We start from the raw sequence: 288,358 nt of genomic DNA, 5'->3' as shown, positions 1-288,358 counted from the left end.
ATGTTCTTGGGCGACTTCATTAACATACTGCTGCGTAATCTGTATCTTCAGAATAATCTGCATCTTCCCGATAGATATACCACAGAATATATACAATTATACTTTTCAATGTATTGAGTATTTTGTTGATTGAGTTCCTTGATCTATCATTTTACAATATTTCTTCATACCAGCTTTTGCTCGTCATAGAGGCTTACATTTAACTAACAAGGCGTAAGAACGTTTTTGGAAAACATTTCCTAGATTATTTTTTCATAAAATATGGTAATCCAAATTTCATAACTCCATTACAAGCGTTTTACAAGTTTACTCTACTTGTAAAAGCATCTAAACATTGCTTGTACTGCAAGCATCTAAACAATGCTTGAGTTTCATATATGAAATGTTTAAAAGTTCAGAATCTGTTTATGATTATTTAAATTCATTTGTACTTTCCAAAAATTGTGAACGGTTAAATAAACTTATATTGTAAAAGGACATCTGATGAAGACTTAAAAAATGAAACAGGCAATTATAACAATCTAACCATTCTTTGGCACTATTTTCCTCTGGCTCAGAGTCATTTATTAGGTTTATCCGCCTACATAGCGAGAGTAGTTATAAGCAGATTCGTGACTACAACTATTTAAGTTCGCGTTTGTTTATATTCGATATTCTTTTAGCAGCATAATTATCTTGATTACAAATGAATATGTTCTATTTCGAAACATTCAGCTAGAAAGAGTGGACGGTTTGATACAAGGACATTAGCCCGAGGCATTATAGAGACAGAACATTCATTCAAATAGAGGGCAGTTTATATCTATTGTAAACAACAGACGATAATTTAGTATGTAGAAGTCAAGGCCCAGGATATCAAAAGCATAGGCTTATCTCGCATCGGTGTGCTTTGAAGAACCTAAAAGTAGAACTCTTTATTTAAGCATAAATGATTGCTTGTTTAATTTGTAGCTCTCCTGAATTTTACACGTAAAGGTTATTTTAGTCAAGGCTCAATACTTAAATCAAATTTAGAGCTACTATAAAAATAGTGTTTTAGATGGAGTTCGAATCCCTCTTCTAAATCATATATCGACTGAATGCAAGCAACTATTATGAAGGAGAAAAAATACTATTAAGCTTTTCTGACATGTTCCCATTTGAAAACACCCACATCCAGATAATGTTATTATGTTAATATATATTCTTTCACTAAATAATTCATTTATACTGCTCATTGATAAATTTAATTTTTAGAGTTTTGCTAAATATGTAATGTTAGAATATTATTAAGTTCGAACTTGTAATTTAATTATTTCTAATTTTCTTGGTTTTTAGTCAGAAATTTTTTAAAAACTTCAATAGCTCTCGAAAACGTCTATTTACAGTGAATAATAAGTAACAAATTCTTCTTATTATTATTAAAACATAGTTTTTGAAAAATTATTTCCACTCAAGTAGAAATCGAAATTTAAATTAATGAGTTTGTAGAGACATTAGGTAATTTGAAAGCAGGAAAGATGAAAAATGTAAGCCGCCTTCGCCGGAAATCGAACCATGGACCTCTGGAATACGCGCCCAGCGTGCAGACCAACACACCACGAAGGCATGCCAAGAAGGCGGGAGAAATACCTTATAAGTTTTTACCTTAAACAATGTATTATACATTTGCTTCATATTTATAATGGTCTAATTTTACCACGTTTTTAAACGATCATTATTTAACGCATTTCTCTGAATATTTGCCCTAATTTTATCGCCGACTGCTTAGTAGGGCTTTACCTGTTGCCATCACCTATGTTATCAGCAAATTATCTCATATTTTTTTAACAGGTTTATAGAGAGTTAGTTCATCCTGTGCCACAAAATGTGAGACGCAACACGCTGTTTCAACAAGATGGGGCGCCTCCTCATTATGGAAGATGGGCTCAGAGATATTTGAGTGTTTGATTTGGTCAACGATGGATAGGACGTGGAGACCGGTTGCCTGGCCCCCACGCTGTCCGGATTTGAGCAGTCTGGAATCCTTTTTTGGAGGAGCACTTAAAGTTGTTGTGTATTGAACACATGTCGAGTCTGAAATGGATTTTGTTGCAAGAAATGCTTCAAATGGATCTGTTTGCTGCTGTGGATATTCAAGCAAATCAAAGTGTTTTTGACCGTGTCCGTCAATTCATGGTTCGTCGGTGTAACGCCTGCATTGCTTACAGTGATGGAAACTTTGAACATCTTTTGTATTATTTTGAAATGATATCATCTAGTACAATATAAGCAATATTTATCAGCAGTAAATACTTATGATAATCTGTCTTGTGTCCCTTCATTTCTTGTACCTCTGATACCACTTTCCGATGACGTTTCCGGTTATTTGTTACTATTGCAATTCTCAATCCTTTTGATGTGATTCCATACAGTGCCTTTCAATGTGATGGTTTGCTATGCAAATCTCAATCCTTTTGATTTTCCTCTTAGAGTATGTACCAATATTTATGGGACAATCTATACGTTAAACCAGAATAATATTTGCTTTCATTCCTTAAAATATTAAAATAACACTGATGAATTTTACTGCAATGACGGTTTTTGCTACAGGTACGGATTTTGATTTGGTCTGTAACACAGTAATTTATGTGTTTGCGGACATTCATGAGATCCTGAAGCCTGTATTTTTTAATGTGCATACACATGCACATTCTACTTTAAAAATTTCCGTCACCAAACATTACGGCCCACCAGCGGCCGAGTGGTAAAGTCGCTGAACACTGGTAGTTCGGTCCGAGGTTCGAATCCCGCGAACGGGCTGGCTGCATGGGCGTTTTCGTGGTTTTCCCCATGTGTAACGTGTATACGAGCCAGTTTCCCTTAGAAAGTCCTCCACGAAGGCATCCCTCCTCTTAGGCAGATAGCCCTCGAGGCTTTGCCATAATCACACACACACTCACCAAACATTATGAAATCTTGGTTCCACCAGATTGCGGGCAACAAACATTTAATTGTTTGAATTAGTGCGAAAATTCTTTGTAACAATTATAGTAATAATGCTTTGTATTTTTATTAAATCATATAACATATTTAATTCTAAAGTTGGGCTACTGTTACTGTAATAATTCTAAGAATACTAAAATGGACTAGTTATGTTTTGTTGTTTTTTTGCAATGTATTTGGAAGAAAAGCATAATATTTGTTTTTGTATTTTAGCATATTCTTGTAAGAAAAAAAATTTAATAACATTCATGAATTTGTTTACAGTAAACGAATAAACTTCTGACAAATGCGAGGTGTGCATCGTTAATGCATCAATCGTTAATGCGTTAATGAAGGCAAAATCTCGTTCCACAAAGTTATTTTTCTGTGGTACAGTTCAGATTAAGATATTACAAATTTAACAGGTAAAAATTACAAATTAAATTATACAAGTTTAGTTTAAACAAACCTCAGTGTTGTTTTATTTAAAGTAAAAAATGAAACAAACGTTAAATGAAAATACTTTTATTATTGTTTAATAAGATGTAACATAATTTAAGTTTAAAAAGCTGGTAATTTTTTCTTGGGATAATGACTACGCATTTTTTTTTTTTTTTTTTTCGATAAGGAGAGCAGTAGCCCTACCAGCTAGCTATATATATAAGTGTTTTATTTGTGGTATTCTCTGAGAAAGTACAATCTTCCCAGAAGAATCGTAATTATTTGACTTTTCAAAAACAAGGACTTTTCGGAAACTGGACTATAATTTCAATAAGCGTTTTAAAAATTTGTAGTTATTTTCAATACTACAGGGCTTAAAATTTATGTTTTAAATTATTTGAAATCATGATTTAGTTCAAAATTTCACGATATACATTTTTCATATTATTTTCCCTTTCACTTTATATTGTTCTAATGCTTTTTCTTTGAGAAAAAAAAAGCTTTTCTGTCGCTAAGCCATTTTCTCTTAGGAGGAAGGGTGGGACCGATACGCAACATAAAAAATATGTAAATAAAAATTTCAGCTTTAATTTGCAACAGCCCCTGAAATCTCTATTTTAATTTTCTTATTTCCCCCTTTCCATCCTAAAAATGGTAACTGCTTGCAATAAACAAATCGTTCTGTTTTCTGTCATTTAAAAATTATTCATTGCCATATGATTCTTGCGTAACGCTCATAATTCATATACCTACATAAGGTTCCAGCAAATAACAGATTCAAATTTCAAATCGAAACTTAATATTAGCCAATGACAATCAATCTAAACTAAAACTAAATAAACTAAAAAGGGATTACATCTTGAAAACGTTGCATTCTTTCCCTTGCTTCCTTTCTGGCAAACTGTTTGCTCTGCCTGCTGAATTTTTTTTAGTGCATCGAAATCAGTGACTATGAAGATGTAGAAAATGTACAAAAAAAGGTGGTGGTGGGGGGGGGGGTTCTCAAAGTGCACCCATTGAGATAAGTTACGATTGTGTTTCTCAATAATAATAATAATGTTAAATCGCCACGACTGCGAACATCTTTTAACTGCTTCTTTATGCATCTCTATGTTAACGACTTCTAAATTATTACATTTTTTTAGCTTTTCATTTTTTATGATACGTCATTTTTAAATTATGCATTTGTTTGAAAGGTTGAAAGAACTATTGAAATACCATCTTAGCTCTCTCACATTCATCCAAGCCTTTACTATCTACGAATCCTGAGACATTGACAACAAAGGAGGAACTGCAATATAGCGACGAAAATTAAAGAGGAAATATATGTCGAATGAACAAATTCACATGCCACATGCATCTCTCAGTGACTTTTATTATGATAAGGTATTATTACAATTTTTATGGTTTCTTTAGTGGTGTTGCACTGTCAGTTTCCAAAGCATATATATAAATAATAAAATAGGCTGTTGATTTTGATCCAGAAAGACCTCCTAGAAATAAGATTAACTTCACAGAAATTTTGGAAAAGTCATATCATACACGGCATGGCAATATGACCTATATTGACTTCTACATAGCATTTACATATTTTCACCGCTTTGAATTGTTACAGTGACTGCTTGAACTCTGAAAAGAATTTTAGTCCTGAAGCCGATAAGCACGTTCACTCGAATATAAAGATCCAAGTTCTCTGCCTGGCGGCGTCCTCGACGGAATTCATGAAGCCATGTGGAGCATTTTTCACAAGCGATGTCATAAATGGAAGATCCTCTACACTGATATCGATAAAAAAAAAATTGACCAGTCTTTCCTTGTAAAAGTCACCGGGTCACGTGCGAGTAACGTGACTAGAATATTCTTTCTATGTATATTTAGCAGAACTGGAATCACCACCAAATCCGTGCCTTAGGGTCCTCTATCCTATTTGACTTCCTACAGTAATAGAACACTGGTGATGAAGGTAATTTAATGTAGAACAGAAATTTTCTCTTTTCATCTGAAGATGTTCTGACCATTAATTAATAAAGAATACTATATTAAAATAGTTATATCATATAAAAATGCTGCTTCGGCAACAAAATCTAAATATTTGATGGCTGAAAAAAATCTAACAATTTCGCATTCTATGTAATAATACAAGAGCTGATTTCGTTCGTTTACAGACTGGTGGAGAAAACTCAAAGGATTTTCATTAATAACTGCATCACTTTTTCAGAAAAAAATAATTTTAATAATATTAAGTTTTAAACTAATTATTAGTTTATAAATACAACTGAGCACTTAGAATTTAAATAAAGGTTAACATATATTTTAGGAAATACTGTTATGTTTTAACATGCCTTTTTTAACATGTCCCTCAACGGGTTAAAGGATTTTTTTAGGGAAAAAAAGAATATTTAGTGTTTTTATTTATTCTATTATTCATATTTTATTTTACAAGTCTTAAGAAAATAAGAGCTCAGTATTAAGAGCTGTATTATTGATAAATAAAATATATGTTGGTATGATGATACGCAACAGAAGCCGCCTAAAGTAGCATGCCTTCGAATATTGGGTAGCCGCCGGAACAACCAGGCTCAGTATTTTCTCTTATGATATTTAGTGTGTTTACTAACTTTCCGGACTTGCTGAATGAGTTGCTCGTTGCTCTTTATCATTGTCCGAGCAAAGAATCTATAGGGAGCAAAGAATCTATAGGGAGCAAAGAATCTATAGGATAATCTATAGGGATCTATAAAGAATCTATAGATTCTTTGGTCTGAGTACCTGTCTTACCTGAGTGGATCTTTCGTTACCTTGTGTTTAAACGCATGCGTTTCCTTTTTCCCTGCTATGTTGCATTGTGGTTTTCTGCTATTGCCATCAGTCACTGCAATCTGTCTAAGAGACGAAACTGAAAAGCGGTAGCATGTAACAAAGGGACTAATGGGGAACTAACCTCTTTCAAAGTTCAGTAGGAAACTTCTCGAACTCTCAAATCAAATCAAATCGTTTACTGGCTTGAGCAGCATGTAGCAGAGCAAGCTACATTGACTGCTTCTGTTGAAATTTTTTCCCTAAAGCGTTGGAGTGTTTTTTAACAAGGCGAAAATCGCCACGCCGTATAGGCGAAGCTCAATCAAATACTCATACGGTATGTAATATGATGAATTTTACATGAAAATTTGCTTCAAGTTCATGGGAGCTTAGCGGCTAACCGTCTGAGCTGGGAGTTACTGCAGGGTGACATGACGAACTCTTTCTCACACGTTATTTTTAAAGACGGAAGATTTTTTTTGAACAGAAATTTATAAACACGGGTTTCCTAAAGTTTGAGAGAACAGATTTCGAGAACGACAAATGTGGAAGAGGTATAATTTAAGGAAGGCAGTATGCGTTTTTCTCTAGTTTTCTTACACAAAGTATTATGTTTATCTGCATTCTCGTTGAAAGTATTATAGTGAGCGAAAACGTCTTTACATCATACTTTGTTATAAAAATGTAAATTAATTTACAGTACTTTAATGAATCAGAAGTTAAAGGATACATTGTATCAACAGGGAACGCATTTCAATGAGGAATAGTAAAAAAAATGCCCGATAACATATATTTGTAAAGGCTAATTAATTGCTTACCCATGACAGATTTTTGAATGAAAGTGCCAAAAAATGATTTCAGTAAGAAAATTACGAAATAAATTTCAAAAGAAATGAGGAAAATATATGATTTTTTTAAAACATAAAACATTTAATTTAAATTTCTAAGTGTTAGTTAATTCAGAATTCTTTCATCTCTAATCTAACGGCTGACTTATGTAAGAATTTGTAAAAATTGGTGAAATATCGTCCTTGTTACAGTTTAACTACTAGAATACAAACGGAGACTCAAAATTTTATTATCCACGACTTGTCTAAATACAACTAAAAGTAGTATCTAATTTAATTATGCGACTTCTCGTCGCTTGTCGACAAAATCGACATGCTTAGCTAAAGTTACCATGCGATTAGGATAGCGAAAGTTATTCAGAGTTACAATCGCTTTTGGTTAAATGGGAACTAACCAGATTTCTAAAGCCTATCGAACTTAACACAGCTTTCGGCAGTTCTAGATTCCTTCAGTAAGACGACAAGCTTCTGAAGCAAATTCCACAGAACTCTCGGTTCAACCCCCACTGAACACTGAATGAAGATTTCATTCTATTTTATCGTACGCAGCTTGCCGTACAAGCTCTGTATTGCGCGAATACGTGACGAAACAAGGCGTAAAGGAAAGAAATTAACATAAAGCTAACTGTTAGCAAAACATAATCATAAATGTCCCATAGTTACTTATGAATAATAATATCAACTAATGCTGTCCAAGAAAAGCATCAACAGATGGATTTCGATAATTCAAAAGAGAAGAAAGCGGAAAATGAAGCAGAAAATTTAACACAATCCGCATTCTGTTTTTCGACATTAAATTCTACTAACCAATTTTTGTAAGTAGACTACGATCATTTCCTAAGCATATGAACATCAGAATGTCTAGAATGAGTCTTTTCGAAGACAGAAATTAAAAAGGCAACTGAGCTAGTCATTAAGAATTTTAGAGGATTAGTTATTTGACGATTGTCATAAAAGCAAACCTTAATTACCTAACTACTCCCATGATTAAAAATTCTGTACTCAGAGCATGTCAATCTCTCACTACAGTTTCAAAATATGGGGTAAATTATTTCTGTTAAAATAACATATTTACTCGCGTATTCTTTTGTGTAGCATAATAATTACACGCATAATTATAATGATAATCATACACAAACGATCTTAGCATCGTTTGTGTATGATTATCATTATAATTATTGCGATAGGAAAAGGAAAGCAAAATGGCCCGAAATTCTACTCAAAATTGAGGTTGACTATTAAAGTTAGATTCTTAATATCCAGAAGCTATAGTTATTATATCTAACTCCTAATAAATTCTAACAATTGTATGATTTATTAATAAAAATAATGATTTTCTGCACTTGTTATTAAAAGAATTAGAAACATTAATAAGGTTAACATTTTCTTATAAATATGAAATCAGCCCAAATGCCGATTATATTTTAAGTGATTTAGCCATTTCACTGCTATGCAGAATAAATTAGAGAAGTGTTCCCCAGTAATTTTTAAATCATAAAAATTTTTAAATCATACACAAACGATCTTAGCATCGTTCTTAGCATTTAAAAATTTTTCATTTATTTTCGTAAATTCCAGCTTAATCTCAGATCAGCATGCGGACTCCTCCACTAGAATGACCAGTTTCTGGAACTTCTCAGATTGCTTTTCCTTTTTATATTCATTTCAAAGCCATTCATTTTACTTTTCAAAACCTAGCCCAAAGCATTCTTCCTTTTCTTGGCATGCGAGTAAAAAGGATAATGGAATTGACGTGGGGTTTATACGAGGGCATTTCGAAAAGTAAAGATACACCCTACGCCAGAGGAAAAGAAAAGTTTTGGTGAGCAAGTTGGCAACACAGGTGTTAACCTTGAACCGTTAGCTTTCTCCCCGCGGTCGTTTGGCATTTCAACGTTGATTCTGGTTGGAGTATGTCGTGTTTAAAATGGCTGCGCCGATTCAAAATCCCGCCAAATGCGAAGTGCGCTCCGTTATACATTTTCTTCATGCAAAAGTTCAGCGACCAGCGGATATTCACAAAGAAATTGTTTCTGTTTATGGGAACATTATATATCGACAAAATGTAACGAAATGGTGCCGTCATTTCTCTGATGGTAGGACGATGTTCATGACGAACAAAGAACAGGTCGGCCATCTGTGATCTCTGATGCCCTTCTTCAGAGAACAGAGGAAGCATTTCGTGCGAATAGACGTCTCAAATTGAAAGAATTGCATCAGATCATACCGGAAGTGTCAATGACAACTCTTTATGTTGTTGTGATTGTCAAGTTAGGGTACAGGAAATTGTGTGCGCGCTGGGTTCCAACAGGCGGCAACCTTCTATGACTGTGGGATACAAAAGCTTGTGCACCGACTTAACACATGTTTGGATAACGGGGGTGATTATGTCGAAAAATAATAAATAATGGAGTTAATAAGATGTAACTGACGTTTTCTAAATAAATGTTTTTTTTTTTTTTTAAGGAATGCGAGCCATTGTATCTTTACTTTTCGAAATGCCTTCGTAATTTCCCATGGAGCTTTAATTTCTAGGAGGTGCTGAAACAGAAGTATTCCATGAGAGTTGGCACAGCACCTCTTCTCTTAACAGTAAAGCAGATACGACGACCAAGTATCATCCCATTGCCTTATTTCTCTCTCTGATTTATCCACAGCCATAACATGATATACTGTACATCCAGTTATAAGAAGGTACTATGGGCTCTGAAGACACAAGCTATAATTTTCTTCTTCTTTAGCTCCTTTTAAAATTTATAGTTTTACGATAATAAGACTCTCTAAATTTACTTACCTTAGTTAGATAGTTTGCTTCTAACCATAGTCCAAGATAAGCATAGCAATATATAGTGTGGGAAAAATGGTACTGAATACAAGGCTAAATATAATATCCCTATATTCAGTTCATATATACTTTTTTTATCCCTTTCATTAGGAAATAAGCACTACGCAATTTTTCTTGCTATATTTCTAAGTATTTAAATAAGTTAAAAAAAAAGGAGGAAGGAATTTATACAAGTGTGTACGGTAATAACAACAACATGCTTACAAATTAGACACGTGTGCATGTATTTAACGCTGTTCAACAGTCGTCTCAGATGCTCAACTCGTTTAGGTGCTGGCTTTTAATAACCACTTAGTTTGATTTACTTAATGTTATTCAACAAGTGGGCTTTGAGTTTTTTAGTAAGACATTTCTAAAGAAGAAAATGCGATAGAAAAAGGAAAGCAAAATGGCCCGAAATTCTACTCAAAATTGAGGTTGAATATTACTAACTTCTAAGAGAATTTAACTTAATTCAACCTCAATAAGTTAGATTCTTAATATCCAGAAGCTATAGTTATTATATCTTAACTCCTAATAAATACTAACAATTGTATGATTTATTAATAAAAATAATGATTTTCTGCACTTGATATTAAAAGAATTAGAAACATTAATAAGGTTAACATTTTTTTATAAATATGAAATCAGCCTAAATGCCGATTATATTTTAAGTGATTTAGCCATTTCACTGCTATGCAGAATAAATTAGAGAAGTGTTCCCCAGTAATTAAAATTAATTAATTACTGGGTACTAGATCTGCCAGCCTATAAGTCATGTTCCACATAAAAGAATTAATCGAGGAGAATTCTGTTTCTTTTATTCTGACAGAGAAACAGAAGATAAATGAAAGTAGGAATATCAGCATTGAGAAATTGTAACTGAGTCATAGAATTATTGGAGGTGTTAAGGCAACAAGAATCAGAGTAATATGGGTAAATTTGCAGGACTAGTTTCGAAGGTTTAAACATATAACCTTCTTCTTCAGCTGCAGAATGGAAAGGACGAAAGAGAGCAACGTGTTCAGAAGATAACAATGACAGGAAGGAAGTATAGCTACTGGAGCCATCTATTGGTGAAAATGAAAAAAACAACAACTATGAAATAATTTCTTTAAAAGCTTCCTTAAAGTGTGACTGATCTTCTAAGAGAGGCTTCGTCGTATTATTTTTAAATGAATGCTATCATATATGTAATCACTAAAGTCTGTACGATGTCACTAATGTCTTACTGATATTTAAGTCCATAGATTTAAAATGCACTAAGTAAGCGACATGTGTTTTCTGAATTAATTTTGATTTCTGCATTCAGATTTCGAAATATAAAAATTGCGATTTTATCAGTGATGTCATTTACGAATGTTTGCATGTGCTCTAAGTTTTGATTTAATTTATAAAATCCGCATAACTAAGCAGAACGTTAGCCGTAATTTTAAACTGCTTTCATAAAACACCTAAGCAAACAGCCTAAAAATGAATAATTGGAAGTATATCCTGTTGAAATTCTTACAAAGCCAAAAATTTAAACAAAGTATGAGACGGTAAATAAGGGTGTCACTATCATGACCATACAAAAAGTTTTTTTCTTTTTTTTCTTTTTAAATTTCCAATTGCTAAGCAAAAAATTGCAAAGAACTAAAATCTTACAGACAAAGGAACAAACAAGAGAACTAAAAACAGAAAGATCGAAGTCGTTGCCTAAGAAGTGCTCTTGCCTCCCAGTATATCGACTCTTCTAAAAAGGCCTCCCGCAAACGGGCTGGCTGCATGGGCGTTTTCGTGGTTTTCCCCATGTGTAACGTTTATACGAGCAAGTTCCCCTTAGAAAGCCCTCCACGAAGGCATCCCTCCCTTTAGGCAGATAACCCTCGTGTGCTTTGCCATAATTGAATAATCCAATCCAATCCAATCTAAAAATACCCCGAAGAGCCCCACATCGAAGCAACTAGTTTCTGTCCATTTCTTTTCCAGAATTACAAAGTGGGCAAATAGGATCGCTTGAAATGCCTATGCGGTGCAGATGGGCAGCAAGGCAATCATGTCCTGTAGACAGACGGAAAACCGCAGCTGCATTCTGTCTTGGACTATCGGGAATAAAAGAAGGCCTTATCATTCTCCAACTTTAACGCTGTACGAGTCTGAAGATTTCGCAAGATACCATACAAAAAGTAGAGGAGTGGAAAAGCTAAAATGCCCTTTTTTTATATATTCTCAACGTTGGCAACTTAATGCAATCGAAATAAAGACACGATCAATACTTTGAAATATTAGGACACTGGAATAATATTATCATTGCAATGCATGATTTACTTTTCGAGAAGCAAAGTCCACAGCATCACTGCAACCAGCACAAGGGCTTCAACACGTAGTAGTTCAGGGTTTTATATGAAGATGCAAGTACCTATATGCTAGTTCAATATTTTTCATAGAGATATGGGCTCAATTATTTTTCAGCGATTTTCATTAAGCTGTGGGCTCCTTTGTGCAAATTCACGTTTTTTTTTTTTTTTTTTTTTTTTTTTTTTTACAAAGATTTTCACACCCTTAAGAAAATTAGAAATGGATTTTTATAATGCCGGGCTACCCTTGTAAAGCTTCTGTCTTTTCAAACAGTGGCTGACGTGCAGAGAGGTGCGGACATCTTTGTAACGGTTACAGCCGAAAACATTGCCACAAAAACATCGCGGGCGAAAACGTCGTGGTACAAAACATTATGGGAGAAAAGAAAGCAAAGAGAAAACATTATGTAACAAAATATTGTGGTCGAAAATAAAGCGGTTCAAAAACTTTGTAATTTAAAAACATCGTCGTCGAAAATATCGTGGTAAAGAATAAAGTACCTACAAATCATCGCATGACGATAATATCGCACACATGCGTTTTTCAGGTTTTAATAGTTGTAAATGCATTTTCGAATAATGATCTGGGAGCGCAAGAAGGAAAGTGGGTGAAAATGTTATCGGCACTATAGGAATAAACGGAAACAACACAAGATATAATTTTCACTCAAACAATAACAGATTTAAAAATACGAAAGAAAATAATTTGATAATTAACTAAGCAATTTTATAGAGGTAACCTCAGGCAATTATTTATCTTTTTTCTTTTTCTAAACATTTTTAGGCTGTATTAGTCATGAAAAATTATCAGTAAAACTTTATTAAAAATATTAATTTATTAATAACCTTTGTTAATTAACTATGCAAATTTAAAGTTCTATTAAGTGCTATAGAGTTGCATTAATTTTCTACTCATTTTCAATTTTTAAATGCTTAAGTTTACTTCTTAATTTTTCAGCAAAAATTTATTAGTGCATTCAAAAGTATGAAATATAGAAGTAAAAATATTCTTCTTTCCTTCTTGCGCTCCCAGATCATTATTGCTTTGAACCGCTTTATTTTCGACCACGATATTTTGTACCAGGATGTTTAGGAACTGCTACGTTTTCTGTTTGCGATGTTTTCTCCCACGATGTTTTCGGCTTGCGTTGTTTTCTCCGCGACGTTTTTTTCCGCAATGTTTTTGCCGCGATGTTTAAGGCGAACATCTTTGTAACGAGGCACCGTTATTAAGCGGCTCCTTCGTTAAGCAACCTGTCCTTTGGAGCTGTGCAAACATATCGAAAATGAGAGAAGAACGAAATTTGGATACTTGAAGTTACAATAGAAATTTTATAGTGTAACACATTAATTTTTTTTTTTTTTTTTTTTTCAGTGAAAGTCCTGCAACATTCCTTCTTTGAAGATGATAGAAATTTTAATTAAATTCTTCATAACTGGAATGCTGGGCCGCAAAATTTTCCAATGTTATAAAAATACCTACCTCATTTTGCACGCACAATATGCATCAAAACCATGTGATAGTATCTATTTATATTATTCCCATTGAGTGCGTAAGCATCTGAGATTATATCCTTAGTTTACATGCACCTTATTTTGCATCTTAATATCAAAACTTGCAGACACAAATGTAATATCTCCATGTCGGTTGCCCATCTAGATATTTATTCTCTCTGCAGATTTCTCTTTCCATACAGAAACGGTCTTCAAGCTTCTAACATCTTCGAATTCCTATGATCAGACTGTCTTTCTTTAGGGTCTTAGGGGAAGGAGAGGGGAAACTGGAGGACCGTCCCCTCTGTTTCACAATCATATTTAAAAGTTTACGATTACATTTTTGTTTTGATGAAAATTGCTATTTTACAAATGACGATATTTAAATTTTATACACTAGTATTATTTATAACTTCTAAATAATGCGGTAACATAATTTTTAATATTATTTCAAATTGCATTGAATAAGAATATCACAACTAGGCAGACAAGTGTTCAAGTGGATAAATCCAGAAAACAGAAATAGTTCATCCTCGACTCTGTTCCTGGCCGTTGAATGAGAAGGTTGCATGCGGTTTAAGGGATTCTTCTTTTAAGAGATTCCAAGAAATTATTATCCTTCACGATGGGCAAGCATCCCTAGTGTGCTTTGCTTTAATTAAATAACCCAGTTCTTTAAGAACGATAATTTTTGTTTAATGATATGTATATATATAACAAAATTAATTTTTTTAAAATAAAAATTTTGGGTTATTCCTGAAAACATTTTACGGAACCCAGTTTGAATTCCCCTTTGTTTGAATCCAGTTTGAATTTCCCTTTCAGCGCCCTTAATAAAGTAAAACCTAATTTATGATTAGCCAAATGGCTTGTATTCCTCATGTAGTAGTAGTACTAGTAGTACAGATATTAGTGATGGACGTAACATAGAAGTACTCAAAAAAAAAAAAAAAAAAAAAAAATGGTTTTATTGTATAAATGGTTCTGTTGTTCATTTCATTGTCGTTCATTCATAGTACAATGATTTTATTGTAAAACCATGAACGTTTGGCAAATGCAGCTGAAAAACATTGCGGAGAAATGTACTACTTTCTACTCTGTCTTCTTGTGATTCTTGAAAATAAAGAAATGCCACGCTTCTCCCTGTTGTTTTATTCTTGTGCTTCATTCATTACCTTTGAAATTTTTGCGGCAATTGCCATTATGAAGACCAGTTGCTTTCCTTGCTCTAACAGTTCTTTTTTAGATTTTTCAGTATCCTTCACACTTGGATTTTCTAGATGTCTACAATCAATATTATTGGCCAGTGTTAAATCCGGATGAATTTTATTACGCATACATTTAAAAGATTACCAACTGCTCTATAAGGGAAATTAAAGTTTCCCTTTCCCATTAGATACTGATGTAGCTTCTATTCCTATTGGAGCAAATGTTTTTTTTTGCAGTTGGTGATTCCATTTTCCTCGAGAACATTTAGTGAGTATTTTGACAGCTCAAATGTTATTCCTTTCTCATTTCTTTCCACTTCTAGGCTCCGCCAGTGGCCAAATGGTTAAGACTTCTGAATGCTGATATTTTAACCTGGGTTCAATTGTAGGCAAATGAGCTGGCTGCATGGTTGATTTTCGTAGTTTTCCCCATATGTAACATGAATACGAGCCAGTTTCCCTTAAAAGTTCCCCATGAAGGCACCTCTTTTTAGATTGGTAGCTCTTGTATGCTTAGCCGTATTGGAATACCATAACCTTTCCACGTCCAGTCCCAAAACATTACTTTGCTGTTCCTGCACTTTTACCTCAGATTCATTTGACATTTCTTCTAAAAAGTTTTTCATTTATTCTTTATCTTTTCCATTCAAAATACCATCAATAAATATTGCTAAAAATCATTTGTTTTAAATACTCTCATCATTTCACATTTGGTTTGAATGGAACTTTTTATATTTAGAAATTTAGTAAAGTGATTACTCCAATTAAAAGCAGTTTGATTTAGCCCGTAAAGAGACTTCTGTAAATTTAATATTTTCTTTCCATAATCAAAACCTTCTGGAACTCTCATTGCACGTATCTTCTTTTACATTTCCACCGAAAAACAGTTTTTAGATCAAATTGCGTTATTTTAAGCTTGTTCTTAGCTGCAACTGCAAATAATATTCTTAGCGCTGCGTTGCTTGTAACAAGATTGTGCGTTTCTCCAGTCTGGCAAATAACCTTTAAATTTTGCGCCAGATAACCCACTACTGCCATCTCCGAAGTCTTCTTTTTTTTTTTTTTTTTTTTTTTTATCCTTGTGTGTGTGTATTGAAAATCTTTTGCAACAAGTCTGACTTTAAGCAGACGAGCTCCCTTAACAATAAAAATCCATTTACTGCTTAAAATTTTCTTATTTTCCGTTTCTTTTGTTCACATATTTCCAAGTCTTATTTTTGATTACAGATTTTTTTTCCTCCTCCTAGTTTCTAACCATTTTTCTTTAGATTTTCCTAATGTGACAGCATTACAAAGTCTCTGTACTTTGCTGGTAATTTTCTGTACCTAATATGTTAGTTTTCTGTTTCTATTTTCTATTTTTGTTTCGAAAACGACATATTTGTCATTTTTCATTTTCAGTTTAATGTTTTACATTTCCAACTTCATTTTCATTATCAGCTTCTTAATCATTTTTCGTACTGTATATGACTTTTATTACTCTTTAAAATTTCATTATGGTTTTCTTCCCACATAATTATTTTTGTTTCTATATTTTTGTATCCTCCATTTATCGAATATAAATTTTTATCAAAAACAACGTGTTTGGATATTTTTATTATTCTTGCATTTCTGTCCCATAATCTACAGCCATTTGTTCCCTGTACAACAAAGGTAAACTTCGTACTCCCGTATATCAAAATTTTTAATTGGTTTACTAACTCGGTATATGCAACACTTCTAAAAATTTTCAGTGTTAATAAATTAGGTCTTTGTTTATTCTTTTTTCCTGCTGATGTTATGCTAGCTGCTTCAGTTGAGCTACGATTTAAAAAATAATCTGCAATTCGAAGAGCTTCTTCCCATATCTCTTTTTATAGTTTGAAATCTTTTAGCAAGACTCTCGTTTTTAATAATGTTTGATTCTCTTTTTTCTGATCTTCCACTGAATTATGAACAGTGCAATGCAAAATAATTTCTTTGTTGCTACACCAACTTCTAAAATTTTCACTAATTAATTCTTCTTCATTGTCATACATTGATTGATTCATTCATATCCCATTTCACTTCTACTACATAATGTTTTTTTGAATTAAATGTTTCACATTTGCCTTCTATCAAATATACCATTATAAAATGTGCATAGTCACCAAAAAAAAGTTAGGAAATTTTTTTTCTTATCCCGTTTTACTAGAACATGTGGTCCATTCTCATCAGTATGAATTATTTCTGAGGTCCCTTAGCTCTCATTCTTTCAAAATTTAAAGGTAATCTTTTTTGTCTGTCTTGAAGACATACCATATTTCCTTAAATATTTTTCACTCTAGCCTTTTAACAGCGGGTTCTGGAAACTGTAAAAACGTTTGCGTAATTTTACCTTTTTTCAGTGCGTACAGAGAATAAGCTTGCCTAAATTTTCCCAAATGGATTCGTCCATGTAGTGATTATTTTTGTCTTACTAACAAAGACAAACCCTCGCAAACTACCTGCAAAGGTCACGCTATGACGTCTCAATCTTCCAAGGTGGAAGAAACATTAGACAGGTTGTCTTCTGAGATTTTAGTAAAAAGTTAACAATTAAATTTCATGCTATAACAATGTTCAAAGCAACAATGTCCCAGCTGAATTTTCTGCATGAGCTGCTTAATTATTCAACCTCCAAACGGAATTTATTCTGTTCGTTTATAATAATGACTTAACTTTTCCACTGTCTTTTTAGAAAGGAATACTAAGCCGTAGGAAGGAATACTTTTAAAAGATTATTGCCTAAGAGGCTGTTTCGTGGATGATGTCAATCATTACAGAGCTATCGACAGTAACCACGCTTTTTAACTTGCTAGCTATTAATACATTAAAGTATGTTTCATTTTCGGGAAAATTGCTGTTTTAACTTTATGTTGTTTTACTACCTGAAAGTGGCAGAGTTTTGAGTGTACGTACAAGTTGTGCTTTCTGTTCAGGTTAAGCTTAAACGAAAACGTTATTTAAAATATTCGTAAGATTTTGTTGTACAATTTCAGATGCAGTGATACTTCGCTTGCCAATATAATAAGGCCTGAAGGACTTTTTGTCTATATTACACAATTAGGACCCTGTAATTTTACTTCTTCATCAATACAGTCGCCAAGCCCTAAAGCAAAACACGCAAGTTCTATCTGGTTAAGTACAGTGATGCCATCGTGGCGGTCATTATACGGAAGTCTGCCTCGTCTTCATGTTAAACATAGAAGAAAACACAAAATGACTCAAGCAGCCAGTCGTTCACTGCGATATGAACTGGGTTCAAACTACCAGTGATTAGTGATCTTATCCAGTCGGCTACTGATGAGAATAATATACTGGAAATGGTATTTTATAGATTCATTTCAAAATACTCATGAGCGATTACTTAGAATTATTAACTTACAATTCTTTTTATTAAACGGTGAGGATAAATATCTAATTTTATAAAACGTACTGTTGCAGCTAATACATATTTAGGGAGATATAAAATACTTTATCTAAATATGTTAAGATTTCCTCCCCCGAACCTTTGATTAAGTTCGCTTGCCTACGATACATTAAGATAAGCTTTAGATATAAAAGGACCACATATAATCAATCATATTCATCTCATCATCTCAAAATTTAGAAATTAAATTCTCCGAGAAGTATCTCAATATTGAAAACGTAATACTAACATTTTTCACTTAAGTATTCAACAACATGATAGATTTAAGTTGCTAATTCTAGTTTAAATAACAACTAAACCACTAGCTCTTACGTAAATAATAATTCTTAATTTGAACTTTAAAAACAACTCTTAATTGTGATCTAAAAAACGATTCGAATTTAGATTACACTTTTCACTGATATTTGCATATATGTGCTATTCCTTCTTTGAATGCAAGGAAATTATATTCTCTTAGTTTTATTACGAAAGATTGCCAGAATTTTTTCAGTACAGTTCTTTCAATGACGTGTTTTTAATTACAAATATAGCTTATCGTGTTATACTTAAGTATAAACGCTGTTCACGTATTTTTAGAAGATTTTGTTTTGCTCTAAAGAAAAATCTGCTGCTTGGAATTTGTTTTTAACTACAACTATATTTTTGAAATTATAGATTATTGTCTGCTACTTGACGGCTTTGTTTCCATGCAAAATGGCGCTTTTAATGAAGCAGTGGATGGAAGACTATGTTTGTGTGTTTTTTCCGAAGAAATTTATTCCTATCTAGTTATTAGAAAACGTTGTGAAGGTCATGGTTTTTCGATATCTAAAACTGCGATAGGTAATGCTGTCAACAACAAAAGAAAAAAACGTAAAAATTTAGCTTCAAGTGTAAAAAAATGTTCCAAATACGTATCCAAATAAAAAAACAAAAACTGAACTTTTCAAATGATGCAAATCTAAGATCTTTAACGTTAAAAGAAAATCCGCCAAATCAAAGTTGCAAAAATCACTGATATTCTCAACTGTAAATAAAGCGATTAATGCTGATTTGAATCTTAGAAAGGCGAAAAAATATAACATGTATCGCCTTTCTCCACGACATATCACCGAATGCAGAACACCCTGCGGAATTCTTTATAAGAAACATTTATCCGGATAAAAATGGAAAAAAATGTTGTCACGATAAAGGAATCTTAGGTGTGCTTGAATAACTGCAATAAAAGGAGATACATTTATTATCATCAAAGGGGATGAAAAAATCTTAAAACATGGTTCGAGGAATCTAAAGAAAGTTTTTCTAAGGGATTTATAATTGCTGCTGCTTTTTCTTATAACGGCTTATGACGACATTTTCCTCCCCTCTCTTTATTTTTAATAAAGTGAAGGGAGGAAAATGTTAAGGTCAACTCCACATATTATCGAAAACATATTTTACACCCAGTTTTCAAAGAAGAAATTCCGTGTCTTTAAACACTGTGTCATCAATCGGTAGAACTACACCAAGACAAAGCAAGCAACGACAAGTCAAAATGCTGTCAATTTCCTGAAAAAAAAAAAAAAAAAAAAAAATGGAATAAGAAACTGATATCAAGGCCATACCCTTTACTAATATCCCTTCTAAATCTCCTGATCTATCACCAATGCATTTTTGTGCATTTTTTACTTTTAAAAAGCGGATTGTCCAAACGCCAACCTACAACGATTTTGGAAAGCTGTTCGAGAGCAATGGAATAAAATACCTCTTCCGATACTACAAAAGGCTTTATTGTCTTGGAAATTATAGTGTATAAAAATAGGGAAGAATAACGGTTACCAAATAGAACATTTAAAACATAAAAATTTGAAGTAAAATATTTCTGTAATTGCAATGAATATCGTCTAAGAGACATGTGCAAACAACCTCTGTATTGCGCGAGGAGTTTCACATTATTCTGCTGAAAATCAATAGCTTTTCTGTATTCCTTTTCTACATCTCTACTTTTAAGAAACACGTGTACTCTAGAACAGCGATTCTCACGTACCATCTAAACAAAAACTGAAAACTTTAGTAACGTTAGCCGCTTTTTCCTTAATGTTAAAACGATATCGTTAGCTGCGGTAATATAAGGTTTTCTCGAATAGTGTGAGTCTGCCCAGTCTTGGCAATTCTTAGGCTTACTAGGTAACTAGTTTCAAAGTTTTTTTCACTTGAAGTAACAAAACCTTTCATTACTTGTTTACTATTTCTGAGCTCCGATAATTCTCCCTTATAATATTCTCCAGATTTATCCTTTAAACTGGCTCGCTTAGATTCAAGATGGCTTTTCAGAAACGGTGACTTTGAATGATTGGATAATAGTTCACCGCAAACTTTCCACACTTTGATTGGATAATTAACCACACTTTGATTGGATTGGATAGTTCACTTTGATTAGATAATAGTTCACCACAAAAAACACATTGAGGTTGAGGGTCCGTTTCCCCTCCATTCCAAGCATGGAGGTAGGAAGTAAGAAGGAGTCGCCCTAAACAAGTTTCTCCGTACCCTGCTCTGAAGCACCGGCGATCCCTACGTGGTGACCAAAACATTGGGTCATTTACCATTGAGTTCTATGGGATTTGACGCGTTCGGGTGTAAATATTTTGTAATTACGTCGCAAATATACATATAAATGTATATATTTTCTTTTTCTACAACACTTCAGAGTCCTGAGTATGTGAAAACAACATATTTTTAAACAACAGTTCATTCTGAACGGAATTAAATGCTATACTTTTCACAGGACAGTTTTCTCAGAATGGTTTAATTTGAATGAAATATTTTCACAAGTTTTCGTTAATTACATTAGAAAAAAAAAATTAAGGTAATTCGGTTTTATTCGGTTAAGGTACAAAAATTAAGATCAAAGTTTATTGTATTATTAATATTAAAATTATGCATTATTTCTTTTATATTTATAGAGCTTCTTCCTAAAATACTTTCTTAAATATGACATGATTTTTTGGCTTCTTTTAAATCGAAAAATGTTAGTCAATTTATAATTAATGCTCTATTCGGTTCATTTTAAATTAGAGAATTATTAGGAATTAAATAATATTTGACTTTCTCTGAACATTTCTGAAAGGGAATAAAATAAGTTTTTTTTTTTTTAAGTATTATTTAAAACTTGTAACTGAGTTATTATAAAATGTAAAGTGAATAATTCTTTTAATTATACTTATCAGATTTTTTTTTTACCCTTCATTTCAACAATACATATTCCAAAACTCTTTATTACGTTCTTAAGTGCGCATCTCATAGCATTTGCTTTACAATACCTTTTAACAGATTGCTTTCCAATACGAACAATTCTTGCTTAAATAGTTTTATAACGTATTTGTCAACAGGATTTCAATTTATGTTTACAATTCAATATTAAGGTTATTATATATTTAGATAACATTTATAATCATTATAAATTAGATACATTTAATCATTAGATTTCTTCACAGTACTTTCACAGTTGTTTATAAGTGAATAAATTCTTCATTTCAAATACATTTATAAATAATTTAATGAATATTTAAGTATTTTGTCAAAGGCAGATACATGCTTTTTGCAAGCACATGCATAAATACCCATACATATTTCCTATTTATCATTTCCGGCATGTGCAAATCTTTAATTTCTGTGCATTCACTATATTTTTCGTGTAAAGTAATTTACACTAATTTAGCATAGACCCGAAAGTTTTACATAAAAAATATATATGAATATAATTTGAGTGAAAATTATAAGTATTATTTTTAATACCCACTCAAAGGTCAGTTTTTCTTCAAAATTCCTCCACAATGGCATCTCTCTCTTTAGGCAGATAGCCCTTGCATGCGTTACTCTATTTAATAAAAACTTAATCTGACCTATGTGCCTAATTACAAATATTTTAACATACATAATTTTATATTTACATTTAGCCATCAAGTTTCAAACTTTTCAAATCTTCTAGAAAATAAATTTTGGCAGATCTCTTTTAGCAATTTTCTTAAAATCTATATTTTTGTAGTGCAACAGCTTAGAATTTTATAAAACAAATTCATAATCAAAATCGCTGTTGTTAGTTATCGAAAAATAACCAAGATGTGATTTTTGCGTAAATGTCAGTAAACTATACAAATTGCTATTATCCATTACACTATGAATGTTTCTTTCATGCGAGAGTGTCCCTTTTTCGATTTCTATGGAACTGTCGTGTGTCGAAATACTATCAGAATCTTGTCAAGCGAGCTTCTGAATGTAAACAAACAACACCCCGTCTGGTGACCCAAGCTTCAAAGCAGTGCTTCACTTCTAGCGCGGAATGGCCCCTCCTCCCTTTCTTACCTCCATGATTCCAAGTAAACCCAAATGATAAATAACTTTCATTACATTCTCTATAAACAATTTTTCTTTTCTTTTCAATATTCTTAGTGCTAGTAAATTGTCCTGGATCCATCACCCGTGAGTCATCTCTCTTCTGCTTAGTGAACCCTACTCATTTTTCCATTTTGGAAATCTAGGTTTGTTTTATTATTTTTTCATAAATATTTAAATGCACAATATATTACTAGTTCTTCAAAAACAAGCGACTGTATTCTCAAATGGCGTAGAAAAGTGAGGAAGATAAAGCAACAAAGAAAACAAAATACTAGTAATCGACGTAAAAATGTTAATTGAAAATAGAGCAATATGAGCTCGGAAATGGTGGCAATAATAAAGTGCAGACATGCTAATAAATTGATCAAATCTAAAAGAAGTAATGAGCTACTATTATCTTTTTATAGGAAATTATTTTTATTTCTTGTTAAATACAACATCCATTTCTATTACTCCTTTTAAAAATTTCATTTCTGACAAATTTTATTATGTCTATGGCTGAAAGAATACTTGTGAAAATTAAAACGGATTATTTTGCTAAAGTCTATGAGCGACTTTGACCTTGAACAACACTCAACAGGAAGCTGGGGTAATTAAGTTTTGAATTTAAAAGTTAAAAAATTCTTCGTTTCTTTTTTTTTGGGGGGGGGAACCACTTATTTTTCTCTTGCGTACCACCGGTTGAGCATCGCTGCTCTAGGAGATTAACTGTTAATAAAAAACGATACTCTAACAATTAAAGATTACGCATTCTAGCACAGCTAATGACAGTAGAAATGTTTACTGTTTTCTTAAAACTCCTTTTCTAAAATGCTCTTCTTTTTTAACTTTACAAAATTCTTTAATTTTTGTATTTAAATTTACTTAAGTAAAATTCATTGCCCCTTAAGAGCAGAAAAAATATGAATCATAATTTTCCTCTAGAATATGCCCCGTCTAATTAGAGTAAAAATTCAAAGTAATGTTTTTAATTATCTAGCTTTATTAAATATTGTGCCATACATTGGATTCAAATATGCAGTAGCCTTTCATTTTTAAAAGCATGTTTTTTCTCGTACACGAAGAAGCTGTGCAATATTAGCAAAAGTAAAAATATTGATAAACCTGGAATGTCTTACTGAGTCATCGGTTAAATGTCACGGCCCTTTTATACAGCCCCATTAAACAGAATCACTGCGAATGGGAAGGGCTATTATTTTAAAGAGAACATGCTCAAAAGATGTAGGGAGGGAAATGGAATGTAGGTCACAAGCTTAATACAAAAAACTGTTGCAGACATTTTCCCCTCCCCAATTTTAGGTATACCATTGCAAAGACTTGCTTCTATGTAGCTATGGGAAATTTTGGAAAGTTCCTAGAGGTCAACTGATTATAAGTCTTCTTCGCTGTGCCTCTTTTAAAGAGAAATAACTTCTGTTAATAGGGGATAACAGAATAAAAATTTTATACCACCCTTCTGCAGAAATCACACGGAGTTAAATTAAACTAATAAAGTATTCCTGCAGCTAATTGAATGCAAATCCTTGTTATCTTAAAAAAAGAAAATCTGGAAGTTTTTAGATTTTATATTAGGTCAAAAGGGGCGTTTTTCTCATTTACATACACATACACGTTTCGACAGCATTTGGGTTAATGTTCCTTTCGGCTAAAATTATTTAAAAACAGCGTAGCTTTAGAATTTCCGATAAACAGTCTCGCACACTGAATTACAAAATATGAAATAGACAATAAAACAAATTCGAAATTTCATATTCGGGTGGAGGACTACGTTATTCAAAATTTGATGGCTGTAGGTACCGCTGCTTTTCACAATGCAAGAAACATACATACATTCATGCAGATTCTTCGTTATTTAATTTCTTTAAATATAATACAGGGCGATAAATTTAGTGGGAACAATTTGAAAAGTGATACAACGCTTTTAATGATTCGACACAAAATGCCGTTTCAAGAATAATAGCCCTTTTGGGCTAATAGGGACAAACCAGGGCTACCAGAATAAATGCAGGATGTTTTTGTGAGTTTCCTGAAGAACTTTTCAAGCGAAACTGAACAATTTTCTAACAATTTTCTATTTTACCACAGAATAAATCACAGAAACGCTCTTGGAGTCAGCACGTTCGGCCGGAACCCAGGCCCAACTTAATATCGAGTAGTATCATCGTTCGAACCGCCAACAGTAATCAGATAGTGAAACTTTTTTTTTGTTCACCGAAGAATTTCATAACTGCTTTATGAAACTGATGAGAAACTTTGGGCTACGGAATTTTACTTGAAAGACCCTGTTTTTTTTTTTTTTTTTTTTTTTTTTAAGAGTTGTGTTTTTTAATTAGATTAAACTAGAGAATATCATTAGTTACGAAATTTGTTTTCAAGATGTTTACATTTTACGTAAATGATACAGTCTATGATCACAGATTTTATTGTTGGGAGGAAAGATTTTAAATTCTTACTATACAATTAAATTTTAAAATTAAAATTTCATATTATGAAAAGTCATTGCAAAAAGATTTTCCTATTCTTAGCTGGCACTTTATAATTCAAGTAAAAATATTACTTCACTTTTTAAATTTTTTAGCTTATTATAATTATAAGGTATTTCTCCCGCCTTTTTAGCATGCCTTCGTAGTGTAGTAGTCAGCACGCTCGGCGGCGCGTATTCGAGAGGTCCGTGGTTCGAATGTTTTACCTAATGTCTCTACAGTGGCGCCCGAACTAAAAGGGTGGTGGATGATGATTCTCCACATCCCAGGATTTGGCGATTGGGTCCCCTAATCCCCAGTCGCCCTTTAAAAAGGGGGAGTAAGTAAGGTATTTCTCCCTCTTCTTAGTATGCCTTCGTAGTGTAGTGGTCAGCACGCTCGGCGCGTATTCGAGAGGTCCGTGGTTCGAGTCCCGGCAAGGAAACTGCTCATTTTTCCTGTCTCCTACTTCGAAATAACCTAATGTCTCTACATAATAACTGCGCAAAGCAAATGTAACAAAAGATAAATCCATTTAATTTAAAAATACGGTGTTTTAAATATTATCTTAAAATATATGCGCTCGATTTTTTTATATGCTTACCTGTTTACTATCTGCAAACAACTCGTTTACAATCACAAGTTAAAATGAATATAATTGAAACTAAAATCCTTTAAATATGAAAGAGGGTTTCTTGAGAAGCTTTCATTTAGCAGGTTGCAAATCTACAGTGTACATACTAACGTCAATCGATGGAGCTTCCGCTTACGCACGTCTTCGGAAAATGCCTCTTGAAGGGGGAAAGTATAAATACATTAAAAATTTAACCGTTAACAGTGATTGGGAAAGCTGGCTAACTTTAAATACATTTTTCTCAAAAGCAATCAGGTTAATACAACTGAAATTTTTATTACAAAGAAATTAAATTATTTTTTCATAATTTAGCATAGGGATTTAATTTTGTTAAAATGATTTGAGCTGCAATCTCCCCTTCGCAATAAAGACGGAATCTGGGCCTCGTTTCTTAAGCATCTTTTATGAAAGTATAATAAATAGTAACTCTAGAGAGAAGGAACTTGGTCCTTGCAGATATTTTTCTGAATGAAACAGATTTAAAAATAAAGAATCTGTTTTAACAAATATCTGTTAACAACATCTTAATGTTTTACTGACATTAAGAAATAAAACATTTAGGAGACATAGCAAAATTATAATTTATAAAATGAGTAATTATCTTTTCGCCACGATTAGTTATTGTTATCATTATTGCAATAAACTTCATTTAATTTCAAGCTTGTTATCTCCCCAAAACTGGAATGTATTTTTATTCCATCTTTAAACACAAAAATAAATTTAATTACATTTCCTGCAGTGAAATGAGAAACGGCACACAGTTTCAGAGTTTTCTGTAAACAAAACTGCCTACGTAGGTGACAGAAGGTAATATCAAAACGCATTCGGACTTTGAACAAGTATGTTTTTCGCGTAATTCTGTAAATGTATAAGGTATTTCTCCCGCCTTCTTGGCATGCCTTCGTGGGGTGGTGGTCTGCACGCTGGGCGCGTATTTCAGAGGTCCGCGGCTCGATTCCCGGAGAAGGCGTTGCTCATTTTTCACTTCTCCTGCTTCCAATAAGTACCTAATGTCTCTACAGTGGCACCCGAACTAAAAGGGTGGTGGATGATGATTTTCCACACCCAGGATTTGGTGACTGGGTCCCCTAAAAACCCCAGTCGCCCTTTAAAAGGGGATTATATAAGGTATTTCTCCCGCCTTCTGAGCGTGCTTTCGTTGTGTAGTGGTCTGCATGCTGGGCGCATATTCCAGAGGTCCGTGGTTCGATTCCCGGGGAAGGCGTTGCTAATTTTTCATCTTGCCTGTTTCCAAAAAAAAAAAAAAAAATTCTAACGTGTCTACAAATGTAAATTTAAAAATTATGCAGTAGAAAGTGCAATGAATGTCTGCCCGTTATGATTGTGGAATGCACTGGTTACATTCGTGAAGTTTTTTGATAAAATTAGCATTGTAAGATACTGCCAATAGTAAATACAATTAGTATTAATTTAAATGGTAAATACAAATAAAAATAAGGAAACACTGTATGCAGCATTTCACATTTATGGTGTATTGTGTTTCCTCTGTACTTCTTTATCTCACACGTGAGAGAGTAAGCTTTCGCTTAGTAAGCCATACAGCAATGAAAAATATTACACCTGCATTGCATAGTACAATGTATAAATTCAGTGCATAGCAGAACTATAAAAATCATGCTTGTATCATTCTATAAACAATGAACTAACAATTCAAATTACTAACAATTCAAATTACGATTCAGATTCAGTGCATAGCAGAACTATAAAAATCATGCTTGTATCATTCTATAAACAATGAACTAACAATTCAAATTACGAGTATTTCTGCTCATTACAGCGAATGCGGGAAAAAATATGTGCATTTGGGCTATGCTTCACTATGTTATGTCAAATGAGAGACTTGTATTTCTTGAGGGTCTAATCGGCTTATGCAGTTTTCTTTCCAGAACATTTCCAGTAATCAGAAATAAATATTCATTAAAATAATTATGTGCAATATTTATGTGAGATTCTATTTATTTATTTTTGTTTCTGTTCGTCTGATTGTTATCCGGAAAGGTGAAAGTTGAAAGCAAAACTTTTTTTAAGCAGTCCTATCCTGCTGATGCTATTTTTTCAAATCGTACTCAATGCCGACTTCAGAATAGAACCAGTACATGTAAATTAATTAACAAATAAAAGTGTTTTAGAAGAAGGGTATCACTCAGAAGTGTCGTCTTAGAGCACGCCATGCATAGGGTCGTATACCTATGTACTTAAAATTGCCAAATGGAATTATTATTTTTTAACCCGATCATGCAGTAAGATTCTTATTAGCTACTTTAACATGTTGTCGTTGTTGTGACTTGCCTCAATTGTCTGACAATGACATCAGAACAAGCCCACGAAATTCATCGTGACAAGGAATGCAAGATTGCGCCTGTCGTTGGCAAGAGCCTTGAGCAATACGACTTTGCGCCAGTTCCGCCCCCAATTTATATTTTATTTTATTTTAACCGTTGAGCGGGCTTCCGACCTAAGGTAGCGACCAAACGGAATAATTCCCGATCAGCGGAAGGAAAATCTGGATTGTTTCGCTGGAAGAAACGAATAGTTACAGGTTTACAAGGTTTTTTACATTGACAATTTTGCACGTAGTGCTACAAATAATTCATATATACATGATATCATAATCTTGTAAAAATGATACAGTAGCAAGCTTTATTACACTGATAACTTTGCACATAGTACTTCAAATAATACATATATACGTAATATCATAATCTAATAAGAATGGCCTTATTTCTACTATTGGAATCGGCTGCCTTCAGTCCTATGATCTCATAAGAAATACAAATATAATAAAATAATATAGAATGACATAATAAAACAATAAACAATATTTATAAGCAGATTGTTAAAATAAATTAAGGGGCTTGATTTTAAACTTCCTCAACACTGAGTTTTCTCTGAAGCAATAATTTGCTAAAAGACCTTGACAGAAAGTCCACTAAGCAGCTTAAATCAAAAATACATCTGTAGCAACTATAGCTTAAAAATGTCTGTGATGTGATTAGTTGCTAATTTTAATCTTCCACATTTTGTATTCTCTTATTTGCTTTCCTTTAAAACGTGTAAATGTATCTAAACATGATTTTTTAGGGTGTACCTTCCGTAAAAGAAGATATTTATGGCAAGGGCAGATAGGATTCTTGCCCTACTCAAAACTGGAGAAGCGCAAAATAAAGCTTACTAAAAAAATTTTAAAAGAAGTGACATCTGAGATGTCTTTAAATAAGTCCTATCTGTAATAAAGCTAAATGCGGCTAAATGCCTATCTGTAAATAAATAAGTAATTAAATAAATAATTTATTTGAAAATCATAAACTATTAAATTTTATAGCGTAGTCTTAGAGATTTAGCTCAATAATTTTTAAGTCTTCTTTTAACTATTTACATTACTTCTTTTAACTGCCTTATGATTTAATAAGTCTTCTTTTAACTATATTAATAATTTAGTAAATTGCATTATTCAACAAGTAATTCGGTTGATTTAGAAATGAAATTTTTTAACGTATTTCTAGTTATTTTAGGAATATTACATAAGCTATCTGTAAACTTCAAAGAGGATTTTTCTTTCTTACGATACTTCAATAGCTATTAATCATATTGACTTAGTTGTACTCTTCACTACATGTCGTCATGGCTGAGAGTCTTCAATTGCCTTGGCCACACCCGAAGAAAATTCTATACACGCCTTTGCTTGAGTATATAATGTTGATCTTTATTTTCGTTTATGAGAACTCCCTGCTTTGAGAGAGTTGTATTTTGCGAAAGGTTTTCTTCAGATATCTGTACATATGTTTCATATAAGCAAAATTATAGATACTCTGAAATGCAATCCATTTCGCCAGAAATAGATTCATGGTATTTGGCTATTCAATTTTGACCTCACCCTGTTTCAGTTATACATACGAGTTAAAATAGATGTATGTAACATACATGTTTTGTAATACTGTAAGCAAATAAGCTTGATTAACACAACCAATTTGTTAAATTATCTCATTTTTCCAAAATTTGTTAAAATTATAGGAACATTTGTGAAAATTATTATTTAGTTTATTCTGAAAATAGTGCAATTCATCAGACGTTTCATAAAAAAGGTATATGATAATTTCCTTTCACAGTGATAGTCGATATACTGCGATGTTGCATATTACGCGGTTACTGACTAAAGCCACATGTAGATAATGCGGCTTAGGAAAAGCAAAAGAACAAATCTTCCACTATAAGAGTTTTATTACAAATAAAAAAAATTTAAGTTTTATAAAATAAGTGTTTATTCGAAATTTGTAAAACACTTAATGAACTAATGGAAAAAAATAATTTATCATATAGTTTAATTGGAACAATATATGAAATAATTCTCTTTAGAAAACTCATCTATAATTTTATGTCTCGAATAACTAAAGTGAGGAGCGCCCTTATTAAATTTATAAAAGGTAACGGCTTATACTTCTGACTCCAATTTTATATTAACGGATTAATTATTTTCCCTTTATTGCTTATTGGAAGAGTTTGTTTGGTATGAGTCTAATAATCTGGAACGGATTAATAACGTACACCGAGGTACCATTATATTATTACTTATACTAAACACACATTTTATTCTGTTTTAAATAATTTATATCAATTAGTCTAAAAAATACAGCTTTTCAAGCAAAGGACTGCAAAAAGTTAATTTTTTTTTTTTACTAATAACTGAGAAGTTTCAATTTATATGTAAGAGTCGAATTCCAATCGAAAAATATTCTAAATCTGTGGAAAAAAATTATGAAATCTTCATGATGCTTATATACCGAAAAAGCTACTTCACTCAATTTTTTTTAATGAGCTAATTTCTTAAGCTCAGTATTTATTTTTCTATATTTTCAAAAAATTATATAGATAAGTACTTAAAAATGAAATGTATCATAAATACCTTGTAATTTTGAAAAATGCTTTTGCTCAAGTCTTGAAATAAAGTGAGAAAGAGGGGGCGAAAATTTTATCGACTCAAAAGTATCGCTGAAGAAAAAAGTTACAGAATGCTTTATTAAGGGCACCGAATAATTTGGATGACATAAGGAAAAAAAACTTACCTTTTCAAATCGCTGTTGTGTGTACAAGTTACCCGCACATACATGAACTTTGACGGCATGAAACTCCTTCATACTTCCATGAACTACGTTATGAAATTCCTTCAGTTTGAACTGAAGCTGCCTCGAATATTCACAACCTATTTACTTCTACGCATTTCTGGAATCCAAATCTGCGAATTTTCAAATCTTTACAAGCCTGGACTCTCGTTCCAGCTATGGAGTCCGAAGTTCGCGCTTAGAGGGAGGAAACGCCGTTTGGCAGTAATGAGGCAAGTCGTAAATCTGACATTCGGGTATGCCTGTCCAAACTCTTTCCTATTCCGCAAATGCAGAATAAGAGATTTTCATTTCAAAAAACTTTAATGGATGTCTGCCCATAAAACTCATTATAAATCAACTTTTTGCACTGTCTTTGAATTTGTAAAATATAACACAGCAGGAGGGTATGAACTGCACTGAAAGTTAACTGATTAGTACTGTTTTATCCTCGTCTTAGAACACTGTGACCAGACTCTTCCGAAGCGAACTTGGGATAAACAAATTTCGATGATTTAAAAAAAAAAGAAAGAAGAAGCATGGTCATGTTCTTATTAATTGGAAAAAATAATACTCTTAGTTGTCTTTTCATCCTAAACCGTGAAATCTGACTTAATGGTTCCAAAAGATTTCTTTCTTACAGGATGGTGGTAGCTTAAGGAATAGGATTACCTGGATGTTCATTACCATTGTTATCCATATTCTCAAGAAATACTGTCCACTTATACAGGTGGTTGTTACGAGAGGATTCACTGCAGTTATCAAAATATATGCTATGTTGTTGCTACTGTTCCTAGCGAGCGAGGTTCAATTATCGATACAAATTTGAAAAAACAGAAACTGTTCTGACTATGAGAAGAATCTTGCTCTATTTCGTTTCATTTTAGTCTTGTCCTTGGATAATTGTTTCATTTTTGGGGGTATTTTATATCTTTGTAAACAAAATATTTCGTTGAATAGTTTGTTATCAGATAGTCTAATCTAGATTGTAGATTTTCTTTCGGAAATTAAGCTCTCTTCGACTGTTTATATTCTGCAGTGTTTTTCAAAAGGTTAAAATTCTTTAGTTGCTTTAATTTCGTAGTCACTTTTCTAAGTGCAAAACTCAACTGGAATAGAAATCCGGAAATTCTTTCATAAACCAGTTGTTTTGTGAACCTTGTGAGTCCACTAAAACGTATAAACAGAAAGCATCGAGTATTTAATTACTGAATATATCGAATATTTAATTATAGAATATATAGCACAAATGATTCATTCATTTTGAAAAGACTGTATTTTCAAAAGGATTTTATGGACACACATGAAAGATATATGAAAAGAACCACAAACTCACCAAGTTTATACACTCTCTATAAATACTCAGTATGTGCTCCTGTGGTGACACGACATACGTCTAGACGATAATCGAGCTCATGCTATACATTTTGTAGCATTGTTGTCCAGATGTTTGTCCTGTCAATTGATCAGATGTTCGGAATACCACAAAACGTTGTGTGGAAGATTTTGCGTCAACGATTGTATTTTAAACCGTACCTTGTGTAGCTCCTGCGACAATTAAAGCCGGAGAATTACGCCCGTCGACTAGATTTTTGCGTCAACATTAAAGGACGAAGATTTCGCCACCAAGATGGTATTCAGCGATGAAGCAACGTTCCACTTATCTGGAAAACTTGGTGAAATAGTGAAAAAAACTTGACGAGTTTGTGATCGTTTTCATATATTTTTAATGTGCGTACCCGTAATACTTTTGAAAATTTGCCTGCCAGCCCTGCCTTTTCAAAATGAATGAATCATCTATGCTAACCCTGTACTTCTGATGTCATCGAAACATTTTCATGATCCCATGCAGTGACACTAACCAAGTTCATGTCAACTATATTTGACATAATCCAGGAGTATTTATCATATCCGTGGCATTTTGCGTCACAGCCGGAACAAGGGGAGGAACAAATAGAAGAGCGAAATTAGCTACGAAAATTTAGAAATTCAGTTTAAAAAAGAAGTTATGATTGTTAAGTTTCAACTTTGCAACACATCCAGGCGTAGCCAAAGAAATTTGTGTTACAAACAATACAACTTAATTAAGAGAAGAATTAATAACATGAATTTATTCTTGAAAGTGCTGAGGTTTCAGAGTCTCTACATACTGTTTTCTAACATTAAAATTCCTTGCTGGAACTAACGTACTGAAGTTTGTTGTTATCAGCTGCGTTGATTAAACTTACCTAAACGCAATGTCTCCTTTTAATTTGAACTATAGCTCTTACTTCGCCACAACATGCTTTCCAGAATCCACGGAATATGGACGGTTACGAAACTGCCTCAGATTGTTAAAGTAAATCTAATGCCCTAGGCCCACTGGAACTGCACAAACAGACTTAACAAGAATGTCTAAAAATGAAAAGTCAATATTATCAGTATTTTGCCTCTTTTCTTGTGTAAACTTTGCTATTGAATGAAGCGCATGGTTCGAGGATTTTCTTCGTTGCATTCATATTTAATATGCATGAGTAGTGTGTAATTTATAGTTATTTCTGGAGCTTTCTTATCTTGTACCATTCTTTGTCAAGAATGGAATGCAAATATATGAGGTATTGAGTGACTTCATTTCCCCCCCTTTAAGTTCTCTTGTTTATGAAGAAAAAGTGAAATGAAATATTTAACATAAAGGAAATTTAAAAAAAGGAAGTTTAAACTTTTCAAATTTTTTTAGAATTTAAGAAAAATTGTTATGGTTAATTCTAATATCACTCACACTGATATAAAGGAACGTGTTTAAAAAAAGTTTATTTTCGTTCCATTAATTCTAAGATAACTGATAAAAAGAATATACTATTTAAAAATATTTTTCTTAGTAAAGAAATTTTAAGATACACAGTTTTGGAACGATTAGCACTTGAAGAAAGAGAAACTAATAAATGCGATAAAACTTGTAAGAATTATTATTTAAATATCAGTTATTTATAATTTCAGCCTTTTACTATAACTTCTCCTTTTCATTTCCTCACCAGAATGTAACTTGAGTTAGAGTGTATTTAAGCTGACGTTTTTGGATTGGAGTAAGACAGGGCATGTTTCTGCCTCACGCGAGCACGTGGCGTAAATCCTGCCAGCCCTGCTAAATTTGTAATTATTCGGCTTTGTGTTATTGCAGCTGACATTTGAATTTGTTTTGCCGGTTAGAAGTAATTATGTTATATTAATCTGCCATAATCCAACTTTTGTTAATAGGTCAATCTCTTTGTAATAATTGTATACTGTGTCTTTGTAATTGTATATTCAATACGTTAGTCTAGTATTGATGTAAAATTACTATGTAAATGTCTTGGTAGGCTAGCATCCGATGCGGGCCAACTAAAAGCCCAGCGGGGTACAGTAGCGCGGCGGGGCAACACCTGTAAAAGTCACTGACGAAGTTCTGGTGCTCTGTCCACTTTTCCCTGTCCCTGCCGGTTAGAGTTTTTGGGCCAACTTAGATTTAAATTTATTTGTGCAATCATTGATTCCTAGTCTACGTTTTAAAATTTGAATTTGATTGTTTCTTTAGTTACATCGTCAAAAGCGGCGTTTGATTCTGTTAGAACTAGAAGTGCATTTATGTTCGAAGTTCTGTTTTAATAAAAAGGTTAAAATAAAATGGTTTTTATACATAGGTTTTTAATAAAAAGGTTTAAATCTCTTCAAGTCTCTGTAGATACATCAGACACAGCAAAAACTCTCTTTAGGTGTTGGAACTAGTTTATATTTCCAGAGAAAGCCAAACTGTTGATTTAAAGATAAGCTGAAATTAAAACAAAAAAATCAATTACATCAAGGGTTACAAACGTGCTTATAGCAGCGCTTAAGAATTAATCGTAAACACCTATCATATTCGTCAATTTTATTACATTTGAAACTCCTTGAACTATCTGCTACGAATTTTATTACATTGAAGCTACTTGAACTATCTGCTACGAATTTTATTACATTGAAGCCACTTGAACTATCTGCTACGAATTTTATTACACTGAAGTCACTTGAACTATCTGCTACGAATTTTATTACATTGAAACCCTTTGAACTATCTGCGACGAATTTTATTACATTGACGTCTCTTGAATTATCTGCTACGTATTTATTACATTAAAACTACTTGAACTATCTGCTACGAATTTTATTACATTGAAGCCACTTGAATTATCTGCTGCAAGCAAAGATAAGTATGAAACATTACTAAATCTTATTAACTGCGCTTATATTATAGGGATAGGATGAGAACGAGAACCTGTAAAATATTATAGGTTTTATTTTACAGTAAAACGGCTATCCTATAATCTTTGTAAAAACGTTATAGGACTGGCCTTTTATTGGCCATCCTTAAATTACAGTTAGCTGATCTATAAAGCTCTTCTCAAGTTCAAGTAAGGCTTTCTTGCAATAAATATTCAATTTATTGATAAAAGATGCATGAATATTAACTATTAATTCGTTGAGTAATCGTTTATAATAAAGCACGTGGGGAGTTTGAGTCCTGTTTGAGGAGATTTTAAACAAGCCGTCTTTTATTGAAGTTACACAAGGGGAAAAAATCGAAAATTATATGCAGCCGACCAATTCGCCATGAAACATAACAAAAGATGTTGTCAATGTTACCTGCTCGATTACTTGTGCACACGAACATTGCTTGTGCTCTCCTGATCTTGCTCAATACAGAAAGGTGTTCGACTAGTGCTCTCTTCAGCACGTTCTCCAGATCTCTCACACAATGAGAACGTCTTGTCATAGGCTGCCGACATCTTCCCCTTAACTGCTCGAAACAGTGTTTTATTCTAACAAGTTACTCATTTATAAGTCCTTTTTGCTTCCATTACTATGTCATGCATGTCCAGTCTGGGTGTATACCTGTAAATCAAATAGAAAAAGACCGCAAACGGCGCAAAACCGTGTTGTCCCCCAAATTACAAATTCTCCTTGGTACTTAGGAAATAACCGCATCCACAGGGAGCTTAATGCTCCTCTGTTCAGGACATATTATTTCAATATTACCAGGAGATTCCATGAAAGTCAGGCTGCTAATAGCAGAACAGCTATTAAAATGTGTGACTACGACTATAATGACTTGACCAATTTAAACAGATCACTGGCCATCTTAAACATTTATAACATGTAATCTATCTTTGAACTGCATTTCTGTATTGAATCTGTATGAATGGTTAATTGTAATTGTATGCATATCCATAGTCTAATGTCGTATTCTTTGAATTTCTCCATGTGTCATGCTCCTTATGTTGCCATACTCCTAAATTCTTTATTAGCAGCACCAGAGTTTTTCGTACTTGACATGTGTTAAACCCCTTTTATTTTAGGTTCTAGCACCAGCTCGAACGGTACAGCCTAACATATTAAAGATATTAAAGAAAATTAAAACATTTAAAAATGTTTTTTAATTACAAAATTTAAAAAAAAAACTATCATCCTCTTTAAATACCTAAAATCATAACTCCATCGTTATTATGTTCTAAAACTTAATATAACTTCGTGCCCAGTTAATTGAAGTATAATTAGGAAAGTTTTGTTATTCGATTAAGGGGTAAGGCCTTGTAGCCCAGGTACCCGGATGGTACACCGTTCTACATAGAGGCAGGCTGCCGAAAGACTGACATGCCACTACTCGCCAACCACTATGATTGATGAACTCTGGCACAGATATGAAGTCGAATAATTCAAGAACCCCTATCTATCATTCAAGATCGGTTCATCTGGATGACCAGACGAATTAGGCCGTTGTTGCTGCCAGACGTGGCAGCAACAACGGTAGTGCACTGAATTCTGCACGCTATGTACCAAACCACCAGCAAATTTAATCATGCCTTCCTCCCATTATACTGCATATGTGAAATAAATATGATTCTGTTTTTTGCTTTCCTTTCTGATCTATCAATTTTAATGACCAGCAGTGTATTTTTTGGTGAGGATCTATAATTTTTTCGTACCTTCGTCGAGTAGATGGGAGGCATTTATGTCCGTTTAATAAAACGTCAAATCAGTATGCGATGAGGATCATGAGCAAGCGCTGCTAAAAAATTATATCTATAAATAACCGAAGTAAATCGGTTATTAAAAGATATGGCGTCAAGTCATAAATCATTTCAAGGGGTAAAAATAACAGCATTTTGAAACAAAACAATTTTAAATTTTTCATGTATGTTTTTTTCATGGAATTTAATGAAACAAGAAATAAAAAAAGTAAGAAGCCCACCAATCATTAATTATAACTGCCTAATAAAGTCGTTCGCTTCATATGGATATTAGGTCTTTTTTTATAGGAGATGTGAGAGAATATTTCTGAAAACAGAATTTTTCTTAATTTTTTCAAAGCTTATTTTTTAGAAATGTAAAACTTTAGCCCTAGAAAAAAAATGTACCCAAAAGAATTGGGGAAAAAAAAGTTTATCAAATTATCTTGTCAAGAATTAACTGATAAGGAAACTTTTGGGGAAAACTTTTTTATGTTGTTTTATAATCTCACAACCGAAATGGAGATACGAAAATTAACGGCACTGCATTGAGGTGATTTAAATACAGTTGTTAATGCTTAACTCTCTGAATGAAACTAATACAGAAGAAAATCAAACAGAAATATCCATTATTTTTTAAAACCAAACTTTTAAAATAATTCTAGATACTAAAGCAGGCACAAATTTAGAACTTTTAAAAATAATTCACAATAATGGTTTAGTTTAATCGTATTTGAACTTAGAAGCAGGATTAAAAATTTTTTAATGTTGCCAGTTACTGTTGTTTGTAGGGAAAAAAGTTTCATTAAATTTAATAAAAAAATTTGATGTGTACACCACATGACTTCCTTGTACGGAATATTAAATTATACGCATTTTTTCTAGCATTTCATTTAAACTTATTGGATTGAATTAAATCTACTTCGTCGATAGCGAATAAACCACAATAGAATAAATGCACTCTTTAAAATTCACCATATTTGTTTACTATAGCGACATTCTGGTGCTAGGTTCACTTAACACATATTTCATTCATATTATAACTCAGAATGCACAAAATTTATATCATTTGAAGAATTATCTAATCGTTGCCACATGTTCTATTCAAATACTATAATAAATCTAAAACGATGTATAAAAGAAATTAAGCAAAGAACAACAACAACAACAAAAAGAAACAGTTTTTCACAGACGATTCAGTATTTCTCATTCAATTAATTCAGTTCTCACTTCACGACAAGGCAAAAATACATAAAATCTCAAAATATCTATATTAAAAATTACGAAGTAAATCTTAAACACTTATTTCCTAGGAATGAGCCTTGGACACTGTACAGGTGAGAGTTTTCCTTGATTCTGCGTGTCGAAAGGTCGAAGAGAATGCAGTCTCTGTAACAGCAGCTGATTCAGACGCATGCAATTTAAATTACATACACCACGTACGTATATATTTCATTCACCGAGCAACAATACGCTTTGTAGACAATCAAGTTCCTGCACTGGAATGCATACAGGAACATATATACATAATAATATTTATTATACAAATATTAGCCTTCGGTGTATATAAAATTTCGATTCAGTTGCGTAAAAACATGAATGAATGTTGCGGAATCAACTTATAAGGTATTTTCCCCCTCCTTCCTGTATGCCTTCGTGGTGTAACTGAAAGCACACTCGATCCGCATTCGGGAGATCCGAAGTTTGAATACCGGCGAAGGCATTGCACATTTCTTCTGTTTCATGACATCGAAAAATTCTAAAAGACTCTACAAGCGACGCCCAAAATAAAAGGTGGAAGGTAATTTGTGAAAGCCGGAAGTTAAGTCATAATTTAATTTGGCGAATGGGTCCCCTAATGCCCAATCGCCTTTTAAAAGGGAAATTATGCAAGATATTTTCTCCCTCCTTCATGGTGTAACTGGAAGCATGCTCGAAGCGGAGCTGGAGGTCCGAGGTTCAAATGCCGGCGAGAGCATTGCACACTTTTCAGGTTCCTCCATGAATATAATCTACTGACTCTACAAACTGATAAGAACGAAAGCGAACTTCTAAATAATTTCAACAAAATTTGAATTTACCTAAATAAACCGAAGCTGAATAACAAAAGTTTTGAATGAAAATTTATTTAGAAAAATTGTTATATCATACTTTACTATTAACAAAACTTTTATATTATGCACTCGTTTTTCGATTATCATTTACAGTTACTGAAGAATAATTTTCGAAACTAAATTGGCTTCAACTGCCTCTCAGCAGCTTAATCTTAACTAGGGAGCACAATATGATGTTACTCTTTCATAAAGTAACTATTACGAGAAGCTGCTAGGAATTTCATCTCGGTAATTTTTCACGTAGTGGCTTCTAAAATCATAATTAATAATTTCAAATAATTATGTCTGGTACGAAAAATCCATTTTGCTTAGCTTTAGCGTCATAGCAATGTAAATTAAATTTTCATCAATTGATCGATTTTAGTTTTCTAGCTTATGTAGAAAGCAGCACATGTGCACTGATCTTTACACATAATTTGCCCTTGTTTTTTTTTTTTTTTTTTTTTTTTTTTTTTTTTTTTTTGGAAGAGGGAGTAAGAGTTAAGGATATTTTGTGTTACTTAGAATTTCTAAAAGTAAAGAAAAGGCAAAACATTTTCACAAAGTGCTCCAGAAGAAATATGAGAAACTGTAAGGTGGGAAAGGGGTTATTATGAAAGAAGTTAATTCACTTAAACGCTTAGATATAGAACCTTAGCATATCAGAAAACAGCATAAATTTAACTCAAATATACAGCTTTTAATTCTTGCTTCAGCAAAATGTTAACTTGTGAGGTAATTTCTCTTTAAATTAAAAATTTGAATTACGTGATATGGTTAAATATAGATACTATAAATTATGTAAAACATAATAAGCTGCAAATCTTTTAAATCACACTTTGCAAAAACGAGTTTATTTCAATGAAACCTAATTTGATATTCGATTGTTTAATTATAAAATACTTTTTCATCTAAGAACATATAAAAATAACATAGCAAAATTTTCAGAGATACATATATAAAACAAAATAAATGAAATCTATTGAAAAATGATATAGAAATATACATTTTTTTGACAAATTTCATTATTTAATGCATAGTTTTAATTTATAATTAAAATTAATAAATTTAATTTAATATATAAAATATAAATTCTGTAAATAATAATCATTTTTAATATTTATAGATTACCCTGTGGAAAATTTACAAAATAATTTTTTATTTATTATTATTTATTTAAAATTATTATTATTTATTTAAATTATTTTAAATAAAATTATTTTAATTATATAATATTTACAAAATTGTTTTTTACTAATTGGATTTAAATATAACGCATGACACTTCTTATAGTTTTCGTTAGCTTGTCTTAAAGAGCAAATTATTCCGAGTTGCATTTTTATTTACAGCCATGCGTATCCATACTGGTTACTATAAAATAAGATGTGCAGTTTTAAATAATCTTGTTCTGGCTTACCTGCTGCAAAAATATTTCTATGAAGCTTTTATTTTTTATAGAATTATCTTATCACAGAAAGTTCGAAAATTTTATCCTGAAGTGTAACATGTAAAACAATTATCTCTATACTGAAAATGGAGAAAAATAATAAAAAGAAAACTGGCAGTCTATGTTAATGATGGAAAACAAATTTAAAATATTACAAAAAAAGAAAACCCTACTGAGTCAACATCAGAATATTTTTATTTAATCTTTTTTTTTTTTTTTTTGGTGGGGAAAGGCCTAAGGTTCGTTTTACAGCTTTTCGGACACTTCGCAAAGTAAAGTTTTGTTTGTATAAATAGCAAATTTTACGTGAATATAACTGTTAGTATAACATGATATATGTGTAAAGAAAGAAAATTGAAAAATTCAAGGATTCTAATAACATTTCAAAATGACCTTCATTTTGATCAATTTTTTCGGTTTACATTTATTTGAAAAACATTTCAGCTGCCCGAAAATTCTCCAGTCAAATGAATAATATCAAATACTCCCTTAGACATAAAAATCAATAATGTTTTGCAAAATTCTAAGGACATATTTTTACAACAAATTTAAAACATCATAGGTTTATGAAATTTGCACCTTTTATAGAGCTATATTGCTTACCTTGAACAGAAAGAAGCCTTGAGTACATTCCGAGCAACAGGAAAACTACGTTCTCTTTACGACTGCGGGAAAAACTAGGTCTCTCTATATTTTGTGTTTCTTTCTGAAGGGAGATCTTTGAGCATTTCTTGCTGTTTACTAACTTATAAACATAAAATTTATAGTTAAGGCACCTTGTAATTGTCGCGGAATCTCCTTCGAACTGGCCTTTTGTTTTCACGTTCTGTACTTTTCTCATATCATGTGCACAAAGAAACCAAGTATCTAGTCCATCCAAGTTAAATTTCATCACTAACTACATTTTTTTATCCATTGGTATGCTCAAATCATATCATCGCTAGACTCCAGCATACAAATGGATGTTTGAGCTGGTTTTGCTCGAAGAGCTGGTTTTGCAACAGATTTCTAGCATTTGGAATACTGTTTTATGACACAAAGAACGATAAACAGTTGTATTTCAGCAAGGTCTACAAGTTAGTCTTTTTGTAGATGTGCCATAATGACCTATTTCTTACCACTTTATGATCTAGAGAAATAAGGACATTTTAGAGCTTGCTTTTAATTTTAAGGCATATATTACCAAGTTTGGCACTTAATCATTAAATTAACTCAATTTATCTATGGTTTCCCCTTGCAATACATGGGAGTTAAAGACACTAACATCCTGCGCAGTTTTATGTTCGCATAAGACGTTTCAATCATCAAAAACTTAACAATTAATATCCTGTGTCGACACAAAGCCTTATTGGTGAAATAAACAATAGACCAACATCTATCATGATATGCTGCATTCTTATAATTTAGTTACAGAAAAAAAAATTGCTGAAGTAGGAAATACGCTTTAGTCCTGCTGTGTATTCATAGGTATCACAAATTTAAATCATCTGTTTATAATATGACTTGTCTGTCTGTTAGCACCTACATTAAAACTTGCCTACAGGTTACTAATAATTGTAGTTTGTTATGCGTATAATGAATATTAAATATATAAAATGAAAAGTTCTGTAAGAAATGAAATATTTGAAAATCTATAGCGCATATAAAAACAAGTTTTCTTCAAACGCCACACATTTCAGCTGCTTTTTGGCAGCAATATTAGTATAACTAGACGCATTCAGTACGTCATTTAAAATTTGATTTGCTTCTTAAGGTTTCAGAAATATAATCCACAAAGTGAAAAATAATCGAAAACTGTGAAAACATAAGATTAACTGCAATAAGCAGCTTAGTGAACTGACAAGTGGGAATGACCATACCATGCATTTTAACTCGGTACTCACAATACGTTAGTTCGTCCCTCAACTATAAGCTGGATGTGGCTTCGGAATTATATCAGTAACACAATATGTACTACAGCAGTGGGTAATAAAACTCTAGATACGTAACGTTTCATTTTATAATTTAACATCTGTTTACAGTTAATTTACTGCTGCTAATGGCGTCGTGGGAAGTCTGCAAGAGAAGTAGGCTGCCAAATTTTCAATTTCATAACTGATTGTATTTGTACTTTACGATAATACGATAATAAATGACAAAATAGAATAAATCTACGTGCATTCTATACACTCGCATCTCATTCGCTTTTTTAAGTTTTTAAAACATTTATTGATGAAGTAACATATCCGCAACTTTTTTGCAAAATTTTCTTAATTAAAAAAAAATCCGATGCATTTACTGAAAAATATTTGCGTACTAGTAAATCCCCACATTTCAAATCCTAATACTTAAAAGGTTAATTATAACTTATTTCCCAAAATATTCCAAATGTTCAGAATGCGAACTTTCTCATGTCCGTATACTTTTTTTAAAAATATTCGTGAGGCACTGCGATTCAATGAAACTAATTGCTACAAAATACTGCACGTGATGTCTGAAATATTTATTTTAAAAGTGAGAACATGGTCCTGTTCAGAAAGCGAGTTTGCAACAAAAATCTGCCAACAAAAAAAGCATCATGTCTGAATAAATATGAAACATCTCTTTTCAATGTTCCTTAGAGACACTAAATAGGCTAATAAATATATTTAAAACCAAATTACATCTTTAGGATACTTTTCATATTTATTAAATTGTTTATTCTTTTTTAAATTTTCTTAAACGAAAAAGTGATTCAAGACTTTTATGCAAGTTTTCGGTGTCTGGAAATGTGTGAAACATACCTTAGTTCCCATTTGTTATTGTCAACTAATTATATTCGACATTTCTGAAATAACTTGTAACAGCGCAAGTAAACAACCTGAAATCTGTTTGGATGTGAAATTTTTGAAGTTTTATGTTAAGTGTATCTAAATGGCTCGTTAATACTTTTTCATATCCTTAATCATCACGAGATTTCTCATATCGTGGGTAAAATAACAGATATCGGACTAGCTGCATGAGTGTTTTCTTGGTTTACTCTATGTGTAACAGGGATACGAACCAGTGGCCTTTCGTAACGTGAATATAAACCAGTTTTCCGTTTTCAAGTCCTTCACGGAAAAGGTTAGTCCTGCACACAGGCTTCCCTTCCTCTAAGTAGACGATCGTAGTAAGTATTGGGGGAAAATCCATAATTTAAATCCTTGTTTCTACTCCGACGATTCATATGACTAAACCTTACGAAAGTATGTTTCACATGAAAAATACCCATTCGCTAATGTATCTTACGGGGCGGACATTCCCTTCTACTCTGTACCTACCTAGTGGTTCCTATGATGCAAAATTAAAAATTCTTGTACAATATACTCATCATTCTGTTTTTCAGACATAAAATCCAAGCACTTTTACCGGCTTCCAATTCTGATTATGCTTGTCAACTAATTTTAATAGAAATCAACGGGTAAAGAAAGAGGACATGGGGGTCTTAACAACAGATTTAAAAGCGTTTCTTTCGAATGAAGAGCAGAACTCATAATTTTTCTCTAGCCGTAACGAGTAAAACGGGAGTTCTATATGAGAAATAATTTAACACATATTGCCAGCTAATCAGAGTTTTAGAATAAAAAAATAATAGTTTATTATTCTTACACAATTAAAGCCGAAAAAAAACACGCACAGTTAGACGCTGTTCTTAAATCATTTAATTAATATGTTAAATGTAAAATGGATCATCAGAAACTTCTTGTTTTCTCCAATGCAAATTACAATTAAACATATTCGTAGCGGGGTGCGCGACACTTAGCTGACAGGACATTTAGCCGACATGTACATTTATCCGACATGGACAGTTAGCCGACAGGATATTTAGCTCACATGAACATTTAGTCGACGGGACACTTAGCCGATAGGGATATTCAACCGACAGCACGTTTAGCCGACAACGCGTTTATGTAGATAAAAAATCTATTCTGTACATTTAAGGACTTATTACTTAAAACTTCTCATCAAGGAACATGAATCATATGTTCGAAAAGCAGAACTAAATAAATTTTTGCTAGCTAATCGCAACTGGACACTTAAAAACAATTTTGACTTTCGATATACAAAAACTGTTGTTAATGATATGTTAATCATATGTTTTTTATTTTATGAAAATTTGCATATTTTGCATATTGATAATCATTATTTTACCGATCTTCTTACATTACTATGACTCATATTTCATTATTATGCTAATTAATGACACTAGTATGTATTTTTTGTAGTTAAAGCAAACCGTTCAAAGTATCCATTATATCGCCAGATCTAGCGTAAGATTTTTTTTTAAATCCGTAAAGACTGAAGTCAGGTACTTTTAAACTAGGTGGAACTTAATATATACTATAAATGACTTTTTGAAAGATTATTTTTAGATTAAATTTGCCAGAATTTTGAGTAAATCCAAAACAATGGATAACATCTGGTGGACAAACAGTGGATCTAGCTACCATTCGCAGCAAAAAACACTTAGATCTAGTTCACGCTTTTTCTTCTTAGAATGCGTTTATTCTATTCATTGAGAAAGCAGGTAGGTATATTACCAAAGCAAACGATCTGTAGTGATGCGGTGTTGTTTATCGCAGGGCGTAGCGTGGAAAAGTAGTGGCCCTGAAAAGGCGCAGCGAACTTTAGACGCTTCGGCTAACTTTCAGCGAGGCGTAGGAATTTTTGTTAGCATCTATGAGATACGATTTCATGTTACGTCAAGTAGATCCAATGTTCTAAACAAAGAAGCTCATAGCAGGGCAGAATAACGAAATGATTGGTAGGGAGGGGGAGGGGCAGGAAATTCTACTTATTTGCTTGAATAGGCAGCAGATAGCTAATAATGCTTTAAATCATTAGGTGAATATATATCCTTAAAAAATATAGACGCGGGGGAAAAACAAATCTGCATGTTTATATAAAAACAGCGCATCTGAAATGAAATGTTGATTGTGTTTTTTGTCATGTTACCTTTTCTAAGGAATAATAAATATTTCAACATTATGAGCTTCACAGTTAGTTTGAAATGAGTTGAAATTCTGAGACCGATCTCAGTCACCATCTATACTTAAATGCAAAAGACGAACATAAATATTCATAAACTAAAAGTTTAAGGAGAATGCTTACTCTTTCTTTCAAATTAGAGAATACACGGCAATAAAAAGGGGTAAAATTGTAAAGACATTAGGTATTTTTTGGAAGCAGGAGAAGTGAAAAATGAGCAATGCTTTTGCCGGGAATCAAATCATGGACTTCTGGAAATACGCGCCCAGCGTGCAGATCACTACACCACGAAAGCACGCTAAAAAGGCGGGAGAAATACCTTATATACTCCCTTTTTTAAATGGTGACTGGGGTTTTTAGGGGACCCAATCACCAAATCCTGGGTGGGGAGAATCATCATCCACCACCCTTTTAGTTTCGGGTGCCAGTGTAGAGACATTATGTCATTTCGAAGCAGAAAAAAGAAAGCAGCATTTTGAAGCTCATTTTTCATTTCGAAAAGATGCCTTAATTTACACAGTCATTTCGAAGAGATGAAAAATGAGCAACGCCTTCGCCGGGAATCGAACCACGGACCTCTGGAAATACGCGTCCAGGGTGCAGACTACTACACCACGAAGGCACGCTAAGAAGGCGGGAGAAATACCTTATAAAATTAATTTAGTAAAACATACTTAAAATGTTTCTTCCGTTTAATACAGACAGTGCAGACTAATGAAATATAACGTAAAGCGTAACCTATAGAATAGACCTATAGAGCAAAGAATATACATATATATTTTTATGATTCATATTTGATGTTTCTTTTTAAAAATTTTTAAGTTTCATTTTTACATGCATATAAGTTACTTCTTTCAAGTTTCATTTTTAAATCCTCATAAATTACTTCATTCAACTAAAATTCTACTAACTTTCACAAAGGATATAATATACTCAATAATCTATTAGTAAATAAATTATATACATAAAAAGATATTTTTGAAAAATGAGCGCCTAAAATAAATTTCAGCAGTTTCAGTGAGCGAGGCAGCAGAAATTTACCATTGGTAGTACTGGCATAATTCACGGGTACTGGTATAATACCCAGTTACTTAATCAGGCATTTAAAAATGTTTTAAATTTTAATATAAATTTCTATGTTAGCAGTAATAGCATTACTTATATAAAATAAACTTTTTCTTTAAATATTATCACATGCTTCGCCATTAGGCACTACACGGAAAGGAAAGGATGTCGTGGTGGAGGTCTTTTTAAGGGAAACTAGTTTGTAGCCACGTTACACACGAGGAAACCACGAAAAGCTCAGCCAGCCCGTTCGCCGGGACTCGAACCCCGGATCTAACTACCAGTGGTTAGCAGCTATTACCGCAATAAACTTATGTTATTCAAAAATTTTAATAAGCTTTTAATAATTATGCAAACTATGACTGAAACAAGGTAAGCTACAAATTTAGCTAAATTTTTAATAGCTTCTTTTTTTCACCCTTTATTGATACCAAGACAGTATAAATTCAAATTAATATTTTAAAATCTTCCGTGTTAATCAACTTGAACGAAAATTTTACCTTCAAACTTTTCTTACGAAGACAAATTTATTATAATTATTGCAACAGAATTTTAAAAAGAAGCCTACGTCTAAAAATTAAACATTTGTATCTTATGTTTGTGTAAATTAAGGCATTTTTCACAGAGGAAACGTGACATCAGTATTTTTCGGCAGAAATTCTGAATCGTCTTCCGTTTAGTTCTTTTTTTAAACTCTCATCAGAAGGGTTCTACCGTGTGTTTATCTTCGAGATAGTGCACCGTTTGTAACAGATTACATGCTCTAAAGCTGTTCGGGGGGGGGGAAGCGGAACTGTTTTTAAGGCACGTTAAATCTCTCCAACCCAAATATAAACAAAACAAGAATACAAAATGACACGTGTCTAGGACCGCTGCCAACCCAGTTTCACAAATCTGTGTTATGGCAAACATCTGGCATCAGCCATCTTTTGTTTCGAGATGATGACTTTTAATGGAGGTGCCAATCGTTTCCTGTAAAGGAATGCATTGCGTAATTAAAGTTGGATGTAATCGCAGCAATAAAAGAGCTTTTGTACTGTCTTCAACTTTAATGTGACAGCTTAGCGGGCTATTGCCATTCCACTTCAATCGAGGTTCCGCAGGTTTTTAATGTTTGCAGAGATTTTGGGTCGCGTGTGAATTGTTGAAATCACATAGAAACTTCAGTTACATGTTAATTGTGAACGACAGACAGACTGATTCTTTCCATTACTTTTCACCTGTAAATAACAGTGAATTTTTATTATTACCGTATATTCTGGCGTATAACGTGCACTTTTAATACAAAAAATGAAACAGGAATTTATGGGTGTGCATTATACGCTGGACATAAAAATGAAATTTGATTTCCACATGTATCTAAATGCCATAACTGGCTATTCTGGTGATTTTCCCTAGGACCCAGTTAGCAACACTTTTCTAGGATATTCCATTTCGTTACTCCTTTCCACAAAGCACATTCATTCTTTGTCATGTTAATTATTATGATTTCGTTTTTCTTCCACTCACGTACGGAAGCTTTCAACCGATACCAAATATCCTTGCTACAACACGACTTCCGTTTTCTTCCGCAAAATTAAATGACTTTGCATTTGATACCAGCACTGTGTTTGTTTTGTTTGGCCAGGAGCCCATATTTGCCAGTAAAAGAAACACTAGATCAACTGTATTTCAGCTAAAGCAAATGCCACTGACATGCGATGCCTTCGATTAACTTTAAATAACTGCTTCAAATAACTACAGAAAGAGAAAACATCTGACTGATAATTCCGCGAATTTCATCCGGGTTGGAAGTACATTCGTATTCCCGTATTCCTAATTATTTCCCTAACAGCATCGCACATGTAACTTTCGGTTCGTAATGAAAAGGGTGCGAGTTATATGGCAAATGTACCTAAATAATAATAATAATAATAAAAAGTAGCTTGAAATTGCTGGTGAGTGTTATACGCCTGAATATGCGGTGCTTATTAATTTGATCGCTTCTAAGGTAATTATAAACTTCTTTTATAAATACTGAAATAACAAAGTGAATATAATTGAAACTAAATACATAATAATAAATAATTGAGCGCTTGTTGTCTCTTAAAATAATCCAGAAAATACGGCAAAGGTTGGAAAAGTTTATACAGATTGTAAAATATTAAAATTATAACTAAAGTAGGAAATATTTAGGAACTACAACCTAAAATAAAGTTTATTAGGCCAAAATTGTGAGAAACGTGCTTTGGTAGTCGGAATAAGGTAAAATAAATAATAACCTTTTACAAGTCAATAGTGTTTTACAAGATTAATTATTCTAAAACTAAATCGTGCAACTGCATGAAGAACTCATTTGAATTTAAGCATACTATTTAAAGATTAAACAAAGACTGAAAAATGTAAACATGACTTAAACTAAAAGGACTTTTTGACAGACAAGAAAAGCAGATTTCGTTATTATGATGGAAGTCTTGAATAGGTAATTTTTGTGACGGTGTGTTTTCCTTATTTTCTGTATGCTTAATAATTCAAAATGGTGTACTGCAAGAAAATTTACTTACATGATATTTAAAACTTTTAACATACAGTTCTTTACTAGGAAATACAGTGTTCTTCTCCAGAAGAAACCCATAATAACTAATTAATAATTTAAAGTATCCGACTACGTTCGACACCCAGATTTTGGAAAACAATACAAATAAATCTATCATTAGTGTCTGCGTTCCTATATCAGAAGGGCGCCGAAAGAGAAAAAGTAGTTTCGATTCGAAATAACATTAATAAATTCAACTACTCTCAGTTTATTCAGTCCAAACTGTAAACATATGCGTTTACAGATATATTTAAATAATCAGTTTAAATAATAAGAAAATAATAATTCCCATATTTGCTAGTAAAACGAACACTAGATCAATAAATTTAAATATATCTCTAATTTCTTATTGTTTAATACTAATAATTAAATATAAATTAAATATATCCCTAATTTCTTATTATTTAATACTAATAATTAAATATAATTGAAATATATCTCTAATTTCTTTGTTTTTGTAAATGTATACTACCATATTTATACGCATTTAAAGTTAATTTTTATTTCACTGTTACGAGTACTTTTTCAAAGTTACTTTTTTTTTATAATTACAGTGCCTGTTCAAGAGTTTGTAAAATACGCTTAAGTTTCCACCTGAACAGTTTATATAGTACTTGAATCAAGTATTACAAAATGTGTGTACAAATACAGCACAGTAATTTTGTTTAACTTTTTTTTTTTTTTTTAAGTTTCATAAACCGGTTGTGATAAAATTCGCTTTTAATGATATAATTTGCCTGTCTCCTTGATGTTCCCCTCGATTTCATTTATAACTGAGTTGTAATGCATCATTTCTTGTAGAGTCATTATGTTTATCGATTTAGGAGACGCGAAAAATGTGCAAAGCCCTCGTCGGGATTCAGTTTCCGGACCTCCCGATTACGCGTCGGAAGTATCTCTAGTTACACCACGAAGGCACGCGAAAAGGTGGGAGGAAAATGCCTTATAAACTAACAAGCAAAAGAAGGGAATTGAACATTTTCCCTTTATTCTCTTCACCTATATAGGGAACTGCAGGCAAAACTTTGAGAAATAAATTATTAAATAACAGAAAGACTTGATTCTTCAGAGGTAACGATTTCATCGGGTCTAAAGTATGAGATGTTTTATATTTATAATCCTGACATTTTATTTCTTTTAACTTGCGGTTAGAACTTGCGGATAGCAAATGATATGATGAGATGGTGACACTTACTTCATATTTTGATAGCTATTTACAACTTCCAGGAAATGCCTTGATTCTCAAGATGAGAATAAAGATACTTTCATTTATGATGGTATTTAGTCATAGTGGGAAAATTTTGCAGCCTTCCAAATAACGTTTTTTTAGCTTTTTCCTTTTCATGTTATTCCCGGCTCTGTGTAAGATTTCCGACGCGCTGTTATGATCAATAATCTGTGTTTCTTCTTTTTTAATCAGGTTTTAAATACACATGATTTTATGGTTATCGAAATTAAATCATTGAAAACAATATACCAAAGTGATACAAGAATTCTTGCAAGAAAGCCAGGAATTTTAATCTCATCCCCTTTTTTTTATTTAAATTTTAACAATAGGAACTATTCATATATAGACAAACACATTTACAACAAATATAAAAAATTGTTTCGTACAGTCTCTTCCATCGAAATTCCATTAATTCTGAAATTTTTTCAAACTGAAATTTTGAGGAAAAGAGTTTTAAAGATGTATTATTGCCATTAAACTGCATTTACTGACAGCCTTAACATGGAAAAAATTAAATAATTATTGTTAAAATGATTTATTCTAAAGTTGATCCAAAATTCTTAATTATACTTTTTTTTCGTGTAAGACAGCAAATTTACAAAGCATTCCTTAAATTATAATCTTACGCATTATTCGATTATCAAAGCTTATAAAATTATAAGGTATTTTCTCCCTCCTTTCCCCATGTTTTTTCCGCATACGTTTGACGCGTATTCTGTAGGTCCAGAGTTCGGATCTCGGCGAGGACATTGCAGATTTTTCGCGTTGCTAAATCGGTATAACCTAATGACTCTGCAAAATTTCTTATTTGAAATGTGAATATGGAGCTTCTCGATTTGCAGAAATTGTACCAATAAGATTCTGACGAGCAGTACTGCGTTTACAAACTAAACACTTTTTCGGGGGGGGGGGAATCATAAAATTTATATCAGCTATTTCATCAGTGGCATAGCTATAGATAGCGAGAATAGACTATGCCTAAGGGCCCATTAGTTTTTGAGTTTTGAATATTCAAAAGGTAATAATTAATTCATGTGCTGTGAATTAATTCAATGTGCTGGTCACAATTTAGAACAAATTTGGTGAACCAGATAAATGCAGCTCCCTTTTACTTTTTATTATTAGACCCTACTCAAGATATATCGAGGACAGACAAAATAAGTGCCGTTTTAAAAAATGTTCACACTGCAAGTGATAATAATTCAGAATTTATAAATTTGATATTTGAAGAAATATTTTTGGCATTTTATGCTGTAAAAGACCATTTTTACGAAGAAAATTTCTTGAATTCAAGACTCCATTTCTTGAATGAAAAAGAAATACGTATTAAAAAGTGTTATATACAAGAATAATGAACTGCGCTTATATTAAGAGTAGTTTCTATATAATGGCCTCCAGCAAAAGGTAAAAACTATTCGGACAAATGCAGAATATATGCACTGCTCGTCTCACAACTTAAACCTCGTCATTAAATGACGCTGTAAGTGGCTGTGAAGAAACTGGCCTCCTTCAAATAACCCTTTGGTTCAATGACAGGATTGGCAGCAGGACATGCTCGTGAGATCAACACAATGTAGAGGCTAGAACAATAAACAAACAAGAAAGCTTAAATATTCTTAAATTTTAATCAGTTGAAGACTAAATCACATGAACTAACTGAACACTAAATTAATAAGTATATTTTGGGGTTACCGTGACAGAAACCTATGATGCATATGATTATGTTCAGTGAGTACACTAAAGGGATTTTTAAAGGCGTATTTGGCGGAGATAATCAGACAGCTGCATTCAGCGTTCATATTTGCATCTGCGAATGAAATAAGGCGAAATTCATATTCGAAGGATAAACTTGTAAAATCCATTGGCCAGGAAAAATAATCCACGGCAGGGAAAAAAAAAAAAAATATTTGAATGTTTATTTTAGCCCTACTTGGAGATAGTTGTTGAACATTTCAGCCCTATTGCTGAACATTGAGCCTTACTGACTTTCTGAATATTGGAGCTACACTAGAGATACTTGCTCATTGTTTATTTTAGCTATGCCATTCACCGAAAACACGTCAGTAAAGAAAAAAAGATTTTGTACCTTTTTTATATCTCCCGTTTAGGAGTTGTTTTGTAGTTCGACGTTAAATGAAACGAAATAAGCAACGTGAGAAACCTGTTTAATTGATAAGGTATATTTAAGCTCTTACGCAGTAATTTTGAATCAGGCATTCAAAAACAGGTACTCCTCCGTCAGGCTAATCCATCTTAAACGCTTCAGTAGAAACAAGAGGCATATTATTTACTCGCCTTAAAAAAAATTGTACTCGTTTTCATTTGTAAGTCAAATAAAATCTTTAACTCCTTCATAAATCTATCAAACAACCCTACTTACGTCATTAATTAAATAAGTAATTGTGAATTTTGTTAATGATCGTGGAATTCTGTAGTAAATTTTTCAACCAAAAAGGGACGGTCACCCAAAATATTTTGGGAATAACTGGTTTAAAGTGGTCATAACTTGAATTTCGATCTCTAAAAATCTCCCGTTGCATATAGATATTAAAAAACTTGTTATGCTCATAACTCGATTAAAAAGTGAATTTGAGCAGCATTCGAACGTCATTAAAATTTTAATTACCTTCAGTCCTCATTCATTGACTTCCCGTTGCAAATGCGTTTCGTATTTGTAATTTGAATCAGACATCAGAGCTGGAAACGGAAGATTTTCATGGATGAGTGATAGTTTAGGAATGATTAATATGCAGTTTTGGTACATGAGCGAGCATAATAACGATTGCTACGCAAAAAGCGATCGTTTGATAACGATTACGACCACTTCATCGTAACACTCAAGCATGCGAGTGGCGCAATTAATAAGTTCTCCAAACTGAGCTACCACGTACAAGTTATACGTCCCATAAATTAAAATATTCATTTATTTATAAGCACAGCAAATGATATGATTTGAATTATTTCATTTTGTTTGTGTGTTTCATCAGTTTTTCCATTTTCTTCTCGATATTCCCCCCCATTTCTTTATCTTCTAACCTTATTAAAACTTGGACTTATTATGTTCTAGCCTTATTACTAGTGTTCCTTGCCGGACTTGCTAAGCCCGGAAAGTAGCTTTTTAATATTTAGAAGTGAATTCTTTCAAGAAAATTGAGAAAATTTTAAAGCAATCGTGTGAAAAGCCTATGCTGTAACAATTTTGCTATTCATTATGCTAAATAATTGAAATATGTAACAATATTGGCTTGTGAGACTCGTATTTACGAATGGCTCAGCCACCGGAGCAGGTGGCCGGTGCCTTTTAACGAACACTAACTAAAAGTGCTTTGATTCCGTGAGATCACACAGATACCTTTTATCTGAAAATACAGAAATCAGCCTTGCATTTGCACCCTGATTGACATGTTTTCTTCTATTGCCTCAAATCACTTTAAGTAATAGTTAAATAAATCCTCTCTAGACGGCAACAAATCAAGTCGATTAAAATTAGACGAGTTCGAATTATCTCTGTACCATCATCGAAACGCGGAGAATAAGCTGAAACACAGATTTCTGGCCTACATGGCTAGCGTAAGTATTTCGATGATAATTATGAGCTACATCCTCCTTATATTAAAGAATAATTACAAAGTATAGCCATAAACTACAATAAGACTGTTACTAGAAACTACCACCCAGACGGGATTGTAGTTAATGATAGTAAACCGTTGAGCTGGCTCACGACCCAGGTATATTTGAAATATCCATGCCGAATCGGTTACCATCCAGCGCACCCCACTACTTCATAAAATCTCATTGATTAAGTAGATGGGGCTGAGCTTTTGATACACCATCCAAGCGGGAATCAACCACTAGCTGCCAGGCCGCAGCTATGGGACGCTTCGGAGGAACAGGCCCTTAAATGCATAAATATAAAAAGAAAATTTACACTATAAAATTACTAGAATCTTGCATGGAGTCCGTCACGATAGAAAAGCTTACTACTGCTATACTTTACAAATGACATGCATACGTTACATATAATACCTACATATTATATACTCTGATACAAACAATAATAAACAATGATACAAGAATAAACTAGATAGTTGAGATAATGCAGGATTTATACTAAAAAAGAATAAACTATATTGAGTTAGTTGAAATAATGCAGAATTTATACTAAAAAGCACTAGAAACATAGGGTAATGCCAGAGAGTGGATTTGCTATGCTTTATTGCTATGCTTTGCAGAGAAAGTAATCTGTGTTTCAGGTTAATGGATCTGTCGGTTAAATAAAAATTAATGCCATACGGATGGTACGATGTTCAAAACTGAGAGCAACTATGCTCTAGAAATGGCGATGTTTCACACCTGACGTACGTTAGATATTATTTTAAGACTGCTGTCTTCGGGGGTCCGTAGAGTAATTCTGTGTAGATTCTGAAACTTGTTTGGCCAGAATCTGGTTCCCGGCTGCTTGAGGTTGTTAAGTGCTATGCGTGGGCAGGAGAATACGTAGTGGTCAGTGACAGTGACGCTGAACTTCCGTATCGAAGTGCCAGGAGGCAAATTCGGAGAAGGCATGGATGTTTGTAAGCGTACAGTGTCTAACCGGCAAGGGGGCAATCAAAATGCACCGCAAGCCGAAATCCTCTGAAGAGACCGGTTGTAGGGAAAGAGGAGTGGTAGACCCTGGGACCGCACATCGGGGACTTCTTTCTCGGTCCATCCGGAACAAAAACGTAGCTGTTAGCAAGGCCTGGATATACTTAATATGACTACTTGGATGCACAGTTGCCGGTCTTGCTTCAACCTGTACATGTTACTAGAAACCACTACATCAACAAGTATGGAAATTCTGCTAACGATATGTATAATCGCGATTGCCCAACCCCGCAGCTGTAAACTTCCAGCTGTTGAAAAATTTAGATTTAGAATGATTTTTATCAGCTTTGTACTAGAGACGCTGAACTGGAGGAAAGAGGTCTTGAGGAACAGTGTAGGACCAAATTTTTAGTGAAATTTTGTATAAATGCCACCATACTAATATACCTGAAATTGACACAGGTATATAGACCAGCGGTCACCAACCGATAGTCCACAGACCACTGGTGGTTCGTGAAAACATTTTGATGGTCCGCATATTTTTATGAAGATTAAGTTTAAAAAATGACTAGAAACAAGACCTATTATGGAATATAGATTGTAATTTTTTTTTAAATTTTAGCTACTACTTTTAGCGAAATTCCTTCTGAATTTAGCGACTTTTGCAGGTGTATCCAGAGACATTTGAAAGTGAGAGTTGGCATCCATGGATATGCTGCTGTTATCAATAACAGCGCGAACTGAAATTCTCTTTCCTCTTGAATTACAAACATATGCTATTGTAGTCGTTAATAATACAGTTTTTCTCCGTCTCAATACCCAACTTGATGGATTTTTATGAGAACCATCTGCATTCTTGTTTATAATTGCATCAATGGAAGTTTTCGTTTTTGTTTTGTTTAACTGTTGATCGATGGCGCCATTGATGAGTAAGCGATGATTATTATGTTTACAATAATTAAAAATTGGCGGCATAACACTTTCAGTTTATTGATATATTGCTTTGCGTTTGTAGGTTTGTTCTTGCTTTTCGTGAAGTTCCTTTTCAGTGATATGGAAATGTGAAGCTTTCTGTACAAGATTGTAAGATTTTTGTATTTTTCATATAATTTTTCAGTGTGAATGAAATATGTGTATCAGTGAGATGTTAATTAATTGTTACTCATAATCAGGGGCACAGACTGAACTTCCATAAAAGCATACTGCTGAACACCAAATGTTTCGAAAATTAGATTAACAAATGAAAATTAGAATTACATGTATTGGAAAGTTGAATATTGTTTTCGCGTATGATTATGTTGTTTTTAAGGTCAGATTTAAAGTTGTTTTTAAAAAAATTCATATTAGCGGTCTACCAAGTATAAAATTATATATGTAGTGGTCCGTGAAGTTCTAAGGGTTGACGACCGCTGATACAGACAGCATGCATCGACATCACAAGCTTTAGCGAAGATATGTGCTATGAATTTCGTCATCTAAAAGTACAAAATTATGTTTTAAAGCTTGCGCTTTTCCCGAACTCCACCCATCTGCACAATAGCTTCAAGCTATCTTCTATCGTGTGACAGTTACATCTTTCCCCATTGGCCGCAATTGAAAAATAACTGGTGTCTTCTCTGCTAAGTTCTCTCACCATACCATCCCAAATTATCACACGTATACGCATATACATGTGCAATAGATTAAATAGGTGGCTGTAATAGATAGGAGATGGCTTATTGCGTAGGCTGAACTTAGAAATGCTGTACTGAGTGAAGGATAAGACTTAATTCAACATACCGTAAATTCAACATAATTTTATTACTGAATAACACAGTTTTTTAAACTCATAATCTGATTCATACATCATCATGAAAGCTGTATGGACCTCATAATTTTTGGAATCTGACATCTTAAGAACAATAAATGATACACAGAAATTAGCCTCAAGCAGTAGCCAAGCAAACTAGGAAAGTGATTACGCATTCAGAAGAAGCGTGGGACATACAAGATGCTTCGGTTCTTTAATAGAAATCTTGATCTGTGATGGGATAAGATGTGTCTGTATTGCAGGTAATTTTGAAATGACGCAATTTAGATTGATATATAATAAATAGTTACAATTTTTAGGGCAGAAATGGGAAGTACTCATTAAAATAGGAATAAAAGGTCTACTGCAAAATTAAAGTTAGTAATTTGCTTTCAAATTTTTGTATCTTATATATGTGTAAATTTTCAGCAATCTTGAAATTTAACTTGATAATATCTCTTATACTGGCGTGCAAACGGGAGAAAATAAACAATTAATTATCATACGGAGCTGGTCTAAAGCGCGGCACAGGAAACGTGAATTACTACATGCACGAAAAACATATACTTCAGACGCTGTGTTAGTTCGAACTGCTTATCTGATTATGTGCATTTCTTGCTTTAATAAATGAGAATGACCCGAAGCCACAACCGATGACGGGTACAACCTAGCTCAACAGAGTTCGCATCATCGCCTTCAAGGAAGCAAAGTATTGGTGCACGAGGGTCAGAGCGATGGCCCAGTAAACAGTATTATTACCAGAAGCTTCTCAATAGGAAGTACGTTATGACTTGTGAGAGCAATAACAAGCCTAAGATGAGGACGTTTTGGGAGGATTATACGACAATATACCGATAGCTTTGCAATCTGCGCATCAGAACCACTTATCGACATTTCTGGACGTGTAGTTTCGTATGCACCGTTGCAAGAAGGATTGTCGCCATCCGCCGCGGTGACTATCTGACATTGTCCCAGAAACGTTTATTTTGGTGGTGCTGTCTACAATGGAGGTGTATCGCATTTAGCAACGAATCATGATTTTCCCTCTCTCTCTCATGCTTCTCTCAGATTTCAGGAGAATTCATTTATGGAGGAGGTCTGTCAAACTCTATGTCTTTACTTTTTTTTAATGGAAAGGCACAATCTCATAACACCAGATGTTACCGCTATGGAAACCATTGCCTATGATTCATGGTCACTTTACCGCTTCTTCGCAAAGCTTCATAGGCGGTAGGGTATTCCGATGATATTCTGCCATCTGTTTTGCCAACATTGTCGCATTGTCAGGGACCAGCTTTCAGCTGCAGAAGGGCGGTTCACAAGAAACGAATGTTTCCATGTCCAGTCACATCTGCAGACCTTCTCTAACTTCACACATAGGGGATATGTAAGAACACCGCTTACAGCTACCTTGCAACGTACATAAACTTAGTGAGCAATCACAGAATACCTTGCAAATTTTGAGAAACATTTCCGCGTTTCTACAATTCCATGTCTGTTCGAATATACTCAGGTTTTGCTACTAAAAGCTATTAAATATTCTATGCACTGGTTCTAAGTAGTCTTCGGTTTGCTCATTAAGTTTTTTGGTCGCTATCCAATTTAAAAAATTTTATATGTGTCTTCTCATTGTTCAGATTTCATCAGAGTTGAACATGTTTTCTACATCTAACAATCGTTTGACAGGAGTGTATTTTAAACCTCAGGCTTCAAACATCAGCAATTAGAAACACATTCTATGCTCTAAATACTTCAAATAGATAATTTAGTTTCTTTTACTCCACAACAAGATAAGAAACCAAATAAAAACACTCGCCAGAAGAAGAAAAAAAAAAAAAAAAAAAAAACATTTTACCCCTTCTTCAAAAGATAACAGCTGAATCCTCTTGTTTGTATAGGTGCAGCTATTTTCGTTTTTAAAACAGATACTGTCACTGATAGAATTTCTGTGAAAGAACGTTATCTAGTTTTTCTATGATTTCGACAAGAGATGGGCAGCTGTAACTTACACGAACAAATGTTAAGAGAGGGCGAATACATTGCTTTCTATTCTCTTAAGAGAAAGTAAAACTATTTTTCATTTTATAACGTTTTATTATTGTAATAAAAATTGAGCTAAGCATTTTGAAATGGATCAGTTATTATTCACGAGTAAACCTTGTGTCCACCTCATTTTCCATTCCATTTTCCAGTTAAGCTGAAGAACTCCTGTTCTTATGAACAGCTTCTCTGTTTGGAGACAGTAGATAATTTCTCATAATTACTACTTAATGATAAAAACAAGAAAACTCAACCAGATTCTTCCTGATCTCAGATTTGGCCATAACTTCTTTTAAGTAGATGCTCCCTTCCCAAATTTCCAAAAAAATGTTGGCTCTTTTACTTTTCAATTTTAGCGTACACTCAATTAAAAACTAACCAGCAGTTTTTTTTTGTAAGTGATTACATTGTATATTTCAACACTTTAATAGAATGAGAATGCATATATGGGAATAAATCTCCAATCTTCATTAAATATTTTTGCACACTAGGTCACCAAAACCATTAAACTCTTATTTTTTATGCGTCATTATTTTCAACCCCCAGAATCTTATCTGAAGGTTTGGGAATAAAAGATGACTCAGAAAGTTTTTTCAGGGCACTTAGCTAGCAATAATATGAAAAACAGCTACAATAAAAGTTTTTGTCCCTCAGTTTGTAAGTATTATACAATCTGTTATTTGTCTGTCTTCTAGATCTTTAGCATAAACTCTGGAAATAAAAAGGTTTTCAAGTTTGACTCTGAATAGATATTTTATAAATTTTGAAGACTTGAACAGTACATAAGATGCCATTTAAGCGCACTTGATAATGCTGATTTCAGTAATGCTAAAAGGCTGATCTTTTCTGGTACAGGAAACATTAAAAGTCAACTTTGACATCGCCGGGATTCGAATCACAGATCTTTCAGTTAACTGTTACAGTATACCTGGAGAGCTGCGATGATTCTTTTTCCTTTGTTCCTCACTTAGAAGGTGATTGGAAAGAAATACGAGACACAGCTGACCAAATCCAAGTGATGAAGAACTATCATCCACCACACTTTTAATTCAAGAGCCACATTAGAGATTATTAAGCTTTTAAGTGCTAGAAATGTAATAAAAAACTTATAGAGACATTAGGTATTTTTTGGAAGCAGGCAAAATTAAAAATTAGCAGCGCCTTCGCTGGGAATCGAACCACGGACCTCTGGAAGACCAGCCCAGCGTGCATAACCACTACACCACGAAGGCACGCTAGGAAAGTTGGAGAAATACCTTATAAACTATGCTCTCTCCGAAACTGGTTTGGTTTATTAGATCACGGCAAAGCACTCGAGGGCTATCTGCCTTAAGGAAGGGATGCCTTCGTGGAGGACCTTTTTAAGGGAAACTAAATAATACGTAGACACGTTACACATGGGGAAAACCACGAAAACACCCATGCAGCCAGCCCGTTCGCGGGATTCGAACCTCGGACCGAACTACCAGTGTCTCCGGAACTGGATACACGACTTTAAAATTATATACCTGAATGTGATATTCATGTCACAAAAGCACCAAAGTTACGTTATCACTTACTTAGTAAAGCTTTTCTGTGACTTTTACACATTACAGTGACCGACAACATATACTGCATGAATAATAACGGTACTCAGGATAAATAACATAGCTAATTAAAAATTGATTACGGAAACCCTTTAAATTAAAAACTGAAACTAAGCAAAAAAAAAAAAAAAAAAAAAAACTACACATTTCAATGTTATTTTCAAAGGCCTTTTAATTAAAAATAAGACTTGAAAATTTCTAGCTCAAAGTTTTAGACGAAAAAAAAAAATAAAGTTCTGTTAAAAATGTAATAACAAGCATTTTACGCAGTTTTTACATATGTATGCCAAAATATGTTATATATCGTGTAGTTAACATTTTTAGTTCAATAGAAGAAGCCTTTTCAAAGGTATGTGTTTATACGTTATATTTTAATCTGCTGCTGTTTCAGAATGTTCATTATATTAAATAGAAAACGTTTTAAATATACTAAATACCCAAGGGATTTCCCAAAATTTCAGTTTATAACGTTCTAAGAATTAGCACAGTTACATGAAAGGTGTCCCACAAATACTGTAGTCTCTAAAACAATATACTTGTTCCGATTGTATAAGCAGTGATCAATGAACTATGTCATTACACTCCCATAGGTTTCGGAAGAAAATTGAATGAAAAATAATTATTTCCTATCCGGTGCAAGCTAAATAAATTTTTCACTAAACATTTTAAACATCAATTTGGTCTAGAAACATATTATTCATTTATTGATAATAACAATTTTCTCAACAGCCTTAACTTATTTTGTCGCTAAACGCAATTTACGAAACTGCATTTATTGTAGGCAAGTTATCGATATTCATTTTGCTAAAGTCATCTCGAGCAGCAAAGCTCGTTGAATTCCTTTCTGTTCTCGAATCGTTGAACTATCAAACACTAGTGCCTTTGCCAATATAATACAACCGGCAAAGAGATAGTTTTCATTTTTATAACGTTTAAAGTTTCTTTGCTTTGTATCGAAGCTGGCATCATAATTATTTTTTTAGTGTTCTCGAAAAATTCTTTTCAATAGTAGATGTATTGTTCTTTGGTCACTATTTACCCAATCAGAAAGAGACATTACTGTACGTAAAATTAATGCTGTATTTTCTGAACAGAATTTTCATGTGATACGCGAAAGTACTTTAAACTCATAAATTACATACATTAAGTTAGCACAAGTGTTAAGTAAAAGAGTAATAAAATTTACATAGCACTTTTACGGATTATCTTTTCTCTCTTCAGTATATTCTTACAGTTTTAACTAAAAATTTAGAAGACAGATCTTTCATTGTTCATTGTTTATTCTCGACAATATTCATACATTCATGACCAAAATTACCTTTATATGCATGAAATCGGGTATTTCTTAGAAATTGTTAATCATAATTTTAAGAATTTGAATCGAATGATATGTAACATCATAGCACACAAATGAAAAAAAAAAGTTAAGAGCACTATGTATAGTATGACACTGTAACAGGAAACAATAAAAATGGTAATAATATGTAACAAGGAGAGTTCAGAAAAAAATCCTGACACGAATTTATTATGAAATGTGACTCTCCTGACTTGTTCACGTATATTACAACGTGTTTTCATGCTGGGAATAACATTGTTAACCACAGTTTGGGGAATTAAGTTCCATTCTTTTAGCACTGCGGTCTTAAAATATTTACATCTCTAGGAGTAGGATATCTTCATGCATCTGCTTTTCAAGGTAATCCCACAAACTTTCTATCGTGTTAAGATAAGAAATTTTGCTGGCTACGATGTTCATTCTATGTCTTTATTTTCAGGAATTCGTTAAGGAAGTTTGCTCGATATGGACGAGCAATATCATCCATTAATAAAATATCAAATCCATATGCACCTTTGAAAAATCTTATATGAGCTTACCTCATCTGGATATCTCTGCCCGGTCACAAATTCACTGTTGAAATTGTGTAGCGACGTATGTCCACTGAGCATTATTCCTCCTCATATCAACATGCCCGCACTATCGAAACGATCATGTTGCATAAGCTCAGACAAATATTTTGTGTTTCTAACTTCCTCCAGATGTAAACATGTTTAGAATCAAATGATAAACTAAACCTCGACTCAGTCAAGAATAAAGATTATCAGTCAAGAGAATATGGGACCACTAGGTGCTCACTCCATACATATCATCAGTCATACATATGATCAGTCATGAGAACATGGGACCACTAGGTGTTCACTCCAGTTCTAATGTCTGTTGCACCAATAAAAGTGAACCACTCGGCCATTCACTCAGATATCCATTTTTTTTTTTTTTTTTTTTTTTTTTTGACAAAGCGCTTGATTCACCTTCAGATGACGTAACGCTTTGATTTGTATATCAGAAAACATTTGATCACTTTTGTTGAATCATGCTAATTAGGCTTGTCTTTCGCACGTTTCCTTCAAAAATGGATTACTTCGATTGGCTGGTTCATGAAAAAAAATATTTTTTGGGTATGTCAAAATAAATTTGGACACGAGTGCATTTCATTGCAAAATTTCTAAAATACCACTAGTAGCAACGATAAGCTAGAATGATAGTAGTAGACGATAAGCTTTCTATTAATATTCTGTATTCTTGGGTTAGATTGACCGCAAACACAGAATTTAGAAATCTTCTCCTTAGACAGATTTTACAAGTGAATTAGTGTGCAAGCTATATCTACGAAAAGATATTTTTGTATGTAGCATATTTTTTCAATTCCAACTGAGATAGCTACATATCATTACTTCTGTGACCATGTGTCCACGACCATTTACCTGGTGTGAATTTCTTGTCCACGTAGTTTTTGTTCGTATAGTATCTTTGTTTAAAGTAGATCGCCTCCATTTTGTCAGTCAAAGCGTAAAGAGAAGTATGAGATGGATCTTATAAAGTTGAAAATAAAGTCTTCTTATAAAGTTGAAAAAAACGCCACGATTAAGTAAATATTCAAAGCAAATGTAGAGTGATAGTAGGACAATAAGTAAATTATGTAATGAACAGATAATAAGCAAACAAACTTCCGGATACTGGCAAAATATTTTTAGCTTTAAAAGAACAAAGAGAGAGCAGAAGAGAGTGTAACAGTGCTTGTAAATAAAGCTCGAGTTATTGTAGTAAAAATTCATTAAGTGAAAATGTAAATGTGGACAAATGGATGAGAAAAAGCAGTTTGAGATTTAATCGTATATAACCGAAATATGTTACATATGTGCTTTTTTTCCGAAATAAATTTATTAATGTCAATAAATTATGATTGGTCTACAGGAACTTTCTGTAGAAAATACAATTTTGAAGGGTACCCTCACTGGAGGGCCAACAAATCCCAATTTGCGGGAGCCCCGAAATTACTGAAATGGGCCCTGCTCTTCGCTGTACACCAGAAGGTAGCTTTTTTCAGTTTCATTCGTGGGAAATTAAGTATCCTGATGTTTTGTTCCAAATATCTAAAACAAAATTGTACAATGATAGAAGTCCTGTACATATAGCGTATAATATTATGTAAGTTTAAGGGCTGGCAAAGCAATAAATATTGTTATATTTTAGCAACAAATCACTAATAAATCATCGGTCGCTCTTGCAAATCTGTCGAGAGATGCGCTTGCATGTTTGTCCTACTTGCGAAAACGGCACTGACCATGTTTTGGCCTGCCTTACGAAATTAAAACTGACCATGTTTTGGCCTGCCTTACGAAAATAGCACTGGTTATGTTCATTGGCCACAATATGCTCTCTGTGTAACTTATGAACAATTTATGTTTTTAATTTTGAACTTTTATGGTAAGGACGGGGAAAGCAGTAAAACGGGTATGACAGAAACAATGTCTTATTGATTTATGCTTGCGCAGTTGTTAAAATCTTTCCATGTTTGCGAGAATTCATCAATCTTTATTCCATCCCCTTTCCACAGAGATAGCTTGAAAGGGAGCCGACGAGTCCCTAGTTCCTCCCAAATTGCGAGGAAAGACAATAAATTTTGAACGAAGAAAAAACTTTCAGGAGAAATGGACGAAAAGCATCCACGGTCTCAAAATCTTTGCGAATCTGCGATGATGCATTTAAAAACCGCTTCCAATCTTATAAAGTGAAAATAATGTTAATAAAATTATGCCTAAGCATTTATTTTTAAATGACTTAAACATTTTATTTTATTTTTAATTTCCTTCAAATATTTTATCATTTAGTTATTACTGCCTGGAAACATCACGTTTTACGGGAGAGACCTAAGTTATAAATAAGTCTTCCACAGCAGGTAAATAATCGTCATAGAAAGAAAGTCGATTCGGGAAGAATTTCCACACCCTTCCCCCGAAAAGAAATTTCCGTTGTTGTCGTTATATAATCTGACATAGTTTATTTTTCAAACATACCGATTTAAAAATTATTAGTTGAAGAAAGAGCGAAAGCAGTTTTTAAAACCTTAGGTGGTTCTAAAGTGATTTTAAAAAAATGCAACATTTGAATCTCGACCAAATGGACTGCCCATTGCCTGAACGTCCTGAACTTAAATTTGAATTTAATTGTATAGTCTGACTACTAATTTATGTGTTAAATCTGAATTTTTTTAAACCTTTACAGGTCTTTGCAGTTCCTTCAAACACAGCGATAATTCGCTTTCCGTCTTTTAGGAGTTTAGAACTAGTTTATGCTTCCAAAGCAAGCCAAACTCTACAAGGTTTCCGAAGTACGTGTTCGACCCGGTAATGGGTCACGAGTAATTTTCGTTAAGCAGCGAAGATTTCTGAAGGTTTTTTTGTTTTATTATATAATTATCCATATTTATCCATTATAATTAGTCCAAAGGGGCTTTGTCCCTGAGGGACTATTGTTTTCGTTTTGCGATTTTGCGTCGAATCACTCTGAATGTCCGTTTCACTTTTCAAACTATTGCCACCAAATATTAGAGACCTGTATTATATTTGAAGAAATTAAATAATAAACAATCTGCATAAATGTATGTATGTATGTTTCTCGCATTGTGATAAAACAACAGTGCCTAGAGCCATCCAATTTTGAATGACGTAATCATACTGCGAAAGAGCCCAAATTTGAAATTTGGAATTTGTTTTATTAACCATTTCATATTTTGTAAAACTTGAACGAATTTTTGATTAACAAACTCAAGGATTTCAAAGCGATCAATGGCAACGTTGTACAGGAAAAAAAATTTTTCTTTTTTACCTCCAGCGCGTGACACTCTGTATTGGAAATTTTCAAGATATACTCAATTTAAAATTATTTTGCGATATTGTTATTGAACTGAAGTTTATGGTTTAAGTGTGAAGAACGTTATATTTAATTAATAAAGGTAACACACAAAATGTTTCAAAAACGCCCCTTTGAACGTAATTTAAGATCTGAAACCTTTCAGATTTTCTCTTTCTTTTTTTTCTTCTTTTTAAATACGTAGCTGGGATGGTTTGATAAATAGATGATATATAAAATAAATATAGTCCTAATTGAAGCAGTAGCAAATTATACAGAAAAGAGCGAATATGCGCTGAAACTACTAGATTGTAAAAAATTGATAGTGAATCATAAGAAGTAAAAGCCGAAACGTAAGTTAAATAAAAACTTTTTCCCAAAATAATATACATATGTAATAAGATGACTTGGAATAAGCTGCGACTCACTGGCGATGGTTCTGTGCTCTCTTCAAGCATATATTTTGGTACTTTGCCTGGGCACAACACCGATTTGCATGTAAGTATGGAGGAAGTTTAAAGCTTAAAATGTATGGAATATTAGCTAATATGTCAAGGCCTTGATGATGTATAATTTTCCTACTTCTTCATTATAAATCTGGAAGACACTCGAGTACTCTTCTTTTGATGCTGCCTTTCTGTAAGTATTTTTTTTCGACAAAGGATTTTGCTGTATCAGGCTGATACTAAATAGTCAAACACACAACTTTCTTTAGTTGGAAAAATTGGATTAGATTCCGCAGTTAAAGCGGTATCTTAGAGACAAATCGTTTTGAACTTCTGTTTCTGATAAATTTTCCATGATACAGTTGAGTTTGCGGTATAATCTCAGATACAGCTGAATTATTTCAATTTTAAGACAATTTACTACTACAGCAGTATTCATTAGATGACTCACGATATATAATATCAATTTATTATATAATCATATATTTATTACATCGGCTGTAAATGGAAAATATTCTTACGTGAGCTAGTAAGACGGCTGTTGTGACCTACTGGTAGTTCTCGATAGAAATTTTGACGACCATTATTCTAAATATTACTTATCTGCACAAGGAAATTTTTATTATGCGTATTTCAGAGATAAAGAAATAATCTATTGATGATTGAGAACACGAATACAGATTTGATTCGGTATTTGATTTAAAAGTATTTGAATTAAATTTGTGTTAAAAATATTTGAATATTTATGCTAAAAAAGCATTTTTCAGAAGTTTACTGACACTGATACATTTCAACACTTATGCTTCTAAATAAATGTACTAGGTAATAAGATTGAGGAAATTCTCAAACAAAATTTCATTGTTTAATGTTTTTTTTCTTAATTTTAAATCTTTCATTCAATATTCTCTATTTCAGTTTTTGATGTCTGTGCTTTACTACTGCTGCAAATTAACATCATAGATAGACAACCTGATTGCTGTTGCTTTAAAAGCTCATTTAATGAATAAAATTTAATGAATTTTAATTAATGTTTCATATTTTTGATTAGGTTGTCCAACTTTGAGCAGGATTGGGTATTTGATAAATTACAAGGCAGACGAAAGCTAACAGAAGGCATATCTTCTTGGAATATTTTTAACCGGAAATTGACTCGTCTTTACATTATACATATGGAAAATTCCAAGTAAAATGTTTTTTCGTTAAGAAGTTACTTTGCATGAAAATATGTAAATTTTTCCAAAGAAACGATTTTTAAGATATTGCTTTAAACACAAGCAGATGAAAAACATTCTTAGCGTCTTAAGTGATAGAGGTTACTGAGACAGTTAATGAAAACTTAGAGATAGTGAATACTCCCAAATCGTCCCTCTCCCATCTAAGATTAGGACAGAGGACAGTGGGACACTGGGGATAAGGACGCATCTCCCAGCAGATGACAAGGGGGGAAAGAATTACGTAACGATTGTGAAATCCCTCGGCAAAAGCTGGTGTGGGGCTGGAGGTACTGCACTTACTGGATTCGCGCAAACAGGAAGGATTTTGATAATGAAGCAAACAGGATTTTTGCAAAGAGGACTAATTCATTGAGGTTTGGCTTATCTGATTACTGCGAAGCCGGTGACGGCTAACCTGCCTAAGGGAAACAATGCTTTCGTGGAGGACTTTCTAAGGGAAATCGGCTCGTATCCTTGTTGCATATGATGAAAACCACGAAAAACCTCGTGCAGCTTGGATTCGAATCCAGGTCGAACTATCAGTGTTCAATTACTTTACCGCTCTACCGCTAGTGGGCCCTAATTGATTGAGAATTTGAGTCAGCGAGTACGAGAGCTTGATTTTGTTAACCCACTGTTTATGAAAGTTCATTTTTTCGAAATAAAGAAAGAGGAAATCACATATCAGCGAAAAGAAAAAAAGAGTAGAATGAAAGGTATCGAAAGTGATGCGGATTGTACAGTTTAATTGCTACATTTTCTAGCACCAGAGCTGTTATTAGTCTCAAACATCTCTTTTTTGTTCTTATTGCTTTTCAAATTGTACCACCAAAGGTTATCGCCATGTATTTATTTTTAAAGAGATAATACAGCAAATATAAAAAATGTACCGGAGCGTAAATAAAAGGATATTACCCCAAACGTTATCGCTATGTATTATTTTTAAGGAAACAACACAGCGAATATAAGAAAACTGCATGGTAACATTTAACACTCTATCGGGAAATCTAGAGATATACTGTTTTTAAATATTTTGTGATTTTGCAGTGGAATTTTATGTGGCGTAAGTGGGAAGAAAATGATGTTTATATAAAAAATTAAAAACACAAAAATAAAAGTTGTGTAGATCATCTCTTTAAGAAAACTGAACATTACTATGACGAAATGAGAAAAGGCAGAAAAAATTAAGAAAATGCACGGCAACATTCTATCGAGAATTTTAAAAAAATATGTTGCTTTTAAAAATGATGTGATTTTACTGTTGAATTTTATGTGGCGTAAGTGGAAAGAAAGTGATGTTGAATAAAGTTTATTTTTAAGAAGCCAAAATAGGTCGTTGTTGTTGTTGCTAATGCTCACTTGTCTGACGTAGTCAGCCCAAGCCCACGAAATTCCTCGTGGCAAGGAGCGCAAGATTACACCTGTCGTTGCCAATTTGTGTCAGTGCGAATTGGCTTAGTTCCGCCCCCCAGTTCTGATGGAGAGCACCGCCGGGGGGAGGGTCTCCAACCCTCCTCCCCTTTCACCTTTTCTTTCACCAAACCACGCGAGAGGAATTTTGGCTCGCCGCATATTTAGAGTGTCGCCATGCCGCACCGACACTATACATTTACAAACATCCATGCCTTCTCCGGGATTCGTACCCGGGCTCTTCGGCACGACGCTAACCACTACACGCTCAAAAAGATTGTGTTAGCGGGAATGAGTTCAGAGGCAGATTGGTTAACTGCGAACTTAGCAAAAGTATAAAAGATTGTAAAAAAACCTCTGGTGTAACGTCAAAATTTTAAATCTTTCTGATCTTTTTAAGACACACACACACACACAAAAAAAAAAAAAAAAATGTTTATTTATTCATGCGTTTAAAAAAATTTCTTCCCTTAAATATCATATAAGTATGAATGCATTAAATATCTTAAAGAAAAGGTGTTAAATGTAGATAAATGAACACTACTTATAGATTGTCACTGAATGTCCATAAATATGTAAACTATAAATGGGAAACATACAGCAATTATGTACTCAACATCGCCCAATTGGCATAGTGGTTAGCGTCGCTGACTGCAGTGCCGAAGGGCTCGGTTTCGTATTCTGGAGAAGTCATGGATATTTGTAAATGTGTAGTGTCCGTACGGAATGGGGGAATTCTAAATATGCGGCAAGCCGAAAGTCCTCTCGAGAGGTTGTTGGTAGGGGAAGTAGGGTGAGAGACTCTCGAACCCGTCGCCCCGGGGTACTCTCCATCCAAATTGGGGTGTAACTGAGCAAAGGCGCAGTGTCACCTGTAGGGTACTCAAGTTTCTTGCCTACGACAGGTGTAAACTCGCACTCCTTGCCACGAGAAGTTTCTTGGGCTTGGGCTGACTTTAGGGCAGATAAGTGAGCATTAGCAACAACAACAACGTACTCAACAGCAGAATTTTTTTTCAAAATTTTACGTCTAAATTACAGAATTAGTAGCCCGTTATTTAGAAGCACAGGTAGCCCTCCTACAACACGGTATCCCGTAACACGGTTTCGCTATAACACGATTCATAAATTGCGAGAACCCTCCTACAGCACGTTTATAACATGGTTTGTCTCTAACAGGATTTGCCCAAGCAATCCGAAGAAATTTAACGAACTCCGCACGAAGATTTTCCATATTTGAGCAAAGCACCCATATAGTAATTTAACATATAAGAATCCTTGTTTCGTAAGTTCTGCCAGTTGTCTTCCAAGATCCGGTACCCTGTAAGAACAAACGTCCTCAGGGAGATGAGCCACGTGCTGGAGAGCGACGGCTGAATTCTTAACCGGTAAAGGAGGAAAATCGTTTCCTTCCATGACATTCAAAGCCCAATAGCATAACAGAAACAATACCCAGTCTCAAGGAATCACAATAACCAGATAACAAAGAAGAAACCTCACTATCGCAGAAGGTGAACAACATGAGGTCACAATAAGTGCTCTAAAATGCACAACCTGCACGTTCGGCTTCCAAAATTCGAATCCTCACCTACTCGGCCTGGAAACAAAAGTGTCTCACGCTGCTGGTCGGCAGTCTGCGCCTAGCCACGGTGTGTCAAAGAATACCTTTTTCGTCTTTAAGTTTCAGTCTCAAAACATGTCTGATAAAGATAAAGGAACAATATTTAAGAGGAAATTCATTTTTTCAGAAGTAAGGGTGAAAATTTTAGACTGTCTTTTAAGATGAGAAAAGGCGTCTCACGTGAGAAAAACTTTTAATTTGAATGATGCAACAGTCTGGTCTATTAAAAAAAATGAAAAAAGAAATAAGTAGGGCAGTTGCTGCAGGATCTTTGACATCCGCAAAACACGCAGTTAGCCTCCGGGCGCCAAACATTGAGAAGATGGAAAAGGCATTCAGCATTTGGATTGATGATAGCTGCCAAAAAAGAATTCCGTTGGGTGTTAATATCATTAAACAGAAAGCACTCAAAATTTTTAAGCACCTTAAAGAATACGGAGAATCCTCCATTAACCCAGATTTTGTGGCAAGTAAAGGTTGGTTCGAAAATTTCAAAAAGCTTCTTGCAATTTATAGCATAAGAATTCAAGGAGAATCTGCATCGGCTGATTGTGAAGCTGCTAGGGACGTTGATTATGAAGCTAAAAAATGGCTTTTAAATTGTTTTGTGCCAGACGCTTAACTTTATTTAAGGCAGAAAAACTTGAGCTTCAAAGCGCTATTACTATTATATAATGCTCCATGTCACCCACAAGATTTGAATTATTCCAGCGTCAAAATACTGTTCCTACCACCTAACGCGACTTCGTTACTCCAACCATTGGATCAAGATATTATTTACACCTATAAAACATATTACATAAGAAGAGTATTACAGTGGATTTTAGACGTAACCGATTCAAAATCAATTAATCTAATGGAAGCTTGGAAGACATACAGGACAGCACTGTACCGACATCGTACCTTTGTCTCCGAAAGAGCCGAAAGCATCGACGTTAAATGCATGTTAGAAGATATGGCCCTCTTCATTTGAAATAGAAAACATGTGTTAATCGTCAGAAAATGAAATTGGTGGCTTATTAGAACTTGCTAAATCAATCGGAGGCGAAGGTTTTGTCGACATGGCTATTGAGGACGTTCAAGATGTATTAGCAGAAGAAGAAATTGACAAAGCAGATTTGATGGGAATGGTATCAGAAGCCGTAAGTCAAATCGATTATGAGGACACTAGCACTAATGAAGATTGTACAGTTAATAATTTAACATTAAAAAAAGTTAAAAGAAGGCCTAAGCTTAGTGGCAAATCTCGAATCATTTTTCTTGACTGCAGACCCTTCCACTGATATAAGCCGAAAATTCAAAAGGGATTTGCAAAACTGTCTAGCTCCACATCGAGAAATTTACATTGACCCAGTAAGAACTAGTGAGCAAAGTAAAATTACAGATTTTTGAAAGAGGGGAAGAAAATGCCAGAACTTTAAATGAAGGAAGAAATTCTGAAAGTGAAAGCAATCTCATCACTAACTTTTCTACAAAAGTTCCTGGACTGCAGGCCTAATGTTTGGCGAAGGGGGGGGAAGTAAACTATTTTTTTCATGCAAAATTTTCGAGTCTAGAAGATTCTTCAATCATGCTTGCAATATCGGCATATAAAAAATTTAGCGCTATTTTAAAATTCATTTCAAAACTGCATTCTGTATTTCTAAGGGAGTTCCGTTGAATAAAATTAGATGTAACAGAAGTAAAAGTAAAATCTCTTTTATCTAAACTAAGATTGGGGCCATTTCATGTTGCATGTCTTCCTCCCCCAGGGTAATCCGTCAGATCTGTTTTCGACAGTTAAAGAAGTTAAAAAAGTTTGTATATTCATTAGGTTATTTTGATACTGGAGAAGGGAAAAATGAGCGATGTCCTCGCCGGGACTCGAACTTAGACCTCTCGAATACGCGCCGAGTGTGCTACCGGTACACCATGAAGGCATGCAGAAAGGAGGAAGAAAACACCTTATATACTTCCCTCTTTTAAAGGGCGACTGGGACCCAATCGCCAAATCCTAGTGATGAAGAATAATCATCCACCACCTTTTAGTTCTGGCGCCACTGTACAGTGATTAGGATTTTTGTAGCAGGAAGCGCGATAAATGAGCAATGCCGTCGCCGGGACACGAACATGGACCTCTCGAATACGCACCGAGTGTGCTGCCGTTACACTACGAAGGCGTGCTGGAAGGAAGGAAAAAATACCTTATAAATTAATTTAAAAAACGCGAGCTGAATGATTCAATGTGGTTCTCCACTGTTATTTTTCGGATTACGGCTGAGATGGATTTTATAGTTTATGATATTATGTATAAAAGCCTAAGGAGGCGTGAAAATAATGAAATTAAATAGACTAGGAATAATTAAAATAGCCTTACTAAAGTACCAAGTTTGAAATCATATAATAAATTAAAAACATAAACCATAAATTAGATCACTGAAAGATTATTGGAATAACTTTGCAGCTAAATTTCGAGGTAAATGATGGTATTGGAAGTTAATTAAAGTGCGCAGCTCAGATTCCCATTGTAATTACAGCTTTCAGCTCTCCCCCATCGGGTTACATTACACGATGTCCTACTTCCAGGTCGCCCCAGAGTCAAGTGCTTTCGTCTTGCGTCATGAACAAGACGTGCGAACAAAAGGTTCTTATCATTCCCTAAGGCATGTGAGTATATGAAGGCAATTGATCTTCCCTCCCTTCACATAGTTTTTGGTTCTTCTGACTCGAAACACTGGAATGTGTCATAGGAAAACTTAAGAATGTATTTGGTCGTATAACCCCAGCAGCATTTGGTTCGCTATCACAATTCCTAGAAAAATGGTTTGAAAAACAATGATACTATATTCTCCGAAGGGCTTAGCTGCCAAGTGCCGAAGCCGTAAGTAAACCCTGAGAAAATGCTGGACAAAAATAAATAAATAAATAAAAATAAATAAATAAATAAATAAATAATTGATTGAAATGAAATATAACATAAAGACATAAATATTAATAATATATTAAATATAATTTGATGAAAATTAAGTAAGTAATAAACTAAAATATCATAAAATCAAATGACATAATTAATGAAAGGCGAGTAAAAAGTAACAAGGTGTGGTAATGAAAGTAAAAGAAAGATAAATATTTTGATAATTTTGTTTTATTCGCAGGCCTATAAATTTGCATCGTTCTTCTAGGTTCTAATCCATTTGAATTTTTCTCGACTAAATGAGCAAAGCTCAAAGCCTTTTTGACTAAACGGATATAACCCATTAAATTAACATTTCTGATGGAATCGAATTTCGAAGTGGTGTTTTCTGCTTCAATTTTTTTTTTTTTTAGTATTTTCCTCTTCCCAGGAAAAATGAGGCATACATTTAGTGTCTAGTATCAATATAAATTTTTATTAACTGCTAAATAACATATTGCATTGCAGAATCACCAAGTTTGTCAAAGTAGGAAACATGAAAAAAGTGCAATGCCAGGATTCGAACTCCAGACCTCCCTATTGCTAGCGGGATGTGCTTCCAGTCACATCCTGAAACACGCGGTAAGGAGGGAGAAAATACGTTACATTTTCCCCCACTTTAAGAGTGATTGGGAGGAGGAAACCTAGTCTCCAAATTCTGGTGGTGATGAATTATCGTCCATTACGTTTAAGTTCGGGCGCCACTTGTTAGAGTCTATTAGGCTTCATTCGATGTAGGGAAGATGAAAAATGTGCAACACCCTCAGCAGGATTCGAACTCCGGACCCCCCCGCCGATTGCTAGCCGGACTTTCCTCCAAGTACACCACAAAGGCAGGCGGCAAATAGGGAGGAAATAGCTTACAAATAATGTGAGCGTAGAATTATGCTCTATAAAAGACGTTTATTGGACATAAAATTTTACATTCAAATGAAACTCGGAAGGAGAAGCAGAAGAGGAAGAGTAGAAGAAAAGGCACCTTCAAATTTTAAGTCTTTGAAAGCTGTTAATACATTAAGTAAGTGCTTTAATGCTTAAAATAGGAATGAACGCATTTATTTGAACTCAAAATTTAATTTTAGAGAAAAATCTAAACTGTAGACTGCTGAAAATTTCAGAAATGCTTTTTGGAATTTATAAAATATACATAATAATTTTTGATTTTATAAAATATACATTGTAATTTTATAAAACATGCACAGTTGTTAAAATAATTTTGATTATTTATAAATTACATAGTATAATATTATTGTTACGAAATGTCTAAATGCGGTAAAATAGCTTCCCCGCAAAGCAGCTTTAGGGTAAATAAATGGCATAAATGGCAAGGGAAGACAGGGTTGCCACATTTGGCGAGAAATCGCTTATTTGGCAACAAAATTGGTGATATGCCATAGACGGATGGAGAACCTTCTGGAACGAATTCTTACTGGTTTAGCCCAGAATGTTCCCGAACACAAGCCAAAAGCTATATAAACTCTACTAGAATGAGTTAGTCAGTTAGTGAGACTCCGTGCGGAGTCGATAGTCGGTCAGCCAGTGCCAAGTTGGTCGTCAAGTGCACCGAAAGAATCTCTTAGTGTATCGCGAGTTAGTGCATCGACGAATTTTACCTTAGAGTGTGTTGAGCTCCGGGAACGACTGAACCGAGGAGTCGGGAGCTGTACTCTAGTGTATCGTCGAGTGCATCGCGAGTTGGAGCGTGGATAGTCTCGAGAGTGCGTGGAGTTTCGAGAACGAGCAGAGTCGGGAGCTGTCCTCTGGTGTTTTGCAGTGAAGCTGTCTCCACCGTTATAAGCCTGATAGTCGGAAGGCTGTATCACTAAATGTTACAGAGTGTCTATAGTAGCTCTTCGACGACTGTAAAAAGGTGATTTTGGAGCTGTCCTTGTACTGGCCAATAAAGTGTGTTTTGATACTTCACCAAGTGCTGTTGTCATTATTCACTCCAAATCCGCACGAACCCGTAACATACGTGAAGAAGGGGGGAAAAAAAGTAACACTATGTATTTAAATTTCTTGTCCGGCCTATGGCAATGCTTCCCAAACATTTCATTGCCGCTAACTATCTTTTCAAGGCTCTAACTTATCATAACCAGCATATATAATTGTTCTGAAATACAGAGAAAGAGTTCTAGAGGAAAACAAATATAGTAAGGAAATAATATTATATAAATATTCAGACTTATTCATGATGAATTGTTGTAATTAAGCATAAATTAAATAACAGTTCTGAATAGATATATGTAACTATATAAAGCAAGCAATAGATAAATAAAACTCCCACCAAAGATCCACCAAAAATTCGGTGTTTAAAATACTTTGGAAGCCACTGATTTATTTTATCTGATATTTATATATTCCTTTATGGTTACGTGATGTGATGTTTGAAATGCATAAAAGTAGTTTATGAAGCTTAATAGTAAATACACGAATATATAGATTTTTCACGCTGTGTAAATATTTGAAGTTTTCATTGCGAATTACATCACTTTCAGCATAAAGTGAGTTTAATTCGTCCACCTCCTACCTTATTCCAAAAGTTGATAAATTCATCTAAGATATTCATTTAGAATTTTTTTTTTTTCCTGCAAGAATTAATAACATTCGTCATAAGAACATTTGATGTGTGCCACTTTTCTTGATAATTCAATATAAACTTAAAGATATTTATGAACAGAAATGAAATTTTTATAATTAAGAGAGAATCTCTTGAAGTTAATGCGTAAGACAACGTGACTGAATTCTTACTACGCACTCTATGAAACGTTAGTAAAATAGATTTAAGTCTCGTTATAACAAGTTAATTCGTAACAACATATTAGAATTTTTGAATTAAAATAGGGAAAAAAATTTATTAGAAGTTGTAAATTTAATATCCGAAGCTCTTTTATCATTTACTTACTCCTATCAGTACAATCAATATAAAAATTTCAGCCATTTGTACGTACAAATAAATCTTTTTCGTTTATCTTACAGTGGCTGAGGCAAGTGAATTTTGCTGTGGCTGCTCTGTTTTACGAATATTGTTACGAATTTTGTATTTAGATATCTAATTTTAGTAGAATTATAATTAAAATTTTCGTATTTCCCCGTGCAACGCAGCGTCAAACAATTTTGAGAGGTAGCTATGTCGGAAAAGTAAAAATACAGGAGCACGTGCATTTATCATTGAGTAAATGTTTATCTCAGTAATTTATATTTAAATTGAATAAATGTAATTGAACACTATGTTAGCTGTAACTGTAATTCCATTCTTTTTGCTTACTAGAAATCTCGAGAAGCAAACATTACTAGAAAGACCGGTTGCAACCGGTTGAAATCTATAAAAAAAGCCGGAGAGAGCGTTTTAGTTAATTGCTTAGTTACTGTTACTGCGATTTGTTTAGTTCTACGTGAACTATCTGAATTATCTTTCTATTTAGATAACGCTTTACATTGCGTAGTATTTTAATGTTTTTAGTAGTTTGAAGTATAACTACTGATTATGCTGCGTGATATTGCGAACACTTGTAGGAATATCTCTGAGGAAAATTAAAGCGTTCTGATATATTTCTTTTGATAAGAATAAATTTTTATTAGCCTATTATCGGACTTGTGCATTCAATCTATTACGGACCCGTACTCACGCCAAAATGACCTTTCTATGAAGTGAATAGAGTAAATTAAAATATGTAGGCCAAAACGATCTTTCTATAAAGTGAATAGAGTAAATTCTATTTAACATGTGGAGTAGTTTCTAGATTCAAGAATAAATTCATGTCTTTGACAAGCAATTGGACAACTGCGTCTTTTTAGCTGATGAAGATAAAACTCAACAACCCTGTGATGGATAAATCCGCTGAAAGACGGTAGCTCGTACAGCGTGATTTCGATTGCCGGCAACTGGATGGGCTGAATGTACTGAAATTCCATGTTATTCCCCTCCATGTGTAATGGAAATTACACATGTATAAAGTCCATTTCTGTCTTTTCGAAGCTCAGCCTTGCCGGTTTTATTTCCAGTTCAACCCGAGCCTGAAATATCACTTGACTATCATATCCAACTCAGCCTGGTATAAGCGTAATACAGGATGAATTTATGACTCTTTACATTCCGTTCTTTATACCAAAAGAGTCAAGTGATTTGTTGTAACCTCTCCTTGCCAGAAAGTTGATCTTTCTCCCCCCCCCAATGACCGAAATTTTAATATCAGTTCTCTTCCTCTTTTTCACTCGGTATACTGTATAGAGCAGTTACGGTACGAGTTGTTTTGAAATTATGATGTAATTCAGTCAGATCTTGGTTCACGAACTTAATTCGTGTTTGAATCTGGTTCATCTTCCAAAATATTCGGAAACAGAAACAATTTTTTCCATGAGAATTAATGTAAAATGAATTACTCCGTTACCGAATACTAAATGATTGTTTAAGAAGAATTCTTTGTATGTGAGTACGTAATGTAGAAAGAATGAAATTCGTTAAATCTAACACATACACAATATTACCATACATACAATATTTAGCTCAATACTAAACATACGAAAAACAGGAAAGCTTGAGTTAAATTTTACCATGTCTCTGTAAAGGAAAGTTAACAGTGGAAGTAGAAAACGCTGAAAAATCCAAAGGTGCAAAATCCTTTACTATAAAATATCAGTTTTTTTCCGTTTTCTCTTTCTCTTAACATCATTCGTCTCTACTTAAAAATCACTGATCCTTTGTCTCATTGAAACCGTTGTAGTATCGCAATAACATTACAAATTTGTCCACTGAGATTTGTTTCTGTCTGTTTTAAAATGTTCATGAAGCAAGACATGGTAGTGTCATTGCAAACTATGCTACAGCTTATAAGGTATTTCTCCCGTCTTCTTAGCGTGCCTTCGTGGTGTAATGGTCTGCACGATGGGCGCGTATTCCAGAGCTCAATGGTTTGATTCCTGGCGAAGGCGTTGCTCATTTTTCATCTCTCCTGCTTTCAAAAAAAAATACCTAATGTCTCTACAAGCTTATTGCGGTTTTATCAGCTTTATAATGTTCTATGAACCTTTGCACTTTACCCCATTTCGCACAAAATTAACCACATATATGCTCCTTTCCGTCTTTCTCAAGACTTTTCATCTACTGTCTCGGTCTTGCTTCTTTCCGTCTTATTCTCAAGGCATTTTCTCCACTGCATTAACTATGCTTTCGAACATCCTTTGCTGCCGGCTTACTTATCCGTATCTCGAGACATTGTTCATCATCCAAGAAATTTGTTGTTTGGAAAACTGGTTCATGAACCGATTTTTTGGGGTATTCAAGGCATTTGTGAACCAAAGTTTCTCTGTATACTGAAATCCAGAAGAGTAAAAGTCTTAATTTATGACGCTTTGTCTTCAGAATGGAAATAAGCGATGAGTTACCATATCTAACAGTTCCAAGCAAAAGAAATATAAAATGAAGTGGTTTCACAATTAACAAAAGAACTAACGAAGAGAAAAGGAGAGAAATAATTACCATTTAGTTGTCATATTTGTATCATAATTACCATATGACTGTCATAGTTGTATCATAATTAACTATATGATAAATTATTTTTTTAGTTTTAGTTCATTAATTATTTTATGAATTTTAAATAAAAGTTTATTTTATAAAAACTTTTATTTTTTAAATTTTATCTTTTTAGTATCAATGACACGTTCTTAATCAAATTACTGAATTGAAAAAAGGTTCTGCTAACAATGAATAATCACTCTTTTATTTCCAACAATTATATTTCGTGAAATAAAAATTCATCAAAAATTCAGAACCTAAATTAAAAATTTTACATAAATTTATATTTTTATTTTTATAGATTTTTCTCTGCTCTATCTTATGGTCCATACGCTAAAATTCTGACAGCTTTAGTTTTCTCATTAAGAAAAGGAAGGTGGAAAAAATCGTTCCAACATTATATTTTAAAAAATCTAAACTGAATTTTGAGAGAAATCGCTCCTACACATTGTATTGTCACCCACAGTGACGGTGTGCACTTAATTTGAGCCCTATAGCTTATAAGGAAGTAATTTAAAAATCGACAGCAAAATTTCGACCATAGCGACAAACAACATAAATGAACTAAACAAATTCTTATAATAAACCTATTAAGGCTGAGATAGGAATGGATTCTGAATCGGTACCAAGACCTGAAGAAAGTCCCTTCATGCTGGGATCTATTCTATAGCAGAGATCTTTCGCCACAGTAAACCAAAGAATTGAATGGAAGAAGTATTCCCGTTCTTTGCATTAAACTATCCCACCTGTTCCAACTTAGAATTCCTAAAGGGGATTAACTGCTGTTGGCCTTTCCCGCGGCGGGAAAAATAGCATTAGAACAGAAAAGTTTATACTTTGATCAGCGGCGTATCTAGAGGGAGAAGGGCGGAGCAGGTGGTCCATCCCAGGGGTACATTTTTGGGGATGGAAATTTTTATGCAAAGCAAAATTTTATAAGGGTTAGTCATATTCATTGCGAGAAGAAAGTAGAATTTTGATTTATTGGATTATGGGAAAACTCGCTATGATTACGTGTTTAAGGGAAGGGATGCTTTCGTGGAGGGTAAAAGTCTCCACGAAGGACTTAGGAACTGGGAATTAGCTCGCATCCACTTGCGAAAAGAGCAATGGCTCATATTCGCGTACATGTAGGACAAACCAAGAAAATGCTTACGCAACCAGCCCGTTCTTTGGTATATGACTCTATCTAGAATGAACTACGAATATTTAGCGGTCTTATTCACTTAGTCACTTGTAAAGTGAAAAATCACGAAATGCTGATATAGAATTGAAAGGAGATTTATTTTTACATTGAACAGAGCATTTAAAGAAAACGCCAGATTTCAAAAGCTATGACGTTCTTACTTCATCAAAATTGTTATATGAAAATTACGAATGTCAATCAAATTATGACCAAAATTACATAAATAAGGAAAAATTCCTCACTGAAATAGAAATCCTGCAGAATTTTATTTTTGTTACTGCCTGGGAAGACGGAACGGTGATGAGAGCACTGTCGCTTTGACTTCTGTAGTTTATTCTGAAGTACAATCTCCAGAAATCCAAATATTGTAATACTACTAATAAAATGTATACTACTAATGTAATAAATATTGTACTACTGCGAATTTTCCTCACAATTGTTGGGCTACTCGTTGTGAGAGGAATTTTTATAAATATAATTGACTAAGCGCTAAAAATGAACTCCTTCCGTTTAAGAAATCTTACTTCACTATCTACAGAACAGAAATCGGAGTAATAGAATGAAATTCTATAATGTCATCTACGATTTAGCACGCAGAAAAGAAAGCAAAAGAGCACTTGAAAATGTTGGAGTTATCTCAAAAATAAATCCACGGCTTTTACCTATTTCCCTATACATTGTTATGATTTTATTTTATAGACTTTTATTTCACTGGAGACGGACTGAAAACTCTAGGTACGCCATTGAGTTTGATCTCGTATCAGAGCCGCGTACATCATTCATTTAATGCTTTTTATGTTTGTGCTTGTGCCTGTTGAAAAAATTTAAATCACCTTCTGAAGAATAATGATTTAACCCCTTACAAGGAGGACACATTTTTTGGTGGCAGCTGGAAGCGATGGACGAGTTAATCTGTACATGGAAAGTGGATTGTCTTCTGGCTTGAAATTTATGATTCCCGACCCTGGAACTGAACGTTCCTTTAGATTCATTTTTAAGGTATTATTTTGTATGTTACAGGAAGTCTTGATTTTATGTGGTAGTCTGATTACTTATTCGCTGTGAGTTGGTTGGAAAATTAGTTTTGAAAACGAAAGTAATTGATGAAAACATGATGAAGAAAGTAAGCAAAAGCATACTTTAGGCAGCTTTTTTTTTTTTTTTTTTTTTTGAATTATTACTAAGGTAGACGATGCAGTAAATTAACCATTAATCAAAATTTATAATAAAGAACAAAGACCTGGTGATCTTTACTATGAAATAAACCATTTGATTAAAAAATTAAGAACCTTACAAATTTAGACAGTGAAAGAAAAATGATAATCAGTATCAATGAGCTAGAAACCGAAATTACCAAAAGTGAAGAATATAAGAAACGTGGTATTCATTGGAAACGAAAATAGATAGACTCACAAAATGTATTTTTAATGTTGCTTCGGAAACTAAAATTCGGGTTCATAATTTTGATGAAAATGTCAGGCTTAAAAGATCTGAAGTAAAAAACGAAAGCAGTGCAGCTGAAATTTTCTGAGAAGTTTTATCGTGACTGCAGGTTTTGATCGGATTTCTGGAAATCATTTGAAGTAACTATTTGTAATAACGATTCTTTAAGCAAAGTTGATTCTTTAAATAAATTTGAAAACATTTTTCGCCGTGTCAGCAGTATCGAGGTTCTCGTTAACAAACAAAATTATAATTTCTCAATTAAATTGTTAAAAGAATCGGAAGGCTAGATTTTATTATAAATAATGTTTTCTTCGTTTGATACTGTTAAAACATGCTCGAACATAGCAACACTGCGAGGAATGTATGATAAAATTGAAATTAAAATTCGGTTATTATAGTTATAAGGTATTTCTCCCGTCTTCTTAGCATGCCTTCGTGGTGTAGTGGTCAGCACGCTCGGCGCGTATTCGAGAGGTCCGTGGTTCGAGTCCCGGCGAGGGCATTGCTCATTTTTCCTGTCTCACAGCACCAAAAATTCCTAATGTCTCTACAATTCTCTCTTTATTTGTTGCAGCAGGCACTAATAGTAGTCTGCCTTGCCCATTAATATTACAATAAATTCCAGAAAATTTAAATTTGAATTACAATAGCAACACGAGTAGCGTCAGTTACTTGATACAACACTCAGCTGAGCTTATGAAAAGGAAAGTAAAAATTACAGAAACATATTCTTTTTCAGCAGATTTAAAAATTTTTTTAATAAATAAATATCCTATCAATAATAAAGGAACGTCAAAATTCACAGACTAAAAATTTTGCAGACTCGAAACATTTCGAAAGTGCGCATTCCAACAGCAGATGCTTTAACAACCACAGCGAATGAAGCATGCATTTAACAGACAAAAGAAATTCATTAAAAACACAGAGGCGATGTTATACTTCTCTAAAATGCAGACATACCGCGCTAGAAAAAAGACCAGCTAAGTAAAATTTGTTGGCAACGGAACAACTATTAACTATGGTACAGTCGTTGTAATGCTTCGAAAATAAAAATGAAAGTTTAAACAAAATTGAGATAAGAGGAATATTCAGCGAACAAACCAAAGAAAAGCCAAATGGTAAAAGCGTTCATTTAAAGAGGTAAGAATAGAACATTTACTCACATCAAAAACCCCTGACACTTTAGAACTGAAGGTTATCAGAAGCGAAACATTCGAGATGTATGGATTTGGGAGGAAACGTGGTTGTACAAAATATTAGTTCAGTTTGATTTTCAGGATAGAATCAACTGTAGTAAAAAATCAGAATAGAAGCTGTTGTAGTTGATGCGATTATGCATGACTACACTCAGGAGAGTGGATATATAAATAGAATTAGAGGATACTGGAATCACAAAAAAGATACGTGTTTTGACCGGTTCAGAGTATTTTGGAGGAATTTTTGTATGAAAGAGAGAGATTAGGGAAACGATTGTTATTACGGATAGGTTGCTTGGGTTTATAATCTCTGGGAAAGAAAGGAAATCTGACAATCATTGAAATTATGATTGTGATAGACCATGTGTGAATCATGTAATGAAATTAGAATTTAATCATGTAATGAACGGTCATGTAATGACTCATCATGTAATGAAAATGTAGAATCAGAAATAGAAAGTGTTTGGAATTTGCGGAATTTGTAAGGTATTGGAATAAATCAAAAAAAAAAAAAAAAGGAAATTCCGCGATCAGATGTAGATGTCATAGATATATTTGAAGGAAATACCATATATGAAAATTGGAGATGTGAAACTAAATTATTACGAAAGGATGGTTAAAACGCCTTGAACAGTAACTGGGGGGAGGTGAAGAAAGATGTTTATCAGTTTAATCAATAAATTTAGGCATGATCCACATTTACACACTCGTTATGAAGAAATTATTAAAGAGAAGTTAAGGGATGATATTGTTGAGTTGTTAAAGAGATGATATTGTTGAGTTGTTAAAGAGATGATATTGTTGAGTTGTTAAAGAGATGATATTGTTGAGTTGTTAAAGAGATGATATTGTTAAGAGATTATATTGCATGAGGATGATGATAGGAAAATCGTGTATTTTATAACTCATCGTACTGTAGTATGCGAATCAAAGTAAAGTATAAAGGTAGGATTGTGTCTGATGCATCTTTTTCAGAAACTGGGAATGGATAATCGTTTGATGATTGCTTAGGTAGTGGCGCTTATCTTAATGCAAACTTCCTCAGGAATGTTTTGAAATTTCTTTACTACTTAATTTCATTTTCAACAACAATTCAAAGAACATTTTAAGAGTCTGGCATAAGGAGGATCGAAAATTTTTGCAGTTTTTATGGAGAAATGAGAGGGAACGGAACTTGATTTCATTGGTTGTGACATCAGAATTTTACGAATGACACGTGTTCCTTATAGTGTTAAATGCAGCTCTTGTACTTTAACCGCAATTTCTTCTGAAGAAATGTGAAAATTCATGCCGTGAAGTTTGCTTTGTTTTAAGAGAACTTCGTGTTGATGATTTATTAAGCACAGCTTGAGCAGTTGAACATGCCGTGCCAATATCAAGAGATGATAAGTTCGCACTGAGTGAGGCAAGCATGAACTTATGATATTTTTCTGATTCAACGATCCTTAATAATATACGTAAGGGAAACCAAATGGAATTTCGAATGCGATCGAATCAGACGAATATACCGTTAAAGGTACTAGGATTAATTTGCGAATTTGATAAAGACTTTTTGAAGAAAGAACTAAATCAGTTTACAAAATTTAAATATGCGACACCAACTAAATATATAGTACTGTATACTTGCGGCATGTTGCTTGACCCTTTGGTAGTGACTGCACCATTCTGTATTAGAATTTAACTTATAATGCAGATTCTTGAAAAAAAAAGGTATAAATAGGATGAAAATATTCCATATTAATATTTATGCTGCTCTTTGTTACAGGAGGGTGGAATGAAATAGAGGAATGAAGTCAAATAAACTCACTCAAGTCAAAAAAAAAAAAAAACTGCTGGATCATTCTAGACAGGCACGCGCTAATATCGTATTTGAAAAACTATTTCATTTGCAGGAAATTTAAGGCCAAACAAGGTAATCAAGTAGTTACTCCATTGCCAGCCAACAGAATTCATGAAGAGAATCTTTTTGAAATCACGAAGTTGACCTCGATGGACTTCTATTTATGATAGATTGAGACAAGGTGTACATCTGTTTGTTTATTTAGGCAGTCATATGTACAGTTCATCTTGAAATTTTATCTAGCCTGCTCACCGAACATTTACTTCCAGCATTTCGTCGCTTAGCGGCAAGAAAAAGTGTGTGTGAACTCTAAAGTCTGGCAATGTCAAGACTTCCAAAGGTGCAGATGTAGAACTGTAGAAATTATATGCAATCTATGTGTAAAAAATTAGGGTAAAAGTAATGTAAAAATTTAAAAGGCTCTGATCCATGTATAAAAAATTATTTTGGTACAAAAAGTAATAACATGGCATTTCATTGTCAAAAGAGCACCTTGGTGGGGTCGATACGGCGATAATGACTGTTTTGAGAAAAGTAAAAGTAAAGACCTTAGTTGTTTTGATTGAAATAGAATCGATTCTGAACTCTAGGTCTTTTACTCTAGGTCTTATTTATAATAAACCATCAGAATCATTTCATCTCACTCCTGCTCATTTTCTAACTGGAAGATGAAAAACAATCATACCTCACCAGGCTGATCAGGTAAAGAAAATACTTCAAGTAACAACATTTTAATTAAAAGATATTTGCATCATGAAGAAATGTTAAATAATTTTTGGAAACTGTGGAAAAGAAAGTATCATCTCCAGATAAAAGATGCCAATTGTGTTAAACCCATTGCTGTAGCTAATGATTTTAAAGTAAATGATGTAGTTTTAATAGAGGATGGCAAATTACCTCGACAGTTCAGAAAGTTAAGAAACGTGATGGGATTTCATAGGGATTGCGATCGAAAGGTAAGCAGTGTATAACCAAAAGGGTCTTCATGAGTTAACTAAAGTAAACTAAATACCTTATTCAACAGTTATCAACTGTTATATCATCTAGAACTTCCAAGAGTTGATGAATAACTGTTTTCAGAATCTCAGGTAGTTCTTTAACATTTTCTTTTGATAACTGAAATTTGTTACTTTATGTTATTGAATTAATTATTTGATAACATTTGTTTTATAAAATTTCGTTAGTATGTTGCAGCTAGTTAGATTCAAATAAATTTTAAAGGCAATTTATTCACTCTACAATTTTAGTTTGTTAGAATGATGTATGATTTTATTATAAGGTTCTAAATTCATGACAAAGCGTTCGTAACGGGCATAAGGGTATTCTAACTTAAAATCTCTAAAGCGATTGATTATTGCCAATGATTATATGTTACGGAGTGCCTTTGGTTCAAAACCATGTACTATCAGGACTACTATTTCTCCTTATCTGATTTGCGAACATGTAAGTATCCTGAGTAGAACAGTGAGCTTACTGGAAGCTGTGTTCTGTTAAACTGTAGAAGAGATAACAAAGCTGAGAAGGGTTTAATTACTCTTTATTTTCCATAATTTATAGGTGCTCTCGCATTTCGGGTTACAAAGGCCAAACACTTGTGGTCTGAACATAAGAAAATAAGATTTACTAGCTAACTAAATTTAAATAAGAGCTAAACTCGAATACTTTACACAGAAGAATAACACTCACATTGGCCTTTCAGATTTTTACGTATGTAGTACGCAAACTGCGGAAAACTACAATATGCCTCCAATATCAAGAGGACCACCACCTCTGGCCTTAAAGGAGGACAGCAACTGATTGAAAGCACGCGTGAAATAAAATGGCGAGAAGGCTCACACTCGCTCTCTCTAACTCTACTTGGCGAAAAGCCACAACTTAAATACTTAAGAGTTTGCAAGCGCATTTTGTATAAACAGAACAACGCGTTTATTCTGGTCGGATGGGGAAAATAAGAGAGGACAGCAAAGTTTTAAAATAAAAGAAACGTTAGTAAAACTTAAGATCCTTATAGTACCTCCACATCAGAAAAATATCTAATCAGAAATAGGAAAATTGCATAAATGGTTGTATGGGATTAACTAACGGCTGTTGTCCTCTTTCGCGAAGGGAAAAAAAGTATTAGAACAGTTTACTAGCTAACTAAATTTAAATAAGAGCTAAACTCGAATACTTTACACAGAAGAATAACACTCACATTGGCCTTTCAGATTTTTACGTATGTAGTACGCAAACTGCGGAAAACTACAATATGCCTCCAATATCAAGAGGACCACCACCTCTGGCCTTAAAGGAGGACAGCAACTGATTGAAAGCACGCGTGAAATAAAATGGCGAGAAGGCTCACACTCGCTCTCTCTAACTCTACTTGGCGAAAAGCCACAACTTAAATACTTAAGAGTTTGCAAGCGCATTTTGTATAAACAGAACAACGCGTTTATTCTGGTCGGATGGGGAAAATAAGAGAGGACAGCAAAGTTTTAAAATAAAAGAAACGTTAGTAAAACTTAAGATCCTTATAGTACCTCCACATCAGAAAAATATCTAATCAGAAATAGGAAAATTGCATAAATGGTTGTATGGGATTAACTAACGGCTGTTGTCCTCTTTCGCGAAGGGAAAAAAAGTATTAGAACAGTAGTGAATGCGGTAGCAAAAAGTTTATACTTTAATCCAGCGTTAAAGCTTCGTGGGATATTCATTTTATGTTTTTCGATGTTTACATCTACGTACATTAAAAGAATTAAAATCGCCTTCTGAAGAATAATGATTTAACGTCTCATAATGAAGACATAAAAGCCCCTAACTCTGTCTCCTATATTAACATTTTGTTTTCCACTGGTGTTTTCCACTGTGTTTATGCATCATATCTCTACTGGCGCATTACAGTATGGCATATGAAAACAGTTCAATCTGTCACAGGATGTAAAACCGGAAATAAACCACAAGCATTCAGTAGTTGTAATCCCTTAGCGAGAGATGAGTCCCAATAATAAAATGTACTATACTTCAGAAAATGAGGGCGATTCAGAGAGAATATATTTTACATTAGCGCTAAAAATCGTGGAACAAAAGAGTCTTGGAGTTACTAATCGTACATCCTAAAATGAATCTGGGAGTACAAAGTTTTAAATGTCGAATGCTTTAACTTCGATATAAAAAAATGCCTGCGTTTTCCTTGATTGATAAAGATTTCTTTCGATAATAATTTCCTAGGGTTTACGTCTTAAATGCTTACTGTTGAAGTTGATTCTGCAGTCTCAGTGGAAATTTTTTTCTTTCTTCTCCTCCTCGAAATACTAAAAGCTTATTAAATATGAATGTTATCGAGTTATTTTTAGGATACGGCCATTTATAAGTTCAAGAACAATAATAAATTCAATGCAGCTTTATTGAGATAAACTTCAAAACATATCTTTTGAAAGTACTTCAAGTATCTTTAAAAAACAAAACGTAGGTGCGCGCTTCCAGCAGAAACTTAAATTTGACAGTGATAAATTTTTAATGCACAGGCATTATAATACATGTTAACTGATCTGCTGTTTGAATTCTTCTGCAGCTCGTAGATTTTCATAGATGCACAATATAAGATGTTTTTTTTAAATGACAGTCTGCATCTCACTATCTCATGAATCAGTTTATTTCTTAATACGTAACGCTAACAGAGCTAATAAAATTGCAATACTTCTCAAAATGTGATAAAAAAAGGGATTTTGTAATGGCGAAAAAGTCAAACATTGCAATAAAGATGCTCAGTATCATTTATCTTAAAAGACGGAATACAACTGTACGAAAATTGATGCAGGTGAGAGAATCTGCTGATGAAATGAAAAGTGCGGAAGAAAGATATTTCTAAAATTTAATTTATTGTATTGAAGGAGAAAAAAACATTGTTAATAGATTCCATAAATTAGATAATTCTACTGATTTCTGAAAAATTATACGAATTGTCTATAACGTGATTAGCCAAGTAGTGGTCAAGTGGGTAAGACTGTTGAACACTTGTAATTCGGCCAAGGTTCGACTCACGGCGAATGAGCTGCAACTAGTCCTCCTTTGCTTTGCCATAATCAAAGACATATAATTATTATGATTTAAAATGTAAAGCCTAGCAACTGCTTTCTGAAGTCACCAGTTATGTTTAATAATATTTCATTCTTAACTGGCATTTAGTTCGCATATTGTAAAGTGATGACACACACACTAAAAATGTATTTTATTAAACACAGAAATATTTATTATGGAGAGCTGGTGCGCTAGTCGGGCGACTGCATTGTTATGACTGGTAACTGACTGGTTTGCGTTTAGGTTAAGGTTGCGTGTAAACTGCATACTGAAAGGTCCTCTTTATATGAGGATCTTGCGACAACTCTCTAGTCAAGAGTCTTTGAGAGATCTGAGTACCTGCTCTGTTTGGAACATTTTTCACACTGAATTAGTAACTTCACGCCTTTTTACATCCTCTGATTTGTCATAGTTCAAGTCAAAATTAGAGGGAGCTGCAGAATCATTGGCTGGGCAGCAGGATGATTCGACAGGCCTTGATGACAGGCGCATTGCAGATCGCTAAAATCTCTTCACGCTGGTCGTGAAATTATGTCTTTTGTAATGTCAAGTAGAGGCATTAACTGAACAAATTATTTCTTCTGCAATGTCAGAGCATGGCATCTCACATCTCATAACTGTTCGAAGATTGCTATTTGTAAGGGAACAGCACACAAGAATTTCTTCTCGTTGTGTGGTCCGCAACAACTACAGTACAAACTACTATAAAAGATTATTGTAAGACTAGTAAATATTATGTACAGGAGAGGTATCGAAGCAAAAACATTTACTATTGAAGATTACGTCTTATAATAAACAAGTTCAGTCTTACTTACGTGCTGGCGAGGGGCGGATTTGTTGTCCAGTTCTACAATAAAAATAATTTTAAATGAATTGCAAACGTTTTTTTATTCCTATGTCATTTTTAAAGAGTCAGGAAATATAAATGATAATGATGATAGGTAATGAAGGAGCCAGAATTATGATGCGTTTCTTAAAAAATCGTGTTCAAAGCAGATTGCCAGTCAAGTAAACCAGTTTTTCTACAGACTCGCAGAAGTAAACTAAATATACTTAGAAGCAGTTGAATGGATCAGCGCTTAGCAAGGAAACCAAACATGTAATATTTTCGTTTCATGGAATGTATTATAGAAAGCTTATTCAAGTACTCCTTTTCAATGGAGGTTATTTCGCTATATTTTTTAATGTAGCCTAAACAGAATTCAGAATTAATATTTTGCGATACAATGATTAATTCTGTTTCATTTAATACGTACAGATATTAAAGTTTCGCCTCGCCATGTGAATTATATTCCGTCACCTTCTCGATAGATTAACTTAAATCAGACTGCAAGTTTTTTTTTCTTCCTTCACACCGCGTGCCTTCGTGGTGTAATTGAAACACTGATAAGAGTCATTAGGATTTTATTTCTGAACCGAAGATACACAAAATGTGTATTGCCATAGCCGGAACTCGAATTCCGGACCTTTTGTTTGCTATCCGAACGTGTTTTCCAGTTATATCACCAAAGCACATGATAAGGAATAAGAAAAACAATGCGTTCTTCCTCATTTAAAGGACGATTGGCGGGACCCAGTGATCAAATCCTGTTAGAGACGAATTATCGTCCAACACTTTTTGGTTCGGGCGCCATTAATGGAGTCATTAAGATTTTATTTTTGAACAGGTTATGTGAAAAAATGAGCAGTGCCCTCGCCGAGACTCGAGCTCCGGACCTTCCGATTGTTAGCCGGGCATGCCTTTCAGTTACCCCACGAAAGTATGCGGTAAAGAAGTAGAAAATCCTTACATGATGTTACATATATATTCTTTAAATCAGAATCATCGTCGCAGTTTTAGTAGGACTTGGAACCTTTCCTTCATCTTCAAGTTGTGAATACAGTTTGCTTATTACTTAAAGACTTTTAAAGGAATAATTTTTTTTCTACACAGAAACTGATATATTAACAATTAACAATAATGTAATTAAGTACTATGCATCTACGACATTCATTCTAGAAGAGACAATTGCATAATTAAAACTATATCCCAAAATATAGTTGACCAAAATGCACAAAAATATCGGTTACAGCAGGATTTCTTAAACATTTTTTCATTCGCGACCCCTTTTATTACTGAGATTTTTTCGCGACCTCCCCAGGACTCTATAATATTTACAAAAATGTTGTGGGACTCCATAAGTATTGCGCAAATCCGACACACGCGTGAGTGAAACTGTAATTTTTCCACTTGTACTGTAATATACTATTGCAGGTTTAGGTCATTAACTTTAATTTCTAATTTTAAGACATAGAACAATGTGAAAATTTTAAATAAGTAACAGACGAAATGACAGCGTCACGTGCAAAGCAAGTAAAATGAACGTTTATGTTATGAAAAGAATGCGTCGAAACGTTTTCCTTTTTTCTTTGTCTGTATTGTCTTATCTTTATCTATTTTCAGATACATTGTGTAAAAATATTAAGTAATTGTAAAATTATTATAATAAGTTAAAGAAATATCAAAACTGCTAAAATTGTTGGCGACCCCCTGCTGCAGGTCCCGCGAACCCCTTGGGGGTCGCGACCCACAGTTTAAGAAACCCTGGGCTACAGTAAGGCCACAGTCTGTGGAAGCATTTATACGAGAATGGTTACTTACTAATAAAGGCAGGTTTATCCGCCTTAAAAAAGCTGGTTTCCCGAATGCCTTTCTAAGAAAAACTGTCTGGTCTTCTCTCTCCATATGTCAAAACCAAGAAAAGAAATAAAAAAGCAGAACGCATGCTTTAAATGTATCTTTAATTTTATTCATCATTAAACCCTTTCTGTGAAAGAATTATTTGTATAAATTACGCAAAGCCAACTCTGAAAGTAAGAACGGGTATCTTTACTTTAAGTAAATACCAATAGAGTAGTATTAACAACCCTTGCCTTTACATAACATTTCCTTTCTGGAATGTTATGTAAAGGCAAGGGTTCTGGAAAAGTTTACAAAGGTTACCAGTGGCATGATAGTAAATATAATAGTTCTTTACACAGTTTATTGGACTTCCTTCCACTGTTTGTTAATTCTATGGATTGCTGGAAAATTTAGTCTTAACTGTCCTAATGTTTTTGCGCCCTTAGACGGAGAACCCGTATAAGCGAAATCACATTCCCACTTGGGTTGTCGCGAAACCCAACGCAGCCGTCTTCCCAGCAACTGAGATGAACATCCAGTGTTTTATAGTTTTACGGCCGTGTCACAGTTCAGCCCTAATAATTTTATTAGCAATATCAGCCTGAACAGGAAATAACGATTTAGCTTATTTCGTAACACAGCCTTCCCTTCCCCTTGCATCATTCATATCAGGCGCACCGTTTTTTGCGCTTGTTAACTATGGTACGATAGTATACGGATCATTTTGTTACACGATACTTTGAATAAAGGTTAGAATTTTATCAACACACTGAAGTTTTAATTTATTAAATCATCACTACACAAAAACTCCCACAAATCTCTACGATCTCATTCATTTTTAGATGATATAAATGATATTATTTCAGACCAGTGTTCTTCGCGTTATTTTTTTTTTAAACCTAAATGGGCAATTTGCCCAGATCAGCTATTAATTTAGTTTTGGCATTTTGCGTTGGTTCACTATAAACGGCGTTTCACTTTTCACATTGTTGCCACCAAATATTAGAGACCTGTATTATATTGAAAGAAATTAAATAACGAAGAATCTGCACGAATGTAGGCATGTTTCTCGCATTGTGATAAAACAACGGTACCTAGAGCCAACAAATTTTGAATAACGTACGTTTCCACCCGAATATGAGCATCTGGAAGCCCAAGTTTGGAATCTGGCTTACGGACGTTAAAATAAACGTATTATTACCTCTTGAAATTTAATAGAAGGCACTATTTGTGTTACAGAATGCAATTCCACTACTTACGAGTATTTAAAATTGCATAAGCTGAAGTTAAAATTTAATTAAAATAGTCGGAGACTACATAAAGTGACCTACATATGATGCCTCAAGTAATTAACGGCGGGCTTTTAACGTCAGCTAGCAAAATGGCTAAGGTCGGAATAATCTTTGGCTGAGATGGCTATAGGACGCAAATTGCGAGAGAGGTTGCTAAAAGCTGTCACTCTAGAACATTCAAGTCCTCAGCTTTAAAACTGTGCAATTAATTTGCATTCAGATTACCGAAATAAGAACTCATAATAAAGTTTCAAATCATAATAATCATACTTGAGTATATCACACTTGAATATTCTGTATATAATATAACAGATATTTTCACAAGCGTTTACATCATTAACGTAATTAATTAAAAGACTTTTAATGTCAGTCATGTATTTTGTAGTCGAATAAAGAACAAATGGTTGCTCCCGCATAACAACTAGTTTACGACTTTTGTAACATGAAATAAAATGTGATACATTAAAATTAAACTTTCATTACTTGCATTAGAATATTTACATATACTGTTATAAGGTATTTCTCCCACCTTCTTGGCGAGCCTTCGTGGGGTAGTGGTCTGCACGCTGAGCCGGTATTTCAGAGGTCCGTGGTTCGATACCCGGTGAAGGCGATTGCTCATTTTTCATCTTGCCTGCTTGCAAAAATACCTAATGTCTCTAAAGTGGCGCCCGAACTAAAAGGGTGTTGGATGATGATTATCCTCATCCAGGATTTGGCGATTGGGTTCCCTAAAAAAAACCCTAGTCGCCCTTTTAAAGGGGGAGTATATAAGGTATTTCTCCCACCTTCTTGACGAGCCTTCATGGTGTAGTGATCTGCACGCTGAGCTGGTATTTCAGAGGTCCGTGGTTCGATTCCTGGCGAAGGCGATTGCTCATTTTCCCTCTTGCCTGCTTCCAAAAATGCCTAATATCTCTACACTGTAACGCAACTTAACTTGCATTACGGTATTTACGCATTATTTGTATAAGTGATGATAAAAAATCCCCATTTAAGTTATAATCGATGAAAGAAATATTTCTGCTTCAGTTGTGAATGACTTGTCATAGCTTAATTCGGAACAGGCCGAGTCAGTACTAATCTACAAATCTAACGGGCTTGTATCAAGCAGATACGAAATATAAATGATTTAAACTTATTAATTTCATTATGTTAGGTAAACCATCATATCTTACAACATATAATAATATCGTTTCTCATATAGCATAATTAGAGCAGAATGTCTTTGTAATTTTTAATATGTATTTGGAGCTGAATATGAGCAGTATTAAATCTCAGATGCCCGTAATAAATCCTAGGAATAAATCTTGAAATATACCTTATAATTTAAACTTATAAGGCGTAGCTAAAATAAGTAGTGCATTATAGAAAATAGTTTCAAGGCATAGCTTGGATGTATTTAATATTCTAGTATTTTAAGCTCTATCCTGAATGCAAGTTGCAAATAATCTTAAAGAATTAACCGGTTGAATTAACTGCTACAAGGGTTCTTTCCATTTAACACACTGACACGTGGATGTGATAGATGTTACTGACCTTGGATGAGGACACCTGGTGCAGAGCTGTCTCTCTTCCAGACAAATAGCTCATGAGCTTAAAATTCAGATTCAGTGACACCTGTGGACTGCCAAGTGACAGTAATACTTTTCTGAGGGAACATCCTAAAATAAAACATTTAAAGTTTTGGTGTTTGTTAACGATTCTAATGAAGTATTGATATTTGCATTTCTAAAAGAAGTCAAAACTGATTAATCTTACTTGTTCCAATAGGTTACATAAATTTTACTCAGAACACAAATCAAACTAGTTAGACTACATTTCGCAGTGTAACACGAACAGTAGAAAAATATAGTTAAATTTTTCTTATATAAAGTAATTAATAATTTCTATTTCTCATTATTGCTTATAAGTATTTTTCTCGCTTTCCTAGCATGCTTTCGTGGTGTGGTGGTCTACAGGCTGGACGCGTATTCCAGAGGTCCGTGGTTCAATTCCCGGCGAAGGTGTTGCTCATTTTTCAACCTCTCTTGCTTCCAAATAAACCTAATGAATCTACAGTGGCGCCCGAACTAAAAGGGTGCTGGTTGATGATTCTCCACACCCAGGATTTGGCGATTGAGTCCCCTAAAAACGCCAGTTGCCAAAATGACAAACTATTGTGGAGATCATGCCACAGAACTGACAAAAGTACATCGATAGCTTAGGTACAGAAAGAGGCGCAGCCCCCCATCCACCTAATCGATTTGATTTTATGACTTTTCCAAGGAAGCGCAAGTTAAAAACCACATAATAAAATACGACCATTAGGATATAACCTAATGGACCTTAACGGCACAATCGATAGCTTAGGTATCTGCCATTCAGAACCATTTCTTTTGAGTGCGCAATGTCACGAAACATCATTAGAAGAAGGATGGAGGAGGTTGTACTCTTCTCCCGGTATACGCTGCAAACACTACTAATTCCGGACCCTCGACAATGATCTTTAATATGGTATTACAACTGTGAAGCTTATAATGGACCTGTATGTCATATTCAACGATGAATCGTGATTTTCGCTTGGGGCGGATGAGCAAGTAATTCATAATGCGGGGCATCTTTCAGAAAGTTATCTCTGTTCTCATACGGTTGAGGGCATCATTTTACCGTCCATGACCTGCCAGATTTTCAGATCCTTCCACTAATCGAACAAATATGGGACATGTAAGAACGCCAATTACAGCTATCTTGCAGCATGCTAGCGGAAAAATGACAGAATATCTGGTAGTAAATTCTGCGGGACAGCATTCTATGTTTGTATAAGTCCATGCTAGAAGGATATCGCACGTATATTATCACATATTATATTAATGCGTAACTGTTTTGGATTTATGCTTAGTTAATAAATGAAATGATTAGTATCCAGTTTCTGTCCCTTCATTTTTGTTTCCTACTTGCTCACGTAAAATTTCTTAAACAATTGTTCCAGATGATGGAATTTTTCAGGCATGGAGTATATACGAAATAGTGATACTGAAATGGAATACGAAAATTTTGAAAATGAAATTTCAGCATAAAATATGATAAAAGTAAATAAAAAAGTCAGCTACAAATTATGACATCGAAATTAAGGAAATGGCAATGTATTTTTTAATATCATTTCGTGCCTTTTAATATTACCCACACCCAGATATTTTATAAAAAATTTCTAGAGAGAATATTTGATTTTATATTTACTAAAGATTAAATTTTGCTTCAATTTGTTTCATTAATAATAACATTAAATAATCAAATTGCTAAATTTAAGAAGTATGCTTGTAGAGACATTAGCTATTTTTTGGAAGCTGGAGAGATCAAAAATTAGCAACGCCTTCGCCGGGAATCGAACACGGACCTCTGGATTACCGGCCCAGGGTACAGACCACCACATCACGAAGGCACGCTAGGAAGGCGGGAGAAATACCTTATATGCTTATTGATTAAAAATTAAGACTTCCTTTTATTTTATAATCAAATGTGAATTTTCCTGACGATTTTTTGTTAATTTTAATTTGGAGATATTGTTTACAAAGCGCTGTCAAAGGATTTCTTAAGATAAGCGTCTGTACTTATGATTAAATCTTAGCTTTTCCATATTATTTGAAAATTTTAGTTTGTTCATTATTTGAATAATTTAATGTCAAAAGAAATAATGCAAGAATTAAGATCTAGTGTTTATCTTCGAATCAATTTTATCTGACTTTATATTATATAGCTATAGGAGCAGTTTCAGTATTTCTGCTGGAACTCATCTGAAAAAGGGATCGAGTTCACTCCGAAATTACGATTTCTGTCTGAAGCGAAGAATCGAAGCTTGGTTTCCGTGCATTTTTAACTGATATTAAGCAGTAGCCGGTGTAGAGTATATAATAGGATATACCGAGATTTAAAAAGAAAAAAAAAAAAAAAAAAAAAAAAAAAAAAAAAAAAATCTGAAAGGTTTCAGATTTTAAATTAAGTCTAAAGGGGCGTTTTTAACATTTTTTGTGTTACCTTTATTTATTAAATATCATGTTCTTCGCACTTAAACCATAAAATTTAGTTCAGGAGCAATGTCGCAAAATAATTTTAAATTGAGCGTATCTTTAGAATTTCCGATACACAGTCTCAGGCGCTGGATATAAAAATGTTTTTTCTGTACAACGTTGCCATTACTCGCTTTGAAATCCTTGAGTTTGTTAATCAAAAATTCGTTAAAGTTTTACAAAATATGAAATCGATAATAAAACAAATTCCAAATTTCAAATTTGGGCTTTCAGATGGCCATATTCGTAGTAGGATTACGTCATTCAAAATTTGATGGCTCTAGGTAGCGTTGTTTTATCACAATGCGAGAAACATACATACATTTATGCAGATTCTTTAATTATTTAACTTCTTCAAATATAAGCCCACCAGCGGCCGAGCGGTAAAGTCGCTGAACACTGGTAGTTCGGTTCGAATCCCGCGAACGGGCTGGCTGCATGGGCGTTTTCGTGGTTTTCCCCGTGTGTAACGTGTATACGAGCCAGTTTCCCTTAGAAAGTCCTCCACGAAAGGCATCCCTCCCCTTAGGCAAATAGCCCTCGTGTGCTTTGCCATAATTAAATACACCAACACCATCTTCAAATATAATACAGAGCGATAGTATTTGGTGGCAATAGTTTGAAAAGGGAAACGGACATTCAGAGTGATTCGACGCAAAATCGCAAAACGAAAACAATAGTCCCTCAGGAACAAAGCCCCTATAGACTAAAAAAATCGTTAAAATTAAAAAATTTAATCTGAAGCGAAGGGGTTGTAAGATTAGTTAGGATATACTCATCTCTGTATTTAAATTCTAAGTTCCGTTCTTGACAAGATTGGTATCTTAATTAAAGCAAAGCAAAACGAAGACTATCTGCCTATAGAAAAAAGATGCTTTTGCGGAGGACAGGGTATCTCAAGGAAAATGGGCCCGCATTCGCGTTGCACATCGAGAAAACGACAAAAACTCGTTAGCCGGGATTTGAGTCCTGGTCAAACTACCAGTGTGTAATAATTTTACATCTCAATCTTGTGGACCCTTCGGTTCTTGCCATTTATTAAATTTCGTTTTGTATTTCTAAATGGGTCACATTTTTTATCATAAGGTAAAAGTCATTTCATTGGATGATCCAAATTTTCTTTTCATACTTTTTCAAAGAAGCAAAACTTAAATTTTTTTCTTTTAAATTCAATTTGATTTTTTTCAAATATTTTTATAAACGTATTCTACGGTAAATTAAAAACTAGATGTAAAGCTATTTAGTGATCACCTAGAAATGCGATAGTAGAGAGTTTTATTTTGGCGGAATACTGATTTTAAGATGCTAAAGCCGTGAAAACCCTCGACAGGCAAATATTACATCACCTCGTCAGCGTTCAGCCTTCTCTATTTGATTAATTCCGGCAGGTGATTCTGCGATCAGTTTGTTCAGGTGCCTCAACGAAATGAAATCTCTGCATGATGCTCTGTTTAACACGAGTGAGTGACGAGCTCTGGGTGTGTTCGCTCTCTATTTCAGAGACCTCTTAAGAGTTAGTAGCTTCTTCTGTTGATGCTTCTGGAGCTATAAGTGGAACTGATACAGTCAGCGTCTCAGCCTCTTTATTTTTGATGCGCTTCGTTAACGAGACAGACTTATAACACTAAAAAAATCCTAAGAATCACATGACTCGATCTGCTGTTAAACTTGACCCAAAACAGCAACAGTTTTGGAGCTCTAAGCAGTTGTGCAGTTGTTTCGTACATAAATCGAGAAAAGAAAATAAAGATTTCGCTACCTTGTTTTCAAAATAATTTGCTTCACTTGTCCTATGTTAAAGATCTCACTAGTTATAGTATATAGTTTATATTAAGTATTAGTATTTACTTCTCCACTGAGCGCATGAAAACTTTAAGGAAGCTTTAGGTTACGGCTCTTCCTTAAAATATGGCTGCAAAATTTTATTAAGACTTTTAAACATTCTACCAACTATTAATAATAAACAATCTGCTGGTTAACTACTGTTATTATTAATAAATAGTGGGAGCGTTTCGTATTGAACAAATATGTAGCTCATATTAGTTATGCGGGAATTTGTTTTTCCAATGGCAGATTGTGAACAATTACAAATGTAACCCAGTCCATTAATCTATACAAGACCGGATGTGGTGGTCTCTTTATTATGGAGGCACCTAATAGGTGGGCCACCATCGTCTTTCCTATGAATGGACGGACAGTTACAACCATGCCTTCTCAGGGATTCGAACCCAGGCCCTTCGGCATCGCAGTCAGCTTCCCTGACCACCATACCGACTGGGCAACTATGCGGGATATTAGTTATAAATATTTTATGATTTAACAAACTTTTATTCGAAATTGTTTGAGATGTATGAGAATCCTAAAAACGAATTGTATGCTAATTAAGTGGATAGCAGCGTGTTGTATATCACGAAATATCCCACGTGACAATTGTGGAAAGAAACTAAGTGAACTGGAAATCAGAATTTTTGAAACTTCTTTAAATAATTTTGTATTATGCTTCTCAATACACCTAAGTAAACTAAAAGTTTAAAGACTTTGAATTATGCACATTAAAACTGCTCTTTCTTCATAAAAAGGGAAAATAAGATCATTTTAGGAAAGTCTGTATTTTCTGAAAATTCGAGGCTTTCTCATCTTCCCTATGATGCATTACTGCAGTCAAACAGGATAGGAATATTCAGCCTTATGTAACTTTTGTTGTGATACAATGCTTTGTACCCTTATGGTGTTAGATAGGATAGGAATATCCAGCCTTATGGCGTGTAACTTATGGTGTAACACAGTGCTTTGCTGAGTTTTTAGTAACCCTTTTACGCACACCCACACTGTATAAATCTTAGTATCCTTTAATAAACAATTTATTTTTAAAAATACCTTTCGGATATCTGAATATTTCCTCCCCTTGAGACAATATTCTTTTTGCTTAAGCTAAATAACTCAATGGAGGAAATTACACTCATGTCCATAAATTAAGGATAATGCAAACTCAGGCAAAGGAAGAGTTAGAAGCAAAACAAATTTGACTTATTTGAAAAGCTTATTTATTAAACAAAAGGTAAAGAGCAAAAAAAGATGCTATATGTTTGATATTATTAAAAAAATTAGCAATTTTTTCTCCCTGGAGCAAATTACAAAAAAAAAAAAAAAAAAACCTATTTACAAAAAAACAATATTACATGGTTGGTATTATTGTTAATACATTGTATGTCTCCCAGACGATGCAATACAGTCCGTACAACGCCTAGGCATGCTGAGTATCAAATTATCGATCTGATCTTGGGGGATATTACACCACTCAAAAAGCAATGCTCTCCGAAGTTCCGGAAGACATGTAGGAGGAGGTTGACGGGCTGCAACTCGTCGGCCAAGCATGTCCCACACGTACTCTACTGGATTCAAGTCCGGTGAGAATGCTGGCCAGTCCATACGGGTGATATCCTCCGATTGAAGGCATTCGCTTACGATGTTTGCACGGTGAGGACGGGCGTTGTCATCAATAAACACAAAGTGTGCGCCCATGGCGCCCCGAAACAAACGTACATGTTGTTCCAGAATGACGTCCCGATAGATTTGGCTTGTCATGGTTCCAATTTGAACATGCAGCTCAGTTCTGGAACCCAGAATAATTCCACCCCAAACGAGCACTCCTGCACCACCGTAACAGTGTCGGTCATTGATGTTTTCTTGGTGGTAACGGGTACCTGGAGCTCTCCATATGAAAGTCCGGCGAGAATCAGACTGCAAGCTAAACCTGGACTCGTCGGAAAACATCGCACAAGCCCACTGTTGCGGTGTCCACAATGCATGCTGTCTACTCCAGACTAACCGCAGGCGACAGTGAGTTGCGGTAAGTGAAACGCATCTGACAGGTCTACGAGCATATAGACCAATCTGCCCTAAGCGTCTGTACACGGTCTGCCTTGAAATTGTCGTACCAGTGGCTGAAGAGAGCTGACGAGACAGTTCTGAGGCTGTGCTCCGCCTGTTTCTTTTGGCAGTAACTGCCAAATACCGGTCCTCATTTGGCGTTGTAACTCTGGGGCGACCTGTGCTGTAACGTCTACTCACATTACCATCATCTTGGAATCGTTGCGAAAGCCTGGAGATGACACTCGGGGCAATTCCAAGTTCGTCTGATACTTCCAGTTGGGTACGCCCACATTCCAGACGGCCGATAATTCTACCCCGTAAAAAATCATCCAAATGCATCCTTTGTGTCATAACTATTCGGTTATTGCACTGAAATGCTTATAAAGCGCCTGCGAACAATTTTACTTCTTTGCCTGTATTCCTTATATATCACTCTCTTACACTCTCGTCATTGTGACGTACCATCGGTGTCATCTGGTTACTTCCTGAAATTTGCATATGATTCTTGAAGATGTGGGTAGTGATTTTACAGGTGATATATTTATTTTAGAGTTCGATTTTCGCGTGACTCCGAATTATCCTTAATTTATGGACATGAGTGTATTTTAATGTTTTAATGGGAATATATGCATATAAGTTACGAAGAAAATAATGATTATTGTTTTGTTACAGATACCTAATGAAAAATATTCAGAAGTTTCGTAAGTCCCACAAAATCCAAAACCGGGTTCTATCCTTTTACAGTGATAGCCAGATTTGATTCAAAATAGTGATATAAAAAGACGCTTTAATTTTTTTTTTAAACGTATAAAAGCAATAGCCGTCTTCACTCTTTTGGTTTGTTTCAGACGTCGGCAACCTTTTTTGGCTGTGCGTCAAAGTCAACAAAAATGCTTGTATTAAGAAGACGTTTCGGCTCAGTAGTTACTTTAATTTTAGTACAGTCTTTCTTGGTGAATAATACTATAAATTTTGAGAAAATAATTACAATACGCTTTAAACTTTAAATATAAAAATTAGTTTCTAAAACGTGATCATAATGTAAGTCATTTTGAACATAATATAAATAATAGATAAGCAATGTAAGTGGTAGATACACTTTCATCTAATCTCTAAACTCTCATATAAGTATGATGCACATATCTTCATGGTACTTCAGACAAATATTTTTAATGTTTCCTTTTATTGCGAACCTTATCAATAAATATAATATAGCTTCTATTAAATGATTTTACAGTTTTGCGTTACTTACATGATTTATTGTCTTTGTTTAAATTTCAAGAAAGAATGTACCATTGGTCTAATTTCATATACTTAACTTGTAATCTATGCATAAAGAATATGCTTTTTATTAAAGAGCACCACTGACTAATAAGAATTACCACTGATTCCTTTTAATTCAAATTTCAATAAGAATACAGAGTTGTTTGTTTCTTACAAAGCTGGTGATAAGTCTATATAACGCCGAATAACTGAAATTTTCGTTTTTTAAATTTATGTAAATTTTGCAGTTATAAGACAATCATTAGGGCTATTTTCTAATTAGAAATTGGCCCACCAGCGACCGAGCGGTAAAATCGCTGAACACTGATAGTTCGGTCCGAGGTTCGAATCCTGCGAACGGGCTGGCTGCATGGGCGTTTTCGTGGTTTTCCCCATGTGTAACGTGTATACGAGCCAGTTTCCCTTAGAAAGTCCTCCACGAAGGCATCCCTCCCCTTAGGCAGATAGCCCTAGTGTGTTTTGCCGTATTCTCAATACACCAATACACCTAATTAGAAATTGCTCACAGATTGTTCTTGAACAAACGCTTTGGTTGAATTTCTGAAATGCATTCTCTCCAAGGCATTTGTTTCATTATGAAAAAAAGGCAAACTCTTTATGAAGAATGTTTCCTTCATTCATTTAGCGTTACAATATCTCCATTCGAATTATTAACAAGGAGATTAATCTAAATTTTACATGGTCATTGTCCTTTATAAAAGAAGAGAAAATATCATCAACACAAGAGGGCACAGAAATTCATTTTAAAAGCCGGAGAGTGGTTTACATCTACCAAGAAAATATCGTGCAAATATAATATAAAGTCAACATGAAGTCCTCTTCAGATTGGGAAAAATTATACCTAAAATATTATGATAGAAAGACGAAAGCTGTGGCCCAACTCATTAAAGGATTTTTTTCTCCTAGAAAGTGGGTGCTTAGTTAAATGTATAGCTATAGTTATCTACTTATTTCAGTTTGCTTTCAATAAAGAAAGCTTATTGTGTTCTATGCTGTCACGAAAGCAAATCACCGATGAGAGTGCTAAGACAGCTCAGAATGGATTATGGACGCGACCCTGCATTAAAACAAGGTACGCAAAGTTTAAAGTGTACAACACATGCAGAATTATTTTTAATATTGGCTGCAGCAACACCCCCTAGACTTAACTCATCATGTAGTATTTAGAGGTCCTGGCTGTAGGTATACTCGGAATATGTAGACCTCGTGTGAGAGAAGGCATTGTGCACTTAAGCGGGCTCCGCGGTTCAAAGCAATACTTAGAAATTAATTCGTCGGTGCTTCACGAGAACAGTTCTCGAGAAAAGTGATTAAAATTTTACTCAAACTGCTTATTTGCATAATTGTAAGGCACAAATCATTCAAATTTTGAAGTCAAGTGTCCTCCTTCCCAGATATGTCGACGCTCTCCGGACAATAGACGATGCACTTATTGAAACAGATAAATAAAACAACAAGCTTTGCGTTGTCTAGGTCTAAAACAGCGTGCACCTAATGTGATTTCTGCGTGATAACTTTTTGAAATGAAGGAAGGATGTTATATTGACTCTGTATACTTTTATTCTTCATTTCTGCATTAAAAATATTAGTAATTGCCAGCAGTTATTTCTTGGCAATGCAGGTGCTAAAGCAGACATGTTAGTAACTACTTTGCTGAAGATACAATGAGACGGAGTTCATTTTCTCAGTCAGTATGTCAAAATTCAAAATAACAGATTTAAATTAGAGAATATCCACAATTAGAGAATATCCACAATGAAATCTTAATTATTAGAGAATACCCACAATAAAATCTTAATTATTAGAGAATATCCACAATGAAATCTTAATTATTAGAGAATATCCACAATGAAATCTTTTGAAAATCTAATGAGCTTGTTTTCGGCGAAAGTAACAGAAATGGAGATTAAATGCAACTTAGCTGAGGGACAGTGATAGACGTTCCATTTTGACATTATGTAACAGCAAGGATGTTCACATTCTAGGATTTTTCAGGAAGAAACCGCGTCTCCTCGTATTGTGTGGCATATATAATATTTGTTACTCTAATGTTTTAATGGCTGAGAAATAAATCGCTCGTTTCAAATAAAACGTTCATTTATTTCTATTATCTGTTTTAGAAAGAAGACTCACTGAAGCGGAATTTTACCATAAGATTAACAGGCTCGGATCGAATGGTACGGAATTTTCCCCTGGGATTACAGAGGGAATGATCCTCTATGCAAATTTTGCCTATACAGTTGCGGAATTTGATTATGCTTATGACTTGATTGACTTGATTATGGTCATTACCCAGAACAAGAACAATTAATCGCTAAAATTTCATTTTTCATGGCTAAGGCAGACGATATTATTACTTATATGTTATGCTGAAGTGTATTAACCCCTAATCTTATTTTGCCGTACAAAGAACGATTTACAAAATGTGCGCTCTTACAAGTTACCATTTTTTATGTTTATCTTTTTTATTGTCGGTTTTATTCCCTTTTGAATGAATATGCTATTTTTTAAAAGAAGATTTATTATAAATGTAGTCATTTTCTATGTTACAAAAATATAATTTGGCATTTTGATTTGGCATTTGACGCATCCTTTCCCTTCGCGCTACGGGACAAATTTTATCTCATTTCTTATTGGACAGTCGAGTTACTTTTGGGCCTGGTACACGGAATTTTAGCAGGAAAGGCATTATTTTTCTTAATTAGTTTGCTTAGAATTACTATTACATTTTTAAATTATGGTTATGAAACTAAGGATAAAGCTTCATAAAGTTAAGACATTATACAATCTGTCATTAAAAGCTAAGATAAAACGTTAAAGATTATAGAAGATAATTAATTAATTAAGATGCTGTAGTTTGACATTTAAACTGCACTGCTTTCGCACTGAATTATGTATTCTTCTCTATCTTTCCATACTGTTATTCAAAATGAGATTAGTAATATTTTGAGTTGTAATTCATCACGTGCCTATGATTTATATAAATTCGGGAACTATCCGACTCAATAATTCGAAGTTGTATAAATTTATGAAGGGAGGGAAAAATGCGTTTTATCTCTGTTTCATATGTCTATAGGTTAGGCACTTCATAAAAATTAAGGATGGGATGCTCTATTCCTCGTATCCCACGAATCTTTAATAAAACATTTCAAAATTTAAAAGCTCGAATTTTCACTTTCTTTCATTTGAAACCTAGCCAAAAATATGTTAGACATCTTAATCAATACTTTGGAAAGATTTATTTTACTTATTTTCAGTAAAAGCATTGGCTAAAAAAGGGGTGGCGTGATTCGTGCAGTTACAGCGGACCTGTATTTACAGTTTACATTGTGGCATTGGGGGCCCCCTACTTTTAATTTTCTGGAGATAATTTAATGTTTTATGTTCTGTGTTACCTCTTGAAATAAACCGCTTCCTTTACATTTGTTTTGAATTTACATTTTATAAAATTCCTGAAAAAAGGAATGTAAAACAATTGAACTGTTATTCAAGTAATTTTTGTTAGATAATATTAAAAAGGGAGAAAAACCTCAGTATTCAAGTGTTTTAATTATGTACTAAATTTTATTTATACGTTTCAGTAAATGTAGATGTGTTTTAAAAAACTGTGCTCTTAATTTTATTTTTTATTAAATTCAGGTTTCACGTTTTTATGTAATTAATAGCTTTTAATATTAATTAAAGCTTTATTTTTTTAATGTGAAGGATTCGAAATTTTTAAAATAAGGATTCAGATTCGGAAACATTTAAAACCATCTCTAATAAAAATAATTCAATTTTCTTTATATAAAAGATAGAATTTCATACCCTTAAGCCCATTTCTCTTAAGGTGCTCAGAAAAATTATTTAAGCGCTACTGTTTTAATTGTATTTTCATTTATTTATTTATATTTTATTAATTTAAGAAACTGTTGGTAGCTTGGTTGTACTACAACTGAAAAAGCATAATAAATTAAAATTTTCCTCTTTGTAAAATTATCATTATTTGATTGGCTTATGAACTTGATATTGGATTAAATTTAATGAACTGTGAAATTTATTTTCTCCGTGAGCGTTGAATACTTATTTTGTTGTAAACAGTATGAGTATGTTTACTGGAAAGATTTCTTTTGTGGTTTGTTTTTCAGAATTTTATAAAAAATAGTTTATTTATCTGGAATATTTTTGGCGTTAGATTATTTTATTAAGTCACTTAATGAAATTTCTTATTCAAAAAGGAAGAAGGGTTCTTCTTAGGGAAGAATGATTGTGAAAGTCTCTTCTAACAGAAAATTCTTTACAAGAAAACAATGCTATTTCTGTAGAGTTATATAACGAAATCCCCAAAACGGTACAACAGTAAGCAATAATAAGCACAGATATTAAATTCTAAAGAAGCACAAAAGAAAATAATATGATTATACGTGGCAAACGACATACTAAGTGGGTGGAGACCTGTGCCAAACAAGCAGCATTCAGACTACTAAATAACGCCAATATTCGTAAGTGTTGTGTCTGCCTTTATAATATTATCACAAACTACATCGAGTTTGTACTCGATTATTTACTATATTATATATAGTAAATAAATTATATATATTTATATATACTCCATTATGTTAAGTTCATTGGTAAATAATATTTATAAAAACATCTATCTAACTTAATGAAACTCTATAACCATCCAGGTTTATCAAAAATGCAGGAAGCAATCTTTTTCCTTCTGCTCAGATAGGGTGGGAGCTCCCTTTCAGTGCCGAAGCGCAATGATTTATTTCCAAACTCGCTTCAATAAATCAAAAATAAATACTAGCATTGAACGAAATAAAGCTTTCAACAGCGGAAATGTAACTCGAAGCATAGGAAAATGAAGCGGAGAGGAAGAAGATCCGATACATCAACTTCGCATGTGATTAGCAATCAAACAAATCTATTTTGATTCGGCACAGCATATCTCTAACGTTTCATGTAGGCTGGAGGAAAATAGATTCAAGAAAGTGCTAGAAATGCGAGACGATAGCAGAATTTCAAAAAACGCGGCATGAAAGAATATATATGAAAGAAATTCATTGTGATGAATTAGAGAAAACGAAAAGAATATGATACATAGAAAATCACACTTACTTTGCAGGCAAGTCAATAACAGTCCAACTGCAGTACAATCTAACTGCAGTTAGAAGGAAAGAATTTTTTTTTAAATCTCATTTTCTTTCCTGTGAAGTTGGACTCAACATGTTCGCATTTTTTAAAATCAACATCATTTTTTAAAATATTCTTAGTTTAATATTTTTAAAAATAGTTTTAACTGGCCAAAATTGTTAAAATTCAGTTGTCATACTTGTTTTGGCAATATATCACAAATATTTCGTATAAAGTGCCAGATTTTCAATAACTTAGTGTAAATTAGAAGGAAACGACAGAGAAGATTTATGAAGTAAAACAACTGGTGGCATTTTTTTATATTATTACCGTTTACGTTTATTTTATTAATGCTATCTTTACGCTGCTTTTCAATATACAGAGTGCGTATGCATAAAGAATATAATATGACACACCACATATATTTATAAATAAATTTAGAGACTTTAACGTGTTTTGCTGTTATGCACACTAACTAAGCTCTTAACTAAGAATGGGTAGCGATTTATCGCTAAGTCTTGGAGAAAGTATTGCAAACACGAATCAAGGGTGCAAAAGACCCTTTCATTAAACTAAAAAAAATGAAGAACAGAAAACACTCCTGGTGCTTACAAACTCAGCAACGCCCCCACGTGCTTAGATCCCCCATGTCCTCCTGATCTCAGCCCCGTATGCCAGACGGGGGAAATATGCTCCTGCTCAAAAATATGAGCAACAAAGGCAAAACGAAAAATAAAACAAAAAACTTTTAATGGATATGCGTGAAATGGATCCAAGAGGTTGGTGTAGCATTAGACCACACAGTGAACAATAAGACAAAGACACGAAACAACATGTATTATGACTATTACATCGCGAAAGACCAAACGGATCGGAAGAATGTCCACTGCGAAAAAAAAAGGGGAGGATAGTTCTATATCTGCCGTTTTACTGAGCCGATTGACAAAATTCAACTTGGGCTTTTCATGCCTCGAAAGCGCGACTTAGGATATATATTAGATTTATATATAGCATTATTCTAACATAGGTATTTTGACACAAAATCGGATTTTTTCTGAAATGACATGACAGTGTTTTTCCATATTTTGATTCTACGACTCAAATTATGCCAAACTGCCAAGTTTTGTAAAAATCGCAAGCGTAATTTTCAAAAACTTAGTTCTCAAAATTTTAGCTCCTCAGTGTTAATTGAATTTGATATATATTTATTAATATCTCTTTTTTTATTAAACTTACTTGATTCCTTCGTCCAGAATTCGAAATTTAGGCTTAATCTAAATATAATTCGCATATTTTTTATAATTTATTTTAAAAATTTGTATTTTAAATATTTTTTATAAATTTTTCGAAATATTTTTGTATTATAACCTATAAAATTTTTAACATCCTCTTAAAGTATATATATATTTCTAGGCACACCTACAAAAAATTAGTGTTTTTTATTCAAAATTTTCTAAGATATCCATCAAATTACATATTGGCGCGTTTTGAAATTTGGTATCTTTTTGAAGTTATGAAAATTAACTTTTTTAATGGCATTTTATTAAGAAAATATAATTATATTATCTTTAACGCAGGTCATTTTAATTGCATATTATTTTTTTATTTTAGAAAAAAAAAATGAGCTAAAATTAGTAATTTTTTTGTATATAATGATACGCGCAGTACATATTACAGTATTATTCGGATGACAAAAAGGCCCTGGAATACGTTTTCCCTCAAATAATTGGGATTATTATGAACAGAATTTGAAGAAAAAGTTCATAATTTTGAATTTATTTTTATATTATTTTCGCTACCAAAAATGAGCGTGAATAACTCCGTAGGAAATCTACAAATCGAGATAATTAATTTACACTGTAATATAAATCTTATTATTATTACTAATATTTATGTATGTTTTGTCAAATGTGTCCTAAAAATGTAATTTAGTTAAAAACTTTTATTTTGTTTTAAAAAAATTAACTTTTATTTATCTATATATATTTATGAATTTCAGTCCCTTAGCTCCTTTTACTTCGCGCATTTCCCCGCTTGCAATCTGGTTTTGAGATCATTGCCTTAAAGTCTTCCTTAAAATTTTAAGGTTGCGAAGTGCTTGGATTGTAAAACTATGCTGTAAAAGGATTAGAAACCAAAATAATCATAAAAAAATTCAATTTTATCTATTTTCGAGGAAAGCAATTCAAGATATTTATTTATTTTCTATCCTTGACAGTCTTGCTAACATTTTTCATTTGTTTGTAATTTCATTTAATTTTGTACGCTTTATTTTAATTTAATCTGTCACATACCTATTCATAATTTTAACTTAATCTTCTAATAGTTTTATTTATTTCTTCACATAAGATTTAATTTTTTGATGCTAGTTATTTATTCGTTCATTATTTTATTTATTTTTTTTTATGATTGTTTCTGACTGCCCTCCATAGCAGTCCGAAATTTCTCATTTTAGAAATTAAATCTTAAATGTCATTATGGAAAAATTCAAAGCATTATGAAAATTACTAAAATACTTTTCTAAGACAAAAAGACAGCAAATGTGGTTGGTAAATTGGTGCTAATATTTGTCAAAATAAAGATGCCAGAAGGCATCAAAAGCTCAGCATCTGTGAAACGCAATTAAGCAAGGGATGTCTGCAATTCATTCAGTGTTTTTTGCCAAACCTGCGAGCGAAGCCTTAATTCGTCAACTTGTATTCTGTATACATACGGAAAATGAAAAACGTCTGTGAGATAAGAAACGCAAGGTTTGCACAGAAACATAAAAAAATCAAGATTTTGCGCCTAGAAATTAAACGCGTAAGAAATGAGAAATGGACGGTTTAAAAAGACATAACACCTAGTAAAAAGCCTTCAAGTACATCTTTACATCTATCATTCCTAGATAAGAACGTCGCGTAACGAATTTTAGATCCGGATAAGAAAGAGGGAAAAATCGGAGTATGTTTCACAGCTGCTACATTTTTGAAATTCAACGTTATATAATATGGATATACTAGCGCCATCTGTTGCTCGCACATGGCAAAAGAAATGCATACTGAATTTTCAGTGCATCTGCACTAGTACTGTTTTTGAGTAATAGGCTAATATTTAAGCAACATTAAAATCGTTTGGTACAAATATAATGGAGAAAAGTATAGCTTAAAATTTTTCAAGAAACCGTCATGAAGCAGTTTCGCACTGAATCCCTTTTTAAAGAGACGATATTCAATACTGATGTTCATTTATGCTCTCAGAAATACTGCTCATTTTGAGAGATGATCGTCTTAGGGAGATGATTCCCACGCGAAGATTCTCTGTAAAATGTACTCAAATTCTATTTGTCTTTTTTTTTTTTTTTTTTTTTCCCAAAGAGGGGATTTAAGACAATTAATTTATATTAAACGCTTACTTGCCGAGATTTAGTTGATAGATGCAATTTCATTATTACTTTCTTTTCCTTTCTAACTATTTTTTCGCGCTTTTACTGTTTTATTTACCATCTTGTTAGAAGAAATGCGCAACTTTCATGAGAGAAAAAACTCTATGCAGTTTTTTTTTTGGCAGGTTTCCATTTTTGAAGCGTTGGTTCTAGCTCTTTTACTCTTGAAGCTTTGTGTGAATACTGGATACTGAAAGATGTGATCACTAGAATGCATTAGGCAATTACTTTCATAATTCAAAAGCAACTATTTTTTATTTTTAAACTAAGTACTTTTTTATTCCTGTAATTTTCCCAAGTTACTGCATTGAAATTAAAAAGTAATCAGAAGTGTCTCGAAACGTCTGCTGAAAGTTAATTTTAAACGACATGCTCTGTCAACTGAAACTAAACACATTAAAAATTAATTCCACCCAGATATTAATTTAAGCTCTTTATAGTATTAACTTAAGCTAGTATGTAAAATTTTGTGATACTGTAACATAATATATAACAGTAGTATATAACTAATATAGTATATAACAGTAGTATAGTATATAACTGTAATATAGTATATAAAATTTTTATTTCAAAACATAATTATTCAAAGTATTTTCGTGAAATATGCTGCTAAAAATTGATTAGTATAGGAAAAAAGCAAAAAATTTAGAACCTATTTTAAGACCCAGAAAAGTGAAATTCAATACCAACAAATTACAAAATATCATATAAATATATATAATAAAAGAATTAACGAAAAGTAAAACCGAAACCTAAAAATTATAAAATGTATACCAAAACCAGAAAAATAAGTAAAGAAGAGGAACTCGGTTAAATCTGATGTAACGTTATCAGGTGGAGGATATATCAGAACTGAAAAACCTTTCTACTTCTGTATTTAAAATTAGCTGATGAGCTAATTTTTTTTAATTAATAACAGCTCATCCGAAAACTTTGAAGTCCTCCTCGACGCAAGGTAAGTTCAGTGAATGTACATTACTTATAATTTAAAAAGATAATTAATTATAAATGCCTCTCAAAATGCTGGAAATTTATTAGATAATCAAGAAAAAGGTAAATTAAATAGAACTAATATCTCCCCATCGGGGGGGCAACATTTCAAGAAACAGGAAATCACAAAAATATATAATTAAAACCACAATTCAGGTTAAAAACTTAACCACTCTAGTAAGATATAATTAAAAAATAACATTAATAATAATAATTATTATTATTACCTGATTTTTCGATATGATTTGTCAATTATTTTATGTCAGATTTGCAGCTTACAGTGCATCGACTGGCATTAATTCTTCATAATTAAAAAAAATTGTATTATAGCTTATCAGAATGATTATCTTTCAAATTTGAATTTTAGTTTGCATTGTTTTATAAAAAAATTATTAAAACCGTTAAAAATTAATCCATTAATGACATTAACGGTTGTAATGCATCTGTCTTTCCTTAAAAGTAATTAATAATAGACTTATCAAAATTTACGAATTGCAATCTATTTATTTTTGTGCAAGAGTTCAGTTTTATGCAAAACTGTGATCAGTTTAAAAAAATTAACCATACTTTTAGGTACCCTGACGACCTTACTACTTTCAATAATTTGGGATTTATTGAAATCGCTAATATTCATCGAAAATGTTTACAGCTAAATAGAACCAATTACATTAATAACGAAATTGATAACTTTGATTTTTCAAGGTAGTTACTGGATGCGTAACAGGTATACGCTGAAGCAAGGCCGGCATCTGTGTATCCAAGTAGGCGCGTTAGGCATCGCTGAGCCTTGCTAACTAAATTTCCGCCCCGGGGAGAATTCCGAGGGAGAACATCACGGAGTGCAGTCCTACGATCTTCCTCTACCATCAACCTCTCGGGAAGATGTCGTCTTCCCTTATATTTTGAGGGCCCTTTGCAGCACAGACACTATACGCTAACAAACATCCATGCCTTTTCTGGGACTCGAGCCCAGGCTCTTTGGTACGGCAATCAGTGACACTAACCACTATTCCTATAGCCTGTCTGGATGTGGAACAGTTATAAATATGCGTGTAAATACATAAAAATTCTTTCATCTCTGTTACTGACAAATGACCGTTTATATTCTACTCCTCCAAATAGGTGAAGATTTTCATTGTTACTATTCTTTTCTCTTTTCATAACTTTTTCTACTCCCCATTACCTATACATTACTCTTCTTAAAATTCATTTTTACATACACGTAAACTTTTTCTTACACACTTTAAACAATTTTTTACATACACTTATATGAAATGAAATAATTAGAAAGAATTTACTCCTTAAATTTCTTTCTCCAACTTACACACTATCCTTATTTTTTTGTAATTAAATTTAATAAAAATGACACTAATACTAACTAAATTTCAGGTACTTTACACCAAGTTTACAGTCTCCAACATTGAGCAGTAAAAACACAAATCTCAACCAAGCTTTGATGAAAAAAAGTTAGATCCAGGATTTCTTTCAGCAGCAATATCCAGTTCCTTGTTTGATATAGGCAAAAACAGATTTATAGCGAATTCATGTTGAGGCCCCCTAAAATGTGGAGCTCTAGATCAGGGCTCTGTAAGGCTAAGTGATAATCGAGTTTCGAACACAGCAAAATATTTCGAATCTGAACTAACACTGGAAACCTCGTGAGAACTTTTCTCCTTGTTTATTGCGTGTCTTAGAGGTGTTATTTCGGCTAACAGTCGAGAGGTTCCAGTTTCGAGTCTCTCGCTGTTGATTTTTCATGATTCCTCCTCCGAAATAAATCCATTCACTGACCAAATGATGCCCGAACTATAAAGTGGTGGACGATAACTCATCACCGCCTAGATTTGGCATGAAGTACCGTCTTTCCCAGTGGTCTTTTAAGCACATGTGAATGTAAGGAATTTTCTGTTTCCTTACCGCGTACCTTAGAGGTGTTATTGGAAGTACTTCCGGCTAACAGTCGAGAGGTCCTAAGCTCGAATCTTCATTGTTGAATTTTCATGATTCATTCGAAATAAATCTATTTACTCACTCGCTCAGAATTCAAGTTCGGTGCCTGAACTAGTAAAATGTGGTGGACGATGATTCTTCACCACGTAGATTTAACACAAGGTCCGCTCTTCCCCAGTCACCTTTTAAGTATAGAAGAATGTAAGGAACTTTCTGCTTCCTTATCGTAGGTCTTGGTGGTGTTATTGAAAGTACGTCGGGCCGGAAATTGGGTTGTCCGGAGTTTGAGTCCAGGTAAGATTTCGCTGACTACGCTTACTGTTAAGGCTTCGAAACCTTTCTCTAGAATATTACTCTAGAACTTACTCTAGAATCCTACTTACTCTAATCAGTTGAATCTCCAGAACTCTAGAATATTACTTGATAATTTTGAATACGAACCCTTTGCTTCAGAGACTTAGAAAAAGTGTTATATATTTTATAAACCACGGGCGTTCGCCGGGGAGGAGGAAGCACAAGATCTTGATGAAATCGGGGAGGGGGGATATATTTCTTGTACTGATGCTATACTGTATTTTAAAACTGATTTGTGGCCATTCCTAAAATTTAAAACAAAGAATAATAAATGAAACAAAATAAAAACAGAAACTTAGTGATAAAATTATTTATTTCCAGTCTCCCCCCCCCTTAAAAAAATTCCAAGGTGCTCGTGTCCCGATTGCGGTAAAGTGAAATGTGCCATCCTTCTCCCATTTTACGAGAAAGTATATTTAATGATTAGAAAGCGTGCAACGTGTACATTACAAAGTCCTGTATGAAAGTTGCCATGAAGGAATAAAAGGAAATCATGCAGCTTGAAATAATAATAATAATAATAATAAGATATTGAAAAAGTATACTGCATATTGTTTACAGCTCGTCTTCTGTGAAGATGAATTCTTGCGTTGTTTTGCTCCCTTTCATACATTTCCTCTTCTTTTCAATAATATTTACGAAAATTTTGTGGGACCCCCGTAAGCATTGCACAAATCCGACACACGCGTGAGTGAAACTGTCAATTTTTTCACTTGTACTGTAATATACTACTACAGTTTTAGGTCATTAACTTTAATTTCTAATTTTAAGACATAGAACAATGTGAAAATTTTAAATAAGTAACAGACGAAATGAGAGCGTCACGTGCAAAGCAAGTAAAATGAACGTTTATGTTATAAAAAGAATGCGTCGAAACGTTTCCATTTTTTTCTTTCTATGTATCGTCTTATCTTTCAGATACATCTTGTAAAAATATTTGGTAATTGTAAAATTATTATAAGAAGTTAAAGAAATATCAAAACTGCTAAAGTTTTTGGCGACTTCCATGGGGGGCGCGACCCACTGTTCAAGAAACTCTGTCCTAAAGGAAAATTAAACTAAATACAGAAGCAAAACATGTGAAGATATGCAGAATTTAAAAAATAAATAAATAAGTAAATCGTCTACTTTTCACACACACACACACACACACACACACACCAAAAAAAAAAAAAAAAAAAAAAAAAAAAAATGAAGAGATTAATGAGCTTAAAAGAAAAAGTAAATTTTCTTATTTTTATCTCCATATTTCACTTAAATGAGCCGTAAATTACCCATTACAATCACGCTTCACAAAGCAAAGCAACGAATTATAGAACTAGCAAAACAACGAACTAAGCAATTAAAGTTACGGGCAATAAATTACTGAAATGAACATTTTTGTTTTGCAAATGGATAAGCTTTTGACTTTAAAAATGCTGCGATTGCACAATTTAGCGTTCATTTCTTTAACCCTTTGACGTGTCGCGCCCTGAAACCACCATTTTCCGAATTTTTTTCCTCCTCTTTTTTCCGAAATTTTTGAATGAAAATGAATTGATTACTGATCTTTTACATCTAAATAACACAAAATGACTGTAGAATCATATATGTTTTAGGTATTAATACTTCAGATCGAATGCCTTTTAAAATTCGTTTTCGATGAGACAAAATAACTTCCTTTTATTAATATAAACAACTTTAAATTTCAAAAGTTAGTCATCGCACATCATGATTTCTATCATAAGCAATAAAAATTGCAGTAATTAAACTGCGTATATATATATATATATATAAAACCTCTATATGTATGGCATTTGCTTTGTGGTTTAAAGGCGCGACCATTGCGCCACTAGAGCATTGTGTCCCAATGCTTACAATCCTCTAGAGGCTCGGTGGTCGCGTCTTGAAACCACTGGCGTTTGCTTCTCAATGGCGTTCGTTTGCTTTTCAAATAGGAATGTTTATTTTTACCCGGATATAGATAAAAGGTTTTGAAACCACAGAGTTATTTTATTATTAAACAATACATACACCTGCCCAGTAAAAAGGTCTTTCTTTTCCAAATACCTTTCTCTGACATCAACACACTTGCTCCCCAAGCTAGTATTGTGATTTTATAAATTATTTCCTGTGGTTTAAATTTAATGGAAATATTCTTTGCTATAATTAAAAATAGAAATTGCGTAAAAGTTTTATTTAAATTAAAAATATTTTCTGAACATTTTGGGACGAAATACGAATAAAATAAGTATGAATGGGAAACGAACGATCAGTACAAAGCCAAAAAGACCAAGCCCCCCCCCCCATTAACACAAAAAAACACAAATTTCATGTGCCAGATGAAAAGAAACTAAATAACGCTGGACATATACCAGTGAAATTTAAATCCAGGCAGTGTACATTTTGTAGCACAAGGAAGAAACTTCGTAGAACAAGATGTATGTGCGAAACGTGCAGTGTGGGTCTATGCATGTGCCAAAAAGACAAAACATGCTTTGAACAGTGTCACAAAATTTTTTTTTTCTTTGAAATTAAAAAAAAAACACTGAGTTCTTTTTTATCCTTATTTTATTGAGTTTTTTAATCCATTTATCCAAATGTCCTTATTATGTAGGTACTTATATTTTCACTGCTATAGAAAAATTACATAAATGTTTATATTTTAATTTTTTCTGACGATTTACTTTGTAAAATAATGTAAAAAAATTATATATAATGCAATTCTTACATACATTTTTTTTTTAAACCCGTAAATTTCGTCATTTATTGGAAACGCGCGAGGAAAATGGTAAGTTTTTTTTCCCTACTACATCAGTAAGTTTCAAAGTCCTAGAGGCGCGGTGGTTTCACAGTGCTACCACCACCCACAGAACAATGGGCAAGAGTAGATTTTTTTAAATTCATATATTATTTGTCTCTAGGATCATAAAATTCAATTTCTAGAGTTTTTAGTTAAAAAAAATTATAAAAATAATATCGCGGGCGTCAAAGGGTTAAGACTGATGGTATTCAAATAATATAAATATGCAGCCAACGTAATATTAATTATTACGTTGTATTATTAGTATTGTTGTATTATTAGTAATGATTTTTAAACTGCAGCGCTACTAAATTAATATTAAAGAAATGATAGCATTATTTCGTGTCCGATTTAAAAACAGACACAGGCATTTACATCTGAAAAAAAAAAAAAAAAAAAAAAAAGTTTCTTTTTATATTGCTGCGTGCGTACGAGTTCGTAATAGATTGAATGCACACAGGTCCGATAACAGGGTGATAAAATTTATTTTATCAAAAGAAACGCTTCGGAGTTCTGGAACTTTCCACAAAAAATAGTCATATAGCTCTTTACAGAATGATACAGTACAATCAGTAGTTACATTTAAAACTACTAAGAACGTTAAACAAAACGCAACGCAAAGCATATATAAACAGCGAAGCTAAAACCCCGAAATATCTCAATACGTCTAACTCCCACTCCCGCTGAACTGAGAACTAGAACATATACTCTTTCCGGCCTTATAATAGTTTTCACTCGGTCGCCGAGATATTTCTAGTTCCTCCTGCTTTTCGAAATTAATGGAAGGCATATAGAGTGCCGAATTACGGTTACAGCTACATAGAGGATCAATTATATAAAATCAGTTATAATACACATTACAGTTATATACAGGGACTAGACCAAAATGTCATCAAATAGTCGCCAAGTTGGCGATAAAAATCACTCGCCGAAACCGTTGCTAGTTTGGCGATATTTTGCCAAATTATAGAAATAGCCATTTACTCAAGTTTTTTTATTTTTTTATTAAAAAAACACAATAAATTCCCCATGTACCACATAGTATCACATGGGGCTTACAGAAGTAAGAATGAAACACAATGCAAAATAAACAGAAGAAACAGAAATAAAGTAAAGGATGATTACAAAGTTTTACAATGAATTGACAAAAAGTGTTAAAAGCACCTCTCTCGGAAATAAATTGGTAAAATTCTGGAGGCCAATTAATATTAAAATTTTTCAATCCCAGTTTCAAGACTTTTCTTTCCCTTTTATATTTAGGACATAGAAGAAGCGCATGTTCAACATTCTCCTCGCCACCGAGGCTACAATCACAGACAAACTCGGGGCTAAACTTAAATCTGTTCAAATAACTTTTGAAATTTCCGTGGCCATTAAGAAATTGGGTTAATTTATAGTTTGTGAAGAAGTGCTGACATGACAATCTCATTTTGATAGAAGGGAAAAATCTCTTAGTTAAGCTCCCTTTATTTGAATTAATAAATTCGTGGTTCTACGACTCCACAATACTTTCATACATGACCTTCTTATAAAAGGAATTAGGGATATTGACAAAAGTGTCAATTTCCCGCTTAGTCGCAGTCTTAGCAAGGAAATCGGCTCGTTCGTTTCCAACAACACCTGTATGACCACGAACAAATGAAAATGCAAACGAAATATTTTTATCTTTTAGGTTTTTCAGTTCTTTTTGAATCTCGATAATGATATTATTAGAAGAAGAAATACATTTTAAGATCTCGAAGGACGAAAGGGAATCAGTCCAAATGAGATAGTCTGAAACAGCACTATTTTGTTCAGAGACCCATTTGATGGCGAAGTTTAAGCACAAAAGTTCAGCTATAAAGGCGGTACATTCATCTCTAATTCTAAATTGAAAGTGCTCAAATTTAAGACCATTTTTGAAGACAACAAATGCGAGACCAACCTTGCCATCAATTTTGCTGCCATCAGTATAGCAAGTTACAGGCGAATCATCTACGATTTTATTGCTAAACTGAAGAAAATTAACAGCATTCCTTTCTGAAGGATGAGGGAGATCAGATGGAGGTAAAATACAATCATACTGGGAGACAGCAGAAGCAGAAATACATTCCTCCTTATAAGCATTAGAATGAAGAATGGCAATGTCAATTGGAGGAAAGCCAGAAATTGCATAAACAGACTCATAGCTAACGGTACGATATCCACATATGACCCGCAGAAGTATCCGCCTTTGAACGCGTCGTAAATATCTATACTTTATCTTCTTCTTAAGTGATATACTCCAGACTTTAGAGCCATATATAATGAAGGGTGCAATTCCTTGTTTATAGATGAGCGAATGAACGCTGTAATTAATACCGTATGTGTTGCGTGCAATACGACTTAAACCACGCTGTAATCTATCACATTTCTCGGATACATAAGTTAGGTGTTGCTTCCAAGAAAATTTACAGTCAAGAAAAACCCCAATATATTTCATTTGCTTTACCACAGTCAAAGGGGTGCCGTCAAGAGATAACTGAAATGCATCCTAACAGATGTTTCGCTTTTCAATAATCATAACCCTGGCTTTATCAGGATTAAAGTCTAATTTAAAACAATTTGACCAGTCGGAGGCGAGATTTAAAGTCTCTTGTGCCTGTAAAAGAGTAGCAGTTTACTCAATGTTAAATAGAGTTTGCCCTGTATTCTTATTTTTCTGGCAGAACATCGTCTCTAGATTTTCATGTTATATTATAAAGAAAAATATAACAATATCACATGTGATTGCACTAAAATCATCTATCTATGTACAAAATTCGTAATAATATGATACGGAAACCATCATTTTTCAGCGTTATCTTCCAATGTTTACAAGCTTCAGGATTCCTTACTGCATGATTTCACTGCACAGAAATTTCAAAGGTGGTTTTTCACAGAATAAAGCTTTTGCTCTACAAACTGTTTGCGTCAGTCCAGACATACGAAAATCCAGACAAAACAAACCAAATGACAAACAGATGACAACAAATGACAAAGACCAGAACAGATGAAAATCTAAAGCAGTGAGGTCGAAAGAATAAGTAACATTTTCCATTTAAACTCACTTAGGGCGGGCGCCAAGCATTTTGCCACCCGGCCCAATCTCTGTGGGTCCTAAATTTTGCTACCTGACACCTTCCTAAATTCTAAACATTTTGCCATCCCTAAATGTTGCTGCTGACTTAAATCTGTATATTCTAAAAATTTTGCTGCCTGATGCGACTGTACCGATTGCACTGGGTCTAGCCATAACTGTGGTGAGTAATGCTTAATGCCGTACCGATGGAGGTGGGTTCGAATCCCGGAGAAGCATGAATGTTTGTAAGCGTATAAAGCCTGTGCGGGAAAGGGGCACTCAAAATACACGGTGAACTGAAAGCCTTCTCTAGAGGTTGGCGGTAAAAGAAGAGGAGTGAGAAACTCTCAGACCTCCCTCCCCCCCGGGGTGTCCTTCCTCAAAACTGGGGCGGAACTGCAGAACAAGCGCGATGGGACTATACCTGTACGACCAAAGGTGAAATTCTGATATTCCCGTCTACTTTTGTCTGTATTTGTTTGGCCATAATGGATGATTTCGACCTTTGAGTAGGTGAATATCTACACTGAGTATGGTGAGTTGTTCGCTGCAACTGTTTCTCCTAGTAGGAGAATCTCGAGGATAATGATTCCCTTGCAAACCCACGGAGCACGGGCAATACTTTCATTATATGAAAGGTAGCCCTTGAGACATGAATTCTGCAATTTCATCTGCTTATTTTCGGCTCCCTTACACTTTATATTCTTGCTCATTATCCACTCTTTATCGCCTCTGTTACAGCTCGGTTTAATAATTCTTTTTGCGACGTTGAATGAAGAAATGGTCATAGAAACACCGTCCAACTTATTTTTATTTACTTCGGTGTTTGTGTGCATGTGTCGACCAATGCGGCACCCTTTAATCGAGCTTGGAAGAGAATCCAGGTTTCTATAAATGGCGAAATACAGATGAATCGTTTTCCAATGTATTCCTTATGTGCAACGTAAAGTACGAGCGAGTTTTCCTGAAAAATGTCTTCCGCGAAGGCTTCCCCCCTTTCAGACAGATCTGGAGTGCTCTGCATTTATTAGGTGAATGCAAATGTTCGACTCGTTCTGGACATGCAAATTACAAGTAGATTTGAAGTCGTACATTACACAAGGATTATTGGAATTTTCGTCCATAAAACGTGTAGTCAGACAACATATACAACAACGTGCTTGTAAGAGTAAATCATTCGTAAAAAAAAATTCAAGCGGTTTAAAAAGGCAAATTATGAGGAGCAAATCAGGTATTGTTTGTTCTAAGGGTTTGATAGAGGTAATAACCCCAGTATGCAATAATATTCGTCAAGTGTACGGGAAGAAGCGGTTGACGATAACACTTGTCTCTGGTTTCCGAAATTCAAGAACGGAACGGAAACTATAAAATCAATAACATTTGCCTCTTACAACGGCCATCGCCCCCTCCATTGGCCGATGAATGGTCAAAGCCGCTGAATGCTGGTAATTCGATCAGGATTTTAGCCTAGGCGGATGGATTAGATGCATGGTTGGTTTTCATGTTCCCCCCCCATGTGTAACATAAATACGAGCCAGTTTTTCTTAGAAAATCCTCCACGAATGCACTCCTTCCCTTAGGCAGAGAGTCCTCGTGAGCTTTGACATGTTCAGATAACTTAATTTCAACTAGGCGTTCATTAAAAAAATAACATAATTAAGGTACTAAAAGAAGAAATAAAATTTACTATATGTTTAAACGGAACAAGAGATTAGAAATTCTCTTTACAAAGTTCATTTGTAATTTTATATCAGGAAAAATTAATAATCGAATTACATTGCCAAAAGCATAAAAAAAATCTAATAATCGAATTACATTGCCAAAAGCATAAACCATTAGCTTATAAATTTATCAAGAGCACCCTACATTGTTGTTATTCGTGATATAGAACTGTATATGAATTTTGTAAACATTATTTAATCTCTTGTTCCCAATGAATTATATGGCAAATTATTTTTCTTCTTTTACTTCATTAATTATTTTACGAGTTTTAAATAAAAGCTTATTTTATATAACCCTTTATTATTGTATTTTTTGTTCATATTTATTATTCCTTTATCGTGTTTTTCAATGAATTCATCTTCCCTGTACAGATAATCACAATTTTTATTTTAGATTGAATTTTGGAAATTAAATTAGTGGATGAGTGAACTAGACTGAACTTTTTTGAATACTCGAATTAAAGATTTTTTAATCTCGTTTATTGATTTTTTATTGCTAAGCTGATTTCTTGAGTGTCCTCACCCCCTCTGAATTTTTACTGTCTCGCTGATGAACTTCAGAAGTAGCCTTTTCCAGAAATCTCTCTTTCAAATATTTTTAAAGTGGATAAAATATTAGTATTTTAGTGATGATAAATACGAAAACAATAAAAAATTAAATAAATGCCTTCAGTAAAATGAATCAATTATGTGCACCAGACACATGTCCACACAATTTGTTTGAAGGCACATATTACATAACTCTAAATATTCAAAAGATCTCGCTTTCACAATCTATTAAATAACCCCCTTCCCCCTTTATTTTCATTGCATCACCGCACAAATAGAGGTTGCAAAGGAAGAAACTTTGAGCCCCTCACTAACGGCACATTCCGGCACATTCCTGTTATTTATAGAGAGTTGTATGGGAAATGTCGAGCTCTAGCGTGGGTGCAGCGACTAAGAGCGTTTGGTGAATTTGGCGATGAAGCGTATCGGCAGAGCAGCGTCTGGAAGGAAACCAGCGATAAGGTGACCTTGGCCAAGAAAAGCTAGAAGATGGTGAATGTCCGTCTGCAAGGCCACGAGCGGCATTCCGCGCGTAGTACGTTTTCCCGCCATTTTCTCACTCCTTTCTCCTTTTTTTAATCCTTCTCTTTCTTCTTTCTCCCTCTCATCGTGATCAATTCCAACCTTGGGATTGTCTGCTACGCATTTCGAATGCGTAGGCGAATATCCTGAGGCATATTAATATTTTACTTTTTCCTATTGTTTAAAGAGCTAATAAAAATAATTTTGGAATTTTATGCGATGCTTATCTAGAGAGATTTTTCCGATCGTTACTGAAGGCGAGGCTTTTGATATTTCGTTCCAAGTTAAGTTAGCTTTCTTCCTATCAACTATACAGAAATATATTCGGATTTTAAGCAGATTATTAAATCAGTAAGGTATTAGACCTCCTGCGGAATAACATATTATTACTTCTGAGTGTATGAAACTTGTGCGTTGAATCTTAAAACACTGAAGAGTATTGCCTAAAAAAAATGTACGTTTTAACACTAAAGATGGGTATCGTCACTACATGATTGAATAAAACTTTTTCGAGGGTATCAACAAAAAGATCGCAAACCGCCGCTAAAGGATTAAAAATCTGTCTTATGAAGATTTAGTCGTACCTCTCTTAGCGAACTCTTTTACGGAATCTGAGAATTACAATTTCAGACTATCAAAATTATAACTACGAGAATAAAGTTAAAAAAATAAAAACTGAAAGATTTCAGATTTTAAATTACGTCCAAAGGAACATTTTCTTAACGTTTTGTGTGTTACCTTTATTTATTAAATATCATGTTCTTTGCAGTTAAATTATAAAATTCAGTTCAACAGCAATGTCGCAAAATAATTTTAAAAATGAGCATATCTTTAGAATTTCCGATACACAGCTCCACGCGCTGGAGATAAAAAAAGTTTTTTTTTTTTCTTTTTCTTTTTTTTTTTTTTTTTTTTTTTTTCCGTAGAGTGTTGCCATTGCTCGCGTTTAAATCGTTGAGTTTGTTAATCAAAAATTCGTTAAAGTTTTACAAAATATGAACTCGAGAATAAAACAAATTCCAAATTTCAAATTTGGGCTTTCAGATGCCCATATTCTCAATAGGATTACGTCGTTCAAAATTGGATGGTTCTAGGTAGCGTTGTTTTATCGCAATGCGAGAAATATACATACATTTACGCAGATTCTTCGTTATTTTAATTTCTTCAAATATAATACAGGGCGATAGTATTTTGTGGCAACGATTTGAGAAGTGATATAGCCTTTTAAAAGTTTTCAACGCAAAATCGTAAAACGAAAACAATAGTCCTTCAGGGACAAAGACCCATTGGACTAATAAATGAAAATCTTTCTGAATTTTCCCGTCCAATACAAAAAAGATCGCCGAGAAGCGAATCATAGTTATGGCAGTGCTATATCGGAACTAAAATTTGAATAAATAAACGAATCTTAAACTGCGTGTTACAAATCACTCTAATCAGTTCGAAAAAGAGATATACAGCCGTATTATCTGGAAATAAATCTAAAACATGTTTGATTAGGTTACGCCATTCTTTTTCATAGAGAACGTAATTATGGTAGTTTGTTCCAATTTGTGCTAATTTTAGCTTTCTTATGCTACAGCTTACCCACAAAACTTTCTTTGTAAACATAAAAAAAAAAAAAAAAAAAAATGGATAATTAATTTTTTCCCACCTTGAATGAAAGGCAGCTAAACGACTTAGACCTTAAAAAACATAATTTTGAAAATGATCATTCATTTGATATATTAAACTGCAAATTATATTATTTAGCGCATGGTGAGTTTATAATACTTTTTTCAAAAATATTGCAGTTCTGTAGCTATTTATGTATTAGATGAAATATGTGATTTTTTTAACGGCTTTGAAAAAAGATTTCAGTAAATCAGCAATTTTAAATTTATCCATTTATGTTCTTGAAGCACATTTAGTAGAGTTAGAATACCAAAAGATATTTAGGATTCTTTTTTTTTTTTTTTTTTCATTAAAGTTTAGAACTTTTTTTAGGAAGAGATGAAACAAAAATAAGCAAGACGCACTGCGTTGACAACAGCGACTCGTTCGGCTAAGGTTAATTGTAAAGGCAATAAAACTGAATACCATAATAGCCTATCTAATTGGTTGCTAATTCCAGTTCTACGAAATGAATTCTTTTGTTTACACATATTGGCCTGTCTCCAATGTAGCAGCATCGTTTACAAATGTGCATGCGCAATCTAACCAAAAACTAGTCTGTATGTGATAATAATTTTGTTTTAATTTTACTGCGTTTTTTATACTTAAGCATAAGAAAGTATTAAGTTATAGCAAAAAATTACTGTCACAAAAAAATAGGCTAGTTTTTGTTAGATTGCGCATGCGCATTTGATGAAAGTTACAACCAGGAGGCTAAATGTTCACGTCCTGTTGTAGTCTATGTGCTATATTAGTTCTGCAGACTCTAAAAGATTGCTTTATTAGTTGATAAATGGAAGATAAAATTTTAAGGTAAGAAATATTAAAATAGTTACGATTATATTTGATAAAGTACTGTATGCACGGTGTAACAAAACTAATGGCCACAGATGCAAGGGATGATAGAACTTTCCAAAATGGACAACACCATGCAATATGAGGAGGGAAAGCAAACAGAGAGCCAAGAGAGGTCGCTTTCTCTGGAGCAGATAAAACTTCGCCTTTCGCAAAACCCAGCGTTCAACTGATATTCGTCGCCACAGACAGTAATATTCGAATGCGGAGAAGGCTCATATGCACCTATGTATGGGTCTGCAAATGGCAGTGCTACAGAAGCTGTTAAGACTTCGCCAGGAACTATTTCCAAACAGGGCACTGCTGGATCGGTAAACAATTCAATGCTTGCACAAGCAACTTTTGGTTCATCACACGGCCAAAGAAATTACACAGGTCGACCAGGAAGCTCGAGAGCGATGAATCGAATAGAGACAATCTTTGAGACAGTGAATGACTAGCTTGAACGAAGTAATAACTCGTGACCAAGGTGTTAGCCATATGAAGGTATGGCATGTATTGCATAAAAAAAGGTTACACCCTTATCATCTCCAGCGGGTCCAGGCCTTAAATGAAATGCATTTTACACAACGTGTAACATTCGCACGTTGGTTTCTGCAATAGATAATTACTGCATGCACAGTTTGCAGCATCTGTGCTATTTACGGACTAGGCTGCGTTCACATATGACGGCATATTTAATATGCACAACAGTCGTGTAGCAAATCCGCATGCTATACGTTCAAGATGCCTCCAGTAAAGGTTTGAGAATGTGTGGGTAGGGATTGTCCACCGATCACTTAATTGACCCGTATCTTTTACCAGACCGCCTTAGACGGGCAGATGTACCTTATGTTCCTTCAACAGCTGCTGCCTGATTTATTACAAAATGTGTTAGTATATGTTCGAACAATTTCAGCATGAAGGAACTCGAGTACATTTCATTCTGGATTGTGAGAAACTACCTTGACACTGCCTTTCCGAACAAATGAATTGCCTGCGGTGAGTTCATCTCTTGGCCTTCCACATCTCGCCATCTGTCCTGCCTGGAATTTTGTCTCTGAGGGCAGCTAAAACATGTCGTTTACGAGATGTCCATCGAGTCACCGGAGGACCTTGTCGCCCGAATTAGCGTTGCAGCTGCAGAGGTTCGTGGAAATGCCAGAAATCTTCCAACGTATGCGTGTTTCACTTCGCCCTGATATGTCGCTTGTATTGAAGCTCGTGATTGCTCATTTGAGCATTTATTGTAAAGTTTACAATCATAAAGTTTCTTTGCCCTTTAATTATTCGTCTTTATTGTGTTCTTCATTTTTACCAAGCAGGCGCCTTCACGCGGCTGGCCTTAACTTTTCGACCCCACACTTTATGTTGAAAGTTGTTTCGAAAAGTTCTATCACACCTCACAGTTCTGGCAATTAGTTTTGGCATTTTAGACCACCAGTATATTAAACGATGGAAAAAAAAAAAACCACAAGAGCGGAGCCCTAAAAAGAAATGAATTAACAGGCAGAAGAAAGAAAAAAAAAAAAAAAAAGCTCCCAAAATTATACAACATTTATTATCAAAACATCATACCCAGAAATAGGTTCAGTAGATATTTGCTCTGCCAGTAAGGTTAAACAGCCTGAACAAAAACTGTATTATCGAATGAAATCTTCTCGACTAAAGCTATACATCCACGACGAAGTACGGACAAGTGCCACGACATTGGTAACGTTTCTCTAAATTATTGAATGCCGTATACTGCAAACATCGTTGGCGTTTTTTTCGAGCTCTGATGTTAGTTGACCTTCAGGTATCAAAGAATGGAAAACTTTAAAGGTAAGAATTAAAACCCATGGTTTTCCCGAATCATATGTGGAAGCGAGTCCTGTATAAGAATCATGAGGGAGAAAAAATTCGCCACGAGGCAATGATATTAGAATGGTTATTTAACATTACAATTTAAATGCTGTCAAAAATGCGTTAGCTTTTCATAAGCATAGTAAAGATGTAAATATTAGTTATAATGGCATTTTTTTAAATCTCAGGTTACATCATTAAGTAATTATGATAATGTTATGAAATACCAGCGTGAAGTGCGCGATATTTCATCCCTCCATGCAAAATTAATTTATTCAGTATGTTGGGCATAATTTAGATCGAATTTTGGTAAGCCAGATAAATGTACCCCTCTTTTGTTTTTATTATTACATACTACTAAAGATACATCGAAAATGATTCAAAATTTCGTTCTAAGACATGCTGATACTTCAAGAGATGATAATTCAGAGCTTATAAATTTGATACTTAAAGAAATATCTTGGATTTTTATGCTGTAAAAGATGATTGGTCCCGAGGATTAACGAATTAATTCTCAATTTCTTGAATAAAAAAGAAATTAAGGTTAACGGACAAGGATATGACAGCCCTTATGTTATGAGTGGTGACTATAATGGCCTTCAGCAAAAGGTAAAGACGTTTGGCTAAATGCATAATATGTAAACTGTTCGTCTCACAAATTAAACCTCATCATTAACGACGCTGTAAATGGTTGCAAAGAAATTATATATATATTTTTTATTTATTACAAAATGTATATTTATTTTTAGGGAAAAATATAAATCGATGGGATTCGTTAAAAAATTTTACAGTCGAATCACAAATATTTTTTTAAAAAAACTAATCATGATTCGTTGGTCAAGTAGGATTACCTCGCTAAACGCAGTAAAATTATGTTATATTAACATTCTGAAAGTCTTAACTGAAATCCGTCTTAAATGCAGTAAAAAAAAAAAAAAAAAAGTGTGTGTGTGTGGGGGGGGAGAATGGGAAGAAGAGCTGCAAATAAAAAAGCAGATAGTAAATTTTGAATTTATTGTTATTTGTATATTTATGTATAAAGAATAAAGTGAAATAAATTATATTTAAAAAATATTACAGAAAAGTAATGTATGTCTAGATGAAGCTACGCAGTGTTTAAAAATCACTTGCATTAAAGAGACACTAGGTAACTAATTTGGACATAATTTAGCAGAATGGAAACAAATTTTCGAAAAACGGAATATACTTCAGAAAACAAATAAATAAGATACTAAAGGAATATTTGCATATTCTCAGTATCATGTTTTGGTGTTAAAGTTGTGTATTTATTTAGGTTTAAAATTTTTAATCAGGGACTTTTGAATCCCGGGGCTGCCCATTTGCAGTCTCTTTCAATGCACACCAAAAAACGTCAAATCTATAAAATATCGAAATACATACAGGGAAATAAATAAAAGCTCTGTGTTAATTTTTGAAATAAAACCTTAATTCCAGCATTTTAAAGTGATAGTTTGTTTGCTTTTCTGTTAGCATATCGTCGATGACATTCTAGAAGTTTTTTCATTACTCCAGTTGCTATTGTCTAGACAGTACAGTTATTATTAAATACGCTGTAGAGTACCTCACTTTGGAATTCTAAGTTAATGTTGGAAATGAGGAATCTAAGAACTGATAAGCGAATAATCGCTTGCGTTCGGTGACAAGAAACAAGAAGATAGAAGGGTAACTAACTCTTTATTATTCTAATAAGATTTAACAAAACTCCGCCTGGGAGTGTACAAGCAAAGCCCGCACGTGGACTTGAACTAAAAAGACTAAGAATTAAACTAAAACTAAGATTAACTAAAGAAGTATAGCCGAAGCTATCAAGGTTCAATTTGAGTTGGCCCCCTTAACTTATTTTACTACGAAGCTTGGCAAGGGCCCTGAGTACGGCTGTTACAACAAATAATACCAAGAGCAATCAATTGTCAATTAGAATTCAAGTCAAAAGTCAAGTAGTGCTTCAAATAGAATTACAATATTTGGGATTTCGTTCAGGAAGCTTTATTTTAGAATCAACTGTAAAAGTTCAAAGCGACTTTCCTTCCATCTCTCTTTTTTGTCTTCCCAAGTAGAAACAGAAGTAAAACTGCGAAGTACTTGCTTCTAAGTCAGAGACTCTTCCTTATATATATCATTAAGATTGTAACTTAACAGTCATTCTTATTTTCCATTTAAAAGTTTCGATAAGAAACGCATGGCAAGAAAATGAAATTATGGAAGTCTCTTTGTAACTGAGTACCTTGTTCAGTGTTAAAAACAATTATCGGTTCGACGGTATTATCCCGTCGAACGTGAAACTGTTACTAAGCAGCGTGATTTACTGCCAACTAATAGATATGCGTGACGCAACAACACGCTCGTAACATCTGAGCTTTAGTATGATGTAACCCGGAATAATTCTCTATAAACCGCGTTTTGTTTTATGAAGAAAGATATAAATTAGTTGTTACTGCTGTTTTTTTTCCTTGCATTTTGAAAAAAAATACTAAAGTTGGGACTTAGCTTTTACAGAACAGCAAGCAGTGGATTATTTTCAAAGTTATGAGATCCTACTATAAAAAAGTGTGTATTAATGGACAAGATATGGTCAGCTGCGGATATACGACAAAACAGTAATAGCTTGGAACAAGCATCTGCGAGAAATTTGTACTCACAGCTTTCTAAAGTGAAAACACAATTTCGCAGTTTCTAAAATGAAAATTAGCGGAATCTCCGCCAGTTTTCACGATTGAGTAGTAGCCAACTTTCACGATAATGGGATAATGTGTAAGTAAGTTATCTTCTCAACTTAGCTGCGTATCACAGTTCAACATCTCGTTATTCTTCATCTCAGCAATGACAAAAAAGATAAGATGATCGAATACTCGCAGTTAGACCCGGGGCTCAAATCCCAAACAACGGGCTCACTGGGATTATGTGTAATGTAGGATATGCAGCGTTGTATTCACGCATGCATGGCGTGAATACGAGCGAGTGCCTCTTTCGTAAAGTGAATATGAACCAGTTCTCATATTTAAGCCCTTCGAAGAGAAACCAAGTCCTCCACGAAGACATCTCGTCCCTTAAACAGATAAACGCAGTGACCTTTACTATACTCCAGTTGTCTTTCTGCTCCCAAAGATCCATATGACTAATCCCTATAATACGTATATGTTTTACATGAAAAGTCTCAGCTACAAAAATGTGCCACCCAGTAGCCACCCTCTAGCTACATCACTGGTTCTAATTTATGTAAATTAAGTTTTATTAATGTATCGACATAATAATGAAATGAATCACATAATCATTTTCTTGATCATCATATAGTATAGCTTCACTTTGCACTTCAGAAAATTAAACGTGGATGTTAAGTCGTTTAAGTCGAGGAAGTTCCCGGTACAGTGTTTCTGAAGCCGGCCCTTTGACCGTGCTCAGTGAGGCTGCTGCCCCTTCCTACATGCATGAAATTCTGGAAAGTTCATATGCACCCCGAAGAAAGATGAAACGCCAACTGGTGTTCACTGCTCTGTCGAATGCACAGCTGCATCCAAACTATGAATTTCCCAAGTCGCAGAAAACCAAGTCTTTACTAACGGAAGCTAGAAGGGCAAAAAGCTACGCCAAAGAACAGACATCAGGCAGGAAGAACTGAATATACTTAGTGACAAAGCACTGGAAAATGTTTTCAGGAATTCCTCCAACTTGTTAACGTGTGCAAACAACCAAGGACGCCCCTTACAAAAATTGAAGTTTTTGAACCGCTATTATTTTCGACCACGATATTTTGTACCACGATGTTGTAATACATTGTAATATATTGGGGGTACACTCAGACCTCCTGTCCTCAAAGTGGCCTCATGGTAAAAAAAAAAAAAAAAAAAAAAAAGAGTGACCCCAAAAGAACATCAGATACAAAATAAATAATACATAATACAAAATATAAATAAGATACAAATAATACTCAAATATAAAATAAAAATAGGGAAAAACATATAACAAGCACTCACGAACATACAAACAAAAATTAACACAAAGGACAACATCAGATCAGAATTCCAATTACCCCTCGATTTGCATTAAGATCGATTTGTACCACGATGTTATAGAACTGCAATGTTTTCTCTTTGAGTTATTTTCTCCCAAGATGTTTTGTAGCACGACGTTTTCGCCTTGCGTTGTTTTATCCGCGATGTTTTCAGTTCGCGATGTTCTCGGATGGCGTGCAGCACATGGAAACTTCCCTTCTTTTTCTAAAATGTAACCAATAAATACGTATTATGCGATTATTTTCGTCAGCATATTTATGTTTTCTTGCGAAAAAAAAGAGATACACTGTACTTGTAAATAGTTTATTTGAAAAGACAAAAACAAAGAAAGATAAGATATAAGACACAAATAATGTGCGTAGGTTTTCAGCATATGATAACGATATCTTCCCGCTGCAAAGCGAAGGGAAGAGCTGGTCAGAGCTGAATGGCTAATTCATAATTATATTCCCAGTGAAAGAGCTGCATTATTATACACGTGATAACGTCCAAGGTTATATGCTTGATAGCGGTCTATTTCCTTCGTGTAAGGTAGCCAGATTATACACATTCTCGCAAAACTACATTAACAAAAATAATTAGTTCGACATTTTCACGATAAAATGTATGAAGATATAATAAAAAAGCTTTGTGGATGCATTATGGTGCAAAAATTGTTTAGTTGGCTTTGTCTACTACTTTTAAAAGAAATTAGTACGTGGAATAAAAATGGCTTTGACGATTTAAATAATTTAAGCAAAGGTTGTAAAAGACACGAGAATAATAAATGCGACATCGATTCTTTCGTAAGACTGAAGCGCAGTTTGGAAATCCGAACTAAATTGAATTTGACATTAACGGACAATATAAAATAAATATTGAAAATTATAACAAGAAAGTAATTGTCAATGGATATAATTTAATTAATAAACGTAATACGTTTCCTGTCAAAGCAAGAATTGGCTTTCAGAGGGCACACGGAATCTTTTGAATCTAGTAACAGAAGTAATTATATTGAACTTGTTTACCTATTAATTACGTCAGATAACCAATTAAAGAGATAATAACATTTAGAGAAGATTACGATTTTTACTGGTTTACCGAGAAGAATTCAAAATGCTCTCGCTAAAACGTTAGAAAATGTTTTATTGCAAGAAATTACTTGAAAACGCAACATTTGTTGATTGCAGATAAAACAACCGATATGTTGAACTAGAACTCAGTCGACTGCATTTCGTTACACAAAAGAAACGGTAACGCTGAAGAAACATTTGAGGGCTTTACTGATGTGAATGAGTATAGAGACGCAAATTCCATATTTACTTACGTTAAGAGTTACCTTGGCGAATTTCAGTGCGCAAAATAAATTAGTGACAGTGCTGCCATAATGCCCCAGCCAACAGAATGGTGTCCAAGCGAAAATTAAATAAACATCGAAACGTGCTATTTTCGTACTTAATTTTCCCTCCAACTTTTGGAAGACAGAATGGTTAAAAATCTTTCAAACTATGACGGAATGAAAAAACGGTCAAAAGCTTTCAAACTGTGACAGGACTTTCTTCAGTTTTTTTACTTCTTCATTCCTTAGACTAAGAAGTCGGAAAGCGTTTTTCTTCTGCCACACCGATTAATTTAATCAGTGTGTGTGATTATGGCAAAGCCTCGATGGCTATCTGCCTAAGGGAAGGGATATCTTCGTGGAGGACTTTCTAAGGGAAACTGGCTCGTATACACGTTACACATGGTGAAAGCCACGAAAACTCCCATGCAACCAGCCCGTTCGCGGGATTCGAACCTCGGACCGAACTACTAGTGTTCAGCGACTTTACCGCTCGGCCGCTGGTGGGCTCCACACCTATTGGATAGAATATGGCAGGATTTTGAATTATGGAATACAAAAAAAGAATTAAAACTTTTGGTCATTCAGTGTGGTTCATTCTGATATAACGATTACTGCAAGATGATTATATCATTATTTTAACAGTCAAGTAGTCAGATATCCTATTTAATATATTACAAAAAGAGAATTATAATATAACATTTTGTAAGACCAAAGCAAATCAGTTTACTGACTTCTTACAACAGAAGAGAAATGACTTTGATTTGATATCGGACACTTTAGAAGAAGATCAAAGTTTTTCAGAAATGCATCCCCCAAAAAAGAAAGAAAGCGAATAAGACTGTAGGGTTTATATTTATTTTAACTAACATTTATTTTAAGTATAAACTATCTTTCCTGTCAAGCCTTACTTTCCCCTGGAACTGCCAATGCCAAAGTATGTAAATTTTAGTAGAACGCGCAAGGATTCAAACTATCAGCGGAAGTATTCTGAGTTAAATAGAAAGGAAACGAGTTCGAGGTGTGTTGTTCTTACTTCACGAGCGCGGAGGTAGTTAGCCAGAAATTGAAGAACCCCGCGTTTCGGCCTGTGTGCTTGCCTGGAAGAATTGTTAATCGTTCAAGTGATCTTCAAGTTTGCTGAATTAGCAGCGGTATTGTAAAACGCGGTGAGGTTAGTTACTTTTAGAGAGCCTCGTATTTAGAGTCTTGTCATTAGTTTCTTTTCAGGTTATTATTTTTATTTTACCGCCGAGTTGGCGTAGTTTGTGAGCGTCAAGAGCACGCACTTGTAATTTATTACGTTGAATAAAAAGGGACTTAAACCCTTAGCAAGACTCTGTCATTTATCCAGTTTCAACAGTCACCTCTTGGTTGCGTGCAAGTTGGAGACGCGCGACGCTACTTTGGCGCCCGAGCACTTATCGAACTGAAATGGCCGAAAATTGGATGGAAACCGCTGGACAACACCAAGAAATGACAAGCCAATTGGAAGGATTTGGATACCTGGTCCAGACTTTGAGAGCGTCAATCAAGCCAAACGTCAATTTCGACGGAAAAAATTCGGTGGCGATATTTCTAGAAGGCCTAGAAAATCACTTTCAGCTCTACCCTGTGCCTGCAAGACAAAAAGTTGCCATCGCCACATCCGCACTAAGAGGACAGGCCGCACTATGGTGGAAAAATACAGGCAAATTTTTATTAGGGGAATTTGGAAGCCAGACATATACATTTGAAAATTTCAAAAAATCGTTAGTAAAGGCCTTCCCCATAGTGAAAGATCGAGCAAGGCTGGAAGCCGAACTATATAGTTTCTATCAACGGGATATAGAAGAATTGACGGACTTTATTCTACGAAAAATTAAACTGACGGATATGCTGTATGGGAAGAAACCCGATGCGGAGATTATTGAAATAATCTTACCAAGATTGTTACCCGCTGTTCAAGACTACTTCGAAATTAGAAACCCAAGCACATTGCAGGAGCTCTTCGAATTGGCGGTGAAGTTTCAAAATCGCAGAATAGCGGAAAAAGCTAGAGGGGCAACGTATTCTCAAAGTACCCGAAGGAAATCTTCAAATGAGGAAACCAGAAATGGAAATCGCTCTTATGGGGGAAAGAGCTATCAAGCTAACTCATCGAACCTCGAAGGTCAAGGCCCAAAAAGAAAATTCGAAAATAAACATCCGCGTACTCAGAAGGCACAAATTGAAAGGAAAGCTTTAAACGAGTAGAGGGGCCTGTGAAAGGGAGGGTCCAGACCCCGGAAGTTTTAAAAAAACCCTCAAAAAGACATTTAAATACGGTCATCGTAAAAAACTCACATCTACCAATTATACAAGTCCTGGTTGGCAATGTACCAGTAGAAGCCCTCATCGATACAGGAGCAGAAGGAAATTTTATGAGCGAAAATTTCTTCAAAAAGAATTTTTATAGGGTACGATTATTTAAAACCAAAAATACGGAAATTATAGCGGCGCAAGGAAAAACATGTCACTGCATCGGGAAATTATCATTAAACATACAGGTAAAAGAGGAAAGCCTCAAAGTATTAATTTTTGTAGTGAAGAATCTGCAAAATCCTCTTATTTTAGGTATGGAGTTTTTAAGGGCCGCGAGGGCCAAATTGAATTTTCAAGACAGTTCCGTGGTGCTGAAGATGGACCAGAGGGTGGTGGAACCTGTGGAGAAACCGCAAGTGGACCTTAGCCATCTGAATGACCATGAAAGGCAAGCCATCCAGCAAGTGGTGAGTAATTTTTCTAACTTTTTTTCAGAAAAGCCGGGAAATTGTCAAATAGTTACGCATAAGATACAATTAACTGCCGAAAAACCTTGTAGGACTAAACCTTATCGGTACGACAAACAAAAAGACGTAATCATCGAAGAACATATTCAGGAGATGTTAAAGAATAAAATAATAACGCCCATAAATAGTGAGTACGCGAGTCCAGTCGTACTATGTAGGAAAAAGAACGAGTTTCCTCCTTCGGATAAAAGGGCTTGGAGGTTTGCTATTGATTACAGAAAACTAAATAGTATTACTAAATTCCCAGTTTACCCTTTGCCGGTTATAGAGGAAATTATTAGACAAATCAAATCGACAAGATACATGTCTACTTTGGACTTAACGTCTGGTTACTATCAAATAGCTATGAGACCCGAAGACATACATAAAACCGCGTTTATAACAAAATCGGGCACTTATGCATTTTTACGCATGCCGTTTGGGTTGTGTGGGGCCCCATCAACATTCCAGAGAGCTATGGACATTGTTCTAAAGCCTGTCCTAGGAAAATCAACTTTAATTTATCTAGATGATATAATTATAACGAGTAGTACGTTGGAACAACACATTAATGATCTAGAACAAGTTTTTAAATTATTAAAAGAGGCCGGTCTTACAATTAACGCCTCAAAATGCAAGTTCGCAACTAAAGAACTTAAATATCTCGGTTATAAAATTTCGCAAAAGGGTATAGAAACGCAAGATTCAAAAATAAAAGCCATCAAGAATTTCCCACCGCCCAACACCACCAAGAAACTTTCTTCTTTCCTTGGGTTATGTTCTTACTATCGGTCTTTCATAAAAGATTTCGCTAATATTGCTGAACCACTCTTAGTAATCAAAAGAAAGAGAGGTAAATTTACGTGGACAGCGGAAGCAAATACAGCTTTTGAAAGATTAAAAGAAGCGCTCATCAATGCCCCTGTTTTAAAATTCCCGGAGGGGGACGAAAACCTGGAAATTTCAGCAGATGCGTCAGACTATGCGGTGGGTGCGGTTCTTATGCAAAATAGCCATCCTCTGGCATTTTTTAGTAAAACGTTGAATCAGACACAAAGGAATTATACAGCTACAGAAAGAGAAACATTAGCCGTCTTAATGGCTGTACACAAATTTCGAGTTTATTTCGGCAAAGCGCCAGTAACAGTCTTTTCGGATCATGCGGCTGTTGGTAGACTTTACTCGGGGAAAAACCTAACGCCCAGGTTAATAAGATGGGCTTTTAAACTTCAAGAATATAACCTCATAATTAAATATAAACCGGGTAAGGAAAACAATGTAGCTGACGCACTATCTCTTATAAAACTGGACGATGAAGGAAATGAACTCAAATGCGCTGTGTTGACTTCAAAAATTTTAGATTCTAGAGATACGATTATTACTGAACTGAAAGCTGATCCTGAATTTGGAAATATCTATGCATATTTGAAAGACCCCGAAAGCTTTGAGCACACAGATATCGATGCGATAAGAAATAGAGCAGAAAACTATGAAATAATAGATAATTTATTATTTTATACGAAAACAACAAACGAAAATCTTGAGTACAAACCAGTCATCCCAGCCTCGCTTCGATTAAGCATTTTGAAGGAATTACACGACGCGAAAACAGCGGGTCATTTAGGGGTCAGAAAGACTTTAAAAAGGGTACGCGAGGCGGTATATTTCCCGCAATTATACAAAATAGTAACGGCGTATGTCAGGTCCTGCAATCAATGTCAGTTAATAAATGATATTAATTACAGCCCGGCCGGGTACTTAAATAGCATTCGCGCTACATTTCCGAATGAAATTTTAGGCATAGATCTTCTTGGTCCCTTCCCCCAGAGCGAGTTAAATAAAAATCGTTTTCTTTTAGTAATAGTAGATCATTTTTCAAAATGGACAGAAATTGTTCCACTTAAACGCGCGTCAGCCAAAACAGTCGCAGATGCATTCTTACACAGATACATTTTAAAATACGGTGCACCGATAAAAGTCATTAGCGATAACGGAAAACAATTCATTAGTCACATATTTGAAAACATATGCAATGGACTTGGCATACGCCATATCAAAATGGTTCCGTATAGACCACAGGCAAACATAGCAGAAAGAGTGAATAAAAACATAGTAAAAATAATTCGCAGTTACGTGAGCACACATCACAAGCGCTGGGATGGCTACATAAATGAATTAGCTTATGCTTTAAGAACGGCAAATCACGATACTACGGGAAAAACCCCAGCAGAATTATTTTTAGGCCGAAAGTTAATTACGCCTTTAGATAAATTATTCTTTGTGCAACAAAGAGAGCAAGAGTTTAAACAGAAAGATGTGCAAAAACTTATTGATCAGGCGCTTAAAAGCTCGGATACGGCAAGAAATAAGCAAAAAGCGTATTACGATAGAAAACGCCGTGAAGCAGATTTTAAAGTTGGGGATAAAGTATTGAAGCGGAAATTTTCTTTATCAAGTGCCCTAGACAATTTTACGGCAAAACTAGCTCCAAAATTTGAATGCCCCTATGTAATTCAGGAAATCAAAGGAGTCGTATTATACCTTAAAAACGAGAGAGGGGAGATCTGTAAAGCAAGTCCCGACCAGGTGAAAAAATACTATAATCCAAATGATTTTGAAATCCTTAAAAGTTTCTTGCAGGACTTAAGTCTAAACGAAGTAGAAGGTCCAGAAATAACAACAACTGTTCCACCACCCAAGAAGCAGAGAACTGAAGAGAGACCTAGCCCTCCTACAACCCGGACGACGGTACCAAAAACAAAAAATAAAAACTTTCAAACTCCAGCATTTAAGAAAAACAAGAATACAGATGCACCGCGTAAAGAAACCGTGGTAAAGAGCAAAACACCACCTACAACGGATCGCAGGAGAAATTATACATCAAGGAGAACGCGCCCAGGGCCAGAGAGTCAGGTGCCAGCAAGGCCGCCGTTCCGGAAACTGAAACGGCAGCAGGAGGAACAAAAATACAAGGAACAACAGAAGAAATTCAAGAAGGACTCCAGACCGGAGGACGTCAAGACCAGCCGTCCCATGGAAAAACGGAAACGACAACAACCCGACGATTACTCCGCCAAGAGGCCAGCATGCAGAGGACGCAAAAGAAAAACTAATGTGGACGACACTCGGAGGTCAGTAAGGAGAAGATTGACGTCCATGAAACCGATAACTTGGGAACAATATTTCCAGAAAAGAATGACGGAGTTTCAATCATCGAAAACTCAAAGATAAGTTAAAATCTTCTATAAATTTTTTTTTCTCTTTTGTTCCGAAATGTTATGCATAAGTACGAAGTTCTATGTTTTGACGAAAGTCAATATGTCTCGGTTGAGACTTAGTTTTGTTTTACTTTATTTAGCTAAGGCAAAAGTATTATATTCTTTAAGTATAAAAGCTAAGAACAAGCATTTTCTGTTGGTCGAAAGACTAATTCTGTTATGTTAAAGCCAAAAATGTGGCCGAAGACAAAAATAACTTCGTATTCTTGTATTAATAAGAATTTTAGTTTCAGTGCCGCCAGCTTGGCGAAGAATGAGTAAAGTAAAAATTTATTTTCTCTTATTCATTTTATGGTAAATTGTAAAAATCATATGTATTAAAATTTTGTAAATGTACGTAAATACTTGAATGTTATGTAAAAGTAGAATTTAGTCTAGAAGCATAAAATTTTAGATGCTAAAAGTAAAATGCTCAAAAGCAATGAATTCAAAATTTAAGTATTAAACTGTAGATAAAGTCATGCTTTAGAGCGAAAGCCTGCATGTTTAAAGATGAATGAGGGGGAAGTTAGAATGAATGTGTTTTGTAGGGTTCTCCTACACTTGAATTTTTAAGAATGTTAAAGTAGCTCATCGAGTTGTAGAATGTCGAGTAAGGTGTGTCTATTTGGTCGTTGAATTCTAACAAATCATGGTGGTTAGGGGAAGTGTTGTAAGACTAAAACACGAATATTCCCGTTTGACACCACACATGGTGGAGAGCCAGAGCAAAGTTAAATTAATGCTTGAAAAATTGAATGAATGTGAATTAAGCAATAACTAAGGAAAACGAATCGTTTAAAAACAAAAATTTATTGTGTCAAGAAAGTGTAAATTATAATGTATTTAGAAAGATACTGATACTTATTCCTTCCAGATGCTGGAAGGAAAAGACCAAGATTGATTGATGAAGTCCAGGAAAAGTCGCTGTAAGAAGAGAGAGTTATAAGTATCCACAGAAATTTAGTAGACAATTTGTTACATAAGATTTTTTTTTTTTTTGTGTAAACGAGGTTCTCGAGAGTTAGTTCAGAATTATAGAAACTTACAACAGGTCGTTTGTAGGACGTGCTTCCAAGTTTTCCAAATTCTGGCAGCGGCAAATGTAGGGTTTATATTTATTTTAACTAACATTTAATTTAAGTTTAAGCTATCTTTCCTGTCAAGCCTTACTTTCCCCTGGAACTGCCAATGCCAGAGTATGTAAATTTTAGTAGAACGCGCAAGGATTCAAATTATCAGCGGAAGTATTCTGAGTTAAATAGAAAGGAAACGAGTTCGAGGTGTGCTGTTCTTACTTCACGAGCGCGGAGGTAGTTAGCCAGAAATTGAAGAACCCCGCGTTTCGGCCTGTGTGCTTGCCTGGAAGAATTGTTAATCGTTCAAGTGATCTTCAAGTTTGCTGAATTAGCAGCGGTATTGTAAAACGCGGTGAGGTTAGTTACTTTTAGAGAGCCTCGTATTTAGAGTCTTGTCATTAGTTTCTTTTCAGGTTATTATTTTTATTTTACCGCCGAGTTGGCGTAGTTTGTGAGCGTCAAGAGCACGCACTTGTAATTTATTACGTTGAATAAAAAGGGACTTAAACCCTTAGCAAGACTCTGTCATTTATTCAGTTTCAACAGTCACCTCTTGGTTGCGTGCAAGTTGGAGACGCGCAACGCTACAAGATTTACTAATATTGGATCTAAAAAGTAGTCATATAAACATCTGTTTTGAATAATGGATACATTGAAACAAAACTGTGTCGACAAATTTTCAGGTATAAAATTTTTAGAATTTTTATCAATTTTAGATGTTAATAATTTTAAAGATTATGAAAAATACTTATAGGGTATTTCTCCCGCCTTCTTGGAGTAAGGGTTCTGCACACTGGGCCGGTATTTCAGAGGTCCGTGATTCGGTTCCCGACGAAGGCTTGTTCATTTTTCATCTCTCCGGCTTCCAAAAATTACCTCATGCCTCTACACACTTTCCCGAAGCGATTTTTAATTCTTCAAGAAAATATTTTTATTTATCTAAATTACTTAGTGAATCACAATATTTATAGGCATCCAGAGCTTAAATTGCTCCGGAGCCTGGCTCTGTTACTTCTCAGTTTTTGAAATAAATCTTAATTTTAGCTGGAACGCACCGAAGCTTTAAATAAAAGAGTCTCAGGTCTTCTTTTACGTGAATGAATCTCAATTTCAGCAGACAAATTTCCTTTTAAGAATAAATATGCCTTAAACTCAATTTTAACTTCTGAATGAACGCTTACCTTTTCCTTGGAGATTACGCCAGAGGGAGAGACACCCAGACCCGGGTCATCGAGTATACGGTTTTGATGTACCGACAACCCGGAAGCGATCCCGAGAGGCCGAAGCCCCCAAAGAACAATCGTTTACATTATTTTTCACATTTAACCTTTTATATTAAGTAGTGTCTTTTCCATGGACACGAACCTTGAGACTTTTAAAGAAAAAAAAAAAAAAAAAAAAATTTTCCCCACCCACATGTCAAGGGCATATTCTCCAGAAAGTGCAATGAATTAATGAGAGTGGGTAAATTTTTCGTTGAACGGAAGTACTCCAAGTGATCACTCTCGTCGTGCGTATGCAACGATAGTGACATTCCAATGCAAGCTCCTGCAGACATTCTGAACGATGAAACCAAACATAGGGAGGACAATTATTACTTGTACAGAGGAGCCTTAAATTCTGACTCTGTTATTGGATCGGATTCAGGGAAAATTTCTGCTTGAAGACTAGAATTGTATCGGTAGGGCATTGTGATCAGAAAGAGCTGGACTCTTCTCTCTTTATTTTCGAAGCGACTCTTCTGCGTTAAAATTTCCTTCCCTGGTCTCATTACTGTTTCTAGTATTTCTTTATTCTCATTAGCAACAATTTAATCATCTTATTTCTTTTCATTGGTGTGCTGGAAAAAGAACGGTTTTTATATCTATCACACCTTGAAATACTACATTATAACGTATATTCAGGGCTTTTGAGCAATTTTTTAGTTTCTGAGTGAATTTATAATTCCAGCAGCACTCCAAATAGAAAAAGTCCGATAATTTGTATTTACTTATTTACACTTCTTTTGATTTAAATTTAATTAGTTTTAATTATTAATTATTAGCCCAAAGGGCGTTAGCCCAGAAGGCTTCGTTTTGGCATTTTGCTTTGGTTCACTATAAATGTCACTTCACTTTTCAAATTGTTATCACCAAATATTAAGCCCTTTGTTCTATTTGAAGAAATTAAATAATGAAGAATCTGCATAAATGTATGTGTGTTTCTCGCATTGTAATAAAACAACGGTAACTAGAGCCATCAAATTTTGAATAATGTAATCTGTCACTGAATATGGGTATCCGGAAGACCGAATTTGGAATATGAAATTTGTTTCATTATCGATTTCATATTTTGTAATATTTTAACGAATTTTCGAATTTTTGATTAACAAACTAAAAGATTTTAAAGCGAGCAATAGCAATACTGTACGAAAAAAAAAAAAAAAAAAAAAAAAATATCTACAGCGTACGAGATTGTGTATCGAAATTCTAAAGATACCGCTCATGCGATGCTGCTGTTGAATTGAATTTGATGGTTTAAGTGCAAAGAACATGATATTTAATAAATAAAGGTACCGCACAAAATGTTAAAAAAACGCCCCTTTGGGCATAATGTAAAATTTGAAAGTTTTCAGATTTTTTTTTTTTTAATTTAATAGTTTGAAATCTATGTTGTTAAAAATGTGATGGCAATTGTTAGAAAAATTGTTTTCTTTTTAAATTAATGGAATTCTGATGAATCTTTTGCTCAGTGTAGAATTCAGATGATGTCCCTGTTTCTTTAGCTAAGTGTATAAGAAGAAAAAATTCTATTTGTGCAAATAAACTGCTGCTTTCATGTTCTAAAAATTCTTGTTTTATTTATTTATTTTCCCCTCATTCCTGACGGTCTTCCATAGAACTCCGGCATTTCCAGTATTAGAAATTAAAACGAGCTCTTAAATACTTTGATGGAAGCAACGACAAGCGATTTTTATGATAAAGTAATTAACGATTTTGCGGAAAAAATCGTCGTATCGAGTTAGTTTTTAAATAATAATAAAAACAGTGTCTTACGTCTTTGTTTCATGGAAATGTATCTATTTTAGAATAAAATGTTGTATGATTTAAATTCATTTTAGTGCGAAAACAAGTTACTACTACTTGCGCAATTGCTGCAAAGTAAGTTAATAATAATTTATTTACTAAATAATATTGATTAATTGATTATATTATCTCCTAAGTTTAATTAAAGTAGAATTATCTTAAAAGAGTGAATCCATACTAGTAAGTTATATTTTGAAAGATGTTTTGAAGTAACTTGAAAGTAAAATGTTAATAATGTTTTAACGGGGACTGGAATTAAATAATGAAGAACAAAATTTCAATTGTAAAAGGAATAAATTAAAGGCAAGAATTAAATTAAATGCATGTAATCTACTTTAATTAAACTTAGGAGATAATATAATCAATTAATCAATATTATTTAGTAAATAAATTATTTTAGAATAAAATATATAATCTGTTTATTTTTTCATTTTTAGTATTTGCTTATAATTTTTATGGAAACACAGATTCCCTATCAATAAATGTCACTATACGACACTGCCATATACGAAGAAAAGATAGATTATTACAGTATTTAAACTGCTTCGTAAGTTTAGTCCTCCACACTAGATGGAGCCAGTATTCGAAGTCAACATCAAATGCTCTGGAGAAAGTTTTCGCTACTTACCAAAAGATGGAGCCACATGTTGACCTCTTCGTTACCGGCAATGATAAGTTGAACATTTACAGAGCCTACAGACCTGTTCTGCTGTGGTTCTGATTGGATCAAGTATCTCCTCTGCCGTCACACTTGGAACGGCGAGTTATCGTCCTGGATTATGTCCTGTTTGTTTTGTAACTAACGCCAAGCAAACTTTGTCGGGCTTTCAACATGGCGAGAACATTGGTTTGATTTATGTGATTATGCCAAAGCCTCGAGGGCTATCTACCTAAGAGGAGAGATGCCTTCATGGAGGGCTTTCTATGGGAAACTGGCTTGCATACACGTTACACATGGGTAAAACACGAAAACGCTCATGCAGCCACTCTGTTCACGGGATTCGAACTTCGGATCGAACTACCAATGTTGAGCAACTTTACCGCTCGGCCGCTGGTGGGCCGCTATAACGAGAAGAAACCGCGTTTGTATCATTGAATAAATTTTTGTTCTGTGAATGAAAACTAAAAGTCTTTATTACACTTTAAATCACTATTATTTGATTAAAGAATGAATTGAAACTATTCAAATGCGGTAATTGTTTTGCAAGAAAAGTGTTCATGTGAAAATGGTTTATTTAACTTTTCATCATCACTTCTGTCAAAAAGAATCTGTTGTGTAAATTTTAAAAGCACAGCAAATTGCAAATTCCAGCTTAGTCACCTACCTCTCTTGGTATACAAACGAGTGACTAAAAAAATGGCAAAATGACTTCCTTTTCAATAAGGAATTCTTCCTTGTTAATGACACTGTGATCAATTTAGTTGATATTCGTAATGTGTCTTCAAAAGTTGCAACGGAATAAAAAAGGTAAAACAAAAGAGTGTAGCTGCTGAAATGACGTGGTGATTTATTTGAATACTTTGCGCTTTACTTCTAAATTTAATTACATATAACAATTTAGAATCTAATTATTCTTCACCTGCCTCAACGATATACCTGACTAATCCCTTTAAAATAATGTTTCACGAGAAAAATGCCGCCCCCTCTAGCTACACCTCTGTATATTAAACTTTTTGTCATTGCTTTCGTCAAACGAATCTGTTGCGTAAGTTTCCAAAGCACAGTGATTTTTAAAAAATAAAATTCTTACCAACGTGTTTGGTGTGATTGTCAGCAGTGGCGTAGCGAGGGGGGGGCAAAGGGGTGCATGATGCCCCGGGCGCCGCTCGCAGAGAGGCGCCAAATGGTCTCCAAACAAGATTTTCATCATATCACTGTGTTTTTTTCGGGAGAGGGGGGGGCGCCAAAAAGGTATTTTGCCCCGGGCGCCAGTTATGCTTGCTACGTCACTGATTGTCAGTGCCGTATTGTATTCTGAAATACATCATGTAGAAATATATTAGTAAATACTTTTATTTTTGGCACAGATCTTTCTCTAAACTCATAGCGCAAGTTAAATTTTTAGTTATGGGGTTTGTAAAACTATATTATATCTGATATTTGTGCAGAAATTCCAAGTAAAATAATCTACCTGGTCACCAGTTTTTAAACCAGAAGGGAAGACTGTTGTTTTATCTAAACTACGCAGAGTTTAAATGTTTATTCATTTAGAAATTACATTCATTTCTATTACTATTTTATTGAAGCATTTTACGTTAAAGAATGTATACTTGTCCCTCCCTCCAAAAATAAGAACTTATTATAAATGCTGTATTGAACAGTGATAAGTCCCAGGCAGTTTTAAAATTGCTTAATAAACGTAGCCTTAAAGTTGCTAAATAGTTTTAAATCTTAATAATTTTTTTTCCTATTATGAGTGAATAAAGACACATGATAATCTCAAATTATAGCATTTTTTATTGATGAGAATAACACCAACAAATTCCTAGCTATAAAACATCGCTAACTTTATTTAAGCTTGGACTTTTCAGTAGCAAAACTGTTTGGTTGCATGGATTTTATCTCGAATGTAACATGAATACAAATAAATGTGACTGGAAAAGTTTTCAACACTAAAACTACAGAAATTTTTTTCATGCTTAAAGCCGCGTTAAGCAATAAATTTGAACACTCTTAGAAAACTTTCATTCTATATTTTAATAATTATGAAAACTCTTAATAACATTTACTTGCAGTTAATCTTAAAAAGGTCTAAAAAATTTCATTTATTTGCAGTTAGGTTATTGTTAATAGAAACAAGTGTAATTTTCTTTGTTTCTGATCAAGAAAAATTTTCTTCTCCTTTTCATTCGGGAATTCAATCTACATGCCCTTTGACTTCTGTGACACTTTCTATATTAATTTTCATTGTTTCTTAATTCACTTCCATGTTTTACAATACTAATTTAAAGTTTTACCCCCGTAATCACCAACTTCTTGCCTTGATCAGCACGTAGGGAAAGAAACGGAGTCATAAAACCTTTCGTTACCTCCCGCATCCTAACCATCTGATCCTAATTCACCAATCATGGTGGATTAGAATACTGGTCAAGCATACGCAGAAAGAACATATTGTGAAGATGAATGTCGTTAACGCGTGTTTTGATAGCGAATACCTGGAATAAATCGAAAGGGACTATGCCGAATTTTAATAGCAAATAGGGCGTTCGGTCTCGAAATGTCAGATGATGTGGATTTTCTTCGACGATGCCGTTTAAGGGTATCTCATATAATTGATATGTTGCATAATAATTTGTCTGCAGTTGCTCGAAACTACCATTTAACCTCTACTAGAAAAACCTGTGTTCTCTTAGATTTGTTTTGTGCGTTTTGTGTCTTCCAGTTAATGCTTGGAAATTAAAGCGCCGATATCCAAAATTCAGTTTGCCTGGCAGTTAATCAGGTATTGCGATATCTTGTGAAATTACACCTTCAGTACATCGCGTTACCTAACACAGAAGATGAAAGAACAAGGGATGAAGTTCATTTATTACAACTATTACTATGTACTATCATGTGCATTACTTGAAACATTAAACAGTAAATAAATGCTTTACAAAAATTTTGTTTATTAGTACAGTTTAATATATCAGAATGAAAATCTACTTTTTTAAACAATTTATATGCACTCTACATAAACATTACATATACTACATTACACATTGCTAAAATTGGATATTGTTATATGAATGCCCTACTGAATTTATTTTATACTGAAAAGTAACAACTGATGTAACTACGGTGCCATTTCTGATTTATTATGCTTGTGTCGAACTGTATTTGGAATTGGTTTGAAAACTTCTCTCAAATGACTGTCACCTAACATTATAGACCAAGCGGTTAAAAAATTCTCAACTCAACACATCAAAAAGCGTTTTCTTGTGTTAGGAGATCATAGGATTCTGCTGTCATTCCTTTATTTCTATCGCTATAAAATAAATAAACAACTATAAAATTCATATATTTTACATAAATTAAAATTTCGAGTCTTTTTCTCTTCTATCAATACAATGTGCAGTTCCATACTCGAAGATTCCATTCCGGATGGTATATCCAGGATTCCTTGCCAGTATGATTTAATCTACATTGGCCAAAGCATTAAAACTTATAACAAGGAATATGAGGTATATGTTAGGGAAAAAGAAACATATAAATCCTCTGCTGCTCATCAGAAATCATATTTTCCATTTTTCAGCAGATAAAATTATTTAAAAAACATCTTTCGTTGGTGAATTAGAATTTCTAGAGGCATTTCGCATTGATAAAAATCGTTCAGTTCTAGTTAACAATCTCAATTCTAATCCATCTTTACCCTCAGCTCTTAAAGTAATTATTTCATAGTTGTTTTCATTTTTCATCAATCGATGGCGCCTTTAACTCGACTTTCTTCCTGTCATTATTCTTCGCTTTCGTCATTTGCACTTCTGCAGCTGAAGAATAGGGTTCTATTTTAAAACCTTAGGCCTGCAAATTTATTAATATTACGCTCATTCTTGTTGCCTTAACAACTCCAATACTTGCTATTCAGAGTGATATTTTAACTTATATATTGTGTAGTGTTTTATTTATTTGCTTGTTTAATTTTTGCATTAATGGTAATAATTTTAGGGTTTATTCTTATGTAATGAAATTAGTGGCCTGATTTTGAACTTAGCAACAGTTTAATTGCAGAAATAACTCAATCCAACCGTAGATTTGCACAAAAAAAATTCCTGAAGAGTATTGGCAATAAAAGTTATCGTGAAATTCCCGATATGTTTAGATTTCGCGCTACCGTGGAAGGTTAGTGATAAAGCATTCTTGAAGCTCTCGGAGGAATTTTACTAGAAGTTTTTAAAGCTCGTGCAACACGATATAAATAGATAGCAGAAGTTGTTATTTCTCAGAAATAATGCGGTTCAAAGACAGTTAGTTGAACTGCTTTTAAGGTACGGTCAAAATAGTTAACTGAATTGCGTTTTAAAATTTACTCTACAGTACAAGTATAATCGGGAATTTAATATATTTTTCGTATATTAAGGAGGATTTGGCTATTATCTGCGTTCTATTTGAGTTATTTATAGCTACTTATTTGTTGTGTTTTAGTATTACAATAAATTGTCAAAATCTTTCTGCGTATCTGGAGAGATTGCTAATAACAAAATTGCTATATTACGAAGGAAAGCAGTTTACGGAATTATATTAATCTTACAAATATATGCATAACAGAAGGATCAGATCATTAAATTTTCAAGTAATTTTGAGTTGCAGAGCGTACAAATATCATTTACAGATAGATTTGAGTTGCAGAGCGTACCTCAAGCATCTGCTTCTGACAACAAAAGACTAGGCAGGGAGTAGAACTGACTGGACAGCAATTACGGGCATTAAAGTCCATGCGACTTCAAATATATGCCAGGTTCATTTATCGTGCTGACTAGTGAGTGTTGCAGTTCCTCCTTCGCTGCACCATTGACCAGACGCTTTCAGTCAACGAGTGATCGGGAAAATGCGTAGTGCGAGACAATTTTCGAACACTCCGTGTGTTGATGAAACGCAGAACAGCTTGGAAAGATGTGATCTTACATTGTCCTGTTGAAAGATCGGTTACCTGAAGATGTGAAACAGCCGCTGGCATTAAAACTTCAATAACTTAATGGTAGCTGGTTAAAGAACCAGATATGAGGTTTACAAGTAAATAGGATGTGTACTCAGTGGTACCCTATGCTATCAATCAAAGCCGGTATGATGATGAACGTTGCAAGCCTTCAAAATTCGTTCCCCTTGATGCCACTACATGCTTATCAGGACATCATGATGCTGTAATCAAAAACCAGGATTTTTTAAAAAAAAAAAAAAGATGTCACGCCAGGTAATGCGTAGTTAAGCTTACAAATAATCGGCACAAATTCTTATGTTATAACTTTAGGGAAAGTCGAAGCAACGCAGACGTTGTCACATTGTATGTGCGTACACGCGGTATTGTGTAACACATCTAGTTTCTTTATTCAGGGTATACGGCTGTACAATGCTAAAAAAGGACGCAGGCAAGATGTCTGTCGTATCGGTATTTTGTGAGGGAAGCCGTTATGATCTCGCATCTCATTCTGAGTGGACCTTACGGATCGATCGCATGTAAATTCGTATAACAGTCACTAGAGAACTTGATCAAAGCGAGCAACAGTTGTGGGGTATGATAATTGCAAGTTTTGTTAGGCAATGATTCCGTGATTGGTGAATACTAAATTGGAATTTCAATCTTCTTTATATTGGTTCTCTAGCCTATAAAGTGTGCATGCCATGAAATGGTAAACATTTTGATATCTCCACATTTCAAGCAAATTTTATGTTAGTTGTGTGCTTTCTTCGTGGTGTCGTAATTTTAAAGGCCAGGTGTGTAAAATAAATTTGCGACATTTGTTCTTATTAAAATTGAGTTTAAGCAGTTCTGAATTTCTTTTTGCTTTTTGCTTTTTTTTTTTTTTTTTGCTTTTTTTGTTTTTTACTTCTCTTGAGAATCTGGTCTGAAATTCCAAATGCTTGATATTGCCCTAACTTGTTTTATCACTTTCCTATATTGAAAATTTCGAGTTGCTATATCAGATAAAGTTTGTCCAGTTGAGTAACAAATATACAGACAATGTTTCAGAAATTAGGTGTATCAACCGTTCGTATGCATAATTACTGACATGCCAAAATAAAACCACTGATGTGTATCGTATAACAAATATTCGAGAACTTAGAAAAAGAAATCGGAACCAAGTAAAAACAAATTAATTATTCTAATAAAAATTCTTAAATTATTGTAATATGTACTGCTTGCTTTAATATAAATATTACGCTTTGTTTTTTAATGTATCAGAAAGAAAAAACTTTTAAGTTTCCCTTTATTTACTAGATGGCAGCACGAGTAATATAGGCTTGGACCTTTCAAAAAGCTGCAATTTTGAAACTTAGGCATTTATAAAATTATTTATTATTTGTTTTCCATATTCATTTTAAATATAAATTACTGGAATTTAATAACTTCCTTCATAAGAATTTCCAGACTGATCAGTAATGAATTAATCAATTAATTGGAAAGTAAAAATCACAATATACAGGCAATTGGAAACGTATTGCTTAACATTTTGACAACATGGTTGAGAATTGAGAACATCCTAAATAAACTAAGCATGCAGCGAAGGAAAGTATGTTTGCAACGAAAGAAATGTTGATATCATTTTTCGACATGAAAGGGATTTGTTCATGTCAAGATTTTGTTCTTTCCCTGAGAAATGAAATCAGGGTGGCTCTTTTTTACTTCCTTGTACGAAGTAAAAAGGAAGTATAGTAATCGCGAAAAGATTCAGGCAGCATATTTCAACGAAAATATCCACTTTGACCGCTTTCGAATGCAATTTAACGATGTTTTTGCGTGATATCTGTACGTAAGGACAGAATAAAAGACTCTTTTCCTCCAAAAAAACTAAAAAACTGCTTTAAAATGAATTCTAAAGAGAATTTTTCGTGACGTCTGTACGAACGTATGTACGTACGTGCGTACGAACGTACGTACATACGTTCGTACATACATACGTACGCGGATTTGTTACCAATCTAGAGAAACTTAGCTTCGCAACAACAAAGATAACGCCTTCATTTATTATTTAAATCATGCTTAATCCTTTCTGGAATTTGTTCGCGGAAATAAGCGTTTAAGATTTACTTCGTAATTTTTAATACAGATATTTTGAGTTTTTATGTATTTTTGCCTTGTCGCGAAGTGAAAACTGAATTAATTGAATGAGAAATATTCAATCGTCTGTAAAAAACTGTTTCTTTTTTGTTTTGTTTGCTTAATTTCTTTTATGCATAGTTCTAGCTTTATTATAGTATTTGAATAGAACATGTGGTAACGATTAGATAATTCTTTAAATGATATAAATTTTGTGCATTCTGAGTTATAATATGAACGAAATATAAAACTGTTAAGTAAACCTAGCGCCAGAGTGTCGCTATGGTAAACAAAGTGAATTTTAAAGAATGCATTTATTCTATTGTGGTTTATGCGCTTTCGGCGAAGTAGGTTTAATTCAATCTAATAAGTTTAAATGAAATGCAAGAAAAAATGCGTATAATTTAATATTCCGTACAAGGAAGTCATGTGGTGTACACATCAGATTTTATTTCACTGTTTTGATGCAGTTGGTAAAGAAGGTTTATTCTAAAAGACTTCATCTGTTGAATGTTGGGAATTAATTGCTTCGTCACAACAATGCATCGGGACACAGTAGATTGAAGATGAAACAGTTTTGTAGCGGACACGAGCCTGAAGTGGTTCCAATCCATCCTACGCTACAGATGTAGCACTCTGTGGCTCTTTTTTAATTTCCGAAGTTAAAATTCGAGTTGAATGGCCATTTTTGTCTTCGAAAGTCAGATTGAACTGTAGACAGTGCTAGGCACATTAACTTCTCTCTGCAAAAGTTCTCCAGCACATCTTGAAAACATATATTCTGAGTATGCAATCATATTTTAAAAATTAACTAAAATTCCATATTTGATAAATTATGCATTATTTCAAAGATAATTACTATATACAAAATTCGTAATCTTTTACCGTTTTAAAATAATAAATTTATTTGAAAAATTATGAAAGAAAGAATGGGTCATAAAAAGCACTATTAACCAATAAAAAATTAAAACTATGTTTTTGATTCTTTGTATTTCTCTCTGACGTTCGTATTCTGCCTATAAAAGGATGATTAATGCTTACCTAAATTTTTTTGATGCTAATAGAATTGTGTTGCAATTTTGAATTTCTTTTATATTAATTTGAACGATGCCACTGGAAATAAAGTAATTAAATATGCGTGCTAAAATTATTGTTTTTATTTGGCTCAATAATGGGAAATTTATCTTGCCGTAGGACTGCTATGAAATTTGGCTGTCATCATTTGACAGTCAGTAAATGCATTAATAATTCAATTTAACAAGAAATTAGGAAAATTGCGTACTTTCGGAAGAGATTGTTTCGTTTGGTGTTTATTATGGAAAATCACATGAGGGCTATCTGCCTAAGAGCCTCAGTGTCTCCGTGGAGGACGTTTCTAAGGAAATTGTCTCGTATCCACTTTACATATGCGAAAGACCGAGCAAAAGCCCATGTAACTAGCTCGAATTGGGGGATTTAAACCCGGGTCGAACTGCAGTGTTTAGCCGTTTTACCGCTCGGGTGCTGGTTAGCCCTTTAAGAAGGGCAGGCCAAGAAGAGTACGATAATACGTAACAAAAGTCTTCCGTTCATCTTTAAGATATCGTTTTAATAGTTGGGAAAAACTGAGATATAAAGAGTACATAAGATTTTCAGTTCACGTTTCTAGCTGAAAAATGAATGCCATCCAATAAAATATTTAATGTCCTTGAAAGAAAAGTGCTTCCTTTAATTACTAAGATGCTTCTAAACAATATCTACATCGGTCCGCCAATATTGACATGTTTCCGACAAACAATATCGACATCTTCCGACAGTGCACTATGCCATCGGGTACCAACATTTGACACATGGTTTTCTTCTAAATGAATTAAAAAATTTTAATGCAAAGTCATCTAATCGGCAGCCCTCATTTCGATCGAAAATACTTAGGTAATATTGAAACAGGAAGTTAGTTTAAAGAATCCAAGCAATAAAGAAGAGTAACTGAAACTGCTATTTCATGTTGGTGTCAACTAAATCCCGTGAGTAGCCTCGACAAATCTGTGAATAGTATGATCAAGGATGCGCATTTCCTTTCTTCCAAAAATAAAAGTTTTAAAATTAAATCTTATTAACCTATAAAGCTTGAAACAAGGTAAAAATTCATTGATTGATATAAAATGTTTAATACTTTTCATCATTAATGTAATTTTACATCATTATTTTCTTTTGAACTCAAATAACTTTCGTAGTTTACAATAATTCTAAAAAATGTTTGTATTAGATTTAACGTTTCATTTCATTTCCTCGTACATAATATTTACAATAATGCTGTTATTTTAAATATTAAAAATCTCTTGAGTTCTCTGTAAAACTATTTTTAAGTTGATATAATTTTTATTACCATTTTAATTGTTATTTAAAAAGCAATTTATGCGAAAAATATACATGTTTTCATGAAATATTGCAGAACTAAGACTTTCAAAAGACATTTCAAAAATCATGAAAATGATTCGAACATTGAAAAAATGGTATTGGGATCGGCACAACGAAATTAAATGGAAAGGGAAGGAATTAAATTTACGCAAATATTTGCGTAAATTTAATCTGATCGTGTAGCTGAGCCACAGGGCAAATATTTGCTTGCCCTGTCGCTCAGCTAGAGGGGAGTTAAGAGGGCAATTCGATCCGGGCGACATTTTTGGGGGGATAACAGTTTCATGTAAAACTTATTGTTATGAATTTTGTATACTAGTAAATAACTTAAGTAAAATTATATGTAAATATTATTTCACTTGGGTTATTTACAAGTGTACAAAATATTAATATATCTCTTGTAGTATCTCTTGTATAGTGTAACATGGAAGGCATTAGAATGCGAAGCATCTCTGGAAAAATAGGATTACAGGGCTAAGTCAATTTAACATTGAAATAATTGGTAGCACCAAACTGGCGATGGTTTTGAAGACTAATTTTTGTCACCAAATTTGGCGAGAAGTTGACAAAAGTAGTCAAACCTGGCGACCGTTTGGGGACATTTTGATCTGATCCCTGCGTTACCTGTAACTGGTTTGATACCTATGCAACTGTAACTGCGTATGTTTCCCAGTAATTTCGAGAAATCCAAGGCACAGAAAATTTTCGGCGGACAGGGAAAAACTATATGAGATTGGATACAGCAACAATTTTCAACTGAGTTCTGAGTATTGAGTTCAGAGTACTTCGCTTTTGGATGCTTTTTGCTTAGTGCTCAAAATTTTGAGTAGCTTGAAATGGTAACTACTGATTGTACTCTGTCATACTGAGAAAAGTTGTATGGAAAGGGCTGTATGGAAAGATGGAAGGGGCTCTGAAGTCCGTTAAAGGAGAGACGTAAGCAGTTCAAGAAAAGACCGAAGCGGCCCGAGAAGAGATGGAATGGACCCTCAAGTCAGTTCAAGAAAAGACTGAAAACTACAGGAAATTCCAAATTACCAGATTTACAGTTGTGTTAGGTACTTATTGGACAAGACTGTGGACTCCATGTGCCCCATCAGATATTGTAATACGGAAAAAGGTCTGATCTTTCTTGGGTAATCAAAAGGCGAAACCGAAGATACAAGACAGACAGTAAAACAGGGTTAGCCAGAATTTAGTATTCAAGCTTTTAAACAATTTTCAGAGTAGATTTGAGAAATTGTCAAACTAATGAGATGAAGATTGAGCATTCATTATGCAGGTTTTCATTCTACACATGAAAAGTTTCGCCTTTCTTTCGTACATAGTGTTCTTTTCAAAGTTCTTTTAGCTTTATGAACGTAAAGGTAGAAGAGAGTTCTTTGGAGTGTGCTTAGAATTCTGCTTAGCGAAAGAAACGAAGGATAACTTCATAATTTTCCACAAATCGATAACGACGTGCTGTGCTTGCGAACTGAGGTGATGAAATAATAACAGCAATTCTCATGCATAATTCTAAGGATAGAGCTGGAGAAGGAAACGCAGATATACTTCTCCAGAAATTGGGAATAAAAGAACAGCTATTAGAAAATTCATTTGGTGAGTCACTTGTATTCAGAATGATTTCTATGTGAGATAAAAATCACTAACCATATCTAAAATGTTATTATCGTATTTTTAGAACTTCGAATATTTTTTGCAGCATCATGATCAAACTTTATACTTCAACAATGATCCTAGTGCAAAAACTATCATTTATACAGAAATCGAACCCGATGTATATTGAGAGGACTAAATCTTCTTCACATAGTCGTCAAACTTGCAATGCTCACAGGTAAATTATTTAAGCATAGTATCACGAACAATTAGAACATAAAAGTTATTTTTTACGTTAAATGCTAAGTTTCTACCTCTTATACTGAAATCGACCGCGTAAGATTTATTTCGGAACTTTACAAAGCTTACTATGCTCAAAAACAGCACTAAATCTGTAAAACTGCCTCAAGAGTGAACAACCTGCTCATTAATAGGTAAATCTTAATATTAAAAAATACTACATATTACATGGGCGATAAATGAAACAGAAATTTTCGCTATTTTCTTCAATTTACATGCTAAATTTGTAGAGTCATCAGGATATTTTGAAGCAGGAGACATAAAAAATAAGCAGTACCCTTGAAGGGACTCGAACCTGGACCTCTTGAATACGCGCCGAGGGTGCCTCCGTTACACCACGAAAGCATGATGAAAGGATGGAGAAATTTACTCCCTCTTTTAAAGGGCGACTGGGATTAGGAGACCCAATGGCCAAATCCTGGTGGTGAAAAATCATCATCCACCACCTTTTTAGTTCGGGTGCCACTGAAGCATTATTAGGATATTTTGAATCAGGAGACATGAAAAATAAGCAATGCCCTCGCCGAGACTCGAACCTGGAACTCTCGAATACGCGCCGAGTGTGCTACCGTTACATCACTAAGGCATGCATAAAGTAGGGAGATAATACTTTATAAACTATGTAAACAAAGTAAATTTTAATGCGAAAACATGTTCATTATTAGCGTTGTAAAAATTTGTACGATGTAGAATAATGAATATTTATATATTTTTCTTTTAAAATATAAGTTAATTGTTTTAAGAAATTGGTTTTTCCTCTCGTACTTTCGAATTTGTATTATTTAAGATTTTGTGCATACGCATAAGTTTTTAAATTGTATGACGTACAAACAATAGATATTCTAGCAATTTAGAACTAGAAATACACATATGCGAAATATTTTTGCTGGATCAGATATTTTGCTTGCAGAAGAGGGTAAAAGTTTTCAAAGAAAACTTCCAATTCTAGCTCTTAGCAACAAAATAATTTAGCATCTTGCCATTTGCCAGATTAGGCCAGATATCTTGAGAGGATTATGATTTCGATTTGTAACAGCGAGCATTCAGATCCCTTACTTCATTACGTGAGGGGGAAAAATAAAATGAAGAAATTCGTGTCTGTAAAGATACCTAAAAAGAATCACCAGTGGAGATTTAAAGTCTTCTCTGGGACAGGAAAGACTAAAGGACAAAACTTTTTAACCGTGAGTCTTCGATTTGAAATTACTAATTAAAAATTCTGGTATTAATTCTTTTAAAGCTGTATGAGTTGATTAAAATCGATTTCTATTATGATGTTTCATTCTACGAATATTTTCGCAAAGAAACTGGTTCTGTCATTACAAGCAAAATGATAACGGTTTTGACCGACAAGTAATGGTAGTTCAGGCCAGTTTTATATCAAGCTGCGTGGATGATTTTCGTGGTTTGCTATATTTCCCATAAATATGAGCCAGTTTCCCTTTGAAAGCTCTTCATGAAGGCGTCCCTTCCCTTAGGTAGATAGTCCTTATGCGCTTTGCCATATTTAAATAGCCTAACCTAGCTTATTTTTGATTTTCATAATTTGCCTTTTTTATAAATTGAGGTTATATGTTGATATTTGAACGAACAGTGCAATCGAACTAACAGTAGAATCACGTAAAAAAAAAAAAAAAAAAAAAAAAAAAAAAAAAAAAAAAAGAAAATCTCAAGCAGGGAAGTTTTTTCAGGTTTATAGTAGTTCTGAGAATAGCCTCCACGTGATATTAGACAAAATTTATTGCTTTTTCTTCATACATACGTAATTTTAGATAGACAAATTATATCTAAAACAAATTGAGACACATTCTGAGAAACGAATGTCTTCTCTGTTTTTGACAAAAATTATTTTGGTATGCAGATTTGGTGAAAGACAAGTAACTTTGTGAGTGAAAATATGTTAACACTGACGAGGATAATGTCAGAATTTCATAAGGATGTGCTTATTAACCTATTCATTTCTGTCCATTGAACGTTTCTTGACATCCCCAAAATAGCTATATCTACATCGCGTCCCTTCTTTTGACAGAAGGAAAAGGGCACGATTAACCACAGTCTCTAAAGGCTGTCAAGATTGATAAAGGGCTAGTTTTGATAGACCGTATATATGCTAATATCAAAGGATAACAGAAAACTACGACTATAAGAAAACTTACTGTGTGTAAGAGAGGGAGTACGCCATTTGCCTTAAGGAGTTCATCAATGATTCGACTTGAGTATTTCGTTGAGATACTGCATTTAAAGTATGGTGGGAGAATGGGTGTGAAATATGAAGTTTGCTTTTGCGGAGTTCACCTCTTTCACCAGCAAAAGCAAAAAATTAAATCCTTAATTATCTGACTCTTTAAGAATGTTTGGCTAACAGCATGACGCCAGTTCTTAACAGAAAGCGCCCCATTATATTGTTGCGGGCGTACGGGTTCGTTACGAAATGAATCCACAAGTCCGATGAAAAATGAACAAATATTTATTATTATCACAACAAATATGATTAAATGTCCTCAAATAATCGTGCAGTATTACAATATCTCACAGTAGTTATCTTTTAACTACTTAAAATGTCCAATAGAACGTAGTTCTAAACAGCTAAAGAAAGCTAATCCGCGAATTCGCTACAATCAACAAGAGCAGTTTTTCTAAACAACAACAAACTAAGCAACAACTAACTACAAACTGAGATGTTTTCCTCCTTTTATAAGATTTTAAAATCACGCGCTAGAATTTTCCAGTACTTTCTCGAAATCAAAAAGAGATATTTATTTATTTAATGCACGCGCTCTTGTATTTTCAATTTTCCGGCTTAGCTTTCTTTTAATATTCGTCACGCGCTGCACTGCGCGAGAAATAAAACCATTTAATTTATAATTGAACTAACATTAGCTTTTTAAATACCAAATTCGTAACATTGCCTCCTTCCCAAGGACTGCACGTCCCGGGCAGTACAATACCTGGACAGGAAGCTAAACTTACAACTGTGGCATGCATTAATAAGCATTACATTACAATAATAAACAACATGAACAATACATGCAATAAATAAAACAAATCAAATGCTATCAAATACAAATCAAATACACATTTAAAAAACAAAAAGGACCACGGTCTTATACTATTTACAATTATTTACATTACGTACTATGGCCATAGTAATGAGCTAACCTGTCGTAATGAACGACTTTAGGTTTCGAGTTCGAAGACTTACGGATCCGAATCACGACGTCATTCAGCCTGTTTAGGATTGTGTGGTGACCATCCCAAGGTGACTGTGATTTAAGCCTGAGTCCTTTTCGTTGAATCGGGTTCCACAACCACACCTTGTCTCCTTTGTTGGATCTATGTCTAGTAGCTCTCGTGTTGTATCTAGTCTTCACTTTCTCCGTCGCCAAGTTCACTCGCTTTCGTGCGGAATGGTACATCATTTCAAAACGGGCCTGGACATCTTGGATGTGTTCCTCAGGCGATGAAGGCGCATCCGTATGGCGATCAAACAGGCGGTCACAAGGCAGACGAAGGACTCGACCGAAGAGCATCTGGGCTGGAAAATAGCTCGTAGTCTTGCGTTTCTTTTCGACCCTGGTATGATTTCGGCAACTTCCCGAGCTGGATCTTTCGGACAAGGCGTCGACATTTTCAGGCGAGGATCCCTTTTGAGGATGGATAGTCATGCCATCAGATGCTGAAAGCAGTTTGTTGTTTTTCAAGTCTAAGGAAAAAAATTGTATTTCCTTAAAAAGTCCAATCCGAGTATGCATGGATCTGTGATATCCGTCACATAAGCCGTGTGACGGTAGGCGGCACTTCCAAACGTGATGCTTACGTTTAACTTCCCAGTTATGTCGATCTTATCACCAGACGCAGTCTGAAGGGTAACACAGGATGGCGTCCAAATAAGTTTATCTTTAAACTGTTGAGCTAAATCTCTCCGAATGATGGTAACATTAGCTCCTGTGTCAATGATCATATTGCAAGGAACTCCATCGATGTGCCCATTGATGGACAGTCCGTTACTGTTGCCACTCACTGTAGAAATCTTAAGCACTTTAAAACAAGGTTTCTCATTCTCTGGCACCCTCCGTTCCTCGATATAGTCATTCATTTGTTTCCTGCGTCGTTGCTGAGAAATGGTCTCAATTTCCATACCCTGGGGTGTTCTGCAATTCTTTCGTACGTTGCCTTCAGTTCCACAGTTCCAGCACTTTGGTTTCTTGTCAATCCTTTTCTGTCCCATGGCATTTAATTGTCTATTTAACTGGCCTATCTTATTTTCCGTGCTCTGGGGTGTTCTGCAGTTCCTTCGTATGTGGCCTTCAACACCGCAGTTCCAGCACTTTAGGGTTGGTTTCTTCTCACCAATATTCCGTCTCAAGGCATTCACTGGTCTTGTCAAATCATCCGTTTTATCATCCGTTCCCTGGGGTGTTCTGCATTGCCGTCGTATATGCCCTTCAATACCACATTTCCAACACCTTAGAGCCACTTTGTTCTCACTCCTACTCCGTATCAAAGCATTGACTTCTCTAGCTAAATCATCTAAACGAGCCATCAGTTGATCCACTGGCTCGTGGACTCGCATAGCTCTGACTGGGTAGCGATCTATACTAGTTGCTTGCTGGGCTTCCTCGAACTTCATGGCATACAACAGAGCGCTTTTTATGTCCTTTACATCTGCCATTCGAAGAGCTTTCTGTATTTCAGGATCCCGGATGCCGTCGATGAAATATTGCAGCGACAGGATTTCTCTTGTTTCTGTCGGGCACTCCGAAAAGGCGTGATGTGACAGCCTTTCAACATCCGTGGCGAGCTCCTGAAGTGTTTCGGTGAGCATCTGCTGACGGGATTTTAGTTGAAGCCTGCTGTAGTCTTTTAAACATTTCTCGCCAAAGCGCAGCTCCAATGCGCCGGATAGAGCTTCGAAGTCAAGTCTTTGGTTTTCGGGAAGCGTCTGCAGGATATCCGCTGCGTCTGCTCTCACAGAAGCGGCGAGATGACAGGCCTTAGTTTGGGAATCCCATCCATTCGCATCCGCCACTATAGAAAATTGTGTTTTATACACCTGCCAGGAGGTCTTCCCATCATATGTCGATAGCTTTAGAGAGGGACGAGCAGGCATGGGTAGAAATTTTAAGCCATTCGAAGTACTCCCTGCCGTCGCTCCTTTAAAGTGTCAACTTCTTTGGCGACGACAGCAGAAATTCTGTCTTCGATTTGTTGTTCAATATGTCCTTGGACGGCAGACACTCTTTCTTCAATTTGTTATTGGAAGGCCGAAACTCTTCCTTCGACTCGTTGCTCCACAGCCGTCACTCTATCTTCTATTTCATCTTTGACAGAAGAAACCTTTTCTTCAATTTGCCCGACTTTATTTTCGACAGCTCCTATTCTGTCTTCCATAGCCTCAAATTTACTTTCTATTACGCAGGTTATTTCTCTTTTCATTTCGTCTTGACCTGCTTCAATCTTTTCTTGTACAGCTTTTATATCTTCTTTAAAAGTTACTTGACCAGCTTCCAACTTTTCGTGAACGGCTTCCATTTCCTTTTTAACGGATCTCATCTCTCCTTTAAAGGAATCTTAGCCCAATTTCATTTCTTCCTTAACGGAGTTGACGGCTCCTTCCATCTTTTCTTGGAAAGCAGCGAATGCAGTCATCATTTGCCTGAATTGTTCTTCCATCGCTCTTGTTATTGGCATTCAAATCCCATTTCTGACACCAAAAGTTGTTGCGTGTGTACGGGTTCGTTACGAAATGAAGGCACAAGTCCGATGAAAAATGAACAAAAATTTATTATTATCACAACAAATATGATTAAATGTCCTCAAATAATCGTGAAGTATTACAATATCTCACAGTAGTTATCTTTTAACTACTTAAAATGTCCAATAGAACGTAGTTCTAAACAGCTGAAGAAAGCTAATCCGCGAATTCGCTACAATCAACAAGAGCAGTTTTCTAAACAACAACAAACTAAGCAACTACTACGAACTGAGAGGTCTTCCTCCTTTTATAAGATTTTAAAATCACGCGCTAGAATTTTCTAGTATTTTCTCGAAATCAAAAAGAGATATTTATTTGTTTAATGCACGCGCTCTTGTATTTTCAATTTTCCGGCTTAGCTTTCTTTTAATATTCGTCACGCGCTGCACTGCGCGAGAAATAAAACCATTTAATTTATAATTGAACCAACATTAGCTTTTTAAATACCAAATTCGTAACAATATTATAAGCGATCTGTCACCAAGTAGTTTCACGACAGTTCAAATGAGTCTATTATACTTTAACGGCCGTTCGATCGACATTATTTTGATTGAGAGTTTGTGGAAGGAATAATAAAATCTGTTATCTATAGGAACAAACTTAAGTTAACTTCCCAATTAACTAATTACAAAAGTCTCTAAATCTAATTCCTTTACTCCATGAATTTCATGTTGTTCTTCATTCGACATGAATTTTTACAGTAATTAAGTTCAAAACTCAGTTACTCATACATTTGATAATACTAAAACAACAAGATGATCAGGTACTAAGAGCGTATGTAATCGAATGAAATCATATTTAGTCCTCATTTTAACTGTTCTTATTTTAGCTTTAATTTCAAGGCTCTTGGAACAAACAGAAATAACGAATAGGAGGTGTGATATGTCAGAAATTACGACTAAAGCATACTTATATATCTAATGTATATACAAAATGTATGGTATATGTAAAATATTCGCGCGTTGTTTAATAATGCCCAGATGCCATTTAATAATGCCAGATGAACTTAGCCTTAAAGATGATGTCCGCTCAGGACAATTACCCCTGTAAAAAAGGAGCTATCTTTGAAAACCCACTTTATGGAGTTCAGGAACCATTAGACAAACTAAATATTCCGAACAATACAGTAAACGATCGTTTGAAGAAGATTAAGTATGTAACTCGCTACGATGTATGGGTACTCCCTTTTTTAACAGAGCAAAAGCTGCTTACTCGATAATCTTCATGTGATTCTTTGCTGAAACGAAATAATAATAATAATAATAATAATGAAAAAAAAAAAAAACTCCAACTCCTTTTTTAAAACTGTTAAGGACTGGAGATGAGAAGTGTATTTTGTATAAATAATATTACAAGAAAAAAATCGTCAGGCAAGCCAAATCAACTTCTTTAAGTAACATCAAGAGGGGGGGGGGCTACGCCACAGTAAAAAGTAATGCTTTGTGTGAGGTGAGACTATAGAGAAATTGTGTATTATGCATTGTTGCCGCCAAATAAGATAATAAATTAGGAAAAATGCTGTTCCCAAATAGCAGTTTTAAAAGCGGAAATTGAAGTGGAACGCCCAGAATTGACCAATCGACGAGGTGATGCCTTCCATCATGATAATGCTCAGCTCCATATTTCGATAAATGCTATCTAGACAAAGATTTACTGAATAGGGTAAGGATGTTTTTGTCTCACTCTCTGTATTCACCAGATCTTGCTGTTTCACATTTTCATCTTTGCTTGTCACTTCAAAAATCCTGTGAAAAGTCTGGAGATCATTTCTTTGGGTATTGTCAAACAGCACCTCGATAACTTCCTTATGAAGAAACCTACCGACTATTTAAAAAAGAAATTTTCCAACTGCTGGAGAGATGGTAAAATGTGATAGAATAAAATGATACTTATTTGATTCAATAAATTTTTTTTTTATGCTTTTGTACTGCTTCATTTGTACTTATCATCAAAGACAGCAAAACGTTCCGGATTATCCAATAGTTTTCAGTTGCAGGGAAAAAAAAAGCAAAACAGACTAATCAAACTAGCCCTCTGAGTGGCATGACCGCCTTTATATAATCATAAATTTTTTTGGCCACTTGTTATATATTATCTTATAATTTATAATATTTTAATTTTTATCATTCTTTAATGATGTAAATATCATCTTGATGAACGAAAGTTTATAAAAACAAAGACTAAAATAAGTAATTATACAAATTGCTGTTTAAATGCAGATCTTCATGAGTAGACACAACACGCCATGACTTTTTATAACTAGACGTTTTTAAACGAATAAAATTTATTCAGCTCTGATAGGGACACATACACAGGTATATTTTCAGTGTTTAAAAATAAAAGAAAATTATAGAAATTATGTAACTTCACTCACTTCTCAGAAGGCATTTCATCTGTTAAATTGATGTTATATGTGCAGATAATCTGCCTAAAATAGCATAAATTATCACGAAGGCCCCAGATTACACAGCACTTTACTCTTCCATAAACAATAAAATATACTTGCAAATGTAAAATATATACGAGGGTAAGTTGAAAAATAAGTTTTCCCTGTCGACTGTGGTCAGAGTTGTGTATGAAAGTCAAAAAATAGAATGAGACATTAAAGATATGACATACCTTTATTTTATTATTATCGTACGAGTACGTTGAGACATTTGTCATATCGCTTGATAAGCTTCAAAAAGTCCTCCAAGAAAAATTCACGCTTTGCATATGGAAGAAGCGTTGAACGGCTATGGGCGAAAGGCGACACAGCAGGAAAACGCGCAAGTCACCGATACACCATTGGGCAGAGGTCGCTGCAAATCAAGCAGATGGCGCTGTTGTAGTGCCTGCGCAAAGCGGAGACCAGCCTCTCATTTGAACCCCGGTAGGTATGGAGAGAAGGTGCGTTTTGAATTCGTGGTCAAAGGAGGAAGTGAGAGCGGTTATTCGCTATGAATGGGCACGTGGATTATCAGGAACAAAAATTCATTCGACACACAAGGAACAACGCATGGGGGTCAGCCTGGAACATCTCGTGCGTTACCATGAAGATGGCAATGACTTTCTGTTTCGGATTGTGACGGGGGATGAAACGTGGGTCCACCATTTCACGCCAGAATCGAAGGCCGCATCTATGGAGTGGAAACATCCGTCATCACCTGTCCGAAAGAAGTTCAAGACAACTCCCTCTGCAGGTAAAGTGCTCCTCACAGTTTTCTGGGACGCCCAAGGAGTTTTGTTGCTGGACTTTTTGGAGGTTGGAACTATCAATGCTACGCGCTACTGTGACACCCTGTCGAAATTGAAAGAGGCGATTCGGAAAAAGCGGCCTGGCCTTCTCACATCTGGCGTTCTGCTGTTGGATGACAATGCCAGACCACATTCGGCGACGGCAACGCAAAACCATATTGCAACTCTTGGTTGGGAGCGCTTACACCATCCGCCATACAGTCCTGATCTCGCACCAAGCGACTTCCATCTGTTTCCGGCTTTGAAGAAAAATCTCGGGGGAAGGCGCTTTGGAAGCAATACTGAAGTGAAACAAGCCAGTCAACGCTTCTTCCATATGCAAAGCGCTGATTTTTTCCTGGAGGGCTTTTTGAAGCTTATCAAGCGATATGACAAATGTCTCAATGTACTTGGTACCTATGTGGAAAAATAAAGGTATGTCATATCTTTAATGTCTCATTCTATTTTTTGACTTTCATACACAACTCTGACCACAGTCGACAGGGGAAACTTATTTTTCAACTTACCCTCGTATATATATATATATATATATATATACCATAAAGTATGTTTATTTGTTTTGATTAAGAGTTATTGCTGTTTGTTTTCCATGATTATACTTTTCAAAGAAAGCGTATGAGTTTATTGAATACATTGTTACGAAATGCCTAACTGCGGTAAGAAAAGCTTCTCCTCAAGACGGGTTTAGGATTGCCAGAAAATAGAAAGGGAAAGTAGGATTGCCATTTATCGCGCGAAATCGCCTATTTGGCGACAAAATTGGCGATATGCCATAGACGGATGGAGGACATTCTAGAATGAATTCTTACCGGTTTGGCCTAGATGTTCTCGAAGGCAGAGCAAAAGCTATATAAACCCTGCCTGTACGCGGAGTAGCAGTGTATCGAGTGTATCGTCAGTGCATTGTTCGAGTTTTATCTTGAGTGCGTTAAACTCCGAGAGCGATCGACCGAGTCGGCAGCTGTACTTTAGTGTTTTGCCGTGAAGCTGTTTTCACCATTATAGTTTTGTTTATATATCACTGTTATAGTCATTGTTTTTTCAACATCTCTATGCTCTTTCTAAAATTTTTATTCGCATTTACATTTATCCACGAGCAGAAATTATAGTTTTGATTTTTTTTATATGGTACCTACTGCAGATTTGGATAAATTGTATTTCAGGTCTATTTGGTCATATCCATTCTGTATTTTTCCAATAATGTTCACATTATCTTCAGAACAGACGATTTACATTTACAGCTCGCCATGCGGATGAATTTTTGACACAGAAATAAAATGTAGAGAGTCTGGTCAAAGAATATATGAAAGTTTTGCTCATCTGGAAAATATGAAAAAGGAAGACACTTTCTTCACCTATGTGTCTTACTCAATGTCCAGTGACAGTACAGATTTCCCCCAAGATATGAATAGTTGCAACACAAGGATTCAATATGCTTTATACAGAATAACTTATGTCTTTCAGACATATATCTCATATAACATCTTAAGTCTTTCAAAAACAATATTTCCTATACCCCATAATACGGAAGATGGAATTTATTTTTGCTTATTACGGTGTAGCACACAATGGTATTCGCCAATGAGAGGGATGCCCATAGAAGGAGTTTTTAAGGGAAAATGAGTTGAGGATAAAAAATTTACATTTCCTAAAAGAACAATAAGCTGTAAAACCGCAAGCTTATAAGGTTCACTACTTCCTATTTCTCTGAATAGAAAAAATTTAAAAGTTTTCATAATAATATAAGCCTTGAACAGAGTTCTGCCTGGCAGCTCAGTCAAAGAATTTGAAGGGAATGAGAGAACTCATTGACGTTTTTCGATTCAATGGTCATGTATACCATATGGCGTCCTAAGATATGCTTATTACATCTTAGTTCTGTTAGAAAAGGGCGTCGCACTATCTCACATAGCATTTGTTTAGAACACAGAAAAAAGTGGTGGTAAATAAAGGTATCATAAAAGATAAATGTAAGCACTAACATAAAAGAAGATAAGGTAAAGGTGTTTTCCTTCACGGAATATATTCTAATATCCTAAACATGGATGATTTAAACATTTAGTAATTTTTTTCGCTGAGACTTAAAGAAATTCTGGGAAAATATGAAAAGTACAAAAAAGTTTCAATCGGAGGTGGTCCATAGATTTTTTATACCCTATTTTTGTACTCTAAGATGGTCGTTGTAACAATATAAAATAACATTAAGTGTAGCAAACTGGACGGGACCTAATAGTTTGTTCGTTATATCAGGGCATTCGTTATAAGCCGGGATCATTACAGAGACTGTAAAAGCAAATATTTTTTTATCGCTTGTTAATGTTTCGACAATAATTATCACTTCTACATAGGTGTGGAGCTCTTAGCGCAGGGAAAATTAAATATTTTTGAAATCGACGAAAATTTTTCATTTTTTACAGGAACAGAAAAATGCTATTAAACTAATTTGAGAAATACTATTAGTTATACTATACTTCAAGTCAATGTAATAGTTAAGATGCTTTCGTTTTATATAGGAAATTAAACAAATTACGTGACAGAAATCTTCACTGTTTAATATCTCATAGTTATGAATGAGTATCTTATATGTTAACATTGTTACGTTATTTACTTCCTTCACGTTCGTACGGGGTTCGTGTGGATTTGGAGTGAATAACGACGACACTTGATGAAATATCGAAACACACTTTATTTACCAGTATTAATCAGGGCAGCACCAAAACACTTTTACAGTCGTCGAATATCTACTATAAACACGCTGGAACAATCAGCGACACAACCTTCACACTGTCAGGCAATAACGGTGGAGACAGCTTCACTGCAAAGCACCGGAGTACAACTCCCGACACTGCTCGGTTGTTATCGGAACTCCACATACTCTCGAGACTCTCTACGCTACAACTCGCGATGCACTCGACGACCCACTCAGCACTCGTTGCCTGGCTGTCAACTCGATTGACTCCGCAGGGATTGACCTGGCTAGAGGAGACACCAACTCGATACTGACTATCTTGCATTCTAGACGAGGCACTCCCACTCGCCCTCTCGACGAGGCACACTCTGAGACACTGTCTGCGGACCAGCAGGGTTTATATAGCTTTCGGCTTGTGTTCGAGAACGTTCTGGGCTAAACCGGTAAGAATTCGTTCCAGAAGGTTCTCCATCCGTCCACGGAACATCGCCAATTTTATCGCCAAAATGTTGCTAAACGGGCGATTTTTCGCCAAATATGGCAACCATGTCTTCCCTTGCCATTTTATGGCAACCCTAAAACTGCTTTGCGGGGAAGCCATCTTACCGCGCCTGGACATTTCGTAACAATATGAAAATAATCTCAGTTTGTATACGTACATGGATACATGTATAAACCTGCTCAGACATATACATTAACAGATTTATTTTTCTTGCTAAGCATAGCAAAAATACAGAGATAAACATTAAAAGAAAACAACGCCTGATCTGCAAAAACTGACTAAGGTTAGTTGCTATTTATTTTACAAAAATCTGATGTATTAACGAGGTCTGCTGATTTCGCATTTGTTTACTAAATAATATTTAATGAGGTTTCATAGAGTGATTTTTTTTTGTGAAAATGTGAACAAATGAACGCATTCTCCTTTTCCTTAAAATAATGTTATTAGAATATGTGTGCAGCCGCCCGGATGGGAAAGTGGTTAGTGGCTCTGACTACCGTGCCGAAAGGCCCGGGTTCGAATTCCGGAGAAGGCGTGGATGTAAATTGTCTGTTCCTTCATAGGAGGTAACGGCGGTCACCTAGAAGGTGCCTTCATAATAAAATGACCACTTCTTCTGGCCTTAGTAGCGGCCAGAGCCTAAAATGGCTAGTGCCTGCCGTAAGAAAAAATTGTGTGTGTATTATTCATTCAATATGTACTCATTGATACTTTGATGGTTTGGTTTATGTGGTTACGGCAAAGCCTCGAGGGCTATCTGTAGTCGTAGAGGACTTTCTAAGAGGAACTGGCTCGTATACACGTTACACATCTGTGATCCTTTGAAGTTTGGAAATATATGAAGTTTTTCAATCAGGTATTATTAGCTCGATTTTGTTCTCAAATCACACAGCATTGAAGTTTCCAGAAACATTAAATATTTCTTAATAAAGGCTTTCTGGATGTCATAGAACTTCGATAATTTTAATTCTCGAGATCAAGATGGCCTTGTAATACACTGCACGTATATGCTGCTAAAAGCAGGCTTATCCGAAAATATAATCTTTTCCGATCGGTTATATGTCTAGTATTTAGAGCAGAAAAGGGGTATTTATAATGCCACTTAACACTTCAGCTTGTCTTTTGTTACCAAGTGATCTAAAATGCACTTCTTTTAAGCATTTCGTACTATACTGATTTCTTTTTGATTAGTTATTTAGGGGAAAACAGTACTCAAGAAAAATCATTATTAAAATATAAAGTTTATATGTATAAAAACTCAGTTTATTTTGCTGAATTAGTTCTTCATTTAATTTCTTACTCTGAGCATGATTTTGTGAAAGAGCACCTAGGAACTAATACTACAGATATCATTTTAAATATCCTGTTTAAATTCAGAAAAATACAGAAACTCAGCACTATATTCTTTTAAATTTCAATTATAAGTGAAGAATTAACATTGAATAAATGGGGAGTAAAAGTTTCATTTCTTGAAAAACGAGTTAAAAGTATTTCATGAACTATTACTTTATACATGCCAAAAGGTACTTGAACAAGTACTGAACTGATTACCTGTGGAAATCCAGACTGAAACCAAAATGCAATATATGAATAATGAACCTGAAGTTAATGCTAGACTGAAATGTGAAGTAATTCAGATTGCATCGAATTGCTATAAAGATTAAGAAAAATTATTCAAAAAGTATTATTAATAAATTGAGGCATCATACTCTGAAAATTCAACGAATACTATAACCTACAAGTAAACTTCTACTCTGAAGATCTGTCAATTCGTATGATAAACCACTTAGAGGCCACTTGTCTGTAGAGGAAATTCATATCTATCAAAAGGATCATAGAATCATTTTGATTATTTAAGGGAGACTGCACTGCAGATTCAGCAGGTTACATATCTAAGACCCAAATCTGAACTGCGAATGGTCATAACATTATCGACTTCACAAATGTGGCTATTTAACATAGTGGCTTTTAACTGGTGCTTCTTCTGAAAGCTGGTATACGATTTTGTGGGACAGGAAAATAATAAAGCTTACATTAAAAGGCTATAACATTTTTCCCATTTTTTTGTAAGGTTTTATTTTAAATCAAAGCATGATAAAAGAAATGACCATGATAAAAGAAAGATGATAATTCAGGAAAAAGTGAGCTTCACGTGCATGCCAATTTTCTGCGAAAATTTTAGCTAATGTCTTTTATATTGCTAGACGTATCAAAGTTACTGATTTAATATTTAGGATACGGTTTTTATGTGAAAATAAGCAAGATATGTTTCGCTTCACAGAGCATGTAATTCTGTGATGCAACAAGGACTGTTTATAATTTATTGAGGGACTAGAAATTACTCGAACCTCATACGTATAAGCTAATGGTCATGAATATTTCAATCTTAATCTTTTCGAGTTACATTGATGCTGACTTTAATATGCCTTCTCATCATAACTTATTCCTTATCTAACTTATTTGCATTCAAAACAACGCCCTTCGCTTTCATTTAGAATTCAATTTTAGAGAGATGACAGTCAATGTATTTTAAGCGGAGATGAGTTATCTTGTTTAATATTCAGAACAAACACTAAAACGAATCAGACTGAAATGAATCTTTTTTTTTTTTTTTTGAATGATGCATTACGGTTTGATGAATGCAAAAGAGCAAGAAGAAAAGGCGATAAATTTCCCTACGAAATTGATTTTTTTTTAAGAATGCATTAATAACGCAATAATATTCTTTCAATTTTTTTTGGAAACATGCAACATAAAAGCTTTTTATTGAAAAATGAAGACTCACAATTATATTCTCCATTCAGCTCAGTTATTTAATAAGGGAGACATGAACATTTCTTTCGCAGACATAGGAGAAATTGGTTTCTTTGAAGAATGCAAAATTGAGTTATTTTAAGGAAGTGTGACTCTCTAAATCGAGATGGTATCTACTTGAAGCGATTTAATTAACATTTGAAAAAAAAATGATCGTTTTCAAAGAAAAAGGTCGAGAAAAATTATACAAGTATCTACTTAGTCAAATTACATATTGAGTAAATTCATAAGTTTATAGCTTAAATACAGTGCTGCGTAAAAAAGCCACATATTATTACTGTTAAATAACATATATTACGTATGTTATTCAACAACAGTAATTATGATTATTATTGTTAATACGAGTTGGTTGTTAAAAACTTGTAGTTGCCTTATATTTGTCTTTTAAAATTTTCTATTGAGAAGTGTATATGTTTTTCTCTTAACCCTTTGCGGCACAGTGTGTCCGGTCTGGACACACCTAAAAATTTCCTTCTGTACGCACAAAAAAATTGAATGAAAAAGGATTTATAGGTTACTATAGGTTACTATGAACCTTCTTTATTTATAGTAGATAGCAGCTCAACACAAACCAGTCCATATATTTTAGCCATGTTTAGTTTTTGAAGACCCTCATTTTTCAAAGAAATCTTCCAGATTTTTTTTTTAGGGTATAAAAGGAATTGTTTGAAAAGAAATTTCTATGTTATTTTTTTTGGCTGTATGCTAATCTCCTTATTCTATATTAGTTTTAAATTTTTACCTTGAAATCTTGCCTAAAATCAAACGGCGAACCCTAGGTGTGCCCAAACCGGGCTCACCGATAATCTAGTACAACTGAGAGTCTGTATCTTTTGTTTCTCCGAATCTCATCGGTCAGTTCATTGACAACAATGCTCGTCTCAGCAATCTTTTCGAAGTTCTATTCAATCAGTGTGCCACTTTGGGCACACCCACAGATTAAAACGATAAGTGCTATCTCCACAAAATTTTACTTGTGTACTTCTCTAGGCCTAATTAGACTGCCTACTTTTTTTTTAAATCACAACTCTGACTTTAAAAGGTAGCATGCCGGAAAGGGTTAACGTATTTATTTGCGGTATTTAAATTAATATTTAAGCTTTTCAAAGTACAAGAGATGCATCATTATAACCCGATAGTTTAACTTCCAGAAATTACAAATAGTACATACATAATATGCAAATATTATGTCATTATTTAAACACAGCGCATGTTCAGTTATACTTCTCAAACACAAATCGATACGTCTTCTAACGTCAAACTACGAATTCATAAATGCGCCTTAAGTTACATCGGAAGAAAAAAATTATCTTTTATCAGTTATTATTTAAAAACCAATTTGTCACGCATAACAATATTCAGTTAATAAACAATAGTATTATGTAAAAAGGTTTACAGTATTTGATTCCAAGCTATTTTTCGTAAAATAACTTAAAGACCACTTGTTATATTACTCCATTTTATCAAGAGTTTGGTCGTAAATATTAGAACGTTCATAAAATTAGGTCAAATATAATTACACAACATAGAAGAAAAATAACATCATTAAAATCTTATTCTGCAGTTTTGCTGAATATTCAAATACACACGAGTTGGGTTAACCCTACTGTTAGATTCAACTCTTAACTTTAGAAACAGTTTTAACTGTGTATTACGTTTCCACTCATGCGTAATTAAACATTACATTTCCAACACAGGTGTTAATACGCTCAAAATTCATTTGCATTGTAATGTTAATTTAAGCGCAGGCGGGATCTTCAGGATGATCTCAAAAAGTAATTAGAAGGATTCTGTTACGTTTTGAGATCTGGCAGTTATACAGAGTATTTAAAAAGATCGCACGGTTAAATACCTTTTGAATGCGGTTGGTCATACGTAGATAGCTATAGTTTAAGAAGTGAAGCAAATAAGCTAGATTTTCTTTTTTAGTAAAAATATAACAAAGTTTATATTTAACGCAGATTCTCTTCTGTGAAATTTCCTTTTGGCAAGTTATTCATTGTCTTGCTAAAGAAGAGGAAATATGCCAGACTGGTTTTTGAATGAAAAAATAAGTTTATCAAATTTATGTGATTTAAGTTGAGGTTCAACTTATGGCAGATATAAAGATGAATTTGGTTAAATATATAATTTTGAATTTTAACATTTTTACGAGTAATTGTTTAAAACCAAAACTTCTAAATTCATGTTTCTTTAAAATAAAGCCTAACTTTCAGAAATATTCATTCGAGAAAGCTTATTTGTATAGGGCATATAGTGTTATCTGTATAGGGCTCTCCAAAATTTTAGTGGTATCTCCAGTAATTTTGATCTTTTGAAGTTGAATTTTTTCCCCTCTTCGCTTAATTCATCTGAAGGAAACATTTTTCTCACTGACATACTCTGCCTATGAGAGTAGTATGTAGTCGTGAATTTTTAATAGGTTTCATAAACATTAATTAAAAGGTAATACACCAGCAAAATTTCCGTAGCCTGAAAAGGCTCCCTATTCCTTTTCATCGCCTGAAAAGGCTCGTCATTTCTCAAAATGACGTCATCAGTTTACGACCAACCGTTCAAAGATATTTGTGCAATATTTTGATGCATCCTGTATACTTTGTAGAGACATTAGGTATTTTTCATAGCAGGAGAAATGAAAAATGAGCAACGCCTTCGCCGGGAGTAGAACCACGGACTTCTGGAATACGCGCCCAGCGTGCTGATCACTGCACTACGAAGGCATGCTAAGAAGGCGCGAGAAATACCTTATAACTTAACTAATTGGCGTTACATAGTAAGTTGACACGTGTTTGGTCAAATTTTAAAGCAAATGAAAAATTAGAGCCACTTTACATTAAATTGTTTACAAAAATTTGGCAGCTATGTGTAGAATATGATACCTGAGAAATGGCGACCTCCAGCCTAGAAGTAAGATATGATTAATGACTGGTTTTAAAATATTTTCATTTCTTACTGTTTATAAGAGTAACAAATTATATACGTATATATTTAAATTATTAGAAACCAGTGATTCCACAGCACTAAATCTGCGTTCGTCTAAACATGATGTAGAAAGTGATATTATTTAAGGTAACAAGTTCCTATTATGTATGTATGTAACAAGTATGTATGTAACAAGTGTGTTCCTATTCTGTATGTATTATGCTAAGTTGATGAATTAATTATGTTTAATCCTTTTATAATTTCAAAACATTACGGCAAAAAGGTGATGCCCTAAAGAATGTCAAATCCGTCTGCTGCCCTCTTAATGGCTATCACCCCCTGTAATATTTAAGGGCACCAAAAGTGTGATACAGCGCTCTTTATGAACCATTACTCTACAGGAACCACCTAAAGAATTAAATTTTATATCTACGGAGCATTTCCACCTATAGTTTGAAAATATTTTTGCCAAATTTTTTATGATATTTTAAAAGAACTTTATAATAGGGATGTCTAGAGCCCATATTTAAAGAAATAAAGCCTGCAGCAATTTTATCAAACGTCTTTTATGTGCTTACATAAAGAACTGAATGAAATAATGCTTAATTAAAAAGAAAGTTGCGAATTTATGGTTATTAAATGCAGAAATTCAATAGAAGGCGTATATTTTTATTTCGTGAATGCAAGCTTGTAAGGTATTTCTCCCACTTTGCTAGCATCCTTCGTGGTGTAGTGGCTCTGTACACTGGGCCGGTATTCCAGAGGTCCGTTGTTCGATTACCTGCGAAGGCGGTTGCATATTTTTCATCTTTTCTGCTTCCAGTAATATACCTAATGTCTCTACAAGCTAGCTAGAAAACTAAAAACTAAAAAGTTGCCAAAAGTTTTCTAGCTGGAAGTGATGAGATTTACTCGTGCCCTTAGTGTCTTAAGAGCATTGTGAGATGTTTTTTATGGAACAAAACTAGTTTGAAAAATTATCTGTTCTGCTCGATATGGCTCTATGTAAAAAATAAAAAGTGTTCAGTTATGGCTAATAACGAAGATTATCATTGATCGTAGATTAAAGATAAAACATACCTTGAATATTTCACAGCAGATCGCAATAGAAAGTCAGGAACATGGAAGAACTATTATTGCTTAGTAGCATGCTTAAATATTTATTATTATTTTAATATTATTCTCTTCCCCTTCTTCATACTCGTAATTTTGAGGAAGGGAAACATACGTTTTCCTTATCTAACATGGTCCAAAAATTGTCCAAGAAATTTTGCTACTAATTTATGTGAAGTGAAATACTTGAAAGGTTAAGTCATGTGACTAAAAAATAAGCACTTTAAAGATTGAATTTTTATTTTCTTACGTAAAATTGCTAACTTGTAGTCGTAAAGTTTATGATATCACAGGAAGAAAACAAATCACTAACAGATAAATTTATAATATGTAGTACAGAAAATGGTATACATTACTAACAGAAAATATCGTGAAAATATGAAAAATAAGAAAAGAATCTGCATATGAAAAACTAAACATTATAATAAACAAAGAAGTATAACAAAGAAATATGAAATGAAAACAATAATTGGAAAGTCTACGTCTTCTAGTTCATTTCATAATTTTCAGAAACATTACCTTAGCTCCCTTTAAGTCAATTTTTAGTAATATCTATACTAAAACGAGTAATTCTTTTACCTTTTATTTCTATTAAAAATTATGAATTGAATTTTAATTGCTAAAAATGTCTTATTTGTTTTGTCTATTATTTTTTCAAATGCTAAAGGACTTCTTAGAGATAGCATCTTCTAGAGGGCATTAAAAAAAGGACGATTAACAAACGAGAGAGCAGAAAAAAAAAAAAAAAAAAAAAAAAAAAAAAAAGGAACGCCAGTGATAACGAATGAAAAACGAAAAGAATTACTGATTTTAACGGACAATTGAAGTTTAGAGAGAGAGCGAGCGAGAGAAAGAAAAAACAGCGATAAAGAACTAGAATATGTGAACAGCAATATAATGATGAAGGAAATGTTTATAAATGCACAGAAAAAAAACAAATTATTTCTTTACTGTTGAAGTAAAATAGAGCTTATTTCATTAATATGACGTCAAAAGATAAAATAATATTATGAATTAGAATTGGTTAAGCCGCAATTCGTTCTTTTACTGATCTTTTTCGCTGTTCTTTTTATTGTCACTGCGGAATATTTTAACTGATAATTTGAATTATTAATTTCGTCTTTCGTGAGATTAAGAGAATGTTACATGATATAAGAAAATCGAATGTGACTCCGAGTACGAATTCTTCGATCTTTTTACAGCCAGCTTGTTTATTTAAGGGCGTTTAATAGACATTCTATGTTTTGATGATATAAAAATTTAATTTATCCTTCATTTGGCGTATCATAATGGCAATTTCTTGTTCCATATATGATAAAGGCAAAAAATAGTAAACGGCAGTAAAACGCAGCTCTCAAAATTAGAAACTGATTCAAGACCGATTTATGAAAACCTTTCATAGCTAATGTAAGGCTCACCAGTGGTCGAGCGGTAAAGCTGCTAAACACTGGTAGTTCGCTCCGAGGCTCGAATCCTGCATGTGTGTTTTCGTGGTTTACCCTATGTTTATGCAAACCAGTTTCTCTTAGAAAATCCTCCACGAAGACATCCTTTTATCCTAGGCAGATAGCCTTAGTGTGCTTTGCCATAATCTCAATAAACCAATCCAAAACCACTTTATGTAACCTCATTTGTCAAGAATTCAGTTACATTCAGAATACAGAATTCAGTTAAACGTATCATACTGATAAAGCATTATACATTTCCACTTTTTTTGAAGAATGGGTACTTGACATAATATAGACTTCCTTTTATCTTTCTAGGAAGGCGATAAAGAGTAAGGGAAAAAAATTTTTTTCCTTCAAACTTGCATCGTAAAAGATTAGTTTCAACAGTGATTCGAGCTTGGAGTCCCTCAAAAAACAACAGCGCTGATTATTTCGGTCATTTAACTCTCATCAATTTTAATGGGGTCACTTAAATTTCTTTTTCATATAGTTGGCACGACGCGCTTGCAAAACTTGCTGGCTATTTTTTTAAATGCAGCTGTTTTTTTTTCATTTTCTCGCATATGCTTCCCACAGACTTTTCATTTCTGACATATAAGCCACCGAGCGGATAATACTGCTATCAATGGTAGTTCGACTCTTCTAATCCTAACGAATGGGCTAGTTGTAGTAGCGCTTTCGTGATTTTTCTTTTTGTGAAACGTGAATACGAACTTAGATTCATTTAGAAAGCGCTCCACGAGGCAGTCTGTTCTCTTAGGCAGATAGGCTTACTGTACCCTTTACCATGTTCCAATAATTCGAATCTAGTCCACTGTCTTGAGGAAATAAATTTATTAAAGAAAATTGAAGACAAATTTCAAAATAAGCTTTGCGTATACTTCTTACATTATGTTTCATTAAGCAATCTTGAGTATTAGCCATTATCTATTTTTCCATTAGTAATTCTCCCTATGCATGTATATATATATATATATATATATATATATATATATATATACCATATAATTATCCTCATATGAGTATTCAGAAATGATGTTCAATTCCATACGGCACGGAGAGGTAAAGTCGCTGAACACTGGTAGTTCGGTCCGAGGTTCGAATCCCGCGAACGGGCTGGCTGCATGAAAGTTTCCGTGGTTTTCCCCATGTGTAACGTGTACACGATCCAGTTTCCCTTAGAAAGTCCTCCACGAAGGCATCCCTCCCCTTTGGCAGATAGCCCTAGTGTGCGTTGCCATAATTAAATACACCACATCACCACCATACGGCACGACCTAGGACTTATGTCATCTTCGCGGTGTATAGAGGGAAAACGTATCAACAAATATGCATCATCATTAGAACATTAAGATTTTTAATCTTTCTTCAATGAGTGTGTCGTATTATTTCTTCCAGCACTTATTTCTCCGTGACTCTATAAGGTATTTCTCCCGCCTTCCTAGAATGCCTTCGTGGTATAGTGGTTCTGCACGCTGGGCCGGTATTCCAGAGGTCCGTGGTTCGATTCCCGGCGAAGGCGATTGCTAATTTTTCATCTTGCCTGCTTCCAAAAAAAAATACCTAATGTCTCTACAACTCTACATTCATAACGTACTAGTCCCGCATATTTCCCCCAACCACTTGCGTATTATATAAATCGACATTGCTCTTTTTATAAACTTCTATTGGATACATAGGTATTTCCTTTAATCCATCAGCGCTTTTCGTATTCTCTTGGCATACAAGTGCTTCCGTCTTTAAAATAGAGCAGCAAAATAGCGGCAGAAACTTTCCAAAATAAACCTTTTTCTTGAATAGAAGTAAAAACAAGATGAAGAAACATTCCGTTTAGTTCCCAACACATTCGCTTTCCATAGCAATGAAAACCCTTTCACATTTAACAAAAAGTTTCCTTTAGGAGTCGCGTTGTAACTTGAAAAATGGTTCGAGGCCGTTTGATTAGTTGGCTTCTCCGGATGATTCGGCTTCTTGAGTAATGTCCTTTTCAGACGGTTTGTTTAAGGGAGCAGAGAAGGCTTTAGAAAACAGGCATCTGATTTTCAATGAGAGTTTTCTAGAAAAGAGAAAAGTTCGCTTTCTTCTGATACTTGTCTTTTCAAGATATGCAGATGAGCGCTGAAGTAATTGCTCTTTTGTTAGCTCATTGAATGGCATTTCTTAACGACATGGCAGTAGAAATTCTAACTGCTTATAAAAGTTCAAAGGACTGAAAGGATGAACAGCAAAATAAAAACAGCCGTTGTGTATGTGTGTGCATTGCTAGAGAGCGATGTTTCTCAGTGGGGTCCCATGGTACCTTTGGTGACTAGGACAGAGATTTTCAACGGATGCGCAAGAAAGCGTGAGATTTAAAAAATAATTCTATCTAGTCTGTCAATAAAATAAAAACTTCATTTTAACTTAATCAAGATATTCAAGAGAAACTCAGTACAGTTAAAAAATTTGATTTCAATTAAGACGCGCCGAGCTTAATTATGTCTTTCTCACACCAAACTTCTAAGGTTTTAGTTTAACTCAATTCTCGTTTTAAATTTTTCTATCATTTGAGTTTCCTTTTTAAATATGCTATCTAGAAATATGCAAATTATCATATAACTGCATGCATATAACTCAACGCTGTCTAGAAATGCCCAAATTTAACGATTATTTTAAAAGAAATAATAGCTAATCAGTCAACGAAATGCCAACTTGTGGCACTGTTCTAGTTTATTTGATTGTAGTAACAAATTCATTCTTTAGTTCAGTTCGTCATCTCTTTGTCTAACTTCCGAAAGTGTTAAAACTTTGCGCTTCTGAAGGCAATTTGTAATTTATGTCCTAACCTCGGCCACTTGCTGAAATATTTAAAATGAAATTTTATTCCGTTTATATCTGCAAGTGGTATATTTAAAATAAGATTTCAGTTGCGTTTTACTTTTATTTGTATTACTTCTATTAATTAATATCTGTGGGGGATGAAACACCAATAAAGTCTAAGCCGTGCAATATGGTAGCGTTGTAAGTAAAGGAAAGACTAGGAATTTGCAAACTTAGCATCTAAAATTTAGAAGGAAAAGAAACTGCATTTTTTGTATTCAACACTCCATTAACATCAAACACAGTAGAACTTGCGATAAAGTTTGGAGCTATTTGGATAAAGCTATGAGGTGATGGGGGAAATTAGAAAGGGAAAATTTTCATTACTTACGTCATACATTCAACTAATACCTTTTCAATCCGACTTAAGCAATGTGAGAGGAAAGTAAGGTTTTAAACTGTTTAAAATGCAAGATCCTCAGAAAAATATTCCATTCTAAGTAATAAAAGCTATTTTGGCACTTTACATCCGTACTAATATACTATTATCTGAAGTTTTAATAATTTTTATGCAAAGTTCCCTTCAGAAGTGAAAATTACTTAAAAGATTCCCTGATAGTAAAATTATTGAGGAAAAGAAAATTTTCAGCTCAGCTATGGAGATTTTAAGCCTTGTATCTTAGTCGTCTCTTGACTTAAAGTCATAAAAATTTCTTACTTGAAACAGCAGATAACTCTCAGCTCTTATCTTGAATCAGACTGGAAGAATTTAGTGATTCCTAAACAAGGAAAGATAGCTCCAAAGCAGTAGTAAATAAATTGATGAATATTTGCATATATGGTGTAGTTGTTTAAAATATGACTGAAACTAAAAAAGGAAGTTGTGTCAAACAACCTTCAGAGAAGATAAAACGCAGATATCGCAGAAACCTAGCGCTATCGAAGAAAATTTGCAAAGCCATTAGGTACTTTTGCTGCTTGGAAACATGGATATTTAGGCAATGCCCTCGAGGGCATTCGATCTTTGGACCTCTTGACTGCTAGTCGGACGTACTCCCAATTACACCACGAAGCAACGCCATAATAAGGGAGATAGTTTGTTAAAGATTTGATCGCATATTTTCTAATAAATATTGAATTAGAAAAATCATGTGATTGCTCTATGTTATTTCATCTTAGGAAAGAAAAGAAAATATTCTACATGGCTTTTAAAATGATTTCTAAAAATTTGTTTACAGATGCTCCATTCCTCTCATTATTTATTAAGAAACGCTTCAAAACTGATCGCAAAAGAATTATCATATAGGTACTGAAAACTGGTGGAAATTTACTTTTCTAAAAGATAGTAGCAGCTCCTTTTAGGCGGTTATTTTCACGGTATATCTGAATCTTCTAAAAATAAGTAGTATATATCGGTCGATAATGAAACATATGCTAATGAGATTTTTTGAATAAGTGTATTAAGAAGCTTCTGAGAATCATTTTTTTGCTTTGTTAAATGATGGAATACTTAAATCAGAAAAATGTTTTGTTCAGAAATGCTAAGATCACTTTTCATTATATATCATGGGTAACTATTTGAATTCTGTACGAATGTGGAATTTAATGCAGATAAAATTGTTTCTTTCTAAATTGTAAAGCAGTATAACAAGAATATATTATTTTCAGAAAGAACTGAACAAGAGAATTGTATAATACCCCAATCAGCCAACAAATGCAGAAGTTGCAAGAGCTCGAATTCGTTGGCTCGCTGAGTACCTTCGTCTTGAGTTCATTTTTTGATAGCGGAAAAGCCTTTCCATATGAGCGTTTGCGATTTTTCTTCATTATTACTCAAGTTAAGTCAATTTCTTTTAAACAGTCTTCTCTTATGACATCTCTTCCATGATAACATATATCATTAAATTACATATAAACACATAAAAAAGACAGGAGGGGGTAAATTTATGATTAAATTTTACCCCTCCTGTCTTTTTTATCTAAAAAGTATATCCTTCGACTGCTAAAATTCTGTTCGAAGCTACAGTAAGCAAAATAAACTTGTAGATTAGCTACTTGCAGTTTCATTCAAACTGCAAGATATTTTCTCCCTCCTTCCAGCATGTCTTCGTGGTGTAAAGGTTGCACACTCGGCGCGTAATCGAGAGGTCCAGGTGCGAAATCCGGCGAGGGCATTTCACGTTTTTCCCAATCTTCTGCTTTAAAAAAAAAAAAAAAAAAAAAAAAAAAAAAAAAAAAAAAAAAAACTAATGACTCTACAGTGGCGCACAAACTAAAAGGTGGTGAAGAATAGTTCGTCACCACCAGTATTTGGCGACTTGTTCCTTTAATCCCAGTCACGCCTTAAAAGGTGTAATTTTCTCCCTTCTTCAAGCATGCCTTCAAGCGCGTATTCGAGAGGTTCAGGTTGGAGTCCCGGCAAGGGTATTGCAGATTTTTTTACATTTTTCGATTTAAAAAAAAAAAGAGCATCTAATGACTCTACAAAACTATTAAAAATGGAGGGAAATGAAAGGAGCACACTAATAGCAGTTCTAAGGCAAATCTTATGTTTAATTTTAATAGGTTCTAATTTCTAGACCATAAGTTTCCAAACATTTTTGATTAAACCCTTCTGTAAAGTAACCTAAACTCAATTAAAAATAGAAATTCAATAAAGTTAGCTTTCCTTTATAATTTTTAAAACATTTACTTCTTCGTACACACTTTTATACAAAATAATTGTTAAAAAATTAAATATTGCAATTTAAATTCAATGCATATGAGCTAAAACATCAGTTATACATTTACTGAAATGGTTTCTGTACCGGATGCTCCTTCTCAGGGTGTAATTCTTATATTTTATCGTTGTTTAATAATAAGATGCATTTTACATTTCAAGCTTAACTTTTGCAAATTTGCGTTCCATAAACTAAACACTGAATAATTAATTAGGAAATCATACAAAATAAAAATTTCACTATATTTTCCGATTAAAATAGAATCATTGGGACCACAGGTAAACAATATTACTGAAACAACAACTTCAGAGGAAAATTTATTCGTCCAAATGCTTATAATAACGCCGCCAATACTAATGGAAAAGCTTAAAATAATGGAAATTAATTTAATAATTTTATTTTATTCTTTTCCGATGCAGGACATATTAGTATAGAAAAAGGGAATACATAAAAGGACCGTATCTAGTCTTAAGCATAGCATAATCCAAATAATTATAACCGTTTCCTTCTTTATTTTTAAAGTTTCCGTTGTAATGTGTTCCATTTTGCAAAAAATATACAATTATTCTTTTCAAAAATTTATATTTCCATAAAACGCGAACATTCAATTTTGCAACTAAATGGGTAGTACTCACCCACAATGGAATCGTATTACAGAAATATTCATATTCATATTACTTTATTTTTCTTCGAGCGAATACAACGTGCGCTTACGTTTCTTAGTTCCGTTGTTAAATGCACGAGTTTATGTTTATTAAAATTGCAAATGACATACGAACTTGCTTTATTCCAAGCTCTTAAAAAGATACTTGTACAGTTTCAATATATGCAAACGTTCAGCAAGTTCTGCATGAAAGCACACAGAGAAAGAAAATGCTAAAATTATGCTTTGCGAATGGCAATGCTAACTTTGCTCAATGTTAAGAATTCACTGAAGCTAATAATAATCATCTTTTAACTAACGGGGGGGAACTGTTTTAAATGAGAAAAATAATTTTAGACGAAGCTGAGAATTTATTTCAAAGGCTGATAGTCAGAAGTTTGTTGTTTATAATGTACTAGAAAATCTGTTTCGCAATCTAATTTGAATGTAAATGAGCAGTATATTGATAATACATTTAGAAACTGATAAGAATAACGAGACATTTGCATATAATTAACAGAAGACATATTCCAGGAAATGAAACGTGGCAAATTTACAGCTGGGAAACTGCAGAACCTTTATTAAATATGAAGCGGTCTCATAGCGCATCATGGAATAAGCATAAGAAATGCACTCTTCCACGTGAAAGGCAACAGACCTTTCCTACATTAGACGGTAATAATGGCTCTTCGAACTTCAGTACTTGTTCTGTATCAGTTTGGCATGCTCTCCACAAAACTTATTGTCGCAACTATGAGTATTGTCGCATATTTTCCCATTTTTCTTGCTAGGTAGTTTGAATTTCTGCATTCTGTGAATTAGTGATCGCCTCTGCGCTACACGTCTATTAAGAACATCTGAATGATATTCGATGCGACTGAGGTCTCGAGAATACGCAGGTCATTGTCATGCAACTGATGTCCTCACTCACCAGTACTTCAGCCATGTTAGTCCTGTGTGGGTGAGAATTTTTGTGCATTCACGGAAATTCGGGAAAGTCGAGCTTGACATAAAAGTATATCTCTGTAATTCTTTTCTACTCTGAAGGATCCAGATAGAAAGCTATACAACGGTTTCTGGCTTTATGCATGACCCCTGCCTATTTCATTACATCCAGGTCATAACAATTAACTTCTTGGAAGTATTTTTGGCGTTAACATGTTTCCCGTTCTTGTCGCACCGTTGGATACTCAGAATCCTTCTTAAAGTTCATAGAATTCGTTTGAGAATATCATCATTAACAATTCCTTATGTCCTAGTGACAAAGTATCCCTCATTACACTTGAGACAATGATATCAAAATATATCTGACTCATTACCACGCAAATAACCAATAGAATTCAGAAGAAAGATCATAGATTGAAGATATAAGTAGATATGTGTACCATTCAGAAGATCTGCAACAAATCATGCAAGTACAGAGTTTTTGTCCTACTTCATTAAAGAAGAAACATACTGATTATTTCTACCTATTGTTTCTTTCTTTGAAAATCACCTTGCATATATAGCTGTTCCTTTGTATCTTGTAGTTTATAAAATTTAAAGCTAAAACTCTTGTTGAGACACCAATTACTGCTGAAATTTCAATAATATTTTGCAGTACCTTGAGGTTTTGGTAGGTCGTCCTTGATCGTAGTCACTCAAAGGATATCTTCGAAGCATTTACACCTAATATTGGCTACAACTAGCACTATTCTCCAAGAAAATAGGAAATCTGATGTTCAAAAATGTAAATGAGATTTTTAGCGTACCATCTCATTGTCACTTATTTCCAATTAATAGTAGATAATAACTCGTTTCGGTTAATATGAACAAAGCCATATTCATACAGTATTTTATTCACGACTTTTCCTGCCCTTGCCCACCGAAAGGTTGCGGTAGCACAGCAAAGGTCCCATGTTGCTTTGCAATTTCCGAGCAGTGTAACAGGGAGACATTCATTAACTCAACAGTTTATGAAGAACTCTCACATTCGATCCTCCGTGCTCTCATCGTGTAAACTGTAGCACGTCCAGTCAGCAGTTAGAAAAAAGTAGCAAATAGAAACCTATGGCTCATCCATTCATGGTTGAATAGGGAATGATACGTTTGCCTCATAAAAGAGATGATATGATTTAATGGACTATCAATGCTCAAAAAGCGAATATTACAGCAAAAACTTTCAGTTGTGAAATTTAATAAAAAATTATCATAAAGTGCGCAAAAATGCTTGACAAAGATTAATAATAGTATTTTACGAAACCCAATAAACATAATTTGCAGGTAGTTTTACTGTAGACATTTAATATGGGTATCTATGTTTTAAATTCTGAGGGATGGCTGAGAATACTTACCACATTTAGTTGCTCTAAATTAACTTAATTAAAAATAACTTATTGTTCTTTAAATAAACTGAATTCATTCACCTGAATGTCAGTTTCCTTTGCGTATTATAATTTAGAAGATAAATAGTTCTTCTGTATTTTTTCTTTAATGAATATATCCTATATTAATAAGGATGCAATAGGATTTTGTCAATTTGATCTAAAAAAATATTTTAACATCTTTACTGAGTTTATTTTCTGTCGCTTGCATTTCATAAAACTTAATTAAAAGTAATGAATTTTACCTTGCTTAAAATACAAATTTAATGTAAAATCGGTTCAGTTATTAATAATTTCGAAATATTCTTTCATTAAAATTTAGCTTACTTTAATAATATTTACCTCCATTCAAAACTTATTAGCTTGAAAACTTGAAGAAACTTTCTCTTTCTCGATCATAATGTACCCCTGGTAATAAATTTTCATTCTCAATCGTTCGCTGTGTAACTTCTTGGTTAGTTAAAGTACAACTTATTTCAGATTATATACTGGGACGACATCCGTTTCATAGCGTTAATAAGTAGCATTAAGATCGAAAAATCAGATTATTCTGAGTTTTGATGATACAAGCAATGTAAAATGTCTCTCAGAGTAGAAAAATACGTAATATATTTGATGCAGATAATGGAACTTTTAGAAAGAGGAATTTCCTTTCCTTAATGTTCCTTTATCTCTGTGAGGAATATTATGGGGTTTTCAGGAGCAAATGAACGCGCTGTATAATTACTCACTAGAGAATGAAAAGGAGTGTAAATTTTCCAACATGACAACATCAGGAGGACGTTTAGTACGCAAGGAGAATCTGGATAACTTAGAAATTTAACACAAGGCAATGTGAAATTTTATGATCATTTGAGAGTAGCAGTTTAAAAAATTGTAGTTTTAACAGAATTATTCCGCTAAATAATTAGGAAACAAAAAATTACAACCAATACCTAATAATTTTAAAAATCATATATGAAGATATTTAAAGACCGGAAGCTTTTTTGAAAGACTTATTAGAAAATGAAGCGAACTGCTCTAAACCAATCCATAATCTGAGAGATTTCATGCAATCCAACATGAAAAGATTTTGTTTTGTTTATTTAATTATGGCAAAGCACGCGAGGTTTAACTGCCTAAGGGAAGGGATACCTTCATGGAGGCTTTCTAAAGGAAACTGACTCGTACACAGTTAAAGCATTTTTGCTTTCACATGGTGCTTCAGGCACCACTGAGTATTAAACTAAAATAAAATATCTGTTAGTTGAGTTTGCGAGAGCTTTGTAAAAACGTATTCCAGAAATGTGGTTACAGGCTACTTTTACACGCTCCTGTACATAAGTGCAGTTAGTAAAATATTAATTACGTTTACGTTAAACTTTTCGTTCTTTTACAATGAAAATTAGTAGAAATATGAGGGATTAGTAATTTCATGGGACGAGCTGGAGATTTATAACGAGTACTGCGTTACCCAAAACGCAATTATTAATCAGTAAAACAAGTGGTTTTAACAGAAAAAAATTTAAAATTTCAGCATAATAAATATGCAAAAATTATCGCTATCTGCAGCTGCATTACAGTGCAGTCCAGCTTAATTAGAGAGTTACTGTTACGATGGTAAATACCGTGGAAGTTGCAGTATTTATCCGAACGAAAAGGAGGTGGGGCTCGAAGCAAATTTTTTCCACATATCCGACAGCAATGGTATAGAAATTGATTATTAACGAGATTGCTATGAAGGAAAATTTCGGAAGCTGTTAAGAAATCCATACTGAATGGTGAATTACTGGCAATAAATGTGGCCTTCTAATACTGAAATTTTCGGCTTTTATTCCGACAATGAGCAGCTATTAAAGACTTCCTACTGTTTACTATAATGAACGTACTCGCTTCGTCAGAGTGTTAAATATCTGCTGGTTGTCCCACATATATGAAGCCGTTTTGTTATTAAATATTTAAATGCCCATGAATGAAGATTCGTTATTCGTTTTTTTTACAAATGAGAACTAAAAACTTTATTGATAAGTTTAAAGGAAATCAAAAACCTTGTTGCTTGAAATTCACGAAATGAGGATTGAGTTTAGGGATAAATTGCACACAAACAGAAGGAATTAAACTGTCCTTTCTTTAAAATACTTGAGGGTGTGGAAGTTCTAGAAAGTTTTTAAAATATGATATCGGTCATGAGGTCAGGATAACAACGGCAGAAAACAATATCTTATAGAATATTAGGTTCATTAGCAAAACTGGAAGAGATAAGAGAATAAAGGAATTGCATGATCAATAAAATTGAAAAAAAGGCCTCAAATTTTAGTTTAAATGGGCAAACAAAGCGAACGTGTAGGGGAAAATAAACAGCAAAAAGTTTATGAGAAACACTCGAATGAAACTCGTGACCAAATTTCGTAACCCATGCGTTCAAGAAAGGAAGATAATAGTAGAGTTCACCTTTAGAAATAAGCTGTATATTATCACTTAAAACGTTTAGTGCGAAAGATCAGGAAAGTCACAGAAAGCTTGCCCGCCAAAACAAGGCCCACCAGCGGTCGAGCGGGCTGGTTTGCATGATCGTTTTCGTGTTTATTCCTTATGCGCAACTTATATATGAGTTAGTTTTCCTTAGAAAGTCCTCCAAGAAGGCTTCCCTCCCCTTAGGCAGATAGCGCTCGAGTGCTTTGCCATAACTAAATAAAGCAAAACATGCCAAAACAGAAAACAAGTATGTCATCAATATACCTCATCCAAAAGCAAAAATTAGCTCTACAGTCGCGAATTACTTTTATTGCAAATAATGTCAGATACAATCTTGTTCGTTAATTTGCGCGCTTTTTAGGTAAGCAACCTGGTTTTGCTTTGATGAGCTTGCAGTTATTCCCTTCAAAGCACTTTGTGATATCTGCATCCATTTTTAAAGAAACGTGTATAATTTCCTCAGAACATTACCAACCTATTAAAAGCAGCCACATATTTCCTTAAGAGATAGTATTCTTTATACATGCAAGGGAGTCAGAAAGCGTTTTGTTTTATAGAGGTGTTAAACAGTTTATTTACTTCTAGGTTTTTCTCTTTTCTACACAGGCTGAGTGTAAAATTAATTTAAAACTGGAAATTTAAAATATTAAAAGCGTAGTGTTAAGAACAAAAAGCATTTACGTTTAGATTAAAGCTGTGTTATTTACATACACTTCATGGTCATTATACAGCCAAGTGCACATTTAAAATTATCAAATTTTCATGTAATCTTTTTTTTTTAAAACTAATTTAGATTTTTGAAGATGAGCTATTTCTTTTCATAAAGAAAAGTTATTAACATTTTCTTTTAAAAGAGGTCTTTACACTGTAGAGACATTAGGTAATTTGGAAGCAAGAAAGATGAAAAACAAGCAACCGCCTTCTCCCGGAATCGAACCTCGGACCTCTGGAATACGCTCCCAGGGTGCACACCACCATACCACGAAGGCATGCTAAGAAGGCGGGAGAAATACCTTATATACCCCCCTTTTAAAAGGCGACTGGAGTTTTTAGAGGACCCAATCGCCAAATCCTGGGTGTGGAGAATCATCATCTACCGCCTTTTTAGTTCAGGCGCTACTGTAGAGACATTAGGTATTTTTTGGAAGCAGGCAAGATGAAAAATATGCAACGCCTTCGCCGGGAATACGCGCCCAGCGTGCAGACCACCACACCACGAAGGCATGCTAAGAAGGCGGGAGAAATACCTTATATACCCCCTTTTAAAGGGCGACTGGGTGTTTTTAGGGCACCCAATCGCCTAATCCTGGGTGGGGAGAATCCTCATACAACACCATTTTAGTTCGGACACCACTGTAGAGACATTAGGCAATTGGGAAGCAGGAAATATGAAAAACGAGCAACCGCCTTCGCCGGGAATTGAACTGCGGACCTCTGGAATACGCGCCTAGCGTGCACACCACGAAGGCATGCCAAGAAGGCAGGAGAAATTCCTCATAACACAAACATTTAAAAACTTCTTCATTAGCTAAAGGTAATGGAGAAGAAACGTGGAATATGACATAGTTTGTAATTTCAAACATTAAATTTGTGATTCTTTGCAATAAAACTAAACTAATTTTTCCGGAAAAATTTTCCATGTTTCAATGCTTTTTTCATTAAGTGGCTGATGCTTCTGAAGAGGAAAAATCAACTCGCACGAAAATTAATAACCGACAAATTAATTATTTTGATTTTGGAAAATCTTAACAGAGTATGCAATCTCTCGCTTTGCAAATAAATCTTTCCATTATGGATAGCAATTTTCGCTGAAGAGTAAGTTTGATAATTACCTTTGTTAACATCAATTAATTTTGAAAACAGAAAAGGATCATGATGCATCCAACAATCTGGTCATGAAATTCAAACCAAACTAATTCACCACATGTAAATTAATTCGATCCATGAACTCCAACTGAGCTGAGGAGATGAATCATTTTGGAGTTTGCTTCGGCTATTATATGGAGCGAATACTTTTCAATATATTCAGGTGTTTGCATTTGATGGAAAGAAAGTTGCTTGGGATTTACGGACTGGAAACATTTTCGGAAAAAGAAATAAGTAAATAATTTTTGTTATCGATGCAGCAGTTTTAATCGAGTTCGTGCTACCTAAATTTCAGAATTTATCATCATGACTGAGTCTAAAGTAAATAAAGTAGTTTCTCGATTAGCTTGCATAAGAGGGATCGAATGATGTCAAGATAGCTTAGAATGTCGAATAATATGGAACTTCAGAATTAATTAATTAATTATTAAAATAGCGCTACTGAACAAAAAAGCAATATTTTATTACAAACTCAACCCAAAGAAAGCCAGGAATAATTGCTGCATATTGAAATCAGTACGGAGTTTTATCTTTTTATAATTCTAACAGTCAAATTATTTCATAGGAAAATAAAAATAGCTCTATTATGACAGACAAAGAATTATAAAAATTGTCAACAGAAGAAAAATATAATGTGGATAAAGGGAAATAAAATGCAACAAAATACTTTACAAAAAAGTTGTAGCAAGAGTCATAATAATAACGATAATAAATTTCTATATAAATGTAATGCATAAAGTATGAATTAGATATTTGAGGCATATAAAAAAGTGGAATACCGAAACTCTACTGTTTGGTACCTTTTAAAAATGGAGCAAAATGTTTCGAAAGTTAAAAATTTCATAAATGAATTGAAACTTGTCTACTAGGGATATACACTGAAGAGACAAAACATTATGACTAGGTACTCAATATCGTGTAGCGCGACCTTTGTCCTGCAAAATAGCTGCAACTCGCCTTGAAATAGATGCCAGAAGTTCTTGGTAGATGACTGGAAGCAGGTTGTACCAAATTTCTAAGCAGAGGTCACGCAAAGTCGAGATATTCCGACATGGTGGTGTTTGATCTCTGAGCTGCCACTCCATGATATCCCATATGTGCTCTATTGGGTTAAGATTCGGCGAGGTAGGTGACCAGGACATTAACTGGAATTCATCCTTATACTCCTCTAATCACTCCAACACAATTCGAGCTTTGTGACATGGGGCGTTGTCTTGTCGGAAGATTCCATTTCCAGTTGGGATGATCGACGCTATTTAAGGATGTAACTGATCCGCAGTTATGTTCAGTTAGACCTCAGCTATCATGGTCTGTTCTCTCACAACTAAGGGTCCCAGAGCAGTCATGCTCATGGGCGTCATGAAAATCATAATATCGCCCCCATCAGCTTGTGTATGACCTGCTGTATAGCGGGGAGCAACTGTACGCCTGGAAACGGCGGAATCTGATGTGACCATCGACGTGATGAATGATAACTTCGTGATTCATCCAAACAGACAACTGCCTTCCACTTCCACTTTCTTATTCTACTTGTTCTAGTCTCGATGTTCCCGGGCCCACAGTAGACTTAGTTGACAATGACTCTTGATAAACAGAGACAGACGAGTGGGACGTCTGCTGCGCAGTCTCATATGCAACAGTGTCCGCTTAAGTGCGTGTTCCGAAACACTTGCACTTGGACCTGCATTGTATTGGACTGTCAGTTGAGCCACTGTTTGGCGCCGATTTTGCTGTTAGAACAGTCTCCTAAGTCCTTTTCTTTGATGACGCGTGAATGTCCAACATTTTGGCGTCTACTGCTGGTTTCACAGTCATTTATCCATTTCGCATACATACAAACAATGGCAGATCATGAACAACCTGCCAGTCGTGCAATTTCGAAGAAGATACTCGTTACGAGTCTTCGGGCCATTGCAATCTGCCCTCTAAGAAATTTACTTAGATTAGCAGCCTTTCTCATCACTCACAAAAGTAAGTCCAAGAATGCTTCCTGAACTTCTCCAGCAACAGTTAAGTTACCATTTCCAATTAATCACGTGCCCTTCACTTCATTCAGACCAGTTAATTGAAACATGTGGGAATGGTCATAATGTTTTGACTCGTCAGTGTAGTCAGAACTGTATTTAAGCGGCCGAGCTGTAAATTCGCTGAACACTATAGTTCGGTCCGAGATTCGAACCCCTGCGAACGGGCTGCCTGCATGGGCGTTTTCCTGGTTTTCCCCATGCATAACGTGCATACGAGCCAGTTTCTCTTAGAACGTCCTCCACGAAGGCATCCCTCCCCTTAGGTAGGCAGTCCTCTAGGGTTTACCGTGATCACATAAACCAAGCCATAAAGAGTATATTTTACAAGATGAGGTATCTAAGTACTTTGAATGTTTTGGGGAATAGGAAGGATTGGATTGGTTTATATTTAATAGTTTCGGAGAAAGTATATTAATCATTTTGGAGTTTGCTTCAGCTATTATATGAAGCGAATACTTTTCAATATATTCAGGTGTTTGCGTTTGATGGAAAGAAAGTTGCTTGGGACTTACGAACCGGAAACATTTTAGGAAAAAGAAATAAATAAATAATTTTTGTTATCGATGCAGCAGTTTTAATCGAGTTCGTGCTACCTAAATTTAAGCTATTTACCTAAAAGGAAGGATGCTTTCATAGTGGGCCCACCATGCGGTAAATTCACTGAATACTGGTAGTTCGAGATGGGTTCAATACCAGGCAAAAAGTGCCTGAATTTGCACTTCCGTGATTTTCTCCGTGGGTAGTGTGGATACAAGCCAGTTTTTCTTAGAAAGCCCTCCACGAAAGCATCCCTTTCCTTATGAACAGCCCTTGCGTTTTTTGCCGCAATAAAATAAACCGAGCCTTCGTGGATGGGTTTCAGGTAGGAACTGGGTAGAGATTACGTTTCACATGAAGAAATCCGCGAAAACTCCCAAGCAGCTAGCCCATTCGCCGAGATCGAAACCCATAGAGATAGGAAAGGAAAACCCGTCTGATTACTCAGACTAGTCTGTTCTACTATAATACTACGTAGCCCATTCATTTCTTAGAACTTTTAGTATGAGTTCAATCTTTGTTTTACTTTTTAATCTGCATGGTTTGATGCTTACTGCTTATAAATGAAAGCGTTTTTTCTTTCTCAGTTCTGAAACATATTTAATTGAAATATTTAAACTTTCACGAGAGAAATTATTACATTGATTATTTCTGCAGCAACACTTTACACTTCCTTAATTTCTGACATTTCCTTCAAATAGCATACCATTATAAAGCCGTCAAAAACTAATTAAAATTTAACTACTTTGCTCACTAATATTTAGCCTCTCGTGTGTTGCTTACAATTTTTTAAATTAAATTCTGGTTGATGGCCTCTTGCGCATGAATAATAACGGAAAGAAATGTTTAAGCATACATATAAACTGAAACGCTAATTTTAATTTTGTGTTCATCATTTCTTTAATAAATTTTTCAATGAGCGAGACTTCTTTTCTAAGAATTCTAAGGAACAGAACATGTCATTTCTACTCGACTTTCTCGCGCAAATATAGAATATATGATGAGACTTTTAATTAGCATTTTAATAAATGGCATTAATACGAAATAACGTTTTCACGTTTTCCTCTCTCATCTTCTTTATCGATTTGTACTCTGGTGAGCTTGGGTATTGATTATATTTCAGCTTATATGTGTGTACAGGAGTTGTATGTTTGTTTTTGTGATCATTAATTACATATGCGTTGAGGGAGTTCTAAATGATGATATAATATATTTTCTTGGTTGGGGAGAGACGTGAGCTTTTAAATGTGAGAAATAAAATTTTGAATCTGATGGGTATCACTCCAAATAAGTCAACATACATCTAATTATTAATTGCTGGAACAAAAATGCATTGTATATAAAAGTAAGAGAATAAGAAAAATGATTTAAACATCATTGATTATTTACTTTGGCTTTGTATGATTGCGACTTGACTAATGCAACATAGCCGTGCCTCCCTGATATTTAGATTGTCTAGTAATTAAAACGCTTTGTGTCGCTCAGAAGCAAACGTACATTCATAATTTTCTGCTAAGTAACATTTATACGGCTAGAAGACTGTAATCTCATATATTGCGATATCACTCATAGAAGAGAGATGATGTTTATACAGCTTTTAAAAAATCAACGAACTTGAAATAGGGTGCCATTATCAGGTAATGAAATGTGAAGAACTTTATGTATAGAGTTTTGTGAAAATAGTTTTAACACTACATGGGGGAGAAGAGTACAGTAAATATACAATAAAACCTTTTATATGGTCCCTGTAGAACAAAAATTTCGATTAGAAAAATATCATTATGTTTTAATTAGTTAAAAAATAGTTGCATATGCTTACTTGTAAAATTCGCAGAAATACCCTTAATAAATATTTTCAGGAAGACAACTACAAACTTAAGTACGAAATATTGTTTTACTCAAAATGAAACTATTTATAGTCAAAGAAGAAGCTGCAAACAAGAATCGTTAAAAGATATTAATTGGCTAAATTTCTTTAAATACGCTAGAATAATTAAATAGAAGGGGAAGGGTAGGTTTTTCAGTTTCAAGGTTACGATGTCATTACCGTCACACTAGTTTTTTGCGTCCGTCTCGCCGTGTTGCAAAACGTTACTTGCAAAGGAATACCATAGAATCAGAGCCGAATTTAGACTTGAGAAGGCCCTAAACTATTTGAAAAATGGAGCCTTTTATAAGTCTGTTATACTATATTTTAATTTTTTGGGAGGCCCCTAAGAAAGTTGGGGCCCTAAGCTATAGCTTGTGTAGCTTATACGTAAATCTTGCTCTACATAGAATTTTGAAAGCTTACCATAGAATTCTTATGTTAGTTTATAAATGCTATATCCCCCTTTTTTATAGATAGATTTTGCATTTACAATTAATTTCAGTCGAATAATTTCAAAAACAGCAGGATTAATTAGATTTTGAAATTATTTGCAATGAAATCTACCAAGTCATTTTTAATTTTTTCCATTTCTCAATATTTAGTTTTAAAAGTTGATTTTCTTAATTTTTTTGGTACCTGTTATATTTTTTTATTAGGTTTTCTAACATAGAAACATAAAATTCATTTCTAACATAAAATTCTAACCAAAAATAGTGTACCTCTTTTAAATATTTAACATTTTCAAAGATTACAAGATAAATTCTTCACCCTTTTTTAAAATAAAAATGATGAAAAGATATTAATTAAAAAAACTTTCTAGATATTTTTAAAACTAGCCGCATTATGTAAGCTTTTGTTTAACTCGCTCATCATTTTCATCGCTGTGGGCAAAATTTTGCCACCTATTCATTTTATTATTTATTTTGCTATCAATCTCAAATTTTACACACGCACGCTCGCCGTAGATAACAATACATACAGCCCAGCAATTTCTTCAAAACCGATTTTGATTTTTTTAAAAAATTTAATGTTAAAATTATTTTTTTTCAATATATCTTCGCCTAATGAATAAACTCAAAATCTCAGATTTTTGCTATCCCAAAAGTCTTTTAACTGAAGTTCATATGAGATTTTATCGTAATTTCTGAAAACAAATCGCTAGATATTTTTTAACTATTTGACATAAGAGTATTGTTGGAAGTAAAAGAGTGATTATTTATTGTTAGAAATGGTTGGTATTTGGCACACCGTTCTACAGCCTGGGTGTGACAAGAGAAGCTTTAGAAATTCAGCTGTGCCAATTTTAATAGATTTTTGATGTTTTTATTAGTAATTTTTCTTAACAGTGGAAAAGATTTTTGGTTTATGTGATTACGGTAAAGCCTCGAGGGCTACATGCCTAAGGGGAGTGACGCCTTCGTGGAGGATTTTCTAAGGGAAATTGTCTCGTATACATGTTACGCATGGGGAAAACCACAAAAACTCCCATGCAGCCAGCTCGTTTGCGGGATTTGAACCTCTGACCGAACTACAAGTGTTTAGTGATTTTACAGCTCGTCCGCTGGTGGGAAATAATTTGGAGAAGGAGATATATTGCAACTATCCCATCCAAATGATTTTGACGCAGTCTGTTGCTTGGAAGTTGAGTTTTGGCGTGGTGAAGTATCGAATAGTCTTTCTCTTGGGAAATGATCAATTTTTAAACAATCGGCATAGCTCTAGTTCCTTGATGTGTCTTTCCCTCAATCATTGCAAAGATCAAATTTTAGGGATGACCAAAAAATGGAATGCAGTATGATTGATGACTTGATGTGAGGATTTGCAGCAAAAATTTTGAATTAGGTATCGTGATGTTCTGATGGCTTCTTTGGACCATCTGTGGAATTTTTGTTGGTTTAGATTTTGAACCAGAGAAGCTTCTAACAATTCAAAATAAAATGTATCAAGTGCCTAATTATACCAATATATATTTCTAAGCTTAAGTAAACTTGATTTACTGTCGACTTGAGTAGGAAAACGGATCAGGACCCGCTGAATCTTCTAAAGTTTTACATGACTTTATATCAGCAGAAGCATCAAGTAAGCATTTCCTCAGAACTTTTCTGTCAACTTGAGGAATGCAGAATTCAACACCACGTTCAAAGCAAACCAGTGGATGCTTTTCATAGCCAGCGAGTTTTCATAGCCATCGGCCCACTGAAGGATTTTGACCCTGTGGTAACACCTTCTAAGTGATGAAATAGGTGAAGGAAATGAAGTTTATTGAGGTGCAAGGGATATATACCTCACTGCAGCGGTCTCTCAACGTGCAATTCGATCTGGTGGGCAACACCATTTTTCAAACCAATACTAATTACAGTTCCAAAGCTCCCTATCACATCAAGTTTTTCATGAGAAATCTCCTGTATAGTCAAGTGGGAAATTACGGTAGAAGCCTTATCTTTAGCAAGTCCTGTAGAGGGAGAAATATGGCCCGACAATGATATTGGTTCTTATATCAGAGAAAAATTCAGTGTTTCGAAAACGTTTATAACTAAATTTTTTTGCCGTCTTTTAACGGCAAAATACAGAAGACGTATTGTTTCTTAATAGAAATAACGAATCATTTTTGTTAGTACGAGTTTTTCCTATTCTTATTTTGTTTGTGTCAACGACGTGAAAATTGTCTGAATCAGTTATCACATATATGATTACATAATATTTGCAATATGCACACTATTTAGAAGCACAGAATATCGTTATATAATATTTGATAATTATAGTTACCATTTAAAAAGGTTTCTAGCAAAAATTACGAAATTCCGCTATTTTTTACAAAAAACTGTTTTTGAGCTTTCTGCGCAAACAATAAATAATTTCAAATTAGAATTTTAAACTTTTCCGCGTTTCTCATGCCCACAAATTCACTTTAGGACATATAGCGTTTCAATAGTAGTGAGTTTAGCAGGTGTAAAAAATTGACGAGTAACATCAAAATTTTACTATTTTTCAAAACTTTGGTGCGATGCCCGAATGAAGGTATAATTTTATTTGAATTTTTCTTTTCATTTTGCTCAGCTTGGCAAAAGGCATTTTTTCCGGGGTATAGCAACACAGATACACACACACACACACACACACCAAAAATAAATAAATAAATAAATAAATAAAAATAAAGAAAAGGTATTTTTTCGGTCTACCCTAATATTTGTTATTGTGTAACTGTGTGTTTGTATGTATTATATACAAACTTATATATTGTTACGAATTTGGTATTTAAAAAGCTAATGTTAGTTCAATTATAAATTAAATGGTTTTATTTCTCGCGCAGTGCAGCGCGTGACGAATATTAAAAGAAAGCTAAGCCGGAAAATTGAAATTACAAGAGCGCGTGCATTAAATAAATAAATATCTCTTTTTGATTTCGAGAAAGTACTGGAAAATTCTAGCGCGTGATTTTAAAATCTTATAAAAGGAGGAAAACATCTCAGTTTGTAGTTAGTTGTTGCTTAGTTTGTTGTTGTTTAGAAAAACTGCTCTTGTTGATTGTAGCGAATTCGCGGATTAGCGTTCTTTAGCTGTTTTGAATTACGTTCTATTAGACATTTGAGTAGTTAAAAGATAACTACTGTGAGATATTGTAATACTGCATGATAATTTGAGAAAATTTAAGCATTTTTTTGTTGTGATAATAATAAATTTTTGTTCATTTTTCATCGGACTTGTGCATTCATTTCATAACGAACCCGTACGCACGCAACAATTTTTGGTGGCAGCGGTGGGATTTGAATGCCAATAACAAGAGCGATGGAAGAACAATTCAGGCAAATGATGACTGCATTTGCTGCTTTCCAAGAAAAGATGGAAGGGGCCGTCAACTCCGTTAAGGAAGAAATGAAATTGGGCCAGGAATCTGTTAAGGAAGAAATGAAAGCCGTTCAAGCTGGTCAAGAAGAAATGAAAAGAGAAATTACCTGCATAATAGAAAATAAATTTGAAGCTATAGAAGGCAGAATTGACACAGTTGAAAATAAAGTTGGACAAATTGAAAAAAAAGTTTCTTCCGTAAGAGATCAAATTGAAGGAAGAGTTTCTTCGGTGAAAGAAGAAATAGAAGAAAAAGTTTCTTCTGTAAAAGAACATATAGAAGGGAGAGTTTCTGCTGTGGAGGAACGAATTGAAGGAAGAGTTTGTGCCGTCCAACACCAAATCGAACAACAAATTGATGATAGGGTTTCTGCAGTAGCCAAAGAAGTGAATATTTTAAAGAAATTCGTAGCGACGGCAGGGAATAATAGTGATGGTTTTAAATTCTTACCGATGCCTACTCGTCCATCTCTGAAGCTATCCACATATGATGGGAAGACATCCTGGCATGTGTATAAAACACAATTTGCTATAGTGGCGGATGCGAATGGATGGGATTCCCAAACTAAGGCCTGTCATCTCGCCGCTTCTGTGAGAGCAGACGCAGCGGATATCCTTCAGACTCTTCCCGAAAACAAAAGGTTAGATTTCGAAGCTCTGTCCGGCGCCTTGGAGTTGCGCTTTGGGGAGAAGTGTTTAAAAGACTACAGCAGGCTCCAATTAAAATCTCGTCAACAGAAGCCTACCGAAACACTTCAGGAGCTCGCCGCGGATTTTGAAAGGCTGTCCCATCTCGCCTTTTCGGAATGCCAGACAGAAACAAGGGAAATCCTGTCCTTGCAATACTTTATCGACGGCATCCGAGATACTGAAATACAGAAAGCACTGCGAATGGCAGATGTAAAGGATGTAAAAAGCGCTCTGTTGTACGCCGTGAAATTGGAGGCAGCCCAGCAAGCAACTCTTAGGGATCGCTACCCAGTCAGAGCTGTGCGAGTCCACGACCCAGGGGACCAATTGATGGCTCGTTTAGATGATTTATCCAGACAAGTCGATGCTTTGATACGGAGTAGCAGTGAGAACAAAGTGGCTGTAAGATGTTGGAGATGTGGTTCTGAAGGTCACCTACGACGGCATTGCAGAACACCCCAGGGCACGGATAATGAAACGGATGAGTTGACAAGACGAGTGAATGCTTTAAGACGGAATAGTGGTGAAACAAAACCGACCCTAAAGTGCTGGAATTGCGGTGTTGAAGGCCACCTACGAAGGAACTGCAGAACTCCCCAGAGCACGGAAAATAAGGCATACGATTTAAACAGACAATTAAATGCCACGGGAAGGAAAAGGACTGACAAGAAACCAAAGTGCTGGAACTGTGGAGCTGAAGGCCACGTACGAAAGAATTGCAGAACACCCCAGGGTACGAAAATTGAGAAAATTTCTGAGCAACGACGCAGGAAACAAATTAATGACCATATCAAGGAACGGAGGTTGCCAGATAATGAAAAATCCTGTTTTAAAGCGCTTAAGATCTCTATAGTGAGTGGCAACAATAACGGACTGTCCATCAATGGGAATATCGATGGAGTTCCTTGCAATATGATCATTGACACAGGAGCTAATGTTACCATCATTAGGAAAGATTTAGCTGAACAGTTTAAAGATAAACTTATTTGGACGCCATCCTGTGTTACCCTTCAGACTGCGTCTGGTGAAAAGATCGACATAGCTGGGAAGTTAAACGTGAAAATCACATTTGGAAGTGCCGCCTACCATCACACGCCATATGTGGCGGATATTACAGATCCATGCATACTCGGATTGGACTTTTTAAGGAAATACAATTTTTCCTTAGACTTGAAAAACAACAAACTGCTTTCAGGATCTGAAGACATCACTATCCATCCTAAGAAGGGATCCTCACCTGGAAATGCGGACGCTTTGTCCGAAAGAACCAGCTCGAGAAACAGCCGAAATCATGCTAGGGTCGAAAAGAAACACCAGACTACCAGCTATTCTCCATCTCAGATGCTCTTCGGTCGAGACCTTCGTCTGCCTTGTGACCGCCTGTTTCATCGCCGTACGGATGCGCCTTCATCGCCTGAGGAACACATCCAAGATGTCAAGGCCCGTTTTGAAGTGATGCACCGTTCCGCACGAAAGCGAGTGAACTTGGCGACGGAGAATGTGAAGACCAGATACAACGCGAGAGCTACTGGACATAGATTCAACAAAAGAGACAAGGTGTGGTTGTGGAACCCGATTCGGCGAAAAGGAGTCAGGCCTGAATTACAGTCACCTTCGGATGGTCCATATACAGTCCTGAAGAGACTGAATGACGTCATGATCCGTAAGTGTTCGAACTCTAAACCTTAAGTCGTTCATTACGACATGTTAGCTCACTACAATGGCCATAGTACATAATGTAAATAATTGTAAATAGTATGAGACCATAGTCCATTTTGTTTTTAAATGTGTATTTGATTTGATTTGTATTTAGTATTTGATTTGTATTTAGTATTTGATAGCATTTGATTTGTTTAAGTTAGTTATTGCATTTATTGTTCATGTTGTTTGATATTGTGATGTAATGTTTATGCCTCAGTTGCATTTATGCCACAGTTGTAAGTTTAGCTTCCTGTCCAGGGATTGTACTGCCCGGGATGTGCAGTCCTTGGAAAGGGGGCAATGTTACGAATTTGGTATTTAAAAAGCTAATGTTAGTTCAATTATAAATTAAATGGTTTTATTTCTCGCGCAGTGCAGCGCGTGACGAATATTAAAAGAAAGCTAAGCCGGAAAATTGAAATTACAAGAGCGCGTGCATTAAATAAATAAATATCTCTTTTTGATTTCGAGAAAGTACTGGAAAATTCTAGCGCGTGATTTTAAAATCTTATAAAAGGAGGAAAACATCTCAGTTTGTAGTTAGTTGTTGCTTAGTTTGTTGTTGTTTAGAAAAACTGCTCTTGTTGATTGTAGCGAATTCGCGGATTAGCGTTCTTTAGCTGTTTTGAATTACGTTCTATTAGACATTTGAGTAGTTAAAAGATAACTACTGTGAGATATTGTAATACTGCATGATAATTTGAGAAAATTTAAGCATTTTTTTTGTTGTGATAATAATAAATTTTTGTTCATTTTTCATCGGACTTGTGCATTCATTTCATAACGAACCCGTACGCGCGCAACAATATATATATTCAAACAATTAATTAAAAGTTAAGAATTATTGGCTCTAAAACTTGCACTGAAGCTGCATAGTTAGATATAAACTTTTGTTAATATGAAAAATAATAAATTATCTCCAAGGAAGAGATAGAAAAATTGTAATCTCAAATGTTAGTAAAATAAATTTTTAAAAAATATTTGCTAAATTCATGAATAAAGGAAAAACATGTCAAAAACGCAAAAATCAAATTAAACTCTAAAAGGTGAAAAAAAATCAATTATTGTCATTGAATGGAAACTGATTGATTTTTCAAGGGAAGAAACCTGTTTCCATTCAAATAACGATAATGAATTAATTTAAATTATTATGTTTCGTGTTCTTTGTTCACAATAATCTTAATCCAGATTGAATTAAATTATTATTAAAAAACCGATAATAAAGTGCAAACTAAGAAAACTGTTTTTAATCACATGGATGAATTATATCCATAATATAAGCCAAAAAATAATAAAGTCAAAAAATTTAACTATTAAGCACATGGCCAATTAGATCTATAAAACAAGCCAAAAAATAATGCTAAAAAATAAAACAATGCGATTTAAAAAAAAATAGAGGATATTCCCGGACATAATCAAGTAAAAATTATGAATTACACAATCAAAAGTAGCAAAAACATGGCATAGGTAAAATAACTGTGCATGAGAAATAATTTTAGAAAAAAATTAAAATAAGCTAAAAATTGGCTAAAATACAAAAAAGACTATACAATTGCAATAGGTTTAAAATCTACAAAATATATACATTAAAATGATCAGAAATGAATTAATTTAAATTTATATGTTTCCTAGGACACACGGATTGGCGGTGGTTCTTTGCATTGTTAATTTGGAGAGACTTTACTGCGTAATTAGAAAGATGACACTCGAAGGAGAGACATGTAGACAATCGAACATAAATTTTACTGTTGGACTCCGAACTAATCATCGAAAACATATTTCATTCATCACACATGATCATAGGCGCAATACGGACCCCGCAAGTTTATACAGAGTATCACATTTTAAATAACGGAGTATTTAGCAGTACGACAAAACAAGGGGAGTGAAGTAGTGTCTTCACTGCAAGAGAGTTGAAGCTAAAGTGCGCAATTATCCAGCATGAAGGCTCCCCAACAGAAGGTTTGGGTTTAGATTAGAAAGGTTTCAGTTCTCGAAAGTTTGAGTTCAGGTTCCGAATTAACTAATTATGTCATCAGCGTTACGAAACCCATGCAAGATGGACTGATATAGAAATGACGCAGTCCAAAAATGTTATTATGGTTTTCAGAATAGAGAGGAAGAATTAAGGGGGGTTACCGTTAATTTAAATATAATTTTGATTTACATATTTTTATCTTACGTATATATATATATATATATATATATATATATATATATATAAGATATAAACTATGAAAGAAAACTATTAACCTCAATTTGACTATAGTTCTGTTAATTCATCATTTTAATTTGGCTATCTTTCCTTTCCATTTTAAACGTAGTGTTGCTTGCGCACGGGTTGGTTTGAATTGAATGCATAAGTCCGATGAAAAAAAATGAACAAAATTTATTATTATCACAACAAATAAAGCAAAATGCTTAAATTTTCCTCAGATAGTCGTACAGTATTACAATATCTCACAGTAGTTATCTTTTAACTACTCAAATGTTCAACAGAACTTAATTCAAAACAGCTAATGAAAGCTAATCCGCGAATTCGCTACAGTCAACAAGAGCAGAGAGAGAGAGTTCTAAAAAAAACTCTTAAAACAACAACAACTGACTGAACTGAGAGGTTTTCCTCTTTTTTATAAGCTTTTTAAATCACGCACGACTGTTCTAGCAATTTCTCGAAATAAAAAAGAGATATTTATTTATTAAATGTTAAATGCACGTGCTCTTGTATTTTTAATTTTCCGGCTTAGCTTTCTCCTAATATTCGTCACGCGCTGCACTGCACGGGGAATAAAATAATTTTATTTATAATTCTACTAACATTAACTAATTAAATACCAAACCCGTAACAGTAGAAATGGTTTATAATAACTTTCTAGACCGCGTATTTCCAAATTAATCAGTTCCGTGATTAATTCCGTGATTAATGGCTCTCATTCAATCAGATTAAAGAAACATTTTACTATATATTTCGTGCTTTTCTGATGCGTATCCTATTTTCACACTTCGCTTGCTGCTGGCGACTTGTCCTTTTCTTCGCTCTGCTTTGTCCATTGTTTCAAGATAGAGTTATATAAAATTGTGGGGTGCATAGGGCACCCATAATGATGACGTGGGAATCTGCGTCAAGACTTGTTTTATTGCGAAATAAAACAATGCAAGTCCATTATTCCATTTATGCGTTAAAGCTTCTCTAACTAATTACGACGCAGATAACATCTCATATCTAAAAGCTACCTTTCCAGTCATTTTATTACAATTAAATTATCTCAAGATATTTACAGAAATTAATACAGTTAATAGAGTCAAACTGGATTTCCCCCCTTTTTTGACCCGATGGGAAAGTGTCTGCAAGTTCGTTATTCTTAAAGTTTAAATAATGTCGAGTGAAGTGAATCATTAAATTGGTTTTCGGCGTCAAGAATGAAAGTGATTAAACCATGTGTTCAAAAGTACGAGTACTTTGAAGGTCACCGAACTGTGTGTTTACAATATTGGTTTCTTTGGTTCTTATGCGGATATTTCAGTCAGGTTCTTTTTTCTCTGGTACAGGTTTGAAAATAGTGCTTGAAGTTGTGTAGTAGAAAATTATTTTCACTTCTGCGTTTCTATAATTGAATTTACATTAAAAATTAATTTTTTTACTAAACTGGATTTTAAAAATGTAACATTGTTATATGAAAAACTGCTATTTTATGGTATTAGAAATTTGAAATTTTACAATTTAATGTAGTAAAATACGTAAAAAAAATTACGATTTTAAAATTATTTTATTTAGGGTAAGTTGTTAAAATAAATAACTATATTGGATTTAAGATGAAAATTTTGAATTATTGCTAAGGATTTTGGAATTATTTTGAAAATGAGGTAAAATAAAAAAAGTATTATTTTTTTAAGGTATAATTATTATTTTTATTTAATTGTTTTATGTTAATGGAGTGAGGTTTAATTTTTTTAATATAATGGAAAATGCAATTAAAAAAAGGCCATTTGCTTTACACAAGGAACGGAGGACTTTCTAAGTAAGTAACTGCTGAGCATCCCTTAACCATAGATAAATTTATGCATAAGTCAGTTGAAACGAAGTATATGCTCAATAGACGGATATGTTTGTGTCCATCTGTTGAAAGCTGTGGGGTCTTCCACTTTTGTATGAAATAAGAAAATTAGAATTGTCTTAATAATTATAAAAACCATAATTTTAGTAATACTATTGCAAATGATACTAAAATGCAAGTTGTAATGATTAAAATTAGTTATGCTCTAAAATTTTGAAATTTGTTGTGATTATTGGGAATAAATAATGGGTGAATAAAAGTTTTATATTTATAATATTTATGTGAAAAATTTTGTAAAACTTTTCTGAACAAATATGATTAGGAAAATTCTAAACCTTATTGTGACAAATTAATTACCATCAGATTTGATTCTCCTTTATTCACTAAATTTCTAAGACCTAACTTGAATGTATAAACTATTCTTACTATTTGAATTTTAACTTTTGTATAATTATGATTTTATTTAAATTATGTACTATTGAAGAATTTTATGGCCATACTTAAAAATTAATAACTTTCATATATTTATGTAATGCTAAACGCCAGTCACTTTGTATAAGGAACAGAGGTTCTATTTAACAGTCGTAGTATAAGGAACGGAACTGATGGCAAGTACTTACGTTGATTCGCTTGTGAGTACCTGCCCACTTTTTTCATTGAAGTTATTTTCTTACTATGCTGTATTTTGTTTTTTCCTTGTTTATTTATTTTTAAAGTCCATTTTATATTGCTTTACAATAAAAAAATTTGGATTGCATTATAATGAGTAAATAATTAATTTTAATAGAATTTTTCAAATGTGTAAACCAGAATTTTTGCATTTATATTGAATACAACAGCTTTTGAAAAAACACTTTAAAGAGAAGGACTGCAAAAATCACATTACGATATTCAATCAAAGATTTTCAAGAATTGTAAACTTTTACAATTATTTTTGTCAAAACTTAGGGATCCAAATTTATGACACACTTTATAATATTTTGAGAAAAAATGAGCTTGCAAGCTATCAAAATTTCAACAGAAATGTAAAGTTTGCATTTATTTGTAAAAATGTTACATACAAATATTTTCTATTTAAAAAAGATTTATTTAGATTAAAATTTTACAATTGTTTCCAAAATTATATTTATTACCTCGCTAACGCTCTAATGCTTCTTCTTCTTTCTCCTTTTTGTTTGACGTAATAAGCTTATAGCTGTGGAATTAGTGAGTAACTTTGTAAGGATCTTAAGTTTTACTAACGTTTATTTTATTTTAAATCTTTACTATCACTTCTTATTTTCTACTTCCGGCCATAATTATAAGCGTGAAGGAGTTTATGCAAAGTTGTCTGGCGAACGCCAAGTATTTAAGTGTGGCCTTTTTGCCAAGCAGAAGAGAGGAAGCAGTGAGTTCGAAGCAGGCCGCTTACCTTAGAAGTTACGCAGTTGCTATTTGCCTTCCAGGCCAGAGGTTTTAATCCTCTTGATAAATTAAACGTATTGTAGTGTTCACAGTCTCTGTGCTACATACGCTTCCTGTTATTATAAGGCCAATCTTATTCTAAAGTTAAATTAGAGTTTAGTTTTATTTTGATATCTTTTACGTTAGACCCCGAGTGGAGGGTCATTGTATTCCGAAGTACGGAAGTCATTGTATATAAAGAAAAATAAAGGGTTTTGTATACCCTTCGTCTGTATCCTGTCTGCTTACTACAATTAGTGAACATAGCTTTAGTAAGCTCTCTGTTCTAGTCAGGTCATTGTATGTTTCCGAAGAAGGTAAGAAGAAACATTGAACCTGATAACTTGACGGTGATTCTGTATTGTTTTATTACTTCATTCAATGAAATATGTTTCAACAAAAGTGATTTACGACTATTTCATCATGCATCCGCTTCTTCAGGCAACATCTACGTCAGAGTTAAAAAAATTTTACTACGTGTATATATTCTCTGTTTGTTCTACTTTTGTACCTTGCAGTTATACATCATATTTTAGAACTTGAGAAATCGAACGCCCAACTGGCAATCTGCACTCTACTTTCCCATAACATAGCAATATAATAAATGATCTCTACACAGCACAGATATACTTCTACCTCTTCTCCTCTCATTCAGAAACTTTTAGTACTTTTTTACCACTTTGCATCGTATACAACGGAACTCAGATATTATTCACCAAGAGGGCATCTAAATTCCATGCAGCTCAGCCCCGGGCGGAAACCAACTCGTGGAGGCGTTAAATACATTCATATACGAAGTGGAAATTATCGTGTTATTTAATCAAAAAATGCCTGAATTAAATAGATAAAAAATACTGGTATTTTATAATTTACTGTATGAGTACTTAAAGTGTAAAATAAGGACCTAACATTTTCCGTATTTCCTTTTGTAACTCCTCAGTACAGATATAACAGTAACGAGTAATAAACAAATTTGTGCTTTGGGCCTTTATTCATCGGTTACGATTAGAGAGTAGAATTACAGAAACTACTTTTTTTGCAATACAATTTAACCTTTTTTTTGGTTAAAAGAATTTAGCCTAGAGTACCTCTAATTATATTTCTGAAATTTAAAATCTTCTTACGTTTTAATGAGTGCCAGATCATTACTTTAATCTTTATAACGACTCGCAATTACTAAGCGGCTTACTTTTAAATGGTCTTTTGAAACAACAATCACCTTTCATTACTGCTGACATTTTAATGAGGGACTTATATCCTTTTTCAAAAGTTGGTGGAAAAAAAGGAGTTATTGTGCATATTAATGCGATAAAGAATTTGAACGCTCCTAAGGCCGAAATGTATTTATTACAGAACTTTCTTATCTTCTAAACGGAGAAATTATTTTTACGACTGTTCTAATATCCATCTTAAAATGTAAGATGCTGTAATCTAAACTCTTTAAAGTATTTATACAAATTTTACATGCTACAATACAAGTTTGATGCATGCTTTACTTTTTATTTCCTTTACTTATAAAAGCGAATCGATTGATCAAACTTTAAGCAATCATTTTATCTTTTTTAGAATTAAATTAAACGTAAGTTATACTTACATATAAAAATAGCGGATAGTCTAGTCTCAACTAAAACATCTAAGAAGTTATAGACAGAAACTGTAGTAACAAAGAAAGGCATTTAAGGCAAGAAGCAGTGGTAAATAAGGAAGTATAGATATGAATGCATATTGACTAAAGAAGTATACAACAGTAAATGAGACAGAAGACATTATATTTTGTTGCAAATGAGAAGATCATTTTTGGTCAAGAATGCTTTGAGCTATAAATAGGAAAGGGAAATATTAAATCTCGAATCTAACGGAACTTGCAAAGGATTCATGAATCCGACACTCAAAATTTCTCGCATTTTTCGTCATTCCAATTTTTTCGAATTTTAAATTGAAAACGTTAACTTTATAAGGTATTTATGTTAACTAACCAGTTATGTTATGTTACGAATCTGTACTGTCACTTCTTCCTTTCTTTTTTCTGCCAGAATGCAAATTAGCTGACGTGGTTTTTAAGTGAGGTTTTGAGACTGTTTTAGTTAGAGAGTGTTTCTGCTTTCTGAAGGCGACGTTACTAGTTATTATTGTGCGATAAATATTCCTGTCTACTGCGCTGGTTTATTCTTACAGATTGTGCCGTCACGTCGGTGTAGCTTCACAGCCAACTTGCACATTAAAATATCTCTGCGTAGCTTTTGGCTTAGATTTAGTTTTAGTTTAAAATTCTACTTTTGAGTTCACGTCATAAATGCTGGCTTATTTGTAAGCACCGGGAGTGTCTTTTGTTCAACTTACTGAGTTATTAATAAAAGGGTCTTTTACATCCTTAGCACGCCTCTGCTTTATATTCCAAGACTTAGCGATAAGTAGCTATCAATTTTAGTTAGGAGTCTTGACTTAAATGATCTATATTTTTATATTCTTAATTACAAATCGTATTTATATATTTGTAATAAGAACACTTTAACACTTACTTCTTACAGCCTGTTGCACAGCACAGTTAAAACACTAACGTAAATAAAATCATACTGTCTAAGCACAGATTGTGCAAAGTGGATGCAGACATTTTCTGTTACAAGCATCTACCCAAGCAGATTCATAACTCACACCCTGCCGAAATCATTTAGGTTATTTCCTGACAAGGGATTTATTTACTAGGTTTTCATTCCTTTTCATAAGTAGCTTTGCCAGAAATTAAATATAATTTCATTTTTTTTCAAACATTTAGCAAGAAATATGTAAAAAGGACTACTCATTTAAGAGCATACAATTTTGTCCATATTCTTTTTTACAGAGGTTCTCCGACTCATAAATTACTTCTTTGTATGGAATAGGTTGATGAACTAGTTTGGCGACGAGATCAGAAATTCATCGGAAGCAGAAAGTGGTTCAATGAGCATTTTGCACAGAGCAGCTTTTGTATGCATGTCTTTGTATATTGTATGTAGCATGTCTGATCGTTGTTTTGCAAAGATTTCATTCGAGCTCCATTTTAGATAACGTATCTTTTGCAATAAGCCATAGTTTTGTCGAAGTGGGCGTGTCTGTATTCAAAATTACCGAATATGGAGCTCTGAAAGAACTACATCTGTTTATCGCGTTCTCTCCACATCTCGCGAAGATTGCTTATTGTGACCTATGAAGACGGTTAATAATCGGTCCCTTGTCCATGGAAGCTGTGACTTACCAAGATAATATTTGACAATTCATTTCCTTATTGGAAGAGAATGAACATCACCCTTGGATATAAGAAGATAGTGAGAAATCTCATACAGCAGTTTCCAGAATGAAGATGCTGGAAGAGCCTTTCGGCGCCGGAATCATATCTGAAAACTATCACTGTCGAGAACTTTAGCTGTTATCAGTCTACACTACATTTTGCGGGGATACTTTAAACAAACTCTGCTCATAAACATTACACATACCTTGAAAGAACTGACAATGCATATCATTGTTGTCCAGAGTGTAGTTAAGGGAAAGCTTCATAATGTTCTAGGAACTTAGTCAAATGTATAGAATAATGCATTAAGCTACAGGGACATCATTTCCCATACATGCTGTAGACAAAGGATGTCTTATGAATACGTATAACGGCATCTAACAAGGAGGATTTACTTTTAAATTGAACACCCTGTGCATACGAGTATACTAGTCACTCTTATTGCGATAGCAGTTTATTCTATCATTCGGTATTGTTGCTGTACGTTTTACTACTATGTTCCACAACAGTTTTCGTTCGCGATATTTTCGGCGGACACTGGAACACGCAGTGTTGAACAGTTTGTCTCATTCAGCTACTGGTGAGTGGTATATAATGAAGCATATATATGTTTATGTTTCCACAAAATGAATATTAAAATTACGTATCTTCAAAATGAAATAAAAACTGAGGCTTCACTGATATATCCCTTGACTGTAATTAATACACGTGAAAAGGAAAACACATTGTATTTTGTTTACAAATTAAAGTAGAAGGTAAATATCGTTAATTAGAATTTCATTTCATTCTTTCTTCAGTTAGAAATAATTGAACATTTTTTAACACTAAAATCATTATTTGATTGTATCGTTTTAATGTTAATTTGTTCTATCTTCTTCTATTTGTTAATTTGTAGTTAAAATCCTTTTGTTTGTTTATAATCTGTGACCTAAAATCTTTAAATATTTCTAACTTAAAAAAGCTTTTTTTCTAGTATCTGCCTTGCAAAAATGTGAATTTCGCAATGGATAAATAGATGACCAGGTATTTGAAGTACTTTATTGAATTTGATGTCTCACTTTAGGATCAAACTGCAGTAGAAAATCTGAATGTGAAATGAACGCAAAAGGAATAGAACAATGTAATCATGGTTATGCAAATATTAAAATATATCAATTAAGCTTTATTTATTTGCATATTTATTTTTGTATGAACAAATTTCTTGAAGTAGTTTAAGTCAGCCTTCTATCTAGTGTAACTTAAACAGAATAAGTTTAGAAGAAAACTCGAATCTGATTATAAGCAACATTTAACCATGGCACTGAAATTCTCAAATGAAATGACAGCGCTTAATTTACGTTTTTGCTTCATAGTTGGACAAGACATTGCTGGGCATGGCTTTTAATGAGAACTTTAGAAGTACATTGGGCAGTTTTTTTACTATAAACAATATTTAAATTAGAATTAAGCTTGCATTTAATTTCAGTAATAATTTTTTTTTCATCCTAAGCGCTCAGAAAATTCCGTTGATTAGTTTCTAAAATGATGTATTCAAAGAAAAAAATAATCAGAAAGTGGAAACTTTTGCTAGTGCTGAAATTTTAATGCATTAACTCAAAGGAAACATTTCCTTTCTTTATGTTATTAGTTTCCCTTAACGTTATTTAAAATGAAACATTTTCTACACGTCGATGTGTCGAAATTAAATTCAATTTATTGTTTCTTGAAATTTTCGGCATTTTTTTATTTGCTTTTTTCTGCTTTTAAGGGAATTAAATGTGGCTTGCGTCTAAATTACGAAGACACTGTTTTAAAAGTGTTGTAATTTTGTTGAGGAGAATTTGTCATCGAAGAAAAGGCGTTATAGTGAAGTTAAAAAACAAAAATAGTGGACATTTATCGAAGAAAGGTATAGAAGTCTTTGAAATGATAAGATTTTTAAAAAAGGATTTTTTTCTGGTTCAGCTTGAAGTTGTTTTTAATGAAAAACTAAACCGAGGTCTTTACTTTTCGTTCATACAAATTAATCGAAGTTTAGTCTCAATGTCTGCGTTTTTTTATAATACATCTGAGCAGACAGGGGGTATTACTGGAGTTTTCTGTTTTGTTTAGGTTGTCAGGCAACTGAAACCAGAATTCAGTTCGACATTTATGTTACTTGAGCATATAGGAAAACAATGACATAAAAACGACAACAGAATAGACGCTTGGCAAGTTTTTGTTAATGGTTATATTAATTTCGAAGTTTTTCCCTTTCAAAACTATCTTTACTGAATGTTAATTTTCTGCAAAGAAAAATCTGAGTGTTGGTTTTCCTGCTAATAATTATATCGTCTATATTTATTTTATGTTCTGAAGGTTATTTGCCTCTATTAAATTCACTGTTTAAAAGTAACTCTGAAGTTAACTTCTCTTCTGCGTGCGTTTCAAACCATATTTTCAGCTTTAGGAGCTTAATAAATTGCATTAACATTTATTACAAGAAGCATCCTGGTGCAACGTGCTATTTTACAATCTACAACAGAAGAATTATTACCATAATTTACGCACATCACTTTATAAGGTATTTCTCCCAGTTTCCTAGCGAGCCTTCGTGGTGTATTGGTTCTGCACACTGGGCCGGTATTCCAGAGATCCGTGGTTCGATTCCCAGCGAAGGCGGTTGCATATTTTTCATCTTTCCTGCTTCCAATTAGCCTAATGACTCTACAAGTGGCGCCCGAACTAAAAAGGGTTGTGGATGATGATTCTCCGCACCCAGGATTTGGCGACTAGTTCCCCTAAAACCCTAGTCGCCCTTTAAAAAGGGGAGTATATAAGGTATTTCTCCTACTTCCCTAGCGAGCCTTTGTGGTGTAGTGGTTCTGAACACTGGGCCGGTATTCCAGAGGTCCGAGGTTCGATTCCCGGCGAAGGCGGTTGCATATTTTTCATCTTTCCTGCGTACAATTAGCCTAATGACTCTACAACTGAATAATACAGTTCGCGTCAGGCTAAGGAGATAGAATTCCATAATTATAAAAAAGTTTATGGCTATGGCTTTGGGAATTCGATCTCTAAAAGTGCGTAGCGGGTATTGCTAGAGCAGTTTAAGAAACTTTTGAACTGGTAGCAGTTACAATAATCAGCTTATAATGCAAAAGCTATAAATTATTGGAGAAGTCAAATAACAAGAATCAGCTTTATATTTGTAAATTTTCCAGGACTAGTTTCGACGGTTTGACTACAGAAACATCTTTCTGAGCTGCTAAAGTGCAAAATGAACGAAAATAACGAAATCGCTAGTGATTTACGATATCAGTTATAGATTTTTCAGTATTCTCAGTAGCAGTTGATGACAAAATTCCTTACATTCTCACCCATTTAAAGGGAACCTAGGGAGGAAGGGACCAATTGTCAAATCTAGGTCGTGACGAATTATCTTCCGCCCCATTTTAGTTTTTGTGCAGCTTGTAGAGTCATTTGGTTTATTTCGAAGCAGGAAAAATGAAAATTCGGTGATGCTCTCACCAGGATTCGAAATAAAAATTACTAGTGTAATTGCTAGCAACTACACCACCATGACACGCAAAAAGGAAGGAAGAAATTCGTTGTGAGATGGTTATCAAAACTGTATTATAGAGACAAGTTTGTATTATAAAGGCTTTTTCATTAAATGAATGAGACAAAAATGTAAAATCATTGCTAAACTACATAATGATACATGGATAACAGATTTAGCATTTCTTGCTGACTTGTCAAGCAATTTAAATATTCTCAATAAATAGCTGCTAGGAAAAAATAAACTTATCAGTGACATGCATGCTTGTATTAAAGCTTTAAATGTTAAACTGCGATTATGGAAAACACAAGAGGAATAAAAAAATTATACATTTCCTATATCTCAAATCCTGCCCTATTATCAATTATAGAATTTTCTCAACGAAAAAGCTCAAGAATACGCAAGAAAATTAGCATTATTACAACAAGAATCTGAAGAAAGATTTAAAGTCCGAGTTTATATTATTTTCAGTGCCATTAAAAACAAACGTGAATAATGCACCAGAATATCTACAAATAGAGATAATTAATTTGCGGTGTGATATAAATTTTATTCAAAGATTTGAAGATACATATTTGATTAACTTTTATTCGTACTTGTTAAATGATAAATACATTCAGTTATGAATTTTTTTTCAATAAGAATAATTGCTTTGTTTGGGAATACAATTATTTGAGAACACATTTTACCGCAACTGAAAATTGGTAAGGTCTAAGAAAAAACTCGATTGACGGTGTATAGAGGGAAAACATATCAACAAAACTGCATGATCATTAGAACATTAAGATTTTTAATCTTTCTTCAATGAGTGTGTCGTATTATTTCTTCTAGTATTTATTTCTTCGTAACTCTATAAGGTATTTCTCCCGCTTTCCTAGCGTGCCTTCGTGGTGTAGTGGTTCTGCACGCTGGGCCGGTATTCCAGAGGTTCGATTCCCGGCGAAGGCGGTTGCTAATTTTTAATCTCTCCGGCTTTTCCTATTAACCTAATGTCCCTACAAAGTTAGAAAGTATAACTAAGAGAAATTTCTTGCAGATACCAAACGCAAGTTTTTAGTCAGAAAAAAATTAAATTTTGATATTTATTCCTTCGCCTTCGCGTTATTACTATTGTTGTTGATGCATATTTTGATAAAGATTTGGTAAACAAAATAAAAAATTTATTATGAGCCCTTTTATTTTGTTAAAAAGAATTCCCGCTCGTCAGCGGATTTCAAATGGAGCATTCGGCCCACATGAGGTTTAAATTTGAGACTAGTGGCTTACAATTCTATTGGTGCTCTAGCCTCATGGGCTCACCAACAAACAACGTCCTTGTCGTATTCGGAGTCAGCGACAACAATAAAGAACAAATAAGAAAATAACAGGTACAAATGCTTTCTTTAAATAGTGAGAAAATCATTGCGCAGCTGAAGGAAATGGTGTGGGTAAATTTTATTAAAATATGGTCGAATGGAAGAAGTTAAAGTCGCAAATTTTGAAAGAAAAAATATGACGTATTCAATGACTTTAATTGACATTCAGAACATTTCAGCCACGTATTTTTCATTCAATGTGTAAGAGATAAAAGGTGCTACAAAAAAGTTAGTTTAAGCGAAACTGAATCGAAAAAAATAATAACCATGTTATGACGCTACCCTTAAATAATTTCATAATTTAATGCATTATTGCTGATTCACATTGAAGGCATTACTACTTATTTTATATAGTTGTACAGTGTAAATACAGTGTAAAAGGTATTTTATATAGTTGTATAGTATAAAAGATACGCATGGAAACGTATAAAAGTTGGAAAACACGGTGAGCAGAGAACGCTTCACTCCCTGCATATAAATTTGCTTGTTTTTTACTAACAATTCATGTGGTTTTCAACATTAGATTACTTCTATACAAAGAAGCATGTAAATTGGAAAAAAAAAATCTTCACGCACATTTTTGCTTTACGTACTAATGGGCGGCCATGATCGGTATAATGGTTAGAAATGCTGGCTGCTTTATTCTTCGTCGGGTTCGGGTTCAAAGGTATGGATATTTGTAAGCGTATAGTATCTTCGCAGCATGGAGCTTTTAAAATATACGGGGAGCCGGAAGTCCTCTCGAGTGGTTTGGTTGTGAGGAGGAGGCGTGGGAAACCCTCGGCCAATTTCCCTTGAGAGCTCTCCATAAAAACTGGGACGGGGGTGGAATACGTGGTGCCGCCCCTATATGGTGCTCAGCGTCAAGACCCGTGCCAACGAAAGATGCAGTCTTGCCTTCTCTGTCACGATAAAATTCATGAACGTGTTCTTAATAGGTCAGAGAAGTGAGATAAGTCACAGCAATGTACGAATGGAAGCAGCTTTAGTGCGAAGCTGTGGAAAAGCTATAGGGTATACGATAGATATATCAACGATCTTTTTTAAAAATACCCTTTTTAAAGTTCTCAGAAAGCAGTTTTTTACCACAATATTCACAGGCATGGTCTTGAATAGGCAGATAAAATTGAAGGAGAAGGATATTATAGAAATATTCGTATATCACTTCTTATTTTAAAAATTCTTCTTGTGTTTTTTATATAGGGGATCTCCATAACAGAAAAACAGAGCAACTTAAATGGTTTTCTGAGCTTGAATGAGCAGGTTTTGTGTCTGTTAAAAATTTTATTTTATTTTACGCGAAAAGCTCCATAGAAGAGGAGAATCATCTGGAACCGAGGATAGTTGTTTGAGACAGCTCCTGAGTTATTTAAATCTGTATTTGCTTTATGAAGCTATTCATACAAATAACTGAAAATCATAATTTACTTGAACTCGGTATGAAAAGAAATTACATTCATTTGCAGAGTTTAATTCTTAAAATAGTAAAATAAAATTAACTATATAAATAACTAAAAATTAAAAATATATAAATAAACTAAATCATCAGAATGACTGCGTAGCGGTTCACAAAGACGGGTTTTCTTAACCTGCAGACCGATAAATAATGTATTTTTATTCATCATTCCCTATATGAAATTTTTCTAAGCAGCGTTCACTACCATCACTATGTGTTATCTAATGATGCTGCAAGGCTTCTTTCTCCTCAGTTGCAGATGTGGAACACAATGTACAGTCAGTTTCTCATCTACCAGCGTCCGAAATGACATACACGGAAAACTCACTAATCTTCTGATGACAGTTAAAATATGGCAGGTAAAGAAATAATCTACATTATAATCAACAGAAAAATACTATTTAATTGCATTTTAAAAATTTTAATCTGAAGAGTAAGCTCATTTGGTTTTATTTTACGGTGACGGTGATGGTTTATAATAGTAATTTTTCCAATGCTCCTCAATAGCAAATGTCGCATTATTTCAGATAGAACTCATTGATTTGCAGCCAATTAAACTGCTTCTGGTTAATCGTGAGTTGATTGCAGATCACCTCCCAAAAAGATGGAGTGACTGCTCTCATGGCCAGAGTGCGCATGAATTTTTTTTGCGGTAGACACTTCCGCAGAGAATAACCTTTTATTATGGGAATATCACTCAGCCACCCGAGTCCCTCGATATATAACGCTATGGCTTTTACGGGAATATCTCAAAAGAGTTTTTCAAACACGTTAAGCCACAGTATTGGAATTGAAGGACCTCATCAGAGTTGCCTCCACCAATAGTCCTGTAGGTTTTTTTATGACGACAATACGTGCTTTGGAATGCTGTCTGTCGTCATTTGATAGACGATCTGAATTTTTAGATTAAGAAAAAATGCCCTACAGTTTCGGCCTAAAAGAAAGGATGTCTTCGTGGGAGAATTTCTGACTGGTTTATTTCTATGTTAAATGTACTTTCCTCTCGTTACACATGCGGAAAGCCATGAAAGGGGCCATACATCCAGTCTGTTCGTGAAAGTTTCAACTCCAGTTTTCAGTAGTACTTTCCTCCCGGTCGCTGATTAAGATCATTTGCAGAAGTCATACTCCTACAGTTACTGATAAATATAAATGATATTCTTGTAACTATCACTTAATAATAAATAAAATCAATTGTTCTCCTATAGTATGGTTTTGTTAATACGTTGGGAATTCTGCCATACTGTATAAATAATTAAATAAGATTAGTCGAGAATGTTTCCTTTGAAGAATAAAATTTTATTTTGATTTTATTATATTTTCCAGTACTCCACGACATTATAATGTGCGACAGGAATGTTTATTACAGGCATTGGATCCAAAATGCTAAGACTGAGAGATACCTTTAATAAAAATGAGTTGCTAGCGCAACTAATTAACCATGCCGAATACCAACGTGCTTCGAAAGGCGCACCAGAAAAATGACAAAATTAACAATTGCACGGAAAGGGCGATGGCAAAGATATGAGTTAATAATTTTTAATGAGATGCACCGACAAACCAAGTACTACAAGGGTTTGTAAATTAGTCTGAAATGCCAGATGCACTTAGGAGATTAGGCAGTGTCTAGATAAATCTAGCCATGAGCTCATTAAGAAAACGCCTTCTGGAAGGAATTCTACTGTATCTAACAATTGATGCTGAATGGAGCATAAACGTCGGAAGCAAATCATTAAGGAACAATCAAATTTTAATGACATATGAATTTTTGCAAGTGTTTAACTTTAAGACCATTGAGTTTATTACAAGGCTGGAGAAAAATGCAACTCACGATTGCGGTAGAATTAAAAATTATGTATCATTTATCAAAAACATGTTAGATGTTAACAAATTTATTTTACAATCAATTTTAATTTATAAAATTTAAATCAAAAATTCATTTATCACCTTGATACTATTTAAAAAAAACTAGAAGACTAAATTAGAACCGAAGTCAGAGTGATATAATAAAAATGCATAAATTAAAAAAAATGCAGTACATTAAAAAACAAGAAATAAGGCGAAGCCATAAACCTTAAATTCCGATAATTTTCATGTGTATAATGTTGAAATGTATGACGGATGTGATAATTATAACCATAAAAATAGTTGATTATATTTATTCGCAATCATGTTTCCCTAAAATCTAATTCACAAAGACATTTCTCGTACAGTTAATAGTCACGAAACAATAGTATTTTAGATAAAATCAAATAAAACGAAAAGAGGCGACATTATCATTCCTAACTGAAAGCTTTTGAAATGATAAAAAACAAGCGTTGTGAACAGAATTTTCAGTTTTAGGGAGAAAAATATAATAGTTCTTAATATCCGATAAAAACTGGACAATTTAAGCTTACTGTCTGAAACTAAATAAAGGTAACTTGCTTGCACGTTTCACACAACAGCTCTGCACTCTCACTTTAAAAATAGCAGTATTAGGTGGAAAATGGGATTAGACAGAGATTTGGATATATATATATATTCTCCATATATATGTAATAGATGCAGGAGCAGGAATTTTGATGACGTAGAAGTGTTGATCCATAATGACTAAAAGATTAGAGGCGAAGACAGATTAAATCTTCAGTTTTATTTTTAGCAACATATTACGGCATATTAAATGTGCCTGTTCCAAAAGGCTTACATTTTTTATAACTTTGTAGCAAGAAAGCAGCAGCAGATAGACAGCAGTATAGCTAGGCCAAAGCGTGGAAAGCAAGTGCGTAATGTTCAGGATGAAATCTCAAGTCAGACTGAGTTAGTTTTGGTTTTCAAAGCATTTTGATTTTGCAGTTAATATTGCTGTAAAATTACTATTGGCTGGTTGAGTTTTAGTTCCATTTACAGCATCATAATTACGTAAGAATCATATGACATAGATTTTTCTCGAAATGACGCAGTGCAAATAGATGTTGCTATTTTTAGAATAGGGAAGGGAAAATAATTTACGCTGCTAATTTAATCTTTTACATATTCTTTATTTTTCTTACATATATAAAAGTAGAAAGTCGTATACGAACAAGAGAGACCTGTGTGGTCAAGAATTTTGGGCACTGAGCTGCAAAATTTTAAAATATTTGTAACGAAGAGGAAAGTTCTAAGAAGCTATTGCTTAAAAGTATATTTGATACTGTAGTTCCTGAGTAAAAATTACACCATGTAAAAACAATAATACAATACTAAAAAAGTAAAAGTTATCGCATATAAACTAAATGTAAAAACTACAAAACGATATAAACTTCAAAAACAAAAAGAAATTAAAAAAACTAATAAATTTTAAATAAAAAATTTTTAAAATAAAAAATTTTAATGATGCACGCAATTAATCAAAAACATTCAAAGATAAAAAAATATTTACAAAGAATTGCAATAAATGGTAAATTAGCCCAACTCTAGGTTTAAGACGGACTTATCAAGGGAAAAGCGTGATAAAACTCGAATCTAGATAAATACCATTAGCGCGTTTCGTCAAATGAAACATCAAATCATCAACGTAGTACGTTCCTGCTCCTGAATCTATTACACATATATAATAAAACTGCTCGATTATTGTAATAATACTGCGTTAATATATACGATGAGTTGGTAGAGGAAAGTTGCAAAGGACTGGTGGCGCTTCTCTGCATCATAACTTGAGGACTTTGCTGCGTAGTTAGAACGATGGATGCATAAACCAAAAAACTTGCAGACATGGTGTAAGTTTGACAAATAATTTTATTTATGGATAATGCACATTATCACTGTGGCTGCGCTATGCAACCCCCCAATTTTGTACAGACTACATCTTCTTAAAGGATGAAACTTAGAAAAGGAAACTCTGCATGGATAGCGGCAAGGAGACACAAGCGTTTGGAAGCGGAAGGGAAGACAGGAGAGAGAGAGAGTTGAGACGCAATTAAGCTTTTATAACGAATTCCATTTCAGATGACATGACAGGTTAATGTATAAGTTATGGGTTCAGATTTCATAGGTAAGTACGCAATACATATTAAATGATGGATGGTTTTCGTTTAGTTAGAAAATTATTGCTCTGTTATTTTTAGAACGAAGAGAGTCGTTTAAGGGACATTATTAATTTATTGTTTGACAAATAGATATTTTATATTTTACATATTGGGTGTTGGGTTCAGACTTCCTCGATAAGTGCGTAATAGATATTAAATGACGGATCTTTTCGGTTTAATTAGAAAATTTATTGCTCTGTTATTTTTAGAATGAAGACTATCAATAGTTTATTCTTCATAGAATGAAAAATAGTTAAGGTCTATTAATTTATTATTTGAAAGCTACATTTTATATGTTACATATTCCCTCCTTCAAGAAGAAAAGGGCTGGGTGAAAGAAAAGCGTTTTTTTAGAAGGAAAGCGCTAAATCATTAGCAAGTGAAGAGAAATAATTTGAAAAGTACAAATCCTGAAATTTTGAAAATAATAATTATTTACATAATTTCAAAATATAAACTTTGATAGTATTTTAGAGTCTTTTAAAATTTTTCTGTCCAAAAGTCTTTGCGTTTTAGAGTATACAGAATTAGATTTTTTCAAGGAAGGCTTGAGCACAATACCACAGTTGTAAATATTTTGCACACAGATGACTTATTTTGAATAATCACAACAAATTTCAAAATTTTCAAAACGTAACTGATTTTTAACATTCTAACTTATATATCTTAACATCATAAATTTTATTGTAGTGTTACTAAAATTATGGTTTTTACTGTCACATTTCAAATTTTCTTATTTTACATAAAACTAGAAGACTCCCACAGCTTTATCGAATACAAACATTTCCGTCTGTTAGGCAGATCCACTTAAAACTGACTCGCGTATATCATGAGTGCTTAAGTGTTGCTTTGGCAGTTGCTTATAAAGGCCTCCGTTAATTGTTTAATGGCAACTGGCCTTTTTGAACTGCATTATACATTCCATTCATAAAAAAAAAATCAACCGTACTCCATTTATATATAAAAATAATTATATGAAAAAATTATGAAGTGTGAGCCTTCAAAGTTTACATTTTCGTATATGAGAAGCGAAAAAAAGAAACAAATAAACAGAGGTAAAAACAAGGCCTCTTTTTTTACCCAGCATTCCCTCATCATACTCTGTCTTTATATGCAATATTTAGTATTTGTATATATAAATATATATATATATTTGTATATAATAATTTATTTACTAAAGAAATATTGATTATATTATCTCCTAAGATTAATTTTAGTAGAATTAGCTTAAAAGAGTGAATCCACTTAGTAGGTATATATATATATATATGTAAAATAAAAAATGTAAAATAAAAAAATAAAAAAAAATACGATGGCTTTGCTCTTTGCGAACCAGCAACCTTTAATTAATTTTATGCAATTCAGGATCGTCCCCTAACCCAGTACCTGCTAGAACATTCACGCCTATTACATAACCTCCTCATATAAATGCTGCGTCATAAGTTTTCTACATTTTTCTAGAAGCTACTCTGTTACATAACCATTCATATAAATGCTGAGTCATAAGTTCTCCTAGACAGATGCCTTCTCGCCTTCGTCCTGTTAACGCTTCCGCTATGCTCCTCTTTCTTTGTTAGAACGTTATGATGTATTAAAGTTTAAAGTCAGTCGTATCTAATAGTTCAATTACTGAGTAAGTTATTTGATTAACTTCATCTGGAAAAAGTCATCTGCTATAAATTAAAATAAAGATATGCTTGCTGTTAAAAGCGAAAAGTCCTGAATCGTCATTTTTCTCCGTACGTCAATCATCCCAGCTTCGTCAACCATCTGCCAGAACGTGTAATGGAATAGCCTCACCATTCGCCCACGATGTGTTAGAATAACTGAAAACATTACAGTTATTAATTAGCCGGCAGAATTTATCCTCTACGTGGGAAAAAAGCTCCTGGATTTATTTATAACGCGCTTCTAAATTCAACAGTGGGTCAAGGACAGTGTGTGATCGTCTGATGCTTGTGCTTCTTTTCCGGCGATTCTTAAATACTTTCCCTCGTCTCCAAAGTTATGCGTTTTATCAAGTGCTTCTAAAGTTATTGATTTTAGTGTTCAAATTGATGTGTATGCGAACTCTTAAATTCAAGATTTTGTGATTGGAATGTTAACACGCTCAAAAACGGCAAAAATGTCAACTGATAAGAAAGAATCCGTAGCTACTGTGGATACAATAAAATTCCAATTTCCTATTTTTGATGGCACAAGTACAAATTTTCCAATAGACAAATATCTTCTATTGTTTGAAGAGAAATGTGCCGCAAAGAACATTCCAGAAAAGGAAAAGAAATTTGTTTTCTCAGAGTGTATTAGAGGAGAGGCTTTAGCCCTCTATTTACGTGATTGTTTAGATAAAGACTGGGACAACATAAAGGTTATTTTCGAGACATACTTCACAACATCGGAATCTGTTACTTTTAGTGATTTTGTGTCTTTAAAATACGAGAAATTTAATAATATTGATGTTTATTTTCGTAATAAGTTGAAATTAGGAGCCAGCTTGAAACTAACAGATTCCACAATGGTGGAAGCACTTACGGAAGGACTTCCTGATCCTCAAAGAATGCTGTTAACAGAGCAAAAAATAGACACACCGAAAGACTGGATTACTCTTGCTAGGAAACTGTTTCCAGTTCAGATGCCGTTGGATGGTCTAGAAAATAGTAATTACCAATTTGTTTCTCCAAGGCAAACTGTTCCGAAGTGCTATTATCCCAGACCAGTGCAAGCCACTCCTTATCAAAGTTTTCGTAGTGTGAGACCTTTTAATTATCAACAAGTGCAATACCGACCTCTACAATATGCGTATCGGCCAATTCGATATCCACAATTACCTGCTATTAATTATAACACGGTTCCTAAAAGAGAAGTTAAAAAATGATATTACTTTAAAGTGAATGTCCAAATTGGACAGGAAAAAATTCCCAGTATTATTGATACGGGATCGCAAATTAACGTTTTACCGTTAAAATATTTTAACAAAATTGGTGATAAATTTAGAGAAATTTCATTGAAATCTCATCATAAAATATTTTCAATATCTAGTCAAGTTCATATAGAGAAAATAATCAAAGTAAAGTGTAAAATAGGTAAAATAGAAAATAATGTGATATTTTATGTAGTAGATTCAAATTTGAATTATTTATTGCTTTCATCACCATGTGTTTCATTATTTAAATTACAATTGAATTTTCATAATTATGAAGTGTATCAGCTTGGAAAACAGGTAAGTAAAAATGTTAAAGTAGACAAGTTTTTCCAAAATAATTATGTATGTAAAAATGATATCAGTGCTGAACAATCTAGTAAATATTTTGATAATAGCGAAAATTTTGTATGTAAAAATGATCTTAGTTCTAAAAATTGTGGTAATTATTTTGAAAATAGTAAAAATTCTGATAGTAAATTACAGAAATTGTTGAATGATTATAACCATATATTTGCAAAAAGTAAATATGATGTTGGTTGTATAAGGGTTGAACCTCCCAGAGTTATATTAACTTCTGAATTACCAATAGCCTATAGACCATATAGAGCATCTCCTAAAGATAATAGTGAAATTAAAAAACAAATAGATGAATTGTTAAAAGCTGGAATTATTAAACCTTCTTATAGTCCTTATGCTGCTCCTGTAACTTTAGCTTATAAGAGAGACGAGCAATCCAGAAGCAGATTGTGTATTGATTTCAGGAAGCTTAACCAAATTACTAAAACTGATTCTGAACCTATTCCTAGAATTGATGCTGTATTAGATCAATTAACAAATGCAAAAATCTTTTCTACATTGGATTTGGCATCAGGCTATTGGCATATAAAATTAAATGAAAAGGATACTGAAAAATTGGCATTCACTACAAATTTTGGACTGTATGAGTTTACTAGATTACCTTTTGGTTGGAAAAATTCCCCAGCTGTTTTCCAACGAGCTCTTAGACAAATTTTAAACAAATATCAGATTCAATTTGCTTTAAATTATTTTGATGATATTATAGTATTCTCTCCAAATTTTGATGAACATTTAAATCATCTTAAAATAATATTTAATATATGTGAGAAAGAGAATATAAAATTAAAACAATCTAAATGTAATTTTGCTAAAGAAAAAATAAATTTTCTAGGATATGAAATTCAAGCAGGTAAATACCAGCCCAGTAATGCAAATATAGAGGTTATTAAGAAATTGCAACCCCCTAAAAATATCAAAGAATTACAAAAATTTTTAGGAAGTATTAATGTTTATCATAAATTTATTCAAAATTATGCTAAAATTAGAGCCCCATTAACAAATTTACTTAAGAAAGATACTCTTTATAATTGGACTGATGAATGTCAAAAAGCTTTTCAAAAATTAAAAGATGCATTGATTTCTAGACCTATTTTAACTTTTTTTAATCCTAAATATCCCTGTCATGTATTTGTTGATGCGTCCAAAGAAGCTGTTGGTGCTGTTTTAAAACAAGAACATCCTGATGGTAGTTTACATCCAATTGCTTTTCATTCTAGAAAATTAAGATCTTATGAACAAAATTATGCCATTACTGAGCTGGAATGTTTATCTATTATTGATGCAATTGATAAATTTTATTATTATTTACATGGTAACCATTTTACTGTACATACTGATCATGCTGCTTTAGTTTGGCTTAAAAATATAAAACACCCTACAGGTCGTCTATTTAGGTGGTCTTTAAAATTATCTATGTATGATTTTGATATAAAATATAAAAAAGGATCTACTAATGTTGAAGCTGACATGTTCTCTAGAAATCCTATGTGTCAAAATTTAAGATTGCAAGTTAATTTATTATCATTAGAAGAAATAAAAGAATATCAAAATTTAGATAATGTTTGTAATACTAAGTATAGGAAAATGAATGATGTCTTAACTATTAAAAAACAGGGATTGTACAAAATTGTGATACCCATGTCTCTACGTACGAAATTACTTGAAAAGGCCCATATACAATTTGGTCATATTGGTGTATCATCTATGCTAAATTTGTTATCTCCACAATATTATTGGCCAGGAATTGTTCAAGATGTTAGAAATTATTGTAAACATTGTGAAGTATGTCAGTTTAATAAGAAAAGTAAACAAAAGAAATTTGGTTTAATGCAAAATTTACCATCAGTTAGTGAACCTTTTGAAATATTATCTATTGATACTGTAGGTGGTTTAAATTATTATAATTCTACCAAAAAGTATATTCACATAATTATTGATCATGAAACTAGATATATCTGGACTTTTGCTTCCAAAAGTGTAACTACGGATACTTATATAAATTGCTTAAAACAAATTTTCCAAATTCAGGTCCCTAAAAAGATTTTAAGTGATAGGAACGCTGCTTTTACATCTTCAAAATTTAAGCACTTTTTAAGGAATCATAATGTAAAACAATTGCTGACTACTGCAAATAGACCCCAAACTAATGGTAAAACTGAACGTGTTAATCAAACTATTATAACTAGATTAAAATGCAAACTAAATTCTTATCACGGTAATATAGCATGGACAAAATTACTACCCCAAGTAACTGAAGAGTATAATAATACCCCTCATTCTGTAACAAAATTTCCTCCATCATATTTAATGTATGGAAAATTACCTTATGATTCCTTAATTCAAAATCAAGAATTCTATCCGTCAATAGAAGAAGCCAGAAAAATAGCTCAAAAGAGATCTGATGATTATCATAATGTAAATAAAGAAAAATATGATATTCATTTTAAACCTAGTAATTTTAAAATTGGTGATTTAGTAATGTATGAAGAATTTCAATACCCTAATACACGTAAATTATCTCCTCCATTCTCAGGACCTTATAAAATTTTAAAACAATATTCTGAAGTTACTTATGAAATAGATAAACCTAATCCTTTAAATAAAAAGAAATCAGAAATTGTTCATTCAACTAGATTAAGACCTTTTAATCCAGCAAGTGAGTTTAAGTTAACTGTCCGAAATAGTAGAATTCCTATCTCTGTTCAAAATTAAAATTAATTTTTTTTTAAAATTCTCTTTTAAACATTTTCCTGATTATGACCTTTAATACCTGATTTAGACTTGAACCCTAACTACGACAAGTTATTTTCCCGACTATGACAAATTATTCTCCCGATCTTGACCTTTTATATCTTTCACATAATTTGAATTATTTTGTAGCAAAAATTTTCTTCTTATTGTAGGATAATATTTGTTTCTAATTTACAACATTATAAAAAAGACTTTAACTTGATTATACAAGTTATCAGTCTTATCATTTTGATTTTATATGATCTTTTATTTTTCTAACACCACTTTGAGGTAATGTACAATGCCAAAAACCAGTTACCTTCTATTAGGCAACGGAGGGTTTTCAATATTTGTACTTAGCACCCCCCAACCATCAGCAAGTAATCACGCTGATCTGTTGGCGAGGAAAAGCCATAGTTTTACAGTCAAAGTGTTGATGTTCTAGTGTATAATTGTATTATTTATATTGAATTGTTTTTTGAATAAGTATAATATTTTGTATTGAAGTGTAAAACATGTCAATCTTTACGATGAGAGGAAAAAATGCATCATACTTGTGGACTATCTGGCATTTAGAGATTTTACCAGATATTTTCATTCTATTCGAACTCTTTTTATGAAAAGGACTTTCAAAAAACAAAATGGACATTTTTAACAAAATTGAGGACTTTTGCAATTATAACTTATTTATTTATCAGTATTCCATATTTATTATGTTATAGTCTTAAAATTAGTCATATATTGTATATTTATTTATAACTCATTGTTTTAATGTTCAAAATTTCATATGCTATAAAGTCAAAATTTTATATGAGAAAGTCATGAACTATGATAGACCATAGTTAAAGCTTGTACGCTATGTTCTGGATGTTTTCATGTCTTTTCTCATACTTTTGCTTCACTCCTGTACTAATGCTTTTCTCACCCCGGCCTCTCTTTTTGACGGGGGGGGGAAGATGTAAAATAAAAATAAAAAAAAAAAAAATACGATGGCTTTGCTCTTTGCGAACCAGCAACCTTTAATTAATTTTATGCAATTCAGGATCGTCCCCTAACCCAGTACCTGCTAGAACATTCACGCCTATTACATAACCTCCTCATATAAATGCTGCGTCATAAGTTTTCTACATTTTTCTAGAAGCTACTCTGTTACATAACCATTCATATAAATGCTGAGTCATAAGTTCTCCTAGACAGATGCCTTCTCGCCTTCGTCCTGCTAACGCTTCCGCTATGCTCCTCTTTCTTTGTTAGAACGTTATGATGTATTAAAGTTTAAAGTCAGTCGTATCTAATAGTTCAATTACTGAGTAAGTTATTTGATTAACTTCATCTGGAAAAAGTCATCTGCTATAAATTAAAATAAAGATATGCTTGCTGTTAAAAGCGAAAAGTCCTGAATCGTCATTTTTCTCCGTACGTCAATCATCCCAGCTTCGTCAACCATCTGCCAGAACGTGTAATGGAATAGCCTCACCATTCGCCCACGATGTGTTAGAATAACTGAAAACATTACAGTTATTAATTAGCCGGCAGAATTTATCCTCTACGTGGGAAAAAAGCTCCTGGATTTATTTATAACGCGCTTCTAAATTCAACAGTGGGTCAAGGACAGTGTGTGATCGTCTGATGCTTGTGCTTCTTTTCCGGCGATTCTTAAATACTTTCCCTCGTCTCCAAAGTTATGCGTTTTATCAAGTGCTTCTAAAGTTATTGATTTTAGTGTTCAAATTGATGTGTATGCGAACTCTTAAATTCAAGATTTTGTGATTGGAATGTTAACACGCTCAAAAACGGCAAAAATGTCAACTGATAAGAAAGAATCCGTAGCTACTGTGGATACAATAAAATTCCAATTTCCTATTTTTGATGGCACAAGTACAAATTTTCCAATAGACAAATATCTTCTATTGTTTGAAGAGAAATGTGCCGCAAAGAACATTCCAGAAAAGGAAAAGAAATTTGTTTTCTCAGAGTGTATTAGAGGAGAGGCTTTAGCCCTCTATTTACGTGATTGTTTAGATAAAGACTGGGACAACATAAAGGTTATTTTCGAGACATACTTCACAACATCGGAATCTGTTACTTTTAGTGATTTTGTGTCTTTAAAATACGAGAAATTTAATAATATTGATGTTTATTTTCGTAATAAGTTGAAATTAGGAGCCAGCTTGAAACTAACAGATTCCACAATGGTGGAAGCACTTACGGAAGGACTTCCTGATCCTCAAAGAATGCTGTTAACAGAGCAAAAAATAGACACACCGAAAGACTGGATTACTCTTGCTAGGAAACTGTTTCCAGTTCAGATGCCGTTGGATGGTCTAGAAAATAGTAATTACCAATTTGTTTCTCCAAGGCAAACTGTTCCGAAGTGCTATTATCCCAGACCAGTGCAAGCCACTCCTTATCAAAGTTTTCGTAGTGTGAGACCTTTTAATTATCAACAAGTGCAATACCGACCTCTACAATATGCGTATCGGCCAATTCGATATCCACAATTACCTGCTATTAATTATAACACGGTTCCTAAAAGAGAAGTTAAAAAATGATATTACTTTAAAGTGAATGTCCAAATTGGACAGGAAAAAATTCCCAGTATTATTGATACGGGATCGCAAATTAACGTTTTACCGTTAAAATATTTTAACAAAATTGGTGATAAATTTAGAGAAATTTCATTGAAATCTCATCATAAAATATTTTCAATATCTAGTCAAGTTCATATAGAGAAAATAATCAAAGTAAAGTGTAAAATAGGTAAAATAGAAAATAATGTGATATTTTATGTAGTAGATTCAAATTTGAATTATTTATTGCTTTCATCACCATGTGTTTCATTATTTAAATTACAATTGAATTTTCATAATTATGAAGTGTATCAGCTTGGAAAACAGGTAAGTAAAAATGTTAAAGTAGACAAGTTTTTCCAAAATAATTATGTATGTAAAAATGATATCAGTGCTGAACAATCTAGTAAATATTTTGATAATAGCGAAAATTTTGTATGTAAAAATGATCTTAGTTCTAAAAATTGTGGTAATTATTTTGAAAATAGTAAAAATTCTGATAGTAAATTACAGAAATTGTTGAATGATTATAACCATATATTTGCAAAAAGTAAATATGATGTTGGTTGTATAAGGGTTGAACCTCCCAGAGTTATATTAACTTCTGAATTACCAATAGCCTATAGACCATATAGAGCATCTCCTAAAGATAATAGTGAAATTAAAAAACAAATAGATGAATTGTTAAAAGCTGGAATTATTAAACCTTCTTATAGTCCTTATGCTGCTCCTGTAACTTTAGCTTATAAGAGAGACGAGCAATCCAGAAGCAGATTGTGTATTGATTTCAGGAAGCTTAACCAAATTACTAAAACTGATTCTGAACCTATTCCTAGAATTGATGCTGTATTAGATCAATTAACAAATGCAAAAATCTTTTCTACATTGGATTTGGCATCAGGCTATTGGCATATAAAATTAAATGAAAAGGATACTGAAAAATTGGCATTCACTACAAATTTTGGACTGTATGAGTTTACTAGATTACCTTTTGGTTGGAAAAATTCCCCAGCTGTTTTCCAACGAGCTCTTAGACAAATTTTAAACAAATATCAGATTCAATTTGCTTTAAATTATTTTGATGATATTATAGTATTCTCTCCAAATTTTGATGAACATTTAAATCATCTTAAAATAATATTTAATATATGTGAGAAAGAGAATATAAAATTAAAACAATCTAAATGTAATTTTGCTAAAGAAAAAATAAATTTTCTAGGATATGAAATTCAAGCAGGTAAATACCAGCCCAGTAATGCAAATATAGAGGTTATTAAGAAATTGCAACCCCCTAAAAATATCAAAGAATTACAAAAATTTTTAGGAAGTATTAATGTTTATCATAAATTTATTCAAAATTATGCTAAAATTAGAGCCCCATTAACAAATTTACTTAAGAAAGATACTCTTTATAATTGGACTGATGAATGTCAAAAAGCTTTTCAAAAATTAAAAGATGCATTGATTTCTAGACCTATTTTAACTTTTTTTAATCCTAAATATCCCTGTCATGTATTTGTTGATGCGTCCAAAGAAGCTGTTGGTGCTGTTTTAAAACAAGAACATCCTGATGGTAGTTTACATCCAATTGCTTTTCATTCTAGAAAATTAAGATCTTATGAACAAAATTATGCCATTACTGAGCTGGAATGTTTATCTATTATTGATGCAATTGATAAATTTTATTATTATTTACATGGTAACCATTTTACTGTACATACTGATCATGCTGCTTTAGTTTGGCTTAAAAATATAAAACACCCTACAGGTCGTCTATTTAGGTGGTCTTTAAAATTATCTATGTATGATTTTGATATAAAATATAAAAAAGGATCTACTAATGTTGAAGCTGACATGTTCTCTAGAAATCCTATGTGTCAAAATTTAAGATTGCAAGTTAATTTATTATCATTAGAAGAAATAAAAGAATATCAAAATTTAGATAATGTTTGTAATACTAAGTATAGGAAAATGAATGATGTCTTAACTATTAAAAAACAGGGATTGTACAAAATTGTGATACCCATGTCTCTACGTACGAAATTACTTGAAAAGGCCCATATACAATTTGGTCATATTGGTGTATCATCTATGCTAAATTTGTTATCTCCACAATATTATTGGCCAGGAATTGTTCAAGATGTTAGAAATTATTGTAAACATTGTGAAGTATGTCAGTTTAATAAGAAAAGTAAACAAAAGAAATTTGGTTTAATGCAAAATTTACCATCAGTTAGTGAACCTTTTGAAATATTATCTATTGATACTGTAGGTGGTTTAAATTATTATAATTCTACCAAAAAGTATATTCACATAATTATTGATCATGAAACTAGATATATCTGGACTTTTGCTTCCAAAAGTGTAACTACGGATACTTATATAAATTGCTTAAAACAAATTTTCCAAATTCAGGTCCCTAAAAAGATTTTAAGTGATAGGAACGCTGCTTTTACATCTTCAAAATTTAAGCACTTTTTAAGGAATCATAATGTAAAACAATTGCTGACTACTGCAAATAGACCCCAAACTAATGGTAAAACTGAACGTGTTAATCAAACTATTATAACTAGATTAAAATGCAAACTAAATTCTTATCACGGTAATATAGCATGGACAAAATTACTACCCCAAGTAACTGAAGAGTATAATAATACCCCTCATTCTGTAACAAAATTTCCTCCATCATATTTAATGTATGGAAAATTACCTTATGATTCCTTAATTCAAAATCAAGAATTCTATCCGTCAATAGAAGAAGCCAGAAAAATAGCTCAAAAGAGATCTGATGATTATCATAATGTAAATAAAGAAAAATATGATATTCATTTTAAACCTAGTAATTTTAAAATTGGTGATTTAGTAATGTATGAAGAATTTCAATACCCTAATACACGTAAATTATCTCCTCCATTCTCAGGACCTTATAAAATTTTAAAACAATATTCTGAAGTTACTTATGAAATAGATAAACCTAATCCTTTAAATAAAAAGAAATCAGAAATTGTTCATTCAACTAGATTAAGACCTTTTAATCCAGCAAGTGAGTTTAAGTTAACTGTCCGAAATAGTAGAATTCCTATCTCTGTTCAAAATTAAAATTAATTTTTTTTTAAAATTCTCTTTTAAACATTTTCCTGATTATGACCTTTAATACCTGATTTAGACTTGAACCCTAACTACGACAAGTTATTTTCCCGACTATGACAAATTATTCTCCCGATCTTGACCTTTTATATCTTTCACATAATTTGAATTATTTTGTAGCAAAAATTTTCTTCTTATTGTAGGATAATATTTGTTTCTAATTTACAACATTATAAAAAAGACTTTAACTTGATTATACAAGTTATCAGTCTTATCATTTTGATTTTATATGATCTTTTATTTTTCTAACACCACTTTGAGGTAATGTACAATGCCAAAAACCAGTTACCTTCTATTAGGCAACGGAGGGTTTTCAATATTTGTACTTAGCACCCCCCAACCATCAGCAAGTAATCACGCTGATCTGTTGGCGAGGAAAAGCCATAGTTTTACAGTCAAAGTGTTGATGTTCTAGTGTATAATTGTATTATTTATATTGAATTGTTTTTTGAATAAGTATAATATTTTGTATTGAAGTGTAAAACATGTCAATCTTTACGATGAGAGGAAAAAATGCATCATACTTGTGGACTATCTGGCATTTAGAGATTTTACCAGATATTTTCATTCTATTCGAACTCTTTTTATGAAAAGGACTTTCAAAAAACAAAATGGACATTTTTAACAAAATTGAGGACTTTTGCAATTATAACTTATTTATTTATCAGTATTCCATATTTATTATGTTATAGTCTTAAAATTAGTCATATATTGTATATTTATTTATAACTCATTGTTTTAATGTTCAAAATTTCATATGCTATAAAGTCAAAATTTTATATGAGAAAGTCATGAACTATGATAGACCATAGTTAAAGCTTGTACGCTATGTTCTGGATGTTTTCATGTCTTTTCTCATACTTTTGCTTCACTCCTGTACTAATGCTTTTCTCACCCCGGCCTCTCTTTTTGACGGGGGGGGGGAAGATGTAAAATAAAAATAAAAAAAAAAAAAATACGATGGCTTTGCTCTTTGCGAACCAGCAACCTTTAATTAATTTTATGCAATTCAGGATCGTCCCCTAACCCAGTACCTGCTAGAACATTCACGCCTATTACATAACCTCCTCATATAAATGCTGCGTCATAAGTTTTCTACATTTTTCTAGAAGCTACTCTGTTACATAACCATTCATATAAATGCTGAGTCATAAGTTCTCCTAGACAGATGCCTTCTCGCCTTCGTCCTGCTAACGCTTCCGCTATGCTCCTCTTTCTTTGTTAGAACGTTATGATGTATTAAAGTTTAAAGTCAGTCGTATCTAATAGTTCAATTACTGAGTAAGTTATTTGATTAACTTCATCTGGAAAAAGTCATCTGCTATAAATTAAAATAAAGATATGCTTGCTGTTAAAAGTGAAAAGTCCTGAGTCGTCATTTTACGTCAATCATCCCAGCTTCGTCAACCATCTGCCAGAACGTGTAATGGAATAGCCTCACCATTCGCCCACGATGTGTTACAATAACTGAAAACATTACACACATATATATATTATATATACAAATCATAGCTATTAAAAGGCGATATATAATGTATATATATATTATATTATTTTGATCGAAGCAAAATTATACTTTGAAAACTCGACGGCCGTAAAGAAATTCGAAAGACAGTAAGAATAACTTCTGTTAATCCAAGTCGTTATTGTAACAGTTCGAGATGACTTGCATTATAAGTTATGGTGTAGTCCAAGAGATAAAACCAACAATAGGAGAATGTTGCAGATCTGGGATAGATTTGATAGAACTCATTTTATAGGCAATTGAATTTTTCGCTTCCGACTATGTGGAAGGGCCTGCTAGATAACTCTTAACACATTAAGGGCAATGGTCATTCGCCAATGACTGACATTATACTTTCTGTCAGTGACCAGGGTTTGACGACATACATTTCGTCAAGGCAGCGTTATTCACTGTTGATCGATGATATACAATAAAAAAAAATGATATATTTCTACCAAATCTATCTTCGTTCAAATTTTACATAGATCTCCAGCTATCAGCATATAATTGAAATCAGATATCCAGAGATCAACGGGAAAGAAGACAAAAGAAGTTTGATGCTTAATGTGTTAAATATTCTTACAACCAGCAACTAAAATTATAATTAAAAGATCGAGAAGACCAAGACCCAGCACTACCAAATCATAAACAGGCAATGAAATGTCACCGAGTATTTCGATCATAAATTCTTTTATTAGAGATCTGCTGTCACCTTATGGTCAGTATGTATGGTAATGAAGCATAAAATGTAATGACAACATTTGTGTCACTACAGCTCTAAAACTGCTTATCCGTAAAACTGGATAGTGTAAACCGTTGAATTAAAGGAACTAAAATTTGTACCTCTTTATTAAAAAGTAGAAAATGCAAATTGGATTTAGTTTTTTAGACATCCACTTTATTGGATTGAGAAGATGGATCATGTAAAGCACATTTCAGTCCACTTAGTTTTGCCTTGCAGCATTTATGTGGTTTAAAGGTATAAGGAAAACCAAAACCAACATATGATAAAAAATATGTCGGAAAATCTGGCTTAAATTAGGCCAAAATATAGCGTATGGTGAAAAATTAAATCAAATTAATTAAGAAATTAACAGTTCTCATGCTTCTTTCCTGTAGACAAAAACTCTAATGCGGTCTGGCCCAATATTATTGAACACATTTAAATAGCTTACGAGGCGAGAAATAACGATTAACATTATTTTGTGTAATAAAAAATAACAACCAAATGACAATGTCACTCCTAGAGCAACCAAACCGTTTTCATACCTGTTCTATTTTTCAACGATCTAATATAGTATCACTCCTACAGTAAGCAAAGTGCTTTCGCCGCTAAAGTACCCAGTTGAACATGAACAATAAACCAAGTTCGTCTAGCCACTGGTTATAAAGTACTAGAGGGTGTTTTACTATTTTGCACCCAGAATTTAAGACACTATCCACTTTCTGGATAATCATTGGTCAAAATGCAATTTTCTAATTCATGAGATAAAGCTTTTCCATTTTATTTCTTGTAACAGAACTCCATTGACGTAAAAAAGCTTCTCTAAGGTAATCAACACTGTCGCAAAACACTCTTATTTTGCGCTGATTATACAATCAAAAGATTAGAACTTACTGAATGCTTTAGTGTTTTTAGTTAGGTGTGTATGCAAAAATTTAACACGGTTATTAGTCGAGGGAAAAAAGGTGGAAAATGCAATAAATAAAGTAGTATATTCATAACATTTTCTATCATAATGACCATCTATCTGGTAAGAGGTTTATACTACACCGAATAATTGTATTGTTTTTGAGTTGAAAAAGTCTTTTAATGCTATTTTAAGATCCTTCTCATCATCGAAGATCTGAAGTAGGAAGGTGTACTGTAGGGGACATAGTTAGCAAAACACCGTGAGTGGGTAATGATTCCTAAACAGAGTCTAGTAATTTTTTCCAACTGATTAAAACAGCTTGATGCTTGGCATTATTGTGATGAAAGTTCGTATCTTCGCGACTTTTATCTCGATGCTTAGGTTTCAGTTAATTTCATTTGTCTAATCACTAGTAGCAGAGGTTAGCATTTATAATTTCGTTACATGCCTGCAAATTATTTTTTTAATATCTCCCTACAACCTTCACAAAATCGTTCGGGGAAGCAGTCATTCTTTTGTGGTTGATAGCACATTTCTGCAACACGTAATACAATTCTTCGATGTTTAACATTACGATAAAATACTAGTTTCTCATCTACCGTTAGAAATGGTTCGAAAAATTGCTTACATCTGTAATGCGAAATCGAAGATACACAGGTATCAACTCTCTTTTCTTGTTGCTTCGCAACAATATGGCATAGAACCAACTGAATGAGCCTCGTGATGAACCCAGCTCTCCACATCGTCTTTAGCTGGTTGTTGCAGCAGCTTGCGTTTCCATTAACTTGTGGTTGATTGGATACGGCTCATTTTTGATGATTCCAAGAAGAACTTGGTCGAAAAACACGAATGTATGTACAGAACTTGAAAGATCTGTATACCATTTGTCTTCATCTGTGAATTTCTGAAACCATTGGCGACAAGTGTTACTGTCAACTGCAATCATTCAATACACTAGATAGATACTACGTAAAGCCTCGAGTGAAATATTACATTTATCGAACACGTAAATTAGAAGCATCTAAAGTACTGCTGGTTATGTCTTGTCCATGGGAACTCAAACTGATCACAAACGACAAAGCGCAGCAGCTACCTGAGTGATGTTCCTAGAATAGAACCACTCAGTATGAAAGCATATTTTCCAAGAAGAATAAAAGGTCTTTTAATTGGCGAATAGTCAAAAATATGTCCAGGATATAATACTATTTGGTCACAGTTATTGCAGGGGTGGTAGGATCTTATGCCATCTCTTTCTATCTTCCTACTCCGAAAGTGCTAGATTCTGAGTCGAGTTACAGTTTTTATAATGTCTCGACTGGCATTAATTTCACAAATCTTGTAGTCGTTTTTGGTGGTATTTCCTCTAAATATATACCTTGCGATGGCATTTGTATTGTCAAGAGCAATTTGATTATTATTGACCTTTTATCTTTGAAACCTTTTATTTATTTTGCGAGCCTGACTGCAATTTCGTTTTCAGGAATGCCAACGTGAGCAGGCATCCACTGAAAAAGCGCAAATCTCATTTAAATTGTAAAATTCGCTTATTTGATGCTGAATATCTTGAGCAAGTGCTGATTGAATTTTATATTGCCTCAAAGGTACATCTGGAGTCACAGAAGACAAACCATTAGCTTTTTCCATATTTTCAAACAGAAAATATTAATATAAGGCTTTGTTTATTGCTCTTAGCTGGTTAGTTTGTTTATTGCTCTTAGCTGGTTTGAGGCGAAGGTGCTTGTGTCAGTTTTATGGTTCACGGCTGTACCATTCGGTAGTATTATATGTATGCCAGCTCCGCCATTTCGGATAGTTTCGCCAGCTGAGTTGTCAGGATTAGCATGGGCGAGGTTACTTCATGATATTATTTGTGCAGTCTTCATACCCTCTGCAATAGTAGTTGTTAATTTTCTTTTTGAACATGGTTCAGTGAGGTTAGTACAAATTGCAATGTTCTTAGGGATAGTTGTGAAGGGTAAATGTTCTTTGAATATTGAAAGGGTGCAATAATCAAGACCGATAATTTATCTTATTTCAAAATCGAAATGTTAAGTAGATGATCTTTTAAGTCTGGTTTTCCTGGATTAGTTCTCAAAGGTGTTTGGTGAGATATGTTCAGGATCACGGCTTCTAGCTTTGTTAACGAAGCTGGCAGTTTGGTACTTTCTCCTGTTATTAAAAGCTTTGAGGCCACATTCTCGAAACATTTTTTTCGTTCTTGGAAAAGTTAACTGCATTTCCAATGATTTTTGCCGCTCTGGCCTGCGCGGTCTCTAGGTAACTGAGTGCTGTGGTTAAAGCATTGGCCCAGCTGGGATGAGTTACTCTAGTTGTGGTCTAACTAGGTATGCGACGGTTGTTCGAAGAGGTTTGGGATTTTCTCCCCAGCTACTGCTACATAAGCGTTTTAGAATATTTATTTTTTTCAGAGCTTTATTTCGGCAATTCTTGATTTGTTTGGTGAAGCATAATTCAGAATCAAGTTGCACCCCAAGGCAGTTTGGATTATCTGTCTGCTTTAGAGGTATATTATCCATCATGATGATGGGTCTCATATAATTTATGTATTCGATTAGTAGTGAAAACTATGAAGAGTGATTTTTGTGGATTAAATTTCCCGTTGAGGTTCTGAGACCAAGTGAAACTGTTCTTTAGAGATTGGTTTAGAACAAAAGCAGATTTATGAATGTCAAATATGTCAAATTGCCAAATCATCTACATAACAGGCAATTTTGGCGTTCTCAAATAGGTGGTGAGGAATATTGTTAACATACAATAAAAATAAGTAACGTGCTAAGAACAAAACCCTGGAGCACGCCCGACCAGGTATTCCTGCTTTTCGAAAGAGCTCCACTGAATCTAATTTTAATTTCCTGTTTCTGAAGAACCCAGCGGTCTAGATAAGTGCATTCTTGCTTATCGAAAGAGCTCTATTGAATCTAACTTTAATTTCCTGTTTTTCAAGAAGACAGCAATCCAGATAAGTGCATTACCTTTAATTCCATATTTATGGACAATCTATAAGAGCTTTTGCCTCAATACTGAATCAAAAGCAGACGACTTGTCAAGAAAGATAGCAGTAGCTTTCCTAGGAGAATTTTCCTGGAAGGCATCAATGATAGCTAGACACAGACAGATCAGCTGATCGACAGTTGAAGGATGTTTTCTATAAGCATCTTGGTAACAGCTTAGTTTTCTTTCTTCAGTAAGAATTTTCATGATTCTAGAGTTAATGGTGTATGCAGTGATTTTGCATAGTATACTAGGTAATGCAATAGGTCTACATTTTTTAGCCTAAAGTATTCTTTAAATTTTGTTATTGCAAATCGTTAAACTCTTTAGTACTGTGACAAATTCAGTGCTTTTAAGCATTTGAGTTTCAACTCTGCTGCTAAAAAAAATTCAATCATTCAGAATGATCTGAATTTTCAAGTCATCCAATAAGAATTTGTATTTACCAAATGGGTGCAACTTTTGCAGATACCCAATAAAAACTAAATTCCGTAAAGTGTCAGCAAACATGTACGTACCCTCTTTGAGTGAGGTTTAGACTCCCGTTAAAAAGCATTTTACTATCCTTATAAAACGTACACAGCAAACTACACTTTACTGCTTTTAGTTACTTCTTTTTTCTTAAATTAAAAAAAAAGTGCTCTTTGGAGTTTTCGATTCACCCTATACAATTAAAACACAAAGAAAATATATAAATTATAACAATTTCTTTGAAAAGCATAAAGGCAAGTACGCTGACAGTATTAGAAAAAAAAATCATTGAAAATGACAGTTTGTATATGGTTGTCGTGTTCGGCTGAATTCTTTGTAAAAGGAATTTGGGTTAAAAATGTCCTATCGTTGACGGGAATGGTTTGGATGATATTTTTGCTGCTTCTAATCGTCGTCTTGATCTTGGATCAATTTCGAAATAAGGCTCACAAATGTTATGTCGAAGTATTCATTAAATATAGTATGCATTCACCAAACATTAGAGAGAATATATTTAACGGCCAGACCAAATTATGTACTATACTGTTTGAGTCAATATTTATTACTGATGCGGTCGGCAGCTTTCTTGTAATAGAAGTAAATGATTTCGCTTCTTAAACCACGTTTTCATTTTTTAGAGTGAACCACGAGAAAAACTCAACGTTTAGTCTATTCCCATTCCGTGCTACCGGAGCGTGGGAATGCGCAGAATTTAATGCATGACTCAGCGAAATTTGCGGTTAGACTTCTTTCTATTTTTATTATTAAAACTGCGGATTGAGCGTTTTGGCCTTGATCCAGAGTCAGGTTTGCGTGGGAGATTGGTCATATTGCCTGGCATAACATATTTGATTTTCCAGGGTTGCGGATTTAGCTATAAAACTAGCTACATTTGGTATTATAAGTCTACCATATAGCTAGAACATTTTTTCTCCGGCTTTATTGCTCAATTACTTCAGTCCATCGAATGCCAAAATGACATTCCCCTTTCACTGAGTGTTTTTAAAATTTTGTTTAAATGATGCCTTTTAAATAATAGCCAAAACTGGAAACTGAAATATGCTGTTCTATAAACATGCGCTACAGATATAATTGATAAACACAGATATAGTTTATCATATTTAATAAATGTCTGTAACTTATAGGTTTCGTAAAATACAACTTATAATTACGTTAATAAATATAAATAAAGAAACCCTACTATTGATTTCGCTGCCTTTATATAATGCTCCTCAAAACCATTTTTAATCACCTGATTTTAACCGGATCTTAGCTGTATTTTGCAGTCTGAGATCAAAGAATTCTCTTTCCGCAAGGCTGTAAAATTCTTTAGGGGGAATCCCTTACCAGATCAGGAACTCTGAAACAACCACTCATCGAATTACTACAAATCATGTTATTTTATAAAACACTTTAATTGATTCTAGCTATGAAAATATCGCTTTCTGTTAAGGTGGTATTTATAGAAAGGACAGATGAACTACTTTTCTTTTCTTCACAACTTAGATTTGAAATTATATTTGATGCAATATTGTTCTCGTAAAATGTAAGGGCTACGTTTTCACTTTTCTTCCCACATATTTAATAAAATTTAAAATACGAAAATGATCCTCAGTTATCGACAATTTCATATTTACAGGGTCTAATGAAACCCTGTTTTAATATTCGTAACTGATAATAGAAAAGAAAATGGTGTCCTTTGAAAACATCGCGGAGAAAACAGCGCAAGGGGTAAACATCGTCGTACAAACTATGGTGGAGGGAAAAAAAAAAAAAAAAAAAACATCGCAGTTGCGAAACATCTTCGTGGAAAATAAAGCAGGTTAAAAACTTCGCAGTTTTAAAGCATCATCGTAGAAAGTACCGTGGTAAAAAATAAAGCACTGAAAATCATTGCATGACGATAACATGGCAGACATGTTTTCATATTTTAAACGTTTTGAATGAACTTTCGAAGTACTAACCCAACTTTATGAAAGAGATTAATTATTAATGGACTTTATTAATTGACTATATAAGGTTAAAATTCAATTAACTGTTAGTCGTAGAACACATTTTCTACCCATTTTAGTTTTGTACTTATTTTTTTATCAGGTTTTGTTTTCTTTTTTAATAAAAGTGTATTAGTTGATTTAAACATGTGGAATATAGAGATAAAAATATTACTTATTATTTCTTGTGCTCTCAGATCATTATACTATAGTATTCTAGCTAAATTAAAGGTACTTGACTGCTAGAACCTCATAGAACTGTAAAGAGACTATTAGCTAAGTTCTACTGGGTCAGTAATAACAACAGAAGGGTTAAAATACCCTTTTATTTTAACTCAAATATATTCACATGATAGCCGAACTTGGGGGTACAGAAAACCAGTAATTATGACTTAAAAGCAGAAAATATAAAACTAAGACAAATACTAAGTTGGATAATCAGACGAAGCTGCACAGAGTTATTTAACGCGTAGTTGGTATTGGATAATATTATCGGCGTAGACTAACAAGCAGTCAAAATGCACGGCCGTTAAATAGAAAGCTTTAATTAGAAGCAACAACATGGCTGACACGCAGAACTGTCTGAAGTAGCTCAGACCTCAGCTTAAACAGTAGTTTCTACCCTATTTTGAATAAAGCGGGAACCTGAAAACTCATTCTGGCACGAAAGCATAGATAGGAAAATGAGGAAGTAAAGGAAAGCTGTTTTCAAAATCAAAAATTACTGTTAGGAAAATGAAACAATACAATGTATTTGTATATTACAATACAAATACACATTTAAAAATTTTAGTCTGTAAACACATGTCTGCGATGTTATCATCATGTGATGATTTGTAAAAGCTTTATTTTTACCACAATATTTTTATGATGTATTAAAATTGAGAAATGTCTTAATCGCTTTACATTCTACGACGATGTTTTATACCACGATATACGATGTTTTCTCTTTGCTTTCTTTTCTCGCACGATGTTTGGGCGACGATGTACCTTTTCTTGCGATGCACACTACCTATGTCTGCCTTCACGTTGTGGTATCCTCGCGATGTGCCTTACCTCTGCGACATTTTCGTCCGAGATGTTTCCTCTTGTAACCATGAGAATCCGGGGAAAAATAAAAGTATTTATAGTATATGCAAAGCGTAAATACGCGCCAATTTCCTTCTTAGAATGTCCTCCTCTCAGGTCCTCGAGTGCTTTGCCATAGATGCACGCAGGCTATATGCATAATACAGGTGTTTTTTACTTCCTTGTACGAAGTAAAAAGGAAGTATTGTAATCGCGAAAAGTTTCAGGCAGCATATTTCAACGAAAATATCCATTTTGACCGCTATCGAATGTAATTTAACGATGTTTTTGCGTGATATCTGTACGTAAGGACAGAATAAAATACTCTTTTCCTTCAAAAAAATTATAAAACTGCTTTAAAATTAATTCTGAAGAGAATTTTTCGTGGCGTCTGTACGAACGTATGTACGTACGTGCGTACGAACGTATCTCGCATAACTCAAAAACGAGTAGCCTCAGAACGTTGAAATTTTGTATATAGGACTGCTATAACATGTAGATGTGCACCTCGTATTTTGGTTGCAATCGGCCGCACCAAACGTATATAAATATATTTATATATATATCCACTCTATTACCCGGCTCAGTGATCTCAGTTTCTTTACTCTTATATGTTTGTAAATTGTACATTTTTTTCTTTAAAAATGATTGAATTATATTGTTTTTATCTTCCGGTTAAGGATTTTATTCCTTTAGTAAATTTATGTGCAATATTTTTGAAATTATCAGCAATTTGAAAGTTGTTTAATTGCCGCTAAGCCTGTTTTTAATGGCTGCCATTGATGTTTACATTTGAAACAGGAGACTAGTGGATTCGTCGCCAATCTAGAGAAACTTAGCTTCGCAACAACAAAGATAACGCTTTCATTTATTATTGCCAATTAAATCATGCTTAATTCTTTCTGGAATTTTTTCGAGGAAATAAGCGTTTGAGATTTACTTCGTAATTTTTAATATAGATATTTTGAGTTTTTATGTATTTTTGCCTTCTCGCGAAGTAAGAACTGAATTAATTAAATGAGAAATACTCAATCGTCTGTGAAAAACTGTTTCTTTTTTTTGTTTTGTTTGCTTAATTTCTTTTATACATAGTTCTAGCCTTATTATAGTATTTGAATAGAACATGTGGCAACGATTAGATAATTCTTTAAATGATATACATTTTGTGCATTCTGAGTTGTAATATGAATGAAATATAATACTGTTAAGTAAACCTAACGCCAAAGTGTCGCTATGGTAAACAAAATGAATTTTAAAGAGTGCATTTATTCTATCGTGGTTTATGCGCTGTCGGCGAAGTAGGTTTAATTAAATCTAATAAGTTTAAATAAAATGCAAGAAAAAATGCGTATAATTTAATATTTCGTATAAGGAAGTCATGTGGTGTACACATCAAATTTTTTATTGATGCAATACTGTATTCTATAATCTACTTATGAACACCGAATTAAAAATTAAATAAAAATTTATTAATATAATTATTTATTTCCGGTTCTCTTCCCAAAATTTTCTGCGGGTTTACATGCCTAGGATACTTTATGAAATATTAATCTCAGTGATTAGAGAGCCTATCACATGTATTTTATCATGCCTCTATGATAAAAAAACTTGGCACAAAAAAATTATACAGCGCTGACAGCAAATTATTCAAGATATTGAAAAGTAGACTATATATCTTTTGCAGCATTTTTATTTTGAAAATGAAGTTATAGAATCTCGTTTTCTTAGGTAACATGAACAACGACCTCTAAAAGTCTGTATGAGGAATAATTCTTAAGTTTCACTGATGGCAAGAAGAAGGGTGTAAAGAATCAATAAAATGTAATAAGTTTAGCATAACTGCTCACAGGATAATTTAACGCGCAGGAAAGCTCTGACTCGTAGAAGTCGGCAAAAACAAGCTTATTGGCAACGTCCCGGAAATCTAATCGCTAGTAATTCAAGACAGCAACATAGCTTTCAAGCAAGCATATTACACTCTAACATCATCTTCCCAAACTGTCCCTTAAATATCACTTCTTTCTACCTCATTTGAATATACGCGCGCTAGCTTATTAACATTCTGGCAAGAAAGCATGAGTGAAAATGAGACTGAAAGGAAAGTTTCTTTAAACTAATTAAATAAATCTTCACAAAGTGAATGGCTGTTAAGGCTTGCTTTTTATTCCTTCATGTTCATTTTCCCTTAGAAACTCTTTGTTAGATTTTGCATATTTTAAATTTAACGACATGAATATTTGGAATTCATTTTCCAAATTTAAATATTCATGTAGTGTTGACAAACTGACTTCTTTCTGAAATCCAGACATTGTTCATAGTTGAAAAAAATCTTTTGTGCATGTGCTAATGCATTTAGTGAATAATTAGACGTACAATCAGCTTTATTTAAAATTTGTGGACATTTTTCAATGGCGGACGAAAACTCGAAAGCAGTTATAACTCTTGGACTGTCCGGGCTAATCTAGGATGTCTAGAAATCCCTTCTGTATATGAAATTAAAATTACTTTGAAATAAGGAAAGAAAGATTATTCATTTTAAGAATTAGAAATTAGCTAAAGAAGTAAAAACTGGTCTACAATACATGGTTTTATAATGTTTAAAATTTTCATCTTAACTTTTAAAAAGAATTATTAATTTCTGTATTTATATCATACTTTAGTAAATGAAGCTCTCTGTCAATCATAGCACTTCTTTCTAATTTATTCAGAATAGTTAGAGAGCATGGAAGCAATCGAATAAGGTTAATCATTCAAATCTTTGACTCACACAAATTTTGATAAAGATTCAGTATTCGAAAGCTCCAATTTTCGCTCTTTTTGTAACATTGATCTTTCGAATTTTAATTTTAAAAAGCGTTAAATAGCTTAACTCAAAAATTTTAGAAAGATTAGTTTTATGACATCGAGTAAGAGAGTTCATTAAAAATAAATAAATAAAAATAAAATAAAGGAAAATAAAAATAAAATTAAAACGTAATTGTTGTAATTTTAGGGGACTTAGTCTAAATCATCAGTATCATCTTGGGGCAGCTGTCAACGCCATCACTTACTTTTTGGCGAAACTTAAACATTATATGTTTAGTGCTTTTTTGTATTAACTCTTGAAATAATCCCATTTCTCCGTATTTACATTTTAGTTTAGATTTTTCAGTTATTATCTTGCCTAATAAGTTCAAAATTATCACATTTTCAGCGCCTTTTTAAATCCATAATTTGAAATGGGGCTGAAAAATGTAAGAAATCTTAAAAAGTATTTTTAATTAAATTTGATTAAGGAACTGAACCTCTAATTTCAAGAATTTCAAATTTACACTTCATTTACTAAATTTCATTTGTATCTTTTTGATGAAATGAAACAATCTTTTTAAACTGTACATTTGATTTTCATTAAAATATTGATTCAAAGTTTCGCTTTTCAATACCTTCTAATATTAGGCAATTTTTTTCTTATTATTCTTATATGAAGGAGTCGGGAAAGTAGAAAACATTCGAATTCGAATTCGAGAAGATTTAAGGTTCCTCTCCTCTCTAATGGAGATTTTAAATCTTGAACCAGCTTTAAGTTGTCAGATTCAATTTCTGTTAAATATTCGAGAAAAAAGAAAGGGAAATTTTGTGTACATTGAGCAAATATTATTAAAAAATTAACATGTTATTCTTAAATCTGTAATTAATATACTATATTTGAATATAAATACGTACAGCTCATGTATATCTTAGATGTACACTGAGGAAAAAAGATGGGACAGTTCTATATCTCCTGTTCTACTGGGCCGATTGACGAAATTCAACTTGCCATTTTCATTTATCGAAAACATGACTTAGGATATGTATTAGATTTATATATAGCATTGCTCTAATATAGGTATTTTGACACAAAATCAGACATTTCTGAAGTGACATGACAATTATTTTCCCATATTTCGATTCTACGACTCAAATTACGCTAAATTGCCAAGTTTTGTAAAACTCGCACGAGTAATTTTTAAAAAACTAGCCCTAAAAATTTTAGTTTCTCAGTGTTACTTGAGTTTGGTATATATTTATAAAAATCTCTTTTTTTGCTAAATTTATTCGATTTTTCTTTTCACATGTCAAAATTTATGTTCACTCCAAATAGCATTCGTCCATTTTTTATGATTTATTTTTAAAATTTGTATTTTAAAATTTTCGAAAAAATTTTGAATAAGTTTAATTTATAATTATTAAAAAATATATAAAATTTTTACCATCAGCTTAAACTAGATGTATTTCTAAGCATACTTGCAAAAAATTAAAATTTTTTATTCAAAATAAAAAAAAGATATACGTGAATTTATATATTGGCGCGTTTTGAAATTTGGCATATTGCTGAAAGCGATAAAAACATGAAATGTAGGTACTTTGTTAAAATTATTTGAAAGTAAGAACGATGTGATTTTTTTTCCGTTCATCCACAATGTAAATAGGTAGGAACGATGTGAACATTTATCCACTCCTGCACAACGGAACGGAAAGAAAAATAGGTTGCCATATAATAAGAAGTTCGCCGAGGGAATTATTATTGGCGCAAACTGAATAAAAATGGGCCAAGATAAATTTTTAAATTTCTCCGTAAATTTCACACCAAATTTTACAAAATTTAATATTTATGCATAGTTTGGATCGTAGAAACGAAATATGGGGAAAAAACTGGTGTTATTTCAGAAAAAGTACCATTTTGTGTCAAAATATCTATGTTAGAGAGAGCAATGCTATATATAAATCTAATATATATCCTAAATCGCGCTTTCGAAACATGAAAAACGCAATTTGAATTTCGTCAATCGGTCCAGCAAAACGAAAGATATAGAAATGTCCCCCTCCCCCCTTTTTTTCCGCAGTGTACGTATAAGGTAAAAATAAACTTTAATTTGGTAGTTACATCTTAAGTTACTGTTGATCGTGTTTAGTGTCAATTCTTTCTATAACTCTTCTTGACAGTTCATCGCTAAAAATACATTACGAAGAGATGTCGCAATATGAGATTTTATTTCCAAATCATTCAGTATTTTTTCTGATAATTTCAATTTAAACAGTCGAATAATTCCCTTAGAGACTATAAGTTCACCAGCGGGGACAGCAACTTTCAGATTTAAAAAACTGTAATTTAGCTCATGAGCGAAAATATTTTTATTTATTTACTTACTTTTAGTTCTTCCAAACTGTATTAGAATTTTTCTCGAGAACTGGAATCCAGAAATTTAAAGCGCAACATTTTTCTAAAATCCGGAACTTAAGATTTTCCCGCAAATCTCGAGATTTTTCGTGATGAAATTCTCAAGCGTAGTTGCTGGTCATAAATACTTTCAGAATGAGTGACGAGATTTGAAAGACCTCCTTCTCAGTTCGAAAATCCCCGCATTCAGTCATTTCGAAAATTCAAATGGGCTCCAAGTTTCTCTTCCAGAAAAATTGGAATTTAAATCATGCTCATTAGCAATTCTAATCAAATATTAACGCCATTTTTTATTTTATTCATCTTTCGTTATCCGGCTTTAGATTTTGGAGCTCAAGATTCCCATCCTGCTATGTCAGTTCCTTTTGGCAGCAGAACACGGATTTCAAACTCTTGACTGGCAGTCTTATTTGAAAGACAATGCGCGTAAATATTTTTCATCCAAGAAAGATCCAAACTGCATACGGGGGGAAAAAGATCCTCCTTACTCCTTTCGCCTAGCTGTCAAGGCATTTTTATGATAAAAGGAGAAAAGAAGCATCAAGAAATCCTTTGAAGTTTTATAGGTCTCTGAACATTCACGATAGAGGATATTGCTTTGAAGTTTTAATAAAGTGATTTCTGAATTAGAATATTAAGTCAGCTCGAAAAAATGAGCTGATAAGATAAAAGATGGTCTTTATGCAGCTCATTTTTAATCTATTTTGGACAGAATAAAAGAAAATTTAGATAAATAGAATGCTAGAATGAGAGAAATCAAACACTCACTTTTGTTTTCATTTGAAATGCAGAAAGATAAGTGTTTGATTTCTGAACTTAGAAAAGTAAGAAGCAGAAATATAGTATGAAATTTTGACTTGCTATGTTTTCATTAAATGAAAGAAGTACGGTTGATTAAAATCGTTCTAAGGATAGACTGTAAAAGAAAAGGTTATCAGTAGTGTAGCTAGAATGATTACTGTACAAAAGTAGAATTGGTATATGAGAGTTAGGTTTGGTTTATGCCGTTGTTAGATTTCTCAAATTTATAGCATAAATTGAAGCAAAAATATAATGCAAGCCTATGTAAATACATTACATTTCTTTCTAAGATTTTCAGTGATCAAGCCAAAATCCCTGAAAAGAGTTCAATTTAGTGAAATTAGCGTATTGAAATTTCTTTGATGTTTAGGAAAAACTTTTTTAAAAAATAAAAGCTATTTTACAAAATTTGAGTTTTTGTTTATAACTAGTTTAACGAATTTTTAGAAAAAATATTTTAGGTCATTTCCATCTTTCGCCTGTCGATATTGGTATATTAAAATATATGGAATAATTAAGTTGCATCTAATTAGTAAAACAAAACATTACGAAAAGTATGATGTGACATATTTTTAATCAATATAATTACTTCATTTTGGAACTAAAACATTATAGTAAGAAATTAATACCACTGAAAAAATAATTTTATTACACTAAAGAATAAACGAGATTCTCGCAAGGCCGTGTTGTTCAAGTTTTTGTAATTTTAATTCATAACACATCTCATACATAAACATATTAGACTGAATTATAAACTAAGTATAATTAATCAGGTAACAAGCAAAACGCTAATAAGCAAAAATATATACATTACATCAGAATTCTAAATGTTTACATAAACGTTTCTCGCAAGGCCTGCCGGGAAAAAGATGTCAAACGTTCTTAGGTCAGACGATTGCAAACGAACTCTAACAATGATTAATTTTGTTTTCAGCATCCACATACATTTTTCAATTAAATACCACAATAGTGATTAAATTTTGGAATAATTAGTTTAATACGGTTAATTTAAGGCGTAATTTATCGGATGCACAATGACAAAATACTACTATTAGATCTGCATTTGGAATAAATATTTTGTACTCTTTTAACTCATTAGACATTACGAACACTGATATTAATTAATAGCAAAGCTTAAACGTTAAAATACTTACTCAATACATATACCAGTGCAAAGTGCATAAGAATAATCTGCATAAAATGAACAAAAAATATTTCAAACAGTAATTGTAAAATTTTTCTTACTTACCTCCGTTATACAGCCAACAGGCATTCAGCCATGTTTTTTTCTGCGACTAGCTTTCACACTTTTCTCCTGATTGGCTGATCTCCAGTCAGTCACGTGATTCTTAGAAAAGAAAGGTGTTGTAAAGTAAAAAAAGAGGTATACTGTAAGTCGTCACTTATTAAACTGACCGTTGCCTGATCTGACCGTTGCCTGATTAGTGCGTTAAAATACAAATAAAAACGACTGTAAGTGAACTGCTCAGAAAGGCCTGCATTAATTTTCAAAAGCTTCTTTTCTTGCACTAAACAGCCTGTAAGGATTATGTTAATTTTATTAACAGTTAAAATTTGAGTTAACTTCCTTAAACATCGCTTCTTAATTTCCACTTACTACTTCCGGCCAGAAGGTAGTCTTAGAATCACGTTTGGATGCAAATCGAGGAAGAGCGGTATTTAACCGCGAAGTTCTACTGTCTTAGGGAGAGCACGCGTCCGCCGTTTTAGGCTACTCTCTCTTAAGCTATTATTACGCTCGGCCGTACTTTAGGCCCTTGATAGCTTCGCAGTCAATTAGCGTTAAGGGGCCAACTCCGTTAGAATCTTGATAGCTTCGGCTATATCTTTTTTAGCTAAGATTAGTTTAATTCTTAGTTTCTTAAGTTCAAGCCCGAGTGTCGGCTTTATTGTGCAACTCCAAGACGGAATTCTGTTAAACTTTAGTTGGAATAATAAAGGGTTGTTTCACTCTTCTCACTTATTGTTTTCTACCCCACGAACACAAGCGATTATTCGATTACTAGCTCTTAAGACTCTTCACATTCAACTGTAACTTAGAAGTAGTACACAGTATAGAATCTTTATAAGCCAGTTCACAAACTCTCTAGTCTTTAACTAAACAATGTTTGTTTGGCGGTATAATCGAAATTGTTTCATACCAATGATAAATTATTTTCAGAAAAAAGAAATCTGCCTACATTTGAACTTATTGTCATTGAATTAGCCCTTAGCCATATGCTTCTTATTCTTGTTGAGCATTGTCATTGTTGAGCATTAAAAATTCTATATTTTATTTTAATTTACAAATAACATGGTTTTTTTATGCAGCTCGCTATATTTTTGTGCTCGTAATATGCAAGGATTTCCCTTTCTTTAAGCAACATAGTAGATTTCTGGGCTCTGGTAATATGCAAGGATTATTTTCTTAGCATTTAACCATTGAAACGTCTTCTAGCGCAAAATTCTGAAGGGCATATACTGAACATTTTTTATTTTGGCAATATTTTATATGCTGAATATAATATGTTTATGTTTAAGATAATGATTCACATGCCATAGAAAAGGAATTTCGTTTGGGAATTTTGAAGGATATTTTGAATTTTTAGATATAAAAAAAATTACTTTCTACCTTGATGTCAATGGACATCTTTTCCAATGAAAAATTCTTATATTCTAGAACAAATCAACGAGATTAATATGTTAATAAAATTTATCTCAGCTAGTTTTAGTGTGAACACAAATTTATTTTTCTCAAGTAGGATTTTTTCCACCATGTTTATTCAGATATTATTCTTGGCAATAAACACACGGGAACAATAAGTCATTTTCATCGAAAATGGGACACACCTTATGAGAGAGAAACACCTTCTTATTGATTTCCATTTATTAAAGGTAAAAATTTATAGTTCTGCTAAAGGTTTCTACTATGCTTATTTTCCAGTCTGAGGAAAAAAAGATTAAATTTAAGTGTTTTTTTAAGTGAATTTCCTTTGCCTTATTCCGTGCTTGAGACATAAAATTCCCCAAAACTTTAACGGAACTAAAATTGAGTAGGGAGACCCTTTTTATGTCTCTAATGCAGTAAAATAGCCATAGGTACTTCGAATAATTGTGAATTAAGGAATGAACGTGCATTTTCCTTAACTTTTCTTTTCCGAAGGCTACACAAATTATTTGAAAAAGCCAACAGTCATTTAATCAATTTTATTTGAAGCGTACTATAATAAAATTGACGAAAAATTGGATCTTTCGAAAGTCCAATATATTTTAACCGATAATATCAGCAAATAAACTTGTATATATCCTCATTATTCAGAGTGCTATTTAGAAAATATAGGTTTATGGTTTTCATTTGTTTTATGAGCTTGAGCTTGTAAACATAAACTAACATAAAAAAAGATTATTTGAAAGTAAATTATAATATGATGTTCTAACTTGAATACACAATATGCAGATGTTATTTTAAGAGTGTTTGTAAATGAATTTTAAAAGAACGAATGACAGAATGTTGAAATAAATATTTAAGGAAACACAGATTTATTTTAATCAACACTGAACCGAATTAAGTTTTCAAATAAAATTTTAATTGCCGTTATGTTGTTTTATTGATTTATAATGTTTTCAATATGCAGTTAAATAAAATTACCTTTTTTATGTATAGTTCATATTTACTGCGATTTTACAACTTTTTCTGTTTTCTTTATAGAATTCAGGTGTTATTGCAGACAAATTGATACGGCATGTTTCTTGAATATTTACTCCTCAACAATATCACTTCAAGCTTGTAGCCGAGTTTAATATCTTTGAACTGATTTCACATATTCATCTGCTCATAGAGCATAAAGAAGCAGTTGAAAGAGTATGGGCATATATGAAAGTGACACCTGTTGTTTGATATACGTATAAATTTCTGTCACAGGTAAAATCTATTCTCTGGATTTGCATAAAATGTTGTACCATGCCTGATCTTCACCCAAGGGATGATGTTACACTTCCAAGGATTCTTTTTCTGTAAATTTATCCCCCCTCTACCTCTCTACGTCCTAGGGTTCTACCTCTCTAGGGTTCTATGTCTACAATGCTTTTCTCCTCTTTTCTGAGTCCGAAAGTTCAAGCAACTCTGATATACGGTCTATTGAGATCTGTTTAGATTCCCAAGGGGTACGTTTGTATCTCATTTAAGATGAAATAAAGAATAGATGATTTGCCTAATTTTCATCGTTTATTTATTTCCAAAACGCTAATTAAATGAGGAATTTAAGACAGGAAACAATAAAGCCAGAAACACTGTTGTGAGTATAAATAACATCATTTATCTCTCAGATATGCACGAACGAAAGACACAGTTGTAAAGCTTGAAACTGAGCTTAAATACGAACAACGTGAAAGAAAGTTAACAATTCACAAATGAACGAAGATGTTATGTATTTTATGCAAAAGAATTGTCTAATTTATTTCTTTAACAAAACAATTTAACATGAAAAACTAAGTTCAAAGCATAAAGAAATTATTTTTTCTTTTCCGCTAAGTCTGCTTTACCTTCTACGCTATTTTTAGATGGAATATTTGTTTTCATTCCGATCTGCTTCACTAACTGGAGCTATACAGTTTTCTTTTAATAAATTCCTATTATTATCTCGTTTATGACTTTGTAATTCATCAGCAATATCGTTAGAGGGCACCGTGTGCTTGACCTCTTGAAGACTGAAATTGTGATTTTACTCAGTAAATTGAGCAAAACCGAGTAAAGACACAGGCTTAAAACAGGATTTCAACTCAGGACCTTCGTATTCCTTCACAATTAAGTTGCTCTTATACATTAAGCTATTAGGTGGAGATAATTGATTTGTATAATTTCCATTTAAGGAGGAAAGTTGAGACCGTGACATTGGAGATCTGTAGACACAAGGCGCTTTAGCTTTGTAATTAGATCAGTTAATCCTATACACTCCCTATTCTTTTTCGGATAGTTAGCTTTTCTGTTTCGGATAGGATGAGTTACAACCAAATTCTAAAACAGTTGTAGGACCTCATGTCCCAAAAGGCTAATAATTTAGTGACCTTTTTAGCCCTAAAAGGCTTAAAAAGCTAATACTTTAGTGGGATGCCACTATGTTTTTTTTTCAGAAGTTTCCTAATCATATGAATCCAGTAACTGCTTTTTTTTATGCATTGGGACTAGAAATCGTCTACAGTATTTTCTGCTTAAGAATAAGAATCGAAACTGTGAATACAAATAAGAGTGTTTAAGGTAAGATATTTAATCAGTCAAATATATTAATAACAAGCGCCTGAACAGACTCCTCTGCAATAGCCTAAGACGTCTTTCCTCTTCCACCTTTGTCGTTTCCTACATGAAATTTTCTTGAATATGAAATAATTCTTTCTGAATTCTCATGTTTTTCGCCAGAAGTTAAAATATAAGTAATTTAAATAATGTTTTCACTATTGTAGGAAGTTGCCACTTCTTTATCTTTAATGATAGCTCCTTTTATGTCATCCTCATATAGTTTGAATAAAAGTTGTATCATAGATAATTTAGCCACTTCTATCAGTCTTTGTATTCAGAGACTTGATAATTTGTGTGTAATCTTCCAAAAAGTTAATTTAGATCATATTTTTTCTAGTATATAAATTCACGTTCAGCCATTATTGTACTTCATTTTTGATTATAAAACTGCACAGAAACTCTTCAAAGCCACAAAATTAAAAACATTTCGAGTTTAAGAAATGTTCAGATTTTTGCTGGAAGCAGAGTGAATCCAATGCAGAATTTAACGATGATCAAATATCGAAAGAACTATACAAAAATTATGAATAAAATTAGATTTACTAAAAGCTTTTCTTTCAAAAGTTTATATATATATTTATATAATAAAGAATTATATAATATAGTAAAGAGACATATTTGCAATAAAAAGAGAAGTTTTAATTCCTATTTATTAATTACAATTTACCATCTATTCTTTTTCGAGAGAAAAAACATTGAGATATGACGTCTTACTCTTGCTAACAAGATTCCTGCAGTGATATATTGTAAAATTACTGAGTTCGAATTAATACCACCAAAACGAATTGCGCCAGAATTCCGGTGTGCTCTAAATGTCCATTCGTTGATGAGTCTGAAGGGACAAGTCTTGATACTAATGAGAAAAAAGATTAAGCCCTTGTAAGAAGTTGATGGAATAATGTCCCCCAGGACATCCTGACCTCATTCCTAAGGATAACTAATGGTGTTTCGGGTAATGAAAGGACACTCTGGTTTTTGCTGGGTAATCAATGTTATACAGCGGGAGCGAGACATGTTCTTTGCTACGGATGGGTGCAGAGTCTAGTTTCTGTAAGTCCAAGAATCTCTGATGTCTAGAATTGGCAATCAGTTACAATTGATTGACATTTAAGATAATGGTCAATTTGAAGAAATTTGTTGGCTGCTCATTCTTTGTAGACTTCAATCTGTCAGAGAAAGAAAAGAGACAGTTTTTTAGTTTATCGATTTTGACCTTGCGTTCTGTTGGGAAACTAAACAAATAAAGCAAAATAATTTTGAATCCTTATTTACGGCTTTCGTTGCCAGCGTTTAAGAGTAATTATGAATGACAATTATGAAACAAGCAAAGGGCTTTTAAACTCAAAGTTGCAATAAACACTTCTGTATTGTAATTCAGTAAAATTCTATAAGACTTCCGCATAGGAATTTTATACATTTATCACGCAATTTTTAAATGGAAGCATGGCAAATTTTAATCAGACGTTTCACATGAATGTAATAAAAGCAAATAACATAGTTTTACTTCTGGATTTACGGTACACTCCACAAAATGTAAAAGTCCGTATATTGAATTTAGTAGTATAATTGACGCTGTTTATGTTCATGAATAATGGCTCTGTATTAAAGGTCACCACATAGTACGTTTTTATTAATTAATACATTATTTCAGCATTATGCTCCATTATTGAAAGTACAAAAATCATATAGAATTTTGTTTGCCTAAATGGATACGATAGTTTTTGAAGTTTACAATGAACATTTTAATATTGCAGGATTTTTTAAAAATATGTCTATTTTACTGAATATGAGTTTTTAGATGCTACTTGTCTTAACCTCCCTTACATAAAATTAATATTAAAATCCGAATTAACAAAAACGAAGTGAAGAAAAATAAATTAAAAATTTAAAAACATTTGCCAGATAATCTGGGAAACTTAATTTAAAAGAAATTTTCTTGTCAGTGATATAGTACCTACCATACTTTAAGTAACTAAAGCAACTAAATTCACCGTTGTTAGCAACATAACAAACTTAGAGGATGTAAGAGTAAGATAAGGTGTTCTGAATTACGCAAGCAACTTTTTAAATAAATGAATTGCCTGAGATGTCGAATTTAGTTCGAGGTCAGCAAATTAGATTACCAGATTATGATTCTTGGCAAGAGACAAAAACTTGAATTGTTAGATTTCAAGAACTTGTTGCAAGGTTTTTGAGCTTAGAAATTGGTGGATAATAGTTTAGCATCATTATTGATATCATCAAACGAAACAAAATTCGGAGTCTCAGATATGGATGACCTTTTATAAATAAATATTGAAATCTGAACTACTAAGACGACACAGAAATTATTAAAGAGTAGAACTTAGAAACAATTCAACTTTATAAAGAAATCCTCATTTAAATCAGAAAAATATCCTGACTATTTGCATCATTCTGAAGGTCAACAAAAATCGCTAAACTTCTCTTGTAACTGTTAAATATATGGATAGTTAAACTTCATTTACAAATATGTGGATAACACAATACTAGAAAAATGTTATGGAAGCTGCTGTTGTTCTAAAATTCATGCAAATAAATGAATTAATGAGTGAAGTTTTACGAATTGGTTTAGTTGTAAATTAATAAGTATTAAATAAATATAGTTAAAAATAACTAAAACATAAAAAATACTATTAGGATCTTCTTCATCAGAACGAATGAATTTAAAAAAAAGTTTTGAGAAAACTTTACTTTATATCAACTATTGACAAATTAATAATTCTTATTCATTTGCATTGCATCTAAATTTCTAATTGATTTAATTATGAATCAGGCTTAAGCACTTAAGAAAACTTTTAGATAAGTCCATTATTTTTGTCAGTTATTTATTCTATCAACTATATGATAATTCTGAACAGATTCGGTATCACGATTATTAAGAGTTTTAAATAAAACGATAGATTAACCAATTCGTAGAATAGTTAGTTTTAATATTCGGTAGAATAGGGCGTCACTATAAATAAATATTCCCTACATAATATTTTACATATGTTGCTTTGATTTATAGAATTCAATAGATGGTTCCAAAAAAATGGCAAAAGAGAAAATCTTTATAAAAAGGGTAATAGCAAGATGAAATTGGCCTTAGCGTCAAATTTGTGGGTGTCATTTAAGATTAAGAGAACGAAAAGAGCTTTCGCTTTTGATCGTTTAGTCGTTTATTTTCACTTTTTCCACCTAAGTCTTATCATTTTTTTTCCTCCCGATGTTTGGCATTTTGTTAACCCCCAGCTCTTCTTCAGCGGGGAAAAAAGGTTTCTTTAACGCTTTTAAGGCTTTTCAAAAGGATCTAAACGTTAAAGTGGTAGATTCAGCTGAAAGTGACGTTTTGTTTGATGCTTAGAAATTTTTAATGAATGCTAAGGCTGTAAATAACTAAGACTTTAATCTAAAACAGAAGTGAAAGTCATGAATAACAATCAATGTCCTGGGAAGATTGTGTTAAAACACTGCAATATTTTTCCATAATGGTATACGTACAAGTTCTACTGCCGAACATTTTTTGCAGCAGACTTGATACATATTTTCATAATTTTTTTTTTATAGCTAAAGAAAGATTCATAATATTCAAAAATTTTATTTCTATTATTAAATTGCCGGCTAATATGTTGTTTCCGTTTAAGAAGAGCGCATGTATGCACCTACTGTAATTTTTATCAGTATTACAGAAATTTTTAATACTTAAAACAGACCCGGAGTTACTTCATTCGTTTGTGTAGTACTTCATTCGTTTGCGTAGTAATCAAGAAAAATATCTTGAAACGGCTTTTCTAACACTACATGTTTAATAATATGCAGCTGCCACATTTTTTGGTTGCTTGAAAGTATTTCTTACCAGAAACGTTTTATTGATTCTTATTTATCTCTTAGCGTTGTTTTCTACAGTGAAAATAGAATTTTTACATCGAGCTCTGCATTTTTTGTCGAAAAATTTTGCATTGATGCTATTGTTCTAGGTCAGAAATTTGATTTCTGACCTAGGTCAAAAATCATTTGGCACGTAATCTAAATTCACTTATCCTTTATAAGGCATTTCTTCCACCTCCCTAGCGTGCCTTCGTGGTGTAACGGTAGCACGCTGGGTCGGTATTTCAGAGGTCCGTGGTTCGATTCCCGGCGATGGCGTTTGCTATTTTTTCATCTTTTCTGGCTCTAAAAAAATCCTAATGACTCTACAAGTGGCGCCCGAACTAAAAGGGTTGTGGATGATGATTCTCCGCACCCAGGATTTGGCGACTAGGTCCCCTAAAAACCCTAGTCGCCCTTTAAAAAGGGGAGTATATAAGGTATTTCTCCCACTTCCCTAGCGTGCCTTCGTGGTGTAACGGTAGCACGCTGGGCCGGTATTCCAGAGGTCCGTGGTTCGATTCCCGGCGAAGGCGTTTGCTATTTTTCATCTTTTTTGGCTTTAAAAAAATCCTAATGAGTCTACACCTTAACCTAAAAAACTAGTCCAGCTTTCTAGACTGATAGACGAAGTTTCACCCTGCTTTGACTACAGTGTTCAAAAAGTAAATAGTTAGAAGAGAAAGCAACAACTTCCAAAATTTGTTGTGCCGTCTTGAATTATAAAGTTAACACTAAACAAACACAAATTTACTTCTGCTTCCTCAGAGTATAACAGACAACGCATAAAGCACATTATTTAAGTTTCGCAAGTGAAATTATCTCTCTTGATTGTCGAATTATCTGTCTCGATAAGATTTCATGAAATAATTACTTAATGTTTAATATTCAACAGCAAAAGAAGTATGGGGCAAACACTGCTGATGACCGATCCAACCAGAGGTGGTCTTAACGGCCAGCAGGGTTTTTTTTAATTCTCTTTTTCTTAATTTAATTCTTATTAAGACGAAACAGAATAAATATGGGACAGATTTTAGGATAAGAAAAACGTGTAAATTAAAATAAAGCTCACAATCTGCGTCTGCCGTTGTTCTAACTTAAATGAGCTTAATTCTTATAAAAACATCAAGCAGATTTATTTGTGTTGATTCTAAGGAACTAAAATCTGATAGAGAAACGCAAAGAAGGGTAAAGCGTGAAGGTAACAAGAATAAATTTTAAACGCTTATTTTCCAAACAACAAAAATAATTCATATATCGCAATGTTGTAGATGATTTTTACTGGAACAGCCCCAATATAATTCTGGAAAGTTGAATCTCTTCATAGATTCTACGAAAATAAGCTTAAAAGTATTCAACACTGATTGGGCTCATAAAATATTGCTTTTTTGTGCGAACTGGTTAGTACGGACAAAGAGAAACACTATATTAAAAATTATAACCTAACACTGATGCCTGGAATTAAAGAGTTCGAATCAATAGCGACGCTTCAGATTACATACTTACCCATTCTTCACATCAAACCAGGTTTAATGAATACTGTTATGAAAGCAGCTGGAGAAAATGGATCTGAAATGTATTCGAAGAATGCCTGGAACACGGTATCATCAATGTCCTTCATCAGGGAAAAGAATAATTACGGTAGAGGAAGCGTAATGATTTGCCCATGCATTATGTTGACCGTCGCACTCCTGTGCATGTGTTTGACAAAGGAACAAATTTCACATTTTCCATATTTAAGGGACTTTGTAGAATTCTTGGAATGTAGAAGTTTCAAACTACTCATTTGCATCCACAGATGGACGGCATGGCGGAAAGATTCAATAAAACAGTGTTGGACTTTCTATCTCTATTGGTATCCCACAGCCAGCAGCACTGGGACCCCAAACTGCCATCATTCCTGATAGCAAACAGGTGTGCTGTTGATAAGAACACTGCATTTTTGCCATCGCAAAAGATTTTTTGGGCCATGATCTTCGTCTGCCGTCTGTTCTGTTCTTCGGACAACAGTCGGACTTTCTCATGCCTCTTAAGTGAGGCTAATCACATAAAATTCCCACAAACTGATCACCTTGCATTTCAAAGATTTCTAAATAGAGATAAGCATCAGTATCTGAAATTTCAAAACTTCAGACACTGCAACGACTTTCTTCCTACGCCCTAGATCTTTGTCAAATATACGAGATTCGTAGATTCTAATAAACAATAAAAAATTGCATACTGATCACCTTGCATTTTAAAGATTTCTAAATAGTCTAAGATCAGTATCCGAAGCTTCAAAACTTCTGCAACGACTCTCTTCCTACGCCCTAGATTTTTTGTCAAATATAGATTCCAATAAACAATAAAAAATTGCATACTGATCACCTTGTAGAGGCATTAGGTAATTTGGAAGCAAGTAAGATGAAAAATATCCAGCGCCTTCGCCGGGAATCGAACCACGTACCTCTGGAATACGTACCCAGCGTGCAGACCACCACACCACGAAGGCATGCCAAGAAGGCGGGAGAAATACCTTATAACCTTGCATTTCAAAGATTTATGAATAGAGATAAACATCAGTATCCGAAGTTTCAAAACTTGTGCAACGACTCTCTTCCTACGCCCTAGACCTTTGCCAAATATAGATTCTAATAAATAATAAAAATTGCATAAATTTTATGAACGTTTACGTTCAGTGAATATGTTCAAAAGGATTCCACTTGTGGACTTTATAAACTGTAATAATCCTTTATAATTGTAAGAACCTAAAGGACACTTCTTTAATACTATTATCACAGTTTATTATAATATTGTGTTCAGAGTACTTATTATATTTATCTCATTATGTTTAGCTGTTACTTATTATGTTTATCTGTAATTTTTGTTACACAAAAATAGATGTTCAGTTTAATTTGTGAAATTCAAATTGTATTGAAATAAACTCATTAGGTCATTATATTAGTCCCAAGTCATTAGGTTTTACAAATACTGGATGCGGGGTGTACAGTGGGCTTGCACGATGTACCACAGTAGGTAAATTCTAGATCTTTTGGAAAGCTTCAGTTACTCATTTCCTCAACCTTTCCTTATGCTCTTATAAAGCTTTCAAAAACAATTTTTTTAAGACTTAGGTAGTATGCGAAGACATTACCAGCTGACTCACGGTACATCGCTGGTATCCTCCATACTTTTACCTGTCCCCGTACTTTCTTCGCCTGAGTAGTACCTGGAAAACCTACGGGTACGTTTAGAACACATTCATTGATTCGCCTGGGGAAGAATTAACACAGCCACAGAGATAATGAAGACGGGCTACGATGTCCAATCGACGGGGAGGGAATTTAAGGAAGATCAGGTTTAGTTCTATAAGGCGATCTCTCCAAGATTACAGATTGGGCAGGCTACTGGGAAGGGCCTTGGCGTGTGATCAAGAAACAGAACACCGTATGATGCGAATACAAAGAACTCCTCCTTCTAAACCTAAAATAGTGCACTACGATAGACTTGCACCTTTTACGGTAATAATAATTAATTATGCCTGGTCTTCCAGTCTTTAAGAGGGCCGAGCGCTAAAGTCGCTGAACACTGGTAGTTCGGTCCGAGGTTCGAATCCCGTGAACGGGCTGGCTGCATGGGCATTTTCGTGGTTTTCCCCAAGTGTAACGTGTATACGAGCCAGTTTCCCTTAGAAAGACCTCCAAGAAGGCATCCCTTCCCTTAGGCAGATAGCCCTAGCGTGCTTTGCCATAATTAAATAAATCAAACCAAAACCAGTCTTTAAGGAAGGATAATTGTTGTAAGTATTAGTAACAACTTGTATCCTTTACAATTGTATATTTGTTTCTCTGTAGTCTTGCGGTGTTTGTATTGTATTAGTTGTTTATTGTATTTGTTTATTATTTATAGGTTGATAACTTTTGAGTTTATTTTGTTCTTAAAGTACTTTATGTCTACATGTTTCATATTTAAGTATTTATTTGTCGCATAGACTTTAGCCCTTTTAGATCAATTAAAACGCTAGATATTGGCAATTTCTTTCTTAACAGGTCTTGGCTATAATTTTGCTCACAAGTTGGCAAAATTTGGCGAAGTTTAGCCATCTCTGCGACTTTCAGGAAGATTCGCAAAAACGCGTTTTTGAAGCCGTAGAATTGATTCTTCCAGAAATATCAAGAGCCCATTCTTACAGAATATAAATGCGCTGCAAAAAGCCAGGCTGTTCTGCTGCGAATCAGCTGTAAGATTTAGCGGTTAGCTGAATTACGAGTTAGAATTTACCCTGAGAGTTATATGAATAACTTTGATACTGGGTTTATGATGAGGTGTTACGACAACAAGAATCAGCGTAATATTTGTAAATTTTCAGGACTAATTTCAAAGATTTAAATATAGAACCTTCTTCTTGAGATGAAGAAGTGCAACTTCGCTGATTCTTGTTCTCGTAACACCTCTAATAAAATTGTTACTAGGTGTATTAATTTACTCAGATCTTAACGATATTCCGTATGCTAAGTAGGGATTGATTAACATCCGCATTTTCTTTGAGTTATATCCTGCTATTTGTTGTGATTATTTTCATAATAAATTGTTGGCCCACCAGCGGCCGAGCGGAAAAGTCGCTGAACACTGGTAGTTTGGTCCGAGGTTCGAATCCCGCGAACGGGCTGGCTGCATGGGCGTTTTCGTGGTTTTCCCCATGTGTAACGTGTATACGAGCCAGTTACCCTTAGAAAGTCCTCCACTAAGGCATCCCTCCCCTTAGGCAGATAGCCCTTAGTGTGCTTTGCCATAATTAAATACACCACCACACCACACCATAATAAATTGTTTATTTCGTCCAGCTTATCTGATAATATTTAAAGAAAAATCTACGATCCTTCAGTTCGCAAAAATAGAAATTTGTTGGACTTTTAAATCAGCACGAAGTACTACAGTCGTGTGCAAAATTAAGAGACTTTGCACATTATGTCAAATTTCTGAAAAACTAATGGACAAAAATTAATGAAATTTCGTATGAATAGACATTTTTTAACAGAGAAAATGATGTACCATATAAGGTTATTTCTCCCGCTTTCCTAGCGTGCCTTCGGGGTGTAGTGGTTCTGCACGCTGGGCCGGTATTCCAGAGGTCCGTGGTTTGATTCGCGGCGAAGGCGGTTGCTATTTTTCATCTTGCCTGCTTACAAAAATGCTTAATGTCTCTACAACCATTCAAACGTAATTTTATGTACGCGTGATGATTCATAAAGCTCCTAGTGCATAGATGTCCAAAATTCATGTCGTGATATCAAACTGAAAATGAGTGTAATATGGGATATGGTCCCTTCTCACGGCCAGGAAAGTCACGTAGCGTGACAACATGCTAGACAGGAGGCAGATTAGGAGTTTCTGTGGCAGTGGATCCCACCCCTGCAGAAAGGCAGGTTTAAACCAGGGATTGTTCTCGAGGGGAGATGGGGAGATGAAATTGTCTTCCCAAGAGCCTCCCAGACATGCTCTATAGGGTTAGAGTCAGGAGATCTGGTTGACCAATCCATGCGGAGAATATCCTCACTTTCCAGGTAATCATCGACGAGCTCAGCGCTATGTAGATGTTGTCGTTCACGAACAGCAGCCCAGGATCCTGAAACGTCGAACATAGGGTTCTAATATCTCGCTACACCTCACAGCAGCCAGAGAGCATTTGTCAAACGCATATAGTATGGAATGGGAGAGAGGGGGGGAATAATGAAGGAAAAAAAATCAGCTTAAAGTAAAGAATAAAGCTCTTAGTCACAGATTTAAAGCAATTTTATGAAAATTGTAGAACGAATACATCTCTTAGTTTAGCAACTATCCCATTTAAAATTTTTCCGCAAAGCTCGCTTAGCTCAAATGAGCTTATGGCTTCGTATAAACAAATACTATAGGTAGAAAACTGTATAGAAACTTGGAGAGTTTATTTGAGTTTGAATCAGTGCGCGAGATTTGAAGCAAATATAAATTGCTTTTCATCTTGAGATTGCTTTTAGAAACGCTAACATGAGGGATGTCAAACGCATTCTTGAAGCAAAGCTTTTCGTTCATTCATCTGCAAAACAGATTTTCATACAATATAAAATGGGACTTTAAATTATGTATAAAAAAAGAAGGTTATTTGTTTAGAATCGCATTCTTCAGCTTACTTTATCTTTTGAATAGTTGCAATATTGTATTGGAAATTTTCTTTTAAATAAAACCGAGATAAATTTTCTCCAAGCTGACTCAAAGCATGCAAGAAGAAAAGCCCATAAGCCTGAAAATAGAATATAACGATAACGAAAAGGTAAAAAGAGAAATAAGAACAAACGGCTAAGTCTTCTACAAAAGAAAAACCGATATTAATAAGTTAGTCTGAAACAATTTGCAATTTGTAGTCACCACGTTTCATGTAGGAGAAAAAGGCCATTGGGAAGAACGATTTTCTTCAAAGAACAATTTCCGGAGCAGAGTTTTCGAAAAATGCAGTCCGATACTTAACTTAGAGGGAAAAAATCCATTTTCCCTGCATAAAACCTTCAGAATTCGGCATTATTAAAGGAACAAATATTGGTATTTTTCTCTGCAAATGTAGGAAACTGTTCTTAATGTATCTAAATGCGAATAAATGCGACGTAAGAAGTCGAAAACTATCATTTTGAACTAAGTAAGCGAATTTGATTTATGACTTTGGTTTTTAGAGATCAGAAGAGCACATCGATCACATTACTGAATAATTTTGCAGGTAAAAAATGCAACCCACGGAGTTTCGAGAGCTGTTCTTCGAAATGGTGCATTAAAATACAAAGCTGTACAGTACATTAGAAGAATCATTTGGAAATATGACGGGAGAAAGAAAAGAATCTAAGAGAAAATCCTTTTCCCTTTCAAACAGCATTTTCTTCAAGTACTTGGTGGCAGTAGCAAGGCAGTTTAAAAAAGAAGCCAAATGGTAACTTTTTAAGAGACATTTACATTTGTAACTGAAGTCTGTAGTCGGAATACTTTTTTTATTTCGTTTGGAGGAAGAGAATATAAAGACGATTTTCTTGAAATCAGTTGCTGAAAAAAAAAAGCTTTCTCAAGACTTTGGAATCTAATATAATGTATAATCTTTGTTTGAAAAGTAATGAGAAATTGCAAAATATTAATTGACGTTTAAGAATTTAACAAAAACAGAATGTAAGAGATAAGAAGAAGCAACTTTGCATATTCAGTTCTACTAGTTAATCGATGTCGCAATACTTTATTTTTCTCTATCTTCCATTTTTCTTTCGTTTTGTTAATTAATTCTTCGTATTGTGATAATTAATTTGAAAAAAAATATAGTAAATAAATGTTAAAGAAACAGTCACTACTCAACAGGAAATGGCGTAATGTGAATGAAGATGCAATGTTATAGATTCCAAGACAAAGCCAGAATCTGCTTCTTCAGCTGCAACGGTCAAACTGATAGAAAAGAAACGTGCTACGTGAGAACACAAGACACATTTTTTGGACAAATGGTAGAACTAATACCATCTGCTGGAATGATAATTAACGAAAAGCAACAAAGAATCAAATCCCTTAGCCTGATGGTAAATAGGAGTAAGAATTTGGATCATTAATATGAACCGAGAGATTTAATGGATGTCAGTATGAGTCAAACTCATTCAGGAAATTCGCCAGTTTAAGATTTTTTTGAATAATTCAGACCGCAAAGAAACAACAGTTGTAGTTTTCTGACAGCAATGGCGGTTAGTGAAAGAGTTATGAGATTTTAGTATTTTTGACGTAAGTTTTGTACTCTTTGTTGAGAAATTTGAAGGACTATTAAATGCAGTTATTGGTAATCATAAAAGAGAGCTAATCATCACTGATCTAATTTATCATTCGTTTATTTCAAATTAAAGCACATTGCTTTATAGTGAAGAGTTTGCAGTGTTTATAGTGTGCACATTGTAGTGTCAGTAAAGAACACGCTTGTCTTCCTTTGTTTGTTATAGTAAGCTATTACATAATAAGCGCAATGTATTCGAAAGTGTACTTTCGAACACATTTGAGATAGCCTATAAACCTTTGATATTGAGTAAAGCTCTCATCTGTCGTCTGCTGTCGCGAACCTAGAGTTCAAGCCATCTCAGTGATCGAACTAACTTGAAACGGAGAAAAAACTGAAAATGGCACACACTTAGTGAACCTGCTTCGGTTAAAAACGACAGCTTAATTAGGGAGAAATAGACATTTCAAACTCAGGAGAAAAGCGGACATTTGGAAGCTCTTTCCTAATCAGGTGCTCTGGAGCATGCATTAGTATTAATTACGTCAGGTGTGTTATGTTATTTTGTATCAAACCAATTAGTTCTGATTCCACATGTGTTATGTAAGGTGTCATTCTAGGATGAAACGCGGAACTAAGGTTTTGAAACTATCGCCAAATATTGTTGGGAACTACTAAAACCATCTGTTTTTCTCCTTCGTTTTTTCCTATTTGTAGAAATCAGGTGAACTTATAATTTCAGCAAAATGTCACAAGTATGCGATGTACCAATTAAGTTACCTCAGCTATGTCCTTCATTCTTAATCCCATATTTTTAACGGGTCTTTTGTCTCTATTAATATATTGCGTGCCTAAATTAATGAAAATAAATAATATCTTGCAACATTTTTGGACAAAACTGTATCTATATTGCTGAATTAGATGCAAAATGCTACTAAAATTGGGCAAATAATTATTTTCAAATCCTCATCTCATATCATAATGAAAGAAACACAATACGTATTGCATATGCTCTTAATCTAAGAAATTACATCGCATGATAGTTAAACTTTCACAAAATCTCAGTGACTTTTCAATCGATCTCATAATAGTTTTCTTTATCTACTACTTTTACTCTGTCGGCAGCACTGAAATAATGTTTGAGATTGATTTTCCTACTTTTTTTGGTTATTTTGGTAAGCGGTTTCTTTCAGTTGTGACATATGGTGCTGTCTAAAATACCTTCTATCTGCTAATATACAAAGAAAATCCATCAAATGTCAGAGAGTTTTGATATACATTTATATACATGCTCAGTATGTTATAAGCATATAATAATACTTTCTGTGAGAAATACCGCTGTATAAATAGAACATGTATTAATTTATTTTGAATGAAGTAATAAAATTTGTTGCTGAAATGCAGTGTTCTTTTGTTGTTTAAAATACATAAATTAAAAGCGCACACATTTTTTTTAAATAATAAATTTACAAGTAACATAATTTCTACTAGATCTTGGGCATACCTATTAAAATACGCGGTTTGAACTTAATGTTACATCCATGTTTACAGTTAAATAGAACATTCCTTTTAGCAAATAAGCAACCATTTTTTTACAAAAGTATGTTACAGATAATTTTTTAAAGGAACAAGCCAATGTACTACAATGTAAAACTGGATGGAAAAGCAACTTTAGGTTGACTTAGCTTTTGAACATAACTGTGTTAATTTCGATAGCGATCAACATGTGTCCCACTTCTGAAGCAAATTTTTTTTTCATATGAACAATTTCATGAAAATAAGCTCCGTCAATTCAGAGGATGAGTTATGGTTATTATTTTGGATAGTGATAATGTATCAAAGATTTTTTGTATCTCACAATCAGAATACCTCTCAATCCCTTCTAGGAATTAAAGCACAACTAGTATAAAATTTGTATCAAATATCTGATTTCAGTTGCATAAAGTATTTATAAATACAAGAAATACTTAAAAATTTGATAATTACCTTGCTCATATTGCTTTGTTACATTGCATTTTCATACTCACATAGCTTTGTTCGTTACAATTTTTTAACATTTTTTAAAGGTGTCTACTATTTAAACCTGCTTCTTTTGTAACTTAACGGCTGACCTTTAGAAGCTAACATTAACGATTGCCGAGTAATCGCCACTCTTAATGCTTACTGTGGACACAAAATAAAACTCAAAATCTGATACAGAGCTTTATTCTCCCCCGTTTGGCATATTGCAAATACAGGATAATCACAGACAAGTGGAGCCAAAAGGGGCGCCTGTTAAAACATCTATACCTTAACGCAATTGAACGCATGATCCTCTACGCCTGCCCAGTCTGGATGAATGGAACAGCAAGAATATGTCAAAAACTACATCAAATACAGCGAGTAATCCTGTTAAAAATCACCAGTGCGTATAGCACCACATCAACCGCAGCACTTCAGGTTTTAGCTGGCACGCTCCCACTCGACCTAAAAGCAGAATTTGAAAGATCAATCTATCGACTTCTACATTACAAAGAGGACCTTCACACTAAAAAAGATTTACATCTATCCTATGCCAGCATAGAAAGCTTCCAAGATCCCCCTGACTTACACCCAGGAGATCTACCCATCCTTTCCTGGTGCAAATCGTCACCCTCAGGACAACAAAGAGAGATTTTTTCTGACGGTTCAAAAATTTCAGGACGAGTAGGGGAAGCGTTCACGGTCTTTTCGAACAATGAGAAATTTATCAAGCACAATTCCGTCTAAGCAATCATGCTTCAGTCTTCCAAGCCGAGTCCCTAGCACTCAAAGAAGCAGCACTATGGTTAGGTACGCAACCAGCAGCTCACACTTCATTCTTCACAGATAGCATGAGCGTTCTGAATGCGCTGAATTCCTTTCCTCCAAAACATCCGCACACGGCAGCACTTAGAGAGATCTTCTTGACGTTAGGCTCTTCCATACCTTTAAAGATCAACTGGATAAAAGGACATACCGGGCAGAAAGGCAACGAACGAGCGGATGAACTAGCTAAGACTGCAGCTCTCAAACCAGAAATTGACAAGGAAGTTCCGCTTTCCGCAGAAGTTGCAAAAAGGCTCCTCAAGACAGCATTTCAAGAGACATGGTCATCACGATGGCAGGAAGAAGAGACAGGAAGATTTACTTACAACATCTTCCCAATACCTTCTCTCAAGAGGCTGAAATGCAACCGACTCTTCCTCCAAGCCTGTACCAACAACGGGAAATTCCCAGCGTATTACAGACGTTTCCTCAGACAGGACGTCAACTGTCCTTGCGGTTTTCGCGGGGAAGACGCGGACGCACTTCATTACCTGCTCTCCTGCCCTCTGACAGAGCACCTTCGATAGCAGTTCTTTCCTTCCGACTACATCACATATCCTGTGAATAGACTGTTCACGGACTATTACTGCAACAAGGGCATCTTAGAGATAATGAAGCAAGTGAATGAAAATAATTATATCCAAGAAACTACAGATTAAAGTAAAATGTAGAAAGGCGGCCTAACCGTCAGATTGCTAGCAATGACTAGGATGACTTTCTAACCCTGTAGTGCCATTAACTCAGTTTGGCGGAACAGGTTAAGTACAGTGACCATATATTGCAAATATGTGTAGTAACAAAACAAGTATTTCAACATCTCATCGATTAAGGAAATACAGAAATTCGCTGATTAGCTGCAATATTTGACAGAACACTGTATTTTTTAAATTGCACTGAGTAAGGCCTCGCAATCTACGAAGAATAAATTCTTTTTACTGGGCTCATTCTACGTTATTGTTATTCTACGTAAGTGGTTAATGACTCTTACTGCCATAACGAAGGGCCCCGCTTTGAATCCCAGAGAATGCATGGATGTAAATTATCTGTCCATTCATAGAAAGCAGCGGTGGCTCACTTATTAGGTGCCTCTACAATAAAGTGACCACCGCTTTCGGCTTTAGTAGAGGTAATACTGGTTAGTGCCTGTCACTGGCATATTCACAAAGCCTACAGACCATTTCTCCTATGGTCTGCTCTCATTGGATGAAACATCTGCTTGACGGTTATATTTGAAATGGCGAGTTATCGCCCTGTAGGCGTGGTAATTACCGCCAAACAAACCTTGTGGGCTTTCAGTAAAGCGAAGAAAAACAGATTATTTCATTCAATATTTTTTAATTTTATGAATGAAAGTTAAGGAGAATTGTGTGGAATATATTTTAAATAACCTACTGATCTTATTAATAGTTTATTTGTATTTGAATTTAAACTATTAAAAGAACGATAATTGTTTTGCAAGAAAAAGTGTTTACATGGAAATGGCATATGTACTTTTTCGTAATTTCTGTTAAAAAGAGTTTGTTGTGTATTTCCATAGCTCATTAATTTATACAAATAAAAGAATATTAAAAAATAAACTAAATGAAAAAATTCTGTAAATATTTAAGGGCGTCGGATACCTATTCTTTTTACCTAAATTATAAGTAAGTAAAATTGAAATTATGCCCCATTTCTATTAAAACGCTTTTCGGGATCTTGGATCGTAATCTTGCTACTGGTACCTACTACAAAGAGTACAAACCAGTAAATAAAAATAAGAAAAATTAGCATTAACAAAAATAGAGAAAATAAAGGTGTTAAATTTTTAACACCGCACCCGAAGGCGAAAAGACAAATAACGACAAAGTCATTCAATAAAGTTAGGATAAAAATAAAACCGTGCAGGGCAGAGTTTGTAAAAGTCACCAGAGGGGATAGAACCGGGGATATAAAGATCCAAGAACTTTTTCCGTACTTGTTACCGCTTAGCTGCGGTTTCTCCAGTAGCTTTCGCACACTTTTCGGTACATTACGCTCATATGCAAATAGTAAAGGCGATGAAGCAAAAGTCTCCAAGCACAAGATTCTATAACCCTACGTTTTCTGTTTCAACCAATCAGAGCAAACAGTAGAAGCAACGGTCTGTAGGCTTTGTGAATATGCCTGTCACTGGGGAAAAAATCTTTACTGACTTTCTGTTGGTAGTGACCAACAGCCGGCTGGAAAATTAAGTCGCTGAACACCCGCTAGTTCGACTTGGACTCGATTCCAGGCGAAAGGGTGTTTTCCTGCTTTTTACGTGTGTAAGGCGGATACGAGCAAGTTCTCCCTAGACAGTCTTCCAAGATAGCATCCCTTCCCTTAGGCACATAGTCTTCACATGCCTTCCCATAATGAAATAAACTAAACAAAATCAAATGTTGGTAGCAATGTTTGTCTAATTTCACGAAAGGACTTTATTTCGAGTTTGACAAAAATAAGCGTATAGTTTAGCTGAGTGTTATTATTGAGTATATATTTGTTTTATTATTGAGTAAGTATATATAATAAATTAGTAGCATTAATAACATTTAATCCATTCGTTATAAAAATACAAAATATGTCAATTTCAGACCTTTTTGAGGCGAACATAGGTTAGAATACATTTAAGGGTGTTCCTTGTATTATCGCGAAGTTTTAGTTTCATTTATTGCCAAGTTGTTGTTTCAATAATGGAAACCTGAGCAGTTGAATGTTATGGAAACCCTATTATGACGTAATTGGTTGCGTGATTACTGTGTATTTGAATGATGGGAAAAGATTTGTAAGGGCTTGTGGTGTGTGCTGCCTAGGATGTTCGCTGCTTATTTTGTGGTTTAGATGGTAAAATGGCTGCATGTTGTAAGATTAATTTGAATTCCTGTACGATTTGGAACGAAAGAAGAAAAGAGCATTAATTGACTGGTGTGTAAATGAAGGTTTACATAGTAGCCATTATAAGTGTTTTGTTTGTAGGAGGGAAATGTGTATGGTCGAAAGTCAAAGGATACCAGCACCAAAGAATACTTAAGGAGATTCTTTGCCAACACTACAGAGGCTATTTTTTTACTCGTATCCTTGTGAATTTATGTGGCGATGCCAGTATACAGATTCTAGTTCAGATAATGTTAGGAAGTTTTTGGATGCTGTTAAGGAATTTTGTTTGACTGAAGACGAGGAAATTTCTAAATAAAGTAAGTGTATATTTCCTTTATGTAGTGATAAGATGAATTTCCTTTTTTTTATTTGATTGTTTGATTTAAAATGTAGTTTATTGATATTATATATTTGTTCTTGGCTGCTCCTTTGACTTTTAAGTGAAAATAGATCGATGTGTTACATGGACAAAGTAGTGTGCAGTGCCAAGTTTGTGAAATTCTCTGGTTTTTTTAAGAAAAAATAGGTCGATATGTAGAAGGATACCGCGAGTTTTGGCGCAAAAGCGATTTTTGGCTACACTAAGCCGAAATAACAAGTCAAAGATTTGCACAAACTCGGTATCCATGTGCCACCAAAATCTCCAATTTTCGGCAAGGGACAATCGTAAATATATTTTTACCTTAACGTATATTTCATTCTAAACTGTCTGTACTGACATTCTCATCTCGTGGTTGGCAAAAGAACATTTGCTTCTCATTCGGCGGTAAAATATGTAACGTTTCCTAGCAACACTGTCAAATCTTACGTTAAAGTAAGCTAAATCAAAATAATGATAAAACTGTCCAAAATATTAATTAATTTAACATTTAAAATTCAATAAGTGTTGTGAAACAATGGCATACATACGTCGGTAGGACTTTCATTACAGATTACAGCCACTGCATCTGACCTCGTGGCTTCGCCTGTCGCTCGAATACAGAAGCACTCAGCTGTAATAATAAAATAAAACTTTTTCAAATATAAAAACACGCGGTTGATCTTTACATTATGGTAACTTGGCGTTTTTTTGGCGAAAATTTGGCGACCAATTCTCCTACAGCAACCCTCTATTTTTTTTTCCCGCCGCCATTTTGTCTTCACGAAGTAAAGACATGTTTCTTTTCTTTTTATCTACTGAACACTTCTTCCAACAATCTACTAGCCGAATTACACTTATGCTAGAAATTTTATCTAACAAAACTTCTTAATCATGACAAATATTCACTGCAAAATTGGGAAAAAGTGCACAATACCATACTCCTTACGCGTTTTTCAAAATAACACATACACATAAACCATGTACACGCCGACTTATTTTTACTTAAAAAAACATCACAGAATTGCACAAAAATGGCATTGCGCACACTCTTCACTATATCCATGTACACTGCTTTTTTCTCATAAATTAGAAAAATTTCACGAAAATACATGACAATTTTCTGAATCTTTAAACCCGGTAAAAAGAACATATATGAAATTACCTGATCGCGAAAAAGTATTTACCCTTTCCAAATATGAACATTTCCACATATAAAATAAATAAAATATCCAAAAACTTTTACCTCTAAATCATCTATTACATTATACACGTCATCAACGAATTCATACCGCAAGCATTACAAATAGTTAGTATCAAATATTTAAATTATTTCCATGCACGTTTACTTCAACTTAAACGTATACCAAATTCCTACAAACATAAAATTCATAAAATAACTTTCATTTAATTAAAATATCACTAAACCATGTACACGTCGACTTATTTTTACTTAAAAAAACATCCCAGAATTGCACAAAAATGGCATTGCGCACACTCTTCACTATATCCATGTACACTGCTTTTTTCTCATAAATTAGAAAAATTTCACGAAAATACATGACAATTTTCTGAATCTTTAAACACGGTAAAAAGAACATATATGAAATTACCTGATCGCGAAAAAGTATTTACCCTTTCCAAATATGAACATTTCCACATATAAAATAAATAAAATATCCAAAAACTTTTACCTCTAAATCATCTATTACATTATAAATGTCACCAACGAATTCATACCGCAACCATTACAAATACTTAGTGTCAGATATTTAAATTATTTCCATGCACGTTTACTTCAACTGAAACGTATACCAAATTCCTACAAACATAAAATTCACAAAATAACTATCATTTAATTAAAATATAATTAAATTCAAAAACACTACTTAAAATATAAATGAGCACATACATTAAATTAATAAAACTTACCTTACAATCCTAATTACTTTAAACTAAATCATTGCTAATAACAATTTTCCCAATAATACCAAATTCCTTTACTTCCACCTTACATTTAGAACAATGCATAAAAATAATATCCTCAAATAATTAAAAATACTAACTTACCTAATCTTCTTCATAATCTTGATTACGTGTCCGATAAACTTTTCTTTAGTTACGGCCATGGGATCCAAAAATTCACGAACACTGTTTCACACAACACAGAATAAACCAAATACAAAATTTCCAGATTTTTTCCCGATTTCCCCCCTTTTCCGATTCAAGAACCGTAATTCGTCCATTAATATCACATGACATATCCCATGATCTCTCATTTCCCTCACACAAAATAATGCGTAATCGGAACTGAGTACTGCTCACATTATTACCAAAGTCCCAGGTAGTAACCTTTATCGCCTCCAAAATGTCGCCAAACTACCAGTTACCATATTGTAAAGATCAACCAAACACGCTATCATATAGTCGATGGATTTGCCGTTTACTCAATAGTAATTATTATAAAATAAAAGAATTTCTTTTAATAATGATCATTATTAGGAACTGATGTCTCGTAACATTGCACATAAATTATTGCTTATTTCATACCGATAGTTAATATTACATTTTTTAGGACTTATTATTGCATGTAAATGGGAAATTTAAAGTCTTTTAAAATTTAATTAAACCTTTAAAGTCCAAACTTTAAAGTAAAATAGGACTTTAAAATTCCATTTTTCGTAAATATATGTCTTGACTTCTCTTTTTCTATTCTTTCTACTTCAAGCAAAATAGGACTTTAAAATTCTATTTTACAGCCGTTAGTTAGGATGTTGTTATATAATGTGTCTAATTAAATTAGAAACATACGGAACATTTTTTATTTTTGATCTGACAAATCATCTTACTTTCTATAAATGTCTTGCTTGCTTTGAAACTTAAAATTAAAATTCTTAGATATAAATTTTATATTATACAGGGTGGCTATAGTAATCAAATTTCTATTTTCAGTTTTAAGTAAAATACTTTTATTTATAACAAATACACAAAAATGGTAGCTGGGAAAGTTGTTTAGAATTTAAATCTAAACTTGAATTTTAAAAAATTGGTAGATTGTAAATTGTGCGTTTTTTGTTAATTTTGCTCAGACAAAATTTCTGACGGGGCTGAATGACTACAGATATTTAGTCAGAAACGGAGAGAATATGAAACTTCTTTGTGTCATACAAAATAATTGTTGACTTTACAAAAAAGTTATCAATTGCAGGACGTATTGATACATGCTAAGAAAAGCAAACTGATTCAGAACAGAAGTGTTTTCAAACGGGTCTACAGAGAATTATAGCCATTGTGGAATTATTGGTGAGTTTAGGAGTACAAGTTCATAGCAATAGAAAAGAAAAATTCAAATTAGAAGTGAAATTATTTATGTCGTATTGGGTGTCTAGTGGAATTCGATTGCTTTTCGTAAACTAATTTGCAAAAATTTATCAACCGACTAACGAACACATAAATTATATATATCGTACATGATATGCAAAGAATTTAGAAGTTTAATGGGTAGCGAAGTCAAGAAATATTTAATTTCTTAAGCTAAAGAAACAGTTTATTACTCCATTGTTGAATATAGCCCATATAGATAAATTAACTTGTATTTTGAGATTTGTTGACAGAAATGGAAGCACAAAAGAATAATTTTTTGATTTTATTAATAGCGAAAATAATGGTCCTAATTGTTTAAGAGGAATAACTCTGGGATTTTTAAGAGATTTATCGGCAGATATGAAAATCTGTAGAGACAAGCCTACAATAATGTAACAAATAGGTTTGGCAAATGCAGCGGATTGGAAGCAGGAATAAGACATCATATTAATACAGCAAACAATTCTTTGACCATACCTTCAGTTTAATAGGAAATTGTGCTGCTAAATCCTGTACTGGCGCATTTAATTATTTTGATTTTGTTAAAATTTATACGTACATTTTTCTGCATCAACTTGGCGATGGAATTTATTCATAAATACTATGACGCGTACTCACTCTCATATACAATACAAATAAGTGACACTAGATGGGCATCAAGAGCAGAGGCAAGTTCAACATTAGAATCTAACTATCAGAATATTAAAAATTCTCTAATTTAAATTAATATATCTTACAATAAAAAACCAATTAGCAAATCGGAAGAAAAAAAATAGAATAATATTTCAACGAACAATTTCAATTTCTATGAAACAGCCTTATTAACAGATTTATGAGATGACTTACTACAACGAATGAATAGTAGAAGCAAATCATTATAATACATGAAGTACAATTTATTTTTAGAAAGGAATGTTCTAAAATCAAATGAATTTTAACATCGAAATTTGTTCGTGAATTTTACCATGTCAGGAACACCTTTGATGATAGTGAGGACGAGGACAATTTACTAACTAGCGAACCTACTGTTCGAGTGGTAAAGTCGCTGAATAGTGGTAGTTGGATCTGAATTCGAATCCGGGTGAATGGGTTGGCTGCATGGGAGATCCACTTGAAAGAAAGAAAGAGCAGTTGCTGTAAAGTTTGTGTGAAAATTCTGGATGGTCACATACCTTATCAATGTATGTTTTACTTGTTTGTTTTTAGTCTTGAACATGAATTTGTGAATGACCCAACTATGAAGCCATCATGTAATTTACGAAAATTCAATATTCCGCACTTCGACGCCAACTCAAGCAACTCATTCAACAACTAGGTGCATATGTGATCAGTTTCTTAATTCTCCAGAATCCTGATTTTTCGGTAATTGCCGTGGTCTAATATCTCCAATATCTTTCTTTTCTGCCCCTCGCTGTAAAAAATTTTATACAATTGGAAGTTTCTCAGAATAATTTAGTAACATTCTTTCTCTTCATTTGAAACTTGCTTTACAGTTTTGTTTCCAGTTTGGTCCTGTTCGTTACAACTGGAAGGCACCGGCATTGAATACAAAACAAAATGAGTTTTCCACTCTTCAAAATGTGCAGGAAACCTGTCATCTCAAAGCTGTTATTTGACTTTACTATTGTCTTAAATGCATCTATTACCTGAAATGTGTTTCTGACGGATCACTAGCTGATTTCGGTTCAAATTTTGATTCATATAGCACATTATTATCCAACACTTTGGTTTCACCACACTTTTGGGCCATTTACGTCATATTCGGCACACTAGGATATACACGAAAATTTAGATTTTACGCAGCACTAATTTTAACTTGTAACTTTTACACAACACTAATTTTAAGAGATGCATAGGCAACTTTTTGTTTCCAGGCGCCACTATAACATCTTAAGCGTCTACTAATTTAATTCCTTCTTCTAAAGCCTAATGGGTAGCTTACAGAAGTTAGCTTTAAGGATTAGCGAGTTATAGCCTGTCTTTACATTTACTATGGTCACAAGATAGAATTCAAAAAGTAAAACCTAAGTCAGATCTTTATTCTCCATTACTTGGGATTACAACAAAAATCGTTAAAAAAAATAAATATTTCCACATCTTGTCGACTAGCAGATACTAAACCTCGCTGAATAGATACATGAACGCCAGAGCAACAGCCCCTCCATTGGAAGGATTAAAACTCTCTTTCAAGGTTTTAGAACTGAGACTCCAGGACCTGCCCGAGAGGGCACCACCCCTCTCGGTCGCTGCAGAGGGAGAAAACTTCCGTCGACAATTTTATTCATCGGAGAAGAGACCGAGGGGTGATCATCCCGTAGAGATCCACAGGGCCGATCTCAACTCTGACTACTCAACATATGTTAGACTCAGAAATAATTCCCACGAGCGGGGTCATCACTCCCTCTCGCGGTACTCGAACAAGGACATACAAAAGCACACCGACCAAGAGGAACCAATCCTTCTCGGACGGTCATCGCCATTCAGCCATGTAACGTCCCCACGGCCAAGGTCCCAGACAAGACAGTACCAGTACGGTTCCTGCCAAGCCTTAACCTACCATAGAATATACGATGGTTCTAATCTATGTGAAGACTGATTTGCTCTGCAGGCCAAAGCTGTCTAGACACAAGTCTAGCCAGTGATCTGGAAGAACCCCGCGTCTCCTCCCAAAAATGGTCGGTTCCGGTAATTCCACCCAGTCGGACCACAGAGGTGGTTGTCCAGCACCGTTAGCCTATGCCAGCCGAAGCCAACATAGTTACCAGCGAGTACAACGAGGAGGCCGAGGCTGAACTGAGGGAGACGTGGCAAACTACCTCCCTCGGCACCCGCACCCTTAGATCAAACCCCGGTTCTCCTACCGCCAGCAATCGGTTCCAGTAATTTGTCCTCAGATACGGGTGCGGCCCGCTGAATAGCTACAGAATGCGACTGGATTACAATTCTAGAAAAACTTTATTCGAAGTTATAAAACAATTGGGGTAGGGCGAAAAGAACTATCTAACCGCATTTAACGTGGCTAACGTCAAACGCTTAAACCTTCTACTCTGATGGACGGCTCTTTATAGTAGCAAGGATATAGCTCCGAGACTTCTATTCATCAAGCCTGTTAAACTAGTTATAATCTACGGCACGTTTCGTTAATTTGAATAAAAGTCTGGTCTGAGCGAGTACTTGACAAAGCAAGGATTAAAGCAAAGAAATTAACATAAAGGAGAGTACTAATAAAACTGAAAGCATAAATCTCACAGATTTACTCTAAAATTAAATTTTTAGTATGGTTTAGCTCCCTTTCTGTTCCCTAAGGCAAATACCTCACATTTACTATAGCATTGCTCATGTTATTCCCAGTAATTAAGTACATAGGAATAAGCCTTGTGTATACTGTACTATTTGATTTATTATTTACTTTGGGACTGATATCTTTAACATGTGTCTAGATTTTTATTTCTGTAATTCTAGCTCTACTAATTCATGTTAACTCAAGAATTTTGAAATTAATTGCAAACTGTTTAATATTGAGTTACTAATCATGCTTGAGGAACTTCCTACAAAGAAAAATACTCAGTCAAGAAATCAATTGCGAATATGGATTTAAAATGGGAAGAAATGAAATAGTACATTAGTGTCTTGGTTATCTGGCATGAACAGGACTTAATGGTGGTTGGATAATGGGACACTACCTAAGAAAGGTTATTAAAAAAGTATGCTAGCTGGAAAATATATCACAATCTTAGACCAATGCATGAGAGAAACATCATAACTATTAATTATTTCTGATGTGAATTATAAGCTTTCAGAGGATAACAGATTAAATGGTAATCGGATAATTGGAGGTCGAATATTCGGAACTCAGTTATAATTTAAAATGGGGCGAAGCGTTTTTAATGCAGAACTGAAATGCTTCATTATATAAATACATATATGTCTATATAATTTATTATAAAATCCTAAACCAACTTTTTAATTCTAATAACGTGTTAGAAATCTTTCACTTTTATGAAGTGACTTAAAAAAAAAAAAAAAAAGAACATATTAATAATTAGCATGATTTGTTTCAACAAGAGAGAATGGGTGTGTTCCATGATAATTGCTTCCAGGTGGAATGATTTTCACGAGAAATGTCCTTGGACCATGCAAAAGTTAATTAGTATTGATCTGTGATGAATTCATAGTAAAGATAATTTATGGCATTTCAAAGCTTTCACTCTTTTGGTCCAGCTGAATCTCATACCTTCCCAAATCTAGTAAATTCCTTTATTTATTTTTCTAGCACCATTGAGGCTCAATAGATGCCAGAGCCTTTTTATTTCTTCACACGATTATATGTAAAGGAATATAAGAACATTTTTACGATGACCATGTGTGAAACTATTATTTAGTTATAAGTTGGTGTACTTCGGTTATGCTAAAACATTATTTCTATACCTTTAGCGGCTCCTCTGTGGTTAATTTTTGATTTAAATAACTATTAATGAAGTAGGTAAAAAGAAGCAAATTTCTTACCTTGTCGTTTTGGCAGTATAGTGCGTTACTACGATTTTTTTTTTGTAATCCAAAAGAGGTTGCGCAGTAAATAGCAAATGAAACATTTAACACATTAAACACATATTTAACGAGGAACACGAATAGTTAGATATTTTACAAGACATATGATTTTTCAGCAGTGTTTAGGCAGTGATTATGCGACAGAGCTTTCTGTACTATCTTTATCAATGTAAGTGTGAGTGAAGTGTGGCGAGTCTCAAGGTTATTGGAACTCAAATAGATTATAATGTTTATCTTCCTATTGATGATTAATGATGTCTATATTACAAATGTTCGTATACCAATAATTGCAACGATGTTTTTTATTTCTATTTTATGAGAATTGTGTGTTGAGAATGATTTGCCGGAGGCTACTTAAGATAAAAATGCATTTTTCAATCGGTTTCTAAAACAGAACACCCAATCAGAAGAAAAAAAAGTTGTCTTAGCACGAGAAGCACGGATCCGATTAAATAAAAGGCGATCAATCAGTAAAATCTACCCCCCCCCACTCCTCAATAATCTGTAAAACCGAGGAAAAACGAGAAACATTTCAAAATGTTTACCAGTGTGTTATACAGAATATATCTGAGCCGACTACTAGCTCTAATTTACTCAGTTCATAAGAACTGCTCGTCCGACGAATAGGATATTTCATGTTCGAGATCTGCTGAAGCTAACTCCCTGAGTGCCATGAGCACCTTTATCCGGTCATGCAATGTTTTGCCGCTTAGCTTATAATTTCAAATATTTTGCTTTCTGGGTCTCTGAAATGATATAAATATTTCTTAAATGATATAAATATACACTGCTCGACATTGAAAATGCAACACCAAGAAGGAGTGGTCAGAAAGTGATGAAATTTGGAAAAAAGACAGAGACAGCAAGCAGCAATAAATGATCTTTCTTTCAAAATGATTTGTCAGAATAGAGAGCGAGAACGGCGTCGGCTCAGTAGGATAGTTGATAGTTGACGGGGGACGTGTGCAAAGATCAATAAGCCATATTGTTCAATACAATAGTTAATGCAAAGTTAATAAAACACTATTTATATTACTATACCAACTGTATATTTCCTATATTAGTGCAATTTTATACGACGCATATCTATACGATGCTCACAATTTAATATATATTACACAGTACTGTATTGCAGGGAACTTATAATTCAATTTTATACAAGATTATACATATCTATACTATGCTCACAATTTAATGTATATATTATATAATACAGTATACAGTACAATATGATTTACAACTAATACGTAAGATAATGGATGCTATATCATACAATTACAAAAGTTAATGCAAAATTAATGATACATTATTTATATTACGATATCAACTACACATTTCCTGTATTGCAGAGGACTACAATACGGTTATACGATATAATATAATGTACTGCAAATACGTAAGATATGTGATACAATAGGTAAATTAACATGCTTACAGGGTTAGTATACAAGACACAACAATAGGTACAATACAATACTAAGAGTAAATAAATAGAGTAATTGACAGTATATAGACAAATGCAATGTAGAAAAATACATATTGTCAAGTAATTGGTAATAATTCTATGCAATATGCAATACAAGACATATGATACAGTATAAAATCGATAAGCTACGTCTATGATACTATTTATAATTTAATGGAATATTTAAAGCAAAATGAGACCAAAATACTACTTTAACTTTCATACAGTATTTTAACACAATTGCTAGTTCAGTAAAATAATTAATACAATATTTAATTCAGTATGTATCTCAGGGTATAAAAAAGAAGTGCAATATATATATTCTTAATAGTATGATGCCTATAAGGCAATGTTCTTAATAACTAAAGCGAATTAAATGCAATACTTTGTATACAATACACAAGAGCAACATTTCAGTACAATACTGAGGATAAAAAGACATATTTTGCAACAGTATAAATATACAAATGCAATGTATAAAAATACCATGATAAATTCAATATTATTAATTCTGTGCAATATGCGATACAATGCAACAATATAGTTATACCAATATAATGTATAAAAATACTTATGATTAATTCAATATTAATAATTCTGTGCAATATGCAATACACAACATATAATTCAATATAATCAATAAACTAAATCTAAAATCTAAAGTCTAAAATTCTGCATGTAATTCAATAAAATAATTAATGCCAAGTTGAATCAAGACTACTTATAACGTTATGCTAATAATCCAGCTAATAATCCAGTTTCTGTATTGCAAAGAATTTAATTTACAGTTCCATACTAAAGCATACATAGCGATACGATGTTCATAATTTCAATATGTTGCATCACATATTCTTAGGGTAGAGCTTATAACTCAACATAATATTACATAACTACCACCTTAATACAATAATTAATGCAAGAATTAAAATAATAAGTAAATTAAGTTAATAGACTAGGTAGAATATAATGCAGTACTTAGGGTGCAAATATTGTATATTGTAATTATAATAAAATATGATACAATGCTAATAGTTTGATACAATAGTTATTACAATGCTCGATACAATATTTTTGATATATAACCAGATTAGAATACTTAATATGTAGCTTGTAATTCAGTAAGATAGTAATACCATATCTATAGTTTGAGATTGCGAGTATAATACTTATTGTGCAATATCTTATAGTGCATTTAAAATACAATACAATTTTTAATAATATTTGTAACAATACTGGGACTATTAAAAAGAAAGAATATAGTTATAATATGTAAATAGACAAGAATGCAACTGGAGTGTACAAAAATACAATTGTATTATGAAAACACTATGTAAACAGACAAGAATGCAACTGGAGTGTACAAGAATACAGTTGTATTATGAAAACAGAACAAAACCATTAACATTAGACAACCTAACATAGATCAGATCCATAACTGTGGAGAATGTCCATAATTTTTGAGAGTTTTCTGATAAGGTACTTCTGCTTAATTAAAAATTTACTAAATGCTAGTTGATTATCCACAGGGAAAGGAATGTGAAATTCCTCCGTTAACGGGCATGTAGTAATATAATGTTCAGGTATGCCTAGAGTTCCGCAGACACAATATTCACTATTTGCAATTCCATGCTTGTAAAAGTAGCTTGGAAATGGACCATGCCCCGAGATATATCTTACTAGTTGATGATTTGTTATCTGACGACATTGATCCACATAAGTAATATGATTGTACGTTCGTCGACCGGTTTCATCAGTATCCCATTCTAATTGCCATTGGGATATAACTTTTAAAAGAAGAGCTCGTTTTAAGTGAGATGTTGGCCACTTAAGAATCACTTCTTCAGCCTCGGCATCGGTATTTTCGGCAGCTGATTTGGCTAACTTATCTGCCAAAGTATTACCGTGATCCCCAGCATGGCCCTTAGTCCAAGCTAGAGTGATGATATTTCCCACTTGATTACGAAGTTCACATTGGATGTTCGAGATAAGCGAAGAAGAATGTCTGGGGTTTTGAATCGCTTGAAGCGACGAAAGACTATCAGTGATAATTATTGCCTCCATAGCACCACTTGTTTTACAGTGTTGAACTGCTTTGAGGATGGCTAGGGCCTCCGCTTGAAATACACTATTATTTCCATGGAGATGACCCAGCCACTGATAAATTGACTGACCATTATGAAAGGCTACAAGGGCACAGCCTGTCTGTTGATCTATTTTAGATCCATCAGTGTAATATTGAATGCTTGGGATAGGTGGCAATGTTACGTCTTTAAGGAAAATCCGAAGTCATGTTCCTTGAAGGACTGGATGCACATCCAAATGTTGTGAGGGTTGTTCATAGTGCAATGGTGTGAAAAGTTCATCAAATAGGATGAAAGGTTTTTTCAAAACCTTGACGGATTGTATTGCTGCTTCCTGCAGAATACGTAGATGAAGAGGGATCAGTCCCGCCATGACATTTAATGCACTGGATGAGGTAGTACGAAACTCCCTAGTTATCTGTTAGGCAAATTGACGCTGGAGACTTTGCAAGTGGCGCACTTTGCGACCCTGCATGGGTTCAGCCCATATAGCAGCCGCATAGGTGACCATTCTCTCGATAACGGTGAGATAAAGAACCTTTTGTATATAGGGACTAATTCCCCATCCACGACCCTGCATTTGACGCAATTTACATGCAATTATAACAGTTCGTCTCTTTAGTTCCAAAACATGCGGCATCCAGTTCAGTTTCTCGTCAAAGATAACGCCGAGAAATTTGAGCTGCAGTTTGATAGGTATACGTGTACCATGAATGGTGATTCGAGGCCGTCGAACCAAAGATCCTCCTTTTTTAGGGATTAATAAAATTTGCGATTTTGGTTCGGAAATTAATTTAATTCTAGAACATAAGTTATAAAAGAGATCACAGGTTTCAATAGCATTTCTTTGCAACTCTTCTCGAGTTCGTCCTTTAATGATAAAAATTGTATCATCTGCATACGCATATGCCCGGGTATGTGCTGGCCAGTTTGCGGCAATAACAGAATTAAATGTTACTCGTATATTCCATAAATCAGGGCCAGCACAAGAACCCTGCGGACAGCCTCTGTTTTGTTGTCTTCTAATAATGCCATGATTAGTGGAGTAGATAATTTTTCTTTCCGACAAGTAACTTTGAAATGCAAGAAATAAATTCTGAGGACAATCAGCTTGTCGACGTGCCTCCAGTATTGCAGGCCACCACAGTGAGTCAAAAGCATTCTTAAGATCTATACTGATGAAAGCACTGTGGTAACCATTGTTGCGATTACGATGTATATCTTCTGTAATTTTTGATAATACTTGTAGGGTAGACCTACCTGGTCTAAAGCCATATTGGTGATCACTTAAAAAGTGAATTTTGTGAAGATAATGTTTTAAACGGTAGACAATAATTCTTTCATAAACTTTCCCCAGAGCAGATAATAGACATATAGGTCGATAAGATGTGGATAATTGCGGATCTTTGCCTTTTTTGAGGAAAAGAACCACTCTTCCAGCTTTGAAGATACGAGAAAATACACCATTAAGAAATAACTTATTAAAATAATCACAGAAGAAGAAGATGTGGGAATTAATGATTACACGAATTATAGAATAGTCAATCCCGTCGGGGCCTGGGGCCCGTTTTTTTGGAATATTTCGAAGAGTGGTTTTAATTTCTGTAATTGTAATCTGTGGATCATCCTCTGTGTTAGGAATAGAAGTTTGCTGCCTAATTGACAAGTGCTCTGGGGAGTCATCTGTAATATCATCCTGAGGAAGAACTGATGCTAGAATATCATTAATAGTATTTTCTATTGGGCTAGACCCAGCAAGTGATGATTCTGAAAGATACGTTGATGCAGACTGGAAAAGCTTATCTCGAGCGATCTTATAGGGTAAGCCAAATATTTCTCTATTTGATGTGCAGTATTTTCTCCAAGCTTCTATTTTGCTCTGCATAATCATCCGTTTATACAGAGCACGCTCTCTTTGAAAAACTTGAAGCGTATTAGATGTTATTCCATTGCGTCGTTCAGATTTCAGTCGTCGCCTAAGCGCACGACACTTCCGCTGCTGTATGCGAAGATCAGAGTTCCACCAATGTAAAGTATGGAGCTGCTTGGTAGTTCGCTTTGGAAGTATTTCGTGACAAATATCTTGAAGATTTTGCATTAAGGACTCTGAAAAACGTTCAATATCTTCAGATATGGTTAAAGAGTTGATTTGGTGACGAAGACGATTAAGAGTTAAACGAACTTTTCGACTAAACTGATTAATTTTCCTGCCAGGAAGATTATAACGAGGTAAGATAGGTAAAGAACTATGTTGTGTTACTTCAAAAGTGATATATTTATGGTCAGATAATGAAATCTCATCTCTGACCGTCCAATTACTTGTTAAGTGAGAGGTATTGGCGGATGTAAAGGTCAGGTCCGGCCAACCCACAGCATATAGTCTGTCGAAAGTAAGAATTATATTCGTGGCATTGAGTAATACATAATTTTTAGAAGATAAGAAGTCTTCTAACAGACGGCCTTCGGGGTCTGTTGTTCGATAGCCCCAAGCAACAGAGTGAGCGTTAAAATCGCCGCTGATAATCTGATATTTATTACCAAGAACTCTTGTATAGTGTTCCAGGAAAGAGATTGTAGTGCTGATATCATCTGACGGACTGGAGTAGATCGAAAATAATGCTATAGTAAAATTTTCTAATTCTAATAAAAGTGCTACTTGATCTTTAGTAATAGTAATAATTGATGGAGAAAATTGAGGGTTACAATTAATTATTGCTGAGCGTGGAGGATCTTCTGAATTTTCTTGATGATATACAGTCCATAATAAAGGAAAACCAACCACTTTGCCATGTCTAGTATATGGCTCTTGAACGAGAAGAAAATCAATTTTGTTGCTTAACGCAAACTCTATTGCCTGAGCAGTTGCAACTTTCGCTTTCTGAAGATTAATTTGGAAGAATTTGATGTTAGGAACAGAATTACATGAAACATTATACTGGGCATCTCTACTCATAGGTGGTGATGCTTCGGATTCTGTCAATATTACTTTGGTAGCAGTAACAGGTGTTGGAGTTTTCTGTGTGGTCAATCGGGACTTGATATCTGCTGCCGTTGTTATAATCGATGCAGTTGATGCATGCTGCTGTATCGGCATCGGCCGAACAGTCCTTGGTATCGTGTTGTCCAGAACACAATGCGCAATAGTGGACGCCAGGATGTAGGACCACCGCGGATAGCGATGCACGAAGAAACACGTCTAGGCATAGAATCAATAAGAGTGCGGATCGTGTCCTGAGGAATGGCTCTCCATTCCCTTTCAACCATTTGTCACAGTTCGTCTTCTGAACGAGGTAGGGGCAGAGTCTGCAAACGGCTTCCAATCACATCCCACACATGTTCGATTGGTGTCAGGTCAGGAAAGTACGGTGGCCAGAGAAGCACCTGTATACCTTGCAGAGCATGTTGGCAGATGCGAGGAATGTGTTGTCGGGCGTTATCCTGCTGAAAAATTGCATTAGGCAGCCCCTGAAGGTAGGGGATTGCCACCGGCCGCAGTGCATTATCCAAATATTGTTGGGCCGTCATAGTGCCCTGAATACGAACTAGAGGTGACTTGAAATCGTAGGCAATAGCGCCCCAAACCATTATGCCACGTTTTCGCGCGGTGGTGCGTTCCACAATTACTGCCGGATTAGATCTGTCTCCACGTGGACGCCACATACGTATTCGGCGACTGTCATTAGATAAACAGAAGCGTGACTCATCTGAGAACACGACGTTTCGCCATTCTGTCATCCACATCGCTCCAGTCCGCCACCATTCTAAACGTTGGCGTCTATGCTGTGGGGTCAGTGGCAGTCTTCTTAACGGACGCCGTGAGTGCAAGCCACTTTCAACCAATCGACGGAAATGGTTCTGGTCGACAGGGGAACATCCAGGGTATCTTGCACATGCTGCAGAATTGTGGTACAAATGACTTGCACTCACCCACTATACCAAGCATCCATCTTTGTATCCCACTCACTTTGGACTTCGGCTTAACAGTGATGTGCTGATGAACTTTTGCTCAATAATTGGTTATCGACTTCACCCAACACCATTTTTTTATGCTGGATAATAGCTTATTTACACTGTTATACCGACTTAGGTCTTCACAGTTTAACTATATGCCGAAAGACTTTTTAATTTTATTTGGTAATTATTAATTATTTGACATCTTCATTAAAGAAGCATTTATTTCCAATTCCTATTCCGTATGGTCTGCTGTTCATTTTAATTTTCATCTAAATTAGTTTTCAATATTTTTTTAAATTTTTCATACGAAAATTTAGATAGAACTTTTTGGTCTTCGGATTTAATTTTAAATCATCAGATACTTGTTTTATGAGGTCCTTATTGTTTTGACTTATTTTTCTTATTTCGCCTCGAAAAGCGTAGCTCCATTGATCTAATTCATATCACGGAACGCCAAAATTTATTTAATTCCTATTTTGCTTCTATTCTCACATAGATCGGAATATTCGTGCATATAATGTAGCATATGTATATAATGTTCATATAGCCTTAAAAACAGCCGTAGAAAATAGCCTTCTGTTAAATTTCGGTCTACAGGATTTTAAGAAATGCATTTATCGATGATTTAGTGTTGTTAATTTGATATATATATCCTGACTGTTTTGGAGAATAAGTATTCAATTTGCTCGTATGAAATGAAAGGGATACTTTCTTATTCAAAATATTCGTCAGTTTTCGCCAAAATACTATATTTGTTGTCATTATTCAATATTCACGTGAACTTCAGCATTTCCAGAAAAAAAAAAAATCCTGCTGTTGTAATTTTTGCTGTGAGTAATTAGAAGGGGAGAGAAGCTATAAGTTATTTTTTCCCTCCTTTCCGCATGCCTTCGTGGTATAATTGGAAGCATACTCGACGCGTATTCGAGAGACTCATGGTTCGAATCCCGGCGAGGGCGCTGCATGTTTTCACGTCACCTGCTTAAAAGAACCTAATGACTGGATAGGACATATAGAAAATGAAGTCAAGGAGATGCTTTTCAAATGCTTTTCAGCTCCAAAGGTGAGGTCTTTCATATGAGCATGTAAATATTCTTCAAGTCTGGAGAGCTTTTGGAATGGCGTAATGATTAAGTTTACAAATCCTAATAATTATAAACCACAACTACTGTGAGCTCTTTTGACAACAACCATTCAAACTTGATTACTCTATAGGGTATTTTTCTCAAAAAATTAACGTATCAACATACTGCTTGAAGCTCCAGGCGAACATTTGTTTGTCGCTCTTACCAAAAACTTCTGCAAAATTGTAAATTCCATGTGAGATGCTCGCTTAGAGTTTTTATGCAATATAAATTCAGAAATGATTCATGATTTGTAAGAACATGTAAAAATATTTTATATTTGTACGTATGTTTTTACATATATTTAAAAACATTTTTACATATATTTTATGTAAAAACATTTTATATTTTTAGTACGGCGAAAATAAATGTATGAATGAAAAACACCAATTTTGTTAAACGTGTTAAGTCAAACATAAAATTTTAATATGTATAATAATAAGAATAATAATACTCCTCCTTAAAGTAACTTGAATGCGTTTATTACAAACAAGGTCTTTTCTTTGATGAGTTTGTAGAGACATTAGGTATTTTTGGAAGCAAGCAAGATGAAAAATTAGCAACGCCTTCGCCGGGAATCGAACCACGGACCTTTGGAATACCGGCTCAGCGTGGAGAACCATTACACCACGAAGGTACGCTAGGAAGGCGGGAGAAATACTTTATATACTCCCCCTTTTAAAGGGCGACTGGGGTTTTTAGGGAACCCAATCACCAAATCATGGACGAGGAGAATCATCATCCAACACTCTTTTAGTTCGGGCGCCACTGTAGAAACATTAGGATTATTTTGGAAGCAGGCAAGAAGAAACATGAGCAACGCCTTCGCCGGACCATGGACCTCTAAATTACGCACTGAGCGTGCAGACCACTACACCAGGAAGGCTCGCTAAGAAGGCGGAAGAAATACCTTATAACTTCAAAACTATAAGGAATATATCAGAAAAATTTGTTCTTATTTCTTTTTAGATTTTTTAATATTTGGTATTTTTTAATATCTTACTTCCTAATTCCAAGTTTTTAGAGTCTAATATAATTTTACCTGTGTCAGTATCTTCTCCTCTTCATATTATGACCTATAAATTTCTGAATCACTTTAATTCTTTTCTTTCCAAAATACTCGTAGATCTTAGAAAAGTATTGAGCGAAAAATGTTTTTCTTGTCAGTTTTTCCCTTTCTAACAATGAATTCTGAATATGATGCATGTTTTTCAGCAGGGGATTCGGAAAGAATATGTTATAAGCAATTCGAATTTTCTTAGCTCAGAGCAGCGAAGAAAGCTGTCTAAAAGGTGCGAGACGGACTATCATTTCCTATCTTTAGCTTTAAGTATTCAAATATTTTTAATTCTCAGTTTTGTATCTTCTATGAATTAATAGCTCCAATATAGTTAAATGAGATTAGCTGTTACATCTAAATATCAGTCTTCTTATACAATTATAAAAAATAAGCAACTTTCACTGTGACATTTGAAATACATTTCTGTCGTTTAAAATCCTGTCCAGCTTCTGGGGAAGATTAGAATTTGCAAGATTCCCAACTCCTGTAGATTCCAAACTCCTCTGAAACTTCATCTTTTTTTTTCGCCTTTCAAACTGTTTTATTATACCCCATCTGTTTATAAAATTGCTGTAATGATGGGAGAAAACCCTCACATTTGTAAATTAATTCTTTTCCGTTCAGAAATTTTGGCGGACTCAAGTTCTCAGTGCAGTTAATCCCCTTTTCATCTGATTTCAAGTTACCACGTGACCTGCGACGGGAAGTATCGGAGATTTGCATAGTCACCAGTTTTCCACTGCCCGTAGGACGAAAATCAGTCGAATTTTGCTGTGATAATTTTGCATAAGGGTATTAAATTTTAGGAACATGATTAAAATTGATAATTTTGAAATGTCGATTTACTCATATTGTGCTGCATATTAACTCACATTATACTGCTATGTTTTTATAGCGACTTTGTCCGATCGTCAACTTCTCCTAGACATAAAACACTAGACACATTATTTAAGCATAAGGTATTTTCTCCTTCTTACCGGATGCCTTTGTGGTGTAACTGGAAACTCGTCCAGCTAGCAATCGGGAGGTCCGGAGTTCGAGTCCGGCAAACGCATTGTGGATTTCTTCAGTTTCCTGGTTTCTATGAAATTCTTACGGTCGAATATTCTCAATGTACCATTCTAACAGCTTTAACGTAATTTCTCTCAGGAAGCTCTTACATACAAATTTAGTATTTAAAATCGCGCATTAGTGCACCGCAGCCATCTACTTTTCATGCTATTCTGTCAACAAATTAAGAGTACTTTTAAACTATTTAATTTACAGTTATTTTCTCTCTTCTTTCCGCATGCCTTCATGCTGTAACTGAATGCACGTTCGACGCGTGTTCGGGAAGTCTGGAGTTCGAATTTCAGCGAGGGCACTTTCATCAGAAACTTGGCAATATTTTCAACAGCTATTTAATGCTGTTCTTGTCAGAAATTCTATTCCAAACTTCTAACTTGTAAGCAGACGACGGAGACTTCAATTTTCATTTTTGTTGAGGACACTTAAAATGGGTTATGTCACAGTTTTTCATATGTCTGTCTTTAGAGTTTAACTGCATCATGTCCGTAAAACAACAATAATTTCTTTTAACTGTTGTGCACAATTTCCATAAAATTCGATTTTGAATGGAATAAAACTTATTTTAGACCCATTTCACGTAGATTCAATATAAAAACTTTTGAAAGAGTTAAAGGAAAAGCGAAAGATATACTGCAGCTGTATACACTATTTCGATAATATTAAATTTTACGGGTTTATGCACATTTTCTACTTTTGTTGCTGTGGCTGATGTTGCACTGTAGGATGCGAAACTAAATTTTGCTGAAGTTGTGTTTTTATAACATCATGATCTGACACTTTAACTTTTTTCAAGATGAAAGTCTCTTTTTCTCAACTAATCGAAATTTCATTGAAGATTTTATATCTTCAACCCGCATAAAAGAAACTACCGCTTTCACCGAGAGGTCGTTTTCTTCGGAAATACTTTTTTGTCACTTTAGACTGTTGCTTAGCAACCAGAATTTTTATAAACTACCGATCGATGTCTATTGTTTGCACATTTTAAGGAAGTGACCATATTTTTATACCATAAGATAACTGTTTTGTTTAAGCTTTTGTAGATTCTTTTCGAAATGAATTGTTAATATTATACTACTGAAAACCTCGAAGTAAACTAACTATTAAGTACAGACATCACCCTAATTATGCGAAAACAGATTTACTGTCCAGGATAATAAATAACAGAACTGTCATTAAAACTGGAAAGTCATAAAGAATAGTTAAGCAAAAACGACCCTGACTCTGTGGTCTCAGTCTGGCTCAGAACGAAAAATGAATTCAGTCTAGAATCAAACAAAAAGTCTCAAACCGCGTACAAACTTTGTAAAGTCATTAGATTATTTCAAAGCAGAAGACATGGTAAATGTGCTATGCCCTCCTTGGACTTGAACCTCGGACTACTCAAATACGCACCGAGTGTGCTGACCGTTATACCACGAAGGAATGCTAAGAAGGCGGGAGAAATACCTTATATACTTCCCTCTAAACGGCGACTAGGGATTAGGGGACCCAATGGTCAAATCCTGGTGGTGGAGAATCATCACCCACCACTTTTTTAGTTCGGGCGCTAGTGTAGAGTCAATAGGTTATTTGGAAGCAGGAGGCATTAAAAATGAGCAATGCCCTCTCCGGGACTCCAACCCTGGACCTCTCGAACAAACTCCGAGTGTGCTGACCATTACACCGCGAAGACGTATTAAGAAGGCGGGAGAAATACCTTATATACTCCACCTTTTAAAGGGCGACCGGGGGTTAGGAGACCCAATTGCTAAATCCTGGTGGTGGAGAATTATCATCCACCACGTTTCGTAGTTCGGGCGCAATTGTAGTGTCATTAGGTTATTTAGAAGCAGGAGACATGTAAAATGTGCAATGCCTTCGCCGGGATTTGAACCTTGGTCCTCTCGAATACGCGACGAGTGTACTGACCATTACACAGCGAAGGCATGCTAAGAAGGCAGAAGAAATACCTTATAACTTTCAAAAGTAATTGAGGAGCAACGAAAAATACCAAGACTAAAATCCGTAAGTCAGTCATGGTTGTAGAAGATCCTTAGAGGCCTGACCGCCCACCAAAGCCCACGTTTTAATATCCTTGAAATTTAAAACCCCGCTTCCTTGCACTGATTCGTATAAAGTACACAGAGAATCGATAAAACGTTAAGATAACGAAATAATTAAAACTTCTAATGGATTTTGAGGGTTTATACCCTTAAAAGTATTTGATCTGCTGAGTTAAGTGTGTGGAGCAGTAAACAAGTATAACGGGAAATCCAGTTTAAGAAAACATATGCATCATTATAATGCATTAAGCAATGTTGTTC

At 33.8% G+C, this 288,358-nt stretch overlaps 1 long non-coding RNA gene across 1 annotated transcript; it reads left to right on the top strand.

Annotated features, from left to right (window-relative positions):
• Positions 1-48,277: 48,277 nt before the first annotated feature.
• Positions 48,278-248,652, top strand: LOC146993452 (uncharacterized). The gene is made up of 3 exons (XR_015038712.1): positions 48,278-48,478; positions 207,628-207,774; positions 248,146-248,652. It is a non-coding gene; the product is annotated as an uncharacterized LOC146993452 (long non-coding RNA).
• Positions 248,653-288,358: the final 39,706 nt, after the last annotated feature.

The sequence above is a fragment of the Stegodyphus dumicola genome, chromosome X1 (genome assembly GCF_044657685.1).
Source record: "Stegodyphus dumicola isolate Sdum_Otavi_A_Nest chromosome X1, ASM4465768v1".
Classification (NCBI taxonomy): Eukaryota; Metazoa; Arthropoda; class Arachnida; order Araneae; family Eresidae; genus Stegodyphus; species Stegodyphus dumicola.
Note: the sequence above shows the minus strand (reverse complement) of the source record. Positions and strands in the feature narration are given on the sequence as shown.